The sequence below is a fragment of the Sminthopsis crassicaudata genome, chromosome 3 (assembly GCF_048593235.1).
Source record: "Sminthopsis crassicaudata isolate SCR6 chromosome 3, ASM4859323v1, whole genome shotgun sequence".
In the NCBI taxonomy this organism is placed as follows: Eukaryota; Metazoa; Chordata; class Mammalia; order Dasyuromorphia; family Dasyuridae; genus Sminthopsis; species Sminthopsis crassicaudata.
In genome coordinates, this window is record NC_133619.1 from 585,155,922 (window position 1) to 585,444,279 (window position 288,358).

General features: G+C 40.1%; 7 protein-coding genes across 10 annotated transcripts; 2 read left to right on the plus strand and 5 right to left on the minus strand.

Annotated features, from left to right (window-relative positions):
* The first annotated feature begins 605 nt into the window (after positions 1-605).
* Positions 606-120,830, plus strand: DNHD1 (dynein heavy chain domain 1). Its single transcript, XM_074302538.1, has 46 exons — positions 606-1,546; positions 10,964-11,005; positions 11,339-11,458; positions 12,005-12,689; positions 24,246-24,416; positions 26,446-26,649; positions 26,880-26,990; positions 28,521-28,677; positions 36,806-37,060; positions 37,156-37,293; positions 37,611-37,662; positions 51,833-52,149; positions 52,521-52,764; positions 56,085-56,242; positions 56,538-56,663; positions 56,900-57,176; positions 57,312-57,439; positions 57,663-57,861; positions 58,163-58,257; positions 59,798-60,014; positions 67,598-67,723; positions 82,373-82,470; positions 82,613-85,448; positions 85,770-85,947; positions 86,184-86,376; positions 86,489-86,771; positions 89,572-91,183; positions 91,487-91,695; positions 91,949-92,153; positions 92,382-92,484; positions 94,517-94,666; positions 96,158-96,340; positions 96,762-97,193; positions 97,891-98,371; positions 99,121-99,165; positions 102,456-103,052; positions 103,636-103,931; positions 104,138-104,377; positions 104,870-105,841; positions 106,832-107,009; positions 108,657-108,776; positions 109,047-109,272; positions 109,501-109,592; positions 109,981-110,130; positions 119,235-120,361; positions 120,456-120,830. The coding sequence occupies exons 3-46, from the start codon at positions 11,365-11,367 to the stop codon at positions 120,804-120,806; spliced, it is 15,111 nt and encodes a 5,036-aa protein (XP_074158639.1). The 5' UTR covers positions 606-1,546; positions 10,964-11,005; positions 11,339-11,364; the 3' UTR covers positions 120,807-120,830.
* Positions 120,831-134,504: 13,674 nt separating this feature from the next.
* Positions 134,505-151,010, minus strand: RRP8 (ribosomal RNA processing 8). Its single transcript, XM_074305051.1, has 7 exons — positions 150,775-151,010; positions 146,324-146,546; positions 140,410-140,911; positions 140,132-140,261; positions 139,544-139,650; positions 135,338-135,434; positions 134,505-135,031 (listed from the first exon to the last, which is right to left on the minus strand). The coding sequence occupies exons 1-7, from the start codon at positions 150,871-150,873 to the stop codon at positions 134,918-134,920; spliced, it is 1,272 nt and encodes a 423-aa protein (XP_074161152.1). The 5' UTR covers positions 150,874-151,010; the 3' UTR covers positions 134,505-134,917.
* Positions 151,011-151,041: 31 nt separating this feature from the next.
* On the plus strand, positions 151,042-159,445 carry ILK (integrin linked kinase). 3 transcript variants are annotated; one of them, XM_074305048.1, is made up of 13 exons: positions 151,042-151,172; positions 151,986-152,094; positions 156,389-156,554; positions 156,755-156,850; positions 156,957-157,053; positions 157,203-157,286; positions 157,477-157,562; positions 157,940-158,049; positions 158,127-158,254; positions 158,373-158,494; positions 158,596-158,695; positions 158,793-158,923; positions 159,026-159,445. In XM_074305048.1, exons 2-13 carry the CDS (start codon positions 152,006-152,008, stop codon positions 159,173-159,175), a joined length of 1,359 nt encoding a protein of 452 aa, XP_074161149.1. In that variant the 5' UTR covers positions 151,042-151,172; positions 151,986-152,005; the 3' UTR covers positions 159,176-159,445. The 3 variants fall into 3 exon arrangements, with proteins under 3 accessions (XP_074161149.1, XP_074161150.1, XP_074161151.1); XM_074305049.1 differs by having other exon boundaries at positions 151,134-151,367; XM_074305050.1 differs by lacking the exon at positions 151,042-151,172 and adding an exon at positions 151,568-151,693.
* On the minus strand, positions 159,416-161,565 carry TAF10 (TATA-box binding protein associated factor 10). Its single transcript, XM_074305052.1, has 5 exons — positions 161,248-161,565; positions 160,596-160,753; positions 160,117-160,181; positions 159,863-159,977; positions 159,416-159,628 (listed from the first exon to the last, which is right to left on the minus strand). Exons 1-5 carry the CDS (start codon positions 161,453-161,455, stop codon positions 159,539-159,541), a joined length of 636 nt encoding a protein of 211 aa, XP_074161153.1. The 5' UTR covers positions 161,456-161,565; the 3' UTR covers positions 159,416-159,538.
* Positions 161,566-163,761: 2,196 nt separating this feature from the next.
* TPP1 (tripeptidyl peptidase 1) lies at positions 163,762-170,639 on the minus strand. Its single transcript, XM_074305047.1, has 13 exons — positions 170,490-170,639; positions 170,311-170,394; positions 169,735-169,874; positions 168,449-168,599; positions 168,204-168,331; positions 167,934-168,118; positions 166,226-166,424; positions 165,690-165,878; positions 165,409-165,478; positions 165,052-165,172; positions 164,735-164,893; positions 164,421-164,546; positions 163,762-164,273 (listed from the first exon to the last, which is right to left on the minus strand). Exons 1-13 carry the CDS (start codon positions 170,504-170,506, stop codon positions 164,133-164,135), a joined length of 1,710 nt encoding a protein of 569 aa, XP_074161148.1. The 5' UTR covers positions 170,507-170,639; the 3' UTR covers positions 163,762-164,132.
* Positions 170,640-170,761: 122 nt separating this feature from the next.
* DCHS1 (dachsous cadherin-related 1) lies at positions 170,762-238,475 on the minus strand. Of its 2 annotated transcripts, none has more exons than XM_074305046.1 (21): positions 238,212-238,475; positions 220,690-222,572; positions 207,266-207,454; positions 206,930-207,161; positions 206,256-206,492; positions 203,735-204,775; positions 201,504-201,697; positions 201,149-201,245; positions 190,115-190,272; positions 188,891-189,752; positions 188,552-188,791; positions 188,119-188,244; positions 183,583-183,792; positions 182,304-183,191; positions 181,948-182,061; positions 181,420-181,631; positions 181,097-181,251; positions 180,693-180,823; positions 180,261-180,544; positions 175,214-175,352; positions 170,762-174,893 (listed from the first exon to the last, which is right to left on the minus strand). In XM_074305046.1, exons 2-21 carry the CDS (start codon positions 222,493-222,495, stop codon positions 172,267-172,269), a joined length of 9,942 nt encoding a protein of 3,313 aa, XP_074161147.1. In that variant the 5' UTR covers positions 222,496-222,572; positions 238,212-238,475; the 3' UTR covers positions 170,762-172,266. The 2 variants fall into 2 exon arrangements, with proteins under 2 accessions (XP_074161147.1, XP_074161146.1); XM_074305045.1 differs by having other exon boundaries at positions 182,304-183,194.
* A 12,535-nt stretch (positions 238,476-251,010) lies between these two features.
* Positions 251,011-260,821, minus strand: MRPL17 (mitochondrial ribosomal protein L17). Its single transcript, XM_074305053.1, has 3 exons — positions 260,557-260,821; positions 260,302-260,370; positions 251,011-252,918 (listed from the first exon to the last, which is right to left on the minus strand). The coding sequence occupies exons 1-3, from the start codon at positions 260,728-260,730 to the stop codon at positions 252,658-252,660; spliced, it is 504 nt and encodes a 167-aa protein (XP_074161154.1). The 5' UTR covers positions 260,731-260,821; the 3' UTR covers positions 251,011-252,657.
* Between the last annotated feature and the right edge of the window lie 27,537 nt (positions 260,822-288,358).

Genomic DNA, 288,358 nt, shown 5'->3' on the forward strand with positions numbered 1-288,358 from the left:
AGCGATCAGACATCTTGGCTCGTAGCTCCTTCTGCCTTCAAAGAATTTTTAACACTGTCCCTCTAAGAGATAAGATCATCCCGGATACTTCGATTGATATCCTTACTTCTGTTTCCTGACTCTGGTTTTCAGTAAGATTTTATTGTTCTCCCCATCCTGACAAAACCAAACAGTTCTGTAAGAACTTTTCCCGCTCTTCTTTTCTTTGTTTGAAAGCTATAAAAGGGTTTGTCATTCCCCCATTCCTCACTGGATACTTTGAGACAAAAGTCCTGTCCAGTCAATTAAACTCTCCAATTAATAAAATATTAAAAACTCTCTAATCTCTGTCTTGCCTCAGTTTCTCTGGCATTACACTCTCAGCACCCTGGCTCTGCTCCTGCCTCAGTCTACCCCCCTGAGTCTGCGCCATGTGTATATAGGTCATTGAGAACTCTGATTGTTTGCTGGATTCTTGGAGACAATAGTGTCATTCAGCCCTGGGACCAAACCATGGATCCATTTGGTCCCTGTATATCTTTCCCTTTTAAATAAATAATTAAATACTCTCTAATCTCTCTCTTGCCTCAGTTTCTCCTGCATTACATTTGAAGTGATAATTGAAACCCTGCCCTGGCCAAAGCCTAGGTTGTGAACTGTCTGAGAGCACAAGCTGCCTTTTTTCACTCTTTGTATCCTCAGTGTTTAGTACCAGGACCTGGCCCATTTGGCACATGACTCTTAAGAAATGCTAGTTGACTTCTACCCACTAAGTAAAATGGAAGGAGGAAAAAACTGAAGATAATGGGATAATGGTAGTGGTTTATTCAATCTTTCCTCATTCCTCATGGCCCAAATAAACCTACTCCAGTTCCTTCAAATATCCCATATCATCTCCCACCCCTCTGGCCAACCCGAGACCCCTGGGGGCCCTGTCTGACTATTCTGGAGCTGATCATGCAGGGGGAGCCATGGGTCAGTTTAAGCTAAGCTCTTCAACAGGTCTCAGTTTAACTGAGACCATACCCATTTAGTGATTAAGGCTAGGGAGCAACTGAAGCAAAGAATCTCCTCTTTTACCTAGTCAAAAAAAAAATCTAAATAAATCTGGGAGGGGAAGACCCTCTGGCCAAAACAGAAATGATCGTAACATTTCCTTCCTATCTTCCTCCCTTCTTTCCTTCCTCTCTCCTTCCACTTTCCCCTCTGCCCACACCACACCCTTACCTACAGATGCTCTTAAAAGCGTTTTTCTTGGCTAGATAGACGAGGAGATTCTTGGCCTAGGTATAGGCCTCCCTGTTAGAGTCAAATTCTACCTGGGGGCTGAGTGGCAGAGAAGCCCCGCCCCCAGGCACCTCAGACTAGACCCAAGCAGCTTCCTCAAAAATTGGCCCAGCTCTAGATGCTTTTTCTCCTCAGCCTCTTGCTTCCCACACGCCCCGCCCCGAGGCATGTGCCCGCTTTCTCGCCCATTCGAGGCGCTGGCCCCGCCCCCATCCACGCTCTGGAAATTATCCCTTAACTCCTATAACGGCTGGAATGGAGACTAGCGGAGCCCCAGAGTGTGAGTCTGGACCCTCGGACCCCGCTGCAGGGAGACCCACAAGTAGGACAGGGACCCTGACTGGAGCATGGAGCTCCAATCTCCATCTTCCTCCACCGACCCTGCCGCTTCTCCTCCGCCTCCCTCTTCGTGGCACTGACTCTTATTAATCCCTCTCTTCTTCATCTTCTCCTTTCCTTCCTTCCCCCTCCTCTCTTTTCTTTCCCAACTCCTCTCCACTCCTCCCTATTCCCTTTCTTCTTTCCTTCTCTTTCTCCCTCCCTCTTGTCTCCTCTCTTAACTCTCTTTCTCCTTTTCCTCCCCCTCTTCTCCACCTGTTCTCTCCTTTCTCCTCCCCCTTCCTTCTCAGTTCTCCCTCTCCTTCTTTTCACCTCTCCTCCTAACTCCCTCCTTCCTCCCTTCCTCTTGCACTCTCTCCATCGATGGCCCTCTGGGAAGCAGGGGACCAGGCTTTCGTTTCGAGTCCCTTCCATAGCCTATGACTTTTGGCCTCCATTTCAGGGTTCTACTGTGTGTGGGGGGGTGCTGAGTACTCTTCCAGCTCCAAATTTGAGACCCGGTGCTTCCTTCTTTCCTCCTTACGCTCCCGGATGTCTTTTGATCTCCGCAGGATTTCCAGAAGCAGAGATTGGGGCAGGAGGAAGGCGTTGTCTGACGGATAGGGGCAGGAGAGCCTGGGAGAGAGAGGTTCTAGTGGTTCAGTTTGACTCCATCCTATCTGTCCATTGTCATTAAAGGAGGTCAAAGTCAAATTGTTTTCAAGTTGGAAGGACAGGCGTTTGAAAAGGGGTTCTTTGTGTTTTGCCTTGGCCCTAGAGCCAACAAATCAACAAATAAAAATGGAGGCAAAATTTGTAAGGAAAAAATGCTCAAATTGAGTAATCCAAAAATGAAAGGGGCTATCTTGGAGGTCGGAGATAATGTTACTGGACGTCTAAAAGTGTAGTGAAATTGGTCACTCGTCCGACATATTCTAGGGATATTCTTGTTCAGTTACGGATTGAGGTCTTTTCAAACTCTCCCGTACCATGATGAGATGGAATTTTTAAGAAGATGCCTTAAGGCCCAAGAAAAGATTAGGCATCTAAGTACAATGGAAAAAGTACTGAATTTGAGGACACGCAAATGTAAATCCCAGATATTTTACTTACTGCTTTAACCTTCCCAGCCCTTAGTTTTTTGATACATAAAAGAAAGGGTTAGGTTAGATGTCTTCTAAGGTTAACTTTTGTAGTTAATTTTAAGTCTCTTTTGATCTGTGATTATACAATTAGGTAAGAATGATTAGAGGAGTAAAACCAAGTAGCATCACATAAAAGGAAAACATCAATATATGAGTAGTCAATACTGCAGCGAGATCAAAAAGGACAGTGGAAAAGGCTGTTGGATTTGGTGGTTGGGAGTAATTTGAGATACTGGGGAGAGCATTTTCAGGAGATGGGTAAAGGTAGGGGTGGAGGTGTAGGAATCATTACACAGAGCTGAGAAATTTAGTGAAGTTAGGTGATATATTAAAGAAACATCCTGATGTAAAATGGTTAAGAGTGTTGGTCTGGGAGTCAGGAAATTTTAAATTGCCTCACTTCTAAGACTAGTATTAGTTGTGTGACATTGGGCAAGTCATTTAATCTTTCAGTATCGTAGGCCTGTGGTTCCCTGTGTTTTTTAATTGTTTTTTTTGGTGAACCCTCTTTCAGCAACAAAAATGTTTTGAACCCCAAGGTAGCAATATACTATTCTTAATATTATTTTAGATTTATTCATTAAAAGCTTATAATCAATTCAATGAAAATTTTTGCTCCAAATGCTCTACATTAAAATTTATATTTTCATAATTATGAATATTTTATTTGGGATTTCTATAAGAATTTAAAAAACAAATTATCATATGCTTACTATTTGCAAGATTTCATTTCAAATTTTATAAATATTGTTGACTATAAATAACATTTTATGTTTTGGTGAGGCAGTTAGGGTTAAGTGACTTGCTCAGGATTTACAAAGCTAGTAAGAACAGATTTGCACTCTAGTCCTCCAAACTCCAGGATTAGTGCACCACTTGGTTAGCCCCCCCCAAATATTTTAATGAAATAAGTTATAATTTGGAAGATTTTTAACATAAAATAACCATATATAAAACAAATTTCCTTTTTGGGGGATAAATAACATTTAATTTTTTCTAGTTACATTAAAGATACTTTTGAACATTTATTTTTTATAAGATTTTGAGTTTCAAATTTTTTTTCCCTTCCCTCCCATCCCCCTTCCCCAAAATGGTAAGGATTCTCAAATAAATTATACATGTGCAATTGTGTCTTATGTAATGACAGTCTCTCATAAAAAAGAATAAATCAAACAACCTGACTCCCATTTTGTTCCCCCCAAAAACTCACAAAAGACAATCTTTAATGTTAGTCTCTTACAAGATCTACTACTTTTTAGCATTCCTAAATATTGATACATGTTTACCTTTTCATCATGCAGACAGAATACTTGCCACCTTTCAGAACTACTATCCTTAATTTGTGCAATATGTAGACATGGCTCTATTTTCCTTTTGATTACAAGTTTATCCTCCTTTTTCTCAAATTGTTAGCACAGTAATGAACAGCAGGATACTGGAGCTGATAAGACAACAAGTGAGCATAGTACCTCTGAGTAATTCCCCAAACACTTCCATATTTGCAACCAGCACACAAAAACAGATAGAAGCGTGAGTTTACTGTTAGTGTGCATAAGTTACTATATATGCAGAACCAAATTCAAGGGTATTTTTTTAGTCCTGCAGTGAGAATCTAGATTTAATCTCTCAATCTACATTGGCACTGGCAGGTCAGGTCCTCAGAATGGCTGAAGTCTCTCTTTCATGGTCTAGGGGAATCCCCAAAAAGCATTGACTTCTAATGCTTTTGTTTTGAGCTCCATTTCTGGGGTATTCTCCCTAGAATTAACAAATGATGCGTGCCCTTTCATTCTTTGCTAGTGCCAGTTATATCTCCCCAGTATCATTTAACTAGTTGATTATTTTCCTTGATGACAATGATAAGCAGTTAACATCAATGAGTTTTTAAAGCAAGAAGATATTTGCTAGTGTAGTGGAAAGAGCTCTGGATTTGATGTGATATTACTTTGACATTATTGTGTGGCTTTAGGCAATTTTATAAGAAATTTGCTGAGATGATATTGCAAGGATGGATACACAAACATATGTTTAGCACATACTCTTTGCACTACCACCTCAGTTTTTGAGAAGATTGGGCTGAAATTTAAAGTGGTTTAAAAGTGATTACTACAAAACACAAGTTAGCTTCCTGGAGGGGTATAACTGTTAGATGTGTCCCTTCCTTGCCTGTTGGTATCCTGACAAGTCAGATCAGGATTGATTCCTTCCTCAGGCTTGGCCAGTAGATCTCTGGTGGATTTTCTGACCTTTTTGAAATTTATAAGAACAGTTCAACATTTGATTGTTGGAAAGAACAAACAAATTATTTGTAATACTTAATTTTATAAGTCAGAAATAACCATTTTGACCTTATCTTGGTAAATGGCAGATATTGCTCTATGTCCAATTTCTGTTTTCCTTTTTTCCTAACAATTTTAAAACAAACAATGAATTCTTATCCCACAAATTTAAGTCTTTACACTTCTCAATGAAAGGTTACTATAGTTATTTGCTGCTGTAAGTTATATGTCTACTTTGTTCAGCTAATTTTTCTGTTACCCAGTACCAAATGATTTTAGGCAATTACTGCCTCATTATTGCCTACTTTTAAGATTTACTACTACTACTAAACTACCTTTCCTTTATCATTATTTTTTCTATTCATTCCATTGATTATCTTTTGTTCGTCCAAATAAATTTTATTTTTTTATAGTTCAGTAAAATATATATTTTTTGTAATTCAATTTGGCTCAGCATTTAAACTCAGGTTCTCCTGACTCCAGAGCTGGTGCTCTAGCCACTGGACCATTTAGTTGCTCCAAGTCTTCAAGATTTTCAAAGTAAATCACCCCATTCTATCTTTGGAAAGATGGTTTTATTTACTCAGTTCTTATATTTTTATTTCTCTTCTTTTTGTTATTGCTGTGATTTCCAGTAAAATACTGGATAATATTGGTGCCAGTGGGCATTGTTATTTCATACCTTATCTTACTCCATTACAAATAATGCTTGCTAATGGTTTTAGGTAAATATTTCTTATCAATTTAAGGAAAAATCCACTTATAGCTATACTTTCAAATGTTGGGTTTAAAAAAAAAAAAAAAAAATATATATATATATATATATATATATATATATAAACCAGTGTGTACTTAATGAAACCTTTTTTGCATCAATTAACATAATTATATGATTTTTGTTATTGAATAATATTTTTTATGTTAAAACACCCTTGCACTTTTGGTATAAATTTCACTTGTTCACAATTTACAAACTTTGTAATTTATTGTTGTAATCTCCTAGCTAGAATTTTTATTTGGGATTTTTGCATCCATATTCATTAATGAAATTGGTCTATAATTTTCTTTCTCTGTTTTTACTTTTCCTGGTTTAGGTATCAATATCATTTATGGTTCATAAAAGTAATTTGGTAGGATTCCTTCTTTGCCTATTATTACAAATAATTGGAATTAGTTGGTCTTTAAACGTTTAATAGAATTCACTTTTAAATTCATCTGGTTCTGAATTCTTTTTTCTTAGGAAGCTAAATTGTTCAATTTTTTATTCTGAAACATGATTATTTAAAAATTCTATGTCTTCTGCTAATCTAGGTAGTTTATATTTTTGTAAGTATTCTTCCATTGCAGTTAAAATTTTAAATTTATTAGCATATAATTGAGTAAAATAATTCCTTATAATAGTTAATTTTTAATGCAAGTAATTTGGTTTTCATCTTTTAAAAAATCATATTAACCAACGGTTTATCTATTTTATTGTGTTTTTTTTTCCCATGCAAAATCAACTCCATGGTTTTCCTAGATCCAGTTTTATGAATCTTACCTTTAATTTTTAGGATTTCCAATTTAATATTCAGTTGGGGATTTTTAGTTGTTTTTTTCTAGTTTTTTAAGTTACATATCCCATTTATTGGTCTGTTCTTTTTTTGTTTTATTGATGTAAACATTTAGAGATATTAATTTTCCTGATTACTGTTTTTGCTGTATATCATAGTGATGAGGATAAAAATGAGGCTCAAAAGGAAAGATAGTTCAATGCTTCCTTCTCCTCCCAAGTATCAAAGGCTGAGTCCATTTAGCAAATGAATTCACTACTCAGTGCTGTGTTAAAATAAAGTCTTTATTGATAGTAAAGGGATAGGCAGGCATTTGGCCACTAGGTAGAAAGGCCAGACTTGTCTGAAAGGGGGGCGCCAGAGCAAAGTCAGTGGGCACAAGGCAAGGAAAAACCAAGTACAAGGAATAGAATTTTGGAGATTCATTTTATACATAATCAGGGTCATAAAATAAAGTTTGTCCTTCGAATATAGAGATGTTATCCAAGAGATTCCAGAGAAATTTGTAAATAAAACAAGAATTTCTCTTAAGGATGTAAAATTCTCTTAATCATTTGTGTCTCAGGTTATCTCCTTTAATCTCTTCTAAGACAGGAATTTCCTGTTAGTCATTTGTATCTTGGGCCATCTCCTTTTAACCTCTTCAATAGTTTTTGATACATTGTCTTCTCTTGATACATTGTATTCTCTTTAATTATTGTTTTCTATGATTTGTTCTCTAACAATTCATTCTTTAAGATAACATTGTTTAGTCTTCAACTAATTTTTATTCTGTACTTCCATGGCCCCTTATTAAATATAATTTTTATTGTATTTTGCCATGAAAAGAATACATTTAATGCTTTTAACTGTAAAGATTTTATGCTCTAATATATGGTAAAACTTTATAAAGGTACCATGTACAATTGTATTCCTTTTGATTCCTATTGAATTTTTTCCAGATATCTATTGTATCTAGCTTATCTAAAATTCTATTCACTTCCTTGACTACTTACTTATTTTTTTTTGGTTAGCTTTATCTAGTTCTGAGAGGGGAAGGTTAAGTACCTTGCAATTATAAGTACTACTGTATATTTCTGCCTATACTTTTTTTTTTTTTTAAAGTTTAGATGCTAGAGTATTTGATGCATTTAGGTTTTATATTGATATCGCTTCAATGTCTATGGTACCTCTTATCATAATTTTAGCTTCCCTGTTTATCTCTTTTAATTAAATCTATTTTAGCTTGAATTGTCTGAAATCATGATTGCTAGCTCTGTTTTTTTTTTTTTTTTTTTTTTTTGCCTCAGCTAATGCATAATAAGTTCCACTCCAGCCCTTTACTTTATTTGTGTTTTTCTCATTTCAAACTGTATATAACTAACATATTGTTGGATTTAATCCATTCTGCTATCCCTTTTTGTTTTGTAGGTGAGTTTATCCCATTTACATAAGTTATAATTATTGTATATTTCCCCCATCCTATTTTTCTTCACTATTGTCCTCAGCTTCTTTTTATTCTCAAACCATCTAGTTCTATTCATTACTCTCCTAATCCACACCTTTTTTATGTTCCTTATGATCTCTCCTTAACTTCCACTTCCTTATTTTACTCACCCCTCTTAAGAGTCTCTCTCTTACCTTTTCCCCTCAGATGTCTAAATTTTAATCTACACACACTTTTAAAAATTCTTCTCTTATCCCCTTGCTCTCTTATTTCTTTATAAATTTAGAAAACTTTTATACCCTTCTAGATATATGTTTGTGTGTATATATATATATATATATATATATATATATATATGTATATATATATATATATATATATATATATATATATATATGTGTGTGTGTGTATGTATATATTGTTTTTTTCTTTAATACAGATCTGATGAGAATAAAAAGTTCCAACACTATTAGCCTTTCACTCCTACTTGTTTCCTCTGTATCAATTCTTTCTTTCATGCCTCATTTGTATGAGATAATTACTTCTTTTTACCTTTTTGCTTTTTAGAATTTCCTCCATCATAATTAGCTCAGCTCAACCTTTCTTTCAAACTCCTTAAGTAATAATAGTCTCAAGAATGTTTATAACATTTTCACACGTAAGAAACAGTTTGACCTTTTTGAGTCCCTTATAATTGTTTACCTTATATTCCTCCTGAATCTTCTATGTTGACTTTTCTATTGAGTTTCCATTGTGTTCAGGTATTGGACATAAATACCTGAAAGTCTTTCAGTTAGTTAAATGCCTTTTTTTTCATTCAGAATTACATTCAGCTTTGTTGGATAAGTAATTTTTGGTTGTGCAGCCTCAGCTTTTTTGCTCATGAAAAGATATTCCAAGACCTATGGTCTTTTAATGTAGAAACCCCAAGATCTCATGTGATCCTGATTATAGCTATGTACTATTACACTTTTTTATTCTTGTTACTTGTGATATTTTCTTCTTGGTAGCTTTTAAACTTGGTGATAATAATATTTCAAATTTTCATCCTGAGATATCTTGAAGCAATTGATAATCAGTGAATTTTTTTTCTATTTTACCTTCTTGTTCTATAATTTCACTTCAGTAATTATCTATCTTATAATATTGTATCAAGATTCTTTTCTTTTTCTTTCTTTCTTTTTTTTTTTTTTTTTTTTTTTTTGAGGCTGGGGTTAAGTGACTTGCCCAGGGTCATACAGCTAGGAAGTGTTAAGTGTCTGAGACCAGATTTGAACTTGGGTCCTCCTGAATTCAGGGCTGGTGCTCTATCCACTGCACCACCTAGCTGCCCTTAAGATTCTTTTCTTTGATCATAACTTTCAAGTAGTCTACTAATTCTTATATTGTGTCTCCTAGATCTGTTCTCCAGATCAGTTGTTTTTCTAATGCGATGTTTCACATTCTTTTCTATTTTCCCATTCTTTTGATTTTGTTTTATTATTTCTTTGTGTCTTGCCCAATTCTTGTTTTCAAAGGGTTATTTTTCCCTTAAGTTCTTGGATTCATTTTTCCAATTGGTTGACTCCCTTTTCATAATTTTCTACCTTATCTTAGATTGCTTTAGATTGCCCCCCCCCCCATTTTTCCTTGATTTCTCTTATTTGACTTTTGAAGTCTTTTTTAAGTTCTTCTAAGAACTCTTTTTGGGTCTGTGACCATTTGACATTTCTCTTTGTGGTAGGAGTAGCTTTTATTTTAATTCACTGTCTTCTTCCCTATATCTTCTCTGTAATGTTATTTTATTTAATCCCTACAATAACTCTGTGAAGTTACTGTCCCTATTTTGTTGATAGGGAAAGTGAAGTTGAAGCAAAGTGTATTTATTTGTAATTTTATTTTATTTTTGTATTTTATATTGTATTTTATTTATTTTGAAAAGAGATCCTTTCATAGGTTCCATCAGATTGCCAAAAGGGGCTCATGGCCTCCAAAAAAGGTTATTTCTGCTTTAAAGTAGAAGGCAGCTATTGCTGGTTAGGGCCAAAGCCTCTGACAAAGTTCTTTTATAGAGTGGGAAGGGGAGTGAGAGCAATTAGAAACCTCTGATTATAGTGTCTCAAAAATCTGTCCACTAGGAGGGATAAAGATATGAGCCCAGATTTAAGAAAAATATGAGCTCAGCTCTAAGAAAAAATATGAGCTCAGCTCTAAGAAAAATGAATTATCCCTATTATGTGAGAATGTCAGAAGAACCGTAAAGACAAATGTTATGAAAATTCAGAGGTGGAAGTGAGGTTACTTATTGTTGGAAGAAATGAAAGATTTTCTGAAGGAAATGATATTTGAGGTAGACTTCAGGACCATTATGATAAGTAGCATATAATAAGTGAGGAAAGCATACTGGGCAAATGGATGAGTTCAGATGGAAAAGAACCAAGCATTTTATTTTGATTTCAATGGAGTATAATATAAATGTATTGTGTGGTAGTGTGAGAATGAGTTGAAGCTAGAGGGGAAACTAGATGGTTCAGGTGATAGAGCACTAACCCTGAAGTCATGAGGACCTGAGTTCAAATTCAGCCTCAAACACTTTAACATTTACTAGCTATGTGACCCTGGACAAGTCATTTAATCTCAATTGCCTCGACAAAAACAAACAAAAAACAACCAACCAATCAAGAAAAAAAAAAAAAAAACCTAGATGAGGTACAGAATATAATGGACTAAATGAAAAAGTTGTCTTGTATCATTGCCTCTCTTCCTTCCCCTTCTAATCCTTCCCCTTCTAATATCATCTACTACTGCTATGAGCCCTCTGCTTCTCTATCTAGGTCCCCTTTGAATCTCTTCTCTCCCTTCTCTGAGGACTTTGCTCTTCTCTCAAGTACGCCTCGCTAACTGATATACATGTTCTTCCCTATTGAAAAGTGAAGAGAATTAGAGATGGATTCCTCTCCTGTCTTATGTTAATGAGGTATCTCCTTTCTTTCTCAGGTCAGTGCTGGAGTTGACAGAAGACACTTGATGCTCCCTAAGGTGATGTGTATGACTAGACTGGACATAAGTATGATTGCCTGAGGTGGTGTGTGTGCAAGTGCCCATGCACATGTGTGCACCTGCTGTTTTCCTGCTATGTGTTGAATGTGATGGTAGGGGTACATGTGTAGTACGTGATTGGGGCAGTGGGTATGTATAGTAGAGTACTATTTGTAAGTGGATTTGATTTGAGAAGCTTCTGTGAAACTGGTGAATGATCATGACTTGCATTGCTATGTAGAGATACAATTTAGGTAGATTGTGTGGGAGTGGTATTTCTTGGGTCTGTGATAATAAATGTCTCTGGTTGGGGGTTGTTTTGCTTCGATATAGGCTCAGATTCTGCTGTGACCAGGGCCATGAGCTACCCTATGACTTCTTCACCTAAGGAGCATGGCTTACCTTCATCACCCCCATCCTCCCCTGTTCTCCTTAATCAGGAAATTAGACCAGGTGAGAGGAGAAGGGACTAGGGGGAGAGGGGAAGGTTGGAACCTGAGAGTACCACCATTATAATTGCAGCCTTATTGAACCAGTTCCTTGTTAGGTCTCATAGGACAAATGGCTGGAGAAAGCTAATATGGTACTTTGGAAACTCATGGGGTCTAAGGGGCATGATATCTTCTACCTATTACAAGCCATGGGGAGGTCCTGTCCATCATCCTTTCCCCTGTTCCCTCTCTTGCCATAAATATTGCTCTGTCACTACACAATTCCTAGTCTTTTCCCAAATCATCTGTTCTTAGGAAAAGTTGGTAGATGGTTCCCAAGCATTCTGTATGCATACCAGTTACTCAGGACTAGGCAATCATTCACTTTGTATATTCCTCTAATATTTTACTGGGTGGGAATGTACAGAGAGGAAAGCAGAGAGGCTACTGAAACTTTTCTTTCTTATCCCTCTTTTGGAACTCTTTTCTTACTTATCTCTTCTTCCCTTCCTGCTTTTCCCTCTCTTTCTGTCTTCTCGCTTACATTCCTGTATTTTTTTCTCCCTAGTAAAACCAGTATCCTGGGACTGGCAATCAAAACCAGAGCTATGGGCTCAGGCCCTTCGTCAACAACTCAATGACCAACTGCAGCATCCCCGGAAACCGGACCGGTCCCCAGCAGTGGAGCTCCTTTTAGCTGAACTTCAGGTCCTTCTGGCTGCTGTGCTCAAGGATGGTAGTCCTGCAGCTTGGTACTACCTGTATAATGTGCTGGTCTCTCTGTCACCTTACCAGACACTGCTTTGTGGACACCTTAACATAGTCCCTTTACTGGAGCAGTTATATGCCTGGGCCCCCCAGATCCAGGCCCAGCTTGGTCTGGATTTTCTGGAAGTGCTGAAACAGACCTTTCCGCCAGATACCTCAATGATGGTCCCATCCAGCCACACTTTTTGCAGAAGCCAGAAGAAGCTGAGAATGCCATACTTCCAAGCTGCTTTGAGCCCACCATGCCCCTTTGTACAGGCTGAACAAGAGCAGATGCAGAAGTCTAAGAATGAGGATGAAAACTGGGTGTATCCTGTGACCCTCCCTCAGCTACAATATGCTCTGGGCATTGTGGGAGTGGATATGGCCCATGATGAAGCCTTCTGGATGAATGGCCTTGGTCTTCTGCCCTTGGCCTTGGCCACAAACATCCCTGTGAAGTACCTCACAAAAGAGGAGGAGGAGTATCCTGGAAGTGGCACCAGGTAAGCAAAGACAAGAACCTGGAGAAAGATAGGAGTCAGGATCCTCTGGCTTTCCTCTTATTCTCCCCCTTTGCAGTCCCTTCCCAACATAGAAAATTTGGCTGACTTGGCCCCCTGGGTTGAAGGTAAGGGGAAGCTCTCTCTGCTTTTAGACTCTCTTATTGGTACAATCTCTTATTTTTTGCTTACTATTGCTAGACACTTTATGCTAGGTCCAGTTTTTTTTCCTTGATCCATTCACTGTAGGTTAATACCACCAGACCCACATGAGTATTCATAGCAAATGAGTCCCTTGCTTTCCCCTTCTGACCCACTTGAAATATTCATGCAACATGAGTGCCTCTTCAGATGTTTATTCCACTCTTGGAATAAAGTGGATGTAGTTTTAGGAGTGGAAGAACAGAAAGAGGACTGTTCCAAGGGATTTCAGAAGGTCAAGGAAAGACTCAGTGTGTTTGAAATTTGAAAGTTTGAAAGCTATCTTTTTTTGCTTTAGCTAGAATTTGTAACAAATTGTAACAAAAACAGGTTTTGCTTGAGAAGATCTTGGCCCCTTTTTTTGGTGCTGGGAAGTCACCAATATCACCCCTAGATGACCTATTCTTGCGTACCTCTTAGAAAAATACTACATTGGACTTTTGACAGAAAGCTACTCATCGTCAGTTATTAAGCAAGTTAGTCTTCACTTCATGAGAAAAGTTACAAAAACTGTTATAAATAAATAAAGCCCCACCAGTCAAGGTGAATAGATCTGGCTTTTAATCAATTTACCTCAACAGTTTATTGTGGAAATTGGCCCCAAGAGCTACCAACAGGGAAGATTTAAGATTTCATTTTTAGCAATTATGAAGAACAGGGAGAAATTTTCAGTGGCCTATATAGTGTGATTTTTTTTTTTCTGGCATGGCCAAGTAACTGGCCTCTATCTTGAAAATATAACCTAATCTTGCTCCTATAAGGGAAGAAGCAGAGCTTGCAGAATGCCTTTCCGTTCTCCAGTTTATTAGGAGATTGAAGTATTTGTAGTTGGGTATAGAGTTGCTGATCAGGACACTACAAATCAATTGATTTTCCACCTTCTAGCCCAGTTGATAAAATTACAGAAGTTAAGGAACAGACAACAGAGACAAGGACATGTTAAAATCTTAAACAAAATGTAAAAAAGTGCTTTATACTTTATTAATTTTTTAATGAGGAGTGAAGGTTTTTGGCCCACAATTGAAGTAAGTAGTGGATATTCAGCCATTTTGCCAACCAAAATCAGTTAAGGTGTCTCTGAAGAATGTTACCCAGGTTAGAGAAGAAAGCCATCTATGGATTCAAGAGAGAATTACCAGTTAGGAGATGAGAATTACCAGCTAAATCCAGCCCAACACAGATAGTGCAGTTTTAGAAGAGAAGGGATCCTATAGAACCAGAGTTGTGAATTGCCCTTACCATATGTGTTTCCTGTGTGTTACCTCCCTAGCAATATAAACTATATGTGTGTTCATTCTTTTCTCTCATATCTCTGTGGGAAAATACATCTTAGGTATGGGCTGAATGTTTGGTGTCTTTTATCATCATTCAATATGACTAAAAGCTTTTGCTTTTAGGCAATTGTCTTTACTGGCTAACTGTTAAAGGTTAACAGAGTATTAGGAATTTGTGAGAAATAGTTTTAGGAGTTTGAACCCACAGAGCTTCTTGAACCTAGGGATTGTTGCCCAGTGGGGCCCCCAATCTGCAAGCATGAATCAAGGAGCAACCCAGAAGGGGAGTTACATTTTAAAAATATAGTTTCAGGTTTTCAAATCAGTAAATATTAAGTACCTTCTGGAAGAAGGGTATCAGCATAAATAAGGATCTGAAGAGGTAGGAGAGAATCCCTGAATCAGGAAGTTGGAATAAAAAAAGACTCAGAAAAGAAAGGTTCACTGAATGCTTGTAACTTGTAATACTAGATATAATAAATGTGTGTGTGTGTGTGTGTGTGTGTGTGTGTGTGTGTGTGTGTGTGTGTGTGTGTGTGTGTGTAGAGATTAAAAAAAGGATATGAAGAGGTAGAGGGAAATTCTTACATAGAATTCGAGGAAGAAAGACACCGAAAGAAATATTTGGAGCTAAGATACAAATTTGAGCCTCTTCCTGAGGACAGAAGAGAACTTGGTGGTTTGAGAGAAAGCAATTGTTTATCCTCCAAGAAATAATGAGATTAGTAGATATTAGGCTTGTCAAATCAAAGCTCATCTAGTAAGGGTTGTTGAAGAAGAGAAGAGTAAAAGAAAGCAGTAAGTCTTTGCTGTGAGCATTATTGAGATAGCCATTTAGCAACCTGATAAAGATATAGAGATTTCCCATTTTTTCTAAATCATGCATACAAGATATGACTGGGAATTTGCTAAAATTTGTTAAACAGGTGACTACTATCCACTTCTGGTGATTCATGTGAGCCAAAATGTTACTATCAGAAGGAATTTAAATTACAAAATCTTGGGCAAGAAACAAGACTATGAGAGTACCAGTAGTGTTTTTATTATTCTTGCTCACTGAAGACAAATAATGCAGAAGAGAAAAGGAAATTTGGTAACTAAAAGTTAAGATGATGGTAAATGAGATTTAGATTTCTAGAACAAAACATAGGAACATATTAGCTTAAATAGCTTAAACTATAAGAATGAGAGACTCATATAGGGATAGAATTTACCTCCTCAAAGATCGTTGAGCACATATTTGCCTGATAGTTTACAAATCTAATGAAGGGGGTTTTAAACCCCTTAATCATCACAGGATCATAAAATTTATAGTATATGTGATTGATGAGGTCTAACCAAATTATGAAGTCTAGTTAAGGGATACCTAAATACAATTAGGATTAATTAAGGTCTAGTGGCAGGTTTGGGGTACAGGAAGTCAAATGGAGCTCCCCTGCAACCCCTTTGCATTCGGCGCAAGGATACAAAGTTAAATGAGTTCTAGTGGTGGCGCCAGAGTCCACTGTAAATGAATTTACAGGCCTGAAAACCTAGATTGATAAAAAAAAGTTTATTGTAGGGTTTGGAAGTAAGGTTAAAGTCTGGTTAGTAAAAGGTATTAGATAAAAAAATACACCAGAGAGTCTGTAATGTAATGCAAAGCATGGTGCTTGCATGTTTCAACTCTCTGCAAAGAGATGATTCCAGCTTGGCTCTTTTATTTGCTTGAAGGGGCCTATGGGTGGAGTCCCAAGTTGATTCCTTGAGGGCCAGAACCCACCAGGTGGGGGTTGGGAAACCTGAGCAGATCATTAGAATGGGGGCTGGGTACAGCCCAAATTAGCTCAGATAAGATCTCTCCCCTTAGAATACAAAAGAGTGGTTTAGACCAGATCTTGTAAATAAAAGGTTAGTCCAAAAGGGGGGTTCTGGATCAGAAAAGGAATCTTAAAGGGGCTACGTCAGCATCATTATGGAATATTATTATGCTGTAAGAAATGATGAAGGGGATGGTTTCAGAAAAATCTGTTTATGAATCGATAGAGTGAAGGGAGAAGATTCAAGAGAACATTAAATGTGAAGATTAAATGAGATAATAGGTGACATATAACATAAAGGTCTTTGTAAACCTTGAAATACTTTAATAAATGTTAGTTCTTTGTAGCTTTTGTAGCTAAATAGCTAGCTAAGTACTACTATGCAAATGACTTAATCTTTCAGTCCTCCCTAGCAATTGTGATTAGCTATAGAGAAATTGCTAGTTTACATTGGGAGAGAGAGTTTCTACATTGGAAGTTTCCTACCAAAAAAAATAAATTATAGTTGCTATAATTTCAGATTTGGAAGATGCCTTCAAAACCATCTTTTATAATCTGTATATGAAAAGGAATTCCCTCTACAGTTCTCCAACAGGTGATCTATTATTTGAAATCCCCTAGGATGGGGGGTCAACTACCTCCCAAAGCAACCATCATCAAAAGAGAGAAAGGAGGAGGCAGCAAACTACCTATGTAAAACCACCAAACTACATAACTACCTAACAAACTACATAACTGTATAACCTACTTAGAAAGTAGTTAACTATGTAGGAAGAATAGTAGCAGATATGATGCTCAGATTTGAGACAAAATCCAAGGAAAGAGCCAGAACTAAAAATCTATATAGACCTGAAGTCAAGAGTACCTTAGTTCAACATTTTCCTCAGATACTTATTAGCTGTGTGACCCTAAACAAGTGACTTTAACTTTTCCTACCTTCAATTTTTCATTCATAATAATCTATAATAATACCTTTCTTTCAGGATTGTTGTTCAAGATTAAATGAGATAGTAGGTGACATATAACATAAAGGTCTTTGTAAACTCTGAAATGCTTTAATAAATGTTAGTTCTATATAGCTTCTGTAGCTAAATAGCTAAGTACTACTATGCAAATGACTTAATCTTTCAATCCCCTCTAGCAATTGTGATTAATTATAGAGAAATTGCTAGTTTACATTGGGAGTGAGAATTTCTACATTGGAATTTTCTTACCAAAAAATTATATATATATATATATATAGTTGCTATAATTTCAGATCTGGAAGGTACCTTTGAAACCATCTTTTATAATCTGTACATGAAAAGGAGTTTCCTCAACAGTTCTCCAATAAGTGATCTATTACTTGAAATCCCCTAGGATAGGGTTGTCAACTACCTCCCACGGCAACCCATTCTACCTTTGGAGAACTCTAATCCCTAGGAAGTATTTACTCTTGAATTTATACTTGAATCTAAATCTACTGCTTTGCAATCTTCACCACTGTCCTTGGTTAATAGACTTTGGGGGACCTGGGTCTTAATGCTGATCCCATGTAGTAATATTAGTACTTTGGGAGCTGTGAAAACAAAGGTCTAGCAGATGAGTACATGTTGCACTGTCTTGAACCCTTATACTTTGTTGGAAAAGAGAATATTCAGGAAGAAGCCAAAGCAAATAGGAAGTGTGTAAGGGTGGAGTGTGTTAGTAGTGGTAGTGAGCCCCTGTTATCCTCATCTATATAACGCCCCTTCAGATACTTGAAAAAACTATCCTGTATCAAGTTTTTGTTTTTTTCCCAAGTCTGAATAGTTTTAATTTCTTTATCTGATCCTTTTACAATCTTTTGTTTGTTTTTTTTTTAATTTTCAGTTCAAAATTTGTTCCTTCCATTGACTTCCCACCCTTGCCTGTTGAGAAGTATTATGAAGCCATTATACAGATGAAGTCATGCAAAACATATTTCCACATTAGCTATATTAAAACAAACAAACAAAAAAAGAGTATAAGATATGTATCAATCTGCCTTCTTGAGCCCATCAGTTCTCCATCTAGAAATGGATAACATTTTTCATCATGAGTCCTTTGGAATTGTTGTGGATTGTTGTATTGATCAGTTAAGTTTTTCTCTGTTACTGCATGTGTTGTTCTCCTGAATCTGCTCCCTTCACTTTATCAATTCATATCCAGATTTTTCTGAAACCATCCCCTTCATCATTTCTTATAGCATAATAATATTCCATCACATATATCATAAATTTTATGATCCTGTGATGATTAAAAAGATTCAAAGCATAGTTTCTAGGTAATCATTTTATTAATAAGGCCAGTAAGTTATTAATAACAAAATGGTCATTTGGTTGTCTGTCTTAAACCAAAGACAATCCTGGCTTCAGATTCACAGTTTATATATCCTTCAAAACAGTAGGTAATCCACCAAATAGCAATCAAATCTATTTGATTAACATAATAGAAAGTGAGTTATATTAAAATGAAGGGTTAAGTGTCTCTTGGATAGGGAATGTGTCTTTATACCAGACTACCCATAGTTTTAGGCTATCAATTCAAAGAATGTATACCTCATCTTAACCTGAGCAAAACACAATAGCTTCTGCCAGATTGGGACCTTGAGTAAGAAAATGAGCCCAATCTCATCATCAGCAATGTTCTTAAGAACTGAATTTAAAGTCAGGGCTTTAGAAAAAGGGTCAGGGTCTGAATTTCCACCTCACTTATTGGTCATTAATAATAATTTCTCATAATCCTTTTATGATTTTAGGTCTTGATTCCCACAATCATTTGTCATCCTCCTGTAGACATGATCCAGTTTATCAGTGTTCTTTCTAAAATATGCTCAGGACTGAACACAAAATTTCAGATGTGACTTGACCAAGAAGAGTAAAAATGACCATCACTCAATTCTTAGCACTATGCCCCATGCTACCTGATAGCAGTCTACTTTGACACCTAGACAGGAGATTATACTTTGGAGATTATAAACCTTTTAGTTTTGGAATGCATTAGATTTCCTGTATCTAGGTTGGCTTCAGCCTTGTTTCACTTTACTCCATCTTTTTATTAGCCACTTTGCCACCTTATATATCTCTGTACTCCTCCCCATCTCTGCTCCTGTTTTCCAGTAACATGCCTTAATTATGAGGAATGTTAATCAAATGAATATTGATACTACTACTGAAAAGAGTGTTAGTCTACTTACTGTTCTGCCCCTCATTGCAACTTTCTGAACCAAAATTCCCTTCCCTGGCCACCACTCTTGTGGAAGTATTATCTCCCTTATCTTATCTAAATAAAAGACTCCATGATATTAGGGACATTTTTTGCCTTTGTATTTGAATCCCCAACACTTATCAGAATTCTTGGCATTTAGGAACTTCATGAATTCATTAGCTTTTTTATTATAGTCCAGAACTTGAAACAAGGTGCTAAGTCAGTGGAATTGATAGAGGCAATGGTTATTGAGTGTGGCTCTTAACAGTTCTCTAGTTCAGTACATGTACTTAGTACTTATTATAATTCTACAAGATTCACACCTTTGATTAGAGAGGATATAAGCTGGAACAAACTCAGTCAGAATGAGAACGAGGGAAGACAAGAGAAGTGGTGGCAGGCTGTTCTCCTTTGCTACTCTACAGAAACCAAAAGGTCTCCAGAAAAACTAGCCAAGCCCAAATGAAGGACACAAGACTATGAAGGAGACAATAAAAAATTTGGACTTTTAACTCCTGGCTACTCGTGTGGTGATTATTGAACTAAAAAAAAGGCTGCCTCCAGAGACTCCAAAAAAACCTCAACTGAGAATATTACATTTTAGAAAAGAATATTACATACCTTTTTTTGTCTTCTGTGTGTCATTGTTGACACATTAAGGTCTGAGTCTGCTTGAACTGCCAGGATTTTGTGTGTGTGTGTGTGTGTGTGTGTGTGTGTGTGTGTGTTCTTTTTTCTTTCATAGGAACTTTTTCTATCTATGCTTCTTCCATTTCGTGCTTCATACAGTTGCTTTTTGGAACATAGTTATAGGACTTCACATTTATATATGTCTACAGTTAATATTAGATTTGGTACAAATCATCCAACATAACCAGCTATATCTCCCAGCATATGTCATCCTATAAATCTAGTAATATGCCAACCAGGGATGCTTACCCTAAGCCAGGCTGGTTAGGCTGTTTTTTTCTTTAAAAGTCTTAAGATTTTCCTCAAGATTTGGATTAGCTTAGGGGAGCTAACTTGCATAAAGAAAAGGAGAGTAGGGTTAAGATACTTTTTCTACCACATGTATATGTAACAGCTAGCACTTATATAGCTTTTTAACATTTGCAAAATGTTTTACAAATATCTCATTTTCTCACAATAACCCTTGGAGGTAGGGACTGTTATTATCCTAATTTGATGAGGAAACTGAGACAAATAGTAGTTATTTTCCCAGTCTTATAGCTAGTATCTGAGGATTTTGAATTCAGGTCTTCCTGATTCCAAATCAAGCATTCCATCCAAGTGCACTACTTAGCTGCTTACAAAAATCCATACAATTCATTGATAAAAATATTGAATAGTGAACAGTGAAGGCATATTACTGGGATACTCCAGTAGAGTGCTCCCTGTTTTTAATCTATTAATGCTTATTCTTTGGTTTCCATAGTTCTGTCCCCTTCTAAATCCACCAAACTATCATATCACATTTTTCTTTCTTGCCCATTAAGACAGGAAAGAGGTGATAAGGGCCTATTAGGATTCTAGCAGTAACAAGTTGTGAATGTAGAATTGCCCAGACTTGTTTAACTGATTGATTTTTCCTTTTTCCTTCAACTCAAATCCAATGGGTTGCTGGGAAAATGGAGGTTTCATTAACGGAAATTAGAAATTTGGGAATAGAGATATGCTTAGCTGGGCAAAGATGATGGATTATAGAATTTCAGATTTAAAAGAGACTTCTGTGGCCATCTAGTCCAACCTATATATAAATAGAGTCCTTACTATAACTTAACCAAGATCTCCACAGAAAATAAATATATCTCTTGAAGCACCCAGCTTATTTCAGTTTTGGATACCTCTAATTGTTAGAAAGTTTTTCCTAAATTGATCTTTTCACTCTTCTAGGTCCAAACAGAACAAATCAAACCCCTCATTTACATGACCACCCTTAAAATACTAATCAGCAATCATGTCCCTCTTGAGTTTTTTGATGACTATATCGAACATAAAAATTCCTTCAATCAATCCTCATATGTTATAAACTTGAGCCTAAACCATCCTAATTGCTAACCTTTGTATACTCTCTAGATCATTAATGACCCTCGAATTTAACACAGTATTCCAGATGAAGTTTGATAAGGGCAAAGTACAGTGAAACTATCACCCACCTCCTAATTTCTGTAGGATTTGCCTCCTTTTAAAAAAATATAAAACTTTATATTTTCAAAACACATAGTTTTCAACCATTCTCCCTTGCAAAACCTTGTGTTCCAAATTTTTTCTTCCTCCCTTCCCTCCATTTCCTCCTCTAGATGGCAAGTGATCCAATATATGTTAAATATATGTAATTATTCTATGCATATTTCTATAATTATCATACTGCACAAGAACAAATCAGATCAAAAAGGAAAACAATGAGAAAGAAAACAAAATGTAAGCAAACAACAACAAAAAAAGTAAAAATACTGTTATGATCCATTCTCAGTCTCCACAGTCCTCTCTCTGGGTGCAGATGGCTCTCTTACCTTAACTTATTCAACCATTCTCCAACTGATGAATTTGCCTGCTCTTAATGTACTCCAAAGTCATGTTAATTTTTTGGGCTAGCATAATACAATGATTACCATATCGAGTTTGCAATCCACTAAAATCCCCAGATCTTTTTCAAAACAATTGTTAATCTATTAATGTTTTCCCAGTCTTATGGTTGTGAAATTGATTTTTTTGTAACCAAGAACAAGACTTTACTTTTATCCATATTAAATTAAGTATAGTTGATTTAATTATTACTTTATTATTGGATATTGCTTCCAGTTTTTTTCCAATCACAAATAAAGCTGCTATGAAAAGGCGGTACTTCAGATTTATTTTAATTTGTATTTCTCTAATCAATAGTGATTTAGATAATATTTTCATGTAACTGTTAATTTGATTTCTTTGTTGGAAAACTTGCCAATTCATAATTTTGACTATTAATCATATATGAATCATATATGAAAAACAAATAGCTCTTTTTATTTTTGGCAATACTTTTAGATCATGTCCATGCCAGTTGTTTTAAAAAACTTGAAAGATTGTTACATGGAAAGGTTAGATTTATTCTGCTTTGCTCCAGTGAGTAAACCTAGGGCATATGGATTAAAATTAGATTTGTTTTATTTTTTAAATGTATAACATTCATTAAAAAATCAGTTCCATATTCTTAATATTTTTTTAAATGAGGCATTTGGGGTTAGGTGACTTGCCCAGGGTCACACAGCTTATATGTTGAGTATCTGAGACTGGATTTAAACTCAGGTCCATCTGACTCTAAGGTTAGTACTTTATCCACTGTGCCCCCCCCCCTCCAAAATTCATTCTTCTGCCTGTCTCCTGTCCATTGAGAAGGCAAATTATATATGTGAAGTTATGCCAAACATTTCCATATTCGCTATGTTAGTTAAAAAAAAAAAAACAATAAAAATCAAGAAGCATAAGTGGAAAACACATGCTTCAGCCTCTGTATCCAAAGGTCATCAGACATTTTTCTGAAGGTGGATTGCATTTTTAAAATTCCTTTGGAATTGGATAATTTCATTGATCAAAGTGGATCATTGTTACAATTTTGTTGTTACTAAGCATGATATTCTTTTGATTCTGCTCACTTTTCTTTGCATCATTTCATATAAATCTTCCCATGTTTTTCTGAAACCATTCTTCTCATTATTTATTTCTCATAATACAGTAGTATTCTATCACAATTATATACCACAACATGTTCAGCTGTTCCTCAGTTGTTGAGGATTTCCTCCATTTCCAATTCTTTGCCATTGCAAAAAGAACTGCTATAAACATTTTTTTGAATTCTTTCTCCCTTTTCTTTGATATCTTTGGGATAATACCTAATCGTGAAACTGCTGAGTCAAAGGATATGTAGATAGTTCCAAATTGTTCTTCAGAATGGTTAAACTAGTACAATTCTATCAACAGAACATTAGTCTGTTTTCTCCCATCCTTTCCAGTGTTTATCATTTTACTTTTCTGTCTGAAGTGGTACTTCAGATTTGTTTTAATTTGCATTTCTCTAATCAATAGTGATTTAGATAATATTTTCATGTAACTGTTAATTTGATTTCTTTGTTGGAAAACTTGCCAATTCATAATTTTGACTATTAATCAGAAAATGGCTCTTATTTTTAAAATTTTCATTTAAAATTTCAATTCTCTATTTTTAAAAATTGAGACTTTTATTAGAGAAATTTGCTGTAATTTCTACTCCCCTCTCATTTTCCTCCCTCCCTCCTAATCTTGCTGCATTGGTTTTGTTTACAGAAAAACTTTTTAATTTTATATAATCAAGATTATCCATTACTTCCTACAATCCTCTTTATATCTTGTTTGGTCATAAACTCTTATCAATACTTCTGACTAGTAAAATTTTCCATATTCCTCCAATTTGCATATATCACATCACTTTTTATGTCTAAATCATATGCTATGTATGGGTAAAAATTAGAGGAAGGCAAGTTTTACTCACCTGACAGAAAATTTAGTGAAAATGTCCAACTAGCCAAACATATAATGAGCTGCCTCAAAAGTACTGAGTTCCCTGTCACTTAGAGATAGATAAGTGAAGCCAGGTGATAAGTGAAATCAAGAATATTTCATATTGGATTCATATTTTGGTTTGTAGTTGGTACCAGATCTAAAATTCTATCATATATATATATATATATATATATATATATATATATATATATATCTTTTTTTTTCTTTTTAAGAGGGAGGAGATAGGAGTATCTGTGTGGTATGGACCTATCTGTATAGTCATATGTGAAGAGTGTTTTTATGTTATATATGAGTTTCAATATCTGTGTATGTGCACCCAGATTCCTCTTGTACCAAATCTCTTCCTCCTTGTTGATCTGTACATTAAGAATGAGCATATAGCTTCTCTCTGCTCTGAAGGAAAACAGTCAGCATGCCATGGAACCGAGCTGTTTTTCTTTCCTTAGTAATTCTAGGTAAAAGGAACCTTTGTTTTCTCTCCTACTTTTACCCTTTCTTTCCCTCCTCTTTTCCAACACTGTTTAATATATTCTGTTTTACAGATACACACCTCAGTTATTAACTGAAGAAAAGAGCTCTGAAATGGTAAGCTCTGATTTCTCATCTGAGGCTAACCTGCTAAAGAACAAGATAATTTCTTTTCTTAAGGAGAAAAGATACCTATCTCAATTCCATTTCATTTACCTCAATTTGGCAACTACTAGGAATTTCAGGTAAGAATCTAACTCTTAGGCATTCTTGATTTATTCTCATAGCTTCCAGTCACCTTCTTCATTTGACCTCCTCTTTTTTGCTCAATGTCCTAAATCCTGCCCTTCCCATTTTCTTTTTTTGTCCTTTTCCTACAAATCTTTCATCCTATCCTTATCTGACGTTCTTTTCTTGGCCTGGAATCCTAGAATTAGAAATTACTCTAGAGGTCATTTAGTCCAGTCTTCCCTTCTAGTTCAAAAATTCTCTTTGTTAATATTTATTCTGCTTGTTTGAGCAATTCCATTAACTTATCTCCAAAGGCAGCTTTTTCCATTTTTGGACAATTCTAATTGTTAATTCATTCTTTCTTGTATTGAACTAAAAACTTCCTCTGTGTAACTTTCCATTTATTGGGCCTAGTTCTGTTCTGTGGCTCCTTCCTTCTTCATCCCAATATTTCTAGACCAATTTTTCCTTTTTGTATATCCTTTCTGATGCTTTTTTTGGGGGATCATTTCTAAGCATGAATCTTCTTTTGTCTCCTCCTTCTTCAGCTAGGAAAACTGTGCCATGGAAGACATTTAATTCATATAGGATTTAGAAGAGCAGCATGTCACCATGTTCTTCTGAACTTACTTTACTTTGTCAATGTTCTTCCTAAAATATAACACTCAGAGTTGATTGTAATACTTAGATTTGTCCTGAGCAATGTGAAGTCAAGTAGGATTGAACATTTCTTGTTCAGTTCCACATGCTAATTAAACATTGGATTTTGTTTGTTTGCCATATTGTCTTGTTGACTTGTTTAAACACATAATTCAACAAATCCCAAGAACTGTTTTGTAATCATGCCTCTTATAGCAGTTATTGATGGAACTATTTTTAAAGTTAAGTGCAGGTCTTTTAATATAACCCCATTAGGTCATATAGGTGGTGCAATAGAGAGCTGGGCCTGGCATCAGGAAGAACTGAATGTAAATATGGCCCCAAACACATTTACTAATTATGTGAAATTGAGCAAGTCATTTAACTTCTGTTTGCCTTAGTTCCTTATCTCTAATGAAGTATCCTCTAAATGAGGATAATCATAGCACTTCCTGCAATGGAGGCGAAGATCAACTGAAATAATATTGGTAAAGTACGTAGTAGCACAATGACACATAACCAACACTTGTTCTCTTACCTTCATTAAATTCTCTTTGATTAGATAAAGTTAATCATTCTAGGCTCTAGAAATCTATTTCAATCTTGATTCAGTCATCCAACTGTATCTTGTTCCCATAAATGCAACATTGTCTGATTTAATAAACATGTATTCTAAGTATTAACATAATTGATAAACATGCTGAATGGAATAGGACCAAAAGTATATATCATGCTGTTAGATCTCTCCATCACTACTCTTTGTATGTGGTTGTGCTACAAATCCACATCATCCCATCTTCTTCACTGCTTCTTGCTTGCAAGAATATCATAAGATACCTTGTCAGGTACCTTTTTAAAATTCAGTTATATTATCATTTTCCTGATTAATCTACTAGTCAAGTAACCCTATAGGTTCGTTCGCATAAGTTGTTCTTAGTGAATCCATGCCACTGATTGTGATTTCTACTTCTAAGTACTCCCAGACTTATCAATCAATAAATCACTTTAAGAGTTTACCAGACATCTATAGCTAGTAGTTTCCAATGGAGGGGGAATCTTGGGCTTTTTCCACTTATTTGACAGCTTTCTTTCTTCATGATTTCTCAGCAATTACCAATACCAATATCATATTCTTGTTATTTGTGTGAGCCAGAGACTAAGATTCATTTGAAGTGATACTTATCTCTTGATCTTATCTCTTTTGAACTGCATTTGGTTTAAGTTCTTTCCTGTTTGAAGATTATGTCTTTTTCCTATTTCTCTTTTCTCCTCTCATCCTCTCCCCCTATCTTCTACCCTGTTACTTCCCACCTCCTTCTCTGTCTTCTTTTCCTAAACAATATAACTTAATTGTTAGGGTGGAGGGTATGTTTTCGTGTTCATTGATTAAAACACTTTTTGTAGGCCATATTGCCTGACAGTGGTGCCAAAGAGACGGGCAAATCCAGAGCACTTCATTTTTTCTCCTTTTGGAATCCTGCATGTACATCCTGTGGAAGGCAGTGAGTTTATAACCCTGGGGGTCTGGCACCGGCATGCCATGCTCTGGCAAAAACTCCAAAACATCTCTTTCTTCAAGAATTATCTTTTGAGGAAGGCCTTTACTTGGTGAGCTGAAGTGATTGGGAATGCATGAATGAAGCAGCAGTAGAGAGATGGCAGGAGGTGGGAGAAAGAATGGAAAAGGTGGGTGAGGGAACAGGTTATGGGGAAGTGAGATTGTGAGCATTGCTGCAGACTACAGGAGACTTCAGTGATAATGAGCAAATTCTGGGGTTAGAGTTAGAGTCAAAGAAGGGGGCAAATGAAGAAAATTCTGACTGATCCTTTATCTAAAGCTGGAGGAAGAATGTTAAAAGGCAGGTGCTTCAGAAACGCCAGGATTTCCTGAGGAACTACCTGTTCTTTGCGATACCCCACTTTGGGGTTTGTCTGCTTCATATTAACAGGTAAGATTGTGACTCTTTATTCCTTGAAATCTTTTTCTCTCTTCTCCTCATCAGCCCTCTATCCTCACTACCCAAGTGACAAAATGCCACATTCTCTATAGCTTTTTTCTTGCTTTAAGCAGGATTCAGATGTTCTGGACAATGTGTGAGGAGCAGAAGACAAGTCTAGCTGTATCCTGCGGTCCAGATCCCTTATGTCAGTCCTTTTTCACTTTATAGTCCCCTCCTTTCTTTTGTGTTTCTAAGATATCTATCTTCTTTTTAGGGTTTTGTTTAATTTTATAGATAGCTTTGGTTAAATCTTTCTAGGCTAGTCCTCATTATTGGGTCCTTCAAGATTGACTAGTAGATCCTGACGAGAGCATGAGAAATAGATTTCCTGGCAGACTCTTATAACTCAGGTCTCTCATCTTTTAGTCCATTATTTTCTCCCCACTCAGATGCCCGAATATTACCCTTTCTTCTTAGTTGGTTCAGTTCTTCTCTCTTGGCTCCTAGCTGACCCAATACATGTCATTCCTTCCCATCTACCACATAGTCATTTAATATGAAGTAAACAGATAGTGATTTCCTGATCACAAGATCTTCAGAAATGATATTTACAGGGAAGGGAATTCTTCCTTTTTCCTTTATCCCTGATTTTTCCAATCCGTCTTCTTAGATTTGCTATCCTAGATTTCCTATTTCCTTTATTCTCCTGCCTTTTTGAGCTTTTACCACAAATCATATCACATCCTAATATTTCTTAAAAGAAGATCTATCCTAACTCCTTCTCCTGAAAACCTGAGGGCACAGCTAGGAAGTGTTAAGTGTCTGAGTTCAGATTTGAACCCGGGTCCTCCTGAATTCAAGGCTGGTGCTCTATCCACTGCACCACCTAGGTGCCCCTGAGGCTATCATTCTTGAAGATCAGCTGCTTATGAGAGCCAAAAATGCTACATGCCTACTAGGTTGGGTCAGATCTTCCTCGGCTATCCTATTCTCCTTAAAGGAAAATGCTAAGAGGACTGATAGAAGGAGCCAGAGAATATAGTAACCCATTCAGGGAAAAAAAAAAAAAAAAGATAAAAACAAGGGATGGAATGATTAGGATGTGAGATGATTTGTGGTAAACAAAAACAAAAACAAAAAAAAAACCCTCAAGGCAATTTACTTACCAAAACTTTGGTTCTAGAACCAGAATGCCTCTGAAGTTTAAAAATGATTTTATGACTCCTTCCCAAAAAAATAAAAATAAAAATAAATAAACAGTTCATACAAGAGAAATTGACAGTATAAACCAGATTATTTGGGAGGTAATTCAGTTACCTAGATCAAGCAAGAGAAGAAGATTTTTTTCTGATTTCTTAGAAGCTGCCAAAAACCTAAGACATAATTAGACTTAGGAAGGGGTACAGAAATTCTACTGGTACAATTTCTTATGGATATTCAGAGAAGGAAAATGGAAAGTCCACAAATGGCTCCTGTCCCTTTGTATAGGGGACCCACAAGAAATTTTGATCTTAATAATCTATGGGCCTTTCCTCACAGGTTTTTGCAAGAACTACATTCTGTTTCCTGGCTGCCCCAGGAGGAAAATCGATGTTATACACTAATTGAGCTGCAACGGACCCTGTATAAGATGAATAGAGGGGCCTTGAAGGTGTTGCGACGTTATCTCCGCCTCTCTGCAGCTGTCCTCAAGTTGGTAGGCTTTCTAATCCCAAATAGATATCTCAAAACTATTCATCCTCTGTCCCCAAGGATTGAAGATAATATAGCATTGATATAGTGATTTATGGTTTGCAAAATGCTTTATAGAAATACCTCATTTTAGCTTCATAATAACCCAGGAACATAGGTGCTATTATTACTCCCTTTTTATAGATGACAAAACTTGGTCTTGTTCTGGCCTAGCCTGTTGCCCCTTACCAAAATGCTATTGGGCAAATCTTTGTGCAACTTGCTGGGGAGAAACTTTGATGAAGCGCTTATCATGGACAGGCTTTGACTCAGACTGAGGAGAGAAGGGAGCTACAAAAAACAACTGATTGCTACCCTTTTTCACTACTCCTCTATCCCTTTGGTTACCAGTTCACTCAAATGTCATTCTCTTGCCTTCCATCTCCAATTCCAAAGTCTCATCTACTCTTTGAGTATGCAAATGTTCTTTTAAAAAGTAATTTATTATGTACTTTAAGCAGAGATAAAACCAGTCAATCATACACATAAAATGATTTAAGTTTAAAAATGAAATTCTACATAAAAATCCATAGTAGCCTATTCATTACTCCCCTCTATCCCATTGTGTTCTTTTTGTCCACTGGTGTTTGTATTTGTATATGTTTAATATATCTCAAATGTCTTATACCTTAAAACTGCATTGCAAGTATAGTTTTTTTGTATAAATTTTTTTAATTATAATTTTTCTCAATTACATATTTTTATCATTTAATTTTTAATGGTCAAATGGGCAGTTTTATTTATTTGTTTTTGATTAAATTTTCAAGTTCTGAATTCTCTTCCTCATTCCTTCCTCACCCCACACTAAAGAAGGCCACCATTTTTCACAGATATATATATATATATATATATATATATATATATATATATACATATATATGTATATATAACTCTTTTCATCTATTTATCCACGTAAACCATATGATGCATACTTTTATTTATCAGTTTCTATAAGTCCTTTGGAACTTATATTTGATAAGGTCTAAGATCATTATATTTCTTGAGAATAGCTAAGTCATTCATAGTTGATTATCAAACAATGTTGCTGTTAAAACTGTATAAATGAGGGGCAGCTAGGTGGCGCAGTGGATAGAGCACCAGCCTTGGATTCAGGAGGACCCGAGTTCAGATCTGGTCTCAGACACTTAACACTTCTAGCTGTGTGACCCTGGGCAAGTCACTTAACCCCAGCCTCAGGAAAAAAACCACAAAAAACAAAAAACAAACAAACAAACAAAAAAAAAATCTGTAAATGTTTTCTTGGTTCTGGTCATTTAACTTTGTATTAGTTCATCTAAATCTTGTCAAGTTTTTCTGAAATTCTCCTTGTCATTTCTTATAGCACAATAAATAGTATTTCATCACAATCATAGATCACAACTTATTTAGCTGTTTTCCAAATAATGGTCACCCCCTCAATCTCCAATTCTCTGGTGCCTTTTTTTTTTTTTTTTTTTTTTTTTTTTTTTTTCTGAAGCCACCCTTCCCTTCTCTGGAGGGAAAAAAGAATCTGGGGCCTTCTGACAGTATTATTCTTTTGTTACTACTTTTGAGTATTTTTAGATCTATCTTCCTCTTTCCTTATTTTAATAGACCACAAAATCTAATGCCAGCTTATTTTGTCTTGATTGCAGCCACTTAAGAGTTCTGTCACTTCTACAATTTAAATTTTTTTTGAAAACCAAACTATCATACTTTGTATTAATATAAATTCTCTTCTCCTTAATAATGCAGAATTTCTTGTAAAAAGTAAGTTTATGCACTTAATTTTAAGTAGCAACACAGATAATAAATATGTTTATAGTTCCATAAAGTGGAAAATTAATTTTCTATATAAAAATCCATAACAACTCATTAATTACAACTTCTGTATTCCCATCAATTGTTCTTGTCTGTTTCTAAGTGTATTATGTATATATAGATATAGATACTTATCTATAGATCTATATCTATTTATATATACATATATATATACATGGAAATATATTTCTTCCTTATAGCTAATTTGTTGACTGTTATTTTGGTTTTAGTTTTTTTTCTTTGAATTACTTTATAAACTTTTCAAATTTGTTCATATTATTCATACTTGTAATTTTTTATTGTGTTATACTATTCCATTGTATTGATAGACCATGATTAAAAAGTTTCATTAATTTTTGAACATTTTAGTTGTTTCTAGTTCATGGAGTGATGTGGTGACTAGTGCTTGAACCTCATCTTCTGTTTAAGCAGGTGGAACCATGGATATATAATATCACTTAGAAGTGCTGTGTCCTACTATTTTTTTCTGGAAATCTTATCTATCTAGGATTATGACTTAACCAATTCTTTTAGGAGATACCCAGCTTAGCTTTTCCACTCTTTCTTGTCAACATATTATTAGAAGATTGTTATTTTAGTAAACAGTTCAACTGGATTAGACATAAGATTAATAAAAACAGAAATGTTTATTTCATGTAATATAGACTATATTTTCTATTCAGTTCCCACAAGCAGTTTCCCTTTTTAGGCTTGCATCATTTTCTTTCATCTCTCAGTGACATGATGGGATTAAATTATGAGATTTAACCCAAAGTTTTGTTTTATTTTAGACTTCCTATCTCCCAGTGACATGGCAACTGGATAGATGCAATTTCATAATTAATTTAGAAAGCACTATAGAAACCTACCAGATTCTTAGAGACCTATGCATATGCATATGGACAAATAGCAAGAGAATTATGGCTCCAGGGTCTTGGTAATTCTGCTCCAGAATCCAGAACATGTACTTCATGTTATTCCTGCAATCCCATTAATAAAATAGGGTGGGGTTCAAGTGCCAACAAAGTTAATGCTTAAATAGTGCTTCTTGTTTATGGATCTAATGCTAAAAGTTACAGGGAACAAAGGTAGCCCTTGCTGCCCATATGTCTTTCCCATACTCTGTTTCTTTTCCTTTCTTATATTCCTATGTGTGATGTCTACTGAATAAGAGTTGTTCCTAAAGTCCACCAATCAAATCCAATGTTAATATCATGCTATCATAAAGCCTCTTATAATTTCTCAAATAAAATTTACCTTTCTAGGGTTTTTTTTGACTCTTAAAATTTTAAAGATCTTATTCAACTGTTCTTTATATCAGAAATCCTTAACTGTGTTCTTCCATTAAAAGTCTGTTTTTTCCCTTGTAGGAACTTTGAAGAGTAAATTATTCTCATTTTGTAAACCTATATCTCTTATCTTTTATAATATTGAATTTCAGGATTACCTTTCATCTGAAGCTGTCAGGTTTTGAGTGACTCTACATGATACATAATATGCATGTATAACAGCATTTATAGTAAAAATACCACTATACAGCCTCTTCCTATGACTATCCAAAGCACATGTGGAGGCCTGTATTGCCAGTTCCATGGTCTTAACTGCCATCCTACTTAAAGTAGGAGGCTGGTTCTTTGGTTCCTTAATTATTCTTATCATTTTTCCCCCTTGGCTGCTTGCAGTTGTTTTGTTGTTGTTGTTTGTTTGCTTGTTTTTCCATTTTGAGGGTTTCTTTTAGGAGGTGGAGCAAGACTTTGTTTTTCTTCTTTTGCTTTCTAATTCTGAGAGTAATTCTAATTCTGGGGTAGTTTTCACCTGTGTTTTTCTTGAAATACAGTGCTTAGGCTTTTTAAAACATATCCATAACTTTCAAGGAGTCCTTGATGATTCTTAGATTATCTGTCCTTTTTTACCTGTTTTCCAGCTAAGTTGTCTTTGGTAGAAGATAGCTTATGTTTTCTTCTGTTTTTAAAATCTTTTCATTTTTTTTTAAGTTTTTTGTTGTTGTTGTTGTTGTTGTTGTTGTTGTCTCATGGAACCATTCATTTTTTCTTTGAAATATTCTAATTTTTATGGAATCTGCTATTTTTGGCAAAAATTTGCCATTTGACTGTGTGTGTGTGTGTGTGTGTGTGTGTGTGTGTGTGTGTTTGTGTGTGGTATGTGTGTTAGGTTTCTTACTAAGTACTAATGAGATAATGAGATATTAGGTTCTTACTAAGTGTTAAGTCGGTACTTAACAATTCTCTAGTTCTGGTCTTTACTAGGAGTTTAACCCCTTTGAATTCCTGGGGAGGAGCTTGCGTGGCTTAGGAGGAGCAAGTTCATTGGTTGAAGTAATTCTTCCCAGAAGCCCTTGTGTTATCCCACACCCATTCTCTGGGAGGATAAAAGAGGGCAGCACTCGAGAAATAGAGAGTCTTGTCTGGACCAGACTTGATGTGGCTCTCCAGAGGAAGAAGAAGTCACTACTCAGGACCAGAGTTGGCGGCAACTGTCTGGAGACAAGGGCTCTCTACAGGAAGAAGAATCTGTCTGAGAGATTTGAGTTGACACAGTAGATCTCCTCCCAGAGAGCGATCGGCAGTCTCTGGAGACAACAGAACTTTACAATGTGTACACAGACCATGTAGGTTATATATGTCTGTATGAATTGTCTAAATGTGGTGTGTGAAAGGTGTTGATAATTACCTTTGGAATCTTGCCTCCCTTTCCAAGGGAGATCACAGATTACAATTTCTGCCTTGAGAGGAGCAGAAGAACGACCTTTAACGTGAATCCTCTACTCTTTAGTCTTTGAGAAGAGTATTGGCCTAGAATGATATCAATCTGCTGTGTCCCCTTCTCTCCTCCCCACTTTTGACAATTGCTTGTCTACAGGTAAGATTTAAGTTCAAAACAAAAAGCCACTTCCCTTGTAGTTCCTAAAGAAGGAGAGTTACCTTAAATATATCCATAGACTTAACTTCTTAATATGAAATGTTAGTTATATTAGAGATTTTCATAGACAGTTAATAGGTATCAAAACATATAGCAAACAGAACTCAGAAAATTTATATAGATTAGAATTAACAGAGAATATAGAGTGAATGAGCTTTTTAGATTAAAGTGAGATGAGATTTCAACTCAAACAAGAGAAAGATCCTGATCTTTCATCCAAAGGAAAATTCTCTATAATCAGGAAAGCTTGAAATGAGGAACTTATTGAGGAGTTTTCTTCCCTATGTCTGTCATTTCCAGAGACTGTTTCTCTCCATATATTCACAATTGGTCCCCAAAAGACTAATTTTTGGAACCTAATATATCCTTTTGATAAATATCTCCTCTCTAAAATTCTGGCACCTAAACTGCTTTTTCACATAGACATGTGATTTGCATAATTAAAGTTATGCCTATAAAGCAACATGAAAATATACCGTACTTGGAAGCCTGATTATACCAGTTTCTCTTTTAAGGTATTTATTTATTCTCACTATTTCACTCTTTGTTTGTTTTTTCTTCAGAGATTTTATTTAATTTCTTTATGTCTAGCATAATTTCTTTTAGGTATTTCCATAGTCCTTGTGGAAAATTTACTTTTTCCTTTGCAATTAATAATTGAGTTATTTTCTCCTTCTAGATTGCATTTTTGTATATTAAAATTCTTTATAGCAGCCTATATCTTCCCTTTATTCATCTCTTTTAGGTTTTTATTGGGGCTTTTTACCAGAGCCAGACTCTCTGCCTTCTTTGGTACTTTTGAGTGATGTGGTCAGCTCTTTTTGTTCTTAGTTCTAATCTCTTACCTCTCCAGATTAGGTCCCCTTGAATTTTTGAGGTTCAAAATGCTCCATCTTCAGGGTCCTTTGTGTTTTCAGGGGTTCCAGGGAATTGAATCTGTGTTTCTGGATGAGTGCTGCTGTACCTCTAGACCGGTTACTTGGAAGCCCTGCAGCTTCCAAGATGCTCTTTGTGGATCCCTTGTCCTCCAACAGATTTATCAAGGAAATTCTTCACTCCAACTGGGGAGAGAGAATCTTATCATCAATATGTGTGTCTGGTCCATCTCATGACATGTTAAGAACCTGCTGGATTGTTTGCTTATGTTGGCAGGTGCCTTGCTGACAGCCTTCTTTCCTATTGCCTCAGGCTTTCTGGCTGATAGTTTCTTTCTTTTCTTTTCTTTTTTTTCCCCCTGAGGCTGGGGTTAAGTGACTTGCCCAGAGTCACACAGCTAGGAAGTGTTAAGTGTCTGAGATCAAATTTGAACTGGGGTCCTCCTGAATTTAGGGCTGGTGCTCTATCCACTGTGTCACCTAGCTGCCCCCCTGGCTGATAGTTTCTTGATCAATTTCCTAATCATTATTTGGTCTGATGATTTTGTTGTTGAGGCAATTGGGGTTACGTGACTTGCTGAGGGTCACACAGCTAGGAAATGCTACTGATGATTTAAATTTTTTTTTTGTTTGAGTAGATGTGGGGGAGCTGAGCTGCCTTTAATCTGCTTAGGCAAGCATTTTTGGCCAGAAGCCCCAGGTCTAGACATATAGCCCTTTACTACCTCCTGAGTTCAGTTTTTACATCATTAGCTACCTACTGAACATATCCAACTGATATCTTTTAAGCATCTCAAACTCAGCATGTCTAAGACAGAACTCATTATTTCTAGCTACTCACCCACAACTTGTATAAATTTCCCTTTTTCTTTTGTGGGCCCTGTCATCTCTTCACTCACTCAGGTTCACAACTTTAAGTTCATTTTAATTGCCTCATTGTTTTGTATCCTATATATACAATCAGCTGTAAAGTTTCCTTATTGGTTTCCTTGTTTTATGTCTAACTTCTCTCCAATATATTCTCTACAGTTGCAAAAGTAGTACTCCTAAATAACAAGTCTTACCATGGCACTTTCCCCTGCTCCCTGCTTCTTGAAATAAACTCCACTTATTACCTCTAGGATCAAATACTGATTGGCCTTATTCAGTATGCTTTCCTTTCTCTGATTTTTGTATCCCCAGAACGTAGGAAATGCTTCATGTATGTTCTGATTGTTTAATTGACTGAGGAGGGAAGGGGTATCATTGGTCACTTGTCTGAAAGTCTTCAAACTTGGATTTTTCCCAGCTGAGTTTTGGTTCTCTGTATCTGCTTAAAATAGCTAATTTCTTCAGATGAAGTTAGAACTTTTTTAGTCTCTTTTTAAAGAAGAAAAAAGAAACAAGGAAGAGCTATATATGTAATCCTCTCCTACTTTATCTTAGCCTCAATTGCTAGCTCACCAGTGATGGGTGTTTTCTCAGTCAAACTTGTTAAAGACCTTGGCTTGGAAAGGGCCAGGTCTCCCATTAGATCCAAGGCCATCTCCAGTCATCCTGATCTATATCTGTCTCTGGAGGGGAAAGTGAGGCAGGTGACCTTGCCTAGGCTTCCCTTTCTCTAAACCAATTTACTTGCATGCCATGGCATCCCCTTCCTAATGTCCTGGTTTTTGAGAATGAAGGACAAACAACAGTACTGTATTTGCTATGGAAAGCCCTTTACATGGATTCTTACCTGGCTTTCCAGTTTTACTCAGTATTACTTCTCTTCACCCAAATTGACCTTGTCCTTCACATAGTACATTCCATCTTCATGTCTTTACACAGGCTGGACTCCTTAAGTCCTCATCTCTCCCTTTTGGAATCCCGTTTCCTTTAAATGTTAGCTAGAGTGCCATCTTCTATATGGTTGGGAGAGAAGTAAGGAATGAAGGAGAATGAGAAAAGACTATTAGATTTGGCAATTAAGAGATGGTTGGTATTCTTGAAAAGTTTCAATTGAATGATGGAAGTTAGGTGAAGTTAGGATTACTAGAGGTTAAGGAGTGGATGAAAGGAAAGGAAGTAGAGGCAATGAATGTAGGTGTGTGGTTCCTTTTGTTTTTAGAAGTTTGAGGAAAGGAAGATCTAGACTAGAAGTTTGGAAGGATGGTAAGGTTAAGTGAAAGTTCATTCTCTTACTTCTCTTTCCCATTGGGCCTTGTTTTCTTCCCATCCCCTGCCCTGAAGCCATATTTTTGGTCTCACAGAGATAGGCAAACTTTAGAAATTGAGTTCAATACCCTGATTGACAGAGTAAATAAAACAAAACTTGATGACTAGATTTTTAGCTTTAGATAGATCTGTCCTTTTTTTCTTTCCCCTTCTAAAAGGTTGTTCTACTTCACATATTTTTGCTGCTTTGTATATAAATAGTCTGGACTTTGGGTTATGTTGGATCTATAACTGGGTTGGGTCTATGGCTGTGCTTTACTGTATTTCCATCTTCTGTGCCAGGTGCATGAAGACACATATCGCATGCGGCAGGGCCTGCAGGAGCGAGTGGAGAGTGTCTCTGAATACAGTTCAGCAAAGGGCTCCATGTATCGAAAATGGTTTCGTCGGCAGCAGCTAACACAGAAGCTGAATCGAGCTGAACTGTGGTGGCAACTTTTGGGGCGCTTTGCCTTCCTTGTTGACCTAATGACCTGTCAGAACCTCATCTCTATTTTGGAGAACGAGCTGGTCACGTTTGTTACTTGTGTCCTACAGGTAAGAGCAAGGCAGAGTAGTATGGGGTAAATACAAAGTTCAGGAAAACGGAGAAGGTTAACTCCCCAACGATTTTTGCTGGATATCCTCTCCAGGCTCCAAGGACAGTTGCCTTGCTGACAGGAACGTTGGCCTTTGATGAAGATGGAAAGCTACTCGTGGTGCCAAGTGCAGAGCAGATGGCCCATATTTTATCTGAGGGGTTGAAGACTGTGATGATCTCAACCCTAATGGTAACTGGACCAGGGATGGAGTTTCTGGGTCACAGTATCCGGGACAGATCTCTGCGAAGTTGTAGATATCAGTGTGGCCAGGCCCTATATTCCACCAAAATTCTGTGTGGTAGGAACTCTGTCCTAGCTGTAGCTCCTGCAGTCATCTATGCACCTGAAATATATTTCTGGGGGCCACCTTAATTCCCACCACCCTTCTGTCTTTTCTTATTTACCACCACCACCATCCCTTCAAAGTGCCCACTGCCCTTAGTCTAATGTTCATTATCCTTTCTGTTCTTATTTTCTGCATTTTCTCTGACATCCTCATTTGAAAGATCATGAAGTCTCCAGATCCTCAAACCCCTGTAAACCTTCTCCTAGACTCAGGTATGTAATAAAAAAGACACTTTCATTTTGGTCCTGGCTGAGGCCTGACCAACCTTGGAATGATGAGTAGTAGAAGGGGAAACCAGGGCATTGGAGGAATAGGGGGAAAGTGACATGAGAAGATTGCCTAGGATAGGAAGGGAACCTCTGTACCTTAGGTTATAATGGCTTAGCTCCTTCCTTGTGACTCCAGAAAAGAGTTTTATGGTTTTATGGAATTTGTGTTTAGTGTGGAGAGAGTCAATCCAAAGCCCTGAGAATAAATATTGAGCAAATATTGTGGGGTGCGGATAAAAGTGGCAGTGGAGAGAGTTTTTGAGAATTGTAATGTCAATTGTTCTCTGGGAGGTTTCTTTTCCGTATAATCTTTTCCTCTGTGAGCAGGGACATTTTCTCTTTGACTCAATTCAGACTGACATCCCAACTCAATGTCCCAGTCTAGACTGACTTCAGACTCAGTGTTGCCTTCTTTTATCCTCTAAGAGAATGGGCTTGTGAGAACTCAGGGGCTTGCGGGAAATACTTCAACCAATGAACTTGCTCCTTTTTTAAAGGTGTAAACTCCTTTAAATATGTAAACTCCTTTTCAGAAGTCTAAAGGTGTAAATTCCTTTTAAAGATTTGAACTAAAGGTGTGAATTCTGAGCTAGAGAATTGTTTAGATAATCTGAGTTATCACCTTGTAATCCTAACAGAGAATAGCTCATAAAAGTAGATATTAGTAATCTGATTTTATCTGGAGTTCAGTCTTAAGAGTTACTGTGATGCTCTTTTTACAATTTGGCTCTTGGGCTTCAGGTGTTGTATTCTCTTTGTCTCTGCCAATTATTTCTCATTGGGCCTTGTTTTCTTCCCCATCACCTACCCTGAAGCCAGATCACTGGTCTCACAGAGACCTGCAAACTTTAGAAATAGAGTTCAACATCCTTGGCAGATTTAAAAAAAAACAAAACAAACAAACAAACAAAAAAACAAAACAAAACAAAACAAAACAAAAAAAAAAAACTTGATGACTAAGCTTTTTAGCTCTAAATAAATCTGTTCCAGTTCAGTTAATGTCTTTAGTTCAATCTTGACTTGAATTTAAGGGTTTCTTCTGGACCAATGCTGAACTGGATTTTCTACTCTCTGGTGCTCATCTTCGTTACTTGGCTCCTGAAGGAGAAATACATTTTTTCTTTCTGGCTTCAGGTTGCTTGTATTGAACTAGTGCTTATTTCTGCCATCTCTTTCCTGGAAGTTTCTCTGCAAATTTTTTCCCCTCTAACTTCTCTTCTTTTTGGTACCTTATAAACTGATGCTTTAATTGCCAGTAGGAGTTTTTTAGCCAGATTATTTTACTAGCACTGTAGCCCGCCTCTGAAAGACTCTTTAAGACCCAAAATCTGTCTATATAGTTAGTACTATCTCTGAATGAGGTAAGGCTTGGAGAGAGGTGAGGGAGATTGCACAATCTCATAAGATCTATAAAAATTCCACACTCGCTAGAGGTCCAATCACTATACTATGTACTGTGCTACTATGCTAGCAGTAGCTTTCAGAAATACAAACAAAATATTGTACTCTATGCACATGAAAATGTGCTTAGGGATTAGGGTTGCTGTCTTATTAGAGAAGTACAGAAAAATGTCTGATTATAGGGCCAGATAGAGATTCCCTTTATTACCATACTGAGAGCTTGATAAGTGTCTTGGGAGAAATTTGGTTGCCAATCTCCTGATCTCCCAGAATTCATTGTTTTGTTAAAATTGTTAATGGATAGTCATTATTGGGAATTCTGCACTGATTACCCCATTAGGCTTCCAGGTTTCCTATCTGACTGGGCAGGCTGTTCTCTGGGCCATATTTTATCTTATGGCAAACAACCTACTGTTTAGCAACTTAGAAAGCTTCATATGAAGATGCCAAAGTTCCTTTTATGACTCACTTCACAAAGAGTCAGTCACTGCATGGCTCCACTGACTCTGAAGGGGGTGATGATTATTGACAGAATATGTAAATGTAACTATGAGATGTCACTGTGCAGTTCTATAGCAGGTGTCAGGAAGTTAGGCTGGAGAGTGAAAGCAAAATAATCGATTCCCCCTTTATTTTCCAACCTTCTTTTGTGACTAGTAATTATAACTGGAAAAATTATGAAGAGACTTGGAATTCTGTTTTTTTGATGTTTTAAAATCATTCATAAAACTATAGCTTGGTAAGTCTCCAAAAAACAAAATTTGTGCTCCCTCCCCCCCAGTCCCAAAATGGAAGCTGGAACTTCCAACTTGTTTGCTCCTTGTATTCTCACACCAAAGTTAAAGCATATCAATAAATACATATCCTAATCATCAACTTTATAGAGAAGAGCAAAATCTGTATAAACCCCTTAGCATGTAACATGAAATAACTCAGTCAATAGCCATTTATTTAAGTGCCTGTTGTATGCTAGGAACTGTGTTAAGCCTTGGGGATACAAAGGAAGACAAATGACAATATCCTAACCTTAAAGAGCTCACAATTTAATAGAGAAGATAACATATAAACAACTACATAGAGACAAGCCAAATACAGGATATATAGGAAATTGTTGTTGTCTCAAATAGGACCAATGATGTCAGGCATGTTTAGTTTTGACTTACAAATGGGATTTGAATAGGATTTAAGTGCGGCAGAGCCTCATTCTTTCCTCCAGTCTTCTGGATCCAGTAGCAAGCCATGAGTCAGGATCCCTGGCAATGGCCCCAGTGTAGTGAGAAACCTTGCCTTTTTTAGCTAAGGTCTTTCCCAAGTCTCAGTTTGTCTGAAGCAGTGCCCATTCGTAATTAAAGCCTAGATTAGAATTGAGGCAAAACTTGGCCTTAGTTTGCCTTCACAAAAGAATCAATTTGGGAGGGGAAGACACTTCTGACTAGAAGATGATGGAGTCAGACTTGGCTTTAAGAAAATCAAAGGGATGGACTGGAGTGGGGAAAAACTTGTGGCTGATGAACCAACCAGAAGGCTATTACAGTAGTCCAAGTGTGAGATTAGGATGAGCGTCGTGATAGTATTAGAAGAGGGAAGGAGGTCTATTTGAGAGATGTAGGAAATCAAGAGACCTTGGCAAAAGATTGGATATGGGGTGTGTGTGAATAATGGTGAGGAGAGGAGGATGATATCTATGAATGTGGGGTAGTAGGATTGTGTGGTACCCGTAAGCAGTAATGAGGACATTAGAAAAAAGGAGAATTTGGGTAGAAAGATAATGAGTTCAGTTTTGGACATGTTAGTTTTAAGATATCTATAGGATATCCAGCTTCAGATATTCAATAAGCTGTTGGAGATGTGAGACTGGAGTTTAACAGAGAGAATAGGGTAGGATAGATGGATCTGAGAATCATGAGCTTAGAAATGGTAGTTAAGTAATTACCTTCATAGAAGGAGAAGAGAACAGGTCTAGAACAGAGTAATCGTACCAACAAAGACTGAGAATAAGGGCCAGCCTGAGTGACAAGTAAGAAATCCAAGGAGAAGTCCACCCTAAAGTAGATAAGGAGAAGCTAAGGAGGCCCAAGAAGAGCCTTTCTGCTTGGGGACTAGGGTAGAGAGCAGGAAAGAAGTGAGTTGTTAACTGTGTTGACTTAACACTGGATCCTAGCATTAGATCTAGTTCATACTGAGGCTGGGAAGGGTAAAGGGACTTTAACTGTATATTGAGGCATATCTGGGATGAGCCTGCAGCTGTGTTGCTTTGTATTGTGATACAGGAGTAAAGAATAACATAGAAGCTAGTACCAGATGATTGAAAACTATAAGTTTGTGTCTCATATCCCAGAACAGTTTCACCAGTTCTTATCACAAACCTGGCTCAGGACCTGTAGCTGAGAAACCAGGTAGTGAAATGTGGACCAGGGCCAAGCTTTTGGTTCTTTTGCTCTAAGCCTATAGAATTTTCAAGATAGTTGATAAGTTGGGACTACCTTGTCTACTGAAATCCCAACCCACAGTTTCATTGCCTTACCCCAGATCTGGCATAGTAGCCCACAAAGTGCAGTGCAAGAGAGTAGCAATCAGACAGCTCTCTAGATCTTACAGTGTGCTAAAAATGTCTTTCTGACCTAAACCCCTACTAAGATCCAGAAATTTGTTTAGTTATTTCAGTTATGTCTGTCTCTTTGTGACCTCATTTGCATTTGTTATTATTGTTGTTTTTCAAAAAGATACTAGAGTTGTTTGCCATTTCTTTCTCTAAATGAGAAAACTGTCACAAATAGGATTAAGTGACTTAGTACCCTGGGTCACATAGCTTGGAAAGGTCTGAGGTTGGATTTGAACTTAGGTCTTCTTGACTTTGTGAGGAGTATGAGAAGTTAGATTTCCATAGATATTTTCAAAACGGGATGGAGAGGTGAAATATTTTGTTAAATTATCTCCAACCAATCACCACATGAGTCAAGAAATTGGCTAAAAAACATAAGTTCTTGACAAAGGGCCTAAAGCAGCCTGAATCAGCTAGAGTCAATAACTGGGCACAAGGAATAAAGAAGATTGTAAATCTGAACAACTGTAACTCGGATTGTAAATCCAACCCATTGAAACTAAGTCTTAAGTGTAAATCCAACCAATTCAAACCTTGAAGGGAGGAATAAGAAACCTAACTAACAGATTAAATCTTGCTCCCACTTCTGTATTTGGTGTATATTTCCTCCCCTTCTCTCACCCCCACCCCCCAGGAACATACTCACTTCTCATGAGAATTGCTGAATAAAGGATTCTTCTCTCATTCTAAAAAAGAGGTGGTTTTTACACTATTCCTGGACTAGTTTGTAAGTGGGGAAAGAGTGGGCATCAGCAGCTTGTCCCTACTCCCCAACCCTGATAGAGTTCCATGGAATCTTTTGCGAACAATACCAATATTGGGTGTCCTATATACCTAGCTGCCCTAAGATGATGAAACTACATAGTACTTAAAATACAGAAAAAACAGCAAAACCTGGCATAACAGAACTAAATACCAAATAAGGCCCCAACATTCCAGAATTGTTCTTTCAATGCATGACCCAAACAGGCTATAAGCCTAGAAGAATGAGTAAACAAAAATGAAACCAATTTTAGCTTTTATGGATCTTGAGACACCCAAAAAGCCAGAAGAAAATAACTCTTCAAGGTCTACAAAGTCCCAAAGATAAACATATTGACCTCTAGGTCAACTAAAAATTCAGGAAGAAGGACAATTTAAAATTATATTTACAAATTAATTATATGAATAACTATAATTTCTTTCTAGAGGAAAGAATTAAAAAAGAAAAAAAAAAGCTCTAGTGGAAAGACTAGGAAGAAGAATTAATAGTTTAATCCAAAAGATACAAAACAAGAAATAGGCTCCCTGAAAATAGAATGGCTCAAATAGAAGCCAATGACCACAAGAAAAAACAAATATTCAAGTTATAAAAATGAAAAAAAAAAGCCATCTCACATAAAAAGACAACTGACTTGAAAAACATCATGAAAAGTTATGCTAAAAAGAGCATACTTCAAGAGAATATAAAAGAAAACTTCCCAAGTGTGTTAAAAATCCAAGGACAAAGGGAAAATAAAAAGAATCTACCAGTTACCTCCAGAAAGAAGCTCTCAGAAACCAAAGGAAAACTCTTAGAAACATCATAGTAAAAATACAGAGCTTTCAAGGAAGAGAAAAAATATTTCAAGCAGCTAGAGAAACTGAATTCAGGCAATCAGAAGCTTCAATGAGTGTCACATCTACCACTATAAAAAAAAAAAAAAGAAGAAATTTTGTAATTTGGTCTTTGATAGGTTAACTACAGAGAATCTCTCTTCAATCTCAGCAAAACTGAGAATAATCCTACGTGGGGGAATGGACCTCTAATAAAATGGAAAACTTCCCAGTATTCCTGATGAAAAGATAGAGCTGAAAAAAAAACAAACTTCAAAATGAAAGCACAACATTAAAGAGAAATATAAAATAACAATGTGTGAACTATTCAAGGTTGAAGTGTTTATATTCTAATAGGGAAAGAAGAAATGTGTCTCTCTAATGTCACCAATGATTATAAAGAGGAATAAAGAGTCGCACAAGACGTGGAAGTGGTTTTGGGAAAATAAAAGGGATAAGGAAGTATACATAGATTCATCAAGCAGATTACTTTTGCTTCACACTTAACTCTATCACCACCCTCTCCTTCCTGGTAAAAACAGAAGAAAAAGAAGGAAAAGTATAAGACTAAATATTTACTCAGTGATCACAACTGAGAATGTGAATAGGATGAATTCACTCATGAAACAGAAGAAGATAGCAGAATGGTTTAGAAAGCAGAATCCAACCATATATTACTTACAAGAAACACTCTAGAGTCATAGATTCATATCAAGTTCAAATTAGGAGCTAGAGAAAAATCCAACTTTAGCTTATTAAATTCAGCTAAATTTTAAAAAAGCAGGGTATGGCAGTCATGATCTTAAGAAGGAAACAGACAAATAGGCTTAATTAGAAGAGATTAAAAAGGAAAATTATTTTATTTTGAATGTCATTCTCAATAACACTTTGAAACATTTATGCCATACCTTCTAAATACTTTGTTAAACATGTTACAAGGAGAAATAGTTAATAAAATAATAATTGAGGTTATCAGAATACCTTTTTAAGACATAAGAAAAATTTAATAAAAAAGAGAAGTTTAAAACTGGGAACAGAGTGTTAGAAAAGTTAATTATATACCTCTGAATGTAAACAAATAGGATAAAACATATTTCCCAACTATGCATGGTACTTTTACAAATATTGACTTAAGTATAATAGCATAAAAACTTCACAAAAATTATGTCAATATTATACACATTCTTTACTGACCACACTCAGTAAAATTATGTTCAGTAAAGGGTCTTTGAAGAAAGGCTTAAAGACTAAATTTAATTGTAGACTAAATAATCCTAAAGAATTTGTCAAGGAACAGAAACAATAATCAAAGAAAATTTTGAGATAACTCAAATATGTGGAATGCAGCTAAAGAAGTACTTAGAAGAAAATGTGTCTCTAAATATTTTTATTAAAGAGCATATTAATTTGTCATATAACTAAAAAGCTTAGAAAACAAAATTTAAAAATGTTAATTGAACAGCAAAACATTAATTTTAAAAATCAGAGAAACAAAATTGAAGGTAAATAGCCCTTATTTAATTAATTAATAAAATAAGGAACTGTTGTAAAAAAGAAAAGACAAATCATTTGTTAATTTTTTAAGAGGAAAAATGAGAAAATTCACAACAAATGAAGAAAATATATAGGAAATTATTAGAAACAATTTTGCATATATATATGTGTATATATATATACATATATATATATATATATACCAATGAAACTTAGAAAAAGAAATTGAATAAGCCATAGACTCCCAAAGAAAAATCCTCAAGACAAGTTGGAATTTAAAAATTACATCAAACAGTCTCAGAAAAACTCCAATGTGGTATTAGCTATTTGAAAAAAGTAGGAAAGAAATGGGTCTTATATTATATGACACTAGTATAGTTTTGATAACTTAAGTCAGAAAGTAGTAAAACAAAGAAAACTGCAAAACTGAAAATATAATAAATATGACAAAAAACCTAGAAAATGTATTACAGAAATATATCACAAAAATGATACATTCGAATCAAATTAGAGCAAAATTGGATTGTATCAAAAATAGAGTTTATTATTCTTTTTTAAATTGTTTTCTGGTTATACATTTACATTAGGTTTTTTTTTTTTTTTAAGTACACATTTCTTTATGAATCATGTTGGGAGAGAAAAATCAGGACAAGAGGGAAAAACCACAAAAGAAAAAAAAAGTAAACACAGCATGTGTTGATTTCATTGTCTCCATAGGTGTCTTTCTGGATGCAGATGGTGTTTTTCTATCCAAAGTTTATTGAAATTGCCTTGGGTCATTGAACTGTTGAGAAGAACCAAGTCTTTCATAGTTGATCATTGCACAGTCTTGCTGTTACTGTGTACAGTGTATTCCTGGTTCTATTTGTTTTACTCCATATCAGTTTGTGTCAATCTTTCCAGGCCTTTTTTTTTTTAATAGAATAATAGTATTCTGTTACTTTCATATACTACAACTTATTCAGCTATTCCCTAGTTGATGAGTATCTATTCATTTTCCAATTTTTTGCCACCACAAAAAGAGCTGCTCCAAACATTTTTAAACGTGGGTTCATTTCCCTCTTTTGTGGTTTTCTTGTGATCCACTGTTGCATCAAAGGGTATGCACAATTTTATAGCCCTTTAGGCATACTTCCAAATTACTTAATAGAATGGTTGGATCATTTCACAACTTTACCAGTAATGCATTGATTTATTAGTTTCCCTATTTCCCTACATCCCCTCCAACATTTTTCATTATCTTTTCCTATCATCTTAGTAAGTCTGAAAGGTGTGAGGTGGTACTTCAGAGTTGTTTTAATTTGCATTTCTCTAATCAAGAATGATTTGGAGCATTTTTTCATAAGATTATAGATGGCTTTGGGGACAGCTAGGTGGCGCAGTGGATAGAGCACCAGCCTTGAATTCAGGAGGACCGGAGTTCAAATGTGGTCTCACACATTTAATACTTCCTAGCTGTGTGACCCTGGGCAAGTCGCTTAACCCCAACCTCAGGGGGGGGGGGGACGATTATAGATGGCTTTAATTTCATCATCTGAAAATTGTTCCTATCCTTTGACCATTTGTCAATTGGGGAATGATTTGCATTTTTATAAATTTGACATAGTTTTCTATATATTTTAGAAATGAGGCCTTTATCAGAAACACTGGCTGTAAAATTTTTTCCCAGCTTTGTACTTCCCTTTTAATCTTGTTTGTATTGGCTTTATTTGTGCATAAAATTTTAATTTAATATAATCAAAGTTGTTCCTTGTGCATTTCATAGTGCTCTCTAGTTCTTTCATCATAAATTCCTCCCTTCTCCAAAGATCTAATAGGTAAATTGTAGAGGGCCGAAACTCTGGAGAAGTATACTTGAAACAAGGACACTTACAACAAGGTGTTAACTCAGAGTGATTGATGAGTTGATGGCTCTCTAATTTACATGTACTTAGTATTTAGCATGGTGAAGTAATAGTCCTACAACTGGCACATACTCAATATGCTGTAGTGATGTAATTGTAAGAGGGTATTTAAGGCCTGATAGAACTGGGGACAGAGTCAGAGTGAACAGACTAATGGAGACAAACTGTGGAGGAGAAACTGAGTGAGAAAAAGTGTGAGAGTGAGTGTGTGTGAGAGTGAGTGTGTGTGTGAGCTCGAGGTCAAACTTCAGACTCAAGAATAAAGACTCCAGACTGTATCCCTGACTATCCTCATGGTGACTCTCCTGCTAAGATCAAGGTCTGTCCAGAGATCTTCAAGAAAGCTAGCCTGGCCATTACAGTAAACTATACCTTGCTCTCCTAATTTGCTTATGGTATCTTTACTCCCAAATCATATACCCATTTTGACTTCATTTTGGTATGGGGTTGATTCAGTATTAAGAAAACTGAGCAACATGATTGACCTTATTAACAATAATAGCAACAATTTTTATCAATAGATTCAGAGAAAGCTTTGGCCAGGATTTTATCATTCCTATTTTTAAAAAAATTTAGAAAATCTAGGAATAAGAGGAAATTTCTTTAATGTGATATTTATCTAAAACGAAGAGCTATCATTACATATAATGGGGCTATAAGTCTTTCTAGTTAGATCAAAGATAAAGATGCCCATTATATCATTATTTGATAATTATGCTAGAAAGATTAACCAAAATAGTAAGACAAAAATAAATGAGACTAAGATGAACAAAAAGAAAACAAAATTATAATTTTTTTTCATATGATATGACCTAAGAGAACCCTAGAGAATCAACTAAAATTAATTTAATAATTTAAGCAAAATAGCAGGTAACAAAATAAACCTACCTTTTGGGATATAATACCAACAATAGGAATTGATAGATTCTATTCAAAATAATTATATAATATATAAAATATCTGAGAGACTACCTTCTAAGCAGAACCTATATGAATACAACTACAAAATATTCTTTACAAAAATAAAGACAAATCTAATTGCTAAGCCAAGATAATGAAAAGATCAATATCTAAATTACTTGTCTGTACTGTATCAATGAAGTTATTAAAATGATTACTTTATAGTGATAGAAAAATAATAAATTTGTAAAGTTCATTAATAGATTTAAAAATTCTTTAGGGAGATAATGAAAAAAAGCACTAAGCAACAGAATCTAACAATAGCAAACTCAGCTACATTGTATATCAATAATCACAAAAATGATTTGCTACATAATAGAAACAAATGAAGCTAAATGGCACGTTTGATAAACCCAAACTCATGATCCTGGAGAAAGGACTCACTAATTAATAAAAATTTCTGGGAAATTTAGAAGGTTGGTAGAAAGAAATTTGGTATAGACCAACTTTTTACATTGTACCTTTACATGAATACGTGCCTTAGTTTTGAAGGGAAGAAATTATCCATAACTATGAATGGGGAAAGTTTTAGTCCAACAAGAATCACAGAAGATGGAGTGGAAAATTGTATCTCAGTACTTACCATTAAATGGTTCCAGAAGGAACCTGCACGAATCTCCAGTCCACAACTTCATAGGCCTTCCCTACTCAGATCCCCAAAGCGGCAAGTGGGGCTAACAGCTGCAGAGAAACAAACTAGCCTAGCCCTGCCCAGCTAAGGTTCCTCCTCCCTTCTTGACCCAATTCACCTTGACAGTAAGTATGACCTTTATAGTCTTCCCCCCAACTCCACCCCATTCAAGCTTCCCGGAAGGGAGTGGGGGTGGGAAGGACTGGATGTGGAGGCTGCAGCTGTGGTCCAGCCCTGCCTGCTGCCTGGAACTCAGGGTTTCGAGGAGCACCTTGTGTGGCTGCTGCTGCTGCTTGGGCCACCACTGCTGCTTCATGTCCCTTCCTGTAGTAGTGTTTTGGAAGCTGGCAGACTACACTGAAGTCACATCATCCTATAGGAACTGCCCCATGACACCTCCACCAATGCAATCTCGCATCAATCTCAGCATCCTAGGTCCCAACTTGGCAGTCCTGTGAACTACGATGACCTTCACTGGAGAGGAGCTGCCCGTGGCCAAGGGCAATGGTAGGGTGTTGGGGTTGGGAAGGGGAGAGGCAGCGGTGACTGGGCAGTATCCTGGCCACTCTCACATTCCTTTGGCTCAACCAAGACAATAACCAAGTGTGGAGCAAGCATCAAGTGCTGAAGCATCTTTTCCTTGTCAAAATGCATCAGATAGTGAATTCAGGTTTTGAAGCAGACAAGGGCCTGGGTACCGCTGTTATTCTTCAGATACTCAGTAGCTGTGTGGCCCTGTTTGAATTAAGTGACTTGCTTAGAGTCACACTGAGGCCAGATGTGAACTCCAGAAGATGTCTTCCTGACTACAAGTTGGGTATTCTATCCTCTGTGCCACCCACCTGTGCTCTGGGGTGTTTATTCCAACCCTGTTTCCACCATCAGTTGGAGTCCCAGAACTCATCTGGCTATATCCTTTCAGGATTTTTAAGAGTAGCCCTGAGGATTTGAATATTGATTGTAGTTCTGCTCTGTAGTTCATGAGTTCCCACCAATATATTTCCCATTGTGTTGTCAGTTGATTATTTAGTCAGCTAGACTTAATTAGCTTTGAGTAAATGGTATTTACTGTGATGGCATGTAGTAAGAACAATTGATGTAAAACATGCTCTTCCAGCTTGGGACATAGACACTCACAAATATAATTTGAGTCCTGGGAAAAGTAGACTTATGCTAAGAACATGTGGAAAGGTGGTAATTTACAGTTTCCATATTAGAAGTCCTTTTCTTCCCTTCATGGAATGTTCAGTAACTTTCCTCTATGCAAGATGTAGTTTCCTTACAAGGCTCCTTGTGGATTCACTCTCTTCTCCATTCCTAGTGCAAATATTGTTATTCTGGGAATACAATGATACTCTAGACTGCGCAAAGCTTGAAAGGTCCCCCTCTGGCTAAGTTTGGGCAGGGGAAGGAGACCAAAGCTGAAGCCAGGGGAATCTCTTTTCCATCTCCCAAGTGATTTTTTCCTCTCAGAGACAAATCTCTTTTCTGCTACCTGTACTCACTTGACTCCAAATTCCTTTGGGTCTAAAGTGGTTTGATATTTATTGATAGCCTCATATTTCTTCAACCATTACAAACACTCTTCCTGAACAGTGTCATTTCTAATTCATCTAATATCATATCAGAGACTTCTAAATTTGTCAAGGCCTTTTTCACACTTTATTGAAATGCTACTAATTTGATTCACTTCTTACCTTTAAATGAGACAGAGTGGGATGAATTGATTTGCCCATTTGGTCTCCTTATGCTACCTTTGGGGACCATCTCCAGGCATCCTGATCAATATCTTGCCATTGGACCCTCTAGAGGAGAGAGTGTAGCTGGTGGTTTTGGACAGCCTCACTTAAATCCAATTTACTTGCAAGTCATAATACCATCTTGCCATATAAGACATTACATGGACCTCAGAGACCTTTTTTTTCCCTGGCAAGACCTATATCCAGGAGGGCACATATAGATACAAAATTGTTCATGCTTTCTTCATTGTGTAATGCTGGAGAAACTGAGGCAAGATATAGATTAAAGAGTTTTTAATCTTTTATTTGAATTTCTGTGAGGGAGAGATTTTCTGGGACCAAAAGAATCCATTTTTGATCCCAGGGCTGAATGAGAATAATCCAGCAGTGAATGTGAGTTTCCCTTGAAATATATGTGGCTCTAAGCTCAGGGAGGTAAACAAAGGCTGGGGGGGGGGGGTGAGTGGAGTTCAATCTCTAAGAAACAGACCATCAATTCAGTTCTGACAGGTTGGGAGGTAGGACCATAAATTCTTCAAATCGGGAGGACTTAGGAGGTATCCAACTAGAGCCAGGAAGTCTGAAACTTAAGAGATAATAGACAATGCCAATTAGGTATATCTCTATCTGAGATAGGACATCTGGAGTCAGAGTTCCACAATCCTAATTATCTCATTTTTAATGAGCAGAAAAGGGGGGTTGCAACCAGGGAGTTTGAGACAGAACAATTCAAGGAACTGGGGCAGAACAATTGAAGAAACTGAGGTAGGGCAATTTAGGGAAACTAAGGCAGAACAATTAGGGAAACTGAAGCAGGCTAATTAGGGAAACTAATTGAAAGTAGTGTCAGAGTAGGCTCATGGATTTATGTATGCATGCATGTATGTAGAGAATAACTGTGCTGCCCATGAAAGATGTAGGTCTACATGGATTACCTTTGTGAAGCTTTTGGATAGACATCACCTCTGCATTCTTTCCAATCCTTCTCCCAGGAGATTGCAGATTGAAATTCTCACTTGAGGGAGAAAGAGAAAGGGCTTGAGGCTGATTGTTTTATAATCATTCTTTAAAAAGAGAGGTCTGAAACTTGAATTATGTCCATCTGGCACCACCACTCCTTCCACTCCCTGCCTAATGTTGCTTGCCTATGGCTATGATTTTGATATAAAACAAAAACTACCTTTCTTATAGATTTTAAGTGGAGGTTACCCCAAGCTTACATTCACAAGCTTAATTCCTTCCTACCAAATCCTAGTTACACAAAATGTGAAGCACAAATAATGAAGTGACTAAACTTATTTATTGAATCATATTGCAAAAAGCATTCAGAGAAATAATACAAATTAGGATATACTAGAAAATATGTAGACTGAAGAGCTCTTTAGCTTAGAGTGAAATGAGATCTCAAGCCCTGATCTCACCCAAGGAGAAAATCCCTGAATTTTCTGAGGAGGCAAGTTGATAATTGGGAATATTGAGAAGATGGCTGCCACTTCCAGTCTTTCTATCTGTCTCCATACGTCTTTTCATACTGAAGAGTGTAGAGAACCTTCTCAAAGGAGGAGGAAAAATGTCTCCTTTAAAGCTTTTGCTCCTCCCTTTACTTATCACATTATACTTAGCATTCTCCCCAGCAGTCTGGAATCACTCATCTATAACATGTAATATCCCAAGGTGGTTTGTGCTTATGTGACTTGTGTGAATCTGTATTTGTGTATATGGCGGAGCTGATTTTAATAGATCTTTGTATATGATGGGGATACATGAAACAGACTCTGTATCAGAGTGTATGTTTTGTGGACACCAGATGAGGCCCAGATGGGAGGAAGCACAACGAACACTTCAACTATGCTAGTGGAAGAAGAGGATGAAGAGGAATTAGACTCTACCTTTATTTTCTTGGCATTGCGGGCCCAATCTAATGAAGCCGTCAGAATCTTTTGTGGCCCTGAGACAGAGATGGTGCGCTCCAGAAAGCCCAACTCTAATGCCAGACCTCTTCAGGTACTCGGCCACAGAATAAAATCCCAGTATGCCCCTCCTAGCCGAATCCAGCTACAGAATGATTTGGACACGAATGATGGAATCCAAAAGTCTCTGGCTACCCAGAAAACATTATTAGAGGTAGGGAGTAAGAGAACTCCCCTGCTCTGTTCTTCCTTCACCTCTCCTTCTCCATTCTTACTCTCTTTTACCCCATTCTCCCCTCTCTCTCTCTCTCTCTCTCTCTCTCTCTCTCTCCCCCTCCCTCTTGTCCTCCTGTAGACCTTACCCATAGTCTGACTATTTTTTTTTTCTCCTTTTGAATTCCACTGGCTTAGACCTCCTTAATACTTAATGACCTCTTTCCCTCCTTGACTGGTGCTGTTCTTTCCCTAATTTAGACTATTTCTTCTAGGCCCCATCCTTCATCTACTCAACTCTCTTACCTCCTATTCCTGTTAGTGCAGAAGGGACTGTGCCCCATAGCCTCTCATTGCTTCTGTTGCATCCAGGATATGCTGTTAGAAGTGAAGAAGTTCTGTCAGAATTACAAATGGCTCAGGAACATTCACCAGTTTGTGAAAAACTGGGGGCCCCAGAAATTGGAGTCCATTGAGAACTGGCCTGCTACAAGATACCAGAAGCTCCTCACTGATCTGGAATCCTGGCAGAACCGAGTGAGTGAGGTGCCCACTGTGGTGTTCACTGAAAATCTACTGCTGCGGCTCAACTGTAACTGTGTGCAGACAGACATTGGTGAGTTTTCTTCTCTTGTTTCTTTACTGTATTCCCTCACTCGTTTCTCTTTCTTTCCCTTCCCTGACCTCTTTGCCCTACCTCATTCTTTTCCTCTTCCTTTCTAGCCCCCCTTCCCTTCCCTACCTTTTCATACCTCCCTTCCTCCCTTTTTTTATTCTTGCTCTCCCTTATTGCTCCCTCTCATCTCTTTTTCTCCTGTCTCCTCTTCATTACCACCTAATGTACTTGGCCTATCAGTAGCACTCTGAATCTTATTATTTTCTTTGCCCCAACTACACACTGTAGAACACAAATCCAGTTCAGTTCAATGACCACTTTAAAAGCTTCCACTATTTGCAAGGCACTGTGTTAGAGATGAGTATCATGTACATAGAGAAGAATAATAGATAATGGTGGATTATAGTGGATTAGAAGTGGTCTCTTTCTTGTAAATTCTCACTCATAGGTAAATTGAAAAATATTCTGGGGAGGGTCAACTAGTGGCACAGTGGATAGAACATTGGCCCTGGAGTCACGAAGAACTGAGTTCAAATTTTGCTTCACACACTTGATACTTCCTAGCTGTGTGATCCCGGACAAGTCATTTATCCCTGATCATCCCCCCCACCCCCCCACCCTGGAAAAAAAAATCCTGATGAGGGGATGGGGAGAGGGAGAGAAGAGTCTCTTATATATTATCAAAGAATCCAAGAGTTGTAAAAGAACAGAAAGTTGCATAAGTTAGGCTACACAGTCTAAGGAGGAGCAAAGTGATTAGATTGAATTTTTTTTGTAGAGATATCAGAGAATTACTGAAGTTTTGTGACTAGGAGAATGATATAATTTATACTTCAAGTTTGGTAGGTGTGAGAAAGATAGATTGGATAAGGGAGAAATTGTATTCAAGGATATCTTTTAACTGATGTTTATCAGTTAAAAGACTATTACAATATTCTAAACTAGGAAGATCTGAAATAAGGTGGTAGTTGTGTGAATGAAAAGCACCATGACTACAAGAATTTCTGTATTTGATATTCCTATAAAATTCCAGGTGGAATTCTCTAATAGGCAATAAGTGACGCAAGACAAAGGTCAAGAGAAAAAAGGCCTGTAACCTAGATTTGGGGATCATTTAAAATCAAATTAAAGGTATAAATATCATGCTTATCAAATTGTAGGTGGCATTAAGATTGCAGCAATAGCATCCACAGAGATCTCTACAGGTTAGAATAATGGGCCGAGTGTAATAGATAAAATTTAATAAAGATAAATTTACGGTTTTACATGTGGGTTTAAGAATGCAATTCACACATAACAGGCTGCAGGAGGCCCTGCTAGACAACACTTTGTCTGAAAAAGGTCTGGAGGTTTGGATGGATCACAAACTCAACTTGAGTCAGCAGTGTGAAGTGGCAGCCAAAAAAGTTGGTGAGACGTTAAGCTGCTCAAACTTATGCTTAACTTCCCAGCACAAGATGAGGATAGTATCTTTCTACTCTGCCTTAGTCACACCACATCTGAGTGTTTACTTCTAGATGTCACAGTTTAAGAGGAACATTAATAATCTGGATAACTGCATGCTCAGAGGAAGACAACTAGAATAGTGTGGAATTGTAGGGATTATGAAGACCATTTGAAGAAATGGTTTCAGAGGTTCAGGAGAGGTATGACAGCTTTCTCCGTATATTTGAGGTAGTGTTCTATGGAAGAGTTAGTGGAGTAGAACCCTGCTATTCCAGTGAAATTCCTCTCTTCCAGAGTGATAAATAGTCCTTTCCAGACTCATGCTGCCACCTTGTGGTTTAGGCCCCCATTCCCTTACCCGATTAGCACAGTACCGATAGATTAGTGTCTCTTAGTACATCATTATTTATATGGTTAACTTAAAACAGTAGCAGAAGCAGCAATACCTTTCAGAGTGAAATATGAAGAAGCATAAATCCAAAAAGCCAACTGATCATTCAGTTCTAGAAAGTCCACAAGGTACCACAATGAAGGACAAATTCCCCCCCCCCCCCCACCTTTGAGGCTGGGGTTAAGTGACTTGCCCAGGGTCACACAGCCAGGACGTATTAAATGTCTGAGACCAGATTTGACCTCGGGTCCTCCTGACTTCAGGGCTGGTGCTCTATCCACTGCTCCACCTAGCTGCCCCTGAAGGACAAAATCTTTACCTCTGAATTTAGTTTCCTCAAAACTTTGACATTATCTTCTCCAGAGATTTTTAGACAATGTCCCAGAAGCCAGGGCTTGTAGATTCTGTGGAAGCATCTTTCATCTCCATTACCATAGCAACATAGATTTCCATACTTCCTGCCTCCTGGGCTTGTTGTGAAGAGAGCACTTTGCAAATCCTACAATGTGTTACAAATGTAAGTTATTATGATCGTAGGCACTTCTAAGGACCTTTCCATGGTGTGTTATGCTTGAATTTCTCTATCATTGCCCTTCTAAACTTATAGGTATAATTGTGAAGAGAAATGCACTTGAAGAAGAAAAGGAGTGTTTGTTAGAAAAAAGAACCAGGAGACAAGAATGGTAGCAGTAGGAAGAGGACTGCAATTTTCAATGATTTCTGAATCCAGAGTCAGTTCCAGGAATAGTAATGAGGGCAGGACGATCTATCCTTCAAGTTGTATTTCAGGGTCATTTAGTAAAGAGTGTAAAATGAAATTTCCTCTGGAATTTCTAATATCTAGATCTAATATCCTGGGAAGTTGACTGAGGGTCTGTGAAACTGAAACTCATAGTTGGATCCTTGGCATCTTTTACAACTTCCCTTAGATTCTGAGACTCAATTGGCAGCTCAACAGCTGGGTCCTACTGCTGCCATCCCTTTGGAATGTGTGTCAATGTCTCAACTACGACTTAGAGGCTTCTTTCCTTGGCTATAGTCTCAAGAACAGAAGTATTTCTCATCGAGCAAGGTATTGATAGTCATAGAGTTGTAGGCCAGGAATCCAAGGTTAAAAAATATCCTCCTATTTGGGGGTAAGGAGTACTTAGGTGGTAACACTATCCAAGTTGGCAGACATTGAGTGGAGTCAGCATGTGAAATCCAGCTCTATGTGACTGGGTTTATCAGTGATGATTTGGTTCTAGATTCCTCTGCTCATTTGCTTAAATCCAAGCTATTCATAGCCCATTCATCTCCAAAGTCCAAACTGAGTTGTTCCCTCAACTTTTCATCTGCTCTTTCCCTACCTTTCCCTTTCATCTATCCTCTCTTCCACTTTTCCTCAACTTCCATATTGCTCCCATTCACCCCACTATCCTTTTCCTAAATAACTCATCTCCCTGACACCTGCCTCCTTCCAGCCTACTTTTTTTTTCTCCAGGGTCACAGTTGAAGAATGTCAAGGATGATATCCTGGCTCAGATAAATAGTGTGAGAGACACTGAACGTGAAGAGCTTGTGAATGAACTCTCAGAGTTTGTAGAAGTTTTCCAAAACATCATTGATGACATCCAGACCATTACCAAGTGTTTCCAGAAGGTGGGCATATGAATATATGATTATAACCCAGGGACCTCATGGGAAAGATCCTGCCCCTGGCTACATGGAGCCTTGCTCTGATAGTGGTGTCCTTGGACAAAGCAAGCTCCTCATTTGGTGTGGAAACGGAGGTGGTGGTGCTTGTCTTCTGTGTGATTGTTCTGTGGATTAGGTTCTAGAAAAGAAAGGTGCTAGTCTGTGGCAGTTAAATAAACAGGGAGGAAGCTGAGGAGGAGAAAGCTTTGGGTGGGAGCTGGTGGGAGAGGGCATGGGTCCTGAGGTGAGGTGCCTGCAGCTGACAGAGGCCAATGAGAAGAGTGAAGACCTGGAAGAACGAGTAGATCGTGTGCGTGCTCTCAATGATGTCATCCGATCTCATTTTGGCAAATTATCCTATGAAGATGAGGGGCTGGAGATTGCGGTGAGAAACATGCTGGACAGGACTCTTCCCAGGGCTTGTCCTCTCCATTCCCTCAGGGGTCCCTGGGCCTCTCTGGGGGTTCCTGTGCCTCCCTGGGTCTATGTGCTTCCTTTGGGGTCCTTGTGCCTCCCTCAGGGTCCTTGTGCCTCTCTCAGGGTCCCTGTGCCTCATTTGGAGTCCCTGGGCCTCCCTCGGAGAGCCCCTGTGGTTCATTATCTCTTGCTCTGGGCCTGTAGCTGCTAGACGTGTGGGAGACCTTCCTCTTTGAGCGGCAACAGGCCTCTGAGATCCTATTGGGCAGGCAGAGCACCTTGGTGCCCCAACTCCTGGAGATGATGTCAGATGCCCTGAAAGAGATGGAAAACTTGAGCATCCAGGCTCTCAGCGATCCTTTCATGGACCCCACCCAGGACCAGCACAGCACTGAGCAGGAACTTATCAAAATGGAGCATAGATATTTCTCCATTTCTACCCACCTGGTGGAGCTGCACCATGCCTATGTCATCCTAAGTGGTACAGAATTCATTCCTTGTACTGTGATGCCCTTTGTTTCTGTCTCTGTCTCTGTCTCTGTCTCATTCATCTACAATTCCCCCACTCCTTTCCTTGGGAGAGTCAGGGTCCTAGAAGTACTTCCTTCCTCTGCAGGGGAACGCTCGCCAGTGCCAGAGCCTCAAAGAGGGCCCCAGCCCATTTTACTGCAGCAGCGTGTCTGGCATCTCTTTCGTGTGATTAGTGAGCAAATTAGTGAATGGAAATGTCTGGCTTTTAGAAAGGTATGGGTAGTTTTTGGGCTAGAAGTGTTCTAAATTCTATCCCTCCCTTGATTCAGTCTCCTTCCACGTCCTCAACCAATCCTATCCACTCCAGCACAACTCTCACCATTGCCCTGCCCTTCCTCTGCCCTAACTCAACTCCTGTGTCAGCCCAGACAAAGCCATTTGATTTATTTATCAAGGTCTAGTGGGACCTGCTGAGAGGTCCCATCATTCTCCTTAGTTCAGTACCTCTTTGGCCTGGGACAAGACAGATGAATGGTTGACTGAGGCCATCAAGTTAAGCAGGCTATTCATGGTGGCAAATCCCGTAATACAAACTTGTATGCGTCTGGTGGAGGAATTTCGGAGCTATTTGCCAGTGCTGTCTATGATGGACTACTCCCACTTGCAACTCAGCGGCTGGCACGCCATTTTTCGAGGTGGGAGAGAGGGTCAATGGGTGGAGAAGCAAGAGATGTCCTAGTCAACCTGGTCAATTTTCCATCAGTTCTAGGACTTGGGCCCTTTCTTTCTCTGGTTTCCTTCTTTCATTGCCCACTGGATATAGGGTCCCCTCTTTCCCCTAATAAGTCCTAAGATTCTTGTCCTCTTTCTCTCATTTTACATATCTACCCATATACCCCCTGCCTAGTAGATGGGGCATCCCTTCCTCATGTGGAGAAAGCTGAGCAGGCTAGAGCCCACATGGTCACTCTGACCTGCTCTCCTAACTTTCTATAGCCATGGGGGCAGGCTGCCCTGAGAACATTGAACTCCTGACTTTGGGCCAGCTGCTTTCCTACCCTCTGCTAGAATACCGAAATCGAATCTCTCAGGTAGGACTGAGGCTGGGTTTGGGCTGGAGGGTGGAGGTAGACATTAGTTAGGCTGGATTTAACTTGTGAAGCCTCAAAATGATTATATCCATAACAATTTCTGTTAGTATGAGTGAGGGGCAGGTTGTCAGGTTCCCCTCCTTTGAAGATTGGGTAGAAAAGAAAGCAGTATATTAGGGCCAAGTAAGGTGGGTCCATTAAGAATATGTTATTCTAGACTAGTCCCATGTCCTTTTCTGATAAGGCTATTAGTTTGGCAGAACAAAGTAATGCCATAGTCCCAATACCTCTTAACTTCAGCAAAGCATTTGTAAATTGGAAATAATTCATGGATAAATATAGATAAATTGGAAAAAAATAACATAAAACCTTCTTCTGATAAGATATCAGAATAAATAGTTGAAGACTATCTAGTGAAAACAATAGCAAAATGAAAGCTGGTTAAATAATGACATTCAGGAAATGTTTATTAATGATGCTCAACCCAAGTGAAGTCTTCAATAGGGTGTCCTAGAGATTTGTCCTTGACCCTGTTCCATGTTATTAATGATTTGGATCCAGGTAAAGAAGGTTAATTTATAAAAATTTACAGATGACATAAAGCTGAGAGGGATAGCTAAAACATCATTTGGATGACAGAATAATAGTGGTGATAAAGATGTTAACTTTATTGTACTTTAATGATTATAAAAGCCTTTCCCTCTGATTATCTCATTTTATCCTTATACAATGATCCATGTTGTCAGGGCAAGGATTATTATCTATATTTTATAAACTAGGAGACTCAAGGTCTTTTGACTTCTTGTGTCCTCTCCAACATTGCAATATAAAACTAAAAACATCTAGGAAAGGTTTAGCAGGTATAAATATAAAATTATATGCGTAGGTCCAAAAAGTAAATCATATATGTAAAAAGTGGAGGTCATTTTCAAGTGAAAATATCTGCTTTGAATTTGTTGTTTCAAATCACTATGAGACATATAGGACAAAAGCTCAAGAAACAGACCAGGACTAGAGATAAATATATGTAGATCTGTATATACATATTGCTTATTGAAAAGTCTAATACAATCTAAGGGAATGCTTTTATAATTTTGTCTTTATCAGACCACATTTGGAATATTGTGTTCACTTCTCTGTATAACCTTTTAGAAGGCACACTGGCAAATTGAGACATTTTCAGATGAGAGCCTATAGAAAGGTGAAGGGAAATATGGAAAGTTCTCTTGAAAGAACTAGAAATATTTGGCTGGAAAAAAGAAAATTTCTGTTAGCTGTAATAGGAAATACACTACAGATTTGTTGTTCTTGTCTAGAAGGGCAGACCTAGAAGCAACAGGTGAAAGAACAATGATTCAAATTTCAGCCTCCTTAAGAAGAATTTCCCTTATAGTCAAGGCTGTCTAGCATTAAAATAGGCTATTTTTAGTGATCTCCCTGTTACAGGATATATCTAAGTGAAGCTTGAATCGCCACTGTTATAAATATTGTAGAGAAGGGTCCTTCAAACCCTTTTCAATACTGAGCTCTATCATTCCAGATCTGGAATAATGAGAATGAGCGCTACCAGCTTCAGGAGAGTATGCGGAAGCTGGAACAGATTTGGAAGAGCCAACAGCTCCGTCTTCTCAGTTTTATCCTTTATGTGCCCTATGAGCCTCCCCCTTCAGAGAAGTCCCAGAGACATACGCACAACCGAGGCCAAGGACAGCAGTTGGAGATAGTGGCTAAGGACAGCGGGACCTATACACTGTCTGGTAATGTTTGGTATTCTCTAACCCGGCAGTTGTCCTCACTAGGACATAGTCTCAACTTTGTCACATTCTTTAACTGTAAATTCACTACTTTATAGAGCAATTCATTCCACGGATAGATAGCCTTAATTGTCAGGAAAGATGTCTTTAAAAATGTGGTCAATTCTTTCCCTATGTATTAACATAAATCTTTTTTGGACAACTTCATCTTTTTCTTCCCTCCCCCCTGATTTTTTGAGTCTGCAGAATTTCATTTTTCTGAACTTCTCATACCTTTTGGACTGACTTTTTCAGTAGAATTTTAGGTTATGGATCCTATCTATCCTTTCTCTGAACTTTTTGAATCTTCTGTGCCCAAATCTTGCCTGCTTTTCAGATTATAGTGTGAATATATATATATATATATATATATATGTATATGTATGTAGTCTGAATATATATATATATATATATATATATATATATATATATATATATATACCCAGTTTTTCTCTCTCTCTAGAACAAAGCTTCTTTGTTGCAACCCTATATGGGATTGCATAACTGAATATGGGGGGTCATGAAATTATGATTTATTTTTAGTAAATATTTGATGTCTCTACCTATTTTATATACCTATATGCCTAGGGTTATGTAAAAATTTCTTGGGCAAGAAAGGGTGAGTGGAAAAAGTTTAAGAAGTCCTGTTCCACAGCATGAGTTCTAGAATGAAATGGTAATTTCATATATAACTTCTCATTGATATTACTTTCATTTCTACTTGAGCAAAAGCTCTTCATTTTTACTTGGAATCAGGCCCAGGATAGAAGATTCTTTCACTGGTTCCTCCAACACTGGGAGAATAAAATTATCATTAAGGATAGCTTTATTATTGTATATTATAACTCTTCTGTTTTTGGCACAAAGATCGCTCACAGATACCTGGGCAATTGAAGTTGTCTCTGTTCCAGGTTTGAGAGCTCTTTTCCTAACTCCTCATGTCTTCCTTTTGTCTTGTTAGTCTCTATTATATAAGACAGTAACAATGTTGCTTTTAATTTCTGATTTCATTTGGTATTGAAAGGAAAAAGATTAATGACTTGAATGTTTTGTTCTTTATAGCCTTTCTAATCTTTTATGAGCTGTAATCATTAGGATAAAGAAATAACTGTGATTTATAGTAAGAGTATTTAAAAAAAAAGCCCTGTGGATAATCAGACTATGAAGTAATGTCAGGGAAATTGCTGCGTTAGTTAACCTTAGAAATGTAACTAAATCATTTTAAAGTGTGTATCTTAAGTATATGACCATAAGAATCATACCTATATAGTAATCTTTACATTAAAATAATAAAGGAAGAAAACCCTGTCAAAGGGCTAATTGAGAAGGAACAAAGGATGTCATAAAACTAGGACATAGTGACTTGCAAAATGCAATCCTGCATGAATCAGCTTCTGGAAGACTTTGTTACAATACATGAATCTATAGATCTATAAATAAATGTAAATTTTATATCTTGGGGCCTCAGGTTTTCAGGTTTCTTTTTTATAATATTCACCTAAATACTCACCACAGTTCATTGCCCCTTGGGTTTTGGATTTCTTCAAATAAACCTGTTTGTATAATATATAAAGTTATATTACCTCTTCATTCCAATTCCTTAGCCTATTCTGTCCCTATTAAATAATACATACCTCTCTAGAACCGTTTTCCAAACATAGACTCCATCACACCAAGTTTCAGTGGTATAGATGATATCAAATTTGCTTCATTCATTGAATCAAATAAACATTTATTTAGTGCCTAATTATGTACAGGTAACTGTTCTGGTTGGTTATTGTCCTTTGTTCTTGAAGAAGACCAAAATGATATCCCTATGTTGGTGTTAAGGTAAAGTATAGACTGTGACTGATCAGATCAATGTGAGCATGAATGTTCTTTTATAGATTGGGCACAAATAATCTATACAAATATTTGGCATGGAGATGTCTCTAAATTTGCACCTCTCATGTTTCTGTTAAACTACACTGCAATTCTGCTTCATTTATGGAGCACAGCCTCTTCTTGGATGTGGGTGTGCCATGCTGGATAGTCCTTTGCCAGTATCTCCTGTGTTATGCAATCAACTCCAAGTTCTTCAGAAAGACCTTGAGAGTGTTCTTATATCATTTCTTCTGATCATGTGAGCATCTTTCTTCCCAGAGTTCTCCAGAAAGTAGTTGGTTTTTGGTTTTTTTTTTTGGCAAATATATAATGAGCATTTGAACAATGTGGCCAGTCCATTGAAGTGGTGCTCTCTGCAGTAGAGTTTGAATGCTTGGTAATTTAGTCCATTTGAGAAAAGACCTCATTGTCTGGTATCGTATATTGCCAGGCAACCTTGAGAATCTTCTTAAGACAATTCAAATGGAAGCAGTTTGGTTTCCTGGCATGATGCTGGTATACATTCCAGGTTTCATAGACATATAATAATGAAGTCAGACAGAAGAAGCAAACAAGTTCTGGCCATGAGTGATTTTCTGCTGTGGAAGGAATATAGAAACAATCATAAGTGCAATATGATCAACTGGAGGGATATCTTGTTATCTGAGACTTAATACCTGAAGAAAACTACCTTTTTCTTGTGACTTTTGAATGGTTTAGAGTTAGAAATTATCTTGGAGGTCACCTAATAGACCTATTAAGAGTTAATCCAGATAATAGAAGTTATCTAGTCAAAACCCTTGTGGAGGCTGAGATGTTAAATGACAACTAAAGTAATCTGGACAGTGACAGGGTTAGAATCTAGACATGGGGTCTTAGGATTTCCAGGTCCACACTATCATACTGCCAGAAAAATCTAGAAGAAATCTTCAGGAAATATAAAATTCTACTCAGAAATCTAAGATTTTAGATGATGTTTTTTATCATTGCCATAATTTGAATATATGAAGAGAAAGGAAGATACAGAAAATGAACATCTTGCTAAGAAGATAGTGCTTAAGAATAGAATTTTAATTTTAAATGGTGGCTTAAGATGAGCACCTAGGAGAAAAGAATGTATGAGGGCTTTCAACTGAAAAAAAGAGAACATCCCAAATGCAATCTCTAAACCACATATTATGAAGAGTTGCAAGTATGATATAGGAAGAATAGCAATGGGAGTGTCCAGTAGAAAGGAAGAAACAATATCTAGGAAGAGGAGCAGTTATAAATATTGTTGTCTCAGATTTCTTTACAGGGATTATGTCAGAAATGTGCAGGCTATGGGTACAAAGTGAATTTGAAATTTTTTTTAAATTAATTTTTATAATTATATCATTTTCTTTGACAGTACATATGCATAGGTAATTTTTTTTACAACATTATCCCTTGTACTCCCTTCTGTTCCGAGTTTTTCCCCTCCTTCCCTCCACCCCCTCCCCTAGATGGCAGGCATTCCCATACATAATAAATATCTTATAGTATATCCTAGGTACAATATATATGTGCAGAACCGAATTTTGTTGTTGTTGTTGTTGTTGCAAAGGAAGGATTGTATTCGCAAGGTAAAAATAATCTGGGAAAAGAGAAGAAACACTGGGAGGGGAATGTAAATTGTTAGCACTAATATCTGTCTGCCCAGGTTGCATGTACCTTCGGATTCTAATGTTTATTGTGCAACAAGAAAATGATATTCACACACATGTATTGTACTTAGACTATATTGTAACACATGTAAAATGTATGGTATTGCCTGTCGTCGGGGGGAGGGAATAAGGGAGGGGGGGTAATTTGGAAAAATGAATACAAGGGATAATATTATAAAATATATATATATATATATATATATATAATAATAAAAAAAAATAAATAAATAAATAAATAAATAAATATATGATAAAAAAAAAAATAATCTGGGAAGAGAAACAAAACAAAACAAAACAAAAAAACCAATGCTCTCAGTTTACACTCATTTCCTAGTGTTCCTTTTCTGGGTGTAGCTGATTCTGTCCATCATTGATCAATTGGAATTGGATTAGCTCTTCTCTATGTCGAAGATATCCACTTCTATCAGAATACATCCTCATACAGTATCATTGTTGAAGTGCATAATGATCCCCTAGTTCTACTCGTTTCACTCAGCATCAGTTGATATAAGTCTCTCCAAGACTCTCTGTATTCCTCCAGTTGGTCATTTCTTACAGAGCAATAATATTCCATAACCTTCATATACCACAATTTACCCAACCATTCTCCAATTGATGGGCATCTGTTCATTTTCCAGTTTCTAGCCACTACAAAAAGGGCTGCCCAAACATTTTGGCACATACAGGTCCCTTTCCCTTCTTTAGTATTTCCTTGGGATATATGAATTTGAAATCTTAAGATTATTGTGATCAAGAAAGTCTTAGGCATAATTGGAACTTAATAGGATATTTAGTTATCCCTGGAATATGGCAATGGAAAGCTATACTTTCTTCAAAAGGAATAGAATAGATAAGACTTGGTGAAGTGATATTGTAAATCAGCATAACAAACTATGTAGAAATCCATGAACTAGACCATGGAATAAAAGTGGAAAAGGACTTATATGATGATCAAAACAGACACAGAAATGATATTCAGATGGAATTCTGCTACAAACCACCTGGCCTGTAGAAAGTGAAAAATATGATGAATTTAAGAATTATGTCTCAAGTTGACATGGAAGCAGAATGTGTTAATAGGGGATTCTTTGTTTCTCCTGGAATCTTATCTGCTAAAAGTAAATAAGCCAAAAAATTATTGATTTACTATACTGATAAGTTTATCCTTCATGAAGCAGAGTAATGAACCTGCTATTCTAGAAATTATTTTGTCCAAACACTTGCAATGTTTTTTTTCCTCAATCATACACATCATTGAAATCTGAAAGAAAACTAAGGAACTAAGGGAATAACTTGGTGCTGAAATAAGAGTCACTTTGAAAGTGAGTAGGCTATTTCAAGGTTCCTGACAGATAAGAAAACAAAAAACCAGTTATAGTTTGATGTGTACACTACACTATAGGATAATTTAGAGAAAAGTTGGGCTGGATCTCATGGGGCAAGATTCTGTGAGGGAAATTAATTCAGAGGGATAGGAAGCTCTCAATGAAATTCTGGTGACACAGATGGAATTTATATTAATGAGAAGTAAAAGGGATGTAGTGGGCAGAACTTTGCATTAAGATCAGACTGGCAGACTGGCAGACTGGTAGAGGAGACTGGGTCAGACTATGACAGACATAGACTGTGAAGGGGACAATAAAGACTTTATTCTTGACCATTCTCGTGGATTCTCATGGTGTTTATCCTCCTGAGATCAAAGCCCGTCAGACCTCCAGAAAACTAGCCTGAATATTACAAAGGAGAATTAAAGAAACTTTCTAATTACATTTCTCTTATCAACTAATTTTTAAAAGATATATATAAGGTTGACTCAAGAGCAGTCAACTGAAAATTAATACCAAATCATTACACAGGAACAATAAATTATAGTGTCTAGATTCATGGGCCTTTGCTTGGATCAAGCTCCATTCTTGTACTATAGAATGTTGTGTACTGACCATGACTAGTCTTGAGTTTGGTAGCCAATACCAGGCCACTCTTCAAGGTATTCCGAGTCTACTCCAAGTTTGTTTTGCTCTGCATAATATTTCCCTTTTTCACAAGGAGTTCTTAGGATTGTCCCTTATGTTAGATTCTTCCCAGGATCCTTTCCCCATACTACTAGACTCAGAAGTTACATCAGGACTTGGCCTACTTTTTGCCACAGGGAACCTGGCACCTACCACTTTAAGTTTCACTGTTGCCCTCCCTTTCTGCTACTAGGCAAGGATGCTGTTCATGGGCTAGGTTCTTTACAGGGTTTCTTTCTTGCCTCAGGATTCTGAGGTGCCCTGTTTTGGGCTTTTTGAAGCTCAACCTTTCTATAGCTGAATTCTGGGGTTGTCCCCTGGGGTTTCCAGGACTAACTTTTGCCTAGGGATCACGTTCTGCTAATGTGCTTAGAGCTATTCCTTCTCTCATTATGAGGCATATGCCATGGTTTCTGTCTATCACAGTGATTCAATATTGGGGTTCTGGTGAGATTCTGCAGTCTTCTTGTGTACTCCTGGTCTAGGTAGAAGTGCCTTTTAAACTTCTCTTTTCAGACTTTGATTTCTCTCCTTCATGCATGTACTTTATCTACAATTCAATCAACTGACTTCATGTTCTTCACACATCATTCCATCTCCCACTTCCAATCCTTTGCACAAGCTGTCCCTCATATTTGTTGGCTGATTTTACCTTTTGATGAATGAAAGTATCATTAACCACTTATATCTTAGATAGTATGAGTGAGAGAAAGCTATTGTGTTATGTGACAAGTGAAAGATAAAATGACTGAGGAAATAAAAGATTCAATTTTCTGAGCATATTGAGTTATTAAACAATGCATGGCAATTGCCCAACAAACTGGAACCAGACTGCCTCACTTTAGGTTTTGAAAATGGAGAGAAACAGATAAAATTTTATACATTAAAAACAATTATTTAAATAAGACCAAGTAACTAAAAGGAAACAATATGACAGGTAATCTGATTCCAATTGGATGAAAGATTAGGACTCTTCAAGTTGGGAGGTGGGAGGAGAGTGAACAGGTATAATTACCTGAAATCAGAAAAGGTGTTCCTTTCTTTTATGATTCCTCCCAAGTATCTATAAAGAGTCATAGAAACTATAATTGATTGATCACTATGGGGCCACTTTTCAGATGAAATGCATGGATTGCTTGAGATGTACAATTGTTCACTCTTTGGGTCTGAGTTTCTGGTTAATATAACTTAAGTCCTTAGTTATGGATCTCAGCAGATAGAGGTTTGTAATTTTCTCACAAGATAAAAATTGGACTAGATCCATAATTGAACAGCAAAGGAACTGAGACAGGCCCTGAATTGTCACAAGATGGAATCAGTGTAGTTAATTCAATTCCTACTTGCTTCCCTAATCTGCTCAGTTCCCTCAGTTACAGCCCCATACCTTTAACTTTTTTTTTTTTAAATCAGCCATATCATTGAAATTTGAAAAAGAGCAAACTTGGGGGTAGCTAGGTGGCCCACTGGATAGAGCACCAGCCCTGAAGTCAGGAGGACCTGAGTCCAAATTTGTCCTCAGACACTTAATACTTCCTAGTTGTTCGACCATGGGCAAGTCACTCAACTCCCAATTGCCTCAAAAAGAAAAAAAGAAAAGAAAAGAAAAAAAGAAAAGAAAGAAAAAGAAATTTTGTAAATTAAAAAAAATAAAAGTAATACAGAGTAGATCTGATTATTATAATAACCCTGGGAACAAGTGCTTCTTTATGAGAGGCTAAAGGTTCTCAGTTCTCTCAATCTTCAATCCATTTCATCAAAACCTAGCCATAGATGGTATATTGGTACTGCTTCTGGGTTAGAGTGAATTTTTTATCCACCTGAGATGTGGATTTCCTTTTTAAATACATTCTTCATTTCTACCTTCCAGTTGCCCCATCTACCATGGGGCCTACAGTATTAAACTAGAAGAACAAGTAACTCAGGAAAGAATGAGACTCTTTATTAATTGTTCCTTGCCCAACTACACTGTATCATATTTTATTTCCAGATATCAGTAGCCTGCAAGATGGAATTGAAGAAAGCCTGCAGATTCTACTCAAAATCTTGAATTCCCAATATACTGAGAATATCCGGGACCAAGCCCAGGAATGGGTGGCCATCTTTCGAGGCTTACGTGAGTGTTCAGGAGAGAGGTGGAGAGAGGCAGAGGGAGATTTAAAGGAATGAAAAGGGTGTGTGTGTGTGTGTGTGTGTGTGTGTGTGTGTGTGTGTGTGTGTAAGAGTAAAATGAGAATAAGAGCTCTTGAGGGAAGAAATAGGATGTAAGGAAGAGGTATTTCTGAAACTCTTGAGTAACCCTTAAGAAGAGAATATAAGAAAATGAGGGCATGTGAATATAGCTACCATGTTACAAAACCCTAGGACTGATCCAAACTTAAATGATAATTATATAATTTAATCCTAAAGAAATGGTACATTGTGACCCTGGGCAAGTCACTTAACCTCAGTTGCCTCCAGAAAAACAAAAGCAAAACCAAAAACAAAACACCAAGAAATAGTAAATCAAATCCTAGAATTCTCAAAGAAAATGATAACATTGAAATAAGACTTTTGGAATACAATCAAAATGGGAAAAACTTGACATTTTCATCAACAAAAGAGAAAAGGAAAGCTCAAAGAATGCAACTCAAAAATTAGAAAATTTACACAAACAATGAAATCCCTAAATAAAAGTTTAGAAAATTAAAAATTATCACAATTGAAAACAAAAACAAAAACAAAAAAAACTTGTTGGATTGTTAAAATAAGATTTATTTTTATATGTAAAATTATTAGGTAGTCTGATTTTTTGAGAGAGGAAATAATATTGCATATATTAAAACTATTATATTAAAAATGAAGAAAGCTTATAACATAAGAATAATAAATGAACTAGAAATTATTCCATCCAATTTAATGTTACTAAAACTGATCATTTAATAAAATGGATATTCACAACAATGAATATGAAACAAACAATATGAAATGTCCAGATAACAGAAAAAGAATAAAGATCTTAAATAAGCAAAACTCAGAAAAAGAAATTGAACCAGCTGGTGAATTTTGTATCAAACATTTAAAGAATAGTTTTAATATTTTATAAACTTTAAAAATTAGGAATGGAAGGGATCCTATCAAATTCTTTTGTGAAACAAATATGATCTGATATTCAAATTATGGAGAGAAAATTGAAGAGAAGAAAAATTATAGGACATCTCTAATATTGACAAAAATAGTTAAATAATAGCAAAGAGATTAGTATTTAGAAATTTGAATTTATTAGATTAATAGTTTTTTCAATGATAGGAAAACTATACATAACCATATTAATAACAAAAAATAACAAAATCTATGCTAATAGATTTAGAAATAGTATATGGGGGCAGCTAGTTGGTGTAGTAGACAGAGCACCTACCCTTAAGTGAGAAGGACCTGAGTTCAAATGTAACCTCAGACATTTAACACTTCCTAGCTGTGTGACCCTGTGCAAGTCACTTAACCCCAGCCTCAGGGGGGAAAAAAACAACTAAAAAGTATAGAAAATAATTTCTACACATTTTCATAAACAAAAAAAGAAAAAGAAATAAGTGGAATAAATGGACCTTTCCTCAGTAAATTATATATTTAAAACCTATAGCCAGCATTGTATAGAGTGAAGAAATACTGGAGGCCTTTCAAGTAATATCAAAGGTAATATCACTATTATTTGATATAATACTAGAAATGCTATGTATAAGAATAAGCTAAGAAAAATAAGGTATCCATAGTTAAAGAGAAAATGAGCAACTTTTAAAGATGTTCTGATGGATTAAAGAAACATTCAACTAAAATTGACAATTTTTTAAAAGTTGTAGAATATAAAACAAGTCACATAAATCTTTACCATTCTGAGTATTATTAAAAGCCTTCAAAGGGAAATTTAATTTAAAATAATTATAGAATAGATAAAATATTGGGGAGCCAGTGTACCAAAACATACACAGGAACTATATCAATGCAGTTATAAAAGACTATTGAATACAGACCTAAATAAATGGAGAGGAGAGAAATTAACTCCATAATTGAGCCATACCAATATAATAATAAATGCATCCTACATTAATACACTTATTTGGCATCATATCAATCAAATCCTTCCCCAAGAATTTACAAGTTAATATTTGTTAGAAAAAAAATTTTTCATTCATCTGGAGAGGAAAAAAATGTCAAAAATTTTAAAATAATTTTAAAAAGTAGAAAGGAAAGGGATTTTAGCAATACCAGAACTCAGACTACAGAGGAGTAATTAATCATCAATTTGGCTGGTTAAAAAAATAGAAAAAGTTGATCAGTGGAATAGAGTGATGATAAAGATAAGATATAATCATCAAGTATATAATAAAAAAATTAAATCCAAAGACCCTTACCTAGGAGGTCAGTACTTGCTTTTTGACAAAAACTCCTGGAAAACTAGAAAGCACTCATTTACTAGTTATGTGAACTTAGGCAAGTAAAAATCTCTGTGTGTCTGTTTCCTCATATGTAAAATGGGAATATTACGTCAATTTCCCAGGATGATTGTGAAACTAAGATTTGTGAAGTACTTTGCAAACCTTAAAAATCTATGCAAAATATTAACTTATTATATAATTTATCATCACTATGATTATTGTTGCTACAGTAAGCTCCAAATGAATAGATGACATAGATAGATATAAGAGGTCACATAAGAGCAGCAAGGAAGAAAATACGTTTCTTTACTTTGGATGTGGGCAAAATTCATGCCCAAACAAGGGACAGAGAGGATCCTAGAAAATGAAATGAGCAATTTTAATTATATATAAGGTAACAAATTTTGCATAAAACCAATTGAGTTAAAGTTAGGAAAAAGTTATTTTTAAATCTTTTCAGCAAATTTCTTCGATAAATATTTGGATGTAGATATAGAAACAACAAATTCAAACTTATTTATAACAGCAGCCATTCCACAGTAAATAAATGGGTCAAAAGAAAACAGATGTGTTTTTCCCCCTTTTACAAAATTTTATTTTTTAGATTCACATTCTCTCTTTCCTAATTTGCCCTTTTCCTTTCCACCAAGAAAGCAAGAAAAATGAAACCTTTTACAAAGAAAGAAAAGAAATTCCCTCCATGGCCATGTTGTCAAAAAAAAAAAAAGTTCTCAGTCTGAACTCTTAAGTCTACCATTTCTTTATCTGGAAATGAAAAACTTGTTTCATCATAAGTCTTCTGAAATTGTATTTGATGGTTCAATTGGTTAAAATCCCTAAGTCTTTCCAAGTTGTTTGTCTTTGTAATTTTGTTGTTATTGAATATTGTTCTCCTAGTTTAACTCATTTCACTTTATATCAGTTTATATTTTTCAGGTTTCTCCAAAACTCAACACCATCATTTCTTTTTTTTTAAATTAATTTTACAATTATAATTTTTTGACAGTATATATGCATGAGTAATTTTTAAATTAATTTTTATAATTATAACATTTTCTTTGACAGTACATATTCATAGGTAATTTTTTTTTACAACATTATCCGTTGTACTCCCTTCTGTTCCAAATTTTTCCCCTCCTTCCCTCCACCCCCTCCCCTAGATGGCAGGCATTCCCATACATATTAAATATTTTATAGTATATCCTAGGTACAATATATATGTGCAAAAGAGAATTTTTTTGTTGTTGTTGCAAAGGAAGAATTGTATTCGGAAGCTAAAAATCTGGGAAAAAAAACAAAACAAAACAAAACAATGCTCACAGTTTATACTCATTTCCCAGTGTTCCTTTTCTGGATGTAGCTGATTCTGTCCATCATTGATCAATTGGAATTGGATTAGCTCTTCTCTATGTTGAAGATATCCACTTCCATCAGAATACATCCTCATACAGTATCATTGTTGAAGTGTATAATGATCTCCTAGTTCTGCTCGTTTCACTTAGCATCAGTTGATGTAAGTCTCTCCAAGCCTCTCTGTATTCCTCCAGTTGGTCATTTCTTACAGAACAATAATATTCCATAGCCTTCATATACCATAATTTACCCAACCATTCTCCAATTGATGGACATCCATTAATCTTCCAGCTTCTAGCCACTATGAAAAGGGCTGCCACAAACATTTTGGCACACACAGGTCCCTTTCCCTTCTTTAGTATTTCCTTGGGATGTAAGCCCAGTAGTAGCACTGCTGGGTCAAAGGGTATGCACATTTTGATAACTTTTTGGGCATAATTCCAGATTGCTCTCCAGAATGGTTGGATTCTTTCACAATGAGTAATTTTTTTATAACATTATCCCTTGTATTCATTTTTCCAAATTTTCCTCTCCCTCCCTCTACTCCCTCCCCTAGATGACAGGCAATCCCATACATTTTACATGTGTTACAGTATAACCTAGATACAATATATGTGTGCAAATCCAATTTTCTTGTTGCACATTAAGTATTGGATTCCAAAGGGATAAGTAACCTGGGTAGATAGACAGTAGTGCTAACAATTTACATTCACTTCCCAGTGTTCCTTCTCTGGGTGTAGTTGTTTCTGTCCATCATTGATCAACTGGAAGTGAGTTGGATCTAATTTATGTTGAAGATATCCACTTCCATCAGAATACATCCTCATATAGTATCATTGTTGAAGTGTATAGTGATCTTCTGGTTCTGCTCATTTCACTCAGCATCAGTACATGCAAGTCTATCCAAGCCTTTCTGAATTCATCCTGTTGGTCATTTCTTACAGAGCAATAATATTTCATAACCTTCATATACCATAATTTACCCACCATTCTCCAATTGATGGACATCCATTCATCTTCCAGTTTCTAGCCACTATGAAAACAGCTGCCACAAACATTTTGGCACATACAGGTCCCTTTCCCCTCTTTAGTATTTATTTGGGATATAAGCCCAGTAGTAGCACTGCTGGATCAAAGAGTATGCACAGTTTGATAACTTTTTGGGCATAGTTCCAAATTGCTCTCCAGAATGGCCGGATTCTTTCACAGCTCCACCAACAATGTATTACTGTCCCAGTTTTCCCACATCCCCTCCAGCATTCATCATTATTTGTCCTGTCATCTTAGCCAGTCTGACAGGTGGTTAGTGATATCTCTATATCTCTAGAGTTGTCTTAATTTGCATTTCTCTGATCAGTAGTGATTTGGAACACTCTTTCATATGAGTGGATATAGTTTCAATTTCATTATCTGAGAATTGTCTGTTCATATCCTTTGACCATTTATCAATTGGAGAATTGTTTGATTTCTTATAAATTAGGATCAATTCTCTATATATTTTGGAAATGAGACCTTTATCAGAACCTTTAACTGTAAAAATATTTTCCCAATTTGTTACTTTCCTTCTAATCTTGTTTGCATTAGTATTGTTTGTACAGAAACTTTTTAGTTTGATGTAATCAAAATCTTCTATTTTGTGATCAATAATGATCTCTAATTCTCCTCTGGTCATAAATTCCTTTCTTCTCCACAAGTTTGAGAGGTAGACTATCCTCTGTTCCTCTAATCTATTTATGATCTCATTCTTTATGCCTAAATCATGGACCCATTTTGATCTTATCTTGGTATATGGTGTTAAGTGTGGATCCATATCTAATTTCTGGCATACTGATTTCCAGTTTTCCCAACAGTTTTTTTTCAAATATTGAATTTTTATCCCTAATGTTGGTATCTTTGGGTTTATCAAACACTAGATTGCTATAGTTGTACCCTTTTCTATCCTTCGTACCTAATCTGTTCCACTGATCAACCAGTCTATTTCTTAGCCAATACCAAATGGTTTTGGTGACTGCTACTATATAATATAGCTTTAGATCAGGTATACCTAGACCACCTTCATCTGACTTTTTTTTTTCATTAATTCCCTTGAAATTCTCGACCTTTTATTCTTCCATATGAACTTTGTTGTTATTTTTTCTAGGTCCCTAAAATAGTTTCTTGGGAGTCTGATTGGCATAGCACTAAATAAATAGATTAGTTTGGGGAGTATTGTCATCTTTATTATATTCACTCGGCCTATCCAAGAGCACTGAATGTCTTTCCAATTATTTAAATCTGACTTTATTTTTGTGGCAATGCCTTGTAATTTTGTTCATATAATTCCTGACTTTTCTTTGGTAGATAGATTCCCAAATTTTATGCTCTTGACATTTGTTTGGAATGGAATTTCTCTTTGTGTCTCTTGCTGTTGCTGAGGATTTATGTGGATTTATTTTGTACCCAGCAACTTTGCTAAAGTTGTGAATTATTTCTAATAACTTAGAATCTCTAGGGTTTTCTAAGTATACCATCATATCATCTGCAGAGAGTGACAGTTTGATTTCCTCATTACCTACTCTTATTCCTTTAATCTCTTTCTCGACTCTTATTGCCAAGGCTAGAGTTTCTAGTACTATATTGAATAGTAATGGTGATAGTGGACAACCTTGTTTCACTCCTGATCTTACTGGAAAAGGTTCCAGTTTATCTCCATTACATATTATGCTTACTGACGGTCTTAAATATATGCTCCTGATTATTCTAAGGAATAGTCCATTTATTCCTATACTCTCAAGTGTTTTTAGAAGGAATGGATGTTGGATTTTATCAAATGCTTTTTCTGCATCTATTGAGATGATCATATGGTTTTTATTAATTTGATTATTAATATGGTCAATTATACTAATAGTTTTCCTAATATTAAACCAGCCCTGTATTCCTGGTATAAATCCTACTTGATCATAGTGTATTATCCTGGGGATGATTTTCTGAAGTCTTTTTGCTAATATCTTATTTAAGATTTTAGCATCAATATTCATTAAGGAAATTGGTCTATAGTTTTCTTTCTCAGTTTTTAATCTACCTGGTTTAAGTATCAGTACCATGTCTGTGTCATAAAAGGAGTTTGGAGGACTCCTTCATCCCCTATTTTTTCAAATAGTTTATATAACATTGGGGCTAGTTGTTCTTTAAATGTTTGGTAGAATTCACATATAAATCCATCTGGTCCTGGGGATTTTTTCCTGGGGAGTTGATTAATAGCTTGTTCTATTTCTTTTTCTGAAATGACTATTTAAACAATTTATCTCCTCCTCTGTTAATCTAGGAAGCCTATATTTTTGGAGGTAGTCATCCATTTCACTTAAGTTATCAAATTTATTGGCATAAAGTTGGACAAAGTAACTCATTATTTCTCTAATTTCCTCTTCATTGGTGGAAAAATCCCCCTTTTCATTTGTAAGACTAACAATTTGATTTTCCTCTTTCCTTTTTCTGATCAGATTTACCAAAGGTTTATCTATTTTATTGGCTTTTTCATAAAACCAACTCTTGGTTTTATTTATTAATTCAATAGTTTTTTTTTTACTTTCAATATTATTGATTTCTCCTTTTAATTTTAGTATTTCAAGTTTAGTTTTCGGTTGGGGGTAACACCATCATTTCTTAAATCACAACAGCATTCCGTCACATTCATACATTATATAACCTGTTCAACTTTTCCCCAATTGATGAATTTTAAATTCTCTACCACCACAAAAAGAGCTGCTATATTTTTAATATATTAATTCTTTTTCTCTTAAATATTTTTGGGGTATAAAACTAAAAGTGATGTTATTAGTACTATACAAAACAGCAATTTTTAAAGAAGTCCCTGTTAACATGAAAAAACAGTCTGAATTATTAATAATTTAGAGAAATGCAAATTAAGGAAACTAAAGTTTCAATTGTAAATTGAATTCAAATCTTGCCTCAGACAATTACTAGAACAAGTAGATTAATCTCTTCTTGCTGCTTCAGTTATTTCTTTTTTGGGTTGTCTTTTTATTTTTTAAATAGTATTTTTATTTCCCCAAATACATGCAAAGATAGTTTTCAACATTCACCTTTGCAAAATCTTGTGTTCCAATTTTTTCTCCCTTTTTGTCTCCATTCCCCCTCCCCAAGATAGCAAGCAATCCAATATAGGTTAAACATGTGCAATTCTTCTAAACATATTTCCACATTTATTATGCTGCACAAGAAAAAAAGGAAAAAAATAAGAAAAAAACGAAGCAAACAATAAAAAGATGAAAATACTATGCTTTGATCTACATCCATTCTCCTTATTTATCTCTCTGGATGTTGATGGCATTTTGTATCATAAGTCTATTGGAATTGACTTGAATCATCTCATGGTTGAAAAGAACTAAATCCATCACAGTTGGTCATCACATAATCTTCTTGTTATTGGTACAATGTTCTCTTGGTTTTGCTCACTTAAGTTAGCATTAGTTCATGTAAGTTGCTCCAGGTTTTTCTGAAATCTGCCTTCTCATCATTTCTTATAGAACAATAATATTCCCTTACATTCCTATACCATAACTTACTCAGCCAGTCTCCAATTGATGGGCATCCACTCAGTTTCCAGTTTCTAGTCACTACAAAAAGAGCTGCTACAAACATTTTTACACATGTGAGTCTTTTCCCTCTTTTTTTGATCTCTTTGGGATATAAGCCCAGTAGAGATAATAGGTATTGGATATGTACAATGTGATAGCCTTTTGGGCCTAGTTCCAACTTGCTCTCCAAAATAGTTGGATCATTTCACAACTCTACCAATAATGCATTTAGAGTCCTAGTTTCCCCATATGTATTACTTTTCCTGTCATCTTAGCCAATCTGAGAGAGGTGTATAGTAGGTACCTCAGAGTTGTCTCATTTGGACATCTCTAAGAATGGTGATTTGAGCATATTTTCATATGACTAGAAATAGCTTTAACTTTTTCATCTGAAAGATTAACCTATTTTGAATTATTTGCTGTCTAGGAGAAGGGGGAGGGAGGAAGGGAGGGAGAAAAATTAGAACACAAGGCTTTGCAAGAGTGAATGTTGAAAACTATCTTTGCATGTATTTTGAAAAATAAAAAGTTACTATAAAATTTAAAAAAAGAAACCCTGGATATAAAAACTGCCCCCCCCTTTCTGTTTCCCTTTTAATCTAGACTATATTGGTTTTGTTTGCACATAACTTTTTAAATTTAATGTAACCAAAATGCTTAATTTTGCATTTCATAATGTTCTTTAGTTTTTCTTTGGCCATAAATTCTTTCCTTTACAGATATACTAATCCTTATTCTCCTAATTTACTTAAAGAATTATCTTTTTTTGGTCAAAATTATGAACCTATTTTGATCTTATCTTGGTATAAGATGTTAGATGTTGATCAATGCCCAGTTTTTGCCATCCTGTTTTCCAATTTTCCCAGAAAATTTTGTCAAATAGTGAGTTCTTATTCCAGAAGCTAGAGTCTTTGGATTTATCTAATGCTAGATTATTATAATCATTGAGTATTGTATCTTGTGAACATAATTATTCTGTTGTTCCACTATTCTGTTTCTTAGTCTGTACCAAATGGTTTTGATGACTGCTGTTTTATGATACAGTTTTAGGTCTGGCACAGCTAGGCCACCTTCCTTTGTAATTTTTTTTCATTAATTCCCTTGAACTTTTAGAACTTTTGTTCTTCCAGATGAATTTTGTTATTATCTAGTAATTTCTTGCCAGTTTGATTGGTATGGCAGCAAATAAGTATATTAATTAAGATAGAATTGTAATTTTTATTATAGTAGCTCAGCCTACCCATAAGCTCTTGATAAATTCTTCCAGTTGTTTAGATCTAACTTTATTTGTGTAAAACATGTTTTGTATAGCTCCTGGCTTTATCTTGACAGATAGACTCATAAATATTTTATATTGTCTACTTTTATTTTAAATGGGATTTTTCTTTCTATCTCTTGCTGCTAAACTTCATTGGTAACATATAGAAATGCCAATGAATATAAATTTATTTTATATCTTAAAACTCTGCTAAAGTTGTTAATTCTTTCTTATAATTTTTTAGTTGATTATTTAATGTTTCTAATACAATATAGGATAATAGTGGTGATGATAATAAACCTTGCTTTGCCCCTGATTTTACTGGGAAGGCTTTTAACTTACCTACTTTACATATAGTACTTGCTGATGTTTTTAGATTTTTAAAAAAACTCATTTTAAAACTCCATCTATTCCTATGTACTCTGGTGTTTAAATAGGAATGGGTATTTTATTTTGTCAAATGCTTTTTCTGCATCTGTTGTGATAATCAAATAATTTCTATTAGTTTGGTTATTGATATGGTCAATTATGTTGATCATTTTCCTGATGTTAAACCAGTCCTACATTCCTGATATCAATCCCACTTGGTCACAGTGTATTATCCTGGTAATAAATTGCTGTTTTTCTCTTTGCTAATATTTTATTTTAGATTTTTTGTATCAATTTTCATTAGGGAAATAGGTCTGTAATTTGATTCTTTCTGATTTAGGTATCAGCACCATATCCATGTCATAAAAGGAATTTGTTGGGACTTCTTTTCCCCCCTATTTTTCCATATAGTTTATATAGTATTGGAATTAATTGTTCTTAAATGTTTGGTAAAATTCACTTATAAATCCATCTGGCTCTGGAAATTTTTTATTAGAGAGTTCATTGATGACTTGTTCAATTTATTTTTCTAAAATTTAAGTATTTTATTTCCTCTTTTGTTAATCTGGGCAACCTATATATTTTAAAAATATTCATCCATTTTATTTAGGTTGTCAGATTTATTGGCATACAATTTTGCAAAATAGCTCCAAATTATGACTTCAATTTATTCTTCATTGATAGTAAGTTCACTCTTTTCATTTTTGAAACTAGTAATTTGGTTTTCTTCTTTACTTTTTAAAATTAAATTAATCAAAGATTTGTCTATCTTGTTGGCTTTTCATAAAACCAATTCTTAGTTTTGTTTATTAGCTCAATAGTTTTCTTACTTTTAATTTTATTTATCTTTCTTTTGATTTCCAGAATTTCTAATTTGTTATTTATCTGGAGTTTTTAAATTTGTTTTTTTTCTAGCTTTTTTAGTTGTATATACAATTCATTGAACTTCTCTTTCTCTGTTTTATTAATGTAAGAAATATAAATATATTCCCTAGAAATATAGAATGTTCCCTAAGAATTATTTTGTATACATCCCATAAGTTTTGTTTATTGTCTCATTATTGTCATTCCTTTAGATGAAATTATTGTTTCTATAATTTATTTGATTCACTCATTCTTTAGGATTAGATTATTTAGTATCTAATTAATTTTTGGTCTATTCATCCATGACCTTTTACTACTCATAATTTTTATTGTATCTTGATCTGAAAAAGATGCATTTATTATTTCTGCCTTTCTGTATTTGGTTGTGAGGTGTTTATGCGCTAATACATGGTCAATTTTTGTCTAGGTGCTATGTACCACTAAAAAAAGGTACATTCCTTTCTATTCTCATTTCTTCTATTCTCAATATTCAATATTCTTTTCCAAAATTCTGTTCACCTCATTTTTTTTCTTATTTATTTTCTGGTTCGATTTATCTAGTTCTGATAAAGGAGGTTGAGATCTCCCACTAATATAGTTTTGCTATCTATTTTTCTTGCAACTCAATTTCTCCTTCAAGAATTTTGATGCTATATCACTTGGTGCATATAGGCTTAGTATTGATATTACTTCATCATTTTGGTAACCTTTAAGCATGATGTATTTTCCTTTTTTATCTCTTTCAATTAGACTTATTTTTGTTTTGCTTAATCTTAGATCAGAATCACTACCCCTACTTTTTTTTTTTTTTTAATTCAGTTGAAGCACAATGTATTCTGCTACAGCTTTTTACTTTTACGCTGTTTGTATCTGTTTCAAATGTGCTTCTTCTAAACCACATATTGTAGGATTCTGGCTTTTAATCTACTCTATCTGCTTCTGTCTCATGGGAGAGTTCATTCATTCAAATTCACAATTAAAATTACTAACTCTATTTAAACTTTTCTCTCCTTTCACCATTTCCTTCCTTACTGGTGTTTTGTTTCTGACCATCACCTCTCTCAATCTGCCCTCCCTTTTTTCAGACTCCCATTCTTTTCCTTTTTTTCCTTTCTATTTCCCTAGAGAGTAAAACAATTTTTTATACCGAACTAAGTATATATATTATTCCCTTTTTTAGACAAATCTGATGAGATTAAGATTTAAACAATGCTTAGCTACCTCCCTTTTTCCCCTCAACTGTGAAAGGCCTTTTGTGTCTCTTTATGTAACATAATTTAACCCATTTTACCTGTCTTTTCCTCTTCTCTCAGTACAATCTCTTTTCCAGCTCTAATTTCTTTTTTATATCACCACATTAATCAACTTATACTTTCAAGATATAGTTTTCAAGAGTTACATGTTATCCTGTGTAGAGATATAAACATTTTAACCTTTAAAAATTAGGTTTTTTCCCTTCCTTTTACATTGTTATGCTTCTCTTGAGTCTTGTATTTGGAAGATCAAATTTTCTTTTCAGATTTGGTCTTTTCAGCAGAAATGATGGAAAATCCCCTATTTCATTCAATGTCTGTCTCTTCCCCTGAAAGATAATGCTTAATTTTTCTGGGTAGTTGATTCTTGGTTGTAGTTCAAGTTCCTTTGACTTCTAGAATATCATATTCCAGCCCCTTCTATCCTTTAAGGTGGAAGCTGCTAGGTTCTGAGTAATCCTGATTGTGGTTCCTCGATATTTGAATTGTTTCTTTTCTGGTTGCTTGCAGTATTTTTCTCTTTGGTCTGAAAATTCTAGAATTTTCTATAATATTCCTTGAAGTTTTCATTTTAAGATCTCAGAAGGTAATCAGTGGATTCTTTCAATGACGATTTTACCTTCTGGTTCTAGAATATCAGGGCAGTTTTCCTTAATGATTTCTTAAAAGATGTTATGCAAGTTCTTTTTCCCATTCTGGCTTTTAGCTACTACACTAATTTTTAGATTGACTCTTGGATCTGTTTTCCAGGTTAATTTTCTAATGAGGTATTTTGCATTTTCTTCTATTTTTTCATATTTTTGGGGGTTTTCTTTGATGTCTCTTTAAGTCATTTGCTTCCATTTGTTCAATTCTAATTTTTAGTGAATTATTTTCTTCAGTTAATTTTATCTTCTTTTGCATTTGGCCAATTCTACTTTTAAAGTTTTGTTCAGTGGATTTTTTTTTTTTCATTTCATCAATTCTATTTTTTAAGAAGTTGTTTTCTTCAGTATATCTTTTCCCATTTTGCCAGATTTGTTATTTTCTTCATTCAATTTCTGTGCTTTTTTCCCCCAAGCTGTTGGCTTTCCCCCAAAACTTTCATAGTTCTCCTGCATAGCTCCCATTTCCTCCCCCATTTTCTTCTTTCTCTCTTTTAAAATCCTTTTTGAATTCTTTTAAGAGACCCTTTTGAGCTGGAGACAGTTCATATTCCCTTTTGAAACTTCATCTTTGCTTTTGCTGTCCTCTTCTAGGTTTGTGTTCTGATCTTCCCTGTCTCTATAGTAGCTTTCTAGGATCAGAACTCTTTTTGCCTTTTTTTGCTCATTTTAAAAAGTTGAGCTCTGCTCCTAGGACACCGAGGAGATTGTTCCAAGCTTCTTTTGCAGGGAGACAAGAGCCTCTCACTTATTGTGCTGGGGCCAATGGGGTTTTCCAATTGTGCTTGGTGGGCCTAGCCAATTCCCACCTGTCATTCTAGGGTTCGAAGGCTCACATTTTGTTTGTGTAATTGCGTTGGATGTCTCACAACTGGCCTGCTGATCCACTAGACTTCTGAAGTAGGATAGAGTAGCCAATGCTGATGCATTTTGAATAAGAATGTCCTGCTAGATTCCTCATGCTAGGTCTCTCTGTGAAGGGTCTCCTTACACTGGCCCTCCCTGTGCTGGGCTGCTTTCCCCTCTCCTCAATTGAGGCAGACCTTTCCTGAAGTCTTTTCAAGATATCTTAAATTGGAAAATTATTACATTCCAAATATTTGTGGGTTCTGGTTCTGTCACTCCAGAAGCCATTCAGAGGCATGATCTAGCATTCTAATGGAAGCTGGAGCGAGCTTAGAAAATATCCTATCTATTCTCCAGCATCTTGACTCTGCCTCCTCAGTTATCTTACCTTTAAAATGAGGATAATAAAAGTACCCATCTTGTAAGGTTGTTGTGACTATATAAATACTTGCTATTATTATTATAATCTAGAAAAGAACATCTACTTGATGAAGGGAGGGCATTCCTGTCACATGAGGTTGATTTGAAGAGACTATGTTCAATATGTTCAGCATGTTGAAGAGAAGATTTAAGAGGAGTTGATTGTCTTCAAGTACTTGAACTACTATTATATGGAGAATAGAATTAGCCGCCTTCTACATGATCATAGAGGGCATAAATTGGAACAGTATAGGAAAGGCAGATTACCTACCAGAACTTCCTTTCCTGATTCTAGTTAGATGGTTTTCTAAAAGGGAGATAAGGATATTTGAATCAGGAAGGAGTGAATTCATTAGTAAAGATCTTTATTTGGAAGTAGACTACCTATTAGGCTTCATGGTATGGTTAGGAGTTGAATTACATGACCATTAAGGGATCTTGCAATTCTGAGATTCTATGGTTCCAAAATATTGAAGGCTGTTGAATAGATCCTCTGTGGATGATTTATGGTAAGAAATGCATAAAAATAGCACAGGATTAGAAAGTTTGGAAGGGTGACAATTTGTAGTGGTAGAGTATCACATTAATGACATAATAGAACCATTGTGATTATGCAGTCATATCACCACCTTCATTTTTGCTTACCTTGTACATTTTTATTCTTGTGGTTGGTTGGTCTTTAGTTAAAACAGTGGTTCTGGGTCTTTCTTATCTTCTACTAATCTGTAGTTCCTCAAGGACCCTAGCTCAGACTCTTTTATCTTTCTAGGTGCCTTGATGGAAGTTTGGGTAGTATTCCAACAGAAATGGATTTTTCTGAATAAAGTTATCTATGAGATGAAGATCAACTTGCCTAGTCCAGAACTGGTGAGAAGGTGGGCTGGGTATTCTGTAGAACAAGTGAGGAAAGGAGCACTGGGCAAGGACTTCTTGGTTGGGCTCTTTTTTCCTTCCTCCACCTCCTTTTCCTACCATCTTTTTCAATTTTCTGATCTCTTTTCTTCCTCAGAGTAAAAGGTTTCAAGTGGTAGACTCTCAATATCGAGAGCTCATGCAGATCTCCTTGGAGGATCCTCTGGTGTTATCCCTCATGGTGCCCAGCGGATCACGAAATCCCAGATTCCAAGACCAGCAGCTACAGAGACTCCTACAGGTGGGCAACCTCGAACTAGAGCACATAACCATTGCTCTAGAAACAGTGCTCTACGGGGTGCGCTCGCGCTTCCCTCGCCTCTTTTTCCTCAGTGATGGGGAGCTCGTAGCCCTGATGTCAGCCCCCCGGGAAGCCACTGAAGCTCAGCTGTGGGTACACCGCTGCTTCCCCCACATTCAGACCGTAGTGTTTCAGCCATGCAGCATCTCCTCAGGACCCAGTGCCTTGGAGGCCAAAGAAGAGGCCCAGTCCATCATGGGCAAGTTTGGGGAGGTCCTGGTCCTGCGCTCTCCCTTGCTCCTACAACATGATGTCCCCAAGTGGCTGACCAACCTGGAACAGTGGATTCGGTCAGCCCTGGTATACGGGCTGTCAGACTGTGTGGCTGCTCGATTGGCCCTAAATCAGTTCTTGGACCGTGTTTTTCAGCAACCCCAAGGTCCTGGGGAGCCCCAACAGTATCTTCATAGTCATCATTGGCTAGACTTGGCCCAGGCCTTTCCAGTGCAATGTGTGCTAGTAGCTGAAGAGGTGGCCTGGCGGACCCAGGTAGAGGAGGCAATGCAGAATAAAAAAGTCCACCTTCTTAGTTTCATGCAGCTCCGCAAAATGGAGGCCCTGTCCAATTTTGCCCGTGAACAGCGGAACAGCCATATTGGTCACCCTCCCCCCTCCCCTCGACTGTCCCTTCTGCTGTCCCTGTTGCTTACAAGAGTTATAGCCCATCGAGACACAGCAGTACTTTTGCAGCAGCAACAAGTCAATGAGTCTGAAGACTTCCACTGGGCCCGCCAGTTAAAGTACTACTTGGGTCCTCAAAACAGCAGCCAAAGCCCAGATTCTAATGAGTCACCCGAAGTTGGCTCATCCCACAGGAAAAAGCCCACATGTTGGGTGGAAGTACTGGGGCATCCCTTCCTATATGGCTATGAATATGTGGGCCCCGGTCAGAGACGAATAGCCTCCCAACTGCTTGAACGACCTGCTCTGGGGTTGCTTTTGGCTCTGCAAGAGGTAGCTTGTGGGACCCTCCTTGGCCCTATTGGTGTGGGCAAGAGTGCCTTAGTGGCCAGACTGGCCTCTGCCCTGGGCCGTCAGCTGGTGATCCTGCATTGTGTTATGCACATGGAAGCCCACTGCCTGGGGTCCTACCTGACTGGAGCCCTGCAGAGTGGCGCCTGGCTCCTGCTAAAAGCTGCAGGTGCCCTGCCAATTGGCTTGCTCTCGGCTCTGGGCCAGCGCCTAGATGATCTGCGGCGTCTCTATGTACCTCTGCTACCGGGAGCTTTAGAAATTTCTGAGTTGGATCCCCTGAAGCCTCAGATCCTAGGCAACAGCTTCTTTGAAAATCATCGAGTTCATGTGCGCTTTGGCTATGGATGTTTCTTAACACTCACCCACCTGAGTTCCACATTACCCACCAACCTGCGCTTTCTGCTTCGCCCTGTAACCATGGCACTGCCAAATCTAAAACGGCTGACTGAAATGACCCTGATGGGTGCTGGACTCCGGGATGCTGTGCGCCTGGCATCTCGTCTGGCCACATTCTTCACCTTGGAGCAGGCTCTAGAACCCAGGCTGCTGCCCAGCCGCCTTACCATCCTGGTACAGATCCTGGAGACTACCCTACAATTCTTGGAAACTCCCAAGGAACAGCAGGGCCCTCAACTTCCTCGAACCCTAGGTGCTGCAGAGGAGGCTGCTCTGCTTCATGCCCTCCTGCACTCACCACTGTTTAATGGTCCTGAGCGACCTCACCTCCTTATGTTGCGTCAGCTGCTCCGTGACATCTTTTCAGGGGCAGGCAATGTGCTGGCCACACCATGGACTGTAACTCCACCCAAACTGACAAAAGAATTACGGAAGATTGGCTTGTATGTGGGTCCTGATCTCCTGTGCTCTCTAGAGCAGTTGAGCCAGGCCTTGAGGCAAGTGCGTGGGATATTGCTCATGGGTCCACCTGGCAGTGGGAAGAGCACATGCTGGCAGGCCCTGGCTAAAGTCTGGAACCAGCTGGTAGCCAGGAACAAAGCTTCTGGAGACATTAGGCCTGTGAAAACCACTTCCCTGTATCCTAGTAGCCTTAACCCAGAGGAATTCCTAGGCTGGTTTGAGGAACACTATTGGAATCATGGGGTCTTTTCCCAGCTGTTGTGGGCTGGTATAAACCAAGATATGAGGGACCCACAGAGAATTCAGCATTGGATCGTCTGTGATGGAGTGCCTAGTGCTGCTTGGTTGGATCCTGTTGCCTCCTTGCTAAGTAATGCTGCTAATATTAGTCTACCCAATGGTCAACAAATACCTTGGCCACAAGATACCTGGTTCCTGTTAGAGGTGGTGAACACAGCTGGTATGTCTCCTTTTGTAGTGGGAAGTTGTGCCCTGATATATTGTGGAGGGCATCAGACATGGCAGGCTATGCTTACAACTCTAATGACAGAACTGCCTCGAGAGTACTATTTGCTCCCCCAAACCATGGTTGAGTTGCAATATCTAGCGGATGACCTAGTACCCCCCATGCTTCACTTCCTAAACCGCCAGGGTGCCAACTCTGTGCTCTATGTCCATGGACAGCCAGCATCCAGCCCAGGTGTGGCAGAGATCTACAGCATGACCCACCTCCTTCAAGGGCTGCTTAATCCCTACCTGCACTACACAGAAGAGGAGCAATACCACATCACCAGTGGGGGTATGGGAGAAGAAGAAGGGAAAGGGTGGATTTGAGATGAGGGAAGAGGAGGCCTAGTACAAACTGGGGGGGGGAGGAAAGAGCCAGGATATGGTAAAGGGAGGAAGAGCAAGGGAACAAATACAACTGGAAAAGAGGGATGGGCAGAGGACTTGCTAGTTGAAGGTAAATAACCTAGGATCAGGGATAGGAAAAGGTGCTATAATCTAGGAGAGGGGGTTGATGACAGAGTCTGACAAGAAGGAGCTTTTGAAATAGAAGTTTCCCTTTTGATGTTCTCTTTTTCTCCCATGTGGCTCTCCCTATGTTTCCCACTTATAGAGAACATGAGCCGTTCAAGCTCAATGGTCCAAGACTCTGAAGGTACTCAGGACAGCACATCTGCAGAGGGACTCCAGAAGGATATGGACGGGGACAAAAAACGTCGAAACCATTTACTGGCTATCAATAGCTTCCTCTTGGCCTTTATTTGGGGCTTTGGATCCCACCTCCCACCCAGGTGCCTCCAAGGAAACCCCATAGTGGATGCCCTAGAATCCATCTCCTGGTCTTTGGAGAAGCAGGGCACTACTAGACTCAACACATTTCTGAGTGTGAAAGACTGTAATGTGTGACAGTTTCTGTGTGTGAGGTTTTGTGTATATGTAACTGTAGTAACTGTATGCATTCAGCACATGGACTCCAGGCCCCAGATGAGAATTGTTAGCATGCATCTTCCTCTTTTTATTTATACAGGCATTGGTCTACTTTTGACAACTTTGTTAGGGGAATTTTGAAGCACCACAGTGAATATACTGAGCTGCCTACCTGTACCTCTGTTTTTGACTTACAACTTTGCTCTGAGGATGGATCGTTGGTGCCTTTCACAGGCCTATATTTGAGCAAACGGATCAAGGGAAGTAAAGGAACCTTCAACTTTTCAACCCAGGTATGGATGATAAATAGAGAGGGAAGAAACTAATGTGGGAAAAGAGCTGTCTGGAATTGGCTTTCTTTGCCATCTGAATGTCCAGAGCTGATGTCCCACTTCCTGCTTACAGGCAGAACGTGTACTGTATGTGACAGATCTCCTCTTGGCTGCGGGACATCCTGTGCTGCTGACTGGAGAGACTGGCTCTGGAAAGTCTGCCTTTGTGGAAGTGTTGGTGGAGCCCAACCACCCATGTGTGCATATTCCAATCCATTTGGCTCTCACCACGACTCATCTAAGAAACATTCTGAATCAAGAGATCCATAAGCAGCACCAGAATTGGCCAGGGAAAATAGTATCCTCTAAGGGCTCTTTTCTTTTCCATTTAAAGGACCTGCACATGGCAGCAGCTGGTAAGGGTCCAGAACTGGGAATAGGATGGAAGAGATGTCACAGATTCCAAAAACAAAGGACTCCTAGACAGGAACCACTATCTAGAGGAGTAGGATGCTTTTTCCTCTTGGGACTTGGGACTTCTTGGATCTGATCTGTCCTCCACCTCTGATTTGCTTTCTATACCTTCCACAGTAAATTATTGGCACATCACACCCCCCTTCATTTTTGCATAACCATTAAACTAGCTAAAATTCCAACTAGCCTCATGCACATTCCTATAACCATTAGATCCATCATCAGGCCACCTCACTTCTTAGTAGTTCCTAGGGAATCTCTGGGCAGAGTGTCCATTTGCCCCTTAGTTCCTCACTTCTCGCTCTTTTTTTTTTTTGCATCTCTAATAGCAATTATATGGACTATGATTAAAGTTTCCCCTGACTCTCAAAGTGGACTGCAGTCTCACTTTGCAGCTGTCCTAGCCCATTTTCCCTTTCTGTGACACTCTGGATTAAGAAGACATTTTCCTACTTAGCTACCAGTCTTTTCACCTGCATTTTAGGCTATCTGGTAGTGACCCTATAGTCTATTCCTTTATCCTCCCCAGAGGTTTCACTGTCATCTCATTCTGATACCATCTTCACATTTGACCCATTCCTCTTTTGTTCTGTTTTGCCAGAAGTTTCACTAAGAAGTTGTTTCAAGTGGCCCGTGTTATAAGTGACCCTCTGTCACCTGCTGGTTCTAATAAAGAGTATTGAACTAGACTATATATAATGCTTTAAGGTTTGCAAAGCAGGAAGGTGCTATTATCATTCCAATTTTACAGATGGGGAAACTAAGACAGGCCCAAGTAACATGACTTGCCCAGGAATACACAGCTAAGTACCTGAGGATGGGTCTTCCTGACTCCAACTCTCACCTTCCCAGGTTCCCATGCTGTCTGAAGCAGCTCCACTAGATCTAATAATTATAGAAATTCCTTTGAATTGGAAGGGACATCAAAGAATTAACTAATCTAACATACCTTCCAGGCCTCTGGAGCACACAGGGACACACTGATTTCCCTGATGTATCCTTGCTGATACGATATACTTAACCCACATCTTTTCCCCTAAATTCCATACCACACCCTCAACATCTCTCATACATTTCTATACCCATCATCCCATGTCATAGTTCCTACTTCCCTAAGCAATATCTTTTCCCCATATACTTCTAAAATGAGGATTGACATTCCCATGTGTAAAAGAATGGGTAGATTATTCTCTACCTGGAAAATAGGAGGCAGTGCTCACAATGGAAAAAGAGCTGATGCTATAGTAAATTAGGAAATTGCCTGAATTGCTATGTAACTGGCTCTTCTCCCCTTTCTACTAATAGCTTCCTCTCCCTAAGGTTTAAAATTTAAGGAGTCATTCACATATAATATTCACAAATTTGGTATATTTTTTTCCAGCTAGAACTGTAAAAAAATCTCCAAAAGTACCTAACAGGACTTCTTAATTTCTTTTCCACTTATGACCCCCTTTCTCCTGAGAAATTTTCATGTGACCCCAAGTATATAGGTATACAAATTAAACATTTACTGATAAAAAACCTATAATTTTGCATAATTCATTCAGTTATAAGACCCCATGTGAGGCTGCAGCCCACAATTTAAGAAGCCTTGATCTAGAATATTTACTCAACTCTAAACTCTGTAGATCTCTTCCTTGGTCATTTTCTTCCCTACTGCTAGGCAAATATCACCTTGCCTAACAACTCTTTTTATTTGAGATCTACACTGCCTCTGGAAAGAGAGGTAGCAATTGGCTGCCCTGGTTTTCTGCACACTATTTCAGCAATCTCCCAGATAAAAACACTGCCTTTCCTGGCCACCACCACTTTATGTATATTACCTTTCCTTCTTAGAAAGTGAATTTTTGCTTTTGTATTTATATTCTCTGTATTTAGTATGGTGTTTGGTCCATAGTAAACACTTAAATGCTTTCTATTCATTCATCCTGAAAACAATTATAATGAAAAAGGTACAGTTATAAAACCTCCAAGTTGTGACATCCCATTCAAGTAGAGTCAGCTATCTCAGGGACTTATCAGCAACTGCTACCTTGTTACTATATCATTGCCAAGAGAACAAACTTCCTAAAAATCTCTTAGCAGAGGAAAGCTCCCTTGTTCAGTCTCCCTTAACCCCAGTATCACACTCATAAGGTAGTGGAATATTCCTTCTTCAGCAGTTCACTAGGGGATTGATGTCTTGATCATTTCCTAAAGCTAGTTGCTGCCATTCTTTCCCTCACAAATCTCTGCTTAGAATACTGCTGGGCCATCTCTCTCATTCCTTACTTGGACTCAGACATGTTGTAATCTGTGTTAGGATGATGAATCCAGAGAGAAAGGGGAAAGGAAAGAGATTACAGTTACTGTTTCTGCTAAACTCAAGTTTCTAAGTCCCCAACTGCTTCAACAGCATTTTATCTCATGACACTATGTGACTTCGTGTCCCAAGGCAGGCAACTAACTGCTGTCCACTTAGCACAATAAATGATATTCCTGAATGAGATTACCGTTACCTCTAGGGCACCAGGTCCAAGTAGGAGCCAGACAAATGCAAAGGGGAGATTCTACTCTTCCTACTCCACATCTTGTGATGGAGATACAGACACCTGATAGATCCTCACCTCTCATGTCACACAGTCCCCATTTCTACCACTGGGTGGTGGGGGTACCCTTGGTGAGATGTGGGTACTTGGGGCTGCCAGACAGCATCCTTTTTAAAAGGCCTAACACTCTCTCTTCTCCCTCTGATACCCGCAGACCCCACGAGAAAATGTCTACCTGTGCTGGAGACACTGCGACAGGTCCTGAGTTATAACACACTGTATGCCAATGACACTCTGGAGCTGCAGGTAGTGCCCACCACTTTCAACTGGCTGGCCACAGCCACAGCTCCCTGCTGTTCTGAGCTGCCTTTGTGCTCACGCTTGACCCGGCTCTTCACGGTGCTGCTGCTGGACAACATAAGCCGGGTGACCATTTTATCCAGGCACTGCGCAGGGGTCCAGGCTTGGCTTGAGCGCTTCCCCTCCCTGGAGAAGCAAGAAATGATGGCAAGGGCATTGGTCACTGCCACTATGGATGCCTGGGAGGAAATGCGGGCCCACTTCCCAGCATCCCCCCACCGACCTCACTACCGCTTCTCCTTACATACTATAGAACATCTGCTCAACAGTCTGCAGCTGCTCTACCCTCGACCTCCAGTGCGCCTTAGTCACACACCGACTCGACTGGAGAAGCTTCGCCGCATGTCGGGCCTCCGGGGCACCCACTTGTCCACACTGGTGGCCATCAGGACCGTGGCCCACCTCTGGCTGCATGAGGCCCAACGCATCTTCGCCGACCGCCTTATTACAGGCACAGAACGGGATCGCTGTGTTCAGATGCTGCTGGCTGTCGCAACCAGTGCTTTTTGTTCAAATACCGCTTACCAGAGCATTTGGGAATCAAAAGAGGTAGAGGAAGGGAAGGAACTGGTGCCTGAGGTAGAGTCTGAGGAGGAGTTGGCCCAATGGGAAGATCACAGCAGCAGCTCAAGTGAAGATGAGGATGAACCTAGGACTAGAGACTTGGTGGCCTTGACTGTGAATTGGTCTCCACTGGGCCCTGGGCCCAAATTCCTGAGCTTGCCATTGACTGGGCCAGCACCACCTGACCGGGCCTCTCCCTCAGTCATCTCTGTGATTTTGAGCCATAAGAATATTTCCTCTACAAAGCTAGAGAAAAAAAGTAAGATCCGGTGGCAGAAAAGTAATCACCTGACTGTCTCAGCCCCGCTGTTGCTACCTGCGCTGCTGCTACTGCCCAAGGAACGGGTCTCTAATCTGCTCTTCACCCAGGAACTGTTACTGGAATATACTATGGAGGAATCTAAACTATATCTGCAGCAAACCTGGGAGGTCCTAGAGAAGCAGGTGGAGACTGCGCTGTCAGAGTTGGGCCCAGGGCCCCGGCTTTCCTCATGTCGCCCCTTTGCCGAGCATGTGGCCCGCTTGGCCCGGGTATTGGCTGGTCCACAACAACATGGAATTCTACTATCATATACCAGGGGAACAGGAAGACGAACTGCTCTATACTTGGCTGCCAGACTTAGCCAGGCTTGCCTCTTTGAGCTGCCCCTGAAGCCTAAGGAGGCTGTGTTGAAATGCCTCAAGAAAGCCGCCTGGCATGCAGGGTTTGTGGGCAAGCCGGCAGCCTTGATGGTGCCAGAGGGAGCAAGTTCCTCCCTTTTGAATCTTCTTTTAGGCCTTTCACAAGAAGGGTACTTCCCTGGTCTGTACTCAGATGAGGAGCTGAAAACCATTGCTGAGCAGCTGCCTTTAGAGAATATGGCTGTCAAGATTAGACCCAAGAAGGAAATGGTGATACTGAGGTAGGATGGTGCAGGCCACCACAGAACCGGGCTGGTGAGGCTGGCCCTGGGATGTGGGAGTGGGAGAAAAAGTCCCATAGCTCTATCAGCATGTAGTTGTGGAAGGAAATCTTTCCCATTATTGAAGGATGGGGAGAGAGAGAGAGGGAGAGAGAGAGGGGGGGAGGAGAGGGAGAAGGAGAGGGAGAAGGAGAGGGGGAAGGAGAGAGGGAAGGAGGGAGGGAGGGAGGGAGGGGTTTGCAGAGGATTGAGAATGGGTTATTTGGAGAATTAAGTGGCTACTTATCACTTCCCTGCCCATAGGTTCCGCCGGCTGGTATGCAGTAACCTCCATCTCTTCATCCTGATGTCTGAGAGTACCAGACCTCCCCAGATCCGCCCCACCACTTTTCTGGCTCTCCTTGATCGTGCTTGCATCAGCATTGATTATTATGAGCCCTGGGACAAGACTACCCTGATCAACCTGGCCCAGCATTACATAGAGAATATCTTTAACAAAAGGCTAGAACGTGGTAAGCCTGCCTCACCTGATTTCTCTTCCTTCCCTACCCCATCCTCGCTGAAGTTCCTCTTCTTTGCCACATCCTGAAAAAGCACCTTCTCCTGATGGGACTTCCTTTCTCCTTTTTGCCAAACCCTGGTGAAGCACTTCCTCCTTTTCCTCATTATCTCGTCTCTTCTTTCCCCCCTTTTGATGCTCAGTTCCTTTCCTTGTTCCTCTTTTCTTCCCCACTTTCCCACATTCAAAGGCTGGATTTCTTGCAGACTGTCCTCGGCTCCCAGCTCCACAGGCCTCTGTTGCCAATATAGCCAAAGTTATGGCTCTGATCCATCTATCAGCTACCAAATACTATCAGCTCCTCTGCCCACTGATGCCCTTAGCTACGCCCAAGACTTTCCTGGACTTCTTGGATACCTTCTTGCTGCTGTACTTTCACCTGTCCAATCGCATCCAGAACAAGATCCAGCGGTGGGATCCTATGCCCCTTTTTATCCTATCTCCAGATTTCCCTGCTCCCTGTCACCCACTTCTCTCCTATCATCCCTAAGCCCGTGATCAAACATTGACCTGGCCTTGCCCTGACCCCCTCCCAGAGAGTTCCTAGGTTCCCTTTCTGCTCGTGCCCCTTTTCTAAACACCTCTCCCTGCAACTCCCCCTTCCCCACTTCTCCCTCCTTCCCTGGCATCTCTTCCCAGGATTCAGACAGCCCTGGGGAAACTGACCATGGTGATAGAGCAGAACAATGCCCACTACCGCTTGGTGGAAAACCTCGAGAATGAGCTGCGGAATGCCCATGAGGTGTGAATGGTGGGAGATGATGCAATCCATAACAGATAAGGGGAATCGCAATGGAAGGTAGTTTTGGTCAAGGGTGCAAGAAGTAGCAGAGGATGCTGGCTTGGGACAGAAGAATTGTTGAGATATGAGAAGTATTGGTAAGAATAAGAAAAAAAAATCGTTCAGGTTAGCTGTATTCTCACTGAGAGCTGCCAATCACAATAGCTCGGGCACTGTATATCAGGAAATTGAAGTCATTGCTGATAATTATTCTTTGAGGCAATTATTGGTGGAAATAAAGACCCAGAGCCCAGATGCTTTTGATTATTGGGAAGTTGGTCAACAAACCTGGTGGAAGAGCCATTCTTAGCAACATTGAAGCACAATGCCTCTGGTGGTCCTCTCTTCCCTTTCATTCTGAGGAAAAAGGTAAGTGTGGTATGGGTCTCTACTAAGGAAATGTGCTTGTGTCCTAGGAAATTAGACCTCATGGAGAGGGAGTGGATCTGTTTCCATCTATGGATTTCAGGAAATAACTAAAAATTATCCTTCTCAGGAGTATCACTTTAGACAGCTGCCTAGAGAACAGTAGAATCCAGATTTCTTGGGGGCCCTTCCCTGAAAGTTCTGCTTTTGTTAGATAGAAGATTACTTGATAATAACATGCTTCAATCAGCCTTGACTGACCCAGATTATTGGTGGACTGGACCTGCAGAGAGAAATGTGTTGATCCATTTCATCTAGTATAATTCCCATGATTATTCCAGACCCTCTCAAACTGCTTCCTCATCTATCTCTACTCATATTGCTTAGAAAAAGGGAAAATACATCTGTATTTTGAGGATTTTGAGAGTTTTGCTTCTGTCCTTCCATGCCTCTCCCATTGATTTACACCCCTTGCCACATCCAACCTCATAGAATTCTACATTTCTGATTGATGCATAGGAAATAACCTCTTACACTAGGAAATAGAATTGACAGAGGTGTGGTGTCCCTTCTTGATTTAACATAAGAAAGATCAGACCTAATTTGGTCAAGTGATTCACAGAGATGTACACATCACATTTCTTTAGTATGGGCATTTTATTTTTCATAGGTAGGGGAGAAAATAAGCATTCAACTAGTGTCTACTATGTGCTAAGTGCTTTTAAAAAACAACCCAAATTTTATGGGGGAACTTTAAAAAAATAAAATACTAAAACATAATTTTAAAAAATTATAACCACTGTAAGTCAGGGGGACCTGACTCACTTAACCCCAATTACCTCAGCAAAAAACAAAACAAAACAAAACAAAAACAAAACAAAAAACAAAAACAAAACAAAAAAAACCCAACCACATTTAACTATTAAAACACAAACTTTACAAAGAACTCCTTGTAAAACAAAACCAACTCTTCACCTTAACATATAGAATTTCAGCCTTAACTTCTTGGCTAACTTGTACCTTTCCAAAAGACTTTACTCCTGCTCCCTTAGAATGACATTTCACCATGAAGGTTCCTAGTTGGAGTTTAAGGACTGGTAATCTAGGGGCTTAGTCTTTTAATTTTATTTTCAATCAACAAGCATTAAATGCCTTGCTAATGGCTATCAGGCTGTCAGGAAAGAGCATTTAATATGTGCTAAGCAGTGTGTTAAATGCCTAGGATACAAAGAAAAGCAAAAAACAGTACCTTTTCTCAAGCAGTTTACAACCTAATGAGGACATGTGAGGGATTAACCTATGGAGTGGAGTATTGGATGGAGGGAATGTCAGATGAGAAGTAATGGTAGTAGGAATATTTTCTGGTGTGGGGCATAGAAAATGAAGCTTGAGTTTGGTGGTGATAGGGGAAGAAGGATCAGAATGAAGTAGCTGTTCTACTAGCCTGTGGGATTTATGTTTCAGGAAATTGATCTTTAAGGGTCATGACAGCTATTATTCTGAGATTATCCCACACTATTGGTTGAGCAATTGGCTGGATTGTATGATCCCCTAGATCTTCCTGTATCTGTGGGGTAGGGATTGCTGAAAGCTGAATTTAGGTAGAGCCTGACTTCTCTGTTCACAGGACCTTCTTAATTGTCAGAAGCAGTTGGAGGCAGACAGAATGCAGTATCTTCAGTTCTTAAAGAATTGTGAGCAACAGGAGATACTCATTGGCAATCTTACCAAGCAGAGAGACATGCTGCAGAGCCAGGAGGAGTCACTAGCTGAACAGGTGATCCCATTCATGTTCTTCCCCTTTTCAAACCAACATATTATCAGGATGGACACAGGATCCCTCACTGAGCACTGGAGTTCCAGTTCAGACCTGGGATGCCAATTGCCCTCTCTATCCTCACTCATTCCAGAGTTGCTAGGAGTTAGTGATACCTTTTTCTCTACCAATCCCAGCTTGGCCTTTAGGGATTCTAGATCTTGCTTATGTTTACCACTTTCCTCTTCCTTAGTTTAAACCAAGGCTACAGAATGATTTTGCTATAAGATTTAAACAGTGAGAGTAAGCATATGGAATGTAAAGAATCCTGGATTTATAGTCAGAAGGACTGAGTTCTAATCCTGGCTGACACATTAGCTGGGAAAGTTTTTCAGCATATTTGTTAAGTATTTACACATTAGCATGGCAGAAACACTGAGAATAGAAAAGCTAAAAACAAGTTCCTGTTTTACAGCATGAGGTAAACATCATGAAATGACAAAGATATATGCAGGAAAAATTGGATATAGTATCGGGGAGAAGGAATTGATGTTACAGAGGGCTGAGAATGACTTCTTGCAGGAGATAAGAATTTAGTTGAGTTTTAAAGGAAGGTTAACATGAGAAGGGAAAAAGTAACAAAACTTTGGGAAATTAACAACCTTCCTAAATTTGAGATTCCTATATGTTAAAAAGGGGGGGAGGGGAATATTATTTGCCTGTCTAATGTCTTGGGCTGTATATTGGTTGACTGAATACCCATCCACAAAAGCACAATAAACTTGGCAGCAAGGAGTGTTAAATCAGAAAAACACTTTGTAACCTTTAATATGCAATCAAAGTGGGAACTGATATTAATGGCTATTAGAAAGGAGGTAAAACAGAACAAATTCTGAAAATACAAAATAATTTAATTTTATTGCTTATTAATTTGAGAATATCACAAAATCCTATCAGTAAAAGAGACCTCTAAAACCAGGTAGACCAAGAATTTTCCTTCACAACGTTTCCAGCCTCCTCTGGAAGACCACACATGAGGAGGAGCCTGCTTTTTCCAGGAACATCCTTCCACATTTGGATGGCTCTAATTGTCAAGTCAAATATACCTCTGCAGAATATACCATTGCTAAATTCACGTTGACAGTATTCAGGAAAATGTGTCACATGCTTCCTAGCTCTACTTCTGGCTTTGCCTTGCTCTGTAGGTTTAATTTGATGAATCTGGCTTCATAATCGAAGTAGGGAAGCTTTTTACTCAAAGGCCCTCACAATATCTCCATGTACAATAATAGCCACATATAAGTTTCACCAATAAATGGCAAGAAAAGAAGCATCTTGCTATAATGCTTAGCCACAGAGACGCTGATGGATAAAGTGCTAGAAAGGGGGAAGTGGATTATTCATTAAAACTACCTGCTGTCAGGGATTCTTGGCTGGGGACTAATATCTTTCTGAGAAGTTCTATGTTTAGAGCCTTTTTTACTCTCATCCCTTTATGGTTCTTTTTCTCAGTTGGACGAGACTTTCTTGGGGCCCCTAATCCAGCTTAAGGTGGCTGATGTAGAAGAGCTGCGTAGTTACAGAGCTCCCCCTGCTTCGGTGGTAGCAGTGACTGATGCCCTCTGTGTCCTGTTCCATTGCCCACCAGGATGGGAGAGTGCCAAGCAACTGCTAGGCAAAGAGGGCTTTTTTGAGGTAGGGGTCTGAACCCAAGTGTTATAAGATAGGACAGGAAGAGGTGATGGGCAAAATGAGGATGAGAGGTAGCTATTGGGGAGATCAGGGTAGGGTGGTGATTGAGGTTATGGGAATTGTGAGGAGGAGGATTAGGGGAACAGGGAGATGATCAAGAATAGAGGAGCATCAAAAAGGATGATGGGGCAGGAGCTATATTGAAGGAGGGAGCAGTGATAGAGCCAGGAGATGGGGGGAAAGAAGAAAAGAAGAGACAATGGAGCCTGAAAGAGACAAGAGGAGGGGAGGGGTGAAGTGGAAAGACTGAGGTGGGAAGAATTGACAGGGCTTAAGTGAAGGCAGGTAGGCAGAAGAGTAGAGACAGAAGGGATGCATTTGTGCCCCTGAGCTAGTGTTTCATTCCCTCCTCTCTTGGGGACAGGACCTTTTATTCTTTAACAAAGAGACTGTAGGAGAAGCAGATCTGCAGAAGCTGAGTCAGATAATGGAAGACCCAAGCATGAAACAGGAGAAGCTGTGTCTTGTGAGCCAGGCTGCAGCAGGGCTAGCTTCCTGGTTGCGGGCTGTACTGTGCTTTGGATTGGCACAGCGTGAAGGAATATCGACAGCGATCCTACTGAAGCGAGTGGAGGACTCGTTGATGTTTGAGCAGAACCGCATGGGCCAGTGCCAAATGCAGACAAGGGAGCTTCTACAGCAAAACCACATCCTGGCTCTTCAGGTTGAACAGGCGCGGCAGTTCCACAATCTGCTGGCCGAACGGCTCAGTAAGGCGATACACGGCCGGGAAGCAAAAGGACAGGTTCAGGCTGCCCTGATCACCCCCATGAATGTATGGACTGCCCTTATTCAGGTAATCCTCTGTACCTATACCGTGGGATGAGTTGTTCACCCTTTCCTCTGCTCAGCACAGGATGTTGCTGCTCCTCTTGTACCTGCCCAGACCTAGGAATTTCCTGCCCCTCTTAGTCCTGGAAATAGCCTTTCCTCTAACAAACCCACCCTAGAAAGACTCCCACCCTGAGAGGCACCCTCACATCTGAATTGAAGTGTTGGCTTAAATATGTATTGTCATGGGCCAGCCACCTAACTTCTCCAAATCTTAGCTTCCCCATTTGTTAAAAGAGAATCTGGAGACTTGTAATACCTATCTAGTAGTAAATAGTAGTAGCAGGTAGTAGTACTAGTAGTCATAGTAGTAGTACTTAATAGTAGGTAGCAGTAATAGTAGTAGTAGTAGTAGTAGTAGTAGTAGTAGTAGTAGTAGTAGTAGTACTTAGTATTAGCAGGTAGTAGCATTAGTATTAGGTAGTACTAGTAGTAGTAGTAGTGGTAGTCAATAACATGCCCCAAAAGGCAACATGAACAGTCCACTTTTGCCTCTCTCTGCCCAAGAAACTTTTCCCCTATCACTTTTCTCCTTTGTTAGCCCCATTTCCTTTTCCCCCTTTCCTCCCATTTATCCTTCCCTCCTATCCTTCCTTCCTTTCTCCCTCTCTCCCAACTTGAGCCTGTTTTTCTTCTCCTTCTTTTCATCTCTTCCTTCTCAGAAGCTGAAAGGGAGCTGTCAGACAGTAACTGGAGATGCCCTGCTCGCTGCAGCTGCCATCAATTATCTGGGTCCCTTCCCATCCCCAAGACGCCAGGAGATCCTGGACAAATGGTTGGCACTGTGTTTAGGTCGCCAGGACCATCTGGACCCAGATGATGTGGCCTTAGAACTGGACAGAGAACAGAACCTACCAAGAGAATTGGAAGAATTCCAGATACCCACCCAAATACCCTTTAGCCTATTGTCAGTGCTGAGCTCTGAGACTGAGCAACACCAGTGGGACCGGGACCTGAAGCCCCGTGCAGTGTCTACACGTCTGGCTGCCCTTTTTCTCCGCAGTCCCACTCATAGGTGGTCTCGACGATGGCCCCTGATCCTCGACCCTAATGACCAGGCCTCTCTCTGGCTGCTGTCTCTGAGCCAACAGGATAATGAAGATATCCTAGAAATGTCCCATTATCTGGAAAGACATGAGAAAGGTATATGATTTTCCAGAAAGAATTTCTGTGACTGCTTCTTACTGGAATCATAGAATCTTAGAATTGGACTAGCAGAAATGGGGTACTAAAAAAAGGTGTAGTACAGCTGGCTATATTAACCCAGGGCTTTACTCAGTTTTCACATGATCACTTTTACTGTTTGAACTCTTTAGACTTGAAACTGGGCACAATAGTTGTGTCAACTGGTGTGAAAATGAATGGGCTTTTGGTTTGCAGCAAGTGAAGGTCTCAAAACCCCTTGACATGTTTGCCTTTCATTTTATTCTCTGCTATTCTAGACTCTGAATAAAACATCCATTCTCCTTACTAAGGAAACTCCTCTAATTGACTCCATCCCTTCTTATTTCTTCTTGGAGCTTGAACTTTAAATCATTCCTGCCTTCTCTCCCTATAATTTCTCCTTGTCTTCTAGCTCTTTCTCTCCTTTCTCCTATCTCTAAATCGACTTAAATTTTATATGTCCGTGAAAAACTTTCACTTGCTCATTTGATCCTGTCTACCCAAGTTGTTATCTTACATCTCTCCTCCCTTTCACATTTAAACTCCTAGAAAAGGCCATCTGTACTCATTTCTCCATTTTCTTTAACTCCATTCATTTCTCAATATTTTACAATGTGGCTACTAATTTCAGGATTGAAATTGATATCTTTATGTGTTCTTAATAAAGTAATTTTGCATCTTTGTGACCACTTGATTAACTTGTTTTTACTTAATTTTTTAAAATACAGAAGTTGAGGCTGCCTTGGATATGAAATATTTTTCACATTTTCCAGGTAAGATTGCTGTATTCTTATTTTATTTTGTTATAAGAGACCTATCACAGAGAGGAGATAATATATAAATCTTTGCATTGTAAAAAAACAAAACACATCAATAAAATTTAAAATACCCACCCCCCCCCCCCACACACACACGTGCTACTCTTTCCTGGCTTTATTATCTGTATGACAACTCTTCATTCTCCTTTGCTGGCTCATCAACATTATCATACTTATTAACTCTGGGTGTTCCCCAAGGATCTGTCCTAGGCCCTCTTAGCTCTATAGTCTCCCTTGGTGACTTCATCAACTCCCATGTATTTTATTAATATCTCTATGCAAATAAATATTAGATCTACCTATATTTCTATTTTTTCTCCTGAGCTTAAATTCAAAATGTCCAAAAGAGAACTCATTATCTTAACCTCCAAAATCTATTTTTCAAACATCTTTATTTCTGTAGTTACTACCATTACCCCAGCCTTCTAGATTCTTTATTTCGGCAATGTACTTCTAACTCTCCTTTATTACACATATAACCATCAATCACTAAATACTATCATTTCTGTCTCTCACATTCTGCCCCTTCTTTCCACTCACAGAGCTACCACCATAGTTCAAGCCCTTACAATTTCTCACTTAGATTATTTATTGCAATAACATTTCAACTGGTTTTCCTGCTTCAAGTTCTACTAGTTCTAGTCTATGCACCAAATTGCTGCCAAAGTGACATCTGATCATGTTGCTCCTCTGCTAATTAAATTCTAGAAGCTCTCTATTGCATCTGAGATCAAGTATAAACTCCTTTGTTTAGCTTTTAAAGCTTTCAACTTGGCCCCAACTGATGTTTTCTCCATTCAGCACTTTCAGTCTAGCCAAACTGGCCTTCCCTCTATTCACACAAATGATCTCTTAAGACCTACTCCAATTCCAGCAGAAAAAAATTGTACATAATTTTGTTGTTTGCCCTGATAAGCCTGAAACTTACTTGATGGCTTCTCTTTCAGTACTTAATACAGTGCCTGGAACATAGTATATGCTTAATAAATGATTGATTGATTGGCTAAAGAGATAATACACTGTGACAAGGCAACATACACTGGTGTTGTGAAACCATATTAGAGCGAATGAAGGATAAGGCATTGATTAACAGTGTTAATAAACATGACTGTGTTCAGTTCTTTGCACCAAATTTTAAGAAATATCCTTTAAGAAAGGATATTGGTAAATTGGAGAGTGTCCAGAGGACAATGCACAGGATGATGCAGAGTCTTAAGAATTTGCTATGATAATTAGAAGTAACGTGATTTGTTCTGAGGAAAGAGGAGAGTTAGAGAGGGATTGTAACTGAAACTGGGATTTCATTGCTATGAAGAGCTCCTGGTGAAGAAACACCTTTTACCAATGCAAGTTGCCACATTTTCTGAAACTTCAAAGTCTTAGAATCAGCTCAACCACAGAGAGGCTAAGGGTATTGCCAGTATGCCTTAGCAGGATCCCTGCTTTGAGGCCAGCTTGATATCTTCTATATACCATGCTTACTAGAGATGACTGGAGATTTAAGAGAAGAAAAGATTTAAAGGACTATGATCACACTATTTGGAAGACTATGTGATATGGTAGAGGAATTAAACTTATTTTGTTTGGCTACAGAAAACAAAACTAGAAGCAAAGGAGGAAAGTTGTAGAATGCAATTTAGATTTGATAACAGGAAAGAAGAACTAAAAATTATAGATAGCTAAAAATGAAATGGATTGGAAGAGAAAAGCAGTGGGTTTCCCTGTCATTGAAAGTCTTCGAGCAATCACTTGTTGGACAGCTTATAGGGCTATGAATTGTACTAAATGACTTCTGACTTCAAGTTGCAATATCCATTTATTAAGTGTTTGCTATGTACTGGCACTTTGTTAGGTCCTCTCACAGACCTTTATTTTATTAATGATTTGCTTATCAAATGTGTTCTTCTTTTCCAGGAATCACTTGATAGTTTTTTCCTTGAACTTATTTATGTATCCACGGTTTCAACCTCATGTTTAGTTTTGTTTTCCTGATAGGAAGTTTGAACGTTTTCACACTGCATTCGCGTTCCAGGCTGCAAGATGTCTCATGGAATGCTGCTTTTAATTAATCTTTTCCTCTCTCTAACTCTCTGAGGTCTCAGTAATTGGCGATCAGCATCAGTGTGCTAGGCAACTTATTTAGGTGTTATAGCCTTCTCCTCTGGGAATCATTAGACATAATAAGCAAGACGCATAAACAAGAATATCCAAAAATCTTTTCTGTTTACTGCATTTACTCACTACCTAACATTTCACGTGGAAGTTGCTCAGTTATCGCTACCAAGTCTATTCATTCACTTCACTTCCTGCCCTTTTCAAACTGCTCTCATTCAAGCATTGGGAAATTAACAACAGTTTGTTAGCTGAATGATTTCTTAGCTGTCCAGTCATTAGACAGAGTTGACAACTTGCAGATGTTTTTGTGGCACCTCAAACTCATCATACCTCTTAGAATCGTTAGTTTTCTTTCAAGGCTCAATTCAGGCACCACATCTTAGGAAAGAGCTTTCCTTTTTTTCCTTAGCTGTCAGTGCTCTTTTGCTGTTCAAATTATATTTGTAGAATAGTAGAATAGAATTGGTTTAGCTTCAAGAAAGTAGGATTCTTAAGGGCAGGAACTGTTTTTGAGCCTAGCACAGTGCTTTATAAACAAAATCTCTTAATAAATACTTGTGAAATTAAATTTGAATTTCCCTCAGTTGCTAGCCAACCAACCTCATGAGAAGTGTTCACAGAACACTCTTCCAGTATACTTTAGAGAGCACACATGTGCCTACTGCTCCCCATGCTCCCAGTATATTTCTTCTTTACTTTTCTTCTGTTATATCCTCTTCCTTCTCTTCTTCCTTTTCCCCTCTTTTCTTAAGAGGATGAAGAACAATCAGAGAACTTCAGGCTTGTCGGGCATGTCATGTATTCTTATTCCTCTATGCCTCCCAGAACACTAGTGACTTCCTCTACTTCCACAGCATTGATGAAATCATCTTAAATTCTGTCACCTCAGTCCACAAAGAAACCAAAACATCTTTGTTCACTCTGTTCCCCCTCTTCTACAGTTGCTCATACTGATCCTGTGTCTCCCTTTCAGCAGCAACCTATTCCTTCCTTCATAGGCACCTATTCCCCCAAAGACATCTCCCTTTCAGATGTACCTCTTGAACTTCAAGGGATGGGAAATTGTCCCCTGAAGGCCTGAGTTGACCAGTTTTTTAATGAGAAAGTTGCATTTTGGTTCTGTCTCTTAGACAACACCACTGAGGAGGACAGAAAAGATAAGGAAGAGATAAAGGAGGACAAGTCTTATGAGAAAGAGAAGGAAGAAGAAGAGAAGGTAGAGAAGGAAGAGGAAAAGGAGAAGGAAGAGGAAAAAAAGAAGGAAGAAGAGAAGGAAGAGGAAGAGGAGAAAAAAGAGGAAAAAAAGGAGAAGGAAGAAGAGAAGGAAGAGGAGGAGGAGAAAAAAGAGGAAAAAAAGGAGAAGGAAGAAGAGAAGGAAGAGGAGGAGGAGAAAAAAGAGGAAAAAAAGGAGAAGGAAGAAGAGAAGGAAGAGGAGGAGGAGAAAAAAGAGGAAAAAAAGGAGAAGGAAGAAGAGAAGGAAGAGGAGGAGGAGAAAAAAGAGGAAAAAAAGAAGGAAGAAGAGGAGGAGAAAAAAGAGGAAAAAAAGGAGAAGGAAGAAAAGAAGGAAGAGGAGGAGGAAGAGGAGGAGGAAGAGGAGGAGGAAGAGGAACTGGAGGAAGAAGAGAAGTTGTTTATTCCAAACTTGTGCAATTCTGCAATTGTCTTCAGAATGCTTTCAGCCAGTGATGCAAATCTGGGAAAGGAACTGCTAGAAGCAGCTGCCAGTGGTGAGAATTGACCTCTTGACCATTTTGCCCTTCAGAGACTGTCTTGTGACCCCCTTGCCCACCATTTATTTCTTCATTCTTCTCTTATCTTCTTCCCCTAGTCACATATCCAAATATCAGTCCGGGATGCTCTCACCTTTTCAGAACTTCTCCAGAGTCCCTTTTGTCATCTAAATGAGAGGTCAATAGTAGAGGTGTAGACATGGGGCTGGAATGCAGCTAGAACATGGCTAGACCCTAATATGAACCGAGCTGGTGGAGCTGGGAAAGGGTATTGCAGAGGGGGAGTATGATGAGAATGGGGGTCAGCACTGGATTTGTGACCTGAAGACCTAGGTCCTATTATTTAACTACATTCATAATGTGAACAGGTCATTTCAATCTTTTGGAATTAGTTTTCTCAACTGTAAAATGGGAGGATTGGGCTTGATAGCCTCTGAAGATCCTTTGAATTCTCAGTTCTACAAGGTATGATCTAAGAGAGTGTCTAGCTAGAAGCAACCCTTGGAGGTTATGGCCATGTGCAGGTGTGTAGCTAAGTTTGTGGAGACTGAGGTGAGTCTCAATGGGCATTTCTTGGCAGGTATGCCAGTGTTGCTGAGAAATGTGGAGCTGGGTCTGGGGTGTCCTGAGTTGCTGTGGCTTCTTCAGAGGGAGCATCTGCGCCTTCCTGAAGTACATCCCTACTTCTGCCTCTACCTGAGCACCAGCCTACACCTTGAGGCTTTGCCAGCAGGTGAGGCCTGGACTTGGAGAATGGTGTGGGGTCACCTTCCCCATTTCTCCAGGATTTTTTTGCTACTATCACTTAAGGACTCTTCCTTTTCTCTTCCCCAGCCCTTTGCTACAAGAGCCAATTGGCTCTACAACAAGGTTGGCTAGATGCCCCAAACTGTTATAATGTAAAGCATGAGGATCAGAGGCTAGATGGAAGCTGGAAGATGAAGAGAGACTTGGGGAGCAGTGGCTGACTGAAGGGCTGGGAATAGAGGCTACCCAAAATGTGGGCGTAGATGGGTTAAGCCAGGGGTTGAAGCCAAAAGCAGAGGAAGAGTAAGGCTGATGGAGGATGGGGCAGGGGATAGTTTAGGGGATTGGGTGGAGAGAACTTGCTTGTGAGGAAAACTGCATGGGGCCTATCTCCAGGTCTGAGCTCAGAGATACTGAAGGATATGAATATAATAGAAATGCACACAATTCGTGAGGTGTTAGAGGAACAGCTTTTACAGGAGATCATAAGAGCTGAGAAGCCAGATTTGGAGACAAGATGGCATAGCCTGGAGCTCAACATACTGAATACTTATGATCAAATTGAAGTTATTCAGGTGAGTTGGGGACTGAAAGACAGTAGAGGGGGAGGAGTTGGGGAAGAAGCTTAGGAAGAATAGAATGAGAAAGGGGATTAAGAGAGAAGAGACAGGGGCCTAATAGGGCACAGGTTCTTAAACTTTTTTGTATCATGATCCACTTTGTTACTGTTGTGGAGCGTATAGACCCCCTTCTTAGAATAATACTTTTCAATGTAAAAAACAATAATACATAAAATCATAAAGGAATTCAAATATATTGAAATAAAACCACCAAATGTTTAAAAAAAAATAATTGACCCTAAGTTAAGGACCCAGGCATTTGAGAGAAAAAAATAGCTATTCAGGTAGATATAGGGTCAAGGGTCCAGGAAAGGGCAAGGGGGGGGGGGAGGACACCAAAGGTGAAATATGGGAATTGTGATCTACAGGGGAGGGGGGCGGGTGTGAAGTGGGTGGCTAACAGAAGAAAAGCAGACCAGGCTTTGAGCAGGGCGGGGACCCATACAGGAAAAGCTGCTGAGGAAGGTGTTAAATACGGAAACAGAGCAACTGGGCCGAAACTATCTTCTACGGGACCTGCTGTGCTACCAGGCAGAGCTCTATCAAAAGAAGGCTCACCTGGAAGAGCTGAAGGAGTTGAAGGCCCAAGAGGCTGAGTTTCATACACATTTCCGGGATGTGGCTTGTCTGGGCACCACCCTAGCCCAGGCCACATCCTCCCTGCAGAATTTACACCCCATCTACTCCTTGGCCTTAGACAATTCTCTGACAGTGACCTGCCGGACTCTGGCCAGTATTGATCACCAGCTTCCCCCGCAGCATGGTGAAGACCAGGAGAGTCACCTGCAGGATTTGGGAAACCGATTAACTCGAAGGCTGCTGAACAATACTCTGATCTCCTTACAGCCCCGCCATGGGCCCCTCGTAGGGGTGCTGGGGGCCCTGGCCTTGCTACAGGTCTCTGGGCAGGCTCCTGCCCTGGAGAGGCTAGCGCTTTGCCCAGGACTAGCAGCCTCCCCAGTGGTGAGCCAGAAAGTGCTGAGGTCAGATGTGGCCTGCCCCTCCTGGCTGGGGCCCAAAGCCTGGCAGGAGTGCGGCTTGCTGGAGCTGTTGCCCCCCTTTGTGGGTCTGAGGGCTTCCTTGGCTGGCAACTCAGGGGCCTGGCAGGAGTATCTGAGGTTGCCCTCCACAGTGGTGGGTCAAACCCCGGGCCTTGGCACCAAGCCCTTGAGCTTGCTTCAGAAGCTGGTGCTATGGCGGGTGCTTCAACCAGAGAAGCTGGCGAATGCATTGGCTGACTTTACCACCTGCCTCCTGGGACGCTCTTTATCTGAAGATAAGGTTCCGGCCATCAACCCCTACAAGCTGAGCCGCCCCACACGGCCCCTGATTGTGCTGATGCCCCCACCAGGCCACCCCACTGCCACCTCGCACCCCTTACCCTTCATCTGGAAACTGGCATGCCGACAGAAGCAGGAGGTGAGGCTGGAGTCTGAGGAGAGGGACCCTCTCAGCATCCGCTGTATGACCCAGGCAGGGCAGTCTCGTTCCTCTTTTTGGGATTCCAGAACAGCTCAGACAGCTATCGCCAGTTGTTAGAATGTTTTATGCTAGTGCTATTACTTTTCAACAACACATTACATTTTACAGAGTCACACAATTCTTCCTTTTTCCAAGTTGTAAGAAACAAATGCTCCTTGTCTGTTTCTCTCCCAGCATGGGTTTCAGTCACCCCCCTTCTCGCCAGCTTGAAAGCTCCTTCACAACTAGTAAGGGCCTGACTCCCCCGTTTCCCCTGAGCACATCACCCTAAGTTGGGGTGGCTGACTCCTGTGGTACCCTTTTCTCCATCTGCCCTAGAGTACCTTCATTGACTGCTCATTTCTGGTAGCTAGTCAAATGAAGGCTCCTCATCTCCCTGAATCTGGGAGCAGAGCATTCTCCAGAAGCCCATCCTCAAGCAGACACTGGCTGAGCGTGGCTTCTGACCAATTCTTCCTCACCCTGGTACTCCTCGCACCCACCTTGCTCCCCATCGAGGGGTCAACCCTCATACAGCCAGCTCCCTCCACTGACACTTCCATAGGTGGCCCTTTCAGAGCCAGCTGAGCCAAGGACGTGTGACCCTGTGAAGTTCCAGGTATAAAAAAGTCAGAGCACCCCTTTTGGCATCAAAAAGGGGTGAGGGGTGAGTCCAAAGAAGTCTACACCTGGCCCCGAGCCTCTGCAGACAGATGGTGACCAGGAGACACTATGATTCTCACGCTGATTGCTCCCTGAAGGGCAAAGGCTGTGTAGGAGAGAAGTGTTTTTCTTTTATAGACCACCACCTTCAAAATGGCAAGGAAAGCATTCTAATTGTTTTCTCAATAAAGGCACTAGGGGTCACTAGGGCTATGAGTGCTGTATAGATTCCATATAGATTCCTAAAAGCCACTCAAGGCATGACTATCTCTTTTGGGCCAAAAGCATCTGCAGGTCATTGGACTGGGTTCCTCTCTATGGGATTCTGATCAGGCTGTGACCACAGTCCTGAGCGAAGCCATGAGAAAGGGCAACTGGGTAGTGTTGGACAACTGCCATCTGATGTCGTCTTGGTCATCTGAGCTCCTGGAACCTCTGTTGGGGATGTTAGCCGGGGCTCAGGGTAGGTGAACCTGCTGCCCCCATCTGTCCCTCACCTCCTATCTGGGCTCTCTTAGTGTCAATACACTCTCCTTGTGTCTTTGTCCTTGGCTGTGGCTTCCTCATGACTAATCTCACCTCACACGTAGAATCTGTGTCCCATCTTGTGTCTTTGCCTCTTTAGGAATGTGTGTCTCCGCTATCTTGTTGCCCTTCTTCTGCCGCTTCCTTTTGTTTGTGCCTCCCTCGTGTTTTGCATTCCTTTCATATTGTTTTCATGTATGTGTGCTTTGCTTCATATGTCAGCTACCTGCCTCCAGGTGTTTCTATTCTTATGTCTCTCTCCACTGTATCTTTGTTTCTTCCTGAATGTTTGCATCTCATTTTATGAACCTCATCTCTGTGATTTGTTGTGTGTGTGAGTTCTCCTCTCTGTGTTTCCAGTCATTGCTTCACAATGCCTCAGTCCCTCACGTCATGTTTGTCTTCCTTCATGTTCTTACACACAATGTCTTTTTCCTTTCTTGTTTTGTTTTCCACATTAATCTGTGTCTCCCTCCTAGCAGTGTTTTCCATATTTGGCCATCCCTCATGACTGTGCTTCCCACAAGTCAGCTTCCTCATGTCTGTCCTTTTATTCCTTTGTTCCCTCCCTATGTCTGCATCTTGCTCCTTGTTTCTGTGTCCTCATATTATTCTCACATCTGTCCCCTTATGCCTTTGCCGCCGCCTCCTCCTCCTCATGTTCTGTCTCTCCCCTCTGTGTCTGTGCCCTTTCCTTTTTGTTGGCAATATGGCAAAAGCAGAAGGGAAAAAAGAACACCGCCTCCGGATGCCCACATCTGCAGTGGTCCTATGTGTCAGGCCCTACACAAATGAGAATTGGGCAAAAACCAGTGAGAGGATCTAAGTGGAGATCTCATTTTAGGCATTTATTGATTGTGTAACTTTGGGCATGTCCAATGCAAGGAGTGGATGATTTAGTTTCTAAAGTCTGGGGCTTCAGATTTATGATTCTTTCATTGCTTTTTCTTTGTGTTTTCCTTGAAATTTATGTTCCTCATAAGTTTGTATCTTTCTTTTCATGTCTTTGTCCCCTCATGCTTCTATCCCCTTCATGTTTTTGTTTCTCCTCTTGTGCCCGTCTCCATGAGTACATACCCAATCTTGTCCTTCGCTGTTTCTCTTCCCTTTTGTCTGTGTCTCCCTTGTGTCTGTGTCCTCATGTTTGTGTACCCGAGTCTGTTTTCCCCTGTGTATCTTTCATCTTATATCAGTATAACTCATGTCTTTGTCCTTCCCCTGTGTCCTTATCTCCCTTACATCTGTGTCCCTGCCTTCATTTCTGTGGCCTCCTAAGCTCCCTTTATGTATATATCCACCTTTATATTTATGTTCTCATGTTTATGTACTTCTGTACATTTGTGCTATGTGTGACTTTTATTTCTCTTTTATGTATTTATTAGCCTCATATCTGTATTCCCCAATTATGTGTATGTCTTCCCATAACTGTCTATGTCCCTTGCATGCCTTTTCCCATTTATAACATAAATCTACTTCCCATATCTTCCCTCCCCTCTTATCTGTGTTCTCCTTTCTGTAGTCCACTTTACTGGTGTTCCCCATGACTTGGCCATTCTGCATCTGTTTGTATCCCATGTCTCCACAGTGACATCAGAAGTTTTGCCTCAAGTCTTGCACCAATCTGGAACTAGACACAATCTAATTATAAATAAGAATTTCCGTCTATGGCTTATTTCCTCAATTAATGCTATTGACTCCCTTCCAGGTGAGAAAGAAAACCCCTTAACCAGAATCCTAATTGAATTGGGAGAGGAGAAGAAGAGTAGGCAATTGCCCAGGAGCTAGTTCCAATGACACTACCCTGAGAGAAGGAGGGACTGCTGGCTAATGTATATTATTTGGCCGTAGTGGAGAATCATAGGTAGGGTTAGTAGTCCAGGGTTCTTTGCAGAGTAAGCATAGAAGAGTTCCCACTGAAAGTTGGTTGTCCATGGTTATGCTCTGCATCTTGCCCTCTTCCTTTCCTTGTTACTAGTGGTGGTGATACATCACTCAGTTCCTATATTCTGGGAGCAGTCACTGGAACTGGGCCACATCCTGATATGCAACCTGCATGAAAGATCTGAGCAAATCTCAAAGTGCCAGGACAGCTCCAAAATCTCAATGTCCTTAACCTTGTCTGTGCCAGTGATGTTCCTGCACAGCCTTCTGTTGTACCGGCAGCTCTATGGGCCCTGGCTGCAGGCCAAATGTGGCAAATGGTAAGTCCCCCAGCTCTGAAAGCTTTTCCTTTTCCCCAAGCCTAGGACTCCCAAACCCAGCCAAGCCTTCCTTCTACCCAGTACTTGACTGGGGAGATTCTCCCTGGGAAAGACCTTCCCTTTTTCTAAGCCTTACCATAGTGCTATTATTGACTTCTCACTGGATCTCGTCTCTTCTGCCACTATCCTCTTGACTTCAAATCCCTCTATTCCCTACTATACCAACAGGAATCAAATGGTTCTGGAACAGACTCTAAAAGTACAGGAATGGATATGGAAGAAGTTCAGCAATCATTGGGTGGCCCTGCAAGAGCTGACTGGCAAGACCTTGTCCCTTCCCCTTTTCTTGAAGCTTCATATAGCCTCTCATGAGGTTCCTCTCATCATTCCACTAATCATTTATCTTCCCTTCCTTGCCCTTTGGCTAACTGCATTTCTCCTTTCTTCTGTCTGTCCCCAGTCTCTGGCTTCCTCTGGGGTCCCTCAAGTCCCCTCTTTTTATTTTTCCCCCCTTTCTGGCTCCCATCCCACCCATTTTTGGTTTCCTTTATTTTCCCCATTCTTGATCTCTGCCTCCTTAATCCTTTTTCAGGAAATGGACCTGCAACTTGAGTATCTTCTTCCAGGTGCAGAGCCCAAAGGCCAGGCAGGGAACAGATGGGGTTGGAGTATAGGGCTTTGAAGTATGTCTATGGTTCTGTCTTCCAGGAACAATTTTTTATGGTGGCCCTGTGGCTGATCATGAAGACAAGGCTACCATATTAAGTCTTGTCAGGATCTGTCTGGACTCCAAAAGTAAACCGAAACCAGGCAGTTGTACCCCACAGAATCTGTTGGCCAGCCTTACACCATGCCCAGGTAAATAAACCTCTGCTCTGTGGGAGTAAGAGATGACCAAGTATGAACCCCTTCCCTACTGAGAAGCAGATATGTGTGTGAAGGGCCCAAACTCATCGGTGAGAAGTAGTTTTTCATCTACAGATAGAAGCATTGGTCATCTGTGTTTGGGGATGAAAGGAGTAGGAAGATGTACATGTGAGAGTGTGTGTGTATGTGGTGTATGTGAGTATCCTACTTCTACAAGTGTATGTATAATTCTGAATCATATGTGTGAGAAGAGAAGGCCCTATCCCTGATTTATGTCATACTGTGGGGGACTTCCTATTCTTGTCTGTGTGAGACCCTATTTGTATGAATGTTCTGGGGTGTGTATGTGTGCATGTGTGTGATCAAGGCTCTTTCCTTCCTTGTATGTGTGTGTATGTATGCTTAGTAGTGATGATATTCCTTTCCCTACATGTGGGAATCCATGAATATATGTATGCTCAAGAGATGGGGGGAAATGCCATCTCTCTCTCTCTTTCTGTGTATATGAAAGGAATTATGTTGTGTCCCAATGTATGTGAGATCTATGTGTGTGAGACTTTGGGGGCAGAGAAAGGGATAGGATGGGAGAAAGGTTAAAATAAGGGTAGATAGAAACTTTGTCCTTATAGGTATGTGAGAGAAGGTACTCCACAGGGGAGAGGGAAGGGGGGGTACCACTGGCCTTGTCATAATTCTGGAGGCTCCTTGGATTCATATTTTGTGTCCATCACATGACCTTTCTCTTCACTGGTTATCCTTAGCAAGACTTGTCTGTCTGTTTTTAATCTTTATTCTTTGGATCAAGATGTGGTTGACATGTTTTCTGTATTCCCCATCCCCACCCTGCCTAAATCTCTTCCTCTGGCTCTGTGTTAATAGTCAGAATTTCTTTGAGCTTATTTTGGGGAATTTCTCACGATTGATTTCTCTTCACACATCAAGGTGATATGTCTCTACTGTATAACCAACTTGAGTTCTCCTGTAGTCATGGGGTTCAGAACTTCTAATGGCTTTGCCAAATCAAGAGTTCCACATCTAGCTCTGAAAATATGTCTACTGGAAACATTTGTCATAGCTATTCTGAGCCCCTTCTTTCATTCTCCCTTTGAAATCTGAAGAGGTAACTGATGTTGAGATATAAAGGTAATGACTGATAACACTCCTCAGTAAAGAATGATTTTTCACACATTAATTATGAGATGGTTAGTTTTGAAGCATTTGAGTTGAGGTTGTGTTAGGCAGATAACTGTAGCTGCACACATATATTTGGTTCAATTTCTACTTTCCCTGATGATTCTATGTTCATAATCAAAACTGATGTCTCCTAGATAAATGGACACCCTTTAGAGATGAACCAGAGAGTAATCAAGCTCTAGAGCTCTGCTTGTCCAGGCCCACAGCTCAGCACGGATGACTGAGGTAGTAGGAGACAGTGGGATCTTCAAAGAACAATGCATGGTTCATTGCCAAGGAGGCTGCACAACCTTCTGGAATAAAAGATTTATTTTCTCAGAGCAATTAAGTTTAAAGGAAACATCAAGTTCATTTCCCCTTGAATTTTTAGCTCTAAACTTCATCTATATTTCTCAGCTTTAATTTCTGAATAATACTGGTTCACCCAGGAGTAATACCACAATCATTCTGATTAAACAAATTTCAACCTAACCTTTGGATTATGCCTACCTGGAAGAAGTCTAAGTTCTTTTGCCATCAAGAAGGATTACCTTTTCTCATACAGAAGAATTTATATACTTAACATGTTTATGCCCATTCTGTCATAGGCTAAGCTCAACACTATTACAGTAACTTATAAAACATGAGCCAACTTTTAGCTCGGCTACTCCTCCAGTTTGAAGTGGGGTAGGTCCCAAAGGCACCAAAGTTATAACATCTACAGACTCAAACTTCTAAAATAATTGTCACACTTTAAAGAACATGTGTGATCTTTTTTTTTTTTTACTAGATTTTTTAAATTAATTTTTATAACTTTTTTTTGACAGTACCATATGCATAGGTAATTTTTTTTTTACAACATTATCCCTTGTACTCCCTTCTGTTCCAATTTTTTCCCCTCCTTCTCTCCACCCCCGCCCCTAGATGGCAGGCATTCCCATTCATATTAAATATCTTATAGTATATCTTAGGTACAATATATGTGTGCAGAACTGAATTTTGTTGTTGTTGTTGTTGTTACAAAGGAAGAATTGTTTTCGGAAGGTAAAAATAATCTGGGAAGAAAAACAAAAAAAAATGCTCACAGTTTACACTCATTTCCCAGTGTTCCTTTTCTGGGTGTAGCTGATTCTGTCATCATTGATCAATTGGAATTGGATTAGCTCTTGTCTATGTTGAAGATATCCACTTCCATCAGAATACATCCTCATACAGTATTGTTGTTGAAGTGTATAATGATCTTCTGGTTCTGCTCCTTTCATTCAGCATCAGTTGATGTAAGTCTCTCCAGGCCTCTCTGTATTCCTCCTGCTGGTTATTTCTTACAGAGCAATAATATTCCATAGCCTTCATATACCACAATTTACCCAACCATTCTCCAATTGATGGACATCCATTCATCTTCCAGCTTCTAGCCGCTATGAAAAGGGCTGCCACAAACATTTTGGCACATACAGGTCCCTTTCCCTTCTTTAGTATTTCCTTGGGATATAAGCCCAATAGTATGCACAGTTTGACTTTTTGGGCATAATTCCAGATTGCTCTCCAGAATAGTTAGATTCTTTCACAACTCCACCAACAATGCATCAGTGTCCCAGTTTTCCCACATCCCCTCCAACATTCATCATTATTTGTTCCTGTCATCTTAGCCAATCTGACAGGTGTGTAATGATATCTCACAGTTGTCTTAATTTGCATTTCCCTGATCAATAGTGATTTGGAACGTTCTTTCATATGAGTGGAAATAGTTTCAATTTCATCATCTGAAAATTGTTCATATCCTTTGACCATTTATCAATTGGAGAATGGCTTGATTTCTTATAAATTAAAGTCAATTCTCTGTATATTTTGGAGATGAGGCCTTTATCAGAACCTTTAACTGTAAAAATGTTTTCCCAATTTGTTACTTACCTTCTAATCTTGTTTGCATTAGTTTTGTTTGTGCAGAAACTTTTTAGTTTGATATAATCAAAATGTTCTATTTTGTGATCAATAATCTCTAGTTCTCCCTTGGACACAAATTCCTTCCTCCTCCACAAGTCTGAGAGGTAGACTATCCAATGTTCCTCTGATTTATTTATGATCTCGTTCTTTATGCCTAAATCTTGGACCCATTTTGATCTTATCTTAGTATGTGGTGTTAAATGTGGGTCCATGCCTAGTTTCTGCCATGAACATCTGAGATCTTGAAAGCTGAAAAGTGTAACTCACCCTCACCATCCCCTAGCCTCTGTTCCCAGTTCTGCTATTTGCATTCCAAAGAAAGCAATCTCTTTCACCTGGTAGGCTTTTGACAATTTGAAGGCAAGTTATCAGCTATTCTGTCCCCAACCAGCATTTTCTTTTCTCCAGGTTAAATACCTTCATGTTTTAAAGGTCCTTTACCATATTGGCTGTAATCTTCTAGGTTCTCTCCAGTTTATTAATGTCCTTCCTAAGCTGTAGTCTTCAGAACTGATTCTCCTGGAGTCCATTATTCCATCCTTATTCCAGGAAGGAATGTCTGTCTTAGAGTCAAGGTGATTAATCAGATTGGTTGGCTCCAAGAGGAAGAGAGAAATAATAGAATAACATGGACCCTAAATCAGACCTCATGTTCAAGGGAGCAGCAAGGTTCTCTGCTCATCTTTCATCTCTGAACCAATCTTACTTGCCTGTCCTCCAACCCATATTTCCCTTTTTTAAAAAAGTTACTGATATATTTTTACATGACCTTAATTTCAGAATATATTCATCTCCTTCCATCTCCTAATCCCCAATAGCTACTCCTTACAACTTACAGTATATCAGAAAGACAAAATAAAATAGTCTGCCTTCAAGGAGCTTATATGCAATCATGGGAAATATATATGGCTGGATATATAAATTCAAAGTAATTTAGAGGGGGTGGTTTTTTTCACTGGAGAAATAAGGAAAGGCTTCTTATAGAAGATGCCATTTGAGATAAGTTATAATCCAAAATAATTCCAAAAATCTCAGGAAGGAGAATGCTATCCATATCTTGAGATAGAATTATGGAGTGTGAATGCAGATCAAAGCATACTGTTTTCATTTTTTTGTGTTTTTTTTTGTGGCTCTTCCCTTTTGTTTCTTCTTTCACAACATGAACTAATACAGAAATATGTTAACATGATTGTACGTATATATGATTAGTTATTATCTTAGAGAGGGATTATGGAGGGGAAGAAGAAAAGACTTGGAAGTCAAAATCTTATAAAAATGAATGTATAAAACTGAAAAAAGATGCTATTTGAGTCCAGTTTTGGAGCGGACCTAAAAGACAAAAACAAGGAAGGAATATATTTGAGGCTTGGAGAAAACCGCAAAAGCACAAGGACGAGATAGAGGTGTGAAGGACAGTAAAAAGCCCAGCTGGCTGGATCATTAAGTTTGTGAAGAGAAGTAATATATAATAAGCCGGAAAAGAAGGTTAGGGACCAAGTTGTAAAGGGCTTTAATGCCAAACAGGAGATGCGATATTTAATCTTAAACATAATAGTGAACTATTAGAAACTGCTGAGTAAATGAGTAACATGTTTCCTTATTTATAAAATGAGGAGTTTGGACTAGATGCCTTCTAAGGTGTCAGCTGTGACTAACAAATGATGGCAACCTGGAAAGAAGCTCTAGACAAAGGGCTTTCTTCTTAGGCCTTAGCACATTGGCCTGAGTCTTGGGTACACACCTTCTAATTAGTTGCTTCTTAAAATCTTTTGCTTTTCTCCTGTCCTTAGGAGAGAAGTGTTTAAGATATCTGTCTTGATTCATTCAGTCACTAGGTAAAAGGCACATTGTGGATTTTTATCTTCTCCATCAAGCAACTTATCTCCAGTGTCGACACCAACTGCCTGGTTATTTCCCAAGGATTACTACATCTAGACCACAACCATTCTTCCATTCACTACTTGGGTATTCCCCAAGTCACCATAACAAGTGCAAAATCGAAATATTTTCCCCAAAAAACACTCCTCTTCAACTGCTTATTTCTATCATTCTTGTTATTTGGGTTTAAAATGTTGGGAGTCATTACTGATTCTTTCCCTTTTTCATATCCCACATCCAATTAGTTGTCAAGTAGTCACTTCTACTTTCACTGCATCTCTCAACCATCCCTTTCTCTCCCCTCATTTTCCAATCCCAGGTTAGTCCTCATCAATTCTTATCTATATTATTGCAATATTTTTCTGGATTACTCTTTCCACTCCCCTTCTCTTCCTTCTCTAATTCATTCTCCACAGTGATTCCTAAAAAAAAAAATCTGACCATTTCACTCATTTTGTGGAAAATTCTCCTGTGGCTCTCTATTGCTTCTAAGATAAAATACAAATTCTTCACCTTGACATTTAAAGTTCTCTGCAATATATAATTTTCATTGAACTGTTTTTTTTTTGTTTGTTTGTTTGTTTTTTTACTGCTCATAGCATTCTATCTCCTATCTCCATCCATACCTTCCCACTGGTGACCCCCTATTTCTGAAATACACTTTTTGCTTATATTGAATCATGTACTCCATGTTTCCTTCAAAGAACAGATGAGATATTACTATCTACACAAAGCTTTTCCTGATTTATCAGGTTGCTCTCCTCCCTCTCAAAATGCCATTGTAGCGCTTTGCACATACGCATTGTTGTGTCATATTGCTCCAGTAAGCTCTTTTCAGCAGGGACTATTTTATACTTGCCTTTGTGTCCCTAGAAACTGGGTGCATGCATGACACTGAAGTCAAAGAGAAGAAAGGTTTAGCCTGAAGAGAATTAGAGGAAGTTAATGCTGGCTGTCTTCCCATATTTGATTTGTTCTGTTGGGCTCCAGGTGCCAGAACAAGTTGAAAATTCTCATGCAGCATAATAGTGGAGGGAGGAGCACAGTTTTTATTTGGATGGTGGAAGGACCTGCTTCTCTCATCAGTCCTGGGATCTAGATAACTTCTTTAGCTTCATTCATCACATTGAAAAATCCCCATTTCCTCTCAGATCTAGGCAAAAGTACAAATCACTGGGATTTAATATCAGTAACAAGGAATACAGATAATGCATTTAGAATAGCATTGTGTAATCAAGGGAATATCTAAGCAATAACATTACCAGCATCTGTGGCTCCAAGTGAATAGCCGAAACCTCAGGGAATGGAAAGTTCATTCTTTCCCAGCCCTGAGGTCTGCTCCTGGCAAGACAGGGAAAGCATGGTGAAGAGAATAGTTTGACTACTATCCGGGGAGTTTGGTGAGCTAAAACTCAATAGGGGTCAATAGCATAATATGGTAGCCAAAAGAATTAATGGAATCATAGGCTATCTTAAGAGAGGCTGAACTTCAAGTAGTAACAAGGAAGTAAGTCTTTGGTATCCTCTGCCCTCACCAGATCACATTTGGAAAATTGTGTTCCAGTTTGGGAAGAATATTGATAAGCTAGAGAATGTCCAGACAAGGGCAACCAGGTTGGGGAAGGGACTTGAGTCCATGCCACATGAAAATAAGTTGAAGTAATTGGGGAATATTTAGCCTGAAAGAAAATAAGACTTAGGGAGGATATGATAGTTGTATTTACACTCCTTAGTTATAAGAGAAGCATATGGAAAGACTCTCATATGAAAAAGAAATTATATTGGGCTTTTGGTCTCAAAGGGATGAACTGGGAACAATGGGTGGAAATTGCAAAGAACCAAATTTAGATTTGATGTCTGGGAAAACTTCCTAGTAATTAGAGCTATCCAAAAGAGTAATGGAGCTAACAGGTTTCCCTTCACTGGAAATTTCAAGCGGAGGTTTAATGACTACATACTGAATATATAACAGTGTGATGATTTTTCAGATATAGGTTGAACTATTGAGGTTCCTTCAATCTCTGTGATTCTGCGCTGTTTTGAATCCCTCTGGTCCCAAAGTGTCTTGGATCTTAAATTTAATCAGTCAATATATACATAATTACAAGGTAGAGCAAAATTTCTTAACAACTGACAATGTCCCAAATTACAGAGGGCTACCTCTTCTCTGGAGGTCTTAAAATAGAAGATTCTCAGTGATGTAGAGAGGATTCCTACAAAGCACCAAGGGTACCTTGCTCAAATGTGGGACAAATTATACCCCAGGATTAAGATTTGGTCCTAGCTCCATTTTGGCCTTAACCCTATCAGTGACAGAGACTATGGCAGTATATGGCACGAAACTACCATTAGAACTAGACAGGATTGGGAACCTTCAGATCTACCTTATAAAGTTGTTGTTAGAGCTAAACTAGAAAAATATATATAAAGTGTTTGCAACCTTTAAAGTGCTATCTAAATCTTAGTTACTACTATTTTAAAATAGTATTTTACTTTTCTAATTGCATGTAAAGACAATTTTTAAAAATTAATTTAAAAAGGTTTTGAGTTCCAAATTCTCTCTCCCTCCTGTTCCCCTCCTTAAGGTAGTAAGCATTTGATATAGATTATATATGTGCAATCATATAAAACTTATTTCCATATTAGTCATGCTGTGAAAAGAGAAACAGACCAAAAGAAACACATACACACACAAATACTATGCTCTGATCTGCATTTAGATTCCATCAGTTCATTATTAGTCCTTTTGGAATTGTCTTGGATCACTGTTTTACTGAGAATAGCTAAGTCAGTCATAGTTGATCATTGCCCAATATTGTTGTCACCATGTATCTTCTGATTTTGCTCACTTCATTTTATATAAGTCTTTCTAGGTTTTTCTGAAATCTGCCAGCTTGTCATTTCTTATATACTTATAGAATATAGTATACCATATACTTATAATAATATAATATAATAATAATAATATAATATAGTATACTACTTATACCACAACTTATTCAGCCATTCCCCAACTGAAGGGCATCCCCCCTCAATTTCTAATTCTTTGACACCACAAAAAATCCTACAAATCTAACTAGAGCAGGGTCCTGACTACCCTCAAGAGAGGGAGGCCACTTTGTCTTAGCCAAGTAGAACTGAGATGGGTAACAGGGGACGTTGAAGAGACGAAGTTGGAAGCAAGAAGAAAGAATAGTGGGAAAGTCTCCATTCCCAGCATTTATCATAAGACAGTGGAGTAACTCAGCCAGGAAAGAATCCACCCCCAGAAGTTAGCAAGCCATGATTTTGGGAGTCCTGCAGTATCAGAGTCACAGATTACTCCCTTCTCACTTTTCCCTACATGTGTGTTCCTCATACTTGATTCTTATTAAACCTGCTCCACCTATTTTATGGTAAGGGCTTCAGCTTTGTGGGAGAAATGGAGAAGTTACTAAATGTCTTTGGTTTGAAGTAGTTGAATTTAGTAACAGAGAAGAACACATCAGTGGAGACTTGAGAGCCATAATTTTAAGTTAAAAAACCCCCACAGTACCTTGAGTCTGGGGTAGCTATTTTGTGTTGACTTTCAATCCTTGAGATTGTGTGTGTGTGTGTGTGTGTGCGCGCGCGCGTGTGACAGAGACAGAAAGCAAAAAGATAGAAGAAAAAACAGAGAAACAAAGAGAGACATGAAAAGAGAGGAGATGGGGGGAAATGAAGAGGGGGTTAAGATGGAGACAGACACAGAGAAGGGGAGAGATGGGGGGCGAAAGGGCAGTCGGCCCTCTGTATGTACGTGGGAAGAGGGTCTTTCTTTATATATTCTGTGTATATATATATATATATATATATGTATATATATATATATATATATATATATATATATATATATATATATATATATATATATACATATATATATATATATATATATGTACCTCCCTGAATATAGAAAAAGGCAAGTTTGGATATTTGTATGTATACTTTTCCTCTGCATGCATCCTTGTGTCTCTTGTGTGAGAGGCCCTGGATCTGTGGGAGAAAACCCTTCCCTTGAACATGTCGGGTCTAGAGCATCTCATTCTTCTTACCTTTCTGATCTCACCTCAACTTACTAGGTATGTCAGAGCTGGAGGCATCCTCGGCGGTGGAGGCCCAAGCACACCTGATAGCCTTACGCTCTGAGCCTCGCTGCTATGGAGTCAGTGAAGGGCCTCAGGCCTGGCTAGTAAAGAAGAAGAGTCGGGCCCTGTGGGCATCTCTACGCAAGGCCCAAAACTCCTGGGAGCCCTCAGGACTGCCTAATGCCCAAATGCAGGGACTTCATCAAGTGGAGTATCGCCTGAAGTGTCGAGTGTCCCAGGCTATCCGGAGACTGAAAGCACTGCAGGCCATGCTGACCTTAAGTTCTCCTAGCCAGCCTTTTGGCTGGAGCTCCTTCAAAGGGTTGCAAACCTTGGAGGGCTTCTTAAAGGAGGAGGCTACAACATTAAGTTTGCTGTTGCTCGAGCTCCATGGTGACCTGAGCTGCCTGGAGAGCCAGCTGGCGGGGGCCCTTCCTTGTTCCTCCCCACGATGTGAAAAGGTGGCCACAGCTCTGTGGGCCGGCCGGCTGCCTCCTCCCTGGCGGCGTCACATGTCTGCTGGGCCCCAGCCACCCTGGCTCTGGCTGCACCAGCTGTGGCACCGGGGCCAGCTGCTAACCAGATACTTAAATCTATGTGCACAGCTAGATCTGGGGAGGTTTGAGCATCAGAATCGCTCATTTCACCTGTCTGCTTTCCATCACCCCAGAGGGTTATTCCTGGCTATTCGCTGGGAGGCTAGCCACAACTGGATTAGCCCCTACAACACTCTAAGTTTAAGGTTGAGTAGGCTCTCTGGCCGTGGCCATCCGTCCCCATCCTGCCCTGCCTCCTACCCTGGGGCCCACCCTCACTTCCAGCTTAAACCCAGTTTTGTCGCCTCCTCCCGTGGCTCAGCCCTAAGACAGGATCATAGCAGACCCAGATCTGTCCAGCACAGTCATGATCCTGACCTCCCGAGAGGCTCTGAAGCTGGCCTTGGACCCAATTTCAATCGAGCCTCTACATACAGACATAGCATCCACAGCCGATTTGGGAGCACTGTCATCAGCCCCAGGTCCAATGTGGGCCACTTCCTCGGTACCAATTTTGTCTTTGGTCATAATTTCAACATTGGCATACCTCGACAAGGGATCCAAGGAATCAGCCTTCACTTTCGGGTAGGTATTCCTGTCCCTTCTCCTCTTCAACCCATAAGCCTGATTCTTCCCGTGCCCTTCCCTGATGCTTCCTAGGCCATAATTGTATCCCTAGGTGGAATGTGGACCCACACCTTCAGCTTCTGAGGATGGCCTTCTAATAATGGGACTGCTTCTCCATCATGCCGAATGGAATTCTGAGGCCATGGCCCTGCAAGATGGGCACTCGGGCAAGCCCAGCCCTCTGCCCCCTGTTAGTGTCAATCCTCATTTCATTAACCAAGAGCCCCCCTTGCCTTTCTCTCCTCTGCCTTTCTATCACTGTCCTGTCTACCTGGGAGGACTCCTGGGCCACTCACAGCTTGACAGTGCCCACCTCTTGTTCCACCTGCCACTGCCCACCAAACTGTGTCCTGACATCTGTGTTCAGCGCAGGGTATATGTGTGTAGTCCACCCCTGACTTGAGCAAATATCTGAATAAAGGATGGAAATGGCTAAAGGCGTGGGGTGTTGTAATGTCCATGCTAGCTCTCTGGAGGGTCTCTGGATGGGCTTTGGTCTTTAGGTGGAGAAGTGATGAAAGCAGGAGAGCCACCACGAGGCTGGTAAAGGATGAAGTCCTGAATCTTCTCTGTGTCTGTGTCTGAGATTTTTCTGTGTCTCCCAGCCCTTAAATACCTAAGTACGATTACATCACCACAGCACACTGAGCATGCTCCAACTGCCCATTGCATCACTATCACAAGTATATGTTTAGAGAATCATCTGAGTAGGTGCTTTTAACTAAGCACCCAGCTGTTCTTGATTCAAACACACCTTTTCAGAGTTTCTGCTGGCTACATCTCCCACCTTCTTTTGTTTTAGAACACAGGTGATCACACCCTCCCTGACTTCTCAGGAAGAGAGGTGAAAACACCAAAGAGAAATGGGGAGTCAAACCAGATATTGTTAGACAGTTTCTGAAGGGTCTCAATTGAAACAGGTATAAATAAATACATTAGCATGGGAGGTATTATGCAAGCATGTAGTAATATAACACAGGCTAGTAGTGATGTAACAAACAAATCAACATAATGTTTCAACAATATGAATATACATGTCCAAAAGTCCTAAAAGGAAGTTATGTAAGTAACAATCACACCTACACCTCCTTTAGCAACCAAGAGATCGTCCAAAACCAATCTATTGTTCATTACTTCATGTATCAGGAAATCCAATGATTTCCTGCAGATTTTGAAGTCCAATTTTTGATGTTAATGAGTAAATTGCCATACACTTTGGGTGTTAACAGCCATGCTTTTTCAGTGGCACTTGTAGTCAGACACGGAACCATCCGATGTTTCTTGGGTCTTCGTTTCAAGGGTCTGCTCCGTCTCTCTCTGATGGACAAAGCTAATACGGCTCATTGGCACCCATCTGATTCCTCCTCTATATGGGGAGATACAAGCAAACCCTCTCCCCAAGAAGTTAACCTATCTGGTCCCTTCCATTTACCACTTTATGGGCCTCTCCACATCACCTGGTGATTATCTAAAGACAGTGGGCCTGCTGGCACAGGACACTGCCCTTCTGGTGGTTTTATAACCTGTCTGCCGGAGCCAGTGCATCTTTGTCAAAAATCAAGAAGTTAATAGTATAAAGAGCTAAATTTAGAAGTTCTCTAGGGTTACCTGTGGCTCCTTTTGTGGAGGAGAGCTTTAATGTCTCCATTTTTCCTCTCCACAATTGCCTGTTCTTGAGGATTGAAAGGTATGCCAGTGGTATATAAAATCTTATACTGTGCACAAAAGTGTGCTAAATGTTTAGATGTATATGCAGGTCCATTGTTTTTATTGCTTGTGGCACACCCATAATTGCAAAAGCTTGTATAAGGAATTCAGTGACCCCTCAGGCTGTCTCTTTTGCTGCTGGTATTACAAAAGTGAATCCTGAAAAGGTGTCTACTACAACATGGATAATAGATAGACGACCAAAAGATTTATAATGGGTCACATCCATTTGCCAAATTTCATTGGGTCTCAAACCACGAGGGTTCTTCCCTGGAGGAAGTGTAGGAGCATGGAAAGGAAGGCAGCTGTACAGGCTTTTACTATGCTCCTAGCTTCCTCTTTTGTTATCTCAAATTGCAGACATAAACCTGATGATATTTAGAATGAGATTCTTGGGCTTCTTGAAATAAAGGCATATTGGCCAACATGGTTAGAAGGCTATCTGCCTTTGAATTTCCATAAAAAATAAGTTTCTGGAAGTCCACTATGAGAGAGGACATATAAGATATAAATCTTATGTGGATGCTTTCTCACTTGCTCTTGAAATTCCTTAAAGAGCTAATATATATTAGAGGCTACAAATTTTATTTGGGCTGTGGCAATTCTTTGTACCACACCTACTGAATAGGCTGAATCAGATATATTAATGTCTCCCGGATAATAAGTAAGAGCTAGAATGATTGCATACAATTCATTCTGCTGAGTGGCTGAAAAGGAGTTCTGACTACTCTCTTTATAGTTAATCACAAAAGCACAAATATTATGTTTGGATGCATCTGTAAAGATAGTTGGTCATTTAAGAGGAACCTTAGAAACCTTTTCTTCAAAATTCCATCGCCAATTATGAATAGCCAGGTTATCTTTAATAGAGACCTGTGTGTAAAATTTGGAGCCATGGCTAATAAAATTTGCTACTCTGGGATGATTTTACAGCACCCATTAACTTGTGCATTAGTATAAAAGATGTTTATCTTGTGAGGCCTTATCCCAGATAATTTTACTGCTCACTTAATGGCCTTTAATAAAACTGTAGCCACAAGCACTGGATAAGGAGTAAGGCTTTGTTCTGGTCATGCTGGAAGGGTCACCCGCTCTATCACACTGTCTCCTAGGTAAAAAACTGCTATGGGTGCCTCTCTTGTAGCTGATATTTCCAAGATTTTTTAATACCTCAACCACATTGCATAAAGCCAGTTCAACTTCTTTCAAAGCCTCTTGAGCTTCTTTTATAAGCTGACATGATGAGTTTAAAGCATTGTCTCCCCTTAAAATATTGTAACTAGTTGTAATTGGATAGTTAAGCCTAGCACGGGACGCATCCATTGGATATCTCCTATCCATTTCTGAAAGTCATTTAAGGTGTTTATCTCCTTTGTTCTTAAGGAAAGTTTTTGTACTGTAAGCACCTTAGGATATACTTCATATCCTAAATATTGAAAAGGAGCATGTCTTTGAATTTTTTCTGGAGCTATGTGCAATTTGTAGTTCCTTACTATTTCTATGGTCTTTTGTAGACGTGCTTCTAACATTTGTTCCTCAGGTGCACATCCCAAAATATCATGCATGTAATGTAATAACATTACTTTTGGAAATGCTTTTCTTACTGGAGTAAGAGCAGCAGCAACATACATTTGACACACATAGTAGGGCTATTTTTCATTCCCTGTGGCAAAACTGTCCATTCATATCTTTTATAAGGCTCAGCTAAATTAACGCTGGGCACTGAAAAGGCAAATCTTTTCATTTCCTCCTTATCTAGAGGGATAGAATGGAAACAATTCTTTATGTCTATAACCCAAACAGGCCATTCTTTAGGCAACTGAGTAGGAGATAGAAGTCCAGGCTGAAGAGTTCCCATAGTTTCCATCTGTTCATTTACTTTTTTAAAATCAGTCAACATCCTCCATTTTCCAGAATTCTTTCTCACAACAAATACTGGGGGATTCCAAGGACTTAGAGAAGGTTGTAAGTGTCCTTGGTCAAGTTGCTCCTGTACTATATCTAATAAGGTCTGAATTTTATTGCTATCTAAGGGCCACTGTTCTTATCCACACGGGTGTATCAGTTTTCCATTGGACAGAAACAGGTGAAAGTGTTTGCAGGCCTTCAACAGCAGCCCTGCCTAAAAAACCAAAGTACTCATTTTTAATCCTAATTGTTGTAAAGTGTCTCTTCCCCACAGATTGATGGGGATTTTTTTCAGCTATAAAAGGAGTAAAAACTCCTGTTTCACCTTCAAAAGTCCATCTCAAAGGGGTAGCGCTAACTTCAGCTGCTATTGATCCTCCTATACCAGACATGTAGGTGTCTGCCTTAATCTATATAAATATAGCATTTATTCCTCTTAAAAATACTTGAAAGCATAAGTGTAAATAGATTTTTCCTTAAAATGGTAAGGATCTACCTAAAGCCAACAGAAAGCATTATCTCTAATGGGGATAAGTGAGAAGCCTTCCCAAAAAGATCAGGAGTGAAACAAGGATGCCCATTATCAATGTAATTTAGAAATATTAACAATAGCAATATGGGAAGAAAAACTGAAATCAGAATGGGCAATGAGGTAATCTTTTTGCAGATGACATTTGGAAAATCCTAGAGATTTAAATAATTGAAACAATTATAGCAAAGTAAAGGATATAAAATAAAACTCACATGAATCCATATTTCTTTATAATACAAACAAAATCTTGCAAGAAGAGATTGTAAAAGATACTTCACTTAAAATAACCATAGCATAAAATATTTAGGAGTATATATATCTACCAAGATAAACCCAGAAATTCCATGAACATAATTATAAAACATTTTTATACAAATAAAGTCAGATTTAAATAACTGGAGAAATATTAGTTGTTCAGGGATATATTCAATACCATCCCAATTATCAAAAAATTGAGCTAGAAAAAATAGAAAATTCATTGGAAGAATAAAGAGTCAAAAATATTAAAGGAATTAATGGGGAGAAAAAAAGGAAAGATTTTAGCAGTACTAGATCTTTAAAACTATGTTAAAAAGCAGTAATTATCACAACTATCTGTTACTAGCTAAAAAGAAAAGATCAGTGGAACAGAGTAGACATACATAGTAAATGATCATAGTTACCTTGTATTTGACAAATGTAAAGATTTAGATCTGTAAGATAAGAATTCACTATTTGGTTTAAAAAAAAATTATTGGGAAAACTGGAAAGCAGTCTACCAGAAATTGGGTATAGACTAAGATCTTAACGCCATTTACCAAGACAAGGTCACAATGGATACATGACCTAGATATAAAGGGGAAAAAAAAGTAAATTAGAACATGGAACATATTAACTATCAGGCTTATGGATACAAGATTTATGAAAGAATAAGAGATGAACACTGTGAGACAGAAAATGGATAATTCTGACAACATTAGATTAAAAAGGTTTTCTACAAATACAAATGTAGCCAAGATTAGAAGGAAAGCAGAACATTGAGGGGAAAGTTATGTAGACAGTTTCTCAGACAAAGGTCTCATATCTCAAATATATAGAGAACAGAATATGAGTCATTCCCCAAGTGATAACTGGTCAAAGGATATGAAAAGGCAGTTTTTAGATGAAGAAATCAAAATTATAAGTCATGTGAAAAAATGTTATAAATTAATATTAGAAAAATGTAAATTAAAACTTTTGAGACATCATTAAATACCTGTCAGATTGGCTAAAATGATAGAAAACTGACAAATGTGAAAAAATTGGAAGGCTAACTGTAAGCTGTAAACTGATCCAACCATTTTAGAAAGCTTTCTGGTATTACACCCAAAGACTTCCAAAAACTGTGACTCAGCATTTAGGTCTGCTTCTTGAGGTGGTCAGAGAAAAAGGAAAAGAACCTGTGTGTACCAAAATATTTATAGCAGCTCAGTTTGTGGTAACAAAGAACTGGAATTTGAAATGTTTATCAATTGGAAGATGGCTAAACAAGTTGTAGTACACAGTTGTGATGGAATACTACTATTCTGTGAGAAATGAGCAAATTGATTTTAGAAAAATATGGGAAGACTAGAATGAAATGAAAGCTGAAATAAGCAGAACAAAGAGAATGTTTGTTGTATTCAGTAATCGCAATATTGTTTGAAGAATAAATGTGAACAACCTAATTCTGAGTACTACAACAACTCAAATCAGCTATAAAGAACCTATGAAGGAAGATGCTCCAGAACATCTCCACAAAACTGAGAAATAGAAATACACATATAATAGTTTTCTACATCAAATCATGGCCTTCTCTAGTGAATGGTGGGGAAGGAGGGAAAGAATTGGAATTTAAAATGTAACCCAAAAAAAGGAAAATAAAATTTTAAAAGATAGCTCATTTATGTAGTACTTGGTAATAGTTTACCAAACTATTTTTCCAACAACCCTGAGATGGGCAATATAAAGATCAGAACCTTCCCTTACAAATAAAGAAATATAGGTGAAGTAGACTGCCTAAGACCATACAACTAATATATGGGACAAGACTCTAAGGTCTTTTAAATTAAAGTTCTCTCACCATACTGATGCTTCTTAACATTCTTCATTAACTTTGTACTTCAACTTTTTCTAAAAAAAAAAAAATTAAGGATAAATATAGGGCTGCACAAGTTTAAAATAAAACCAGTTGCACCAATATAGAATAGAGCACATTTGGAACAGTTTTAGGGAAAAGGCATGGGGATTTTCAAGGACTACATACTCAATATAGATTAATGTGAACATGGAAGCCAAAAAAGATTGATATTTGTATTCAGCTCTGTAATATTTTAGGACTGAAATGGCTAAGCTGTAATTCAGAGGACTGAGACCAGGATGACTGGACAAAATAGACTATAACATAAGGACTGATTAAAGTAACAATTTTTATCTTTTCAGAAAAGGATTAAGGGGGGATTTCTAGTCCTGTGGTAGAGGGATTAGAACTATTCAGCTTGGCCCCTGAAAGCACAAGTAGCAGATTCTTCATTACTAGGTATTTGACCAGAGCTGGGTGACCACTTTGTTGAGATTGTAGATTGCTATTCATGTATGAGTTGAATGAGATGGTCTCTGAGGTCTCTGCTAACTCCTGAGATCCTGAAACTCTTGTTAAACCATGTAAGGCTGGTACCTGGAGGACCAGTTTGGGGGAAGGGGAAGAGAAAAATCAGTCATTATTAGGGCCTTCAAATCATCTAGACCACTTTAGAGTGCCCAGGCCATGCCAACTTCCATCTGTGCCAGTATAAGAATTCCTTTCTCCTGCCAGCCTGATCTCCATGATGTGGAAAACTTCTGATTCAAAGAGAAATGACCTTTCCTTTGATCTCAGACATCCCATTTCTAGCTGTGCCTGTCCCAGGAGAGAAGAGGAAAAAGAAAGTTGACGGATAGTGGGATTTCCATCACCCGTGGTGCAGGTTCGATTTTTCATCATTTCCTGCCTAATTTCCAGCCTTTGAAGGGAAGAAGAGTATTGAAATGAAGGCTCCCATCAGACCAGCTACTATGGGCCTTTCCTCAAACACTGCACTTGTTTCCAACCCAATCTCCAATCTTCTTTGGGAAAAGGAGTGGCACCTTCCTTTTAAATCATTATCCAAATTCCATTGCCCATACTCCACCATCAGATTCTCCTCAACCCTCCCACCCCAAAGTTCCAACTAAAGACCCACCCCTTAATGCTTGTTCCATAGGCAATGAGCTTCTCTTCATCCTAAATCTCTTCTTCCATTTCTTCCATTCCTCCTCCCCATTACCAGCATATACATTTCACTGGTAGAGTCAGGGAACTTAGAATAATCTTCCCTCTCCCTAATACCACTTCCAGATTTTCCCTCTCATCGTTCACCACTCAGTAGCTATATACCTCCCAATCAAAATCCTAGCAACTATTCTCTAGACTTCCAGGTCTCTCCCCTTTCTCAATAATTTTGGTATAACAACTTTTTTTTCTTATTCTTATACTAGGAGACTTCAACATTGATACTGGTTCTCAAACACTTTAGACATTCAGTTCCTTAATCTACTCAGTTCTCATGATCTGCTCCTCTATCCCAGAAGTCATATTTTTGATCATGCCATTACTTACAAATGTACAACCTATATGTTCCTAAATCCATAATCTATTGGTTTCCCACTTCTCCTTCTTAACAAAAACCCTGCTCTTCAGTCCCTTGATTTCCCAATTCTCTGCTTCTGTTTCTTCCAAACTTTTTCATCCTTTGTCAAATTTCAAACCTCTATTCATCCCCCCTTATGCTCAGTTGAGAACTTACAAGAAAAAACTGATTTTGTCATGAGCTCTCTTCTCTAGTCTTTCTCATATATCATTCATAGGCCTTCTGTCACTGTTTCCTCCAACTTTTTTCCCATGTAAAGTTGCCTTACTCTTTACCAAAGCTAAATCTAATATCTGCTCAAGTGATCTTGTAACATCCTGCCTCTTCCAATATACTGCCCCTTTTGTTATTTCCACTCTACTATTTTTCAATCTCACCCTGTTTACTGGCTCACTTCTTAATATCTATAAGTATGATGACGTCTCTTCCATCTATAAAAAATGCTCACTTGACCTTTCCATCCTGGATAATTATTGTTCTCTCGCTCATGCCTTTTATACTTAAACTTCTTGAAAAGGCTATCTTGTGAAATTAAAACTATTTCCACTCATATGAAAGAGTGTTCCAAATCACTACTGATCAGAGAAATGCAAATTAAGACAACTCTGAGATACCACTACCCACCTGTCAGATTGGCTAAGATGTCAGGAACAAATAATGATGAATGTTGGAGGGGATGTGGGAAAACTGGAATACATACATTGTTGGTAGAGTTGTGAAAGAATCCAACCATTCTGAGAGCAATTTGGAACTATGCCCAAAAAGTTATCAAACTGTGCATACCCTTTGACCCAGTAGTGCTACTACTGGGCTTATATCCCAAGGAAATACTAAAGAAGGGAAAGGGACCTGTATGTGCCAAAATGTTTGTGTCAGCCCTTTTCATAGTGGCTAGAAATTGGAAAATGAATGGATGTCCATCAGTTGGAAACTGGTTGAGTAAATTATGGTATATGAATGTTATGGGATATTATTGTTCTGTAAGAAATGACCAACAGGAGGAATACAGAGAGGCTTGGAGAGACTTACATGAACTGATGCTGAGTGAAATGAGCAGAACCAGAAGATCACTATATACTTCAACAATGATACTGTATGAGGATGTATTCTGATGGAAGTGGATATCTTCAACATAGAGATCTAACTTAGTTCCAATTGGTCAATGATGGATAGAATCAGCTACACCCAGAAAAGGAACACTAGGAAATGAATGTAAACTGTGAGCATTTTTTGTTTTTCTTCCCAGATTTTTATCTTCTGAAAACAATTCTTCCTTTGCACCACCACCAACAACAAAATTCCGTTCTGCACAAATATATTGTACCTAAGATATACTATAAGATATTTAATATGAATGGGAATGCCTGCCATTTAGGGGAGGGGGTGAAGGGAAGGAAGGGAAAAATTTGGAACAGAAGTGAGTACAAGGGATAATGTTGTAAAAAAAAGAAAAGGCTATCTTGGATTTACAAATAGATGCCCCCTCTTTCTCTCCTCTCGTTCTCAACCCCTTACAATCTGGCTTCAGATTTTATCATTCCACCAAAATTATTTTCCAGAGTTAACCAAATGATTTCATAATTGTCAAATCCAGTAGCTTTTTCTTAATCCTCATTCTCTTCAATCTCTCTGTAGCCTTTGACTGTTGATTACTCTCTCCTCCTTAAAACTCTCTTCTCTGTAGATATTTGGGACATCACTCTCTCCTGCTTCTCCTATCTGACCACTTCGATCTCCTTTGCTGGAATCTCTTTCAGATCATGTCCTCTATAAGTATTCTCAGGATTTTGACGCGGGTCTTGCCTTCTCCCTTTATATTACTTTACTTGATGATCTTTCCAGATTTCATGAACTGACCACCTCTTTATTGATTTTTAATTTACCTATCCTACCCTAAACTCTGTTGACTTCTAATTTTGAATCTCCAATCGTCTTTGAGATATTCAAAGTGGTTGTCCATTTAGACATCTTATAGTCAACATGCCCAAAAAGGAAATTATATCTTCCCTTCTTCCCTCTTAGCTTCTCTATTACTGTTCTCTCCCCACTTCAACCCATTCCACCATATCCTAAGGCCTGTCAAATCACCTTTGCAACAACTTTCAAATATGCCCCCTTCTGTCTTTTCCTATCACTATAGTACCGGCTCTCTCACCTCACACTTAGATTATTACAAAAGCCTCACACCTAGATTACTACAATACCTTACTGAAGGACCTGTCTGCCTCATGTCTCTCCCTACTCTAATTCATCCTTTTAGCCACCAAAGTGATTTTCCTAAAATACAGGTCTGACCTTGTCACTCCCCTATTCAATAAGCTCTAGTGGCTAGTTTTGGCCTCCAGGATCAAATACAAAATCCTGTCTAGTGTTTAAAGTACTTCATAATCTAACCCTTTCTTAACCTGACTCCTCAACATATACTGTTTAATTAAGTGACAATGGCCTTTTTGTTCCATGAACAAGATATTCTACCTTTTGGCTTTTCTCTGTCTCCCTCAGCCTAGAATGTTTTCCATCATTCCTGCCTAATGGCTTCGCTGGCTTCCTTTAAGTTCCCTTCTATAAGAAGCTTTTCCCAACCCCTCTTAATTCTGCTACATTCTTTCTGTTAAATGTTTTCTATTTACTCTGTATGGAGCTTGTCTGTATATATTTCTTTGCACATTGTTTCCCTTATTTGTGAACTCTCTAATAGAGGGGTTTATCTTATGCCTTTGTGTTTGTCTTTTTTTGGGGGGGGGGATTTAATCTCCATTACTTAGCCTTGTTTAGTATATTATAGGTGTCTGTTTAAAGCTAATCTATGATAGGCTGAGAATTCTTAGTTTATATTCTGTTGCCTACACTATGGCTGTTTCATACCTTGCTATTGCAAGAAAGCCCAGTTTATATGTGCTTTTGTCCTTTCTAATGATCCAAGGTTATAACTATGGATAGTAGATTTGTTAGAAGTCTTTTCCAGGTTAGCAATGCCTTCCCTAAACCTTGGAGCCTATGCAGCTGGAATTACTGTCCCCAATTAGTCCTCATAGCAGGCATGGAAATTAAAAGACAGGCCACTGAGCTGCTGTCAACTAGCCATTCAAGGGCTAAGAAGTTCACTAAGGAAAAAGGGGAAAGTGCATTAAAAGTGGGGTGGATCAGCCCAGCTATATCATTTTCCTTCCTGCTCCCCTAAAGTCACCACATCTGTCACTCATTTTTTTCATGATATCCATTCCTTCCTCCCTACCCCCAACATTCCTCAGTGAACTCCTCAAACCATTTTAAACTTCAAATGCATTCCTAGTTGACTAGATCAACATGATCTCTGTGGATAATGAAATGAACCTCTGGGTACACAGGGAGCATTGATGAAGGCTATCATACCCTTGGCATGACCTTGTGAGAATGCCCCAGGGCCAAAGCCAAGCCATAAATGGCAGTTCTTTCTTTGACAGTTTCCTTTAAAATCACTGAATTGGGGCTGAATATCCTATCAGCAGAGACAGGAAGCCCACAGTCATGCTTTTACCCACTCCTTCCATGCTGAGTACAGAGAGAATACCATTCCCAAAGGACATTCCTGCTGACCCATCGGTGTAAAAGGAGCAGATTTTGCAATGGTTGGAGCCCTAGTGAGGAAGAAACTCTTAAACTAGACTCATGAACAACACTGGACAACATGCAATGTAGATGTGTGTGACTTGGACCCATAAAGCCAATTCTGCTTACCAGAGAAGTACTCAAAGGGTACAAACAGTAGCAAAAAACAAGTAATGCAGACTATTAACAACCACATGAAAGAATACTCCAAACCATTACTGGTAAGAGAAATGCAAATTAAAACTGCTCTGAGGTTTTACCTCAATCTCAGTAAATAGGCAACAGTAATAAAAGATGGAAAGTTAACACTGAAGAGGCTTCAAGAAAACAAGTGTAAGTATGGCCAGGTTTGGCCATTCTAGAAAACAATGTTGATGAATATCTCAAAATAAGATAACTGCTTGTGCCTGCTGCAAGAAATAAATCCCACAAAGATCAAAGAAAGAGAGAAAGGATCGCATATACCAAAATGTTTCTAACAGTACTTATTGTGACAGCAAAATGCCAAAACCAAAGTGTATACCCACTGATTAGTGTTTAGTCATTTCAACTCTTCCCAACTCCTTCTGGGGTTTTCTTGGAGGAGGTACTGGAGTGTTTATCATTTCTTTCCCCAGCTTATTTTACAGATGAGGAAACTAAGGCAAGCAGAGTGAAGCAACTTGTGCAAGGTCACATAACTAGACTAATTGGGCAATTAGGGGCTCAGTGGATTGGGCCTGAAGTCAGGAAGTCTTCTCTTCTTGAGTTTAAATCTTACCTTGGATACTTACTAGCTGTGTGTCCTGTTTGCCTTAGTTTCCTCAACTACAAAATAAAGAAAATGGCAAATTGCTTCAGTATCTACACCAAGAAAATCACAAATGGGGTTACAAAGATGTGGACATAAAGGAAAACTAGAGATCATTATTGATCACAAAATAGAAAAATTTGATTACATCAAATTAAAAAGCTTTTGTACAAACAAAACTAATGCAAACAAGATTAGAAGGGAAGTAACACATTGGGAAAATATTTTTACAATTAAAGGTTCTGTTAAAGGCCTTATCTCCAAAATATACAGAGAATTGACTTTATAAAAAAAATCAAGCCATTCTCCAATTGATAAATGGTCAAAGGATATGAACAGACAATTTTCAGATGATGAAATTAAAACTATTTCCACTCATATGAAAGTGTTCCAAATCACTACTGATCAGAGAAATGCAAATTAAGACCACTCTGAGATACCACTACACACCTGTCAGATTGGCTAAGATGACAGGAACAAATAATGATGAATGTTGGAGAGGATGTGGGAAAACTGGGACACTGATACATTGTTGGTGGAGTTGTGAAAGAATCCAGCCATTCTGGAGAGCAATCTGGAATTATGCCCAAAAAGTTATCAAACTGTGCATACCCTTTGACCCAGCAGTGCTACTACTGGGCTTATATCCCAAGGAAATACTAAAGAAGGGAAAGGGACCTGTATGTGCCAAAATGTTTGTGGCAGCCCTTTTTATAGTGGCTAGAAACTGGAAGATGAATGGATGTCCATCAATTGGAGAATGGTTGGATAAATTATGGTATATGAAGGCTATGGAATATTTTTGCTCTGTAAGAAATGACCAGCAGGATGTGAAACGAGCAGAACCAGGGGATCATTATACATTTCAACAATGATACTGTATGAGGATGTATTCTGATGGAAGTGAATATCTTCAACAAAGAAAAGATCTAATTCAATTCCAATTGATCAATGATAGACAGAATCAGCTATACCCAGAAAAGGAGCACTGGGAAATGAGTGTAAACTGTGAGCATTTTTTGTTTTTCTCCCCAGATTATTTTTACCTTCCGAATCCAATTCTTCCTTTGCAACAACAACAACAAAATTTGGTTCTGCACATATATATTGTGCCTAGGATATACTATAAGATATTTAATATGTATGGGAATGCCTGCTATCTAGGAGAGGGGGTAGAGGGAAGGAAGGGAAAAATTTGGAACAGAAGTGAGTACAAGGGATAATGTTGTAAAAAATTTACCTATGCATATGTACTGTCAAAAAAAAAAAAAGTTATAATTATAAAATTAATTTAAAAAAATAAAAAAAAATAAAGTTCAAGGGAAAAAATAACAATTGCACATGTCAACAACAATTAAAAAAAACACAAAGATATAGACATGATTGAAAAATGATAGAACAAGAAACTATATATGAAAATAATTAGATGAAGAGTGCCCTTCTTTTGATGGAAAGGAGATATACAAGGATGGAAATACTGGTGGAATGTCTTAAGCATTCATGGGTTTTGCCATCTTTTTTCCTTTGCCAAAAAAGAAGTTAGGGACTTGGATATATTAGAAATGACTAACATAAAAACAAAAGGAACCAATTATAACTTAAAAAAAAAAAACCACAGTGTTCTTGAATTTTGCCTCTCCTAGTAATAAAATATCCTTTGATATGTGACAGTCAGCATATCTCTGACTAATGCCAGCTGAGAGTTGTTCTCTAGATTCTGGGTCACACAGATTGAGGACCTTCCCTATAGGTCTAGCTGTACTGCCTGCTCACTTGGCCCACAAAGGGGCCTCTTATCTCATACATGCAGTTACATTTGGGTCTATTCCTGTTTCTATTTCATTCCAGGGAGCTGGAAATTTGCTAAAACCACAGATCACACAGCAAGTCAGGAAGGACAGTGGCTACAAAAAGAGTCCAACACAGCTTTATTTCTTCAATGAGTTATGAAAAACTGGAGGGGCTGCTATTCATCTCCTCTCCCCCATCATCCTATTATTTCAGAACCTGCATGGCTCTCAGATCTCACCCAAGATCCACTTATTTCATTGATGAAGAGAAGAAGGCCCAAGGAGATAAAGCTGATTATTCTTATTATGTTGCCATAGTCCAAGTCAAGGCTGGAACTAGGGATTCCTTTGAAAATCCTCCATCCTGTTGCCCAAGTCCTTCTGTTAATTCAATCTTCATCACTTCTTCATCTGCTGCTCTGGTCCATGTCCTATCACAGTGCTCTTGTGCACAAGATTCTGTACTATCCAGGGGCAGTTATGGTAGCTCAGTTCTGAGGCATCAGGGTAGAGGCAGAAAGATGTCAGACTGAGTCACCGGCGTTTATACAGACATGGTCTCAAAATCAGGCCTGGAAGGGGACCCTGAGCCTTGGGAAGTCCTGTTTTGTGGAAGTTTAACAGGTAGAAGTAACTGTTGGTCAGGTCCTGAAAAGAGAAGAGATAGACCACAGCTAGAGAACATTAACTTTTCCTATGGCCCACTTTCCATTTCCTTGTTGTTCAGGTGAGATGGAGGGGGACAATGGAAAAGGGTCAACAATCTATCATTGCCACAAGAGGCTGGCTCTCTTTCCTAGCCATCAACTCCTCAGGGTCCAACATCTTGTCTAATTTCTACAAATGAGTCGGGCAACTTAGTGAATATTATACCTTCATATACTTGTCTAGCCTATGGGACACGGGCTCAGGATATGGGGGAGAGGGGGAGAGCAGAAGGCATATCCCTGTTACCTTGGAGACAAGCTTGAAGCCCAGCTGGGCTAAGGCTCCCAAGAAACTCCTCATATCCACAAACCGGCTGGCTACCTCAGCTATTTTCAACAGGCCTCTGTAGGGAAAGAAAGGACATGAAAGAAAGGAAATCATGGCAGAGTTGGATAGGGCAGAGGGGTACAAGATAGTAACGTATTTAAGTGAACAGGGTGTGTGTGTGTGTGTGTGTGTGTGTATGTGTATGTGTGAGAGAGAGAGAATTATCAGTGCATATGCAATGTATGAAGCACTCAAATAAGCAAATGAAGAAAACAGACCAGGGAAGATGTAGAAAGCATTTGGATGAAGAGTAATAAAGAAATAAAGTAACGCTGTCATCAGGGTACTTGGACAAAGAGATTGCATGCCTGGCACAAAGTCATGATGTAACAAAGGTAAGGGATTTCAACTTTCTAAATATCTGCTAAAACTTTTTCTTTGCCAAAAAAGACTGAAAAACTGATTTACCTTAAGTATCATAGATTTCAAACTGGAAGGTAAACTTCGTCATCTCTAATCTTCTCAAATACTTTTATCCTTTAACAGCAAACAACCAAGGGAGCTGCCATTGTGGACCCAATTCTCAACAACAAGAAAACTAGTTGCTTAAGTAAGAATTCCTCTCCTCAAAAATCTCAGTTCCCATGCAGCCACTCTTTTGGTCATTTCTGGCTTCTCTACCACATCATCATGCTAGGTACCTCCTTTTCTCTCAGCTTTCTTTTGTGGATTGTCTTTCCCTATTAGAGGGAAGGCAAGGATTATTTTCTTTTTTGTATTTGTGGCCCTAAAGCAGAGAACAATGCTGAGCCCAAGCAGCATTTTACTGTCAGTAATGACTGTTGATAAGAGCCTTGAAAAGAAGTAATATTCTATCTTAAGCCCTAGAAATGATAGGGTGGATTTTCAAGTCATAACTGAGGATAAATTGATCTGAATCTAAAGATAGAATCCTATGACCTGGAGACTCTTTAAGGAAAACTGACATGAGGAGATACTGGAGAATAGAATTCTACTAACACAAACACAAATTATTTACAGGAAGAAAAAAAAAAAAAAAAAAAAAGGCAAACAAACAGCCCACTAAGATCAATGTGATGCATAGTTCATCAAGCAATGTAGTTTTTAAGCATAAATGCAAAGATGCAAGTTTGAAGCAAGGATAGATTCCTTTGAGATATTTTGCATTTTCTTCTATTTTTTTTCATACTTTTGATTTTGTTTTATTATTTCTTGATGTCTCATGGAATCATTAGTTACAGTATGACCAATTTTTAATTTTTGAGGAGTTAAATATTTTCCTTATGAGATTTTGCACCTTTTTTGCCATTTGGAATTGTGGGTTTTGTTTTTTTTTTTTTTGAATGTTGTTTGTCCTTTGATTTGTTTTCGTTTTTCTCAACAATATTTTATTTTCCAAATCCATGTAAAGATAGTTTTCAACATTCATTTTTTGTAAGATTTTGTGTTCCACATTTTTCTACAATATGATAAAGATTATATAGTACTTTTGAACATATTTCCATATTTGTCACATTGTCCAAGAAAAACCAAACCAAAACCAATTCTGACTTTTAAGCAGTTTCTTTAGTATTTTTATGCCTTTTATCAAGTAGGTAATTCTCTCTTCATAATTTTCTTGCATTATATTCATTTCTTTTCCCAAGTTTTCCTCTCCTCCTATTATTTGGTTTTTAAAATTCTTTTGTTCTTCTAAAATGTCTTCCTTATATGTGATTGCACATATATAACATGCAAATTGTTTACTGTCTTAGGGAGGGGGAAGGAGAAAATTTGGAACTCAAAAGTTTATAAAAAATGAATGTTAATGTAGGAGGGATTGGGGAATGGGAGAGAAAAAAAATTGCAACACAAGGTTTTGCAAGGATGAATGCTAAAAATTATCCATCTGCATATTTTGAAAATAAAATGCTTTAATTAAAAAAATTAAAAAAAAAACAATAAGAAATCAAGATAAAAAATGAATGCTAAAAATTATCTTTACATCTAATTGGAAAAATATATTTTAAAATTATTATTATTTTTTTTTTTAGCTCTTGTAGAATATTGTTAGGTTTCTGTCCAATCTGCATTTTTCTTTGATGTTTTTCAAATCATTGTCTTCTTCTGAGTTTGTCTTAAGCTTCCCCATCATGATAGGAATTCTTTGTTGTCATTTGTTCATTTTTCCAGACTACTTCTTGATTTTGGACTCTACAATATGCTCAGTTCAACTGGCCAGATTTTGGGGGGGGGGGGGGATAGTGAGTGGGACTGGCCTGAGCTTTAAGACTTTATGTCCTTAGCTTTCATAGCTTGATGTGAAGGTCTTTAAGTTTTTGGTGCTTCCCATACATGAGACTTGGGGAGAGGTCTGGTCTATACTTTAGTCTTTATCTAGGTAGGGCCCTTGCTTTCTCAAGTCTTCCTAAGCTGCCCTGGGTGGGAAAAATGACTCAGTGCAGTTTTTTCTGCTCAGAATTCTGTTTGATATTTTCTGTTATCATTTTGTAGGAGGGTTTTCAGTGAAGTCTGGTAGTTGTGACCTTTCACTCTGCCATCTGAACTTCATCTTCATATAATACAAGGGCAGATTCCTGAGTGGCATAATCCCATAAGAAAAATTTCAGGAGTTCTAAATTCAGTATGAATTTAAAATAGTGATGAATTTGAGGTATGACAATGTGGCTTTTTAAGCTATACTGGGAACAAGAGAAAGATCAAGGAATAGGAACACTTTTTGGGGGATGACTAGGATGAAGAAAATATGAGACACAGAAGATTCGGGAAGTGAAAAGAATAATGGCTTTGAAGTCAGAAGTCCTGGGATCTAATCCCAATCCTATCTGTATAACCTTAAGTCATTTCTGAAACTCAGTTTCTACAAGAATAAAAACAAGAGACCACCTGATCTCTAACTACTAATGCTACCTTTCCCAAATCATATCAGACTAACCACATTTTCTTTTTAACAGTGTTACTAAATAAATCAAGGAAAGCTATAGCCTTAGGATTTTAGAACTGAAAAGACCTTTAAGGATTACAAAATTATGTGACTTACCAAGGACTGAATCTAAACCAATCTTGAGCATCTCTTGAGCATTTAGCAAGTTCTTTCATGATATTATGGATAAAATGGAAAATTTAAAGCTGGATGATGGATTCCAAAGTGCTTGAACAATTCAAAATGTCGATGTGAACTAGGGGAATTCTCAGGTGGAATGTTTAAAGGACCTGACCTTTGGCTTTACACTAATAAATCTTTTTTGTCGATGGTTTAGATAAAGGCATAGATGGCACATTGATTAGCTTTACATATGATATGAAATGAATGAAGATAGCCAAGCACTGAATTACTAAGTTACGATCCAAAGAGAATTCTGTCAATCAGAAAAATGGTCTGAAGCTAATAAGATGAAACTTAAGAAGGATAAATGTAAAGTAATACATTTGAAAATTCAAAAATCCCACCACATAAATAAGGGAGTGGGAAGACATAAAATCATGAAATCAGTGGACTGCCAGTTCAACAGGAGTCCACATTGTAACATGGTAGGTGGGAAAACTAAGAGGACTGAAGGCAGCATTAAGAAAGGCAGGAATTCCCTTAACTGTCAGAAGAGTTGAATTTGATTATCTCTACAATTCTTCCCGATTCTAAATTCAAGCTATTATAGTAATGTCCAAATGGACCCCAATCAGGTCACAACCTTAATATTGTGTTCAATTCTGAGGGACCCCATTTAGGAAGCTGATGTCACCAGTAGGTCACATATAGGAATTAGAAATGTTTAATCTGAAGAAGAACATGACCCGGGTCTTTAATGTTTGAAGGATTGTCATAGGGAAGGGAGATCAGATTTGCTCTGCTTGGCCCCAAGTACATCCCAGAAGCAACAAGTAGAAGATGAATAGCTAGAGATTAGATCTCTTTTATGGAATGAAGTCTTCTAAAACAAGTACTTTCTAAACATGCTTTAAAGATGCATTAAGAGGAAGCTGGATGATGCCTTGTAAGGAATGGTAAAGAGGAGATGTATCCCTGGATACAGGTACAATTACATGCTAGAGACAGGAACCCTAGTGGGACAGGGATGGTCTGAAAGGCTGGGCGGGATGGAGTGTGGGAGGTGACAGAAGAGAGAGGGAGTCCTTACACAGACCCCACCTCCAAGAGGTCCTCACCCTGGTTTCAGCACTCGGTTTGCCTCCTTTAGGAAGTCACTCAGATTTGTTCCCATCAATGAAAGGCAGAAAACGGCAATGTCCACAGACTCATCCTTGAGGGGCACCTGGAGTCGGGTAGGAGAGAGGGGAAACTATGAAACTCAGGCCTTATTGCCTCAAGCAAAAACATACATTCCTGAAGAAAAGAAATGTGGGCTACCAAAAAAGGAGTTCTTATATATGGAAGGAAAGGTTTCCAGGGAAACTTAAAGGCTTAAGGAGGGAACTAGTAATTTCCAGGAGCAGGATAAAGCTTTCATGGGTGAAATGAGAGAATATATAGGAAAGATTAGGGATTCTTGGGCTAAATAAAGTCTTATGTAACTTTCTTCTAGGAGGGTAGGTCTGAGACAAGGATATGAAAGTTTATAGAAAGCCATGAGGGCTGACATGAGGAAATGACACTTTATAAAAGGTTAAAGACAATTATGAGAAGGTAGAAGTTTTCAGAGACAGGCAAGGGTTTATGAGGGGAGAAGATACCTTCTATTAGAAGTTGAGAACTTAGATGGTGAAGTAAAGATTCACAGAGAAGTGGACTCTTACCTGGGCCATGTCACATACTGTGACCCGGGGGTCAAGTGCAGCAAGGTCAAAGCAGTGAACAGTGTTCCTGACACTAGAGGCAAGTTGACAGTCTCCACAACCAAAATCTGCCACAACTAGGGATGCTGGCCTACAAAAACAAAAAACCAAGAGTCAGAGGACTATCTGACTATCAGTTTTAGTGATCTCCTAGGGATCTGCTCCTAGCTGCCCCTCTCAAATTTCTTCCCCATCTGAGCCATTCTCCTTTGCCTCTTAAGGGGCCTTTCCTTACTCACTGCTGTTTCAAATCTTTTATGATTCGGTCCACAGGCTTCAAGGGCCATCGCTTTATTTGGTTCTGAAAGCCACGATGGTAGAGCTCAAAGGCCTCAGGGTCTTCCTGGAAAATATGGCTTGCGGCACTGCTGGTTACACAGTAAAGCTGCTCATTGAGGAAGCGGAAACGAGCTCCTTCAAGACGTAGCTTCATCTTTGCCCGAAGCATCCCACCCCGGTCCAGAGATGCCCCTGACTCCTTTGCTTCCAACGCTGGCTCACACACCTCTGTCAGTTCAGGGGGAGTCTCCTGTTTAAGAGCTGCAACACTTTGTGACTTCAGGGGCAGAAACTTATTCTTTTGTCTCCTTTTGTTTTTCTGACGGTTTCTCCATTGTTTCCGGCTTAGCCTTGGTTCTGTGGTATTCCTATCTTCCACTGGGCTGTGAATGGTCCTCGTGAGGGCTGGGTCCGTCTGGGGAAGCACAGGGACCAGATCACTATTCTTTGGGGCTTCAGGACCTGTAGGGGTAAAATTTTGGAAGGCTTTTGGTTGGTAGAGAGCCAGAGTAAATACCCCCAAACCTCAAGATCTGAAAGGTCAGCTTCACCATTCTATAGCTCAGAGGCAGATTGTTTCCAAGGATGAGAAGTCAAAGTCCAGTCCTCCAAGGATAAGGCTGGTAGAAGAAAAGCGTACAGGTACAATAGCTAAACTGAATCCCACAGAAGGCATCAAGAAAAATATCATGGATAGGTGGAGAGAGATTATTTAAAAGAAAAAAAAAAAAAAAAAAAAAAAGGGAAACTAAAGCTTATAATTCAAGAAAGTAAACAGTACTTCAAAAATGTCACTGAGACTTGCTGGGATGCAACTGGTGCTTATAATGCAGCACTAGATGGAATTCAAGAGTAACAGAATGGATCGGAAACATGAAGAAGACAGTCACTTGTGTAGAATTTAAAAAAAAAAGGGGGGGGGGGCGGAAAGAAAGTATGCCATGCAATTTTTGTGGGAAATGATGGATGAAGCCCCAGGAAAAAGACTGAACAGCCAAACAGAGGAAACACAGGACAAATTTGAGAACAGATCACAAGCTCAGCAAAGCAGTTTGGTAGAGATATGATGAGGCTTACTAGAGAGGGATGATTTGGCATTGATGGGGAATTTTAATTATCTGGATATATAGTGAAACTCTCTTTTTTTGCCAAAAGCAAAGCAGCTAACACAAAGAATGTAAGGTGCTTGAGGGCAGGAACTCATGTTTTCCTTTTCTTTACACAAATAATTCCATTTTAGGATAAGTCTTCATTGCAGATGTAAATGGGCAGTCATACCTAATGCTTATCTTTTGTCTTTTTTAGCTTTTTAACAAGATAAGTAATAAATAAATACTTTTAATGATCTGAATACTAAATTGTAATCAAATAAAATGTCTTTCTGCAACCAGGTTTTTTTTTTTGGTCTCAGTGTCATCAAAGCCTACCTTAGTATCTGACATATAGTAAATATTTAAATACTTAGTGACTGACGGATGATGGATCCTGAGCTTGCTGAGCTGCTAATTTTATCCTTGGAATTATATCAACACAACACAAAGGACTTCAATAAAGAGATATAGGGAACATTGTCTAAAAAGATGAATATAGATACACTCAACTAACAAAAAAAAAAAAAAAAAAAAATTATTGGATTTCCAGAATGATGACTAAGTGAGTGGATAACCACTTGACCATAAGGTCAAGGCCAGCCCATTTGCCACTATCTTAAATCACAATAAATATGCAAATAAAACAGAACTATAACAACAAAAATGGAAGGAAAAAAGAAAACTTTAGAGAAAATCCAATTCAGGAAATGAAAAATCAAGTGTTTCCAATAAAATGATTAAATACTAAAGGAGAAATGATAACTAACAAACTTAAAAATCATAGTGGAAAAAAAAAAAAGATGAGGGAAATTAGAAGAGACTGAAAAGATAAATGAGACCAATATAAATACTTTCTCATCTTTTGTAAGAAAAAATTGTAAGCAAGATTTGGATATTGATAAACACATGAAAAGTGAAAATAGCTAGAGCTAGGATATAGCCTAATTCCCTCATTTTACAGATAGGAAACTGAAGCCCAAGGAGGTTCATGACTTCATTTAGATCACAAAGATAGTAAATGGTAGACCTGGAATTTGAACTCAGATTCCCTAGCTTTAAGTTCTCTTCTTTATGGAACTATATTAAGTAACAAATGACTGAAATGAGTAGAAAATGCAAAAATATAAAATTTCACTGTTGATTATACAAAAGCCTTTAAAACATGTTAAGATCATATACAATTCTATGAGCCATATCCCTATTGTTTGAAAGGATATGAACAGTTTTTAGAAGAAAAAATTCAAATTATCAATAGCCACATTTTTAAAAAGCTATTAGGAGACACCCCATTTTCCAGAGCCAAGGCTTGCCCTGAGCCTGACAAAACAACAACATCCTTTGGACTCACACTCTGGATGATCTCAGCCATGGCAAAATCCCAGATTTGGTTCACTGTAATGCTTTGAGCAGTACCAGATGTGTTCTGGGCCTAGACAAGTACCTGATGTACCCATTTCATGAAGCCCTGCTCTGAGTCAACCTTCTCACATTATTGCCCCTCATTGTCGGGGCTACAGCTCAGTCGGTGGCCACAGGTTATCAGTACTGAGATCCTTCCCGGCTTATTGGGGTAGGGTTCTAGAATATGTGTCCTTGGGGACAAGTCATGTCCCTCACTCTGAAATTAAACTTTTGTTCAATTCCAGAAGGACTCTCCTCTCCAGTTTGCTTTGTTCAGCTCCAGCCACCCACAGATTAGAAACCTGTGGATTTACCTCCCATCAGATTGACAAAACTGATGAAAAGGAAAAATGGAAAATGCTGGAAGAGTTGTGGGAAAACAGGAGCATTAATGTATTATTAATACACATCAATGCATTGCTAGTGGGACTGTGACCTGATGCAGGCATTGTATAAAGTGATTTAGAACTACTGCCCACAAGTTATTAACCTGTGCATACCTTGACTCAGCAATACCATTACTAAAGCTATATCCTAAACAGACCAAAGAGGTAAGAGATTGAAAAATTCAAAACTATTCCCAGCAGCTCTTTTCATGATGGTAGGAATGTGGAAACAGTGTACTCAGCAGAGTAGGGGAGTGACTGAATAAATTATGGTATATGAAAAGGAGAAAATATCATTGTGCTTTAAAAATGACGAAACCCGAAAGGAGGGTTTCATTGAAATCTAGGAAGACGAAGAGTGAGATGAACACAACTAGGAGAACAATTTATGCAACAGCAATGATATTGTAAATACAAACAACTCTGAAAGACTTGGGAACTGTGATCAACACAGTAACCAAACACTTCCAAAGGACTTATGATAAAACATAATGTCCACTTGCTAACAGAAAGAGGATAAATTCAGAGTACAGACTGAGATATATTTTTCTGTGAACAACTAAGTTATTCTGAATATTATACTCGAATCAACTACAACTGACCTACAAAGAAAGAACCTCCTCCAAAGAAAAGAACTGATAAATGGAAGTATATAAAATATGGTTTTACATCTATCTATCTATCTACACACACACACACAAGAGAGAGAGAGAGAGAGAGAGAGAGAGAGAGAGAGAGAGAGATCAAAATAGTGGTCTGTAAAGATGGGGAAGGACAAGAGACAGTTTGGAATTTAAAATGCAACCAAAAGGTAAATGTAATTAATTTAAAAAAAAAATCATATCATTCTTTGATAGATAAAAACTAAGAGATCAATATCAATGAGACATAAAATAAGATTTGTGCTCATCAAAGTTGTTTGAGAATATTATGGAAGATGTTACATACAAAAACTAATTTGAAGAGGAATTCCCAATAAATGGCAAGATTTTCCAGATGTTCCTGTTTCTAAAGTTCATTGTATCAAGGCTCATAATACTACAGAACTTCTTTAATATTAAAAACATTTATAAGCACTCACAAAAAGATAAGACTAACAATCCACATAGAAGAATCAAAAAGAATCAAGTCAACTAAAAATGGATCCTTGCTGAACACAGAATGACTTAAAAAAAACAAGTTAACATAATCTATACAGTATTTTAGTTTCGTTTGTTAATTTTCCCCGATTATATTTTTATCTGGTTCAGGCTACAGGAGAGTTTTGCGGTTTAAATTTGACAATTCTATGCCACATGCAGCTGAAAAGGTAGCCATTTCATCAGTATGCATGTGTATGTATAATAAAATCCAAACTATTTACTGCAAATGCACAAATAACATGGTCCCAGAATTTAACAACAGGAAGACAGTAGGTTGAATATCAATGGATAAATCACACATGCAATGATTTCAATGATCTCTCAAGTGCTTTAGGACTCCATAGCTTATCTTTTATAACACCAATATTTTCCTAGAGATGCTATATGGGTATTATGATCATAGAACACTGCAATCTCTGAAACATCAAAATTCTGACCGCCCCAAGAGCAAAATGGAGAGAAGCCTAGTAAACTAGAAAGCCTACACGAATTACTAATGATGACATGCCTTAAATGTAGAATAAAAGAAATTCAAGAAATGTAATAACAGAAAAAGAGTGAGTTAGTTCATTGTGGTCAGTTGGACAGAATAAAGGAAAAAAGAAACCCAGTCTGAGTGCTGCTGTAATGTAGTTTGGAGATGTTAGTATCTGAGGCCCTAGGAGAAAGGCAAAGAGTTAAAAGAAGGAAATCTGAGTCCTGACTGAGGGCCTCTGTCCCCTGTATCCAACTCTGTGTGCCTACATCTATCCCTATTCCCACTGAGAAAAGCCCCCAAAACTAGGGGCTATACTTGCTGATTCAGTTTGACAAGAAGTATTTATTAAACACCTACTATGTATAGGATCCCGTGGTCTTCAATAGGGACACAAAAACAAAAGTCAAATGACTGTCTACCATGAAGGTTAAATCCTACTGGAGAGGGGAACTGACAGGATCAGGATGGGAATAAATTTTGGGGGTTCCTTGAACTTGGCTAGGAAATCCTGATTTAGTCCAATCCATGGTAAAAGGAATTCCCTTTAAATTATACCTGACAATAAATCAACTAGCCTCTGGGGGAAAATCTCCAAAGAAGCAGAACACATTTCTCCTGGAAAGGAGAAAAGCATATTCTATTTTTGTATAGCTATAAGCATTAAGAAGTTTTTCCTTGCTAATTTCAAACCTAAATCTTTTCTCAACAACTTCTACATACCACTCCTATCTTCTGGGGCCAAACAGGCCAAATCTAACCACTCTGAAGATTATCTGTGTGACCCTTCTGGGTTTTTTCTTCAGGATAAATTTCCTTCAAACTTATTCTCATCTGGCATAGAGCTTACTCTCCTGATTGTCTCCTTCTTTTACCTCATCAGTATGATATCCAAATGTAATAATAATTGAGATGAAATCTAACTGACAAAAGGCAGAAAGAAGATAAGATGATTCCCTTTTCCCTTGAAACCATACCCCTCTTTTTTTTTTTTTTTTTTTGAGGCTGGGGTTAAGTGACTTGCCCAGGGTCACACAGCTAGGAAGTGTTAAATATCTGAGACCACATTTGAACTCGGGTCCTCCTAAATTCAAGGTTGGTGCTCTATCCACTGCACCACCTCGATGCCCCTAGTGATATCCCTCTTAATGTCAACTTTTAGAGAAAGGCTTCAGTGTACAGGTTGCCTCTAAGAGAGGTTGATGAGAATGCATATATGTGCATCACAAAGGATAAGGATGGGATGCAATCTGGACTACTGGAAGACGTACACATATTGATGAGAACCCACATCCATTACAGTATCATTATTATGATTGGGGGAAAAAAAGAACTAATATGATTAAGAGGGAAATTCCTCTCCCTCCCTTGCTTCCTACCTTTGCTCTCTCCTTTCTTAATTTTTACTCTTTTAACTGGTAGCTTTGAATTTTCTTCCATAAAGGGAGCCAGTTTGGGGGTCTTCTTCCTCTTTTTTCTCTTCTTCTCCCCAAGGTCAGAATCTGAGTTGGAGTCATTGTCCTTTTGGTTAGGAAGAGGATAAGGCAGTGCTGCAGCCTGGAGCGCCTGTAATGTAGCTTGGAGCTGTTTACGGCTGAAGCCCTGGGGAAAAGATAAGAGTTAACAGAGTGAATGAGGATCTCGGTCCCCTGTACCCAGCTCAGTGTGCCTACCTCTATCCCTACTCCCACTGGAAAAAGCAGGAGTCCCCCCAATTAGGAACTAACTAATTGATTCAATTTGACAAGAAGTATTTATTGGGCACCTTCTATGTACAGGGCCCTGTGGTCATCAACAGGGATAAAACACAAAAATAAAATGACTGCTTTCCATCAGGAGGTTATATCCTAGAGGAAATGGAGATACACCTTACAAGTTAATTAAGTACATACAAAGCAAACACATAGCTATCTTTTAAGAGGAAGCACTAACAACTGGGAGCAGGGGAGTTTGGATTAAAATATACTTTAGGTTTGAGCTGAACCTCTAAAAAGATGAAGGTGAGAAGGAAAAACATCCCAGGTGCTAGGACAGGTAGCCTGTGCAAAACCTTACAGATGAAAGATGGAATGCTAGCCGTAAGTAACAGGAAGTAGGTTAGTTTGGGCAGAATGTACCATGTATGTGGGCAAATAATATGAAAGAGATAGTCTTGGAATCAATGAAACATTTTTTTAAAATTGAATATATATATATAACATGTTAAAAAAAAAAACTATCCTAAGTTTTCAAGTTCATATTTTTACTCATTGTCTTTTTACATGGTTATTTGCTAAGTTCTTAATTAAAAAAAAAAAAAAAAGGCTGGAGCCCATCCATCAAAGTGTGGTTCTGAAACATGAAGGCTTGATTTCTTCTCTGACTCAGGCACAGATAGCTAGAAGGCTCACTGAAGATCTTCTAATCATAGGATCATGAATTTTGTGCTGAAAGATACTTGAGGTCATCTGATTTAGCCCTCTGATTTTAAAGATAGGGAAAGAGAGACCTAGATAGGCTCAGTGACTTAGTAATAAGGGACAGAGATAGGATTTGAAACAAAAGTCCTATGACTTCAAGGCCAATCAATGTCCTTAGTCCAACTTCCTCATTTTAGAGAAGAGGATACAGAGGTTCACTGAGAGGATGCTAGCAGGCCCAGGTGTTGCACAAGCAGGGAATTCCAAAACTTAGTGAGATTCAACGAAGGGGCTTAGCCTAAAACCATTCATTCACATCTACCAGGTTGCTTTCCCTTTTAAGTTTATTTCCTCATCTGTAAAATGAGGGCAGAAATGCTTGCAACAGGATGTTTAAGATCACTTCAGACATGTAAATTATGATCACTATATTCTATGTTTTGTATATATCCCAGGTTTTTGTGCTCACAACCTTAGCCTAAAAATGCCTGTTGCCACGACCATCCCATTGAACCTAGTTTACTGGTTGGAAGCTTGGTCATCTTTCCAAGGCAAATTCAAGTTTGCATCCTCTTTCAGAAAGTCTTTCCTCATTTTTCCTAAATTGTCATTCCTCACTCCAAATCTTCTAGCACTAATCTGTGACCTTCCCTGGGTCCTAATGCAATCTTTTGAATCTTGGAATTGCCTTTTCTCAGTCTCCCTTAATCTCAAACCTCCCCCAGCCATGTCTACCACTCTTTCTGAGGAGTATTCATTAATCTCCTCTGATTTGTCTGGTCACTTAATCGCCCGGAGACCTCCAAGATTCATGCTGCTCTTCCAAATCTCTGACACTTTCTCCTTAGGTGCGTAACCAGCTCCATGGCCATAACTGTCATCTTTGGTCTCGGGTTCATTTCTCTTTTCTTTGTCCTCCTAAGTGATTTTACCATGTCCCATGACTATAATTGTCACCTCTGCTGTCAACAGCTCCCTTGGATTACCATAAAACCTCCTAATTACCTCCAGTCTTTATTTTCTCATTCATTTTTTCCACACAGCTGACAATATTTTCTCTAACTTTGCTGATCAAAAATTTTCAAGTGTTTCCCTATTGCCTCTAGAATAAAATTCCAATTCCTCAGCATGGTCATTGAAGTTATAACAACCTGACTTCAACCTATCTTATTAACAGCCTTATTTTGGCTCACTTCACATATACTACATCAGAGGTCCTCAAACTATTTAAATAGGGGCCAGTTCACTGTCCCTCAGACTGTGGGAGGGCCAGACTGTGGTCTCCGCCCCTCGGCCCATTAGCCATAACCCGGAGGGCCGCATTAACGTCCTCAGGAGGAGCATCTGGCCCCGAAGGCTGTAGTTTGAGAACCCCTGACTACATTTTCACTGGTCTTATCTGTCTTGTCTCTAGCTTCAGTAAATTAACCTTAGCATTTCTCTCCTCCCTTACCCCCAAGTAGAAATGTACTCCTCTTTGGACCCTTGTGAACCTGACTTCTTTTAACCCTAAAACTTAGCTCAGCTATTACCTCTTATAAAACACCTTTCACCTTTTCATCTTCTTTCCCACCTACTTACAATATCCCCGTTCTTCCTTTCAGCAAAATGTCAATTTTGGGCAGAAGTTATCATTTTTCATCCCCACCTAGCGACATAGAAAGTAATCTTTTCTAGTTCCGGGCTCGGGGAACTTCCGGCAACATTTAGCTCTTAAGTCAGAAACAGACAACATTTGTGCAACAAGTATTTCTGATAAAGGCCCCATTTCTCAAATATGGAGAGAATTGAGTCAAATTTATAAAAATGCAAATCATTACTGTATGAGGATGTATTCTGATGGAAGTGGATATCTTCAACATAGAGAAGAGCTAATCCAGTTCCAATTGATCAGTGATGGACAGAATCAGCTACACCCAGAAAAGGAACACTGGGAAATGAGTGTAAACTGAGAGCATTTTTTTGTTTTGTTTTTCTTCCCAGATTATTTTTACCTTGCGAATGCAATTCTTCCTTTGCAACAACAACAACAACAACAACAACAACAAATTCGATTCTGCACATATATATTGTACCTAGGATAACTATAAGATATTTAATATGTATGGGAATGCCTGCCATCTAGGGGAGGGGGTGGAGGGAAGGAGGGGAAAAACTTGGAACAGAAGGGAGTTCAAGGGATAATGTTGTTAAAAAAAAAAATACATATGTACTGTCAAAAAATGTTATAATTATAAAATTAATTTTAAAAATTGGAATACAAAAAAAATGCAAATCATTCCCCAAAAGATAGTCAAAGGGTATGAACAGTTTTCAGACAAAGAAATCAAAGCTATCCATAGTCACATGAAAAATGTTCTAAATCAAAGCTTCTCACACTATAGGTCTCAAAATTATGGTTTATTACCAGTAAATGCTTGATACATATACCTATTTTATATATTTTATACATCCCAGGTGTGTAATGTAAGTTTCTTGGGTGAAAAGGACCGTAAGGAGAAAAAATTTAAGAAGCCCTGCTCCAAATCTTTGTCGGTTGGAGATGCGCACACAGAGCGGGGAGGTCCTGGGACACCGCCACGGAGTGCAGTGAGAGCCTCGGACACACGTCGGAGGCAGACGCCCCACTGAGGGGGAGGCCCTGGGACACCGCCACGGAGTGCAGTGAGAGCCTCGGACACACGTCGGAGGCAGACGCCCCGCCGCGGGGGAGGCCCTGGGACACCGCCAAGAGCGCACTGAGAGCCTCGGGCACACGTCGGAGGCAGAGCCCCACCACGGGAGGGAGGCCCTGGGACACCGCCACGGAGTGCAGTGAGAGCCTCGGACACACGTCGGAGGCAGACGCCCCACTGAGGGGGAGGCCCTGGGACGCCGCCACTGAGCGCAGTGAGAGCCTCGGACACACGTCGGAGGCAGAGCCCCACCACGGGAGGGAGGCCCTGGGACACCGCCACGGAGTGCAGTGAGAGCCTCGGACACACGTCGGAGGCAGACGCCCCACTGAGGGGGAGGCCCTGGGACACCGCCACGGAGTGCAGTGAGAGCCTCGGACACACGTCGGAGGCAGACGCCCCGCCGCGGGGGAGGCCCTGGGACACCGCCAAGAGCGCACTGAGAGCCTCGGGCACACGTCGGAGGCAGAGCCCCACCGCGGGGGAGGCTTTGGGACACCGCCACTGAGCGCAGTGAGAGCCTCGGGCCCACATAGGAGGCAGGCAGACGCCCCACCGCGAGTTGCCGCGGGCACTGGCGGAGGGCCGTATTAGGACGCCGAGGTTCAGGAGAGCCGAATGTGGCGGGGCCCCAAGGGACGGAGAGGAGTCACACATACGCGGGGCGAGCCGTGGACACGAGAGGTCTCACCCACACGGGCTCACGAGAACACCAGAGGGGACAGTATCCCGCCCACGCTGCGGGCCCTCACTCACCTTGGCGCGCGGCGCCGATTTGAGCCTAGCGTGCGGGACCGGGGGCGTGCGGGCAGCCGGGGCCGGGGGCTCCTCAGCCCACTCAGGCTCCTCGAACATGGGGGCGCCGGGACCACGTGCGACGCCGCCGTAAGCCAGGATCAACGAGAGGAGGCTGTGGGAGCCCAGAGCGACCGCTCCGCTCTCCGGGCACCAACGAGAGGAGGCCGTGGGCGCCCAGAGCGACCGCTCCGCTCTCCGGGCACCAACGAGAGGAGGCTGTGGGCGCCCAGAGCGGCGGCGTGGCGAGGGGCGGGGCTAAGCCGGGCCGGGATCCGAGGCGGGTGTGGCAGGGCAGGCGGAGGAGCAGCGGCCGGAGTAGGAGGCAGCTACGTTTGGACCTGGCCCCTGGAGCCCCGGTAAGGAAACTTGCGAGCTAGAGGCGGGGGCGGGGCCGTGGACCCATTTTATGGTTTAGGAAATCGAGGCCGGAACGTGGGGCTGAGTTGCCCGCACTTGGCGGGCCTGGATAACGGGCGGAGTCCCCAGTCCGGTCTCAGGACGCTGTGCAATCCCGGGCCGGTCCTGCTTTCTACAGACCCCGCGGCTGTCAGGTGGGGCTCGGGGTAGCCGCGGCGAGCCTCCCTTCGCCCTTTCTGGAATGGGGGAGTCCGCGGAGAGGGGAAGGGGACCACGCCCAGGACCGACTCCTGCCCCTTCGCTGCCGGGGGCTCCTCCCCGACTCTTCCCCCGCGGGCCTCCCATTCCCACGCACGTAGCCGCTTCCGAGGTCCCCAAGTGCCCGGGGCACGAACTTGTCCCGCGCAGCCCCGGAGCTCAGCCCCGCCTCAGGGGGCTCTGCCGGCGGCCCGGGAGGACTTGGGGGAAGTCCGAGCTTATCCTCCAGGATAGTTTGGAGACGAGTGCCTAGATTGAAGGGGTGCGAGATGGGAGGGATGTGGGAAAGCCCCGTTACCTGTAAGCCCGGCGCTTCCTCCGGGAGCGGTCCGACTGTTGTCTGTCTCAGAAGAGCCCCTGGGGAGGGATGGCAGGGAGGGAGATAACTTACCCACCGGTGTGAGTGTCCCCAGAGAAGCGCCAGCCAGGTCAGCCTCCTCTCACTTCCCCTGTCCAACTGCTGGCCCGCGCAGCCAGGATGGGTCTGACAGAGGGGACCGAAAAGGGGACGATGACACAGAGGGCCTCTTCCCCCTCCCCTCCTGCCTCCCTAGGGCCCCACGGAGCTGCCGTCATGGACGACATTTTCACCCAGTGCCGGGAGGGTAACGCTGTGGCTGTGCGGTTGTGGCTGGACAACACGGAAAACGACTTGAACCAGGGGTGAGGGGCTCCGAGGGGCTGGGCAGGGCATAGCAGGCTGGAGAAACCTATCTGGGGCACAGCCTCTTCTTGGGCAGAGTCTATAGGGTTTACTTGCTGTCTGTGATCCATACCAGGGCCAAGTGGAAGGGGCTGGGATGTTGGGGAGGGGAATGTATTTCGCAGAAACATTGGGAGATTGCGGCCCTAATTCTTGCATTAGGGCCGCAGGTGGGGTAAGGGCTTAAAGAACTCTGTGAGAACTCTGAAAAGCAGAATGTGAAAGTTCTAGGAATTCAGAGCTAGATATTCATTCCTAAGGTCTTAAATCTACAATTTTGTATTTCTCTTTTTGCCAGTTACTGTAGTGGTAAAGGACAGCCTTTGAGGGCTTATTAAACTGTCTTTGGAAGATAGAGTTGTGAGCTCTAGTTCCTGGTTCTTGAGCTTCTGGGCTAGGAGATTTGGGCAGATTCAGACCCAAAGAATAGTAGGTCAGTGTTAACTTGACGGGAGGTCTCTAGTGGAATAACCCAGGCACGGCTTGATTTTTGCGTTTTCAACATTTTCATCATTGACTTGGGGAGAGGTGTAAATGCCATGTGTGTCCTATTAGTTTTGTGTCACCTACAAAGAGTGATAGCTAAAAAACTGGACAGGGTAATTGGGACAGCCAGGTGGTGCAGTGGATAGAGCACCAGCCTTGAAGTCAGGAGGACCTGAGCTCAAATCCAACCTCAGACACTTAACACTTCCTAGCTAAGTAACCCTGGGCAACTCATTTAATCCCAGATGCCTCACAAAACAAAAATAAAAACAAGAAACAAGGCAAGATCCCAAATCATATTATTAAGCTAAAGTCAGGTCAAATCTAATAGAAAATTTCACAGGGCTGTTCAAACATGTAATCTTACTTTTGGATTAAAATTTTCAATTGCACAAGAACCAATTGTGAATGTACAGATAAACAATTCCTGTGGAAAAATTCTGGGGGTTTTAGTGGAATTCGTATTAAATGAGTTAATGTGACATTGTAGCAAAAAATATTTACTGTTTCCCAGGTCTTATTCAGAAGCATTCATTCAACATACATTTTTTTCAGTACTTAGCCTGTGCCAGGCAGTAGCAATACAAAGATAAAAATGAAACAATCCGGGGCAGGTAGGTGTGCAGTGGAGAGAGCACCAGCCCTGAAGTCAGAAGGACCTGAGTTTGAATGTGATCTCAGACACTTAATGCTTCCTAGTTGTGTGACCCTGGGCAAGTCACTTAACTCCAGTTGCCTCAGCAAAAAAAAAAAAAAAAAAAAAAAAGGCAAGAAAACAAATCCCTCTTCTCAAAGAGCTTCCATTCCACTGGGGGAAAGGGGAGATTAACATGTATAAACAGCAATCTAAAGTGAATATAGTGATTGGAAAGGGCACTAATGTTAATGACTAGAAGGGGATCTAGTCACACACGAACTGAGCCTGGGAAAAAAAAAAATAGGAGTTCTAGGAGGCTTAGATGAGGAGATAGTTCATCCTACTTATGAGAGACAAGCCTGTGTATTAAGGCATAGAAGCTGGAGATGGGGTGCCAAATTTAGAGAATATCAAGCAAGTCACTTTGCCTGAAAATTAAAATGTATGAGGGAGAGTAATGAATGGGAAGTCAGTCTGGATAGATCAGAGTATCGTTGACAAGAGTTTCAAAAGCCAAATAAAAAATTATATAGTAGATTTAGTCACTAAAGCTTCTTGAATAGAGAAGTGATAGGGTCAGACCTACATTTTAGAAAGGACAATTTGGGGGCTATAGAATGATGAGACCCACTTAGGAATTTTTTGCAGTAGTCTGGGCAAGAGATGATGAAGGGCCAGAAGAAGACGTTGATTATGTAAATGGAAAGAAAGGGACAGATGTGAGAGAGATTGTAGGGGTAAACTCTCCTAAGACTTGGAAATTGATTGGCTATGGAGGTGAGAAACAATAAAAAATCAAAAATGACTTGAGTGTTGGAACTAAGGTGGCTAAGAAGATGGTAGAAATAGGGAATTCAAAATGAATTAGTTTGGACAGAGAGATGAGATCCATTTTGGACATGCTTAGATTTCTGTAGAACATCTTATTAGGAGTATTTGGTGATTTAGGACTGATTTCAGTTCATGGAACAGTAGGTTTAGCTATAATGATCTTAGAATCATTTGCATAGAAATGATAATTGAATATGTGGGAATTGACAGAAGTCACCAAGAAAGAATATAAAGAAGGGCAAAGACAAAGCCATGGGGACATCTAAAATTAGGGGCCCAAACTTGGATAATGATTCAGCAAAGAAGACTAAGAAAGAATGTCTATACAGAGAATCACAGATATTTCGGGAAACTCTAGGGAGAAAATATTAAGAAAGGAGTTGGTTAGCTGGAGGTTAAAGATGATGACTGAAAGCGCCACTTGGTTTTAGAGAAATTGAGAAATCTTTGATAAACTTGGAGAGAGCATTTTCAGTCTAGTAGTGAGATCAGAAGCTAGTTTGGAATGACTTGAGAAACATAAGAGGTCATAAGAATAGATTTTTTTTTTAAAACAATGTAATTTATGAAAAGGAAGAAAGATAAAGGACAATGACTTGAGGAAATGCCATGGCTAAAAAAAATCATTTGCTTATTTAGTCTAAGGAGCATTTTTGTAAGCAATAAAGAAGAATGAGCCAGATACAGTGAGGTTGCGGATTAGGAACGGGAAGATGGTGGAGGCTAGTGGGGGGAATAATGCTGGAGATGGCAGTGGAGAGGGTCAAGGGCAGAGAAGTTGACCTAGAGTAAAGGAGGTCACATTAATGGCTTTTTGAGTTATAGAAAAAGGGAAAAAGATGGAATCCATACAAAGAACCTGTTTCCTCTGACTAGATCATTTGCAGAGAAGGGGGGAGGAATGGTTAAGGAGTAGGTCAGAGGTGTGGGTGTGTATATCAGAGACAGAAATTTGAGCCTGAGCAAAAAGAAGGGAGTTAACCAGTTGCAGTGAAATAATACAACAGTGAAGTCCTCTTAAACAGCACAGATATGTGACTTCTTCCAGTACTGCTCAGCAGCATAGTGATTGCGAGTTAAATTTAGTATGAGTAGATAAGTAGGGCGATATAGGATGGTAAATTAAAGTGAGATAGAAGAATTTCAAAGTTCTGGAACAGAGAAGCAAATTCTCATGGGTGGTGGTTAGAGCAAGAATATAACTTGAAGATCACTGGACATGGACACCAAATTTTGTTCTCTACCTTGCCCTAATTGGACCTTATCTTGAATATTGTAGGGTTTGATAAGTAGAGGATTGGAAAAACTGTCATGTGAAAAGGGGGATTAGGCTCAATGTAAGGAAAAAAATTTTAATTAGACCTACCTATAGCATGCATGCAATAGGAAGTAGTTAAGTTTCTTATGTCTCAATATTATAAAGCAGATGCTGGGAAGCCAGTTGTTCAGGGTGTTTTAGAAGAAATTCCGGATCAAGGACTGGACTTAGAGCAGAGTCTCAGAATCTCGGGATTTGTATGTATACAAACATATTTGTAGCTGAAAGAAGCAGAAGGGAGAGGCCTATAGTCGAACTAACAGGAGCCTCTGCTCCACCCCTCTTCGAAATGACCCAAACCCTTCAGGCTCAGCCACACCCCTCCTCCTCAGACTAGCCTGTCCCCAGTCCTTCTAGAGTGTTTGCTCCACCCCAGTCCTGCCTCTCAGTTCTGCTTGGGCAGCCTTCCTACCTCCAGACCTCTGTGGGAATTTCCTTATATGGCCATTTGACCAGAGGCCCTCTGCTGGAGGCAAGCCCCTCCCTCAACAGCTTCTGATTTCCCTTTCAGTCCCTAGAGTTCTGCTAGAACTCCTAGGGATTCTCCAGTTCTAGTGACTATTGACCCTCTTTTAGTCAACAGATCCTGATGTCTGATTTCTGCCAGCTTTTAATTATGCCCTTAAACTCCATCCCCACCCCCATTAAAAACTAGTTTATATAGAATTTTATATCTTTTTTTCACTTAATTTTTTTCCATTTAATAGATTAGGAAACAAGCTTAGAGTTTAAATGACTTCCAGGCTTATACATCAAGTATCAGCTATTTTGATTCCAATCCAATTTTCTGTTTCATCCATCACATTTGTCCTATCCCTCAACCCCTTAACCATGCTGTGACCTTAAATTCATTTTTCTGGCCCTCTATTATCACAGGATTGATTTTATTTCCACAATCCACTTTTCACAATTCATTTTTTTGTTATAAGTTTAAGGCAGTGTAGAAATGTGAATTTTGACCTTATTTATTCCCATTTTCTAGGGATGACCATGGTTTCTCTCCTCTGCACTGGGCCTGCCGAGAAGGCCGCTCAGCTGTGGTTGAAATGCTGATCATGAGAGGAGCCCGAATCAACGTAATGAACAGGGGTGATGATACCCCACTCCACTTAGCAGCCAGCCATGGGCACCGGGACATTGTGCAAAAAGTAGGCAATCTTTCCTTTATATCATCTAGATTGGAGCACTGTTCAGAGGAATTGGACAATGGGATAGGGTTTGGCCCTTGGCATGGGATGAGGAAGGGCTCTTATCTGTATATCTACTGCCAGAAAACATTGTCTGAGGAAGAGGGGGAGGGGGTGGTACTGAGTTAATGGGGTACACATGTCCTTTGTTTTTTTCTTAGTTGCTTCAATACAAGGCTGACATAAATGCAGTGAATGAGCATGGGAATGTGCCCCTTCATTATGCCTGCTTCTGGGGCCAGGACCAAGTGGCAGAGGTGAGGATTTTACTCATTTTGGGGAAGAACATCTGATCTCCAAAGGTGTTACGGGAGAAAGTGGGTAGGGGTAGGAAATGATCCATTATGGTCATTCCTTCCCCAGGATCTTGTTGCTGGTGGAGCACTAATCAGCATTTGTAACAAGTATGGAGAAATGCCAGTGGACAAGGCCAAAGCCCCACTTCGAGAGAGCCTCCGAGGTGAGCTGTGGATCCCAAACTCACTGTCCAGCCCCCAATGTTGTTTTTCAAGTAGAAGGTCATCTGTGGGAGGGGGAATAGATTGGGGTCCAGCTTTCATATTGCTTACCCTGAGGGGCTTATGCCTCTTGATTGCTTTTCCTTCTCAGAACGAGCAGAGAAGCTGGGCCAGCCAATGGGCCGGATCCCATACAAAGACACGTTCTGGAAAGGAACAACACGCACTCGACCTCGTGAGTTGTAATAGTTTACTCTTAACACCCAACAACTCTTCCCTTAAAGTTCTACTCCTTGGTGAATTCCATTATCTACCCCAATTCATTATCCTCAAAGGGACTGGCCCTGGACATCTCCCCCCCCCCCATTCCCCTTCAGGGAACAGCCCCTACCTAGCTCCCCTGTCTAACACCCCACTCCTCTCAGGGAACGGCACCCTGAATAAACACTCAGGCATCGACTTCAAGCAGCTCAACCTGATGGTGAAACTCAACGAGAACCAATCAGGAGAGGTGACCTGTAGACCCTTAAGAACCCTTTAGTTCCAAGCCCAAATCCCCTAACTGCCTTAGCCTTGGCCTCCTAACCACACCCCATCTACCCCAAGCTTTCTGCACAGGCCAGAAACCCTGTATTGTGCTTTCTCCTTTCTAATCATTCCTCTACATCACTCACTGCATAGTGGGGAAAAACCTTGGATTTCCTGGAGAGAAAGTGGGTTTGGCTCTTATTTTGCTGTATAAGTTATTTGATTTCTCTAGGCCTTTACTTTCATATGTAAAATCAAAGGGGTTATAGAGATGATCTGAGGTCCCTTCCAGCTCCAATTTCTGTGATCTTATCCTCCCTGACCCTAATCCCTAATCTGATCCTGCCTGTCCCAACCCAGCTGTGGAAGGGTCGGTGGCAGGGGAATGACATCGTCATCAAGATGTTGAAGATCCGTGACTGGAGTACAAGAAAGAGCAGAGACTTTAATGAGGAGTATCCTAAGCTGAGGTGGGGGAGTTGGGGGTATGGGGAGGTGGGGAATCAAAGGGGCAGAGCAGCAGGTGAGTTCTCAATTATCTTTGCAGGATCTTTTCACACCCCAATGTGCTGCCTGTTTTGGGAGCTTGTCAGGCGCCCCCTGCCCCTCACCCTGTTCTCATCACCCACTGGATGCCTTATGGCTCCCTCTACAACGTGCTTCATGAAGGGACAAGTGAGTTGTGCCATTGCACCCAAAAAAGGCTGAGATGAGAGTTGGGGACAGGGAGGGTAGAGACAGGAGCTTGCAGCCAGCTATCTGGTCTGAAGGGTAACTCCTTTCCTTCTCCCAGATTTTGTCGTTGACCAGACCCAGGCAGTTAAGTTTGCTCTGGACATGGCAAGGGGCATGGCCTTCCTGCACACACTGGAGCCCCTCATACCCCGACATGCCCTCAACAGCCGAAGCGTTATGGTGAGACTTAAAGCTGCAATGGACTCAGTATATCTAATCTAATCCAACTGTTACTTGAGCAGATTCCTCACTACAACCAGCCTTTGTTTTTTCCTCCCCAGATTGACGAGGATATGACTGCCCGTATCAGCATGGCTGACGTGAAATTCTCCTTTCAGTGTCCAGGGCGCATGTATGCCCCTGCCTGGGTGGCTCCTGAGGGTAGGGGGGATGAAGGCAGAAGATAGCAGATTTACTGGGGTGGTGGGAGACAGGGAAAGAGTCAGGCTTCTTATCCCAATTCTTTCCCTCGACCCAGCCTTGCAGAAGAAGCCAGAGGAGATTAATCGTCGTTCTGCAGACATGTGGAGTTTTGCCGTGCTGTTGTGGGAACTGGTGACAAGGGAAGTGCCATTTGCTGACCTCTCCAACATGGAAATTGGCATGAAGGTCTGGAAAATGCAGGAGACATGTTGGGGGGGGGGGGGAGGATGAGGGTAAAAGCAGATTTATGGGACATGTCCTGAACCTGGGGATTCCTGCTGTTTATAGGTTGCTCTGGAAGGTCTCCGACCCACCATTCCTCCAGGTATCTCCCCACATGTGTGTAAACTCATGAAGATCTGCATGAATGAGGACCCAGCCAAGAGGCCCAAGTTTGATATGATTGTGCCCATCCTGGAAAAGATGCAGGACAAATAAGAGCCTTATGGGGGGAAGGGGGTACATCTATACCCCCTTCCTAGCAGCAGAACCCAGGGCCCTCCCTCTCCTGGCAACGGTACAGCCACCTCAGCTCCCCTTCAACCCCCAGCTTTAGGGGCTACCTTCCCACCCCCATCTGCCAATCTTGGAGGAGTGGGGGTAGGCTCAGCTTTGTTTCACACCATGCCAAGCCCCACTTCTCAGTGTCTCCCCAATGTGGGAAGAGCAGCCACCTGCCTCAGTCACAATAAAGGTTTATTATGAAAACAGGCTGGTGTGGGAGTGGGTGGGGAAGAAGGAATGGGACTGAATGTGTACACACCCACACACACACCCCGGCCAGCCGGGGAAGAGGTGAGCTTAGGTGAAATAATGTGGCTTCTTGACATTAATGCCATATTCACTGAGTGCAGGGGTCAGGTCTTCCATGGTCAAGGTATACTTTCGGTCCTGGGAGAGAAAAATGAAAGGCAATAATGTGAGCCAGGGATGTAGTCTTGATTCTTGCATTAAGAGGTTACATGTTCCCAGGCAAAGACTGAGTTTTTATGTATATAAATTAGGGGTAATAATTCCCATAGTTTTCACAGGACCAGAGAGGTCTACTAGTAGAAAGTTTCAAGTGTCACTAGGAGATCCAGGGGAACATTTATCACGTCACCAGCCTAATGCCAATCTACTCACTTTGCTCTTGCTCCTGGAGCTGCCTGAAGCAGTGCCCTTCATCTTGCAGTGCTGTAGGGCATCATTGGCAATGTCAGAGATGAACTTCTGGGCTGCCAGGGAGATGAGCCGGACACTGGGAAGGTAGAAGGAGTTGGCATATGGGGATAAAACTAGCCCTCCCTCAAGTTGAAGTCTGTACTTGGCATACAGAAAGGAGCCAGAGATGCTCACTAGATGCTGGGGACTGGATTTTCCTGTCCCAAATCACTTACATTCTGGGATCAGAGGCTTCAAAACCAGCACGATTCAGGTAGTAACCAGTAACAGCATCTGGAATCTGAGAACATAAAACTTTAATCAGTCATTAAGTACATAATGTATCAGGCATTATGCTAGGTACTAGGGATACAAAGAAAATCAAAAATATCTTTGAAACCAAAGAGTGGTTTAATCAAAAGTGTGGAGTGTGTGCATAATAGAAAGGGGGAGGGAGGCCAAAAGTCAAGAGATTTGGGTAAACCTCATAGAAAACAGCTCTAGAAATAGTCCATAAAAGAAATTAGAACCTTTGGGTAAATCTAGCTTTTGCTGAATGCTAATGCCCTTCAGAAACATGGGAGAAAAAGACCTTCAGCCTAGAGAGAAAAATGGATTTAATAAGGAAAAATTAATGACAGAAGGAATCTCGATAAGTTGGCCAACACAAGGATGCAGAGAACTGAGAAAAGGTTGTAAGAACAGTTATACGTACTGTGGGTGTGTAGTCTTCCAGTTGCATGAGGAAGTCCACCAGGGGGGTATTGGACACAACGGGCTTGACCTCTCCATTGGCAGCACCAGGCAGCACGTACACCCCGTTAGACATGGCACCTTCCGGAGGGGCTGTCCCCCCAGCTGCCGATACCGGGACTGCCAGAGAACAGATAAGAGAAATTTCAAATGGATAGTGGAGTAGTGGGAAGAGTGATGTTCGCTAGGAAGCCAACACTAAATTCAGGAGGGGCACCTGGCTGATCTGGAAACGCCTCACACTAGGTCTTCCAGGCTCGCGTTGCTCAGCTGTTCAGTATTCCCTCGTTTCCTCAGCGCTCTGGAAGGCTCGCCGTCCCTCCCCACCCCCACCACACACACCCCTTTAGGGCCTTTCTGAGACAGAAGGGCCCTCGGTTATCCAGTCAGTTCTCTGTGAACAAGAATCTACGATAGCAACTGGTCCTCCAAGCTTCTCTTTAAGGCCCTCCTGGAGGGTTCGGGCGCCTTCCATCCTAGGACAGCTTTGCTTTTGTCAGCGACTTCAGGAAAACGACTCTCAAGCTGCGCCACCCACACGAGAGCCCCAGTTCCCCCCAGCTCTTCTCATCCTATACGGGTCCTGGCTCGTTCCCCCCGCGCTCCCTGCTCACCCGAGGCCCGGCGGTCGGACGTGTCCCCCCGGCCAGGGCCGGGGCCTGCGCCTCCCGCGGGGCTGGCCTTGCTCTCGACTGTAGCGGGAGCCGGCGCCGGTGCAGGGGTCGGGGTCGGAGCAGGGGTGGGGGTGGGAGTCGGGGCCGGGCCCGGCGGGGCAGGGGCAGGGGCCGGGACCACCTCGGGGTCCGCGCCACTGCCACTCATGGCGCCGGGCAGGAGGCGGGGAGCGGGGACGGAACCCGAGGCCGAGAACTAGAAGGACAGAACCGCTTCCGCTTCCGTTTAGGTTCACGGTCTTTCCCTCCCCCTCAAGCGACTCCCTCCTACTTCCGGCTGAAGCCGCGCCCTCCGATCCCGTTGGCGTAACCGCGACGTCGAGTCCTACCTATGGCTTGTATTCCTCTCCCAATGGATCCGGCTTGGCGCGCCTCTTTCGCCCCACCCCACCAGGATCATAGAGAAGTGCGAAGCTAGAGGGTCTGTGGAACCGCTGGGGTTGCTGTGGAAACCGGCTCGTTTGTCTTCTGTAGATTGAACTTTCCTTTGGCCTCCCGGACCTCGGAGGCCGGGTGAGCCCTCTCTTAGCCCTCTGTGATTCCGGCCCACGTTGAGGTCTCGAGCACTCTGACTCAAGTCCGAGTTCATCTGTTGCTTATTGGGTGGGTAACTGAGTAATTAACCTCACTGGACCTACTGCCTCCTCTGTAAAAAAAAAGTCCCCTCAGTCCCGGGTCTCTCCCGGCACTAAGCCAGTGCATGACCCCGGGGGCTGAGCGGCGCCGGCGGAGGCCGAAGGACTGTGGAGGTCGGGAGTCCCTGGGCTACAGTCTCTTCCGTCTCCGGCTCGGCGGGCTCCGCCGCTCTGTGCTACGAGAAACTCCCTGACTAATGGCGGCTCTAACTTCAGCCGCGCTCTTGACCTACACCTTTAAGAAACGGCAGCGTGTTATCAGTGGGTAAAGATCGTCCGTTCCCTCTACTTTCGTTGTCTCTGCACGAACCAGTTAGCGAGTGGGAAACTGGGCTCCTCTATCCTTTTTCCCTTCCTGGATTTCTGGACTGAGCCGATTTTAAGTGTCCAAAGTTCTTTTCTTCTAGGAAACTACTCCAGAAGTCAGAGGCTTCCCCCCCCCCCCCCCTTTGTGTACATTTTCCCTGACAGGATCCTCCCCTCAGAGCTGCTCCAAATTCCTTCTCACACATTGACTGAAGAATCTTTTTTTTTTTTTTTTTTAATTTTTAAAAAATAGTGGTGTTTCTCCTCCCCGGAGGCTTTCTGGTGAAAACTGGAAGCAGTGGAAGATTGGACTTGCAAGCAGGAGACTTGGCCCCAAGCTTCATTAGCGGTTGGATTGGATTTCAGTTTGTCTGTGCATTGACAAAGACTTCCTTTAGTTTTAAGTTGCTTTAACAAAGTGTATCCAAACATTTTTTTGGCAAGTGGGTGTCTGCTTTGTAAAACCTTATATTCAGCTCATTTCTGCAGTCACTTTTTGCCACTGTGGCAGCTGCGGGATACAGTGTATCACCGGAGTCAGGGAGGTTCTTCTCCGGGTGGCTTAACCCCGCCTGCCTCCGCCGCTCATTTGTAATATGAACCAGAAAAGGAAATGGCGAATCTTCCAGTGTCTTTGCCGAGAAAACTCCAAAGGAGTCAGGAACAGTCACATACAACTAATTAACCGTTTGCAAAACACGCCTACCTATTTTACAGTGTTATCGTAAATGTGGCTGGGCGACGTATGGTATCGTAGATATCATAGAGCTTTGTTTTTTAACTCTAGTGCTTTTGTCATACAATATCAAATAGTATAACTATCTAAATTTGTCATGATCCACTAATAGATTGCCCCTATAAAGGGGAAGGGGGGAATAATTCCTCATTTAAACTCCTATACTGCTCCTGCCTTCCCTTTCCCCTACCAGTGCCTAGCCCCATATTCTACATAGATAAAATTTTTTAAAATGTTATTAACAACTATTCACATCAATCAAGAGATGATTGCAGGGGTGACGCTTCTTCCTTCAATTCCATTTGCAATCAAACAAGCCTGTCCTAGCTAACGGTTTTCTAAGAGCATTTATGATAAAGGTTCAGGGCATCAGGTTCCTTCTTCATCTCTGCCCCATTTTCTCCCCTGGAGTTACCAGCAGTAAAAATGAATATGGAAATCTCCAGGACTTATTCTGACTCAGCAATAACAAGGAGGTAAGGATCAGGGCCCAGGGCCCATGAGTGTTAGCTCAAGTGGCAGACCAGGTTAATGGATGCAAAATCACATCCCTGGTTGCTTAATGGGACCCAGGGCCTCTCCGACAGCATGTTCTGGTGAGGATAATTCAGACTATACACGTGTGACCTTTTTAGGTCTCAATTTCCTTTTCTGAACTAAGAATTGACCGGACCTTTCAGATATTTAACTGACCTGCACCCAGAGTGTGCAGGACCCTGGTCTTTGAAGACCAAGGGAAATCATGCTCCCTCTGTCCCTCAAGCAACTCAGAAGCTGTAGAGAAAAAAAATCACAGGCTTTATTTTTTTGCAAATATAGACAACAGTAAGCAAAGTAGGAAGGGGAATACTCATGGACAAATGAGGTCATCTATACTGGCTCTGATTGCCTGGGGCGGGTTTGGCTTCAATGGCCTGGCAAGGGAAACTGAAGAAATAGGAAGAACTAGGGGGAAGAATTAAGCCCTACAAATACTGCATGAGGGGGTAGTGATGTTGATCAGTACCCATGAAAGTTGCAGAATTGGTTACTGCAGGAGTCAACTTAGTGCTCACAGCAAGGGTGAGTCAGGGAATCAGTACCTACAGCAGGGTGGGATCAGGGTGTCAAAAGGGTGGGATTTTTCAAGAACAGGGTAAGATCAAGTCTCAAGGATCCAGCAGGGCTTTCAAGAGGGATGGATAGTTGGGAGTTCCCCAACCTGTGACTGGGTCCCAGCCAGGCTTGGAACAGAACCCCTGACCCTGCACCTCTTCATCCAGGCAAGCCTCATGGCAGCCTTGAGTCACCTGTGGTAAAAAGGGAAAGGGTTATACCAGAGGGCTGCCCCACCCCAAATGCTTCAAATTCTCCATATTCACTACAAACTTTGTCCTCACCCATTTCCACCCTTGCTCTTCCCTACCCCTATCTCTATCCCCCCCCCCCAAACTCACATCAAATAGGCCACGACCCTGCATTGAGTATAGTCGAGGGTTGAGGAAACCCAGAGGGGGACGGCCATTCAGGAGTCGCTGCTCATTCACTAAGGACAAGAGCCCCCCAAAGACAGGGGTTGATGCCTGTGGAAGGAGGAAAGAATGCATATGACAAAGAATAAAAGGAACAAGGAAAAGCATGTCTTTCTACTCGGCAGGCTAAAGAGTGGGGATAGTGTGGGATCCAAGGAAGAAAAGGGTGTGATAGAAGTAACAGTGGGGATAGAGAAAGCCACATGAGAACTGGGCTAGGGAAGTGACAGTGATCTCACCGAAGTGCCAGATACCCAGGGAATGGGCACATGGTTGCTAACCACCCAGTAGCCATCAGAGAGTGCAGCTACATCAGGATAGGCCCGGCCACTTGCATTGTAGTAACTGGAGGGAGGCAGGTGAGTGGAAGAGCCCAAAAAGTGGGACACAGCTTCATCCTAAAGAGGGAGAACAGCCATGGGGACTCAGAGCCCAACCTAATTATCCCTCTCATGCCCAGAGGCCATTATGTGTCTCAGACTAGGAATATCAGGAAGCTCTCCTAGGACTGAGTTCCCCTGGTGCTGGGGAGCAGGATAAGTTATCACTCTCATACCTGGTACTGAGGCCTTGGGAAGATGTTACTGAAGCCACCGCCACTGATGTAGTCGACAATCTCTTCTGTAACCATGAAGGGATTCCGGAAGGAAGTCCCACCCACTGTTGTAACATAGGGGCTGTAGACAAAGAGGTTTTGGGATTAGCACCTGGGGATTTAGGTCAGCAGAATGGCTCAGGGCCCCAAGGATCATAAGTTACCCAGTCCCATAGATCCTGGGTCACAGGTTATGTTTCCCAAAGATCACAGGTCAGGAGGACCTCAAAAGTCACTATTAAGAGAGCTTTTCAGTCTGGTGTTACAAACTTGGGAACAAAGTAACTGAGTGACAGTGAGGAAGAGGGTTGCTGTTACCTGGAGGCTGGGAAGCTGGGACGGAACAAATGGCCCTTTGGTCCTGAGAAACACCCGGCACCGCTGTCTCCTGATAGAAGAAACAGGGACAGGTCTGAGGTTAGTTTCTGAAGTCAGGAGTTTAGAGAAGGGAGAAAAAATGAGGATTTTTTTAAAGAGGCCTGAAGATGGGAAATACAGGAAAATGGGCCGGGGCAGGAATATCCTCCAGTAAGAGATCCATAATATTGGGCCTGAAGAAGGGGTCTTCTATCAGGATCAGGGGTCTTGAGCATGAGTACCGGAAGCAAAGAGCAGGGTGAGGCCTCGAGCAGCAGCCTTCATGAGCTCATCGTTGACCCGGTGAAGATAGGCAGTACTGAGCGAATCCTCATCATCCCCATAGCTCACAGTGTGCACCAATGGCAACGAAGACTCATTACTGAGCAGGAGGAGCCACTGCAGGAAAGGCTCCTGGGACTCATGCCGGCCTAAGGGTTAGAGAGAGAGGACACTGTGTTCTCTACCCATGGGGGTGGGGAGCCAGATGTGCCAAGGTCCCCTTTCTTCCTTAACCCCCCCCCCCGGGACTGACCAGCCACATAGTTACCTTTCATCCTCCTCAGAAGGGGGTTTCTGGAGGGCTCTGTTTCTCTACTCATGGTGGGAGGGAGCCAGATGCATCTGGATCCCCTTTCTCCCCCATCTCTGGGGGGATAACACTAGTTATCTTTGATCCTCCACAAAAGGGGCTTTCTGGGAGCATCTCTTAGGCTCTGGTTTTTAGGGTTCTCGGAATGCCAATTTTTTGAATCTCTAGGTTTGGGGAGGTGCCTACCAGGGCTGCTGTAGACCCAGGTGGAGATGTTGGCTCCAGCGCTCATGAGGTACTCTACATCTAGACTGGCTTCCAATCCAGCTCGGCCATGTCCTTGTTGCCCTACTACTCGACTGACGGAGTTTTTGTGAGGGAAGCTCTTCCCAAAGAGTTTCATGAACTCTTCTAGGTCAGCATCATGGAAGTACTGCTCCAGGAACTACAGGGGGAGGAGAAATAGAACAATAGAAAAGGTCAGGGTCAGAAAAGGATGGGGAAATGGATTGACTCTCAAAAGAATGTCACACCTGGAGATCATTCAGTTTATACTCTTCATTTTACTGATAAGCAAACTGAGACCTAGAGAGAATAAGTTAATTGTCTGGGGTCACTTAGGCAGTAAATAGCTTAAATGGCATAACCTTTACTCCTGTGACTCCCAATCCAATGCTTTTTCTATTGACCACACTAATAGCCTGCTCAGACAAGTTCTTATTTTTAAATATACAGACACTGACATTTTTAAACACTTACAACCACCTTGTAAAGTAAATAGTACAAGCTTTCTTATGCCTCTTTTAGAGATAAAGAAAGCTGAGATTCAAGTGGTGTGTCCTTAGCAAAACAGCCAGTACACATGAGAATTAAGATTCTCGTCTTGCCTAGTCTAACTTTCTCTGAAAAATTATTACACTATACAAACTTCTTGCCCTTTCTATAAATCTTTTCTTTTTCTAAATGTTCACTATTTTATTTTTTCCAAGTACACATAAAACAATTTTTAAATTCATTTTTTAATATTTTGAGTTACAAATTTCCCTCTTCCCTTCTTCCCTTTTTCTCTCCTTAAAAAGGCAAACAATTTAATACAGATTAAATATATGCAGTCAGTCAAACCATATTTCCATGCGAGACATTTTATAAAAGAAAACATGGACAAAAAAACAAAAAGAAAAAAGTAGGTTCTTTTTTTTTGTTTTGTTTTGTTTTGTTTTGTTTTGTTTTAAGTATGCTTCAATCTGCATTAAGACTCCATCAGTTGTTTCTCTGGAGATGGATAGCATTTGTCATGCTAAGTCCTCTGGAATTGTCTTGGTTCATCATATCACTGAGAATAACTAAGTCATTTAGGGGTTGGTCATCATACCATATTCTTACTATGATATACACTGTTCTCCTGGTTCTGTTCACTTCACTTTGCGACAGTTCATGTAAGGTTTCCATGTTTTTCTGAAAGCTAGTCATTTCTTATAGCACAATGGTATTCCGTGGAAATCATATATTACAACTTGTTTAACCATTCCCCAATTGCTACGTTTCCCCTCTTTAAACCATTTCAAATCTACCTTTTAAAAATTAAGGACACAAATTGATTAATGATGGACAGAACCAGCTACATCCAGAAAAGGACTGGGAAATGAGTGTAAACTGTTATTTTTACCTTCTGAATCCAATTCTTCCTGTGCAACAAAAAATTTGGTTCTACACACATATATTGTATCTAGAATATACTGTAATATATTTAACATGTATAAGACTGCCTGCCATCTGGGGGAGGGGGTTGGGGAGGAAGGGAAAAAAATCTGAATAGAAGTAAATGCAAGGGATAATGTTGTAAAAAATTACCCATGCATATGTACTGTCAAAAAAAAAGTTATAATTATAAAATAAAATAAAAATTAAATTAAAAAAAAAAAAAAAAGAATGTCACATATAGGAGGGAGCTCACCTGGGCACAAGCCTGGCTATTGTTGGGAGACCCAGAGCCCACATCCTGTGCAGTCAGGTTGTATCTCTCACGAATCACAGCTGGGGTCACCCCCATGTGCAGACTTAAGGACTCCTCTAACTCCAGCTTTGGCCCTGATCGTTGCTGTAGGGAGGAAGCTCGGGGGAACCGGTGGAGTCCACCCACTATGCATTAAGAGGAAAAGGAATTAGCTTGTAGGCAGTACCCTATTTCCCTCCCTTCCCAATTTCCAGCCCCCAAACCAATTACCAAAGTCCACATGGGCAGCCAGGGCCTCTGGGAGATTGTATGGCTGTGGGGACCTCACAACACGGCCTCCCCCCAGTCTCCCAACAAAGCGATGGAACTCTGCCCCAGGAAGAAGCTGCTCTGCTTGCCTGAAGGTCAGAAATCATAGAGCTGGGAATCAGCGATTATTAGAAGAATCAGTGGGATGGGGAGAAAAATTACAACCCCTTATTCCTCTTTCATGGGGCAGCTAGTCCCCCACTCACTGGACAGTCATCTGGCATGTCAGGAAGTCCTCTGTGATCACTGTTTGGCAATCTTGGACTCCAGCTGCTAGAAGCCATTTCTGCACGGTGCTAAGAGTGAGTGTTGATGGTCGGACCAATGCAGCTACATCTTCCAGAGACAAGTACTTCCCTAGTGGGAAGAGGGGAAGGGTAAATTGAAGGAATTGTTATCAGTAAATCTCTCATGAGCACAGGTGTTATAGTTTACCCCAAGCTTTTGAGGGAGAACATTGAGGGCTGAAAGGGTCCAGAGCCCTGGGGGGATGCTATCTTAGCTTATTACAGATCTCATTGGGCTAAAGATTTTTTTTTTTTTAGCATTTCCATTCATTAAACTTAGTCATCACAATTATTTTCTAGGCCTCTTACAAACATCTGACACCAAATCCAGTGCTTTTTTTCTATCACAGTTCACTTCAAGATTTAGGTGGTTGTCCATTTTTGAAGACACCCAAAATAATACCACTATGTTAAATTATGTGTGTCTCCTCTGTAGCTGATCAGACCAATACAAGCTCAGAATGCTCTGCTACAGGTCCAACGCAATCCCTCAGGAACATCTGAAGTGGGTTTTCTAACTTTGCACATCTTGTGTTTCTAATTGTTTTTGTGTCTTTGCTCATGATGTGCTTTTTCTAGAATTTGTTATCTCGCCTTTCCTATATCCTCTAATTGCTGTCAAAATTTTCCCCACTCTTTATGTTATATCTCCAGACCTCTTCCAGTTTTCCCTAGTTTCACTCAAGAGTTTAGAAATGGGGTCTGACCCTATGGGCAGAGGTTGGGGCTGGATTTATAAACTTGAGATTATAAATAGGTAGAATACCTTTAAAAGTTTGGTCAGAGAATTTGAGATACAAAGAAAGGGGTGGTTCAGAGAGACAGGAAGAGAACCAAGAGACTAGTGTTACCAAAACCCATGGAGTAGAGTATCCAGGAGAAAGGTTTGGTTACCAGCTTCAAAAACTCCATTAGTCAAGAAATAAAATACAAGCCCATTGAGTTTAGAAACTGTGTTATGTTGGGGTGGGGTAGGGGGTGGAAGGGTGGGGGAGAGGAGGGAGCAGAGCAAGAGGGCTGCTTAGAACCCCTGCGATTGGAGGAAAAAGGAATTACTATACAGCCTATACTACCCTATGCGGTTCATTCTTCCACATTATATTTAACACCGAACACTGATCTTCCTTCCAATAGGTACTGCTATTCGATGTCTACTTGTATCCCCCCACCCCCACCCCCACATACACCTCCCCCCACACACACACCGTATCGGGGGGAGCCGGGGTCGGATACATCCTGCACCAGCTTCTGAAGTTGCTGCAGGTTCTGCTGTCTCAGAGCGAAAGTCAGACTCAATGACTCAGTAGGACCCACACGGCCAATAGACACCCAGCCCGGCGGCGGCCTGGGGAGATGGGAAGGGGAGAGTGTGTGTGAAATTATGGTTCACCTTCTGTTTTAGAGGCTCGGATCAGATCTGGGGTGGTGGGAAAAAGGGGAAAGGAGTCTAGGAATGTTGGGGTTTAGGGACTTCCAAAAGGTCTGGTGTCAAGGATTCATACCAAGTGCTGCTGGGGAATGGCGGTGGAGCTGGGAGAAAAGAAAGAAGGAAGATTGGGAATCAAGGACAAGGAATGGCTGATGGGGGAATTTTGGTGGTAAAGGGGAGAAATTTGGGAAAGGCTGAGGGGAGAGGGGAGAGGCGCGTCGGGCTCTCGCGGAAATAACAGCAGTTCTCCTTAAAATACTTTCCTCAAATCAACCACGTGAAAGAAGCGAGTAGTCTAAGAGTTGGTCGGGGGGAGCAGGGAGGCTGGCCGAGGCTGGGGGCGGGCACTCACAGGAAAGGCTGGTCAGGCTCTGGGCCAAGGCCTCGGGCACAGACACACAAGGCGGCGAGCAGCAGGAGCAGGGGCCCGGGGACGCTGCGGAACAGGGGGGAGGAAGGCGTGAGCGAGGCCGGGGACATCGAGAGCGAGCCCAGTCCCGAGCTCCCGCCCGGCCCTGGCCCGGAGCTCACCAAACCTCCGGCCCCATGGCAGGACCCTGGGAACAGAAGGAAGCCGGGACAGCGTGGGCACTTTCCCGAATAGATGTGGGCGGGTTGGGGGACGGACAAGGGGAGCTCCGCCCCTCCCACAGACACGCGCAAACCCCGTGTTGGGCGGGTCCCCACAAACAAATCCGACGGAAACCCCCATCCTCCACCCCGCCCCGCCCCGCACGTACCGCAGCTCCGCACCCACGTAAGCACACCAATAGGCACAACACCCCCAAACAAAGGGAGGCAGCTCCAGGTACAAACAGTCTCTTTATTAAGGCTCCGGAGTGAGAATATTTGGCACTTTGGGTCTGGGTAGGAGGGCAGCCTGAGCTCTCCCTCACCCAATAAATAAGGATCCGGGGCCTTGGGAGGGGGGAATTCTGGGAGCAGCTGAGCCCCTAGGGCAGAACCCCTGCCCTGAGCTCTCCCGGGCAGAAAAAGTACGGTCTTACCCTTGCAGAGCTCCCCCTCTCTGAGCCCCCAGACAGAACTTCTTCACTAAGCCCCTTTCAGGACGGAATCCACCCCCAAACCTGGACTATCCCTTGGGCAGAGCTCCTACTCTAGATTACCCTTCCAAGGACAGTGTCCCCTCTATGACTACCTCTTCCCCCGCCCCTCCCCGCATCCTGTTCTCCCCGGTTCTGAGCTGAGGTCCCATTGACATCCTCCTTAGACCTCCGGAGACCCTCCAGCCTGACCTGCTCTTTACTCTTCTGGGCTCAAAGAAACAAGCTTCCCGCTTGGGGGGAGAGGGGGAAATGGAGACAGAGTGTGGGTGCTGGTAGGATCTGGGGTCAAGAAAAGGAGGATCTCAGAGGCAGACGCTGCTAAGTCTATTGCCCTGCTCAGTTCTGGGGAGCGAAGTTTTGTAAGATGGGAAAACCAGCAAGGCACTGGTTATGGGAGATGGCAGGGCCAGGCAGAGGAAGAAAAAGAAAAGGGAGTTTGGGGAGAGGAGCACAAACGTTGCTCCTGAGCCAATTCTGAGGCACGAGGATGGTCACTGATCCAGATCCGGTTGGGGGAGTATTGCTGAGGGGCCAGAAGTTTCTGCATTCTGGTAGGAGAAAGCTCCAAGCAGAGGCTGGATGACATGTCTGGCCATTTGGGAAGAAGGTTCGAGATCTAAGACTGGTAGTGCTCCTAACCAACGGTATCTGGTATTGGATCACATAGAGTTGGTGGATCTGAGGAATGTATGTTTGTGTGCATGTTGGGCTTCAGGTTGAAGGTGGGAGAGCTAAGAAAAAGAGTGGGCAAGAAGGTATACATACTGGTGTAAACTTTGGGCTCTGGGGGATATATATGATAAGCCAGGTCTGGGGAACAAAGATTGGACTCTGAGGACCTGGGATATGCATATACTGATTCCTGGGGTCCAGGGGATGTAAGCTGGGCCTTTGTATATGTTGGGCCTCAAGAGTTGGATACGCCAGGGCCAGTAGGCAGGGTATATATATGCTAGGCCCTGGGCCCCAAGGGATATATATTCCGAGCCCTGGGGGAATCTAGGCTGGGCCTGTTAGGGCCCCTCTGTCAGGGGTGGTGACTGAATTTGTGCTCTAGGAGGGGTATCTCTGGGGAGCCAGATTTTGTCCCCACCAGGGGGAATCAGTGGACCCTGGAGTAATTCCTTGCCCCAACCTAGGGATGGGAGGAGATGGAACTGGGGAGAGGCCTCTAGGGGATAGGCCAGTGGGCTCATCCTGTGTCCTCATGATTATGAAGGGGGCCCTGGGAGCTTTCCAGTCTAGATATGTAGCTCTGCCTCATCAGGGGCCTCCAGGCCAGGCTCTGCACTCAGAGCCGAGGCAGAGGGTCCTTGTGCCACTCCAAAGGGGGAGACAACAGGGGAGCGGGCAGCCAGTGGTGATAATGAAGGTGAAAAACTGGGGGACATGGCAGCTGAGGACAGGGATCCTTCATGGCTAATGGGGGAGCGGTGGGTGGGCAGGAAGGGCCCACGGACTCCCGTGCCTGAAGAGGAGTTAGCTGGCTTAGGGGGTACAGACTTGGCCCCAGGGTGGGCCACAGCGGTAATGAGAGGTGGTGGGTCAATTCGAGGTGCCGGTGGGCAGGGCCGTGCCTCGTCCTTGAGCCGAGCAATCTCAGTGAAGACACTGGCCAGTGGCTGGAACTGGGGACACCAGCTCAGCAGGTAGTCCCAGTTGTAGCTGCCCCGGAGCTCCTCTTCTCCCGCCACAATGGCTGTGAGTGCCCCTGCCACGCAGGGCTTGCCATCAGCTGGGAAACCATAGTCTCCAGGAGGGGCAGGACTGAGGCCACAGCCTCCTAGGAAGGCCCCAGCAGTACTGGCAGCTGGCGGACCCTCCTCTCGATAGAGCCCCGGCCCAGGGCCTGGAAGTAGCAGCCCAGCCTTTCGGCCCTTGTACCAGGCATCAGGTGGAGGTGGCTCACAGGATGTATCGCTCAGTCCGTCAGCATCAGCGTCTTGTTGGATGCCAGAGTCAGGGCCACGGGCAGCCAATGAAGAAGCAACGCTGGCCACTCTGGGGAACTCATTGATCATCCGTATCTCGTCATCTTCAGCCGCCTCAGCAGAACCACGCCCACTGGAGTGGGAAGGGTCCAGGGAGCCACCACGTGGGTAAGGACCGCCTGTGCTAGGCCCACCATATCCAGGCAATGTCTGGTGGTAAAGGTGTTCGGAATGTGGTGGACTAGGAGCCTCCCGGCCTGGTTTTTGCAGGGAGCTGGTACTAAGAGGGGCAGGTGGAAGAGTGGATCCCGGAGCTGCCTCTGCCTTGTGAGCTCGGGCACGTACTAGCCCCAACACCAGGGCTGCTAGTGCCAGGACTACCACCACACCCAGTGAGGCGGCAACAGCACCCACTAACAGCAGGTTGAGGTCAGGGGCTAAGCCTAGCGCCGTGTGGGTAATGTCCACGGTCACAGGCACGGCAGCACTTCGGGCTCCAGGCAGGGGCCCTCGAGCCACCACCTCCAGCTGTAACTCCCGGGGTGCCTCCCGCCTCGCCCGGCCTACTCCCCCGGCTTCACTAGCCCCTGCACCTGGTGCCTGGCTGTCCACTCGTAGGTACAGAGCACCCGTGGTCTGGTTGATCCCAAAATATGGGGAGGGAGCAGAAAGGGAGTAAAGGACCACACCATCTGCGCCTCCATCCTCATCTGTGGCCAGCACATGGCCTAGACTGTAGCCCCGACGGGCACCCTCAGGCACTTGAAAGTGGAATGAAGGTGCTAGGAAGACAGGATCGTACTCATCTTCACCAGTTACTAGCACAGACAAGGTGACTGAGGCTGAGAGGTTCCCTGCATCTGCTGCACCCACAAGCAACCGGAAGCTGCGGGTATGCTCATAGTCAAAAGGCACCCTTGCCCGAAGTTCGCCTGATGAGCCATTCAACGCAAACATGTCCCAGTGGGTGGCTCCCAGTCCCGGCCCTAATCCTGGTTCTAGTAGCATGTAGTGGAGCCGCCCAAAGGCCCCAGTGTCCTTATCCAGGGCATGGAGTGTGGTGACCAATGTTCCTGGAGGCTGGTTCTCAGGCAAGCTGGCACTCAGAGTAAGCAGGGGAAAGGTAGGCCCGTGCTCGTTGACGTCTTGTACTTCCACCGTAACTGGCACCAGGGCAAAGTGGGCTCCAGGAGGATCAGCTGCTTCAACCACCAGTTGATGCTGTGCTTGAGCTTCTCGGTCCAGCTGTCGTGCTAAGCGGAGGGCCCCTGAGCTTTCATCCAGCTCAAAGAGGTGTGCGGGGTCCCCAGAACTGATGGTGAAGTGAACCAGACCGTGGGGGCCCGGATCAGCATCAGAGGCTGCCACACGCAACAACTCAGTGCCCACAGGAGTGTCCTCCGGCACAGCCACACGGTAATGGGGCTGGGCGAAGACAGGTGGGTTGTCGTTGACGTCCTGCACAGTGATGACAACCAGGACACTTGTGCTTCGTGGAGGCTTCCCTCTATCCGCTGCACACACCGTCAAGTTGTACTCAGTGACGCTCTCAAAGTCCAGCGGCTCCAGCAGCACCAGACAGCCCAAGGCCTGTGGACCAGAGCCACCTTTGGACAAGTGCCTCTCTAGCTGGAAGGCCTGTCCACGGTTGCCACTGATGATGGCATAGTCCAGTGTAGCGTGCGGTCGGCTCTGGTCAGCATCTGTAGCTTCCAGGATTAAAACTGTGGATCCGGGGGGCAGGTCCTCAGCAACAGTGATGTGGTAGTAGGGCTGCACAAAGCTGGGAGTGTAGTCGTTCTCATCTTGCAGCTGAATGTGGACTGTGGCCTGTGCTGTCCGTCCCGGGACCCCATGATCACGTGCTTCCAGCACCATGTCCACTGTGCCCAAACCGCCCAGGCTCTGGGAGGCCGCTTGAATCATGAACAGGGTCCCTAAAGAGGGGGGAATATGGGTATTAGTGGGAAGGAAAGTGCAGGTGGGGGGCAGTGGTCAGGACAGGGCTGGAGGGAAGGAGGAGGAGGATGAGGAAGAAGAAATAGGTTGGAAAGAGTAGGGTGAGGGGTGAAGGTTGGAGGCCAGCATGAGAGAAGAAATCAACTTTGTATGCACTACTGCACTCAGTTATATGTTAAATATTTGATGAATAAATGAATAAAAAATGGGGCAGGGGAAACTGAAGAAGAGAGAAGAATCTGGAGGAAAGGGAGGGGGCAGGAAGGAACTAAGGAATGAAGTGGGGAGGGAAGTGCACCATTGCTGGGGTCGATGTCAAAACCCTCTGTACTGGACACGAGGTGGTAGGAAACACGGCCATTGTCTCCAGAATCAAGGTCAGTGGCAGAGATGGTCAGGATTGCACTGCCTGGGGTTGTGTGCTCTGCCAAGGTCACCTGGGAAGAAAGGATGGGTGTGAGCATTACCATGCGAGCAGCCTGGCCCTCTTCTTGCCCCAAGCTTCTCCTTAGCTTCCTCTCTATCCCAGGTGTGGGAGCCATAGCTAAGGCTCCCTAGAGAGGGAGGAAAAGCCAGCCTCATGGTTAATGGACTGACAGGATGGATAAGGTTTGATGAAGGCAATGTGTGAGAAAGGTGATCTTTCGGACAGTCAATGCTGATTCTAAGGGACTTTATAGAGTTTTGCCCAGGACGCTTGCTGTCGGGGGCCACACTTCTTCCCCGTCCTTGCACCACTTAGTCTTCTGTGAACCTTGTGCCCAAAAGAGGGTGTCATGAGGGTCCCATCTTCTCTTGTGGACCCTGCCTTTCCCTCTAATGCTCTCATGCTTTGCAACTACATTCCAAGCCCTCCATGCTGCCCTCTTCCCAGGTCACTTGATATAGCTGTCCCTTCAGAGTCCTCCTCCTAGGGGTGAGTCAGTGCTCTTATGCCGAGCTCTACTATGCTATTTTGAGGCCTCTGTTAAATGATCACTTTCCACATCTTTCAGATTTAGGGTTGCCCACAAACAAGGATGTTCAAGAAAACGGAGTGACAAGGATATTTTGCAATCTTTTGTATCTTACCTAAAGAAAAACTAGTTGCTAATGGATTTCCTATGTTGTAAGAGTGTCTGTGTTTTATCCATGTGTTTCCTCAATGGTCTCGGCCCTTTGGAGGGCTTAAGGATAGGGTTTACTTAGCCAGCAAATTATTACATATCCAATTCTTGGGGCAGTTGAATTTATGAATGCTGCCCCCACTTAGGTAAAGAGGATAGTGATAAGTTCCTGTTTCCAAGATTCAAATCAGTGGCTGTGATTCTGTGGAAAAGTAGTCTGCTAAGCATGTTTTAGATTATTCCCACTTTTCCATATAATAACTAGTTACCATTTATATAGTGCTTACTATGTGCCAGACACTAAGCTATGCCCTTTACAAGTATTTCTTTTGATACAGCAATCCTCAGGTCTAGGTACTATTTTTTTTTTTTTTTTTTTTTTTTTTTTTTTTTTGCTGAGGCAATTGGGGGTAAGTGACTTGCCCACAGTCACACAGCCAGGAAGTGTTAAATATCTGAGGCCAGATTTGAACTCAGGACTTCTTGACTTCAGGGCTGGGGCTCTATTCACTACATCAATTAGCTGCCCCCGGATGTAGGTACTATTATTGATAAAGAAACTGAAGCAGGCAGAGTTTAAATGATTTGCCCAAGTTCACACTAGTCTGGTTCTGAGGCTGCATTTGAATTCAAGTGTTCTTGATTCTAGGCTCAGCACTGTATACACAGCACCACATAGCTGCCATGGCTAAGTAAGTCATTCTTAGTGGGGGACATGAAAGCTGTCTTTATTTGCCTGTCACGTGGAAGAGTGAGGAAGGTTGTTCTGTTGGAAAAAATTCCACTATAGATTTCTGCTAGATTTTGGAGGGCTGAAATTGGAACAATAAGTGAAAGATATAGAGAAGCAGATTTCATTTGAAAGTAAGGAAAAGCTCAACAATAGTTAGATTTCCCCAAAGTAGAAATGAGCAGCCTCAAGTGGTAAATCCTTGTTTAATTGTTTTTAACCCATGAACCATTAGTTTCCTACTTCTAGCCCTGCTTACCTCCAAATTGATGGCTATCTCTCCTAAGAGGACTAATTTATGAGAAGAAATTTAACTGGTATCCATAGTGAATTGGATGATAAGACTATGGTTTTCAGAAGTAATGAGAAATTAGCTGAAGTTACATTGATGGCTTGAGGTGATTCTGCTTATGAGCTTTCTTACAACTAAAACAATTGTAAATAACTGTGTCTTTGTGTTGTTACTTGATTACATTGTTAATAAATTGGATATGTAGTAACTTCATTTATTTAATTCTAAGAGATTGGGAGTTCTGAAATAGAAAAATAGAGGTAATCACTTATGGGAAAGATATTTCTTCAGTTTATTTAGGAAATAATATTTAATAAATTGGGATGGGCTTTTGATTTATTAATGTCTAAGACATGTTGCTATTTGATACATACATACATCTTTATTTATTTTTTTTCTTCTTTCTTTTTTTTTTCCCTGAGGCTGGGGTTAAGTGACTTACCCAGGGTCACACAGCTAGGAAGTGTTAAGTGTCTGAGACCAGATTTGAACTCAGGTCCTCCTGAATTCAAGGCTGGTGCTCTATCCACTGCGCCACCTAGCTGTCCCCCATACATACATATTAAAAAAAAAACCCTTTAAAATACTCAAGAATTCTTAAGGATGAGAATGAATATGTAAGAAGTAGTAGACCGAAAGATGAACTACAGGTAAATGGGGTCAATTCTGCCTAAGCTTTTATGGAATTTTACAACTATTTTTTGTTGTCATAGGCAACTTTTTTCAATTTGTAATTGTAAATTACAATTATTACATTGTACTCATAAATGCAAAGTGTTTGATAGTGCTGCTACTGAGGAAAAGAGGGTCTAAAAGTAAAGAGATTGAAAGGAATTTTGAATTGTCACCAAGAGACAATTCACCTATGAGAAAGGCCATAACTAATTCCCCTGTAATGCATAGAAATAGCTTATCTATAGATGAGGCAAGAGCTAGATTTCAGAATAGAACAGGAAAATATCATGAGTGATAATATAGGTTTAATCTCAAAAAAAGAATTTTGTAGCTATCTTCTTAGAAGTAGAAAACCTTGTATCACTTGACACTATAAGTATCATGGGACGTGTGGGTCATATCTGTGAGGAATTCTCTGCAGACTTGATGTTCTCTGTCTCAGAGGTGAGGATGTTGATATAATGATGAAAAGTCTTCAACATATGGGTGCAAAGCCAGAAAACCAGGAAGTCTGATATGACACAATAAGAGAGTCTGCAAAGCCTACAGGATGATTTCAGTAATGGTGAGATTTCATATAATATTTCTCACCTTTATTCAATGTGTAGGAGAAAAGCCAACAAAATTCATGATTTAACTAGATGCTAAACTAAAAGACTTGTACAGAAATGGGAGGTAACACCTGAGCTTATGAATGTGACTCATACAGTTCTAGAGACACAGTAGATATCACTACAGTTCCACAAGATGATGAGCACAGTATACAAAATATACAACAGAAGTGCTGTTAAGAGGGATTCCCAATGGGCAGTCTCAATCTTGATGAACTCTAGAGCATCCTCTTCTGTATGAACTAAAGAAACAGTGGGAATCACACTAATATAATGCAATTTGGATGGCAAAGTTGACAAAGAACTTGTAAAAAGGAAGAACAAGAGGCAAGAGCATTATATTTTGTGAAAGCAAAAGACCAAGAGAACAAAGGTCAGAACAGTCAGATGTAAGAACATCCCTAGAACAGTTATAAACACAGTAATGAGCAAAATAGAAGATTTGAATCTTTTGTTGCAACAATAGCGTGGGTGAATCACATGAGTGATGAATGTACCCAAAAGAGGAATGTAGGGTTGGTTTGTGAGAGGCTGAATGCCAAAGAATCAGCATCAGGAAATGAAGACAGAGACCAAAGATGGAGATTGTTCCAGAACCTAGATCAGCATCAAGATATAACCACAGATGTGGGAGAGGGATGAGAAGAGGGAGAAAATTCAGAATAGACATTAAAATTGAATTTTTAAAAGATCTAACCAGAGAGGCAAACTGTCTTCTGTTATATAAGTGGATTAGACAGCCACAAATATAGCAAGCAGTAGAAAGGAGAATTTTCACTTGGTTCAGAGCAAAGTTCCCTAAGTAACATCAAGAAACAAATGGGTAGCATACAAAGCCTGCACTTTCTTAACTGAAGCAAGGTAATAAGATTTTGCTGAAGAACTTAGGTGATCAGAGACCATTGATGAAACTTTATATTATTAGCTAGAATTTTACAGAGAACTTTAAGATTCACAAGTATATTACTTATGTTCTCTCATGTGATCCTCACAACAACCTGGGGTGGCAGGTTTTATTATGATCCTTATGCTATAGAGAGAGAAATCAAAGAGAAGAGCTTCAAAGTATGTTACTGAGGCTGAAGAAGAAATGGGAACATGAGATAGCTTACATTTTTAGGAATCATGCTTTGGATATAAAGTGACAAGTCCTCAAGAGAACTGCTTGATGCAAACTATTAAAAAGTGCTCTAAAAAAACTGCAGTATTTTTCTTTTCTTTGCTGAGGCAATTGGGGTTAAGTGACTTGCTCAGGGTCACACAGCCAGGAAGTGTTAAATGTCTGAGATCACATTTGAACTCGGGTCCTCCTGACTTCAGGGCTGGTTTGCTATCCACTGTACCAACCAACTTCCCCAAAAACCAATATTGAAACATCAGCTCAAGAATGTTGAAGCTAAACTTTGCCCAGGAGCACAAGCAGCTTATGAAAAAGGTGGTGTTTTAAATAAGGCAGATACTGCACATAGGAACCAAATTACCTTAGTCATGATTAAAGAGGACCCCAATTCAGACAGGGGGACCTTTCTTTCTTAGATCCTCAGCTATACAATCTCCCATGGTAAGAAGATAAACTAGAGAGTTTAAAAACAAAGGTAATAAGCCTAAGCCAAGTTGCAGACCCTCAGAGTTTCAGGAGACTTAAGAGACAATTGGGTCTAACCCTTTGCTTTTACAGATGAGGAAATTTGAGGAGGATGGAAAAGACCTACTTGGTCAAAGTCATACACTGAATCAGTGTAGGAGCTGGGAGTTGGTGGCAGTGAGAGCAAAAGGGACCCTTACCCTGAGGTGTTTCTATTTGGGGGATTCTGGGACAGAGAAGAGGCTCAGTAAAAGCCTAGGAAAGGCTGTAGAGAAGCAGAGAGTATGAAGGGAAAACTTTAGGCATCCTTGTAGACACTTGGGAAGAGGGGTAGGTACAAACATACCTGATAGAGGCTTTGAGAGAAGGTGGGTGCGTTGTCGTTGACATCCTCTACCTGTACCGTGAGGTTGGCGCTGCCCTCATGCTGCCCATCCCGGGCCAGCAGGTGCAGCTGATAACAGTCCATGTGCTCAAAGTCAAGGGGCTCTGTGAGGGAGATGCGGCCTCCGTAGCGCCCCACACTGAAGGGGCCCTGGGTCCCAGGCGGGTTCAGCACATACCACAAGGCAGGCCCTGAGTCCACGTCATTCCCCGTCACCCGAGCAATCTCTGAGCCTAGAAGTGCATCTATATAATACATGAGACATGGAACATAGGTGTGGGGCCCCCATATGGAGGCTGTTACAGACAAAGGACGTGGACCACCCAGGACTTAGGTAGTGACATTCACCCTCACAGATTAAGATACCATCCCCTGGCTTTAGGTCACACTTACCCTCTGGTACTTGGATCTCCCAGGGCTGGGGGATGGTTGGTCGGTTGTCATTGGCGTCAATGACCAGTACAGTCAGTGTGGCTGAGCCCACTAAGGGTGGGGAGCCTCTATCCGTGGCCATCACCACCAGGCTGGGGGTACAGGATCAGGAAGCAACCAGGTCAAGAGTCATAGGATGGGGAGAATGGAAAAGGTGAGGCCTTTTAGTGTAGTTGGACTTTCGGGGAACATGCAAATGCTGGAAAGACACTGGGATGGGAGAAACTCAGGAAGGACTCAGAGAGTTGCTATGAGACATGTAACATCGGGGCACAGTGGTGGGCTAGTGATTTTGGATAGGTGACTAGGCAAGGGGGAAGAGGAGCAGAGGGTCCATGGATTGGGGAAAGGAACTGAGTCCTCACCGAGTCTCTGCCCAGATCTCTCGGTCCAGGATAGCTGTGGTGGTAATGGTACCCATAGCTGGGTCTATGTGAAACAGCCCCCGAGTGGCCTGGGATGGAGCCAGGCTATAAGTGACTTGTCCGCCTGGGCCCTGGTCCAGGTCATCAGCCTCTACCTGAGGATGTCAGGAAGACAGATTGGGGCCCTGATCTCGTCTCAGACCCTGTCCCCAGCCTATGAGTCTGATGTAGAGAGTCCACCTCTATTCATGGTCTGTGGGAAACAGTAATGAGGGACCCTCCTACCCATCGATAGTCCTTCCCTCCCCAATCCTGCCCCCCACCTTCAGGAGAGGCCCAGACAAAGGGCGAGACTCGGGTACAAAGGCTGCATAGTGTGGCTTCAGAAATCGTGGAGCATTGTCATTAGCATCCTGGAGGCTCAGCGTTAGCACCGTGAAGCCAAAGGAACCACCACTCTCTGCTTGCAGAACCAGCCGCAGCCTTGGGCTTGTCTCAAAATCCAGTCCCCCGGCCGCCTTCACCGAGAGTGCCCCTGGTGGATCATGAGAACTTCAGATCTCAGGGAGACCTCCCAACATCCATTATCTACCTAATGATAATCCTTACACCTCAGAGAGGGAACCTGCCCCACTCCTCACCCCCATCTCCATCACTGACACGCCTGCTGGGATACACCCCCAGATCTCAGAGGGACACTAAGATTTTAGAGTCAGCCCCTCCCACCTCCCACATCTTAGACGCTCAGAATGTTTCTTCCCTGATCTCAGGACATTCCATTAGATCTCCATTAGATAGACACAGACACCCTTTAAGTTGACCCTCTGCCCCAGCCTGCCCGTAGACCCTACCTGTGCTGGGTTCAATGGAGAAAAGATCATGCTCGTTGCCGCTGAGGATGCTGTAGGTGATAGCTCCTGTGGAGCCCCCAGCATGGGTGGCCTGGGGGGACATAATGAGGGTCCCTAGAAGAGGTAGGAAATGATTTATGGGTGGAGCTCAGGGGTCAAGATCAGATCTCAGGGAAGAAGTATTGAGGGATCAGAGAATCAAACATCATGAGCTGGGTTCAGTCAGGAGTTAGTGGGTGTGCTGGGGAAGGGTATGGAACAACTTTTATGTCTATGGTACCAAACACATGCATGTGTGCCCTGGGGATGTTTAATGGCCCCTATTTCCACTTCCATTCCACAGGCCCTCTCCGTACCTGGTGGGGCATCCTCAGGAATAGCAGCCTCGCTGCTGGGCCGGGGAAATCGAGGGCCACGTTCTGTTTCCCCTTGTAACCCTACAATAACCACACCAGTGGCAGAACGAGCTGGGCGGCCCAGGTCAGTGGCCACAATGAAGAGTACACGGTCCCGGGGGCCCAGGGAGGCGGGTGGGCGTGCCAAGCGGATCTCCCCAGTGTATGAGTCCACAGAGGCGCCAGGGGGTGCAGGCCCCGCCAGCCGGTACAAGATGGAGGCATTGGCGCCAGCATCCCGGTCCTCAGCCCTCAGCGTGGCTAAGAAGTGAGGACCAGAGGAGCCTTGGCCCAGGGCGGTGCGGGTGGGCCGCAGCCGGAGCCTGAGGGGGCTGGATGGGAAGGCGGGTGCGTGGTCATTAACATCTCGCACAGCAATGGTGACAGACACACTGGCACTGAGGGGCCCCGCTGCGGCTCCATCCACAGCATGCACCACAAAGCCATAGCGAGCCTGGCGCTCACGGTCTAGGGGAACAGCCGTGCGCAGCTCTCCTGAGCCAGGCTCCAGCAAGAAGGCACCGCCTGCACCCTCCCCCAGGTAGTAGGCCACACGCCCGTTGGCACCCGCGTCCGGATCGTGAGCTTCCAGCTGCAGCAGCAGTGTCCCTGGGGGGGCGTCCTCGGGCACCTCCACCGTGTAGGACGGGGCTGTGAAGGTGGGGGCGTGGTCATTGGCATCCAGCACCACCACAGTCACCAGCATGGTGGCGCTCAGGACAGGCTGGCCTCCATCCCTGGCTGCCACCAAGAGCTGGAAGGATGGTTCTGCCTCCCGGTCCAAGGACCGAGCTGTGCCCAGGGTCCCCGATACTGCATCCAGGATGAAGGCTCCAGATACATCACCATCTGCTGGACCGATCCACAAACAAAGATGGAGGGGCAGAAAAACAGAGAGAGCCAGAAAAATAAAGGGCCAGGGACAATAACAACCAAGAGAGGCAAAGACAAAAAACAGAAGAGGTGGACATGGGAGAATAGAAGATGAAGGAAGAAGCCAGGGATGGGAGAGAGAAAGAATGGAACATGGTTAGTGTGGAGTTGGAGGGAGTCTCACATGAGGAGGGGAGAATGGAGAGCAATAATGTGGTTCTGTGGAATGAAGTTATGGTGGCTGCTGGGGAGGGTAGAAAGTCGTTTTGTGGACAGGTGTAAGAAGGTTGCATGGTGATCATAAGGGTCCCAGAGAACCTCTGTCATAAGGAAGACCCCAGCCCCTGAGTCTTGATATATGACTTACTCAGAATTTGATAGTTAATCTGCCCATTAGGGCCAATGTCAGGATCCGAAGCCCTAAGCACAGTCAGTGTCTGGGGATCCTGGCCCTCAGGAACCTCCAGGGAGAGATGGGAGCTCCCAAAGGCCGGTGCATGGTCATTCTCATCCTCCACGGTCACGTGCACGGACACGTGGCTCAGCAGGGGTGGTGAGCCCCCATCCTGGGCATATACTGCAAATACATATGGTACTCAGCACAGACGCTGTCCTAGGTACCCAAGTACATACATGCACACACAATCACGTACCCACCCATGCATACATACAGGCAGAGGCAGCTAAGATGGCCGGCAAGCCCCTACCCTGGTCACACACTATCGGTGTACGCTGTACTCACAGCAGTTCCGGATCCTGGAAACTGGCACCAGTGCTGTGACACACCTGGCCTTAGTATTACACAGGTACATGCATGGACAGATCCTGGGGGTGAATCCTCATTACAGGGTTGTACTTCAGTACCGTATACTTCTCTACATGTAAGAATGTACCCTCATATGCACAGCATATATATATATATAAAACACCAATATATAGTTTGTTTATATTCTGGCATCATAATGAATAGAGCGCCAGGCTGGAGCCAAGAAGACTCATCTTTCTGAATTCAAATCGGGTCTCAGATACTTGTTAGCTGTGTGACCCTGAGCAAGTCACTTAACTATTTGACTCAGTTTCCTCATTTGTCAAATGAGCTGGAGAATGAAGTAGCAAACCCCTCCAGTATCTCTGCCCAAAAAAGCCCAAATGGGGTCACGAAAAGTTGGATACGACTGAACAACAGCAGCAGAAGTAGCACAACATATCACAGCATCTCTAGGCTTCCTATATCAGTTACATATAAATTCCCCAATGCAAATATGCACTCACAAATCTATGAGTGTATCTAGGCATGCATCTGCACATTGGTATGCATGTAGGTGTGTATATAAATCATGCTCAGCAAAATTATACTGCTGTCCCTTGAGTTGTGACATAGCACTAAGCTTATACTATATACATATACATACATACATACATACATACATACACACATACAAAACAAACCACATAACTTCAAGCATATACCTAAACAGCTAGATGGTTCAGTAGTTAGAACACCTGACCTTGAGTCAGTAAGTTATAAGTTCAAATTGACCTCAGATACTTCCTAGCTCTGTGATCTGGGGCAAGTCACATTTTAACTCCTGCGGCTTCAGTTTTCTCATCTGTAAAATGGGAATAATACTAGTAATACTAGTAATACTAGGTAAGCAGGAAGTTCCTTTTTCATTATTGTAAGCCTTCAAACAGGAGCCCAGTGTTCACTTGTAACGTGATAAATTTCTTATTTAGGTGTAGGCTGAACTTGATATCTATAGAGGTCCCTTTCGGTGCTAAGATTCTGTGATTTTAATGACTGTATTAAACTTGGATAATATTCAACCTGAAAGGCAAAGAATAATTGTGGGATACAAAAGCTACCAAGAGTTGGTAATTACATCTTTGAAGCTATAAAGGAACTTAAGCGTATCTAGCTGATAAGCAATGGGATGAGTACCATTAGAAACTAGCTGAAAGGCTTTCTCCAGAGAAGCAAGTACCACATGAATAAACATGGCAGAAGATATTAGTAGAGAAGACAATCCAGGAGAAATTCATGACTGCTTCATAGGTGAGAAAAATAAAGGAGCTCATTGAGTTGGTTTTATTGTGCATTCAAGGGCAATAAAAACATAATTTTGTGGCATATTTTATATTCTCTACTACCTAAGAGGTTTGCTTGTGTTGCCCTTTCTGCTTAGGGAGGAAAAAATAGGATAAATTAAAAGTTTTGCATTTGCTTTGATAAGAGACATAGCTTTGCCAAAAGCTTTTTGCTGTTGTTTGATCATTTTTATTTGTATCTAACTTTTTGTGAAATCATTTGGGGTTTTCTTGGCAAAGATATTGTGATATTCTGTCAGTTCCTTCTCCATTTCATTTTACAAATGAGGAACTGAGACAAACAGGATTAAATGTCTTACCTAGAGTCACACAGCTAGTGAGTGTCTGAGGCCACATTTGAACTCAGGAAGATGAATCTTCCAGACTCCAGGCCCCACATTCCAGCCAATGGGCTACCTAGCTGCTCATGAAAGCTGTTTGGACAAAGGAAAATAATCTCCTATTTGGAGAGCTGACTCAGAAAAAAGCTACAAAATCCTACTGTTTTCTATAGTTGGAGAGAGAGGAAGAAAGTGTTCAGAATCCCAGAGCATATTCAAAAGAGCTTAGCAATTCTCTGATTTAAGGTAACCAATGCTTACTGAAAAATCACAATACTTTTTTAGTACGCTGTCAAGGATGGCTTTGTTTAAAAAAAAATGCCTTTAAATCTTAAAGGAAAAAAAAAAAACCTACTCTATGGCCTAAGAATGGCAGAGAGACAGCTTTGCTTTTCCCCACTTCTGTGCTTCAGTGCTGGGTTCCTATATGTATAAATATGTGTCTATCTTCCCCACTACATGCATTGTATATATTGCTGAAAGAGTGATAACCCAGGTTTATAGATGGACTGTTATATTTTAATTATTCATGCTTTTACCTTCTATTAATAAGTATGTTGATTATTCTGCTTTATTTTAGAAAGTTTCATGTTTAATTATCAATGGTATCGTTGTAACTAAATGATTTTGTATAAATGGAAAGTATGCTAGTGGAGGCCCAATAACTGCAATAGTAATTAGTAGGAGTTTATCTGTTTCTATATCATGGATACACTTAGGACCCTGAAAGAGAGTTTGAATTGTAGTCATATGGTTACCCTTCTAGGGATATCACTTGATCAGTCAAAAGATGGTGTGGGTGTTGGTGGGAGGTAGAACAAGCAAGCCAGTTCAAATCAGGGAGAGAGAATCTTTTGGGAAAAGTGCCATAAGTTGGCTACACAAAGCACATACTGAAGAGGTTTGGGGAATCCATTCCTAAGGTATTTTAAAAAAAAGTAAGAATACCAAGGTCTTAGAAAAAAATCTCAGACCTTATTATTATCTTACAAAGTGACCAAAAGAGGACAGCTAGATGGTTCAGTGGATAGAGGGCTGGCCCTGAAATTAGGAGGACCTGAGTTCAAATGATGCCTCAGACACTTAATACTTGCTAGCTAGGCAAGTCACTTAATTCCAGTTGCCTCAGAAAAAAACAAAAACAAAATAAAACAAAAAAAAACAACAACAAAGGAAAATTAATAACTACTAGCCCATATTGCTTCTTTATCATCTCTAAAATTTTTGTAAGGATAATCTGTAACTGCATTTAGTATATTCTTGAAGGTATGAGAAGGGAATAGGCAGGTTTCTGCAAATAGCTTTTTCATAATAATTCATATCTTGACAGTCATATTTGACTAAAATTTGTAAAGAAAAAACAGATATCAATGTACTTATTATTTGTTGACTAATTTAAAAAAATACATTTGATTTCATTTAAATAAAATACTACCTTAAAGAAACTCTTTCAACAAAGGGTCTTTCATGCAATGAAAATCAAACAAGATTTCTTCAAACGTGTAACAATACAGATAATCTTATCTGATATTTTAAATATTAATCATGGCATAGAACAGAAGCAGCACTTGACAAAGATTTTTGCACTGCCATGGAAAATATCCACTGTGACTCATCAGTTATCACACATTATGGAGTTCTTTTTTGGATATGAATTGAGCTAAAGGTTCCTCCCAATTCCAAAATTTTGTGACTGAACATGACCTAAAAAACAGCCCACAAACAGAGCTTTGGTCTGTGCCAGTAGATCCTGCCTATGAGAGTGGGGACAGGAGAAAGTGCAGGACAGAAACACACTTGTGCTCCTCAAAGCACTAATTTGGGAGGTCACAAATATTTAATGGCTGTTTGCAAGATAGAAGTGGGGATGGTTTCAAAGTGAAACTTCCCTAGTGCTTTTTAGATTGGCCACATAATTCAGAATGTACAATAACAAGGAACTGTGGAAGAATCTTCTAAAATATAATTGTGTGATCGGAAATCCCCAAGGCCCCTTCCTTCCCACTTAATTTCTCCATAATGTACTAAATTTCTGATCAGACCAAAAGACTTGGACTGCTTCTTACTGACATGCTCAACTGGTTCCAAAAGATTCATAAACTTATAGAGTCAAAAGGGACCTTAGAACTTCCTCTTAAAGCACCAAACTGAAGTCCAGAGAGAAGGGACTTTACACAAGGAATTAATAGCAGACCCAAGACTTGGTGGTAGCCTCTTGGCTCATCCAGGGCCCTTTTCTTTATACCATGATGCCTCTGGCCAATATACACATTTTTCTCCTGACTGTCCCTTCCAGTCAGAGACCTGGCCCAACATAAACAGGTGCTACATAGTCTGTGATACCCTTATAAGAGAAAACCAGAGATGATCTTAGACCATCTGTTCACTGTGGACTTGATCAAAGCACCGTCTCAATGGGAAGGACATGTCTCACTCATCATGCAAATCCCCAGCATCCCTTCCATCTCCCATACCAGTTAGGTTGATTTCCTGCTGCTCTTCTCGGTCCAAGACCTGTCGAGTAGTGAGCACCCCAGTGTTTGGGTCCAGGGAGAATGTATCACCAGAGACACCACCATATGTCACTTGTCCATTAACACCTTGGTGGAGAAGGAATTAATCAGTGTATGTTTGGGAGGGGAGGGGAGATGACTTTTCTCATTTCTAACTTTCAAAACTGATTCAAGCCCCAGCTCCCTCAAACTTGCCCTAGCCAAGGTGCTATTTCCTGCATCCCTGTCTTCTCATCACCCCAATATCCCTGTCCACTTCCAGTCTCCATTTCCCAGTGCTTGCCTCTCAATTCCCTACTGTTATAACCCTTCCACTTCTCACTGCCCCATCTCAAGGCATTCAGTGTGCTGGTCTCCACCCCCCCAAGTCTGCCTCCATCCCCATGCACTGTACCCAAGTCAGGGTCGGTGGCGTGCAAGGTGAGCACAGTGGTGCCGGGTGGACGGTTCTCTGGCACATGGACATGGTACGCTGTCTGTTGGAAGGCGGGGGCCTCATCATTGACATCTACCACACTGACTGTCAGCAATTGAGTGGCTGATCGGGGCGGTGACCCGTGGTCTGCGGCTATCACAGTCAGCACATGCTCAGCTCGCTGCTCCCGGTCTAGGGGTCGTGTGATGGACAGTGCACCTGAGAGTGAGAGCAAGGGTTCAGGGTCCAGCCCCTTGTCCTGCCCCTGGGCTGCTCCTGCTCTCCACCTCAGCGGTACTTCTCACTCCCTGCTCTCACCAGTGCTAGGGTGCAGATGAAAGTGCCCATCGCTGTTGCCGCCTGCCAGCTGGTAGGAGAGGCGGGCAGCCTCACCCAGGTCTGGATCCCGGGCCACCACGTAGAGGGCCACAGAACCAGCTGGCTGGTCCTCAGGAAGCAGGGAGGTGGGCGGTGAGACAAAGAGTGGCACATTGTCGTTCTCGTCTGTCACAAACACCCTGGCTGAGACACGGGTGCTGCGCCGCAGGGTGATGTTTCGGGCCTGATCAGTGGCTTCCACCAGTAAGAGCAGGGCAGGGGTGGCCTCCCGGTCCAGGCCCCTGGGGGCACTGAGGGCACCAGTGCGAGGATCCAGTCGCAAGGCAGGGACCGGAGGCGACTGGCGCAGCAGGCGGTAGCGCACATCACTATTTGGGCCGGGCCCATCCGCATCTGCTGCTTGGAATGTGTAGATCACAGCGCCTGGGGGCGGGTTCTCAGGCAGCGCCAGAGTTAGTGGGTCCCGGGAAAAGGTGGGTGCGTGCTCATTCTCGTCCTCCACACGCAGCTCCACACGCAGCAGCCGAGGCCCAGCAGAGTAGGCTGGGGCGCCCCCACCCACCTCCTCAGCCCGCACAGTCAGGGCTCTCCATGCTGGCCCTGCTTCGAAGTCCAGAGGCCTGGCCAGGTACAGCTGACCTGTGGCTGCATCCAACGCAAATGTGCCCTCAGGGTCACCTCCACCTACCAGTGTGTAAGTAAGTACGCCTTGGGGGGCCCCTGGAAGTGCCACCGATCCCAGCAGGGAGCCCGGCTGGAGCCCCTCTCCTGCTGTCAGTGTCAGCACTGCAGGGGCTGCCGAGGCATCAGGGGCTGCCGGGGATCTGGTCCGGGGCAGCACCTGCCAAGAGATGATATGCTGGGTTGGGTGTTTGGAGACAGGGGGATATAAGGTTGAGAGCTGTAGAGTGTCGAAACTGAGAAATGGTGATTTAAAGGTAAAGGAGCCCAAGAAGTTTCAAGGTGGAGGGATACAGAATTTGGGGACAGTGGGTTTAGAGACAATTGGTTTGGGAGATTTGGAGTTGAGATGGTAAGTATGAAGTTAGAAATGAGAGGTTTGGGAATATGGGAAAACTAGAAATGATGAGATTGGGGTTTGAAATTGGGGGCAGGGAGGTTTGGGGTTGCTAAATGGGGATTTAGAACTGGGGGAATAGAGGTTTTGAGATCCAAAATTCAGGGGCCTGGTGGCTCAGGTACCTGAAGGAGCAGCTGGAGGCTGGTGCTTCTGGGAGGACTGCCCTGGTCCTGAGCATTCACTGTTAGCACATAGTGGGGCCTCTCTAATCGACTCAGGGTACCAGCTGTGCTCAGTTCTCCAGAGTGAGGGTGCAGCAAGAAGAGCTCTGAGCCAGGACCTGGGAAGATAGAGAGAAGAAGTCAGAGTCTGAGCCCCAGAGCCAACAAAGTGGCCTAAGTTGGAACTTTATCCCCTTAAGCTCAGGGCCCATGAGTGAAAGTTTGCCTAAGATAAGACATTCTGTGTTAAATCCTCACATGGATCAGTTCTCACACTTCACTTACTATATGGCTCTGTATGGCTCTGTCCTCCTAGATTCTAGTTTCTGTGGAACTCTGATTGTAGCAGCTTCTGGTTTCACTGCCTTTATTTGCTTTCTCCTGAATTTTCTGGATGTCAGGTGCCAAATAGTTAAGGAAGTACGGAGGTGGACATCCTTTTAAGGGTCAACCTACCATAAAGGGTCAAGTCTGATACATACTGGCAAAATTTTTAAAGGATAAGATCCAGTGCTTTGCAGTGGCCTCTTTCTCACACTTGGTGGTTTCTCATGTGTATATCCAGGAGATATTCCAGGAGACTTGGAAGAAGTTAACCTCATGGCAGGCCCAGGGAAATTCCTGGACCAGCCTGTTGAAGTAATGTACAACTAGATTCATCTGGCAGGCATTCAGGAGCCAGAGTCTATTATCCCCTTGGCTGATCTGCATTCAAAGTCTATCACTTCTTTCTCTGGAGATAGACAACATTTTTCATCATGAGTCCTTTGAAATAATCTTGGATCATTGTATTGCTGAGAATATATAAATAATTCACAGTTGATCCTCTTACAAGATTGCTGCTACTCTGTACAATGTTCTCTTTCTGCTCCCTTCACCTTGCATCAGTTTATGTCTTTCCAGACTTTTCTGAAATCATCCTGCTTGTCATTTCTTACAGCACAAGAATATTCCATTACAATTATATACCACATAAAAAAAAACAATTATATACCACAACTTGTTCAGCCATCCCCAATTGATAGACATCCATTCAATTTCCAATTCTTTGTCAACACAAAGGAAGTGCTCTAAATCACTCTCCCTAGTGCAAGCCATACTGTCCTTTTGGGGCTTAAATTGTCTGATATGTGCTCTGTATATTCAATTCTCACACATTTCATCCCCCAGAAGAAAAAGGGAATAGGTTCTTGAGAAGATGAGATGTTGCTTCAATACAGCTGAAATTCTTCCTTGAGACTAGATACTGTCTCACTTTTACATCTATATTCCTAACGCATAGTAGATACTTCACAAATACTTGTTGCTTGTTTGATGATGGGGGACAGCAAGGAAGTCTTTTCTAATAGAAGAAGAAGATTTATTTACCATCCTCTGGTGTTCCTGGGGACAATAATTGGTGTTGCCTTCAAGAAGTGGGAATAGGACCAGAGGAGAAACCAGCAAAGAATGGGCTGCCTGGTGTTCTGGTAATGTAACAAGACACTTCTTAATTGTAAGAAGTAACAAAAAAGATACTTCCAGAGAAAACTAGGGGACTTCTATGAATTGATACAGAACCAGAAGAACATTTGACACAGTAACAACACCGTAAAGAAAAACTTTTGACACAGTAACAACACTGTAAAGAAAAACTTTTTACATAGTAACAATAGCACAGTTTAAAAAAACCCCCCAAAACTTTGAAGAACTTGAGAACTCTGATCAATGTAATGACTAACCATGTAATCCAGAGGGCTAATGATAAAGACTTCCTGACAGAGAGATGAAGGGAAGCTGCAGACATATAGTTTTGGATATGGTAAATGTTTTGATTTTTTTTTTGCTCGACTAAGCATATTTGCTACATGGAAAAGAAAAGTAATATATTAACGCCTTATCTAAGTTTGAGGAAAGTGGTCCATAATGTTGCTTATTTACCACAGTGCCATGTGTCACATGGGCTACATACCAAGTATTTCTTGCAGCTTATACCTATGTTACATTTCATTCTCTTGTTTGTTAGTTGAAAGAGAATGTTAGCAACTTGGAACTGTGTCCCCAAAGATGCTAAACTGTATGTGCCCTTTGATTCAGTGATACTATCACTATATCTATATCCAAAGATCTCAAAGAGGAAAAGATTTACATTTACCTTCCAAGAGCTCAAGGATTTTTCTCCTTCTTAATTTTTTAACCTGAAAAAGTATTTTCTATTCAATAAGAAATGCTAGAAAAAACTTAAGAGGCAGCTAGGTGGCACAGTGAATAGAACACCAGCCCTGACATCCTGAATTCAAATTTGGCCTCAGACACTTAATACTTCCTAACTGTGTGACCCTGTACAAGTCACTTAACCTCAATTGCCTCAGCAAAAACAAACAAGCAAATCAACACAACCCCCCCAAAAAAAGCTTAATAGGCATCTGATAGGAAAATGGATTTAGCATAGAAACCTGTATTACATACCATAGAAATTCCCAACAGATAAAAAACACAAATATTTAAAACTCACAAAATGAAAAAAAAATGTCCTCAGAACTTTACATAGCAGATTTGCTTACCAGTTATGGCATGAAAAAATGCTATAAGATGAAGTAGACTACTTACATTATATAAAACCAAAACTTTTGCACAAATAAAAATAAATTCAGCTATAGACTGAGAGAGAAAAATGGAGTATGCATCTCTAATAAATATCAGATACCCAAAATACATAGGAACTGCTACCCATCACTAAGATTGAAGCATTCTCCAATAAATGTCATCAAAAGATGTGATCAAAGTCTTCCAGAGAAGAAATATGAACTAACATCAACCATCTCCTATATTAGGCTTTTCTTTTTCCTGTTGCTGAAATATAAAAATTTAGGGTGTAACACTGTGAATCGAGTGTCTCAAAACGTATTGGGCAATAGTACCACACATACGTTAATCCTAGTTTTAACACCAAGAGACTGAGACAAACTCTTGATGAATAATTATGTGTCAAGAGAGAATCTGAAAAGACAAGGACTCCAAAGTTCCAAGTGTGGTACCAGAACAATATGACATCAGAAGCTGGTCCACTCATCCAAAATATCATTCCTCCTTGGACTTCACATAGAACTCGTGTTTTGTACCTCCTCAATGCATACAGTTTTATGTATTATAGATGGCCACTGAACAAAATTAAACTAATATACTTTCTCACGAACTATCCCTCATCTTAAAAAAACTCAATAATATTCTTTTAGTGCTATTTTTATTGCATGTTATAAAATTCTATAATTTCTCCTTTGGAAATTTATTAAATGATTAAATTTGTGGAATCTTAAAAGGGAAATGGAGAGGCATATGCTAGATAGATTTGCAACACATTACAATTTAGAATTGTGCAACAGGAATAAAAAGTGTCGTCAGAGAAATGTATCACTAGGAAAAAAAATTGGGTCAGTCACATAATTAGAATTAGGATCAGTCAACATCCATGCAAAGATCTAGCATTCTACTCCCACCTAGCATGTTGGGTAAATGCCAAATAGAGGGTTTATGGAAGAATATGAACACAAGCCACATGGCACAGGCAAACATGGAAGGATCCCACTCTGCATCATTAGATAGGAGTGCTAATATAAAATCAAATATTTCAGAATTGGAAAAAACTTCATATCATTTAGTCCAGCTATTATTATTATGATGATGATTATATACAAAGGCAAATCTCCAGCACAGCTATTCTGTTTCCCTTTTTAATAATTGTGTTGCTCTTGTTTATGCAAAACTTTTAAATTTTTATGTATTTAAAATTGTCCATTTTATCTTCTTTGTTTTCTCTATTTCTTTTTGGTCATGAATTCTTCTCCCATCCATATATCTGACATTTATATTTCTTTGCTCCTCTAATCACTTGTGGTATCACCCTTTTTGATGAAGTCATGTATCTCTTTGGAGTTTATCTTGGTATGTGGTGTGAGATTGTTGGGGTCGGTAGCCCCTTGATATTCCTTGTTTGATCTCCAACTTCTTTTGGGACTTGGACCTTTGATACAAGATCTGGTCAAACTAGTTTGGGCTATCTGAGCTGGCTGGGGTTTTACAGCCCCCATTCTAATCTGCTCAGATAGACCAAAGGCCAGCAGGAAATTAATTCCTTTTCGGGAAGAGACTTCTTCTGTCCCCAAAAGATAACAAGAGAATCCTTATCTTATTTACATCACTCTCTGGAACCTCCTTACATCACTGCATCTGAATGATTGTGTTCTTGTATAAAATGAGTCCTCAAAAATCTATTCTTTGCAAAATTGGCCTTGTACCATGCAGCCATTTTGCCCACCAGCTCTCCGGTGTTTCCATTCTAATCAATAAAGACTATGTTTCCATACAGAATTAAGTAGCAAATTCCTTTGCTGCCGAACCAGCCCTTGGTTACTTTGGGGAAGGAAGGAGAGAGAGAAAAGGAACTGACCCATCTAGGTTTAGACCTCAGTTTACTCCTCAACAAGATGATAGTTTATTCCTACTTCCTACTACACTGAATTTCTGTTTTCCCCAATTGGGGAAGTCCTTACGTCTGTAGTTGAAGTGTAGATCAATTAAGTACTTGGCTGTACCTCTGAAGATCTTTTTGGATCTTTACTGTCATCCACATATTAACACTCTTTCCTCGTTTTTGGTGTCATCTACAGATTTGATAAGCATGTCATTGATATCTTCATATAGATCAATGATAAAAGATTAAATAGCATAGATTCCCAGGGCATTCTACGAGAGACCTCTCTCCTGAGTTAACATTTCTCCATTACAACCAATTCCTTGTCTTCTTAACAGAGATATCATCTGGCACACATTTCTCCATTTTGTCTACAAAGATATCATGAGATGATTTTCCAAATGCCTTGTTGAAAGCCAAATACACTGTGTTCATAGCATTTCCCTTATCTTCCATTGTAATAAGCCTGTCAAACAAGTAAATGAGGTTAGCCTGACAGAACCTGATCTTAATTATGTCATGATGGTGATTGCTGAATTCCTAGTCACTTTCTAAATACTCACAAAACAAACTTTAAATAACACCCTCAGAAAAGATGCAAAAAATTGAAATCAAACTGACTTCACTTTATTCCTCTTTTTGAAATTCAGATCAATATATACCTCCCCTGTCCAGTCCTGACATATTTTTCCTCTTCTGAATGATTTTTCAGAAATCACTTAAACAACAGTTCAGCAACCACATATTCTTTCAGTATTCTTTCAGTATCCTAGAATGTATTTCATTTGGTTCAGGAGATGAAAATTTATTGAAGACACTTAGGTTCCTTCTTCCTCTGTTCTCATTTATCTTGGGTTTCACTTCTCAGAACTACCTTGTTTTCTGTCCTTTAGTAGATCATTACTAAAGTAGAGATCATTTTCAATGGTAGAGAAAATAGGAAGAAAGTAGTTTTGTCTTCTGTTTAGCACTATTAATGTCTAGAGGTGTCAAACAAAAAAATCAGCTAGCGGTCTCTCTAAAGCTCCCTTTAAACATGATTGTTTGAAGCTCTGAACAATAAAAAAAAATATCAGGATAGTCTCTTGACAATGGTAACTAGTGGAATGGATTATAAAAGCCAAATACCTGGAGGTTTTTTTTGGCAAAGGTATTCTGAGCAGAATTTGAATACTCAGCACTGAGGAAGGAGATTGTGTGTAGGCAGAGAGGCCAATTACCTAGTTAATCAATGTTTGCAAATAGTGAAGCTGTGAATCTGTGTTGTTACTAGGTGTGGGTGATGTTGTGAGTGGGCATGTCATTTGGGTGTGAATGCCTGGGCAATTTGAGAATACTTTTTGGCCTCGGAGTATGAACCTTTAGAGGGTTCAAACTGTCACATCTATAATCAGTGTGGTAAAATAAGTTGCAGCTTTCTTGATGGTTAGCTCAAAAATGTTCAAACTAAATATAGAAAGATCATGTAGTTTCATGAAATGATGTCCCTGTCCTTAGGTAAACAATGATCCACAGAGAACAACAATGGTTGTTGTTAATGTTGTTAATGTTGTAATGGGTGAAGTTAATGTTTCTAGATCGACTAAGAACTGTGATTTTCAGTGACTCCATGGGTCCATATGTATGGCTACAATGCCGTGAGGAGGAGTGAATATGGCTAGCTTGATGTTACCATACGATGAGTTTATTTTAGCCTTATTCTTTATATAAATTCTTTGAGTTTTCAATGCTTTGTTCTTCCCCCTCCAAAGGATTTTGCTGACTCTATTCCATGCAGACCTCTTCCTGGCTGGGAATATTAGTTCATGATAGATTTTTTTTTGCATTCATTAATTTGAGAAGAGGTCTCCCTTCTCTCTGACTGCTGGATGCCCTGAAGCTCTTGCAGAAATCTCTTCTTGACTTTGCTCCAGACCCTGAAGACTGAAGTACCCAATAGTAATATCTGACACTTTAAGGTTTACAAAGTGCTTGATGAACAGGTGGATCTCATTTGATCACTAGGTTTTGTGAATCTTCCTGTTGGTGAACTGTAGGGCCTTTTAGTATTTTATGGATTCAGTTCATATAGCAAAACTAAGTGCCCTTGAAATGCCACAAATCACTGATGATAAGTGAGACTATTTGACTAGATCATTATCCACTGTGCTCACTTTCTAGTGGTTTTCAGTCTATTGGTCTTATATAGACACTGAATAGGACTCAGGGTAGGCCATCATTTTCTCCCTGTGCTTCCTGAATAACCCTATGCCACGAGACCCCAAGTTTAACTCCTTTTTGGGTCAGAGATATCAGAGATGTTTTTTAACACCATTCTGCTGCTCTACCAAATTATTTCTGGGAATTCCAAGGCTATTCATTGACCAAACCTGAAACTATGACTGCAGTAATTCCTAGAAAAGAACAGCCAGCAGTTGTTCTTTTGGTCTTCTTCCCTCCAGTGAGCTAACTAGCATTTAAATAATCCTTTACAACTGGCAAGATGCTTTGCATAGATTATCTCATTTGATTCTCACAACAACCCTGGGAAGTAAGTGCTATTATTTCCCCCATTTGACAGTCGAGGAAACTGAGGCAATGGAAGTTACGTGAGTTGGTCCAGGTCACATACTTTTTAAGGGTCTGAGGCCAGATCTAACTAATCATCCATTATGCTGTCCAGCTGCTACTTCGTCTCTTCTCTCCTCTTTTTTCTCTCCTCTCACTCTTGCTGTCTGTCTCTGTCTGTTTGTCTCTGTGTCTCTCTCTTTCTGTCTCCTCTCTGTCTCCTCTGTGTATCTTTCTCTCTGTGTTTCTTTGCCTCTCTGTGTGCATCTCTCTCTCTCTCTCTCTCTCTCTCTCTCTCTCTCTCTCTCTCTCTCTCTCTCTCTCTCTCTCTCTCTCTCTCTCTCTCTCTCTTTCTCTCTCTGTCTCTTTATGTGTGTGTGTGGATGTCTCTCTCTCCTCTGTCTCTGTCCTCTCTCTGTCTCTATCTTTCTTGTCTCTCTGTGTGTATCTCTCTCTGTCTCTCCTTCTCTGACTGTCTCTGACTCTCTTTCAGATCTCATCAAGAAAGAATAAAGAGTTGTGGATTATTATGAAGCCCTAAATGCTTTCAACTTCAGAATTAATACTTGTTGCTCCTGATATTTAACTCACTATGCCAGCTGGTGATATTGAGCAAACCGGACCTATTGAAGAGGAGCAATCCAAAAACAGCCTCTTGAGTCCAATAGGGTCTGGGTAAATGCCAGACTAGGCCTTTCAGGGTTCTACATCCCTTCCATATCTAAGACCAAATGGTTTTGGGAGGGGATAGCTGGTGGCTTATATTACAACCATTTTCATTTACTTTTGGATCCTGCATATATTTGATAAAATTGGTCTGGGCTTTCCTCTGGTTGGAACCAAGCCTAGCAGATATAGATGTCTGCCAGCCTCAATAAGTACCAGTTTGAAAAGAGGAAGATGAAATTTCAAGGGTAAATGTAAGAAATATCTTCACTTGGTTGCCATCTTGGTCTACCTAGATCTTTATAAAAAGATAATTGCGAAGACTAACAAAGTCAAAGTCACAATGGGAGGGACTGAGGGTGGGCAGACAAACATGCTCTCAGAGGCTGCATTGCCTTCCAGCCCTATTATACTTCTTCCACAAGTTAACCTTGACAGAGAAGAGCTCCACTAAATGCTAGAAATCTTCTTGTAGTTGAGGCTGCATTTGAGGCATGGGAGACCTTACTTTGAGAGAGACCAACATTTCATTACAGTCCATCCAGACCTCTGAGAAGCAGCAGGTCACAATGGAAAGCATATTGGCTCTGGATTCTAATCCATCACACTGATGCTCCTTGAGTGACCTTAGGCAAGTCCCTCTCTGGGTCTTAATATTCTTATTTATAAAATGAGAAGGTAAAATTAGATGGACTCTAAGATTTCTTCTAGTCCTAAATCCAAGAACTCATGTTGGTTTAAGAGTCTTGAGCATCTCCAGGCTGTACTTCTCATTAGCTTTGTCAATATCTGATTATTTTTAAGCAGAATTAACTTTGTTGACTACTTTATCCAGGTCCTCTATAATTGATGAGCAGATATTCTGTCACAAAAATTAGAAGCTAAACATTCAATTGATCAGCCCTGTCACCAGCAAGTAGTCACACAGTCCACAAAGGCTACAGTAGCTGCTCAGGTGAGGCTGGAGTTCCTGGATCTGCTTTTTTACCAGCAGCAAGCATTGATATCTAGACCCAGCTATCTATGCTCACATAGTTAGGACCTCTGCATCTGAAGGAAAGTCTGTCTCAACTGACACTTATACCTGTATCCACATTTGTACGTCTAGTCCAGAGATGCCTGATGGATAAATGAATGCTACAGAAGGCATGAGAGCCCATTTAAAGCCTTACGTAATGTCACTGGAGGACTTAAATTGCCATCAATGATACACATATACTGACAGCTCCAGATCTTCTGATAGGTAAGATTTGCCATTATATCCAGATGTTAGGCTATCCTGATAGATTACTTCTTGTGGCTAAATGGTACTCCTGATAGATTACTTCTTGTGGCTAAATGGTACTCCACACTCTCCCTTCTCACATCATCTCCAAATAGGTACCCCTCAGCCTATTCTTTTATTTTTTAGGATACCAGAATCACAGTCCTCCAGGCACAGCACCCCCTTTTTAAGGACTATCACCCCTAATCTGATGGTCAGCACACAAAACAAAAAGTGACATCTCCTGTTGTCAGTTTCTGCTCTGTTAGGGCTCAAATGCCAGCCCATGTTGCTCTCTGGGGAGCTCTTGAGCAAGAGAAAAATCATCATCTCTACCATTCCTATCTCCACAGTTAGGACTTTTTGTGCTTGGTACACAATAAGTGTTTAATTAGCTTGATTTGATTCCAAGCATTTGGAAAGGCTGCAATTCCCTTCCTTCTGCTTAGTCCTCAAGAATCCTTCATTTCTGACATAAATGAACTGATGCCGAGTGAAGTGAGCAGAACCAGGAGAACATTATACACAGTAACAGCAATATTGTAACAGTGAACAACTACGACAGACTTAGCTCTTCTCAGCAATGCAATGATTCAAGATAATTCAAAAAAAACTCATGATGGAAAATGCTATTCACACCCAGAGAAAGCACTATGAAATCTAACATAGAAATATTATTAAAATTATTATATGTGTATAATTTATATCAGATTGCTGCCTTAGGAAAGGAGGAGATAAGGGAGGAAGGGAGAAAAAATTGGAATTCAAAATTTTACAAAAATGAATATTGAAAACTATCTTTACATGTAATTGAAAAAATAAAATATTACTGAAATTGATAAAAGAACCATGAATATTATTGTTCTGTAAGAAATGATCAGCAGATTGATTTTAAGAGAGGCTTGGAGAAGCTTACGAACTGATGCTAAGTGAAATGAGCAGAACCAGATCATTATACACGGTAACAAGATGACTATACAATGATAAATTCTGGTGGAAGCGGCTCTCTTCAACAATGAGAGGATTCAAACCAGTTCCCCTTGTTCAGTGATGAAGAGAGCCATCTATACCCAGAGAGAGAACCATGGGAACAGAGTATGGAATACAACATAAATTCTCACTCTCTTTGTTGTTATTTGCTTGCATTATGTTTTCTTTCTCAGTTTTTCTTTTTCTTCCTTCTTAATCTGATTTTTCTTGTGCAACAAGATAATTATAAATATAAACACACACATACACATATATATGTGTATATATGTATATATATATATATATATTGGATCTAACATGTATTTCCACATATTTAACATGTATTAGACTACCTGCCAGCTGGGGTGGGGATGGGGAGAAGGAGGAGAAATTTTGCAACAAAAGGTTATGCAAGAATCAATGTTGGAAAAATTACCCATGCATATGCTTTGTAAATAAAAAGCTTTAATAAAAAAAGAAAAAAGAACCATGGAGTCTGAATGCAGATAAAAACTTACTATATTTACTTTTTGTTTTTTTTCTTAATTTCATAGTTTTTTCTTTTGTTCTTATTCTTCTTTCACAACATGATTAATGTGGAAATACTTAAAATCATTATACACATGTAACCTATATGAGATTGTTTGCTATTTGGGGGATGAACGAGGGGAAGGAGAAGGAAGAAAAAATTTGAAATTCAAAATCTTATAGAAATGAATGTTGAAAACTAAAACAAACAAATAAGTAAATAAATAAATAAATAAATACCACCAGCTCATGCTAGGCAATTAATAAATGCTTACTGGCTGATTACTGATTGACCTCTTGTTTGCTTTTAGCTAGGTCCTGACACCCATGTGCTTAAGTCATGTGTGGCTCAGTCTCTACACTGCCCAAACCTCATGTGGTCCAGCCTCACATGGCTTCAGTAACCACACAGCACTCACATGATTCTGGTCACACAGAGCAATATCCACAGCTCAGGCAGCAGTAAGGATTCGTTTTCCCACCCAGTCCCCTGGCTCAATCCCTACACGGCCTCAGTCCTCACATCATTCAGTCTTCAGTCAGATCAGTCCCACAAGCTCTACCCTCATACCTGTCATGCTGTACAGGATTGTTCCATTTTCTCCTTCATCTGGGTCCTTTGCCTGTAGGCGTGTGACAAGGGTTCCAGGAGGAATGCCTTCCAATACCTGATGAGATATGGATACAAGGTCAATCCTGGCCATGACACTGACCATGAGATCCAAACAGTAACCACATGGGAACCCCTCACCTTCTGACATTGAGCACCCAATGTCTATCCTCTCTATCCTTCGCCCATTGGTCCCTTCCCCTCTTTCCCTGATCCATCATAAGGATCCTCCTTAGCTTTATGGGGAATCCCCCCTTTATCCCTTGAATGAGGCGCTCCCATCCCTCTTTTATAGGAACATCTCATCCTGTCTCACCTGCACTGGAAACCCGCCACCAGCTGCCCCCAGGGTATGTAGGAAGGTGGGGCTGTTATCATTGAGGTCTAGCACCATGACATGCACTGTGCCAGTGGTGCTTCGGGGAGGAGCACCTCCATCTTGCACTTGTACCAGGAGCTGGTAGCTGCTCTGCTGCTCACGGTCTAGACTGCGTCTTGTGGTCACTTCCCCTGGAAGTGAGGGAAAAGGGGAAAAGCAAGGGAGAAGAAATGATGGACCTGGAGAGCTATTCACATCAGGGATTTAAGGGAGGCAGAGTTCACAAAATAGGGGAGCTGGGGCCCAATGTACTTTGCAAGGGCAGAACTCAGTGCGGAAGGACCAAGACTCTTGAAAAAGGAGAAGGATAAGGAATTAGGAAGTTGGGTACTAGATTTTGAGAGTCAGGGGATCCAGAAAGTCAGAGAACTGGAGGTTTAGGCCTCAGAACTCTTAGAATTTGATTTTAAAAACTAGGGGGCTAAGCTCAGAATGGTGGGAGAGTAGTACCAGTGTTCAGGGTACCAACTAAGCTATCAAAGGAAAAAAATGGAAAATAGAAAACTCATTGCATAATTTAAGATTTTTTTTAAAAAAAGATATGCTCTCTTCTCAAATGAAAACAAGAGCAAAGTCTTTATTGCAATAGGGATCAGTCTTTTGCCCTTTCCTTTTTAGCAATGACTTAAAAGAAGACGGAAATGGCACACAGACAGATTTGTAGATGGCACAAAATTAGAAGAGACAGCTAATATATTAGGTGATAGGATGAAAATCCAATCAGATTACAATATGCTAGAATATTAGGCTGAATCTAATAAGGTTAAATTTAGTAAGGATAAACATGTAAGGTTCTAACCTCAGGTTTAAAAAAAATCAATTGTATTAGTATAGGATCTGAGAAAATAGTTAACAAAACTGATAATGTGAAAAAAATATGCATATCTTAGTTGAATAAAAGCTCAAATTAAATAAAAATTAAACATGATTCTAGGTTATATGAAGAGACTTGGTGGCAAGGGTTAGGAAAGTATTGTGTCCTATCAAACCACAACTACAGCACTGTTCTCAGCTCTATATATTTTATTTGTTTTTGATGAAGCATTTGGAGTCACTCAGCTAAGAAGTGTGAGGTGTCTGAGAAGTGTTTGAACTCAGGTCCTCCTGACTTCAGGGCCAGTGCTCTATCTACTCCATCACCTTTGTCACTCTACGCATTTTAGGAAAGACACGAAGCTGGGGAAGGTCTCCAAAGGAGGGCAACCAGAATCATGAGAAGAATAGATATCAAAATATACAAGAATCTGTCAAAGAACTGGATGTTTACTCTGGAGGAAAAAAAGACTTGGGAAAGGAACACTAAAGCTTTTCAATTAAAATACTGAAATTGTACTCATATGAAAGGGGAAATTAATGGAGTTCCTAAAGGCTGAACCAGGAATAATGGTGGGAAGAGAGGAAGTGGATAAATTGAAGAGAAGCAGGTTCATCTCAACAAAGGAAAGCTTTTTAATCATTAAGGCCTTCCAAAAGTGGAGATTCCTAGGGGGTTAGTGAATTTACAGAATCATAAAAATATTATAGTAGAAAGAAACTTCCCAGGTCATTTAAGCCTGGGATCCTTAAACTTTGTCCAGTCATGACCTCTTTTTACCTGAGAATTTTCATGGGCCTCCAGAAATATAGGTATATTAAAATAAGTATACAAATCAAATATTTACTGATAACAAATCATAAATTTGTGATCCCCACATTCAGTTACCAGATCCCAAATGGAGTCATGAGCCACAGTTTAGGAAGCTGGGATTTAGTCCAATGAATACCTGAAAAGAAATATCTTTTCCAACATTTTTAAGCATTGGTTATTCAGTTTTCACTTAAAGACCTCCAGAATTAGATGGCCTTTTTGGTCCCTTTGAATTCCGAGCCAATGCTTCTACAATCAGACCTGGGGTTAGGGTTAGAATCCCTGTGAAGGAAGTGGGAGGATGGGGGTGGGAATCCCTCTGGGTTCTCTGTGGATGTGTAATGATTTGACCAGGAAGTCAACCTGGAGTCAGACAAGAAATCCAGAGAGTTTCACTGGTCTTTGGGGTGTGTGTGGAAGGGTCAGAATTGGGGTGAGAGGCTTCTGGAGCCTGACGGATCAATCAGGGATTCTCATTGATCTGCAGTTACTCGTGGAATGGTAGAGCTGATGATTGGATCAGAGATCTTAGGAATCTTACCTGTCTGCGGATTGATATGGAAGGCCCCACTCTCATCTGGAGGCTGCAGTAGGTGGTAAGTGAGGTGTCCATTGGGACCCGAGTCTCTATCAGTTGCTGTAATGCGGCCTGCAGTGGTTCCCGGTGGCTGGTTCTCAGCCACAGCCAGGAAGGTGGGCTCCTCAGTGAGACGGGGCCCATGGTCGTTCCGGTCTTGGATGCTCACTCTCACAGTGGCTGTGCCTGTCAGGCTGCCCTGACCATCCCCAGCCACAGCCAGGACTGGCAATGTGTATACTTCCCATGCCTCACGGTCCAGTGCTGTCCGCACCCACAGCCATCCACTACGTGAGTCCACACCAAAGGTTGTACCCACCCCATCTGACTGTAGGTGGTAAGATACAGGGGGCCCTCCCTTAGGGCCCTGTGCTCGTACCTGCAGGAACTTTGTGCCTGGGGCTGTACTTTCAGACAACTCCACATTATAAGTAGGGTGGTCAAACTTAGGGATCCCACCTCCAACCCCAGTGTCAGTCCCACCGGCCCTGGACCCTGCCTCTTGCACAGCTACTCGAAGCAGGAAGCGGCTGGTCAGGGGGGGAGAGCCACCATCATGTGCTTCTAGCTCCAACTCTTGGGCCAGCCCACCCAGGGGCCTGACCAGCTGCACGTGGCCCGTGGCAGGATCCACGGCGAAGGCTCCTTTCCCCCCAGCCACCAGTGTGAAGGTGACATGGCCATTGCTACCAGAGTCGGGATCAGTTGCCCGCAGCGTATACACAGGGGTACCCGGACCAGCATCCTGGGGCAGCCACACAGTGTCCGTGGGTGAAGGGAAGGCAGGTGCATTGTCATTCACGTCTTCCAGCAACACACGAACCCGAGCCAGGGCAAAGGCTGGGGGAGACCCTGTGCCTGCACGCACCTCCAGCTCTAGCACTGGCCCCAGGCGCTCCCTGTCCAGCAGACGCCGTGTCCGCAGCAATCCTGACGCCCCATCCAATGAGAAGAGGCCCTGCGGGTCTCCCCCAGAGAGTGTGAGGGCCACCGAGCCTGGGCGGCCTGCCAAAGGGAGCGAGAAAGTATAAGGACACCACCATTGCTAAGCTGATGGGAGAGACACAACAAGGAATGTGGCCAGAGCTGTGTCTGGGAGGGTCATTCCAACCTGGCTTATTCACCACGGAATGGTTCTGTCCTAAGGGACATTGTGGCTTAACTGAGTAAGTGACTGCTGGGTTAGTGTGTCTGATAGCGAAGAACTTCAGTGTTGTAAATGTGAGACATAATGGCTGTGTGTGGAATCTGGAGAGGTGGAGGGTTGGGAACAAGCAAAAGCATGTGTAAATGTGAATGGGTAAGTGTGGGGCACTAAGACCATGAGTTTGTCTATTCCTTACTATCTATATCCATCGTGTCCATGCTAACTCTGGTTCATTCCAAATCCAGATTCCAAATCCATCACTTTTTCTACACTCACACATTATGGCTTTATCACTTCTCACTTGGACCATTCCAAGAGCTTCCTATTTGGTCTCTCTCGTTTCTCCTTTCCCCAACCCCCATCTCCAAACTCAGATGCCAGATTGATATTTCTAAAGCACAGGTCTAACCATGTCATATCTGTACTCAAGAGAAAACTCTAGTGGCCTCTTATTGCTTCTAGGATAAAATACAAACCCTTCAATTGGTCATTAAAAGCCCTTCACAATCTAGTTCCAATATTCCTTTCCAGGCTTATCACACATTATTACTTTATCCTCTCTCCCAGCAGCTTGCCTTATTTTTTCCTTCTCTCACCTTCACATTTTTGCCCAGGTTGTCCGTCTCCCATTCCAGGAATCTACCTTTTCTCACTTGTACTTCCTCTAAAATCCTTATCTCCCCTTAGAAGCCAGCTTAAATACTACCTTCTTTAGGAAGCACCTTCTGATTCTCCCCAGTTTAATTGTTCTCCCCAACTTTGTATTTATTTTCTATTTATGTATTGTTTCCCTTTATAGAATGTGGGCTCTTGATGGCACACTCTTATCTTTGCCTTTAAATCTCCAGTGCTGGAGATTTAACTGGCATACAGAGGGTTAGAGGCCAGCTAAGTGCACAGAGTGCTGAATTTGGTGTCAGAAAGACCTGAGTTCAAATCCAGTCTCAGATACCTAAAAGCTTTGTGATCCTGGATAACTCACTCAAATTCTTCTTGCCTCCATTTTTTCAGCTGTAAACTATGGATAACAATAACATCTATCTCCTAGGGTTGTTTTGTGGATTACAACATAATATCAGTTAAATGCTTTGCAAATCTTAAAGTCTTATACAAATGTTAGCTACTATTATATCTAACTTTATAAATGCTTCTTGATTTGACTCATACAAGATAAGTGAGTGTGTGTGTCTGTAGGTAAATATGTTACCAAGTGATGGGGAAATAGCAAATACATGTGTGTGTGTGTGTGTGTGTGTGTGTGTGTGTGTGTGTGTAAGTGTATAAGTGTGTGTGTGTGTAAGTGTATAAGTGTGTAGCCTTGGGAGGAGTATGTTTTACCTGGAGGGTGGTGTGCCCTTATGGTGCCCACAGTGGTTCCTGGAGGCACATCCTCAAGCACGGAGAAGACGTATTGTGCTTGTTCAAAGACTGGAGGCACAAGAGGCCCAGAGATAATGCTGATGTTGACCTGGGCATTGGGCTCAGCTCGAAGGCCACCAGCATCCTGGACTCCAATCTCCAGTTGCTGCACAGTGTCAGCTCGTCCCGTCAGGGGCCAGGCCACAGACACCAGCCCTGGAAATAGAGAAGGAGAACAACAGGGAATGGAGAGCGTAGGATGCAAAATGCAGGTTCCAGAGCCCAGGATCCAAAGACACAGGACAAAGATCATGAGTCATGTTACAGAAGACATAGGAAAGAGGACAGGGATTGGAAACTAAGACCCAAAGCAGAAAGTGTAATGCAGAGGACATGGGGAACAGGACAGAATTGTGGAATAAAGAATAAAGAGAGCGTAAGATACAGGATTAGTAGGAAGACAGGCTGATGTCCATGAGGAGGATGGGAAAAAAAAAAACTGGGAATGGGGTGCCTGAGACATGTACTGGGGGAGCTAGGAGAATGCCCTGGGAGTGGGATGGAGAAATTCCAGTAACAGGATGGAATGATCATGTCAGGAGCAGTCTCAAGGCCTGGGGAGGTAAGGGGGTTGGGGTGTTCTGGCTTCTCACCTGAATCCTTGTCCAAGGAAAAGAGTGGGGGGCTATTCCCAGCTAGGATGCGGTAGGTGAGGGTGCCATGAGGACCCTGGTCAGGGTCATGTGCACTGACCCTCAGTATAGCTGTGCCTGGTGGGCTCTGGGTGCTCACACTGGCTGCATATATCCTTGGGTAGAACTCAGGCCGGTTGTCATTTTCATCTGACACAAATACTTTTACATACACAAGTGACTTCAGGCCACCCTGAAAGGAATTGGAGATTGGGTGTGAGAAGCTGAGCTGAAGATACCCTAAGAGGCTTGTTCTCCCCATCAGGAGAAATGCTCCTCCCTGAGTCTCCTCCTTACCCCGTCTACAGCAGTGACAGTGAAGTCGAAGCTGGGCGGTCCTTGATCACGGTCGAGACTTCGGGATGTGCACACCTCTCCAGTATGAGGGTCGATTTGGAATGGGGGTGGGCCTATGGAGCTAAGTCCAGCTCCTAATGAGTAGGAAAGGAGGCCAAATGGGCCGCTGTCTGCATCTGTAGCGGTCACCTGTGGGGACAAAATGCGACTTTTCTTGAAGGTTTTCTGTTGTCCTGTCTCCTTCTGTTCCCATCCCCAACCACCACAATCCATAAAGGGAGTCAGGACACCTATAGCCATGATAAACATGGGAACACGTCCTTCATTTAATCTGTAACCCCTAAAAATATCCTTCCCCTAAAACAACTTTGAGATATCATATCACATCTGTCAGATGGGCTAAAATGATAGAAAGGGAAGATGACAAATGTTGGAAGAGATGTGAAAAAATTGGGACATTAACCCATTGTTGGCAGAAGTGTGAACTGGTCCAACCGTTTTAAAGAACAATCTGGAATTACGCCCAGACTTATAAAATTGTGTATACCCGTAATCCAGAAATACCACTATTATGTCTGTTTCCCAAGATAATCAGGGAAAAAGAACTTTAAAAATATTTATAAAAGTTATCTTTGTAGTGCTAAAGAGCTGGAAATTGAGGAAATGTCCATCAATTGGGACTGGCTAAACAAGTTGTGGTATATGATTGTGATGGAATACTACTATGCTATAAAATATGACAAGATTGCATAAGCAAGGGCAGAATCAAGAGAATGCCGTTTGAATATTGTTTGAAGAATAATTGTGAACAACCATATTATCCTAACTATAAAGTACCTTTGAAGGAAGATACTATCAACTTGCAGAGAAAGAACTCAGAAAAACAAGAACATATATATGTATATATTTATGGTTGGTTGTTCTTTGTTCTGGACCAAAATATCATCATTATCTTAGAATTGTATGTCCAACTGTGTCTGATCAGACTAAACATGCTTGGAATACTCTGCCACATCTTAGACACAAATAATCCCTATGAACATTTGGGATGCACTCTAACTTTGCCTATCTCACATTTCTTTTGGGCTAATTCAATTCTGTTTTGCTCATAGAGCACAGCACCTTTTTCTGATGAGGGCATGCCATACTAGGTAGTTGTGTGCCAGTGTCTCCCACTGCTTAAACCACCTTATTTCTTTCAGTTTTTTCCTCAAACTCCTCTATCATTTAAAGGGAAAAAAAGCATTTACTGAACATCCACTATGTACTAGTATATAATAACTATGTAATGTTATTAATTGATAGATGTCAACCTAGAGGGAAATTTCTAGTGGCAAAGAAAGCAAAATAGGGATAAATGTAAAATCTTGCTCTCGGATCATACAATCAATTCTCAAGTTTTTGAGAGACCTTGAGAGTATTCTTGTAATTGCTTTTTCTGACCACTTTGTGAGTACTTCCCCTGTGTGAGTTCTCCCTAAAATAGTCTTTTTGGCAAGCGTACATTTGGTATTCAAACAATGTGGCCAGCCCATTAGAATTGTGTTCTCTGGAGTTGTTTGAATGTTTGGCAATTTAGCTCGAGAAAGGATTTCAGCTACAAAACTTTGTCAAATGGTGGTCTTTTCTAGTGTGGGGATGGAGAGGGAGGGAGATAATTTGGAACTTAAAAGGTAACCAAAAATTTTAATTAATTAAAAAAAACCTCTTTCTTCCATCTTTTACCAAGGGAAGGGCAAGCTGCTCATATGAACCACATCTGACTGGAAGGATAGGACCACCCCATGCCCACCCCATGCCCACATCATGCCCACATGATCAGACACTTTAAGGGTTGCACATTTCTTATTTTTTTTATCTTTTCCTTTAGGGATTCAGCAAAAGCCATTTAAAGCCTAATTTTAATTAAATTAAGGATATCATGGTTAGGCTTTCTTGATTCCCTAGCCCAGGGGTAGCGGTTTTCAAGCTTTGAAGTAAGGTAAGTAGCTAACTACCTGAGAGAACAAAGGATTCAGAATCTGTAGAGATAGAAAGGGTCTCAGAGCATGATGAGAAACGATTTCCTCTAAAATGGCCCTCCCCACAACCAAAGGCTCAAGTGAAGTAAGAAGAAATCAGGAGAAAATTTATATATTAACAACATGGTAAAGAAAAACAACTTGAAAGATTTAAGAACGTTGATCAATGCCACGACCAACCCCATTTCATCTCATGAAGATCATCATCATGTAAATCCTTGCTGATTTTTGACAATGGAGAAGTGATTAATTCTGGGTACTGAGTAAGAATATATACATACATATATATATACAATATCTCATTGTGGGAATTTGCCTTTATTTGACTTTGTTTATTTGTTACAAGGATTTTATTTTTTCTTTCTTTTTCAAAAGTGGAGAAAGGTGGCAAGAAGAGAAATTAAATTTCTGCTAAAAATTTAATTAAAAATAGTTATTAATGGACAGTTCATGTGAATCAGGCATTTTAGTTGACTTCAAATCTACCTCCCAAGGTTGTTATGAGGAGCAAACCGGGTTATTGTTTTAAAATGTTTAGGTTAGTGCCTGGTACATAGTAAGTGTTCAATAAATGTTTTTCCTTTCTTCCTTTAAAAGATACAGCAGTTTGAGAAAAAACTGAAAGAAATAAGATGGTTTGACCTTGAGAAAAAAGGAATGACAGATGTTCCTCAAAAACTGCCTTCAGATATTTAAAGAGTTGTCACATGGAAGTGGAATCATAATTATTTTGTTTGGTTCCAGAAGAAAGAATTAGAATCAGTGAATGGAATTGCAAAGAAACCAAATGTAAGTTGACTTTAGGAAACATTTCCTAACACCCATAGTGATTCCAAAGTGAAACTGGCTGCCTCAGGTTATAATGGTTGCCCATTATAGGGTTTTTTGTTTTTGTTTTTATTTTTGTTTTTTAAGCTAAGGCTGGATGATTTCTTTTGTAAAATGCCAATTTGTTCAGGATGGGAGACTAGATCAGATGACATTTAAGCTCCCTGGTCAATCTAGAAGTCCGTGATTCTATGACTGTATTATAAAAGGGAAAAGAAAGTTAAGAATAAAAAAATCCAAGCACAGAAACGGATGAATTTTCAGAAATGAAACTTAATCTTAAGTCAGGGAAATTCAGCCTCTGACTGGCTTGGCAGGAATAGCTTTTTCTATTCCTTTATATTTTCTTTCCCATCTAGGGAACGCACTGGAGTTTCTGCTTTCAGCCCTTGGCTATTTCTCTGCCTACTGTCCAGGTTAAAGGCTATGATTGGGGATGGAATCCCAAAAAGGGCCTTGTGACCTGTAGAGAACTGGAATAGTCAGTGGAGTTTTGAATGATTTAATTTCAACAAACATTTATTACACCTCTACCATTTTCAGGACCGAACTGTTGGATGCTGGGGATATTAATGTAGCAATTGCTTCAGAAAGCTTTTTTTTTTCTTTTCTACATGCCCCTTCAATGTCTAAACTTGACAGTGACAGCTGGGGACTAGAAATGGAAGAGGAATTACCCAGAACTGTGAACATGACAAGTCTGTCACAAGAAGTCATTAATTATTTTGTTGATAAAGCCAAGAATCTGTACTCCTTTTTAGTGCCATACTGTACAGAAATCAGCATGTGACATATTCTTGAACCAGGGATATAGAGAGTAGAAGTTGCCTGTGACACAGAATCAAGCATCTGGGGGTCAGAGGCCACAGCCAGATGTGAACATGAGACACTAGTAAAACTTGCCAGAGCTCAGCTGGAGAAGGCAGAGGAAGTATAGCAGGGAGCTGAGAGAGGTCGGGGGAGGGAAGGATGGCAGGCAGCCATCCACGAAAAAAGACTGAGCTGCCTTTGACCTTGGATCATCTGATGAAATGCTAACCCAGCTAACCAGAATAGCATGAATACTGGTGAGGCTATTTCTCCCCTTTCCCCATTTAGGATCCTGACTCTGTCATCTAATCCCTTCCAGCTTTATGTCATACACCAATTTGATTAAGCATGCCTTTATCCAAGTGATTGATGTAAGTGTTTATCAGAATAGGGATAAGGACAACCTCTGAGAGACCTCCCACTAGGTGGATATTTGATCTATTTAGCATAATGTTCTGGATTAGATCATTCAGTTAGTTTTGAACTCATCTATTACCTATTGTCTTGGAAAACAGAATACAGGGCCAGACTTCCTTAAAAGGGTCCTCAGGTGCTCTGGGAATCCCTGGCTGAAGACCAGGAATGGAGAAGAGTGCAGATTTTTCAAATATTTACCAGAACCAGGAAAGGCCAGGAGCTTAATAAGTAATGGATCCCTTTAAATTCATTTTAAACTGTAATGATAATAAAATTTTAGTTTGGGGTCATTCAAAGTTGGGAAGGACATTAGAATTGTGACTTTAGATTTTATAACTTATAATGAGTTGAGCAGATTCCAGGCAGATACTAGGGAGATATGAGTGCTTCCTGATACTAGCCCAGACATCCACCATGGCAGCTCGAATGTTCAAAATATGAAAGTAGACCTGGTACAGCTTGACAAACACTGGCTCTGGGAGCCGAGGACTTCGATCTGGCTTCAAATGCGACTTGTAACGCTAACTACCTGGGAGACCTTGGGCCAGCAATGGCATCTCCTGTGGTTCCCCACTCATAAAATGTGGAGGTCAGATCAGATGCCTCTGAAGTCTATTCCGGCTCTGGATCACCGAGCCGATGGTAGTCCGAGCTTGGAGTGCCCCTTGGTGGCCTATGTTAAGACTGCACCCTAGTTGTTCCAGAGCATGGCCTACTAGGAGGCCCACAGGCACCAAGGCCTACCCATCTGCCTTTTCTCCCACTGTCCATGTAAGGGGAATAGCATTTTCAGGATCCTCATAGGCCATTTTTGTTGTTGTTCAATTGTTTTTCAGTCGTGTCTGACTCTTCGTTACCACATTTGGAGTTTTCTTGGCAAAGATACTGGATGGTTTGCCATTTTTTTCTCCAGCTCATTTTGAGGATGAGGAACTGAGACAAATGGGGCTAAGTGATTACCCCAGGGTCACACAGCGAGGAAGTGTCTGAGGCCATATTTGAACTCAAGGAGATGAGTTAGCCCCCAACCATTGCAGCACCTAGCTGCCTATAAGGACCCTAACTACCCTCTACACCACGACGAAAAATAATATAACATCTACTGTCAGGCAGCTGCATTCTACTGAGAGATACAACATACACACTGTTAGATAAATACAATGTATTGTAAGGAAGGAAAAGAAAATGAGAATCAGAGGAAGTTTTCCCTAACAGCGTGGTACCAAAAAAATAAGATATCATGTTGTGTTGTTGGCCAAGAGTATATTATGTGGAGTCTTGCAAACACAATCAAATAGGGACAGCAGTGAATAGAGCTGTTCAAATTGTTTGAGTTCAAATCAGACTCAGTCGCTTACTAGCTATGTGATCCTGGGCATATCAATTAACCCCAGTGCATCCCCAAACAAACAAACAAAATCAAATTGGCTTTATACTGAAAAAGAAGGGAGGGGGGAATTGCTTAAATACATCACCAAATGATGATGAATTCCTACAAAGAAGGAAGAATAGCAGTGGAGACGCCCAGAAGACAAAAGCAAGAAGGTAGACAGCCTCAGAAACCCAGTCCTCACATATATACACATAGAAGCATATCTACACAAATGCTATTACAGGATACGGGGAGCAAGTAAGAGAGGCTGATTTGGCCACACAGGACTGGGTGGGATGGAACCCATGAATGAAATATGACTTGGGGCATACTTGGAGGGAAAGCGACAGACCACTTAGACAGAAAGGGGAAACAGATGGAAAAGTTTGGAAAATAGATCATAAGACTTTCATGGACGCATAATATAGTAATCATAGAGAACTTCAGATACTTAGACATCTGCTGCGGCTTTCTCTCTCTCTGTCTCTGACAAAAGCAAAATAGCTTTTTTTTTTTTTTTTTGGCTTGCCTTAATGATAAGCTTTACACTTCAAAAGGAAAAGGAAACAATGAGGGGAACTGCCATTCTCGCCCTTATCCTCACTGACGGGGAGGAACCGGCTTGCTGGGGTGGGAATGATGGAAACCTCAGAGGGAAGTGACCACACCAGTTTAGAATTTTTGATCTAGAAGAGGAAAATGAGCTATAGTCTGATGTGTGCCCTAGATTTTGGGACAGCGGGTTTCAAAAGATTCAAAGAAAGGATAAATAGGATACAATGGCCTAAAATTTTATTGGGTGGGAGGGAGACAGTAGAAGGAGGCATCCCAAGAGCGAGATGGGGGCTGGAAGAACAGGGAAAGATTAACTAGGACTGGATTTAATGATCCAAGAGCCTTCAAATTTAAAGGAGCTGAAGAGATAGCAAAAGGAGAAACCTTCCAATCAAGGAGAGGAAAAAGATATTCCTATGTCCCTCCCACTCTCCAAAAAATATTACCATATCAATTAGGATGTGTGAAGCTAGCACCTGGGGGCAGTGACTTCCTCCTTAACACTACTCCCTATACTTGCTTCACTTAGAACCTTGGGCTTTGAAGACAATTTCTCCAATTTTTTTCCCCACAAAGTGGTGCCTCCAGTGCCTCCAATGTGTGGATACAGTGGAGCATACAGTTGCCCATCATTTCTGTCTCTCATTTCATGGTTGGTCTATCTTCTTTCTTGGTTAAACATCTTTCTTTTAATTTCTTTTCATTTAAAAAAATATTTTGTTAATGTTCTCTCTTCTCCCTCTTTCTGTCTCTATCTCTTTCTCCCTTCCCTTTAAAAACAACACCATTTATTTCCCTTAGACTCCCCACTTCCTGCTTGTTGACTTATTGATGGACTGGACAGAATCTTCTCTTGTAAAGAATAAGGATAAGCAAAACAAATTAGGCCATGTTTGCTCATGAAACCCTACAGTACAGCATCTCATTCCATACTGTCAAATAATAGCAGTGAGGGTACTGGACTGGGGAGTCATGGAGCCCTTGGATCGAATGCTACCTTGGATACTTAGCAGCTGGGGTAAATCACTTAATCTCTCTATGCCTCAAATTTCCTCATCTGTAAAACTTTCCTCAATCTTCAAAATAAGTGACTTGTACATTTTAGCATTCAAGATTCCTTTCAGCTCTGATGCTACCTTTTATACCACTTCTTCTGCATAACTGTCCAATCATCCATCCATGTGGGGACAAACAAGAACTGAGTTACTGGCTTACTATGCGCTGAGACATTGTACTAGGCTGGGGATTCAAAGACAAAAAAAGAACCAAACTGCGTCTTCATGGACATTACATTTTATCAGGGTCTTTAATCAGTAATTGTAGCTTCCTCTGATCCAACATGCGTCCTCTCCATTGTCCTTTGGATGACCTGAAGCTTTAATTCTTTGGAAACTGTGACATCCCTTGACTGAAAGTCATATAGCATCACCAGAAGAACATTTCAAAGATAGGCCTTTGTTTCAAGGAGAAGTTTAGGGTCATTAAAAGCATTTCCCAAAGATAATCTAGCTTGCTCTCCTCTTCCTGCTTAAGTTTGGGTCTATTTACAGTGTCTGGCCAAGATTCTTGTACTACTTAGTAATAGTTCAGTTCTAGGGGCTGTCCATAGAACTGTATATCATAGTCTGGACAATAGTCATTCTTTATCAGCTTGTTTTTTCCCTTGTGGAAGGTTCCTTCAAGGACAAACTCTGATTTCACTTAGGATACTCTGAAACATTACAGGATTTGATGCATCCAATACAAGATTAGCTGCAAAGAGGAGCACCTGTAGAGAATTCTTCTTTGATGTGTACCATACAGTGCTTTTCCTTCTAGATGATAATAAACACCTCTGACAAGCATATTTTCCTTATTTCTGCCTGGCTTGTTATTAAGAATAAGAGGGTTGGTGAACAAAAGTTATAGTCGTTGTTATATCATTCAAGGAATCATGTGATTAATATACATGTTTGACACCTCAGTGTCAATGTTTTACTTTGACAATGTTTTATTTTAAGACAATGTTTTACTCTCTCAAATCAAATGCTTTTTTAAAATAGTCAGCAAACAGTAAGAGCAATGCAATTTTGTATCCTCTAATTAATTAAACAAATACCTGTAAATATTTGTTCTGTTCTAGAACAAATACTTTCTGAAATATTTTTGAAAATATTTCCTTCTTATGCCTTCATCAAAATGCCTTTGATGACTGAGTAGACTATTCTCCTATAGATTTTGTAAGGATCGGAGAATAGATTTAAAGATCAAAAGTTATTGATGTTTTCTCAAGTACATGTTTTGGGGTAGGGATATCTGTTTTTTCTTCAAGGTATTTGATATTCTCTCACTTTCAGATATCTTGAAAATTGATCTTTTAATATCCTTAAAATTGTGTTCATCACAGACTTCCTTTGGGCATACTTGGTTTAAGGCAGTTACTTTTCTTTCTTTGTCCTTTTTTATTACCATTTCCACAGCCTCATATAGTACATTGGATGGTGAGAGTCTAAAGGTGGTGGGTCCATTATCTTTGAAGGAATAGAGATCTGCACAGAACTCTTGACAGATACTTCCAGTTTTCATCTGTTTATTGTACTCCTTTGTTCATCCTTAGTGTTCTTGGGATGCACTGACTTAAATACTCCCCTTCCCATACTTTGTATACTCTCCAAACTGGTCTTCTCCTTCCCATGACCCTCAATCTCCCATTGTTATACCTCTGCATTAGCCATCCCCTATGTCTAGAATTTATTCTTTGCTCATCTCTCCCCTCAAGCTATTCCATTATTTCCAAGATGCAGCTCAAGCAACATCATTTTTTTAAAAGATTTTTCTGATTTCCCATAACTGCTAGTGCTCTTTCTCCCAAATTATCTTATATTCAAATACTTTGAATTTATTTATATTTATTTTGTATATCTCTCTACATGCCCTTATTGTGTCCTCCTTAGAATATAAACTTCTTGAAAGTAAAAACTGTTTTATTCTTTGTTTATTCCCTTTGTTCATTTCTCTTCATTCCCAATGCTTAGAACAGTTTTGACACATATTTATTGTTAGTCTTGGAGAGAGCCATCTGTATTCTGAGAGAGGACTCTGGGGACTGAATGTGGATCACAACATAATGCTTTCACCTTTTTTTGTTGTTATTGTTATTTGCTTGCTTTTTTTTCTTCTCTCTTTTTTCTTTTTGATCTGATTTTTCTTGTACAACATGATAAATGTGGAAATATGTTTAGAACAGCACATGTTTAACCTGTATTTGATTCTTTGCTGTCTAAAGGAGGAAGGAAGTAGGGAGAAAGGTAGAAAAATATGGAACACAAGATTTTGCAAGGGTAAATGTTGAAAACTATCTCTGCATGTATTTTGAAAAATAAAAAGTCCTTATAAAATAAATAAATACAACAAGTATTTATTAAACAAAAAAATACTTGTTGACTTGACAATGCTATAAGAAAGGATAAGGTGCATCACTGGACATACAAAAAATAATTTTTTATAATTTAGTTTTCTTCATCTGTACAGATCCACTTTAAACACCTGTACAATTACAGGTCGATATTATCATTTTACTTTCATCCTATTATGTCTATTTTCTTTGCCTTATGGATTAAAAAAAATGCACTTCATCAAGGGACACATAATTTCCTGGGATAGAATGAAAGTTTCTTGAGGTCAGGGGCTATTTCATTTTTGTCTTTGAATCCCAGGACCCAGCACAGCTCTTGACACATAGAAAGCATTGGATAAAAGCTTTTTGATTGATAGATTGATTGGCTCTTTCTTTCTTTCGCTACACTTTTCACTATTACTGTGGGGTCCCCAAAGCTCAGTACTGGATAAACAGATGATGTGTTCTCTTTGGGAGCAATGTTTCTTTTAATGATTAAATAACGTCTCCTAGCCTGCTTAGATATTAAAGCCTTGGAAGTCCAACCTCATTCAATACCATTTTCCTTTGCAGGCAGGTAGGTGTTACAGTAGATAGAGTGCTCAGCCTGAAATTAGGAAGACCTAAAGAGCATCTCAGGTATTTACTAGCTGTGTGACCTTGGATAAATGAATTAACCTTTGCCTGCTTCAGTTTCCCCATTTGTAAAATAGGGATAGCAATAACATCTACCTCTCAGAGTTGTTTTGAAGAGAAAAAAAAAGAGTTAATATTTGTGAAGTATTTTGCAAACTTTAAAAAGTTATATAAATATTGTTTGTTACTATTATTTTGTTGGCAGGTAGGACCAGTGAGATGAGACATAGTTTTTGTGCTCCAAAGTTACAAGGTGATCTTCAAGGGATCAAAGAAATGAGCCTTTCTGTCTGAATCTCTCCAACCAATGAAAATTTACTATTGGTAAGGGAGATACAGAGTTCACTTCCAGCAAGGATGACAGATAAAGGATCTGAATTACATCTTTGCTCTTTAAAATCTGGGTAACCTTAATGTCTCTTAAAGGTAAAATGAGAAAAAGAGACCACATAATCTCTAATATTATTTCTAGTCTAAATATTACGGCACCTAGGTGGCACAGTACATAGACAGCCAGCCCTGGAATGGAGAATTGAGTTCAAATCTGGCCTGAGACACTCACTAAATGTATTTCCCTAAGCAAGTTACTTATCACTGCCTCGATTTCCTCATGTGTAAAAAAAAAAAAAAAAAAAAAAAAAAAAAAAGCTGGAAAAGGAAATGGTGAACGACTCCAGTATCTTTGCCAAGAAAACCCCAAATGGGGTCATAAAGATTCAGAGATGATTGAAAAATTGAACAACTCTCAGCCCAGAATTCTATCCACTGCCCTTGCAAACTTTAAAGCCCTAATAATAAGGATGATGGCTGATATATGTCTTTTTAAGGTTTGCAGAGTTCTTTCCATACATCACCTCATTTGACTCTCTCAATAACTTTGGGAGGTAAAGTGCTGTTATTTTCTTCACTTTACACATGAGAAAACTGAAACTACAAGATCTTAAGGAAGCGCCATATAACTAAGGAAGTATCTGAAATGGGATTTGAAGCCATGTATTTGTGGTCCCCAGTTCCACACTCTCCACAGCACCACCGAGCTATTCTACTGTGTAAATGCCAATGACTATTACGATGACTACCATCTTGATTTACATGGCATCTATGTCATAGTGATTACTGGGTCTTGGAAGTTCCTAGCTCATATCTAGTAACTCCACTGGCTTTTCCTTTTTCTACTTGAATGTGCTGCCAACCCCTCAAAACAGATTTATTTCAAACCTAACTGATCTTTTTCTCTGTCAGCCTCTCTATCTCCAGACTTCCCTATTTCTTTCAAAGGCATCACCAGCTTCCCAGCAACTCTTCCTCCTCCATCTTTGTTCCTTGGAGACAGCCCATCAGTCTCCAAGCCCATGTGATCCATTCCTTGCAATATCTCTGACATCCACTAGAGATTAGAGAGGTTCTGAATTTAAACCCTGTTTCAGCCATTTACTATGTGATTCTTGCCAGGTCAATTAATGACTTAAGCCTTAGTTCCCTCAGCTGTAAAATGGGAATAATTATAGCGCCTGCCACCCAGTATTGCAAATATGAGATAATATTTGCTAAGTGAATGCTGGGTATTATTGGTCCTTTCATCTATCCTTCCACAGGTGCCACTCTTAAGTAAATCGCTCATTAGCTTTAATATTTGGATAGTCTCTTAACTGAATAGGATCCCAGTCTCATCTCAGAAAATATCTAATCTAATGGGTAACAGAACAATAATCTTCTCTTCAAGGTTCCTAAGTAGTTAGCCAGTCTTTGCTTTAAGATCTCTAGGGATGTGGAGCTCATAAGAAAGTTTTCCTTAATACTGATCACAATCTGTGTTCTGCCTCCCTGGTCCTCAGTGTCTCCTTCCCATTCTCATTTATCCTTTGGAATTTAAAAGAGCTTCTCAGATGACCTTAAACTGCTAAATCTAATTGCCTTTCCTTAGTCCTCATCCTACTTGACCTGACTTCTGCTTTCAACATTATTGATAATCTCCTAACATGATCATGGGAGCACAGGATTTAAACTGAAAGGGATCTTAGAGGTCATCATTTTAGATAGGGAGACTGAAGGATTGAGCAATTTGCTTAAAGTGACAGGTCATATATAAGAGGTAGAGTTTGGATATAAATCCAAGTCCTCTGAACCCAAACCATTATACCATACTTCTCTCCTAGAATTGCTTTACTCTTCTTTCTTCTGATGCACCTTTCACCTATTTAGTGATTCCTCAATTATACTCAAACTTTGTCCCCAGTCCCCTTTTCTTTCCTCTAAATACCCTTAAGGATCTTATCTTCTCCAGATCATTCACGTTTTTCAAATGGAGACAACCAGCGCTCATCTCTCTCATACACTCAAATCTTGCCTCCTCAGCTGCCTCCTTCTGGTGGTCCCATCAACATCTCAAATTTAACACGTCAAATTAGAAAGTTTAAAAAGCATAAGCCTCTAAATACCTTATAAGTGTTACTTCTTATTTTGATGAAAGCAAACTACCTTTCTCTAAAACATTCCTCCACAGTTCTCTATTTCTGTTGAGAAACTGAACTGCCATCCTTTGCACCAAAAATCCTCCCTGATCAGGTCTGAAATCCCAGTCATGTCTGACTCTTCACTGTCCCTCATCCCTATATCCAACTAGATTTCAGGTCCTGTTTGTTTTGCCTCCATACCTCTTGTCTCTATCCCCTTTCTTCATTCTCAGACCACACTCTTGCTCAGGCTTAGACTACTGTGCCAATCTCCTCCCCAATGCAACTGACCCTCAATACAACTGACAAAATCTTCCCAGTCATAGGAATGGTGTACCCTGTCACTCTCCTTCTCAAAACCTTCAGTCCATCTAGAATTTAATACATACTCCTTAGCCTAGCCTTATTATAATTTGTCATTATAATTTGGCTCCTTATGACCTTTCCAAACTTATTTCAAATTGTTCTCTTTTATATACTCTACTGTCTAGCTAGTAAAACGAGATGTCGAGGTAGGTGTTCCTTGAACTTTTCAGTCAATCTCCCATCCTGAGCTTCCCAGAATTCTTATCTTCCTCCATGGCTCAGTTCAAGGGGCTATCTTTTCCCCAAGTCCACATCCCCCACCCTGGGTTTCTCTCCTTCTTCAAATAATCATATATTAACACTGGGAAACAATGACCAGCTTGCTTTTTTCTTTGTGTAGCCACCATCTCACAAAGCATCAGACTTATGGGATGTCCTTAAAACTGTCTGTGGAATTGATTTGAAGCAGGAGAGAGAAAGGAGAGGGCCTTAATGCAGGCTAAAGACATAGAAAGGGTTATTTTCTTCCCTTTTTCCTCTGGCAGTTGTTCCGTTCTGACCCTCGGGCCTATCTCCACTCTGCTGCTGCCATCCCTCCCCTCCTGCCACAAATCCTCCCTTCCACCTCCCCCACCCTTCCGGGACCCCACCTGGAGGAAGCAGGTGCCAGGTGCTGTGCCCTCAGGGAGGGAGGCATTGTAGAAAGTCCTCTGGAACACTGGTTCATTGTCATTCACGTCTTGCAGGACCACGTGGACCACAGCTGTGGAAGACAAGGCAGGTTGTCCGCCATCAGTGGCCAGCACAGTCAGCTGTGGCCGTGGCTCTAGTTCGTAGTCCAGCGGGGCGGCTGTGGTGATTACTCCTGTGCTTGCATCAATAGCAAACCAATGGGCATGAGTTCCAGGCACAATACTGTAGGCCACATTGCCATTGGGGCCCTGGTCAGGGTCACGGGCAGTGACTCGGGTCACAAAACTGCCAGGGAGCACGACCTCCGGGAGGGGCTCAGGCTGGTAGAGCGGGCGATCGAAGGCTGGGGTGTTGTCATTGACATCAGTGACGTGCAGGACGAAGGCAGCCTCTGCCCGCAGCGGAGGGGTCCCGGCATCAGTAGCAGTCACTCGAAGCTCATAGGTGTCTTGCTCCTCTCGGTCTAGCCTCCGGGCCACACACACCAGGTAGATGACACTGTCCTGGGTGGTCAGGGCAAACTTGCCATCCCCACCCTCCAGGGACACATTGACATGAGCATAATCGCCATCATCGGGGTCAGACACAGAGATCCGAGCCACCAACTGCCCCGGCTGTGCCCCCTCAGACACCCGAGGGGAGCCATCTTCGCTGAGGAAGATGATGGTCATGGTGGGCTGATTGTCATTGGAGTCCCGCACATGCACGGTGACGAATGCTGAGCCCACCTCAGGGTGGGCGCCCCCATCACGGGCCTGCACCACCAGCTCATGCACACGCCGCTGCTCAAAGTCCAGGGGCCGCTCGAGCCGCAACAGGCCTGTGCGGGCGTCGATGGAGAAGGGCCCATCGCCGTCGCTCTGCCGGCGGTTGATTTCATAGGTCACGGCTCCGTTGGCCCCAGCGTCGGCATCAGCAGCGAACACCTGCAGGACCGGGCTGCCGGGGGGGAGGCTCTCGGACACCACTGCCCGATACCGGCTCTGGTTGAAGGCAGGGGCATGGTCGTTGATGTCCACCAGGGTCACATCCAGCAAGGCCTGGGCCCGCCTAGGTGGTGCCCCGCCATCGTAAGCTTCCAGCCGCAGCGTGTAGTGGGAGCGGTTCTCCCGGTCCAGCTCCCCGCTGACCACCAGCTCAGGCACGGGGGAGCCATCAGGGCCAGGGCGAGTTTCCAGTCGGAAGGCCTGGCCTGCCCCTTCCCCAGACAGGGCATAGCCCTGGGTCCCCAGATGACCGGCATCAGCATCGTGGGCAGGCTCCAGGGGGTACCGGGTACCGGGGGCTGTGTGCTCGGGCACCTGAAGGCTGGCTCGAGCCTTCGGGAAGGCAGGCGCGTGGTCGTTGATGTCAGCAACGCGCACTGTGACCTCCACGGTGGCACCATCCGGTGTGACCGCGGTGAACTGGTAGTGATCTCGGCGTTCTCGGTCCAGAACTCGGGCGGTCCGAACCACGCCACTCTGCTCATCTATGGCAAGGTCCGTGCCCACCCCGCTGCCCTCCTGGGCAGAGATGAAGTACATGTGGGGGGTGGCGGTGTCCACAGGCAGCCCCGCACTGATGTCCCCAATCAGGGTGCCGGCTGGCTGCTCCTCATCGATCTGCAGATCCAGGCTGCCCGCCTGACCCTGTGCCCTGGGCGCCTGTGCCCCCAGAAGCAGCAGCAGCAGTGGCAGCAGGGGGAAAGGTCGGGGAGGTCTCGGGCCCACGGAGGGCTGGGGGGCACCCAGCTCAGCCTCCTGCTCTGCCTCCAGCTCCATGTCAGGGACGGCTCAGGCCTGCTCTGGTGCCCGCTCCAGCTCCTGGCCCAGCTCTGGCCTGCCTCTGGCTCCTGATCCTGTGAGGAATGCGGAGAAGAGGTCAGGTGGGGGATGGGCTTTGGGGTCGAGTTACTGGGCTCGTGGGCCCGGCAGAACTGGGGTACCACAAAGGACATAGTTGTACGTTGTTTTATATACACACGACACTGAGGCGTAACGAGACAAACACATGCGCACATGGATTCTCAAAAATATGCTCATGTCTATATGTCTTTGGCACACACACAGACACCCATATCCAAACATATGGCTGTGAGGTACATGTAGCCAGTCAGCTCGGGGGCTGACCTCTGCAGAGGTCCTTCGGCCTGCCTCCACGGCTGCCCCCATCCCTCCCTGTAGTAGCATCTCCTGTTGTCCCTTCAACTTCCTCAACTTCTTCCCACCTTTTCCAGGTGAGAACATGGTTTCCTCGTTTTCTTGGCACTATGGGGACACCCCACCCCCCTCATTCTAAGACTGTCCCCAATCTGCTCCATCCCCCAATCTGTCCTTCTGACTCACCACCAGTTGGTTCTTTCCTCCCTCTCCCCTCCCCCTGCACCAGTTTTGGGGCCACAGCTGGTTCTCATTAGGAAGAGGGGGACCAGGGCTGCTCTTTAGGGCCTGTAACTCGATCCCCCTTTCCCTTCTCCCGAACCAAAAGTTCCCCCCACCCCCACTCAGCCCCAGCCCACAGGCTCAGCCTGCGCCCATTTTCATCAGTAAAGCTCAGCTGGGGATTCAGTGTCTAGGGGAAATGGGGGTGGTGGGGGTGGGGGTGAACTGTTAATGAGAGGGGGGTTGTATATGTTTCTGTGCAGGAAGTATAGATGGCCAGTGAGTGAGCAGAGTATGATGAGAGGGGAGGGGCAGTTGTGAGGAAAGTGTATGTTTGAGGGAAGTGTGTGAAGGGAGTATATGTGTCAGGAGAGTGTGTGTGAGTGAGAGCAGTTTGTGTGAGCAAGCAGTGCCCTCTTCTCCTGGATAGTCTCCTCTCCAAGTTTCCATTACACTCTCCCGGTTCTCCATCGGCCTGCCTGATCTTCCTGCTTAGTCTCCTTTGTAGATCTTTGTCTATATCACATCCACTAATGGTCAACATTCCCAGGGCTCTGTTCTGGACCCTTTCCTCTTCTTCCTCTTGGCTATTTTACTTGTTGATCTCATCAGCTCCCATGAATTCAATTATGGTCTCTAGGCTGATGATTTTCAGATCTACTTATCCAGCCCTCACCTCTCTCCTAACCTCTGGACTTCAATCTCCAGCTGCCCATTAGGCATCTCAAGCTAGATGTCTTGTAGGCTTCCTAACCTTGACATACCCTAGCCTGAATTCATTATCTTTCCTGATGTCATCCTCAACCCCTTACTCTTTCTTTCCCTCTAAATAGCCATTTTTTTTTTTTTTGGCAAGGCCTATATTTCCTACCTTTAAACTACTCTTTGGATAGGATCCCTACCCTCCTGTGACACTGAAATGTCCCTGATACAGACCTCCATCGCTTCACAGCCAGCCTGTCGCTAGAGCTGAACTCCTGCCTTCTCCAGACAACCTTTCCTGATCCCCCTCAGTCCTCCGGCCTTCCCTCCATTATATGTAGCTTGTCTGTTCACAGAGGTTTTTATGTTGCCTCTCTCATTATATTGTGTGCCTCCTGGAAGGAGAAATCGTCTTTGGCTCTTGTATCCCAGTGCTTAGTAAAGAGCTTGGTACATGTGATCCTTCAGTCTTGTCTAATTCTTTGTCACCCCATTTGGGGGTTTTCTTGGGAAAGATACTGGAGGGATTTGCCATTGCTTTTTCCAGCTTATTTTATAGATAAGAAAACTGAGGCAAACAGAAGTAAGGGACTTGCCCAGCTAGTAAATGTCTGAGGCAGGATTTCCTGACTCCAAGCTCAGTAACTTTATCCACTGTCCCACATAGCTGCTCTCGGGATATAGTAGGTGTTTAATAAATACTGAGAGGTTAAGGGACTTCTGTGGGACCACAAAGTCAGTCTGTGCCTGAGACAGGACTTGAATACAGTTCCCTCCAGCTCTGAGGCCAGCTCTCTATTCAGTATACTGTGCTGCCTACAAATAATGTGCTCCTTAGAGTTTGGAGAATTTAATTAAAAATTTGGCTTAATATTAACATTTTTATATAATTAGACCTGTTTCAAAGAGAAGTGCACTGTTGTGAGAGGTACCTTCATCCCTTAAGGTCGTGAAGGAAAAGCCACATAACCATCTGCCTAAGATTCCTGCTGAAAAAAAAGGTAGATCTTTTTGTAAGTCTCTTCTAATGCTGAGATAGTGTGATTTGGAGTATGTACAAGAGAAGAAGGCATGAAGGGATGATATGTTTGGGGATGTAAAAATATGAAGAAAGTATATATGTGTGTGTAAGGAAATGTGTGAAGAAAGTAAGTAGGTGGGAATTATGGGAGAGAGCCTGAGGCAATATGTATTGGCTCATATGGGGGGGATATGCTTGAGGGAACTATCTGAGGAAATGTTTTTGGCATAATTACTGTGAAGGGCTCTGAGGGTCTGGTGGCTAGACAGAGAGACTAGGGATGTATGTGAGAAGTTTGATGGTACTGAGGAAGCAGAAGTACAGTTATAGTCTAGCAACTCAATAAAGGCTTTAGCATGATCCTAGAAAACAGAAAATTATAAGAAAGCACAGGATGATCAGCAGAGTTTGGACACATATAGAAGAAATTAAAAAAAAATAGACCACAGGGTCTAAATGGACATAAAGTGACAGGAGAGATCAGAGGACAAGCCAGTAGAAAAGTGGGCAAGAAAAGAGGACAGGTCAAACAGGCAGAAGAGTTCAAGCTGGCATGGAGCTAGGAAGAGAAGAGGAAATAAAAGAGAATAAAAAGGACATGAGGAGAAAGAGACAGAGGGAAACAGAAGTATCCAGTCAGGCACAGGGCTAAGGGAACCTGAAACAGAGCAGCAGGGCCAAAATCAATAAAGGCAGCTGTGGAGGCCAGGGGGTATAGGGAAACCTGAACGGGAGAGTAAAGGGGGTCAGAAAGATGTTGGGAGAATTAAAAATAGGAGGGACAAAGAGAAAATTCTGCTTAAACAGTGAACAAGAAAGAATGCCTGGCAACACCAATGACCAGCCTCAGCCATGGTGAATGAAACAGGAACAGACACTGAGACAGAGAGGAGACAAAGATATTATGATAAATATGTAGAGATTCAGAAAGATCTACACACAAGATTCAAGGACAGAGAGAAAAGCAAATATTGAGATAGAAGTAGGAAAGAAAGAAAAAAGCTAGAGACAGAGAAAGGCAGGAAGAAAAATGAGACAAAAGAGATAGGAGAGACAGAGAAGAGAGAGACAGAGGAGAACAAAACACAGAAGAGAGATACAATAAAAAGAAGTGGTCAGGCAGAGATAGGGAGGTGGGAGAGGGAAGAAATGACCCAGATATGGGTGAGCTGAAATCCCAGATGCCCTGATTTAGAGGTGGAGAGGAACTCCTCCCTCAGTTTCCTGTCCTGTTCTTGAACCTTGAAGGACAGGACACAAGAGAGAACAAGAGCAAGGGGGAGAGGTCAGAGAGGCAAGGACACAAACACAGTCTAGAGGCAAGGGTAAAAACAGGGCAAAAAACAGGAATACAGGGAGAGACTGAAGGAAATGAAAGATAAGAGAAGGAAGAGAGAGAAACGAGAAAAAAGAGAAAAACAAGATGTAAGGCCAGGGCTATGGAGGGGAGAAACAGGGTCAGTGGGTGATGTGAAGATATGATGATTAACAGGCAAGGGAAGAGACTGAGACAGAGGGGAGGGGGGGGGGAGAAAAACAGCCAATCAGGGTGGATGCTAAGAGAGGGCTAGGGAGGAGAAATCCATAGGAGAACAAGCAGAAAGCTACTTGGGCAGAGATAGATAACGAGGGGTTTCAGGATAGGGATGGCCATGAGCTGGTCAGAGATGGAGGTCATGGCAAGGACCAGAAGGGAAAAGCAGCTAAGGGGTAACATGGAGAGAAAAAGACAAATAGCTGATGGGAAGAGAAACAAAGGGAAAAGAAAAAGAGATGAAAGTGTAAATAGAAGTTATGGAGGGAGAGAGACAAGAGATAAGGGAGTGGGGAAGAGACAGAAATAATAGATAAGTAGATAGAAATAAACAGCAGAGAAAGAAGAATAACTGATTAGAGAATAAAGAGGAAAGAGTAATGGAGTACAGAAGGAAAGAAGATGTCCTGCTCAAAGGGAATCTCCTGTTTTAAAGGCCAGACAAAGAAATGAAAAGACAGAGAAACTGAAAGGGGGTAGTGGGAGAAGGTAAGAGGACGGGAAGAGGCAAAAGGAAATGAAATAGACAGACCCAGGGAAAGGAATTTGAGTCAATCCAATAAATATTTTATTAAGTGCCTACTATGTGAGAGGCAACATAGAAGAAAGAATCATAGAAAAGTGAAATGCATACAGTTGAAAGAACATGAAAAAGAAAGAGGAAGAGAAAAGAAAGGAGACAGAAATGGAGACAGAGTTGGGAAGGAGGGGAAAGAAAAGGGAGGGAGGAAGGGAGAGAGGGAGGGAGCCAAGAGGAGCTGGGCAGAGGGAGGAGGAGGGGAGAGAGCAGGGAGAGAGTCAGGATGGAGCTCTGGGAAGACAAAGAGGAGTCTAAGCAGGAGGGGGAGGAGGAGCCACGGATAAGGCAGCCCCCCTACCCAGCAGGCATGGAGATCAAGCCAATGGGATGGGGAGGAAGACTAGAGCAATTCGTCCTCCTCTATTCCCAAAGGAAGGTTCTAGGTAGACACCCAAACGAGACTGGGGAGACGAGGAGGGATGAGGGAGAGAAGAGGAGGAAAAGTGTGTGTTGAGGGGGGACAAAGGGGAAGAGAGAAGAGGAAATGGGAGATAAAAGATCAGGGAGATTAGGTAAGAGAAGTTTTGTGGAAGGAGACAGGAGAGATGAGAAAGAAAGGAAGGAGAGAAGAGGAAAAAGAAGAGGAATAACAGAAGAGACAGAAAAGGGAGGATGGCACAAAGAATATCAAGATAAGGGAGAAATAAGGGGAAAAAGAGGAAATAAAAGGGTGATGAGATAGAAGGGGACAGTAGGGAGGGAGAGGGGAAGCAGAAAGGAGAAAAGGTAGGCTGGTAGAGAGGGGATGCAAGGGAGCACAGAGTGGAGTTAAGGAGTGAAAGGGACAGATAGAAGTGACAAAAAAGGCAGGACAATAAGGAAGAGGCGAAGGCTGAGAAGAAAAAGAAGGTAGCACTGTGAAATGAGAGACATAAAGAAAAGAGGCTACAAAGGACAAGGAGAGACAAAGGGCTGCAAGAAGAAGACAGATACAGGGCAGAGGGAATGTATGACAGAAAATAGGACATATAGAGAGAAAGGATCCAGGACACAGTGAAGAAGAGAAAGAAAGGAGAGAAATGGGGACAGGCAGCAGAAAAAAAGAAATCTGGGAGAAAGAAAGGAGAGAAATGGGGACAGGCAGCAGAAAAAAAGAAATCTGGGAGAGTTAGACAAAGGAGACAAAAGACAGAGAGGAGAAAGGGAAGAGAAGGGGGGGCAAAGGGAGAGAAAGTAGAGAGAGTGAAAGAGAGGAGCAAAGGAGGAAAGGGTGACAAAGGGAGGGGAAATAGAAATATAGGGAAGCAGAGGGGGGAGAAGGGGACTAAAGAGAGGGGAAATGGAGGGAATAAAAAAGGGAGCAGAGGGGGGAAGGGGGACAAAGGGAAGGGAAATAGAAAGACAGGGAAACAGAAGAGGGAGAAAGGGGCTAAAGGGAGGAGAAATAGAAATACAGGAAAGCAGAGAGAGAAGGGGGACAAAGGAAGATGAAATAGAGTGAAAGAAGGAAGCAGAGGTGAAAAGGGGACAAAAGGAAGGAAAATAAAAATATAGGGAAGCAAAGGGGGAAGAGAGGGATTAAAGGGAGAGGAAGTGGAGAGAATGAAAGATGGAACAGAGGGAAGGAAAGGGGGGCCAAAGGGAAGGGAAGTAGAATGAAAAAGGAGGACAAAGAGGCAAAGTAGAGAGAAATGCAGGGAAATAGAGGGGAGAAAGAAAAATGACAAAGGGAGGGGAAGAGAAAAGGAAAGAGTCATTTAAATTTTGAATCAACTTGACTAGTCAGAAAGGGAACAAAAAGAGAAAAGTTAGAACAGAAGAGAGGGAAAAGGTAATACTAAGCAGGGTAGAGGAAAATTGGTGATAAGAGAAAAGGGAACAAGGTTAAAGAGTGAAGAAATAGTGGAAAGAGAAAACAGGTGAGAAGGAAATGAAAAGGGATCATAAGAGAGAAGGAAAAGCAGTGAGATGAGAATAATGGATAGAAAAAAAGCAAAGGGAAGAGAGGACAAGAGGAAAGATGGGAAGCAGAGGGGAAAGAGTGAGGAAACAGTGAAGAGAGATACAGATAAAGAGAATAGCAACAAGAGAGAAAAGAAACAGGAGAGATTTTTTGCAAAGAAGAAGGAAAAATAACTGGCAAGAAAAGGTAGAAAAAGCAGGCAGAGCAGGAGGACTGAGGGGAAAAAAAAGAAAGGGGTTGGGGAAATCACAGCATATTGGAATTACAACTAATTCTAGCACAGGAATAGCCTCTACAACATCCTTAGGTGCTTGACTGGTAAACTGTTTCAGATCCTCTCTGCAGAGAGGTGAACAATAGATGAAGAACCAAGCCTATATTTTCAGAAATGAAATGGCAAATCTGTCATTTGTTTGGATCTCCTGTACTTATTTGTGACAAAGAAAGGTTCTACTGGGGAAAGAACTGGAGGGGGTGGGGAGTCAATAGCAAGTTACAATGAAGGAGAAGAAAACAACATTAATAAAAAATTTTAAAGGGGAAAAAAACCGCCCCATTTCTTGAAGATTACTTTTTGACTGGGGAAATTGATGGGAAGTTTTGCCTTTGTGTGACTTTACTCCATTGTTCCTATTTCTGCCTTCTGGAGCTAAGCAGAACAAGGCTGATCCCTCCTCCCTATGACAGCCCTTCAAATACTTGAGGACTGCTATCATTCTCCACTAAGTCTTCTCTTCTCTAGGCTAAACATCCTCAATCTCTTCAGCTGAGCCTAGATCCTTGTATGGCATATTCTCCACTCCTTCCAGGATCTTGATTGTCTTCTTCTGGAGCTACTCCAGTTTTTCTAAGGCCTTTCTAAAATGTGACGCACAGAACTGGAAGCAATGTGGTTTGAACAGAACAGAAGACAGAACTATTATCCCCCTCAGTCTGGGCCATCAGATTTTTTTTTTAACACAGCTTAAAGTTGTATTAAAATTTTTTGGCACCCATGACAAGTTGTTGAACAAGGTAACAAGTATTTATTAAGGGCCCACCATGTACCAGTGCACTTTTTCCTAGGGCAATACAGATCAAAATGAAAATACTCCCTGCTTTCAAGAAGCTTACATTCTATTAAGAAAAAACAAGTATGTAAATATGTAAATATACAAAGTATAAACAAATTTATTTGAAGAGGAGGTGCTAATATTGGAGTATCAGAAAGTGTCTCCTTTAAGAACTGGCATTTGATCTTTGAGTAAAACTAGGGATTGCAAGAGGTGGAGATGAAAAGGGAGAACATTTCAGGAATACTATGCATAGCTTGTACAAAGATGGGGAGATAAGAAATAGAATACTGTGTATAACGTGTATAGTGAGCAGCAGGTAAATCAATTTTAGTGGAATACGGAGTGCATGAGTAATAGGAATATGAAATCAATCTGAAGAGATTGATGGGAGTAAAAGGCTTTAAATCCCAAGCAGAAAACTTTATATTTTATCCTAGGATTAAAAGGGAGTCACTGAAGCTTACTAAATGATATGGCCAACTTGTGTTGTAAGAATATCAACTTGGCAGTTTTAGATTATAATGGAGAATGGATTAGAAAAGAGAAAGTGGGGCAGCTAGGTGGCAAAGTGCATAGGGCACCAGCCTTGAATTCAGGAGGACCCGAGTTCAAATCTGGTCTCAGACACTTAACAGTTCTTAGTTGTGTGACGCTGGGCAAGTCACCAGCCTCAGAAAAAAAAAAAAAAAGAAAAGAAAAGAGAAAGACTTGAGCTAGGATGTCCTGGCTCAATCACTCAATTACACTGCTATTTGGTAATCTGGATGAGAGATTTTGAGGTCTTGAACTGGAGTGATGGTCATGTCAGTGGAGAGAAGACATAGGAAAGATAGTGTAGAGGTAGAATTAACAAAAGACAGGATATGAGGATGAGAAGAAAGGATAAGGAAGATTCTGAATTTGTAAACCTGATTCACTAGAAGGATGTAGTGCCTTCAGCAGAAATAAGGAAGGTAAGAATTTAAAGGTAGTCTTAGAGGAAAAGTAGTAAGATCTCTTTGGGCATTCGAGATACCTATGGAACAGTTTGAGATATCCACATGGAGAAATTCAACAGGAAGCTGATGTGTGACTGGATCTTAGGAAAGAGAGTTGTGATAGATATGTAGATTTGAGAGTCATTTATATAAAAAGAGAATTGGACTACGGAGGCCATATGAGATCAACACCAGAATGGAGAGAGACAGAAGCAGAAGGATCCAGCACACAGGCTGGAGTATATCCAATTGGAAGGTTATACATAGATAATCCAAAAGAAGACACTGAAAAAAGAGCAATCACAAAAGACATCAGGAAAACCAAGAGAAAACAAGCCATGAAAACCCAGGGAAGGAGTATCTGGGAGGATAGGGTGGTCAAACACTGCAGAGAAGGAAGGAAGAAAGAGAACTGAGAAAAGACCATTCATTGGATTTAATAACTGATAATCTTAGAAAAGGAGTAAGCAGTACTAGAAGCTACAGTGATATATGAATTATTTTGACAATTAATGATTTTTATGTAGTTTTATTTTGTGACAGCAATGTATGCTTCTATTGACACTGGGCTGATTCATAATGTCTGATCTTGACCAGATGAAAATGGATCAATCTGGCTTCACCAGTTTAGTTAGTACTATCAGTAGAGTGCTGTATTTCATACTATATATATATTTCATTACTCTCTTTTGCTGGGTTTTTAATTCTGGTTTTTAAGAATGTATATTATTTCAAAGAAAGATACAAAAGCTATAGTTCTGAAGGAACACACTTCAATGACTGTTAGAGATATTGCAGTACCTGCTGATGTTAGGAAGTTGAGCATTACAAGTATCATTTAAATTCATGGTGAAACATGATTGGTTTCACTAGAATGTATGGCTGCAAATAAAAAAATTTTGCTGAAAAATAGCCTAATTAATCTTTGGAAAACAAGCAAAGACCCTCAGAGAGACTTGGCAGCTGATTATTACCATTTCTCTTCAATTCATAGTGTCTTGAAATTGGAAGAATATAGAGAAAACCAATGAAAAATAGATGCTAACTTATTATGAAGATAAAGTGTTTGTCCTGAACTTTCAAAGTACTGAAAATTAGGAAAAGATAATTTTCACTTATGAAACACACCTTTTCATTTAAGGCTATATCAAAGCCTTTGTTGGAAATCCCCATCAGCCTGTAAGATCTTCAACATATTGTACAACATCTACCCAAAAAATATCAGGGATTTTTTTCTTCTAGGGGTCCTAGATGTCTTGCCCCAAAAGGGCAATAATGAATTGTAGCAAACATAATTACAAGCAGAAAAAGAATTATACCAAATTACATTAATTCCCAAATGGTGATAAAATACTGCAATGGACTTTGTACCAGGTTCTATGTCAGTGAAGACTAAACAATATATTTAAGAGATGGATATAAACATGCCTTAATCATCTTGAAACTCATCTGATTTAAACTCCCATTTAAAAAATAGAGGTAATTAAGGTTAGACTTGGAAAAATGGAATGTTCATCAATAATATCAAATAATGATATCCAATGGGATAAAAGTGTGGTTTCAAAATGAAAAAAATCAAAGAATACCAAAATCTTGTGAATGAATGTCAAATCATGTAAAACAAAAGGATAAATATTTACATGGAAAAGTCTCATAATACATAATAAAAAAGATTTTTGTTTTGTTTTGTTTTTTAAAGACCATTGTGTTATGGCTTGAACAGGAAGGGATATCAGAGGTCATCTAAGGCAACCTCCTTATCTTACAGACAGAAACCCAAAGAAATTAAGTGATTGGCTCAAAGTAATAAAAATAGAGAGCAGCAAAGGCAGTATTTAAACAAAGGTCAACACATGAAAATTTAGAAGGTTAATTATTTTACTCTGTCCCAATTAATCCACACATCATTGTAGATTTCAACAAATTAAGAAGTGTAAAGGAGATGAGGAAGTTGAGGCACATGCAGAATTTAGAGTTTGACCTTAGAGATCAACCATTCTGAGTCTCTCATTTTACAGATGAGGAAAAGTGCTATTTCTTCTATATCACAATTTACTTATATGTAAATATTCCAATGGATCCATGAGATGGTCAGCAAAATTTTAGGCTGTATTAGGTATAAAATACCAGTCAAAGAAGCTGAGAGTTCTGCATTGTCTTGATCAGGCCACATCTGGAATACTGTGTTCAGTTCTAGGCGACAAGTTCTAAGGAAGGGTTATATAAATTAGTGTCCAAGGAGGGTACCTAAGATAATGAGGAAGTTACTGTTTGCACCATTTGAAAATCCATTGAAGAAACTGAGGATGTTCAGATTGCAAATGAGAAGACTTAGGAGGGCATCTTTAAGAATCTGAAGGGCAGCCACCTAGAGGTACTGTTCTTGTTCTGTTTTGCCCTGGTAGGTGGAACTTGGAGCAATGAGTGATAACTACAGGGAGGAAGTTTTAGGCTTGATTTCTTAAAGGTAATTCTTCTTAAGGATCACAGTTTTCCAAAACTAGAGTAGGCTACCTTGAGATGTGATGGGTTCCCCTATGCTAGATATATTCAAAAACAGACTAGATAATCACTTGTTATCAATAATACGGATGAGATTCTTGTTTAGGAATGTGTGGGATTAGATTTCTTCTTTTCTTTGAGACTTAGAAATAAAAAAAAAAAAAAGAAAAGAGAAGAGACCTGTGTAAGAGTAAAAAAACATAGCAATCTGGAAAACAGGAAAGTTGAAACAAAGTGTGAAGGGCATGAAAGAAAGAGGCAAAAGGAGATGTATAAAAAAAGACAGTGGGGAGACACTAAGGAAAAGAGAGGTAGAAAGTGAGGAGAAGGGGTATAAGGAGTTTCAGAATTGGCTCATTGGAATTTAATTTCATTTAAATGGAGGTAGAGATGGAAAGGAAAAATAAGAGATCCTGGAAAGACAATGGGATACTACAGGGACTGAGGGGAAAAAGAGAAGTCAGGGGAAAAGAGAAGAGGAGTTACAAAAAGAAAAGATAAGTATAATGGAGCCAGAGAAGAAGGAGGAATGACTAGAAGAAAGAAACAGGAGACAAAGGAGAGAATCCCAAAATGTGAGAGCTGGAAAACCACAAGATCACAGGAATCAGATCCTCAGAGGCTATATAGTACAACTATCTCACTTTTAAGGAAACAGAGTCTCAGGGAAGTTAAGTGGTTTCCTCAAGGTCATGTGCTAATTAACCAGGAACTTGAACTCTGGTCTTCTGACTCCTTTGAGAGGAAAAGAATCAAGGTTGAAAAGAAAGATAAAAATTGACAGAGGATAAAGAGTTGAACTGAATGGCAAGAGAGTATTGGATTTTTGGAAAGGTACTAACAAACTTGAGGGTGCTCAGAGAATGGTAACCTTACTGAAGAGGAATCAGTTAAGGAACTCGGCATGCTCCATAACCTAAACTGAAGACTTGGGAATAGGAAAGCTGTTTTTCCTTTCTAATCTCTTTGATTTCTCATTGTCTTCAGATCATACAAAGTGTCCTGTAACAGTATCAACAAAATCACTGTTTATGTGTTTCTATTGTTGCAAATAATGATAATTCTTTATATTTGTATGGTCTTTACCAGACACAAAGTATTTTCATTGAGAGTTTTTTCTGTGGTAGAAACAGCAGATTATCCCTATTCTAAATGACAAAACTGAGGCTCAGGGGTAGCTAGATGGCACAATAGATAAAGCACCAGCCCTGAAGTCAGGAGGACCTGAGGTCAAATCTAGTCTCAGGCACTTAACACTTCCTAGCTGTGAGATCCTGAGCAAATTACTTAACCCCAATTGTTTCAGAAAACAAAACAAAACAAAAACAAAAACAAACAAAACAACTCCAGAGGCTCAGAGAAGGGGAATATTTCATCCATAGTCACTCAGTGGAACTTCTAAAAGCAGAGCTCAGCCCTTTGTCTTCTGAATCTAAGTCACATTCTTTACCCTCTACTAGGCTTTTAATATCAATATCACTCTCCTCCTCTTCTCTTTGAAGGCTCTGGAATGTACAAAAGACTGATCCCCTCATCTCTGGGCCCAGAGACCTTAGGTTTATAGGAAAATGTCGCTTAAACTAAATTAAGGGAAGTGTTATGTTCAGACTGGCCCCATCCCCCGGTTCATGAGACCCCAGACTTTCAGAGAAGTGGGTGTCTTACAAAGTCAGGACTTCGTTGTAAAACAACATGTCGGCAGGTTCTGTTGTGTGCTCACTCTCATCCAGACACTTCCCCATTGTAAACGAGAAATTGTGTCAGCGATTCCCAAAATTTGTAACTGCAAGGCTGTACCAGGATGTGGTAAACGGGCTTAAAAGTGTACCTCACTAAAAGTTCGGGGCTGATCTCTACTAGCCTGTCTAGTGGGGTCAGTTGCCAGCCAGCTAATAAATGATGCTTTAAATTGAATAATCTGGTCAGAGCTGTCTATCTCATGTCAGTCCATTTCAGCTCTCCCTCCATGATGCCATGCAATGATCTTTTTTTCTTTTCCCTTTGCATTTTGGCTGTTATCTATTTGTAAATGTATATTTCATCTGCTCACTTCTTTCTTTCTATTCTAGTTTCCTCCATTGGCTTCCAATGCTTGGGAATATCTTTCTACTTTAACCAGTCTAAAAGTTGTATTTTAATTCATTAGACCTTTTCTGATTTCCACCCTACCCTCAAAGAAGAACTATTAGCATTCTCTTTAAATTACTCTATACATTTTTCTTATTAGCTCCCACACAATTGTATGGACTTCCTCTCCTCCCTCACCCCCTCCCCCTTCTCTCAGAGGATGTAGGATCCTTGAGGATAGTAACTTTCTTCTTTCTGTCATTCTATCTCCATCACCCAGCAGAGTACCTGGCCACATAGTAGGTGCATAGAGTATATTTGTTGAAATGTTGAGCCGATTGTTTTACTTGGAGAGCACAACTATGAAAAATGGGTATAAGTTGGAAAGAGGAAGCTTTAGAGTTGACGTAAAGAAAAATTTCCTGACAAGAGCTGTCAAAGTGGAATAAGCCTTGGGAGGCTCCCTTCACAGGAGTTTATATGACCATAGATCTAGAGATAAAAAACCCTAATGGATCACCTGGCCCAAGAAGTTATGCGATTTTACTAAGGTCACCCAGGTACTAAGCAGCAGAACCAGGATTCAAACTCAAGTCAGTGACACTAAGTTAGACACTTTTCTCCCTCTCCAAAACTCTCCAGACTATTGTAAAAAGGATTCTCATTCAGATATTTCTGTGGAGTTCTTTCTAAATCTGAGATTCTGTAACTTCGTGGAAACAGAGGAGAGAGTGGAAAATGAGGAGATAAAGATGGGAGAAAAAACAGAGGGGATATATAGTGAAGAAAGTAACAGGAAAAGAGGAAAAATAAGCTGAATGAAGAGGAGAAAGAGAAACGAAGAGAGAAAAGAAAAAGGTACAGATTGGAAAATGAACAACAGAAAGAGAAATGTGGAGGAGAAAGGACTAAGGAAAGAAACAAGTGGAAGACAAAGGGGAGAGAAGATGGGCTCAAAGGGGAGAGAGAGAAGGAAAAAAAGAGATAAAGAAGACTAGATAACAGAGAAAAGAGAGAAGACACCAAAAAAAGACTACTTTTTTCTTTACTTCTAGTACAATGAAGCAGAAGTAGCCACTTTTTAATGTCCTAGAAGAAACTAGGAGTGGACATGAATGAGATCTTTCTAATTGTGGGGAAGCCTTGAACTTAGATATCCTGGAACTTCTGAAAAAAAAGTTGTCTTCGCATACGGGAGTGGGGGGAACCCTGCTTGTGTGGGAGATGGGACAAATGGTTCTTATCCGGGAATATGGGGAAGTGAAGGAACTATGCCCCAAGCCTAGGCTGCGGCATCTCGCTGGGAATTGGGTGCTAGTGATCTGCAGGTGTGAGTGGGGGTGGATCCACTAGTTAGGAATGACTGACTTCAGGGAGTGGCCGCTACTCCTTTGGGGAATGAGGGCAGCAGAGACTAGAGGTGTGGGGGTGGCTGTATTGGTGTCTGAGGTGTTTAGGCAGCTGTTAAAGTGGGTGGGTGTGTCAGTGTGGGCAACTCTCTCCTCTGGCCTCACTGAGAAGTCTGCTGTGGTATTGGTGGGCAGCTGTGATAGTATCTCCAGTGGGGTATTCAATCAGCTGTCACAGTGTTATGTGGCCTTTGCTTTTGAAGGAGGGGCTATGAATGTTTCTTTTTTTGTCTTCCTATCCCGATTATCTGGCACAGTGCCTGATACATAGTAGGCGCTTAATAAATCCTTGTCGATTAAGTGTGTAGAGGTGGCTGAGAGCACTTCCTCTGGGATACTTGAAAGGCTACGCCAGTGTCCAGAACATGTGGGCAGTTGTGACAATGTCCGGGAGTTTGTGGGTGACCACAAGGCACAATATTATCCCAGCCCTTGACCCTGTGGTTTCCAGTCCAGCCTACTCCACACTACATTCATTGTGCCATTCAGACCCTCCCCTCCTCCACACCAGGGATTTAGGTAACTTGCCCCCTTCCCAATGGCAACTATGCCAGTTCAGGGAGCCCCAAACACTTCTTTAGTTCCAGTTTCTGCATCTCCGAAGAGAGGCACTGGGCAGTCACACCTCGGATCTCATTGACCCGCCAGAACCCCCGGTACAGAGTGTCTCTGCCCAAAAGGTCCACGGAGATAATCGGAATCAATCCTCTCACTTTAGACGAGGAAAGAAAAGGCCTCGATGTGAGACATGACTTGCCTAAGGTCACACAGTAAGTTGGAGATACAACTGGGACTAGAAAGCAAACTCTACTTTCAGGCTAATACCCTCTCCACTTTGCAGCTGCCGCTTCAAGACTCTTTTTCTGTGTCTCTTGTATGTTTCTCTTTTCTTTCTCTCCATTTTGGTCTCTTTGTCTCTCTTTCTGTCCCACGCTCCACATGCAAGACGTCCTGATACACACATATGGGTGCACATGCATACACTCACACAGGGAAAGCCACTCACCCACTCCCCCGAAGCCACAAGCTCACATACACTCGCTGCCCCACGGACACGCAGGCACACTCGGAGACGCACACATCCTCCCACAATCGTACACTCTCCAACACGCCCGGCCCATCCAGGCTCCCCGCACTCACACACTCACACGCACACGCAGGCCCCCGACCCTCCTCTTTCTCCCCCCCATCCCAGTCCCTCCTCCCCATCCCCATCTCCACCCCCCCCCATTGTCTCCCGACTCAGAACAAAGCCCCAGCTCTGCAGCCCGGGGCCGGGAAGGGGGAGGACTCTGCGGGCGAGGGAGAAGGGGCCGGGGACCTCGGGCGAAGGGGAGGGGGCCGGAGGGGCCGGGCGGGCACTGACCTCACCGCCGCCTCCACCGGCGCCTCGTCTCCCAGCCGCCTAGGCGGCCCGCTCCGCGATCCGCTATCCGCCCCCCGGGGCCGCGCCCGAACGGGGCCCGGAGCAGTTCATCCTCCGGCGCTTTCCGCTCCTCTTTCTTGGATTCTGCCTCAGCCGCCCAGCCTTGGCTGCCCTTTAGATCCCCACTCCAGTCCCGCAGTTCGGCCGTCAGTCCCTCCGCCCGTCTGTCCGGGCGCCGCCTCCCGCTGCCGCCGCCGCCGCCACCGAGGAGTCGAGATTCCCCCCGCCCCTCGGGCCCCCCCAGCCCCCCGAGCCCCCCCACCCCAGCCGCCTGTAACCCGAGCCCCCGCCCCCCTCTCCGCGCGCCCTCCCTCTCTCCATCCCCCGCCCCCGCCCCCTCCCTTCCTACGTCCCGGCCCCACTGCCTTCTTCCTAGCCCTCCCGCCCTGGTCCGAACCTCCTTTTCCAGACTCAGTCTCTGGCTGAGCCCAAACCTCCCGAACTTGGTCCAGATTGACCTTCTCCATCCTCTACTCTCCCATCTCTTTTCCATCCTACATTTGGAGAGGTTTGAACTACATGATCGCTAAATGCCATTCCAACTTGAAATCCATAATTCTATGATCCTTTCTCTCTCTCTACCTCTTGGCATTTTTTTTAATCCCTATCTCTTTTATTCCTCCCTCTCTCCCTAACCTCTTTATCCTTCCACCATTCCCCTAATTCCCTAACCTTGATTTTTCTTCCTATCACCTTTCTCCTCTGTCTCTGTTTCTGTCTCTGCCTATCCTTTTCCCTCTCTCCTTAACCTTTCTTTCTCCTTCCACCATTCCCCCAATTCCCTAACCTTGATTTTTCTTCCTATCACCTTTCTCCTCTGTCTCTGTTTCTGTCTCTGCCTATCCTTTTCCCTCTCTCCTTAACCTTTCTTTCTCCTTCCACCATTCCCCCAATTCCCTAACCTTGATTTTTCTACTTATCACCTTTCTTGTGTCTGTCTCTCCCCTCCTCCCCCCATTTCCTTCCATCCCTTTGGTCTTCTTTCTGATTCATCCTTTCCTATTCCATCATATCCATTCCTCTCCACTATCCTTTTTTTTTTCTTCCAGCTACATTTTCATCCCTACATTCTTCTTTCCAACTTTCTTTTCTTTGCTTATCTTTTTTATTCCATCCCTTTCTCCTGAAATACCCTTCTTATATTCTCTCCCTGTCACCTTTCTCCTCTTCCTTCCTTTTCCATTACCCCTTCCTCTTTATCTGATTTTCTTTTTTCCTACTCTACTTCCTCCTTATTTCAGAATCAAAGAATTCAGAGATACCTTAAAATCTACAACTTGTACGTGAAAAAGAATATAAACAATTGGCATTCTTATCTTTGGCCTATGGGAATATAGATTTGCAATCAGAAAGGAATTTGCATCACCTTGACCAACCTCATTTTATAGACTAGAGGGACCAAAGCTAATAGAGATGTGTTAACAATTAGAAGTGGGAAAACAAGGATTTTAATCTGAGCCATTTAACAGAAAAATTTCCTTTTTTTACGGAGACATTATGTTTGAAAACCTAGAGTTAAGGGGAACTCATCTCACTTTGGGATAACCCTAATTTTTAGGGATTTTTTTTTCTGACGTTAACCTTAAATCTTCCTCTTTGCAACCACTACCATAATCTGCTAGAAGAAATTTTGTTCCTCTTCCCTGCAGTAGCCTTTGAAATAGTTGAAGACAACTGTCATGTCATGTACCTCTTTTTCCCCTCTTAGCTAAACATCCCAAGTTTGTTCAGGGATTTTCATATGGCAGTTTCCATGATCCTCAACATATTAATCACTCTTCTCCTCCCCCAATTTGCTCTGACTCCCTTCTCTTTCTTTTTCTTCTTCTTAATATTTCTTCTTTCTTCATTTCCTTCTCTTTCCCTATCCTTTGTCTCCTTCTTCTTCCCTTTAGTCTCCTTTGTAATATTCTTCTCTAAAATATAATTTTCTCTGAGAGCAGGTTTCTTGGGGGGCTTCTGGGAGAAGCCTTCATTTCAGTTCAGTGTAATCACCCCAAATGCAGCCAGGGATTAAAGTCCAAATCCTTTATTGTCTCTTTCCAAGTCTTGTCTCCTTCCTTGGGGCTTGGCTAGTTTTCTGGAGGTCTATCTCTCTCCTTGGCTGGGAGAGCTCCTGTTGCTAGTCCTTTGTCTCTGCCAGCTTCTGCCTCTAACTTCCTCCAAATGAGCTTCTAGTGGGCTTGGATTGGATTGGATTGGAATGGATTGATGTTAGCTTGAATAATGTTTAGGAAGGATACTTACGAACTGTCATATGAACAAAAAATGACCAGAAATTAGAAGCCACATCATATGAAGACTTCTATAAGAAAATGAGGGTGTTTCTGAAAGAGAAAAATAATAGGGACAGCTAGGTGGTGCAGTGGATAGAGCACCAGCCTATAGTCAGAATCTGACCTCAGACCTAAGTTCAAATCTGACCTCAGACACTTAACACTTCCTAGCTATGTGAACTTGGTAAGTCACTTAACCTCAATTGCCTCAGGAAAAAAAAAAAGAAAAATAATAGTTATCTTAAAATATTAGAAGGTAGGTTATATTGTAACACATGTAAAATGTATGGGACTGCCTGTCATGGGGGGGGGAGGGAGTAGAGGGAGGAGGGGGGATAATTTGGAAAAATGAATACAAGGGATAATATTATAAAAAATATATAATAAATAAAAAAAAAAGAAAAAAAATATTAGAAGGATTTTCATGAAGAGGGATTAGACCTGCTCTGCTTGGCCAAAAAGAGGTGGGGAAACATATCCTGTGTCAGACACTATGCTAAGTATTTACAAATATTATCTCATTCGATTCTTCCAACAAACCTACTAGATAGTAGCTATTTTTAAAAAAAATATAACTGAGGAAACTGAGGCAGAGAAAAGTTAAGATATTCTTAACTCCAGGCCCAGAGGGCAGACTAAGATGGAGGAAGATTTATATTTATCACTGTGTTAATTGACATTTTTATCAAAGGCTTAGACAAAAGCAATATATTTGTTAGATTTGTACAAGAGCTGAAGCCCTAGCTAGATAGTTAATGTATAGAGTGTATCCCCAAAGACTTTAACAAGTTAACATAATGTGCTGAATGTGTGAAATTTAAAAGGAATGTAAAGTTCCATACTTGAATTCTAAAAAAACAACCTCACAAACATAGGACTGGGGACAAAATCTGGGGATTTTGTGTCCTATAGTCCCATCATACAGCTGCTAAAAAAGCAAATGTAAATGAAAGCTTTATCACTAGAGACACAATGTCCAAGATTAGGGAAATGATAGCTTATTGTCTTCTGCCATTGTACAGGCCACCCGTCTGGTGTTCTGTTCAATTCTGGGTGCCATGTTTTTGGAAGAACATTAATAAATTGGAGTTGGTTCAGAGTGGGGTAGCTGAGCAAATAAAAGGCCTCAAGATCATGCCACTCTTTGAAGAAACTATGGATATATAGCCTGGAGAAGATCTATAAGGATGCCAAAATAACTATCTTCAAGCTTTTGAAAGTGTATATGTTGGAGGAGAAATTAGATTTGTCCCACTTCAAAACAGAGGGTAATCAGCGAAAGGAATTTGCAAAAACTTCCTAATAATTAAAACTATCAAAAGTGCAACATTAGATTGTTGCCAAGGGAGATATTAGATGTCCCTCAATTGTTGAGAATTTTGTAAAAGGGATTATTTACCAAGTAAGGGTTGGACTAGATGGTCTTTAAGGTTCTCTCCATTACTAGATTTGGCAATTCTCTGTAAATGATTGAATTAAAATAAATTCGACAAATTTATTAAATACCTCCTATGTTCCAGGCATTGTTTTTTTTTTTTTAATTTTACTTAATTTTTTTTTCATTATACATAATAGCATTGCACGTATTGGCATTTTCCTATAGAGCTGTCATTTCAGAGGTGCTGACCAGCGAGAGTTTTGTATTGGGAATTACTCATGGTAAAAAAATATACTCAGGTCACTTCAGGGGACATAAAAATAACTATTTAACAAATGATCATGAATTTTACTGTTTGCAGGGCCCTGTGCTAAGAATTATGGGATACAAAGATGAGAAATACAGGTCTTCTCACCTATGTAATCTCTAAGCTCTAAAATCCTACACAAAATAGAATCATAGGCCTAGAAGAGACATCTCATAGGCCATCCATGGCAACCCAATCATTTTTCATTTTAACTTCAATATGGCTGCCTAGTGAAGAGTAAAAAAATTACATAAAAATAATACAAATTCTACTACATAAAGACTGTAAGAGAAGTATATGGTACTGTGAGATTTTAGATAAAAGGGAGATCATCTGATTGGGGGAATAGAAAAACTTTATTATAAATTGAGGGTGATTAGCTAATAACCTTAATGGAGGGAAACATTTTCCAGGTGGCAAGAATGGTGTGAATAAAGCTCAGATGTGGGGCTTATTGACAAGTACAGCAAATACACGGTTCAAGTTGGCTATGGGTGAGTACTACCTTTAGAGTAGTATTAGGTGGGAGTTAATGGAATTATAAAAGAAGTAGAATAGTAATATAAGATATAATATAAGTAATATAAGATGACATTGGCTTCCCAGGCATTGTTGTATGTTGATTGATTGAATGAATGAAAAAGATATTTATTGAGAGTTACTATGTGCTAATCTCTAGGGATCCAATACAAAAACAAGACAGTCCTTGCTTTCAAGAAGCATACTAATAATGTATATGGCAGTGATGGTTAGCAGTGGAATAATACAGTTTTTGAAGAATAAAAATAAGTATCACTCAGAGAAAGAGGATGGTGAGTGTGAATAGGCTGTAACATGGAATATATAATGTATGAACTATGAAAATGTATGATTGAAAAAAATAGTCTGGTCACATAGCATAGGATTACCAATACAGAACTGAAAGTCCCCTCATTACAGACCCAAGGAAATTAAGTGACTTGCCCAAAGACGTACAAGTAGCAAATGGCAAATACAGGGTATAAACCAGGTCCTATGAGTCTAGAGCTCTAGTACCATATTGATATCAAGAAAAAGTGAAGACAGACCTTTGCATATTAAGTGGATCTCCAGTGGGAGACAGAGGAGAGCAAAGTTCCAAAGGATATGCAGGTATGCCTGGTTTTTTGATCCATCTACACACATCCATTTGAGTATGTTCACATATTATGCTAGATGATAGAAATAAAAAGACAAAAATGAAGTGGTTTCTGTGCTCTGTGAGCTTAAGGTAAAAAGAACTGGGGGGGGGGATGTAAGATAACCAAAGATCCTTAAATATATACTTACAAGTGACCTTTCATTTGTGTTCCAGGAGGATATTTTAAGCTTCTGAAACTGTGTCCCCACCAGTGCATACGAAGACAAATTCAATCTCAATATATTCCAGATCAAGGAAGTAGCTTCCCCTCTCCCTAAATCTGTTCCCCTCTTCATTTCACTACTTTGCAAAACCACCATTAGCCCAGTATGTTCTGAGATTTGATGTTATATTTGACTCTTTCCTTTTCCTCAATTCACTTACCAAATCCTCCCACTCTCTCATCCCATTCATCCACTCTGCTGTACTTCTACTGCTATCACTCGAGCACAGACTCTCACCAAACCCTTGGATTACTGAAATAGGTTCGTACCAGGTCTTTCTAGAGACTTCCTACCCCCTTCTACCCTGAATGCTACTGATGGACCATTTTGATAATATGTCTGGCAATAGTAATTCTCTGGTATTAAAACCTTTCAATGATTCCTTATTGTCTTATAGGAAAAAAACAAAAAACAAAAAGTGTAAATTCCTCTGTCATCCAAGACTCTTTGTCATGTGGTATCCCCCTACTGCTGCACCCTTATCTCATAACTCCCTTTACGTAGTCTTATATTCTAGCAAAACTGGACTATTTTCCATTCCCCAGACATGCTGTTTTTCTGCTTTGGTATCTTTACACACATTTGAGCTCTTTATGCTGAGAATTACTTTTGTCAGAATGCTTACATTGCTACTCATGCTTTGAAAGCCAACTCAGTGACCAGCTCCTGCAGGAAATCTTTCATGATTGCCCTTAATTGGTTATGACTTCTCACCTTGGACCTCATATAAAACTTTCTTCATATTTGCATTAAAAAACTTGTTATTTTGTATTCTAATTATTTTTGTATATGCCAAACCTTAATCACCACTTTCATGAGGATAAAGACATTAATAGGACAAAGTCTATGACTTATCTAAACTTTGTATCTCATCTTAAGCCTACATGAAGTAGTCACTTAATAAATGTGCATTCAATTGGAATATGGTATTAAAAAGAGCATTAGCAAGTTGAAATGTGTTCAGAGGAGGGCTAGGATATTGAAGGGATCAGTGATCTTGCTGGATCAATGAAAGGAACTGGAGAAGAGTTGAGGGAAAGGGAGGAATCTGTGTCTTAAGTATTTAAAAGGTTGTATGGAAGAGATGCTAGATTTGTATTGCTTGACCCTAGAGAGAACTAGAAGTAATTGGTAAATGCTACAGAAAAGTAGACTTAAGCTTAAGGGATGTGTGTGTTTGTGTATGTGTGTGTACTTAATAATTAGAACTATATACAAGTGCAATAAACTTGCTCAGGAGATGGTTATTTAGATGGAGATTTTCTAGTGGAGTCTGATAGACCATTTTTTAGAATGTTATAGGAGGAATTCTTGTTTAGTTGTAGTTGTATAACCTATGAGTTCTTTTCCAAATCTTTAGTCTTTAAAAACAGGAAACAATAGTTTAAAAATGGGCTTACCAGTTATGTAGCATGCTACCCACCTTTTGATAGAGAGGTGATGGACTTATATATTAGATATATTTTTTGGACATGGCCAATATGGGAATTTTTTTTTGACAGATTACATCTATTTCTTTGATGGTTTTATTTTCAATGGAGTTAGGGAGATACTGGGGACAGAAAACATATTTTTGTTAATTGAAAAAAATTAACTAAAAAACTTGTGGTCTGAATGGGGAAAAGAACAGAACTATTGCCATGCAATATTTCTATTAATATAGTTAATGTCACATTTTACCATTAAAAGTCTCTTCTGATACCTTGCCATGGATCCTAAAAGACAGAGTCAATGCAGCATGAGCTTAAGCAGGTCCTATTACACTCTCACTGAGTCATTCAAGGAGGAGACTAATTATATGTCAACAAGCTAAGATCACAAATAATGGCCACCAATGAGGAATGACCAGTGGTCAATAAGGAAGATGCATGAGATAAACTGTTCTTTTAAAAACAATTTTTTTTTCAATTACCTAAATTTAGTCTTCTCTCCTCTCACTCCCCTCTCTCCCAATTGAAAAAGAAAAACAAAGACCCTTGTAACAAATATGTATAGGTAAGCAAAATAATCTCTGCATTGAACGTGTTATTTATATCTCAATCTACATTCTGAGACTATCACCTCTCTGTCAGGAAGTGAGTATCATGCTACATCACTGGTCAGAGGGTATTTGAACAATTGTTTTCTCATGAGGGAAATCTCATGAAAAATCATAGCCAGTCACAGTTGAAGTGGTAGGCTTAAGGCATGAAGAAGTTGCAATCTGGATCAGGTGAAAGAGTAGTCACAATGATGGACCATTGTTGGTTGCAACATAGTAAGACTTTTGAAAGTAAAGATGGAAGGGAATTTCAAAATTTTCTAATCTGGACTGAGAATGAGGAAACTGGTGTTAAAAAAAAAAAATGATTTGTCAGAAGTCACACAGAAGGTAAATTGCAGAACTGGGATTTTTTAACCTGTCAAATCTAAATTAATGGAATCTAAATTATAAATTAAATGTTTTTATTCTATACCTTCCCCTCTCCCCTCAACTCATCATCCCACGTTGCTGGGTATAGTTTCTTAAATCATGTAGTCAGAAATGCAGGTTGGAGAACCTGGTCTGGATCTGTGTTAAATCTATGAATAAATAAGGCAGGGAACAACTTCATTATCACTAGAATTCCCCCAACACTTTGTCTGCTAATGACAACTATATGTACAAAGGGCAGATTGATTTTCCTCCCAGAAAAGTGAAATAATTCTCTAGGTTATTAGGTAAATGTATTATTTCTTGAAAGAATGGATAAAATCTTTAAAGAGAAGACAGGAAGAAGGATTGAAAGTTGCAGAGAAATGTAAGCTGTGTCAGAAGAAGGCTCACAGAAAATATTTGGGACTGTCATTGTGATAAGCCCCTTTCTGTGGAAGGACTAAACTGCAAAGGTGGCTTTAATTCAAAAAATTATGCTGTTTACCTTCAGTTTCTTGTGGAGGGGAGAAGAGGGAGGAAGATAAGAGTTTTTTGGTAAAAGGGAGAAGGTGGCAAAGAAAAGAGAGAGAGGGGGGGGGCGGAGAGGGAGAGTTTTGTTGATTTGGCATCAATAATAGATCTGCCATTTTGGAGGGGCATCAATCCAGGATGTACTGGAGAACTTCCCTAGCTTGTCAAACATGATTATCATTATCCATTTCTGTTGAGAGTCACAAAAAATATTCACAGAAGAGAGAGCAAAAATGTCAATGGCCACAGTAGATAACTATATGCATAAATGCACTAGGTATAGATAATAAAAAAATGTGAACTAGAACATAACATTATTGATTCTTCAGACTTGGCATTTAAACACAGGTTTGTTCATTTATTTGGGTCTTATGATGTCTGGTAGATTAAATCATGAATAACTTTAATTTTACATACAAAATTAAAAAAAAATGTCCTCTCAAGTATGAATTCCTTATGGAATAGAAAGATTGTATGTGCCATGTGGAGTATGGAATATATATGTATGGAAAATAGCATCAAAAGATTATCATTATACTTTGTACACTGTCACTCTGTTGCAAAGACCAGATGGCCAAACCCTTTAGCTTTCTGGGATCCCAGAAGAGAGTAGATTTTTACTTGTAAAAATCATTTTACTGATTTACCCCAAATTACTTTGACTCACCTCCAACATGAAGCATTCCCTTGTGATTCAGAGCCATGTGGTTGGGGGAGGAGAGGGCAAATTCTATTGAACTAGGATCACTAGCACTTTAAGATGAACTTCACAACTAGCTCATGGAAGGTGATTTTTTTAAAATTCAGAATTGTATTTTCATTAGACATCTGATCATTTACAATCTTAAGGAATTTCTTGGGGATACTGAGAAGTTCAGAGCTTTTAGCATATTATTATATGTTAAGGGCAGATCTTAAACTCAAGGCTTCTTTCTCCACTGTTATACTATTTCTCATGGAAGGATAGACCTCATTCTAAATACACAGAATGGATAAAATGGGCTGTGGAGTAACATTTCACATTATGACATACTTATATATCCATGGTTTTATGGGGTCATGCCAAACTACTCTCATCTCCTTGTCAGTTATTAGACTGGTTCCACAAACATGGAGAGTATTGTAGGCCAGGCCTGACAGCGCAGCTGGAATACCTCAGGCTTGGAAATGGAACATAATCAGACAGAATCATCAAATGGTTAACAAAATGAAGCCGCAGCATGAAAGGGGATGTTCAGTAAGGATCCAGCATTGATTCAGTTAGGTGCAGTTTCCCCAATTGTGCATGAAGCCACTAAGCAGTGCAGGTGTGGGTACAGCGCTGAATTGGAGTTATGAAAAGACCCAACTTCCAATCCAGCATGACACTTCCTAGCTATATGACCCTGGGCAAGTCTTTTAACCTCTGCCTGCTTCAGTTTCCTCATCTGTAAAATGGGGTTAATAATAGCACTTAGTTTCCAGAGTTGTTGTGAAGATCAAATAAGAAAAATGCCTGGCATGTGTAGGCAATTAATGCTTGTTTCCTTTTCTTCCTCCTCCATTTTGTCTGTGGCACCCTCCAATTGAGGGAAGAGGTTTTTTTTTTATTTGTTTGTTTTCTCCTCCTATAGCTTTTTGAAATTAGGCCCCAGGAAGTTTACATCAATGGTTCAGGGACAACTTTCTTGGATAACTTTCAATCCCTCTTAAGGAAAATTTAACTTATCCTGGTCTGCAGGGGGTTAGGGTCTTGGGAAAAGCTAGCCTAGACTACATGGCAGGGATTGAACTAAGTATAAGCTCCCAGTACAGAGTAAATTCATAATTCAACAACTTAAAATATCTAATACTATCTTCCTGAACAAGATGGGAAAATAAATCGTGCATGATAATACAGGGAAATGTGTTGGGATCTAGTTGAATGACTGAATATAGAGTAGTCATTAATAGTTTGTTGGCAACTTGCACAGGGCAGTGCCCCAAAGATCTGCTTCTTTAACATTTTGCTCAAAGACATGGATGGTAGATGCTTAATATTCACTGAACTGAAAAATTATTTTAACATGTATACATGTATACTTAAGTTTGCAGATGTTATGGGAGAGTTAACGCGATTAGTGACAGTCAATCCAAAAAGATAACGAGTGGTTAAAACAAAGGATTGAATCTATTAAGATTAAAGTTTGGAATAAGCCAACAGTTTGACACAAAAGACAAAGGAACCAGTATCTTACACTATATGAAGATTTTTTTTTCACCTGTTGATGACGGCAGGATTCCACCATTACTATCAAAAGAATGACCAGGGCCTGGATTCTCTCATCTCAGAAAGTGACTAATGTTTAAATTTTCTTTTCCTAGATAATGATCAATAGAATATGAACTACTTAAAGAGAGATTCATTTGCATCTCCAGGAATCTGGTATCATACCTTAAGTACTTATTAGATGCATGTTGATGAACCATAACTGGAATTTCCTCATTATTGCTATTTGTAGTGACCCCAGTCAACATCTACACACCAGTGTTACAGAGATTGATCAGGGCCACTTTGAATCTCAGTTGGCTAGGCCAAGATTTCCTATCTCTTCTCTGAAAAATATTTTCCATCATTGTCTCAAAGAGCAACTAGGGTATAGAATTATTCAGTGAAGTCCCATCATACATCAAAGCCAAGATTTCTCTCCTGCCCCACCATCCTCATTCCTGAGAATAACTAGGATCAATATTTTTTCATTCTTTTCTTTGTATTCAGTTCCTAGTAGTTAACCCACCTTAAGTGTCTGTCTTAGCTGTATCAATAGCCTGTTTTTTCCCTTTGCCTCAGCTCCCAATTTTGCAATGTGAATCTTTTTTTTTTTTTCTTTTTGCTGAGGCAATTGGGGCTAAGTGACTTGCCCAGGGTCACACAGCTAGGAAGTGTTAAGTGTCTGAGAACAGATTTGAACTTAAGTCCTCCTGACTTCAGGGCTGGTGCTCTTTCCACTGCGCCACCAAGTTGCCCCTTCGGCTCCCAATTTGGTCCTCAGGAAAGCCTGACCTTCCATATATCCTGATTATTTTTATTCAGCCAATATGTGGCTGAATAGAAAATATCCAGAATACTGAAAAGATGTCTCCCAATTGGTGATTAAAAAAAGACACTGAACAATTTGATCTGCCAATCGGTGGTCTTTATTTCATAAGGAAGGGGATAAATATAGCTTGTACTTAATATTCTCAGTTGGTATGTCTAGTCCCATCATCCCATATCTCTTTTTGATGGAGTCTCCTTGAGAATAACTTAAAAGTGCTTCCACTTCCTCTCAACTATATCTGGTTTCCAAAATCATCACTCAACTGAAGCTATCCTTTCCAAAGCTATCAGTGATCTGTTGACAAATTTCATGGCTTTTTTTTTTTTTTTAAATCCTGATTATTCTTGCTCTCTTTAGCCTTTAACCTTACTAAAACTTTTTTCTCCCTTGTTTCTCTTTCTAGGTTTTTGTGATAGTGCTCTGTTGGTTCTTTACCTACTTGTCTAGATGGTCCTCAGTCCTTTGCTAAACTTCTGTTCAGATAATGCCCACTAATATAGATGCCCCCTAAGGATTTGTCCTAGATCCTCCTCTTCCTCCAGTTTAATATTTCATTTGGTGATTGTCATGAATTCTAATATCATCTCTATGCTGATCAATCTGAGACCTATTTAACCAGCCCTAATCTCTACATTCAAACCTCCAACTGCCTTCTGGGACATTTCAAATTGGATGTCCCGTTATTTTAAACTCCTGTCTAGAATTACTTTTACCTCTGAAGTCTTTTCTTTTTAACTGTTGTTTTCCAGGGCAGATCCTTCTGATTACCCAGGTTCAAAATTTGGTTGTCCCTCTCCCTCCATTTAATTTGTTATCAGGTCCCTGGCTAACTGTACATTTGCAACATTCTTCTTATACATCCCCAACTCTCCTCTTACATTTTTATGACCCTAGTGCAGGTCATTTTCTCATATGTTTCTGGTTAGTCTCCCTTTCATCCATCCTCTATTCGGGGTCAAATTGGTCCCAGGCACAAATTTGACCACATCAATATTCTATTCAATAAATTTCAGTTGTTATCACCTCCAGGAATAGGTATAACTTCCTTTCCCCCTTCCCTGCTTCCTTCCAGTTTTCTTATATAAATTTCACTCATTCTATGATTTAGTGGTATTGGATTGCTGTTCTAATAAGATACCCCATCTCCCTACTCTGGGAATTTTCACTGCCTCTCTCACATATCTAGAATGCCCATCAGTACCCTTTAAATCTCAGATAAAATCCCAACTTCTAAGATTTCCAAATTCCCTTTAAGTGCCTTCCTACAGGTGATAATCTCCAATTTATCTTGCACATATTTGTTTATACAGTTTTCATGTTGTCTTCATTAGACTGACCTCCTTGAGATTAGGGAGTTTCTTTTTGCATTTCTTCTTATCTTTAGTGCTTATCAATAGTGTCCAGAACAGAGAAGATATTACACGTTTATTGAATTGAAACCACACGATGTCCTAGATCAAGACTTCCCCATTACTCAGAAGGAATAAGTGCAGGGGTTCTATTAAATTAGTGACACAGGTAGACTCCTCCCATCACTGCCCCATGGAGTGAAGAGTGCTACCACAGAGCTGAGTAGAGCTGAAATTCCCTCTTGTAGACCCACAGGATTACTCTACTCAGAGTTTCCTTTCACTGTTTTAAGGAGCAGCTAAGGCCATATTTTCCCATCACTGGCCTACTGGGTGACTAAAGATAACATTTCCCCCCATTATCCCTGAGAGTAATCATGATCTGAATTTTCTATCATTGAATTGTAATGAACAAGATTGATCAATAAATCAGCATTAAGGATGAGGATTTTTAAATTTCCCAGAATAACCAAAGCCTCATATATCCAGATTTCTCTCTCCAAAACACCCATGGGCCAGTATTCCCTCATCATTTTACTACAGAATAAGCAAGGTCAAGATACTCTTAAAATGTTATTCTTGAAAGTATCCAAGATTAGCATTTTGTGTTATTCCAAAGAGACCAAAATTGAGAATCTTGTTTTAGTTATGTTTTTCACTCTTCTTCCTATCTGTAGAGGGAATAACCATAGTCCGAGGATTCTAAACCTAATGATTCCCACTTAGTTTCCAGAAGGCAATTCCTTAGCTATATTTAAAATTTGTATGTGTGGTAGTCTCTTTCGGTAGTTGTGGGGTGTATATTTAGAGGTGGAGAAAAGGGTGTTGACTTCGGATTTCCTTTTGTTCTGTGGCACCTAAAGCTCTATATGAATGGGTCTCATTACTTTGCATAGCCGGATTTCCTCCCTCCCCAGAAAGTAGACTGAAAGTAAGTACATGGGAAATATTTCCAGGAAATTCCCAGCAAGATCTACATCCTGATTCCCACCCGAGGTTGACCTTACTGAAGCTGGTTTTGGGATTCCCCATTAACACACCCATTTATATGGATTAATCCACATGTGTGCTGGGGAGCAGTGGAATAGTTCTCCCCAGCTTTGCATGCATTTTCTTCATCCCAATCCTGCAAAGTTTTTAATGTCTTGGGGGTCTAACAATACTCCTCACAGATGAAGTGTTTTAAGTGCAGGGAGAAGAGGAAAGTCAGAGTACAAAGAATAAGCTTGGATATAGGATAATTGTAATGTCCTCTGAAGCTTTTGGCTTAGGTGGGAAGCCAAAGGGAGCCCTATCTAGAGTAAGGCCTTCCAGAGAGACTAGTCTCATCTTAGAGCCCAGGGAAAGAAATGGACAAAACAGCACTTACACTACATAAAATGTGTAAGAACCATCTATTGTATAAAGAGAAGCCTATTAGTCTGTGTTTTTCTCCCTTCTTGCTCAGGACAGAACAGAAAGACTACAGGGACAATGGCCTCCCCGCCTCATATGCACATTTATCTCTTGCTCTGTTCCTATATCCAAAGTGCATTTTAGTCTGAGGTTCTCTCATAACAAGAGAAGACAGGAACCCTAAAGTTCCAGGGAAGCTAGAGAAAGGAAAGAGATACAGGTTGTTTGCCCTCCCATATTACTGAGCTGGAATAGTCCAACAAAGAGTGCAATCTTCTGGGTTATGTTGCTCTGAACTGAACCCTTGGAGCCCTTATGCAGTAGATCCTGGGGGACGACTCTTTTCCAGGTCTTGTCGAAGGCCCAAAAGTAACTGATTGAGAAGTGTGCGATTGTTGTCCCGACGTGGCACCACTAGTGGAGGGAGGGGGTTCCCCTTGAATTCAATAACTGCCATCTTGGCCCGGTCCATCTTTTCACGGTTTGGAATCTGAAACATCCTTGTATAGTTTCCAGTTTCGTTGCTGAAGCGAGGGGCCAGTGTCTGGAACAGTTTTGGAATCAGGTCCTTTTCCTGTGAGATGGCAGTAAGGGAAAGAGAGGCAGAAAACAGTTTGAGTCACAAGAATAAATCATGAATCCCTATGCCTGAGTGACAAGAGCCTCTTCATCCAATAAAAGGGTACAAGTAAACTCTTCAGTATCTATCTTCTTTTTTTCTTTCTCTCACATACACAAAACCACACAGAGGAATAATATTGGACAGTTTAGAGGGAACAGTAGACTTCAACTTAAAAGGGTTATTTTTACAGATAAGGAAACAGGCCCAGAGGCAAAGTAACTTGCTTACATCCAAAAGCTAAGCAGCAGAGTGAAGAGTTATGTTTCTAGAGCCTAGTCTCCTATATGTTTGACTAGGGAACTGAATATTTGTTGAATTTAACACAACAGGCTTTTAAACTGCTTGCTTAACATTAATAATGTGTAGTATGTAGTATGTTTTCCTTATCTTACACTATGGACTAGGAAATTGGGCTCAGAGAACTGAATCACACAGTTACCCAATATCTGAGCTAGGTTTTCAATCTGATTTGTCATTCTAAGATCCATTTTCCACCATATCACAGTCCTTCTCAATGATTTTAATCATCACTTTCAGATAGCCCAGGGAATACAAGGAGAAATATCATGTTTACCAAAAAAGAAATAATGATGACATTTAAATAGGGTTTCAAGGTTTGCGAAATTCTCTTACATTGAATGACCCAACAACTCAAAGGGGTAGGAATCATATATATATTATTATCTCTGTCTTAGAACTGAAGCTCAAGTAGTGTTAAATGTCTAGCCAATGTTCAGTGTCAGAAGTGTGATTTGAACTAGGTTTCTAAGCTCATCATTAAACATTATTCTGCCTCTCTAGAGGTAGATAATTAGATTTAAGTAAAGACTTCCTGACAATTTAATTTCTGCTGGAGAGCCTTATACAAAGGCAGCTGAAGATGATTATCACATCAGGACTTCACAAGCATCATATCTTGAGAAATGGTGTGAAGCCATGAAAAAGACTCAATATGGAATCACTTGTAAATCAAACAGAAACAGGAAGTTTTTCATAGCAAAACAGCAAATGATTTAGCCAAAAAAGGTATGAGCAAGGAGAACAGTGGATTGAAAATCATGCTTCCAGCAAATACAGAATATCAAGATAGTTTGCTCAGATTGTAGGAGCAACTAAGTTTGTGTTTCTGACACATCTAAGAATAATATGCATGAACAAAGTGCAGGTTAAGTTCCCCTTAGAAATGATTTAAAAAAGTGGAGATAGGTCTTTATACTCTTCAGGCTATGAGACAGAAGATCATGTTCTTGGAATAAGTGGCAGAAATAAAAAATAGCCTGATAAAGGGAGAACCCGATTATTCACCTGAATAGCAGAATAACGTGATAGAGAAAAGACAGCTTACCAAATATCTGGAATTAAGTAAAAAGTACAAGCCTAATGCCTGTATATGAGGTAGCTAGCTTTTCTAAGGGTAGTTCAGGTTTTTGAGATTCAAGGAATGATGTAGATCCATAGGTACCAACCACCAATAATTGTCAGAGAAATAAGGTCTGAATAATAGGAATGATTCCCTGCTCACAATCTAGCAATCCAATATAAAATCATGGAGAAACTTGTTGTTTTGGGGTATATCTTATTTTATGCATTATAGTATTCAGATTTTGATTTTGACTGGAGACCTGTGGTTTTTAAGCTGTCTGGACACTCTTTCTTCAAGATCAGAGGCTTTGGTTTACAAACAATTCATGTGTTCCTTTAACTTCTTGCTTCTTTTCTACCAGATTTTCCTCCACTTCAGTAACTCTTACACTATAAACTTGTTAGTTTCTTATTTCTTTAAAGATTCTCCTCTGTGGATTCAACTTTTTCTAAATTATTTGTTTTAAATTCTAAACTGTGTAATATAGTGAAAATTAAGGTCTACATCTTAACCCATGTTCATTCCCAATTTGTTCTTTTCTGACATTAATCTCCTTTTTGAATCACTCTGGAGTTTCTTATTGTTAGATGGTCTCTTGAGAAAGTCCATAGGTTTCTATATTTCATCAGGCATTATTCATTTTCCATTGTCCTGTGATTTTTGTTGAGGGCTTTGTATTCTCACAGAGAATTCACTACCTCTTCCTCCTTTTTTTGGTTGATTTTTCTGTTTGTGTTCTGAAATTTTATTAAGGATTTTTCTCTTTAAATCTTTGGTGTCAATTCTGATAGACTTGAGAAAGAAAATGCCAGAAAGGAATAGTGGGGCAGCTAAATGGCACAGTGGATAGAGCACTGGTCCTGGAGTCAGGAAGATTTGAGTTCAAATCCAGCCTCAGACATTTTACACTTACTAGGCAAGTCATTTAACCCCAAATAAGTAAATAAAGTGTTAAAAACTATTTTTACATGTAATTGGAATAAATCAAATACTAAACAAGTGAAAAAAAAATGTGGGGTCAAACTTTTAAAAAAAATCCATCATTTACTTTTTGGAGACTTCCTCTTTGGTTCCTTACATGGGGGTTGGAGGAGAAGAGAAGAGCAATAGGCATACCCTAACCAGAGTATCATCATCTTGGGGAACAGAACTGGCCTCAGATGAATTCCAATCCACTATTCTTCAAGCCCAGAGTTGCTGCTTATGTTGTCATCTGCTCCATTTCCTTTCTCCTTGAGTGGGCTAAATCAGTATCTGGCACTGGGAAAAATCAATGTCTGCAGAATGCCAAAGGATGATGTCACAGCAGGATCCTAAGTTAAGAGGAATCCCTAGATGGGATCTTGCAGAAATTTGCACATAAACTTCTAGCCTTGCCTCTGGTTTGTAGAGGTTTGTGAGAGGGGTGCAAAGTAAACAATTTAAGGTCTAGAGTTCTCTGATGTTAATCATATTATCAGTGTTTTGTCTTTCTTTAGTGGATTTAGCTATACTTAATTTACATATTTTTTTGGAAGTGGTTTGGATAAAGCAATTAATTTATCATTGTATTAGTCATGTGATCCTCCCTCTTGAGAACTGTCAAGACTGATAATAACCCCTCTGGGTAATTCACATAGGGACAAATGATTCTACTAGAAAGGATTATAGAAAATATGGGTGATGTTTTTCTTTTTTCCTTCTAATCACTATTGCTGATTGAAGGCCCGGACTACAGAAAAGAAAGGTAGTTATGGGACATGATCAGCTGGTTAAATAGATGGCGTTTGAGAATGGATTTGACTTTTTAGACCATGGTTTGAAGGAATGGTGGCCAAGGATGGAATGTCCATCCCAAAAGCTTGTAAAAAATATTTGTGGCAAGGGTTAGCAAAACTGATTAAAAAGGCTTTCAAGTGGAGAAGGAAAGGGAGGGAGAAAATAACCTCTCTGACAACAGAGAAGCAGATGCAGCAAAGGTTATAAATGTAGACTAGTAATTCATAAGAAAAATATCTAAGCGATCTAAAGGGGAAAAAAAATCACATCGTCATATGTCTATATACAAACGCAATATGTGCAATAAAGAAAATAAACTAGAGTGCCTAAGAGGAACATTTTTACCTCTTAAGTATCACTGACATTGTTTTAGGATTGGATTGGAATAGTTATATTTTTACTAATTCAAAGGAAAGAGAGAAAAAAAGGACAATGGAGCAATATTCTAAAAAAAAGATGAAGAAATAAAGAACATGAAGGAATTCAAGAATCAGAGTGGGAAAGAGTAAGGTGGATTGTTTTCGGTGAGAATCAATGGAGGAAGAAACAAAAGTGATACTGTCAAAGGAATAAATTACAAGTTACCTGAACAAATAGTGGAAATAGATGGAATCTGGGAAAAAAGATAACAATGGTAGATAATGGTATATGCTAGAATAGTAATGTAGCATTTCGATTATTTACAAATTTGCTATAGCTTTCTCTATCAAAAGAAAAGTATCTAATAAATTCTTGAGTTAGGTTAATAATAATTTTATTCTTTAAAAGGCTGAGGAATAAGGGAAATTGATTATTCATGACTTGATTCTGATCAATAAGGAGTAAGCTACTGAAGCAGAACTGATGCAATGGGGAAGGGGTAGAAAAGTGATCACTCACATAGAATTGATGATATAGGAAGGAAAGGAATCTACGTCTGTTAAATCTGTAGATGATGCAATGCTAGAATAGTTAAAAATGCTGGTTAACAGAGTAAAGATATAAAAACATCTCATTAGACTACAATTATGGGCCGGATTTATTTAAAAACTTAACAGCAATAAAAGTAAAATCTTTTCAGTTTAAAAAAATCATCTTCACAACTATACAACAGCATGGCTAGATTAACATTTTGTGTGAAAAAATAATAGGAGTTTTAGTGGACTGAAAGATCAATAAGAGTTAAATGTGCCATCAAAAGTTTGAAAAAAATTAATGTTATTATAGGTTACATTATAAGGGGCAAACTGAACTACTGAAAATACTGCTGGATCCTGCCCAGAGTCAAACTGTTTTTGTTATGCATAGTTCTGGGTGCTATATCACAGAACATTGAGATGCTTAAATCCATACAAAGGAGAGCAATAAGAATGAAAGGATTCTAGAACATATTCTGAATATGAAAAAGAGAACTGATGAAGGATGTATAAGAAACTCCCAAACTCACACAACTAGATCAAAATATCTATCCACTGAACATTTAGATTCTAGAAAAGTCTCAGAAGGCACATGATAATGCTCTTTAAATCTGTCATATGGAAGTGCCATTAAACTTGTTCTAGTTGGATCCAAAGAGAATAAGGAGTAACAGCAGAAAGTTGCAGAGAAACAACCTCAGACTTCCTGAAAATCAAAAGGTATACAACTTTTCCTAGATGTCACAGAAAGGATTTTTATTTAGTACAGATCAGATAGTCCCTTCCCTCCCTCCCCCCCCATTCATTGCTTAAGTTACCAATTTTGCATTTTTAACCATCTTTAGGTAATTGCTCTTTGTTTTTACTATCTACTGTTTATATGACCATGGCGGGGAAAAATCTCTCAGGATCTCAGTTTTCTCACTTGTAAAAGGAGGAGGTTGTACTACATGAAAGTGTCTATATAAGTCTCTAAAGTCCCTCTCAGCTCTATCGGTATCACAGCATTAACTGCCTATTGAACATTTTGAAATACATGTGCTGAAGGCACCTTAAACTTAACATGTTTAAAACATAACTTATCCTTCCTCTCCTAAACACACCCCTTTATTTCTGTGACAGGTATTTATTAGTTACCTCAGCCGGCAAGCCTGAGTCATCTTAATTCCTCACTTTCCCTTATATTATAAATCCAATCAGTGTGCCAAGTTCTCACATAAGTCTTTTTACTCACACGGTCATAATCCATTCTCACTTGGACTACTTTAATAACCTCCTAACTGGTCACCTTGCTTCATCTTATGGTGAAAGTAGTCTTCCCAAAGGGGATGAACATGTTTCTTCTCTAGAGAACAGTAAAGTAAGGAAACTAGGGCATGGTTGCTTGTTTTGTCAAGGGAGAAAACAATTCCATCTTCTATATCCAGGATGAAGAGGGATAGTATGAGAAAAAACAAAATTTGAAATGTGTAATCAATCAGTCAACAAGTATTAAGTATTTTCCAGGCACTATGCTAGGTACGGAGGACAAAGAAATAAAAATTAGATTGTCCTTCCCTTCAAGGAGGTTACAAAGTATCAAGAAAGTAAGTGTATGTATGTGTGTGTATGTGTATACACACACATACACTCTCACACAAAATAAACACAAGGTCATTGAAGAGGAAGGCATGAGCATCTGGAAATATGAGAAGACTTTGTGTAAAGTGCTCTAAAGACACTGAAGTGTGAAATACAGCACCCTGTGTATAAGAAAACCTATTTAGCTGAGCTATACATGTAAGGGGCATCATGTGGTTAATAAAATCTAGAATGTAACCGAAAACAGGGAGTTTGCATTTCATTCTAGAGAGAATAAAGAGGTATTGAGTAGAGAAGACTTTTGATGGTATATTTAATTCTTATTGATCTTTCAGTCCACTAAAACTCCTATTATTTTTCCACACAAAATGTTTATTGTATAGTTGTGAAGATGATTCTTTTAAACTGAAAAGATTTTATTTTTCTTGCTGTTAAATTCTACCATGGGCCATTTGGATATTTATAACATTCATGGGTCATGCAAAATTACCACCTAGTTTTCAGATGATCACCATCTGAGGTTGCATTAGCAAATGCTTTTGCAGGCCTTATATGGCCTGTGCTACAGGCACAAAACTGCAGAGTATAGAAGCAAAATTTTAGTATTTCAAACTGAGGGTAAATTAAAATTTAAGAAAGAGTTAGTAGTTGAATTGATTAGTTCTCTAGTTTTAGTTACTGGTTATTGATCATGATTAACTGCCTAGATGACCCTCTAGAATCAAATGGGTAGTATCAAAAGACACTAACAATTTTTGTTACAGGATGATATATAATCGAACTTATCCTCATATTTTACTATTATTTGAATCTTTGTAATGATGTGTAAAAATATTAAGTATGCTTAAAACATTTTAATACTCAAAACTTTATTAAGTATACTTAACTCATCCTGGAATTCTTAAAACTGTATGTTGTGGACACTCATGAACTTATATCACAACTTTCACCTTTTTCCCTGTTCTGTCTGAAAACATCTGTTGATCTGCAACTTTAAGGCAAGTTTTGTAGTCTGAAGGAATAGCTTAGAAGTCTACAGAAACTACTTGAAAGTTTACTTAAAACCCAGAATCTGTGGGTCAAATGAGGACACTTGATTGATAGAAATCGTCTAAGCAAATATATTCCAAACAGTTTCTAATTGATCATGCTTCTAAATTCTGATTGATCCAGTTTATTGACAGTCGATCTTGAAGTCCTTACGATCATTCTCCAAAGAATATAAAATAAATAATATTCAGGTAGAGTCTCCATGACTGTACAGTACAGATAAAAAAAAATTTGATTAATAGATTTCATGCCACACAGTGAGATAAGAGCTTACAGTAAAATGCTGAAAAGTGTTGTTATTATGTCTTTCTTGTTCCAAATTTTAATAACCTTGAATAAGGGAAACAAAAAGCAGTTTGAAAATTTGTGGAAACAAAGTTGGGAAGAACAGCTAACATGCAGGGAGACGGAATGGGAATCCAAAGAAAGTTTCCAAAAGATGCTATGTGGATAACTTTAAAAAAAAAAAATCTAAAAATAAAATACAGATAATAGAAAAATTTCACTTAAGATTAAACTATTAGTAACATAAGTAGAGTGTGGTGAGACCTGAGTTAGTAGCACATGGGAAAAGACTAAAGAGATTTTGGGTGACAGTAAGTGAAGTCAAAGTAAATTTTACAGAGCTTCCCCAAAGCCCACAGAACATCCTTGGCCGCGCGCGCGCATGCGCACATGCGCACTCACCGTAAGCCAGAAGTCTGCCATCCGCATCGCCTTCTCGTTGGTGTCTCCCAGCTTCCCATAGTCAATGAGCTGGAGAAAAAGGGCGGAGTCATCGGCAGGGAGCCCGGACGGAGGCAGAAAGCACCTCCCCGGCTTCCAGGTTCCTCCTCCCGCCACGTGTACCCTCTTGCCCCTGGCTCCGCCCCCAGAACGCGTTCCATCCTCTCCCGGAAATTCCACCCCCTCCCCTCAGTCCGGTCAGTTCTTTGCCCTCACCCGCTCAGCGTAGCCGCGCATCTCGTCCACGCGCGCCCAGGGAGCCTCGATACGCTCATGGCGCACAAGCCCCGTCAGCAGGTTGCGCAGCAGGTGGATCCGGGATTCAGGGCCCAGGCCCAGGCGGCGAAACACCCGCCCGTGCGAAATGGCAGCAACAACAGTGAGCCGCATGGTAGCCAGTCACCCCTTCGCCACCCGGAACCGGAACTGCGCCACGAATTAGAATGGGCACACAGGCGGTGGCCCGTCAAACTGAATGTAACTGCGCATGGGTGATGGCGGCGTCGGCGTGGTGTACGTGTACGCGCATGAGCGTTTGCGTCCGCTTTGGTGGCAGTGGTTTGTGGAGGGTCGGACCGCACCTATTTACAGAGTAGATTGGCCATGCGAGACGTACGCACTGCGTGCTCCACGGGGCGGGGACAAGAGTGGTTCTCTTTTAGATATAGCCTTCAGGATATAATGGATAGAGGGCATGGCGCCACCTGGCGTCTTAAAGGGGAGATTAGGGAACGCAATTGTTTGACAAATTTCTGGAGATACATCGTTCGTCCAATAATAACCGAGCGTCTCAAAGCTATCTGGGTATTGTAGTTCGGGGCTGGGGGCGGAGATTGCACATGCGTCAGTTGCGCAATGTCTTTCTGATTGGTGGGCAGAGTTCCAACCACGGGGCTTATAGATGTGTGCATGTGTATTAATCATTCAGCCAACATTTGTTTAGTGCCTTCTCTTAGCCAGCTACTCTGCTAAGTCCTGGGACTACAAAAGAAGGAAAAACGTTTCCAGCTCTCCAGATCATACCGGGGGAGACGGAGAAAACGGATTAACTAAACAAGATCTAGATAGGATAAATCGGGAGCCATTTTGGAAGGCGCTAAGATTTAGGAGAACTGGAAAAGGGTTTTGGCAGAAAGATTCGTGCATATGTGGGTTATTGTGTGTCTAGCAGTGGTCCTCAAAACTTTTTAAATAGGGAGCCAAATCACTGTCCCTCAGACTGTGGGAGGGCCCGACTATAGTCTGCGCCCCTCAGCCCATTTGCCATAACCCGAGGACGCGTAAGGATCTGGTCCCCGCAGTCCGGAAGTTTGAGAACCCCTGCCCTAGACTATATATGTGTTTGTCTGTATGTATCTACAGAAGATACATTTTAGATACAGTTTAACTTTAATCTAAGTTACTTCATCTTGGTTATAACTAATTGCAAGACTGTGGTAGTTTGCTGAATAAAAGAAACCTATAACAATGTATATTAATTAGGCTGAATTACTCAGTGGATACAAAGAAGAGCCTGGAGTTCAAATCCGGATTTAGACACTAGCTGTGTGACCCTGGGAACGTCATCTAACGTAAAGAAATGGCAAACCAATCTAGTATTACATAGCCAGTCCGGGCTCCCAAGGAGCTTACTTTCTGGAAAGGGGAAGCTAACTGAGAAGGGCTCAAATCCCAGATCACCCCCCTCACCCCCCCATTACAAAAGTCAACCCCGGACTTCAAGGAACTTTCATTCTTCTGGGAGGAGATAACCCCCACCCTTGCTTATTCCTTGATGTCTTTGTTGGTTTCAGTTTTCTTATTTAAGTTGCATTTTTCCAATTCGGTTTCATAAACTGTGGAAACCAAAATGCTTGTCTATTTCTCATAGTCCTCAGCACCTTTTTAACTTCTCCCGCTGCCCCTATCATCTACTTAGAGGGCCAGAGAGTGATGCAATAAACACCTCCTAATATCTTTCCTTATTCAGGCTCCATTTTTCTTACTGACTGGGTAGTTGCCGCTCCATTGAACATTATACCTATAGTAGCTGCCCAGACATCCCTCTCTCCTCATTCTGCTTCTTTTTGTATTGTCTTTCCCCATTATATTGTAAACTTCTTGAGAGCATGGACTGTTTTTCTTTTTATCATCTTCAGCTCTTAGTGTACTTGGCACAGAGTAGCTTGCTTAATAAATGCTATTGAGTTGAAATCAGTTGAATCAGTCAAAAGTAATAGGTGCTTAAGAAATTTTCATACAAATATGTAAACAAATCTCAGTGCTTAGCACACAGTACTGTGTGGGATGCAAAGATCCTAACTCAAATTGACTGCTCAAATACATGGTACAAAACAGAAAGTTTATTTCCATTCTCACGAGAAGTGGGGGCAGACCCATCACCAGAAAGTCTGGAGCAGGGAAAGCCAGTTTTACAGCAGTAAGGAACATAGTTATATAGTCAAGGTTTTACAGAAAGGCTCTAGCTGCACTTCCTTGTTTTCTTGGTGACTTCTGGCTGTGTTGAAGTGGCTTCCTGGTCACCTGGAACATAATGGTTCCTACTCAGATGGGGTTAGGACCCTTTAACATGATTGATGCTAGAGGATCATTTTAGTTCCCACATTCTGCTTAGAAGAAATGGCATGCTATAACAGAGAAGAGGTAGGTCAAGTCTTTGGAAGCTAAATGCTATTGTATCCTTGTTATGTAACTTTGTATGTTAGGGCTAAGTAAGCTGAATAAGAAATTTAAAATTTCATATTAGGATTATAAACTCACTCAAATCTAACAGGCCTGAGCTTCCAAATTATGGGAACTTGACTGTTCCAGGAACTCTGTATATTTTTGACACTAGATGCTGGGAACTAGCCATTCCTAGAGATGTTTGTGCTCCAGAGAAGAGCGGCTCCCTCCCTGGGCATAGACAATTAATAAAGAACTGTCAAGACACAGACGATATGGAACGAGTCAACTAGTGAAGCCCTCCTGTAACCCGCACCTGCACAGATGTATGTGCCAAACCCTTATATAATTTTTTGGCAAAAAGCCTTCTTTGTCTAAAGAGGGTATATAAGGTTGAGTGTCCTATACCTCCACTGAGTCTCATCCATGGAGAGGATGCTTCGCCTGGAAAAATCTTTACACAACTCAAGTTGAGAAGGCTGAAAAAGAGGGGCTCCCAGCTGTTTGATGATCTTGTGGGTTCCCTTGAGTTGGTGATGTATTCTCTTCCTCTATCTGCTATAATTGTCATATTGTTAATTGTTCTTATTTCTATATTTTTATGCAAATCTAAACTATCTATACTTTGTCTTATTTGATTAAAACTTTTTATTTTCACTTCTTAACTGAGCTTGAGAGCATCATTTATAGGAGCGAATCCGAACTTTTCTTTAAAATCACAATACATAAGCCTTTTATCAGTTGTTCAAAAACCTATGAGTACTTCATATTGATGAGGAGTAAATGATGAGGAATAAATTGTGGTCTAAACAGAGATGGGTCAGTTCCTTTTCTCTCTCTCCTTCCTTCTCCAAAATAACCAATGGCGGGTTTGGCAGCAAAGGAATTTGCTACTTAATGCTGTATGGAAACATAGTCTTTATTGATTAGAATGGAAACACCGGAGAGCCGGTGGGCAAAATGGCTGCATGGTACAAGGCCATTTGCAAGAGTAGATTTTTGAATTCTCTCTTTTAAGGATTCTCTTATTATCTTTGGGGACAGACAGAAGTCTTTTCCCAAAAAGGAATTTCCTGATGCCATTTGGTCTGTTTGAGCAGATTAGAATGGGAGCTGTAAAACCCTGGCCATCTCAGATAGCCCAAACTAGTTTGACCACATCTTGTATCAAAGGTCCAAGTCCCAAATGCAGTTGGAGATCAAACAAGGAATACCAAAGGGCTACCGCCCTCAACAATATCAGTATTGAACAGGTTGCTGGCATTGGAATCATACTTAACAGTGTGCATCTATGCATATACAGTATGTCCTGAAAGTCTCAATGAAATTTAAAGATAGAAACTTAAAAGCATAAAAAGCTATGAACAGAAAATTTTAAAAAAATTAAATAACTTAAAAATAATTATTTATTGTCTTTAAAAAATATTATCATAGTTTCCACAAGTATCCTTCTCCATTTCAATCCTGAGAGATACCCCATATTGTAAAGTTCTGATGGTCTTAATTTCTCTTCCAAACTCATTGTCCCAGTCTAGACTGTTTTTCAGACTCAATGTTGCCTTCTTTTATCCTTGAAGAGAATGGGCTTGTGAGAACTCAGGGGCTTGTGAGAAATACTTCAACCAATGAACTTGTTCCTTTTAAAGGTGTAAACTCCTTTAACTATGTAAACTCCTTTTAAATGTTTGAATTAAAGGTGTGAATTCTGAGCTAGAGAATTGTTTAGACAACCTGAGTTATCACATTGTAATCCTAACATCATAAACAAATATCATTAAAAAAAAATTTTTTTTTGGCTGAGGCATTTGGGGTTAAGTGACTTGCCCAGGGTCACACAGCTAGGAAGTATTAAGTATATGAGGACAGATTTGAACTAAGGTCCTCCTGACTTCAGGGCTGGTGCTCTATGCACTGTGCCACCTAGCTGCTCTTTACCATTTTTTTTTTTTTAAAGACAGATAACAGGAAAAAAAATCAGCATAACTGATCAATACATCAAAAAAAGTCTGAAACTATGTGTAATGGGCAGTATTTGTAGACCTACTATCTCTACAAAGGGGTGAAATGATAATGTCTTATAACTTTTTGAGGAATCATTCTTGTTCTTTATAATTTTGCAATATTATTTTTAATTTTTATTTGCAATTAAATTTGTATTTATTTGTATTTATAATACTGTAGTCATTATGTATGTTGTTTTCCTGGCTCTGCTTACCCCAATCTGCATCAGTTCATGTAGATCTTTCCATGCTTATTTATATTCATTGCATGCATAATTTTTCACAGAATAGTAACATTCTATTTATTACATTAATGTCTCATAGTTTATTTTACTATTTTTGCAGTTGTTGGGCTTCTAATTTGTTTCTATTTTTTTGTGGTCACATAAAGTTCTGTTACAAATAATTTGTGTGTTTGAGGACTTTTTTTTTAATTTTTGGTAATAATCTCCTTTTTGTATAAACTCAATATGGAAATCTCTAGGCCAAAGGGTATGGATATTTTGGCCACTTTATTTGCATAATTTCAAACTGTTTTCCAAAGTGGTTATATAAATTCACAAGTCAACTAACAATGTATGTATGTGTAGGCACATATTTTCTCCACAATCTCTCTAGCATTAACTATTCCCATTTTGGTCATCTTTGCCAATTTGCAAAATGTGAGATAAAACCTCTTTAATTTATACTTTTCTTTTGTTATCTGGTTAAAGTTAGTACACACATCAGAAACAAACAAACAAGCTATAAATTGTAGAAGTTTGGCATTCATGTGTAATTTTGTTCTATATTCAATTCAGTTACTGATGAAGCACCCACTGTGCAGTTACCCATGTTCGGACTCCAAGCAGAAAAACCCAGGAATATACTGGACAGCAGCTGTGACAGCTGACCGACCTATGCTCACCATCTATATAAATGGCATAGCATTAGAAGGACTGGTGGACACAGGTGCAGATCGCACAGTCATTAGAGGTGCCAACTGGCCCAGTCACTGGCCAAAGACTAAGGCAGACACCTACATGTCTGGGGTAGGAGGATCAATAGCAGCTGAAGTTAGTGCTACCCCTTTAAGATGGGTATTTGAAGGTGAAACAGGAGTTTTTACTCCTTTTATAGTTGAAAAAATCCCCATCAATCTGTGGGGAAGAGACATTTTACAACAATTAGGGTTAAAAATGAGTACTTCGGTTTTTTAGGCAGGGCTGCTGTTGAAGGCCTGCCAACACTTTCACCTGTTCCTATCCAGTGGAAAACTGATACACCAGTGTGGATAGAACAGTGGCCCTTAGATAACAATAAAATTCAGGCCTTACTAGATATAGTACAGGAACAACTTGATCAAGGACACTTACAACCTTCTCTAAGTCCTTGGAATTCCCCAGTATTTGTTGTAAAAAAGAAATCTGGAAAATGGAGGATGTTGACTGATTTAAGAAAGGTAAATGAACAGATGGAAACTATGGGAACTCTTCAACCTGGACTTCCATCTCCTACTCAGTTGCCTAGAGAATGGCCTCTGTGGGTTATAGACATTAAGGATTGTTTCTATTCTATCCCTCTAGATAAGGAGGATATGAAAAGATTTGCCTTTTCAGTGCCCAGCGTTAACTTAGCTGAGCCTTATAAAAGATATGAATGGACAGTTTTGCCACAGGGAATGAAAAACAGCCCTACCATGTGTCAAATGTATGTTGCTGCTGCTCTTAGTCCAGTAAGAAAAGCATTTCCAAAAGTAATGTTATTACATTACATGGATGATATATTGGGATGTGCACCTGAGGAACAAATGTTAGAAGCATGTCTACAAAAAACCATAGAAACACTAAGGAATTATAAATTGCACATAGCTCCAGAAAAGATTCAAAGACATGCTCCTTTTCAATATTTAGGATATGAAGTATATCCTAAGGTGCTTACAGTACAAAAACTCTCCTTAAGAACAGAGAAGCTAAACACCTTAAATGACTTCCAGAAATTGATAGGAGATATCCAATGGATGCGTCCCGTGCTAGGCTTGACTACCTGTCAATTGCAACCATTATATGACATTTTAAGGGGAGACAGTGCTTTAAATTCACCACGCCAGCTTACAAAAGAAGCTCAAGAGGCTTTGAGACAAGTTGAACTGGCTTTATCCAATGTGGTTGAAAGAGTCACTCAAAAACCCTTGGAAATATCAGTTTTTGCTACACAAGAGGCCCCCACAGCAGTCCTTCATCAAGGAGACAGTGTGATAGAGTGGGTGAACCTCCCAGCACAACCAGAACAAAGCCTTATTCCTTACCCAGTGCTTGTGGCTAGAATTTTATTAAAGGCCATTAAACGAGCAGTACAATTATCTGGGACAAGACCTGACAAGATATATACCTTTTATACTAATGCACAAGTTAATGTGTGCTGCGAAACCATCCCAGAGTGGCAAATTTTATTAGCCATGGCTCCAAATTTTGCACACGGGTCTCCATTAAAGATAACCAGACTGCTACATAATTGGCAATGGATTCTTGAAGAAAAGGTTTCTAAAGTTCCTCTTAAAGGACCAACTATCTTTACAGATGCATCCAAACATAATATTTGCGCTGTGTATTCTCGTGACTTAACTATAAAGAGAGTAATCAGAACTCCTTTTCAGTCCACTCAGCAGAATGAATTGTATGCAATCATTCTAGCTCTTGCTTATTATCCGGGAGACATAAATATAATATCTGATTCAGCCTATTCAGTAGGTGTGGTACAAAGAATTGCCACAGCCCAAATAAAATTTGTAGCCTCCAATATATATCAGCTCTTTAAAGAGCTTCAAGAGCAAGTGAGAAAGCATCCAGGTAAGATTTATATTTTGCATATCCATTCCCATAGTGGACTTCCAGGTCCTATTTTTGATGGTAATTCAAAGGCAGATAGCCTTCTAACCATGCTGGCCAGTACTCCTTTATTTCAAGAAGCACAAGAGTCTCATTCTAAATATCATCAGGCTGCCCGAGCTTTACGTTTGCAGTTTGGAATAACAAGAGAAGAAGCTAGGAGCATAGTAAAAGCCTGTACAGCTTGCCTTCCTTTCCATGCTCCTACACTCCCTCCAGGGAAGAACCCTCGTGGTTTGAGACCTAATGAAATTTGGCAAATGGATGTGACCCATTATAAATCTTTTGGTCGTCTATCTTTTATCCATGTCGTGGTAGACACCTTTTCAGGATTCACATTTGCAATACCAGCAGCAAAAGAGACAGCCCGAGTGGTCACTGAATTCCTTATACAAGCATTTGCAATTATGGGCGTGCCACAAGCAATAAAAACAGACAATGGACCTGCATATACATCTAAACATTTTACACACTTTTGTGCACAGTATAAGATTTTACACCCCACGGGCATACCCTTTAATCCTCAAGGGCAGGCAATAGTAGAGAGAAGAAACAGAGATATTAAGACACTCCTCCAAAAACAAAAGAAAGGGGGAGCCACGGGTAACCCTAGAGAACTTCTAAATTTAGTTCTCTATACCATTAATTTTTTAATTTTTGACAAAGATGCACTGGCTCCAGCAGACAGGTTTTATAACTCACCGGAAGGGCAGTGTCCAGTGCGAGCAGCTCCACTGTCTTTAGATAATCGCCAAGTGATGTGGAGAGACCCAGAAAGTGGTGAATGGAAGGGACCAGATAGGTTAACTGCTTGGGGGAGAGGGTTTGCTTGTATCTCTACAGATGGAGAAGGAATCAGATGGGTGCCAACGAGCCGTATTCGCCTTGTCCATCGGAGAGAGACAGAGCAGACCCTTGAAACGAAGGAGAAGGCCCAAGAAACATCGGGTGGTTCCGTTGCTGACTGTGCCCACCACTGAAAGAACCTGGCAGTTATGGCGTTTGACCCATGGACATCAAAAACTGTAGGACTTGAAAGTCCTCAGGAATCATTGGATTCTCTGAGACATCATAAGACTATTGTAGGACTGAAAGTCCTCAGGAATCATTGGATTCTCTGAGGCATCATAAGACTATTGTAGGACTGAAAGTCCTCAGGAATCATTGGATTCTCTGAGGCATCATAAGACTGTTGTAGGACTGAAAGTCCTCAGGAATCATTGGATTCTCTGAGGCATCATAAGACTGTTGTAGGACTGAAAGTCCTCAGGAATCATTGGATTCTCTGAGGCATCATAAGACTGTTGCTGGACTTCAAAAACTTGTGGGGATCATTGGATTCCCTAACAGTGAAGCAATGGACAATAGATTGGTTTTGGACTATTTCTTGGTTGCTGAAGAAGGGGTATGTGTGTCTGGTGTCTACATACCCTCCTTCTAGGACTTCTGGAAATCTCTTACAATACCATGTTGATTTATATTGTTTGTTATATCACTATTTGCATGTACAATTCCTGTTTGTTACACCACATCGAGTCTGCACTGATTGTGGGGAGAGTCAACCTTAAACAAGTTAATAGGGAACCGTCCAATTGGCAATTAGTCTCACGTGCTTCATCATCCAAGTGCATTGCTCAGTTCTAGCCCTTTACAAATAGTAACATTCTATTTATTACATTAATGTCTCATAGTTTATTTTACTATTTTTGCAGTTGTTGGGCTTCTAATTTGTTTTTATTTTTTTGTGGTCACATAAAGTTCTGTTACAAATAATTTGTGTGTTTGAGGACTTTTTTTTAAATTTTTGGTAATAATCTCCTTTTTGTATAAACTCAATATGGAAATCTCTAGGCCAAAGGGTATGGATATTTTGGCCACTTTATTTGCATAATTTCAAACTGTTTTCCAAAGTGGTTATATAAATTCACAAGTCAACTAACAATGTATGTATGTGTAGGCACATATTTTCTCCACAATCTCTCTAGCATTAACTATTCCCATTTTGGTCATCTTTGCCAATTTGCAAAATGTGAGATAAAACCTCTTTAATTTATACTTTTCTTTTGTTATCTGGTTAAAGTTAGTACACACATCAGAAACAAACAAACAAGCTATAAATTGTAGAAGTTTGGCATTCATGTGTAATTTTGTTCTATATTCAATTCAGTTACTGATGAAGCACCCACTGTGCAGTTTGTGTGCACATGCACATACCCAAAATTACAAAGCCAAATAGGGAAAACAGTTCCTGTCCCAAGAAGCTTGCATTGTTATGTTTGTTTATATGAATGGCTGTTTTTGTTTCTTTTTGCAAAACTTATTCTATCTCAGAAAGAGAAATCCCATTTAGAATCACTACAGATAATATAAAATGTTTGGGAGTCTACCTGCCAAGAGAAAGCTAGGAAATATATGAACACCAAGATGAAACACTTTTCACACAAAGTTAGATCTGAAAATTGGAAGAACATTAAGTGCTCATGGGTAGGCTGAGCTAATATAATAAATATATTAAATATAATAAAAATAAAAATACTATAATAAAAAAATTCTTCCTAAATCTACTTATTCAGTAGCATACCAAGCAAACTGCCAAGACATTGTTTTATGGAGCTAGAAAAAATTAAGACAAAATTCATCTTGAAGAACAAAACATTAAGAATTTCAAAAGGAATTAATGAAAAAAAAAATTCAAAGGAAGGTGGCCTAACTGTATTAGACCTAAAACTATATTATAAAGTAGTAGTCATCAAAACCATTTGGTACTTGGAAATTGAATAGTGGATCAGTGAATAGGTTAGTCAATATCTATAGTAATGTAATGTATGATAAACCCAAAGATTCCAGCTTCTGGCATAAGAACTTAGTATTTGACAAATGTTACTGGAAAAACTGAAAAACAATATAGCAGAAACCAAGCATTGACCAACATCAAATACCCTGTACCAAGTACCAAGAAAAGGTTGGTTTGGGTTCATGGTTTAGACAAAAAGGATGATATAAGCAAATTAGGAGAAAAAGGGATAGTCTACTCTCAGATTTGTGGAGAAGGCAGGAATTTATGACCAAAGAAGAACTGAAGAACATTATGAAATGCAAGATGGATAATTTTGATTACATTAAACTAAAAAATTTTTGCACAAACAAAACCATTGCAGCCAAGATTAGAAGGGAAGTAGAAAGCTGGGGACATTATTTTACAGGCAGTGATTCTGATAAAGGCATTTCTAAAATATATAGAGAATTGATTGAAGTTTATAAGAATGCAGGCCATTTTCCAATTGATAAATGGTCAAAGGATATGAACAGACAATTTTCAGAAGAAATAAAGTCATTTCTAGTCACATTGATTAGAAAAAGACAACTCCAAGGTACCACTTAGATACCTCTCAGATTGGCTAAGATGACAGGAAAAAATAATGATGAAGTTGGAGGAGATGTGGGAAAACTGGGAGACTAATGCATTGTTGGTGGAGTCGTGAAATGATTCAATCATTCTGGAAAGCAATTTGGAACTACTCAAAAGGCTATCAAACTGTGATACCTTTGAATCCAACAATGTCTCTACTGGGTCTGTATCCCAAAGAAATCATAAAAGAAGGAAAAGGACCCGCATATGCAAAAATGTTTAAATGTTTACCAGCCTTTTTTGTATTGGCAAGAAACTGGAAATTGTTGGATCTTTCTCAGTTGGGAAATGACTGAATAAGTTATGGTATATGAATGTAATGAGATATTATTCTATAAGAAATGATGAACAAGCTGATTTCAGAAAAGCCTGGAAAGATTTACATAAACTGATGCTAAATGAGCTGAGCAAAACCAAGAGAAAATGGTATACCGCAAGGACAAAATTATATGATAATCATCTATGATGGACTTGGCTCTTTTCAACAATGAGGTGATTCAAGGCAGTTCCAGTAGACTAGATGGAAAGTCCCATCAACTTCCAGAGTGAGAACTATGAAGACAGAATGTGGATCAAAGCATATTTTCACCTTTTTTTGTATGTTGTTGTTTGTTTGCTTTTTTTCTTTTTTCATATCTTTTTATTTTAATCTGATTTCGTTTTTTTGCTCAGTATGACAAATATGGAAATATGTTTAGAAGAATTGCCCATGTCTTAACCTATATTGGATTGCTTGCTATTTTGGGGAGTGAGGAGGAGATGGAGAAAATTTTGGTTTTGCAAAGGTGAATGTTGAAAACTCTTTGCATGTATTTGGAAAAATGTAATACCATTAAATATTTATTCTATTTCCAAAAACAAGCACACCAACAATTTATAGAAAGTTTCCCCTCTTATCCCTCTGTGAAATAAGAATAACAATATATTTGGTGGCTACAACTATATTTGCAACAATAGCAACAGCAGGAAAATACCCAGAAGATGAAGCTCAGAAAAATACATGAAAACAAATAGCCATTTTGTAACTATATCATTAAAGTTAGTTAAAAAAAAAACTAATATGTAGCTAGCAAAAGTTTAAAGTTTCCAATGATTTTTGTTACTTTAATTTATTCAATATACTTCAGTAGCAAATTTCAATTCCCCATTGGACAAAGCACTGAACTGGGTTTTTTAAATACAACTGAAAAATTAAAAAACAAACAAACAAACAAAAAACTTTTGCCGTCAAGAACTTTTCACTGTGATTGGTTTTTTTTTTTTTTTTGATTTTTCCCTTTAGTAACAAGTCACTTTTGATTTAAGAGTTTCCCCTCTATCTTCCAGAGAGAGGGTTGGGGAATTAAGGGGAGGTTTGGTGACTAGCTACACCATGGTCATCATGGGAAATAAAGAACATTACCTAGAGGCAGGATACTGAAAAATATTATGTCTAAGATTTGTGGACTATGAGGTGGGATGGAAATGTAAGATACTCATACAGACACAAACACATGGAGGCATGACCATGATCGCACTAACACTGCCTTCTTCCTACAGCTACCACATAAATGCATACATATTTAACTTCAAGTCTTCTTTATCATGGAATACCCTGGCCAGCTGTAGAATTTCTGTCAAAACACTTGATTTTCAGATGACTAAAGCATTTGAAAATGTATAAAACAAGCCTACTTTGAACAGGCCAGCAAGCAAAGGAAGGACTGAATTTAACTTCCTATATAAGGGGTAATCCAGTGAAGTCCTAAAGATTTAAGCCTTGAAAATCAGCTGCTCTGTCCTTCCAAAAGGTATTGGGTTTATTGAGAGGAATAGAAGAAAAGGGAAAATAAACTAAAATTGATGTATGAAGTTTTCTATGATCTAAGATCTCTAGTCCCTCAACTCTTAGATATCCTTATGAAAGATTCCTAAACTGTGCTTAAAACTTAGTTTTGTAATCCAAATATGATTTTTTTGTTATTTTTCTTTCCTGGGGCAATTGGGGTTAAGTAACTGGTCCAGAGTCACACAGCTAGGAAATGTTTAAGTGTCTGAGGTCAAATTTGAACTCAAGTCTCTCCTGATTTCAGGGCTGGTGCTCTACCCACTGCACCACCTAGCTGCCCCTCCAGATATGATCTTATCAAGACAGGACAGTAGAACTACAACCTCTCTCATTTTGAGCACCTTACTTTATCAATTCAGGTAAAAATTGAATGATTATGGTTAGTTGCTATGTCATGCTGTTCATTTTCAATATACAGCCCAAAGAAACCTACAAGTCTGTTTTCACAGGAGCTATTTTCTTTTTACTGTTTTTGATAGTCTATACTTTTATTAATGATTGATATTCTATACTTGCATGAATGAATAAGCATTTACTATATGACAGATATGGGATAGGTCCTGGTCAGATATCAAAAGCAATAAAATCTTTAAGATGCTTGCATTAGACAGAGATAACATATAAAGGAGTGGTTTCCAGAGAGGGATGGTTTGGTCTAGGAAGTCACAAGGATAGTAAGTGGAATCATAAGGATCTTTTCTAGGAATTAATAGTTCATTTGCTTAGGCTTCTTAGAGTAAGAAGTAGGGAGGGAGTGGAAAAGATACATTTATTGTTCTCTGGCTCAGTATTTCTAAGCAAGGTTAGTTACATCTTCTCAGAGTTCTATTAATCTTAAGATGTCTTTCTCTACCACCATTGGTTTAAGGGCTCTTTGCCTGTGTTTCTCCCATTGTTGGGTCCCAGTATGTAGTATCCGAGTTCCATTTTACCAGTTAACATCAATTACCCTTTTCCAAAGCATAATAATTACATCAGATACTGCAAGAGTTAAATATACACATCTCCAACGTTTGAATGTCATATTCTCCCAACATTTCCTTAGTCTCTTGAAAGTGGGGAGATGAGAGGAGTGGATTCACAGCACAATTAAGTTCCTCAATAGCACCAAATTCATGTCAACATGAATTTTTGTTTTAGCTGCTGTTGGACTGTGGTCCCAAAAATCTTTCATTTCATGTTCTTTATGGCATATGTGCTGCATTGACTCTGAAACCCAGACTCTGGAATTGTTGGATGCCTAGCCACCTTCAAGGGCTTCTTAACTCACTATGTTTTGGACTTCACTTCTTTATTCAAAAACAAAAGAAGAACAAAAAAGAACTACCTGATCAGTCTAGGATTGAAGCCTGTTTCTTGGGGACACAGAAGGAAAAAAGGCCCCATAACCTCTCTCTTTATAGCATTAACAGATGGAAAGAGTGAAGGAGTCACAAAAAGAGGGGAAGGAATGACTGAAGCTTATAGGTCTTTTTGAGTAGCTCTCAGAACCACCCCCCAATCCTCTTTCCATACTGCATGTCATTATTTGCTGTGAGTAAATGAATATTTCACCTCTATGCCAAATGCAGGGAAAAAAGAGAATGACTATTTAGTCAGGTAGTTTTAAGGACAAAGCCAGTTGTGGCTTTTCAAGCCAATGGATAAAATTCATGTATTTTGCCATTTCTGTATCTCAAAACCAGGTCCCAGGCATCTTCTTAGAGGCCATTTGAACCCAACTTGACCTACAGAAAAGTTCCCTTTTCAATATTCCTGTGTTTTCTTAAAGATCTGAAGTTAAGGGGAATTCATCATCTTTCCAAACATTTACTTTATGAAGACTTCAGTGGTTAGGAATTATTATATGTATAATATCTCTGTCCCATAATCATTTGGTGGTTTCTCAAATTACAATCCTGTGATCCTGAAAGTGGAGGGAGGCACACATCTTGATTATCTAAGAAATCTCTGTGTCTATGGAGAGATACAGAGCCTCTGAAATAGGGCTTCTTAAGTTTTTTTCCCTCATGGCCTCATTTCATCTGCATATTTTTTATATGATTCTCGGAATATAGGCATATAAATAAAACATTTACTGATGATAAATCATACTTTTGCACTCTCCCTATTCATTTGTAAGATCCTGTATGGGGTTTTGAACCACAGTTAAAGAAGCCAGGATCTAGGTGATTCTGGGAAGATGATAGAGTAGGTCAAAAAATTCCAAGCTCTCCAAATTTTTTCCCACAAACAAAACAAAATTATTCTTCAGGCCAAAAATAGACTGGTGAAAAACAAATAAGAGTGGCACAGAACAGCAGTCTTCCTGGAGCAATTCTAGAAGACCTGAAGAAAGACTCTGGGACTCAGATTTAATTGGCATAAGTGTAAACACTTTCAGGCTAGCTCCACAGAAACAACAAGTGGGGACCCTTGAGACTAACTGGGTTGGGAGATAGCCTCAGCTAATATATTTTGGATTATTTGTCATCTAGGAGCCACACTAACAAAGTTAGCCACACTAACTTTTATCTCTGGAACAACCTGGGGAGTCAGAGGTCTGATGCTGGGAAGACTGAGGGAATTTCTACTATAAGGAATGCCAGATTCAGCTGTGTTTATTAGGCCCTGAATGAGAAAGAACCAAAACTCAACTAATGAATGCAGAAGCTCACCTGATGGGACTGGGAAGTTGTTGTCTGGTTACTTATAGGAAGGTAGAAGTGTTCCAGATCAGAGGAGAAAATTGTAGTCAGAGGCACAACTTTCTCCCTCCCCCCATTAGAGGTGGTTATACTAATACATTTTCATTTTAAAAAAGAACAGGCAAAGAAGAAAGAATCTAACCAAAGAAATTTACCATGGGTAAAAGAAAGAGTGGGGTTCATCTTCAGAGGAGGACACTGAAATAAAAAAAAAAAAAAGCCTTTCCTACACCACAGAGTAACATTAGATAGCTACTTAGAAAAAAAATTATAGAACTCAAAATAGACTTTAAAAATTAAATGAAAGAGATTGAGGAAAAACTTTTTTTAAAAATTCAAGAAAAACAAAATTATAAAAAAAGAAAATCAACCATACAGAAAAGAAGATCCAGTCTTTTTTTATTATTAATTTTATAATTATAGATTTTTTTGACAGTATATATGAATGAGTAATTTTTAAAAATAACATTATCTCTTGTATTCATTTTTTCCAACTTTTCCCCTTCCTCCCTCTACTCCCTTCCCTAGATGACAGGCAATCCCATACATTTTACATGTGTTACAGTATAACCTAGATACAATATATGTGTGTAAATCCAATTTTCTTGTTGCACGTTAAGTATTGGATTCCGAAGGTATAAGTAACTTGGGTAGACAGACAGTAGTGCTAACAGTTTACATGCAATTCCCAGTGTTCCTTCTCTGGGTGTAGTTATTTCTGTCCATCATTGATCAACTGGAAGTGAGTTGGATCTTCATTTCTATCAGAATATATCTTCATACAGTATTGTTGTTGAAGTGTATAGTGATCTTCTGGTTCTGCTTATTTCACTCAGCATCAGTTCATGTAAGTCTCTCCAAACCTCTCTGTATTCATCCTGCTTGTCATTTCTTACAGAGCAATAATATTCCATAACCTTCATATACCATAATTTACCCAACCATTCTCCTATTGATGGACATCCATTCATCTTCCAGTTTCTAGCCACTATGAAAAGAGCTGCCACAAACATTTTGGCACATACAGGTCCCTTTCCCCTCTTTAGTATTTCTTTGGGATATAAGTCCAATAGCAGCAATGCTGGATCAAAGGTTATGCACAGTTTGATAACTTTTTGGGCATAATTCCAGATTGCTCTCTAGAATGGCCGGATTCTTTCACAGCTCCACCAACAATGCATCAGTGTCCCAGTTTTCCCACATGCCCTCCAGCATTCATCATTATTTGTTCCTGTCATCTTAGCCAATCTGACGGTGTGTAGTGGTATCTCAGAGTTGTCTTAATTTGAATTTCTCTGATCAGTAGTGATTTGGAACACTCTTTCATATGAGTGGATATAATTTCAATTTCATCATTTGAGAATTGTCTATTCATATCCTTTGACTATTTATCAATTGGAGAATGGTTTGATTTCTTATAAATTAGGGTCAATTCTCTATATATTTTGGAAATGAGACCTTTATCAGAACCTTTAATTGTAAAAATATTTTCCCAATTTGTTACTTACCTTCTAATCTTGTTTGCATTAGTATTGTTTGTACAGAAACTTTTTAGTTTGATGTAATCAAAATCTTCTATTTTGTGATCAATAATGATCTCTAGTTCTCCTCTAGTCATAAATTCCTTCCTCCTCCACAGGTCTGAGAGGTAGACTATTCTCTGTTCCTCTAATCTATTTATGATCTCATTCTTTATGCCTAAATCATGGACCCATTTTGATCTTATCTTGGTATATGGTGTTAAGTGTGGATCCATATCTAATTTCTGCCATACTAATTTCCAGTTTTCCCAACAGTTTTTTTCAAATAATGAATTTTTATCCCAAATGTTGGTATCTTTGGGTTTGTCAAACATTAAATTGCTATAGATGTACCCTTTTTTTGTCCTTTGTAACTAATCTGTTCCACTAATCAACTGGTCTATTTCTTAGCCAATACCAAATGGTTTTGGTGACTGCTGCTATATAATATAGCTTTAGATCAGGTACACCTAGACTTCATCTGACTTTTTTTTCATTAGTTCCCTTGAAATTCTCGACATTTTATTCTTCCATATGAATTTAGTTGTTATTTTTTCTAGGTCATTAAAATAGTTTCTTGGGAGTCTGATTTGTATAGTACTAAATAAATAGATTAGTTTGGGGAGTATTGTCATCTTTATTATATTCGCTCGGCCTATCCAAGAGCACTGAATGTCTTTCCAGTTATTTAAATCTGACTTTATTTTTGTGGAAAGTGTTTTGCAATTTTGCTCATATAATTCCTGACTTTTCTTTGGTAGATGGATTCCCAAATATTTTATACTCTCAACATTTGTTTGGAATGGAATTTCTCTTTGTATCAAAGATTCAGTCTTAAAGAAGAAAATGATTCCTTGAAAATTAGAATTGCACAAGGGTGAAAAAATACATAAAATGTGAAGATAAGTAACAGATCTGGAGAACAGTTCAAGAAGAGAAAATATAAGGATAATTCGACTATCAGAAAGCTGTGATTAAAAAATGAATCTTGACACAATAATACTAGAAATAGTCAAACAAAATTGTCCTGAAGTGATTGAACAAAAGGGGAAATAAATAGAAATTGAAAAAAAACAAACTAATGATTACCCCCTCAAGGAGATTGTATAAGGAAAATACATAGGAACATTATTGCTAAATTCAAAACTTAAAAATCAAAGAGAACATTTTGCAATAAACAAAAAAACAAAAAAAATTCAAATATTCTGGAGCTATAATTTAGAATGTACAGGATTTATCAGCAACTATGATAAGAGAGTGCAGGTGCTAGAATACTACATATTGACAATCAAAAGAACTAGGCCTGTGGCCAAAATATTATATCCAGCAATATTAAGCATATTATTGAATAAAAAAAATGAACATCCAATGAACTTGCAGATTTTCAGGATTTTGTTTCAACCATGTTTGAACTTGATAGAAAATTTAACATATAAGAGCTAACAACAAAGACTAATTTTTTTAAATTAATTTTTATAATTATAACATTTTCTTTGACAGTACATATGCATAGGTAATTTTTTTTACAACATTTTCCTTTGTACTCCCTTCTGTTCCGAGTTTTTCCCCTCCTTCCCTTCACCCCCTCCCCTAGATGGCAGGCATTCCCATACATAAATATCTTATAGTATATCCTAGGTACAATATATATGTGCAGAACTGAATTTTCTTGTTGTTGTTGCAAAGGAAGGATTGTATTTGCAAGGTAAAAATAATCTGGGAAGAGAAACAAAACAAAACAAAACAAACAAAAAAAAAAAACAAAACAAAACAAAAAAAAAAAAACAATGCTCAGAGTTTACATTCATTTCCCAGTGTTCCTTTTCTGGATGTAGCTGATTCTGTCCATCATTGATCAATTGGAATTGGATTAGCTCTTCTCTATGTTGAAGATATCCACTTTCATCAGAATACATCCTCATACAGTATCACTGTTGAAGTGTATAATGATCCCCTAGTTCTGCTCGTTTCACTCAGCATCAGTTGATGTAAGTCTCTCCAAGCCTCTCTGTATTCCTTCTGTTGGTCATTTCTTACAGAACAATTATATTCCATAACATTCATATACCATAATTTACCAAACCATTTTCCTATTGATGGACATCCATTCATTTTCCAGTTTCTAGCCACTATGAAAAGGGCTGCCACAAACATTTTGGCACATACAGGTCCCTTTCCCTTCTTTAGTATTTCCTTGGGATATAAGCCCAGTAGTAGTACGGCTGGGTCAAAAAGTATGCACATTTTGATAACTTTTTGGGCATAATTCCAGATTGCTCTCCAGAGTGGTTGGATTCTTTCACAACTCCACCAACAATGCATCAGTGTCCCAGTTTTCCCACAGCCCCTCCAACATTCATCATTATTTTTTTCCTGTCATCTTAGCCAATCTGACAGGTGTGTAATGATATCTCAGAGTTGTCTTAATTTGCATTTCTCTGATTAATAGTGATTTGGAGCACTCTTTTATATGAGTGGAAATAGTTTTAATTTCATCATCTGAAAATTGTCTGTTCATATCCTTTGACCATTTATCAATTGGAGAATGGCTTGATTTCTTATAAATTAAAGTCAATTCTCTGTATATTTTGGAGATGAGGCCTTTATCAGAACCTTTAACTGTAAAACTGTTTTCCCAATTTGTTACTTCCCTTCTAATCTTGTTTGCATTAGTTTTGTTTGTGCAGAAACTTTTTAATTTGGTGTAATCAAAATTTTCTATTTTCTGATCAATAATGGTTTCTAGTTCTCCCTTGGACACAATGTCCTTCTTCCTCCACAAGTCGGAGAGATAAACCATCCCATGTTCCTCCAATTTATTTATGATTTTGTTCTTTATGTCTAAATCTTGGACCCATTTTGATCTTTTCTTAGTATGTGGTGTTAAATGTGGGTCCATGCCTAGTTTCTGCCATACTAATTTCCGGTTTTCCCAGCAGTTTTTGTCAAATAATGAATTCTTATCCCAAAAAAGACAGTCAATAAGGACAAACTATTTATATTGTATAAATGGAAATATGAACTTTTTAGGAAAAAGTAAAAATAGTAACCATGATATATGAATGAGTTGCAGAGGAAGAACAAATACAGAGGCATTAGATGGGAAGGAGGGCTGGTAGTTCTATAAATCTACTCACATAAGGAATAGGATACAATACATATATACATATATGCATGTATACTATGAAGTAGAGCATATAACTTCCTACAAAATAGATTTGATAAAATGGGAAAAGCATTTATCTCCTTACAAAATAGATATGAAAAACAGAACAAAACAAAACAATTCATTGAAAGTTCCTCTGTTTTTTCCAGAAATCAGCTGGAGTCAGGATCACTAAACGTCTTTATTCTTGATCTTTTACAGTCAGGGTCAGGGGGTTAGGCCTAGCTACCTCACACACACCTTCCTCCCTCAAATGCCAGGAGAGACTGAGTCAGCTTCTGTGTCTCACTTCCTCTTCCTCCTCCTACTCCTCCCACACATGTCACTCCCCCCTCTTTATCTCACCAATCAAGTCAACACAGAACAGCTGGGGAGGGTCAACCTTCAAACAAGTTATTAGGAAACTGTCCAATTGGCAATTAGTCTTACATGCTTCATTATCCAAATGCATTGCTCAGTTCTAGCTCTTTACAATTGAAAGACATAATTTGTGAAATGGGGGGAAAAATGGACACAACAATTAATTTAAAAATTCAATTGGCCAAATACAAAAGGAGCTAGAAATGGTAACTGAAGAAAATAATGCATTAAAAATTAGAATTGAACAAATGGAAGTGAATGACTCAATAGATTCCAAGAATCAGTCAAACAAAACAAAAAAATGAAAAAAATAGAAGAAAATATGAAATATCTTCTAGGAAAAACAACTGATTTGGAAAATAGATCTAGGAGAGACAATCTAAGGATTATTGGACTTCCTGAAAGCCAGGATGAAAAAAAAAAGAGTATAGACATTTTTCAGGAAATCATCAAGGAAAACTTCCCTGATGTCCTAGAACTGGGAAGGTAAAATAGCCATTGAAAGAATTCACAGATCACCTCCTGAAAGAGACCTCAAAATGAAAACTCCAAGGAATATAGAAGCTAAATTTCAGTGTTATTGGATCAAGGAAAAATAATGCAATATTGCAAGCAGCCAGAATAAAACAATTCAAATATTGAGGAGCTACAATCTGGGTTACCCAGAATTTAGCAGCTTTCATCTTAAAGGATCGAAGGCACAGGGACTTGAATTACAGCCAAGAATAAGCTATCCAGATAAAATGAGCATTATCTTTCAGAGAAGAAGATGCAAATTCAACAAAACAGATGCATTTCATTCATTTCTGATGAAAAGACCAAAACTGAACAAAAAATCTGATCTACAAACACAGCACTCAAGAGAAGGATGAAAAGGGAAAAAGGAAAGAACTCTTGAGAACTCTATTTCTATTATGTGATATGCTTAAAGAGTGTGGGTATAATTTGATTTTATTATGATAATATGTAAAAGAAACTAGAGGTGGAAAGGGGATTGTCCTGGAAAAAGAGGAAAAGGAGGTAAAATATGGGAAATTACATCTCACAAAGAGGCAAAGAAGACCATTATAATCAACAGAAAGAAGACAGGGGGATGAGCATTATGTGAATCTTACTCTCATCAGATTTGGCTCAAAAAGAGATTATTAGATATATTTAATTTCACAGAGAAACTTGTCTCACCTTATAGAGAAGTGGGAGGGGAAAGGGGAAGGCTAATAGAAGGGAAAACAGAAGTAGTAGGGGAAAAGTGTAAGAAAGGGGAGGGGCTGTAAAGAAGAAGGGCTGTTTGAAGGAGATGATGGTCAGAAACAAAATACTGGGGAGCAGGGAAGAGGGAAAGGAATGAGAAAAACATAACTTAGGATAAATGAGATGACAGGAAATACAGAATTAATTATTTTAACTGTGAATGCAAATGGATGAACTCACCCATAAAATGGAAGTGAATAGCAGACTGGATTAAAAATAAGAATCCTACAACATGTTGATTACAAGAAACACATTTAAAACAGAGTAATATGTATATATATATATATATGTATATATATGTATAAATATTGAGAGAGTAAAGATTAAAGGCTGCAGCAGAATCTATTATGCTAGTTCAATATTAGAAAAACTATTATCATAAGTGACTATATCAATAACCAAACTAACAAAAATCACATAATATCTCAATAAAAGCAGAAAAAGCATTTGATAAAACCCAATACCCATTCCTATTAAAAAAATACTATATAAACTATTTGAAAAAATAGGGAAAGGAGTCCTACCAAATTCCTTTTATGACATAGATATGTGTTGGGGTCTTCAGTTAGTGCAGACCTGCTGACACCATCTGGTATCTGAGCACTTACCCAATTATTGTGGCCTCTATGACCTTCTGATTTCTCCAGATATGTTAGTCTGACACCACTTATGCAGTTAAAGATGCTTTATTGCTTGGTTACATCATCTTGTCTCTCCTCCTGCTTCCTTGCTTTCCTGCTTCCTCTTTCTCCCTCTGCTGTCCTGTACTTATACCCTTCTCATTTCCTTTGCCAATGTGCCCCAACAAGAAGTATGTGTTTAGTTTGTGTATCCAGGAGCCCCATTCCTGAGATGATGGAAGCTATCTTGATTTGGTCCATGCTTGATGCCTGTCCTGGTGTGTCTACAGGTCATGTACCCTGGACCTTTAGCCACTGAGGCAGAACCCACACCCAAGGCCTCAACATCCATTCCCAAGAGTGAACTGACTGAGATCCAACCAGCCAAAGACCACACGGGTCAAATAGCACAAGACTTGTCTTTGTACAGACTTGTTGCCTATGCAAATAGGGCATTGTGTGCAAGGTACATGATGAAGGGTCTCAAGATTAATGTAGACTCTTGTTATTCTGTTCCCTAGCATTCTTGTTGCTAGGTTCCCTAGCAGATATGGTGTTGATAGCTAAACCAGGTAGGCAAAACCAGAGAAAGAAAACTATAGACCAATTTCCCTCATGAATATTGATGTAAAAATCATAAATAAAATATTAGCAAAGAGATTACAGAAAGTCCTCCCCAGGATAATACCTCATGACAAAGTAGGATTCATACCAGGAATACAGGGCTAGTTCAATATTAGAAAAACTATTATCATAAGTGACTATATCAATAACCAAACTAACAAAAATCACATAATTATCTCAATAAAAGCAGAAAAAGCATTTGATAAAACCCAATACCCATTCCTATTAAAAAACACTAGAGAGTATAGGAATAAATGGAGTTTTCCTTAAAATAATTAGTAAGCAAGCATTCAATGTAATGGGGATAAACTAGAACCATTCCCAATAAGATCAGAGATGAAATAAGGTTTGTCCACTATCACCATTACTATTCAATATTGTATTAGAAATGTTAGCTTTGGCAATAAGAAAAGAAAAAGAGATGAAAGGAATTACTGGAAACTGAATGGATGCCTATCAGTTGGAGAATGGTTGAATAAGTTATGGTATATGAATGTTATGGAATATTATTGTTCTATAAGAAATGATCAGTAGGATGATTTTAGAGAGACCTGGAGAGAGTTACATGAACTGATGCTAAGTGAAATTAGCAGAATCAAGATTTCATTGTACATGGCAACAGCAAGATTATATGATATTCAATTCTGATGGATGTGGCTCTTCTCAACAATGAGACAATTAAGGCCTATTTCAATAATCTTGTATTGATGAGCACCATCTACACCTAGAGAGAGGACTGTGGGAACTGAGTGTGGATCACAACATAGAATTTTCACTTCTTTTGTTGTTGTTTGCTTGAATTTTATATTCTTTCTAATTTTTTCCTTTTTGATCTGATCCTTCTTGTACAGCAAGATAATAGTGTAAATATGTATACCCATATTGGGTTTACTTATATTTTTACCATGTTTAACATGTATTAGATTACTTGCCATTTGGGAGAGGGGATGGGAGGAAAGGGAGGAAAGTGGAACAGAAGGTTTTGCAAGGGTTAATGGTGAAAAATTATCCTTGCATATGCTTTGAAAATAAAAAAGCTTCAATAAAAAAATAGTATTGGGAAAATGCAAAAAAATTACATCAAAGAAAACAACACCTTTAAAAATAGAATTATCCAAATGAAAAAGAAGGCCCCTAAAACAGAAGAGAATCATACATTGAAAACTAGAACAGGGAAAATGGCAGCTAATGACGCCATGAGACAACAAGAATCAGTCAAACAAAATAAAAAGAATGACAAAATAGAAGAAGATGTAAAATACCTAATTGGAAAAACAACCCAGCTGGAAAATAGATCTAGGAGAGATAATTTAAGAATTATTGGGCTACTGAAAGTGGTAATTAAAAAAAAGGAGTTATATCTGTGGGAGAGGAGATCATCTATTCTTTGAGAATCATAGAGAACATGGCACTTAGACAAAATTTCTCTGAAGCACCATAACCTGCAAAGTTTGTATGAGCCTTTCAGATACTGATATTTGTTTTTATATTAATGCTTAGTAGTGCCACCTGTTTTGATATGAATGCCATCCAATGTGTTAGCTATTCTCAGTTTTGTGTCATCTTAAGATTCAAAACCATCCATGGAGACTCCACTAGGGGGAGTGCTATATTAAATATACCCTTCTACAAGAAGTTTGAGTTTTCCAATCACTTTGTTGTGCAATTTTGTAAAGTACTTATTGGGTAATTTAAAGAGATTTTTATGCATATTCAAGGATGAAAGATATGGAAGTGAGATAAATGAGATATCTTTCTTCCAGATACTGAGATCCCAGTCACAATATTCATGGGAGCAATGAACACTGGAAAAACTTCTTGAACTGTTGAGCTGTCAGGGCTCAGAGATTCAGAAGAAGCACTGGGCAATTATGAAGAGAAGAGAAGAACTAATGCAGGCAGGAGATGTAAACTAATGTAGGCAGGAAATATAAGCAGCAGGTAAAACCATCAGGAAGAGGATTGTGAGAAGAAGAAAATCTGAGGTAGCTGGCCAAGTACTTAACACTTTCTTGAAGGCCCCCCCCAAGGCAGTCATGGAAAACATGAAGAGATACCACAATCTCATAGAGGTCACACTTTCATTGAGAGACTCTTCCTAACAGGGAACTCCTCAAAAGGGTTTCAGGTGACCTAGATTTGCAGGAAATTTACCAAGCCAACCATCCTGAAACTCTTTTCAGTACAGAGAAGAACTGCTTGCCTCCTGAGGACTCTTCCCTACTTGGCAAGAACAAGAGACATGGATGAAAACAAGGAAATTTTTGTTTTCTTCATGAAGAGTTAATGTTTACCCAAAGTGTGGAGAAATTGGGTTTCTGTATTAGCTTCTTGGTCAAAGGTGAAAGTTGGCAGTTTAATCTGGAAGTCAGGATTAATTGAATGGTGTAAAATGGTTACCAGAGTATTGAATTTTCACTTGATTTCTGTACCAGCTGCATAGTTAGTGATGTTCTCTTTGTTCTTCCAGGTGGTAGGAGTATTTTGTTTAAGTCTTACTATCAGACAGGTGATGAGTATGCTACATGAAATACTACTCCAGACACATCAGCTCAACCATATTGGAAATGGGTAGTATGTTGTTAGATTAAGATTTATGATTTGTTCCTACAGAATGGCTTGCTCCTACAACAAGATCTAAGATACTAGGTTGTATGAAAATGTTTAATAACAATGAACATAATAACAATGAATTACTTTTAAAAAGGGAAAAAAAATGATAGTGCAGTTCTTACAGCAAAAGCACTTAATGTGATTAATATAACTAGTACAATACATAGACTAGAGGAGGAGAGAAGAAAGAATACATTACTGATTTGGGGAAGCACCAACTTTGCAGATCTCAGGCTGGGGAATCCCAGATCACAGCTCTGCAAGTCCCAACTGGGAAGGTCTCAGGCAGAGCATCTCCATGGGTGAGATTACAATTTGGGTATTCATTTATCATGATTTAAATAGCCCAGGGAACAAAGGTGGCTAAATGCCAGCAATACTGACCACTTTCTTGAGTGAATCCAGAAGGGGGCCTAGTCCCACCAGAGTCTGTGAAGAATGAAGCTTTATTCCTGGAATGGCTAGTTCCAGTATATAGATAACGTGTCCTTGGTGGATTTGGCCAGAATCCACCCAGGATGGTGTTCTTTAAATTATATTTGTTCCCAGGGTTATTCAGCAGCTACAAAATAGGGGTGAATAATAGTTACCCCATGGACACAGAGGGAAACTAAGGACTGAGGCCTATAGAATCTTATCCTTATATCTTTCATATGTCATTTTAGTCACAATCAGAACAAAAAAATTATTTCAGATTCAAGGGCAAATTCAAGAATAGAATCATCAAAGAAGATATGTTGAATGATCTGCATAAATAATAATGCTTAGTTACACCAAAGAGCCTGAATCTAGGGCATTTTAAGAAAATATCCTTATACATTTATGTAAAAAAAAATATATATATACATGTATATATATATATATATATACAAAATATATATTATATATTTCAAATAGGAATGAAATAGAAATAATGCTGATATCATTTAAATTACATGATAAAGTAGTCATCATTGTCAAAATTATGAATCACAAGGTTAAAAAGGAAACAAAATTAGTGGGATGGACTAGACAACTGGATGGACTAGAGTCAGAAACAAATTGATCTTAATAACCTTGTCCTCCATATATTAAGAGCATGAACTATATGTGGAAGAAGTCTTTTCATTAAAATCCTACCATTTCTTGAACTTCTCTATTAGTGTCAAAGCCACTCCCTGTCTCTGGTTACTCAGGCTTGTGAACTTGGAGTCCTTCTTAACTCCTGAGTCTCTCATGTATAACATACAGTCAGTTGCCAAGTTGTAGGAGAAGGAAAAGTTCTAAAAATGAACAGAGGAGGAAGTGTGAGGAAAAAAGGAAAGATCAAGATCTTTCCCTAGAGCAAGAGGATTTAAATGAGGAATTATGGTATGATTCTCTTGAAGAAGCTTCAACCCTGCCTAGAGAACAGATTATTGACAGGCCCACATCAACCCCACCTTCAGAGATGGAGGAAGAAAGAGGGGAAGAGGCAGAAACACAAACAGAATTGCCTGTGAAGAAGCCTAAGCCTATGACAAGATTAGAAAAAGCATTGGTTAAAGCTAAGAGAGAAGGACAGGATATAAGTGATTTTATACATGCATATCCTGTGATTGAAAATACTGACTCTGTAGGTAAAAAAAGGAGAAGATATGCACCTTTAGATTTGAATAAAATTAAGGATTTGAAAAAAGGTTGTACCCTTTATGGGGCTACATCAGCTTATGTCAAAATGTTACTAGATGGTTTGTCTTATGAAGTCCTAACCCCGAATGATTGGAAATCCATAGCAAGGACATGTCTGGAGCCTGGAGAAAATTTATTATGGCTTGCGGAATTTCATGAATTATGTAAAATTCAAGTCAGATGCAATTTGGAAATAGGAGTTAACACACAATTCACTTTTGAGCACTTAGCTGGTGAAGGTCAATATGGAGAGAATTCGGAACAGATTAATTATACTATGACAATATATGAACAAATTGCTAAGGCTGCAATAAAAGCTTGGGGTGTCCTTCCTGGACAGAAAGATCGTGGAGAGGCTTTCACTAAAATACAGCAAGGTCCCAATGAACCTTTTGCAGATTTTGTGGGACGTTTGCAAACTGCTGTCAAAAGAACTATTGGAGAAAATTCAGCTACAGAAATAATGACCAGACATCTGGCTAAGGAAAATGCCAATGAGATTTGCAAAAGAATTATATGGGGATTAGACAAAGATGCTCCTTTAGAGGAGATCATAAGACGCTGTGCTACAGTGGGAACAAATGCTTTTTACACCCGGACAATGATGAATGTGGAAAGACAGGGTCCCTCCTGGCAAGGGCCTTCTAGAGAAACTCGGCGATGTTTTCAATGTGGAAAAATTGGGCATCTAAGAGCTCAGTGTAGATATGGAGATACAGTGAGAAGACAGGGTGAGAGAAGACCTAAAACTCCATGTCC

Coding starts and splice junctions, on each gene's coding strand:
- DNHD1 (XM_074302538.1), top strand. CDS start 11,365: ATGAGCTACCCTATGACTTCTTCACCTAAGGAGCATGGCTTACCTTCA. Junction 86,377..86,488: donor CCTTCAACTTTTCAACCCAG/GTATGGATGATA, acceptor TCCTGCTTACAG/GCAGAACGTGTACTGTATGT. Junction 120,362..120,455: donor GAATCAGCCTTCACTTTCGG/GTAGGTATTCCT, acceptor TTGTATCCCTAG/GTGGAATGTGGACCCACACC.
- RRP8 (XM_074305051.1), bottom strand. CDS start 150,873: ATGTTCGAGGAGCCTGAGTGGGCTGAGGAGCCCCCGGCCCCGGCTGCC. Junction 135,435..139,543: donor AACCGAGTGCTGAAACCAGG/GTGAGGACCTCT, acceptor CTTTCCCTACAG/AGGCCTGTTGAAAATAGCTG. Junction 135,032..135,337: donor GCTTCAAGCTTGTCTCCAAG/GTAACAGGGATA, acceptor TTCTCTTTTCAG/GACCTGACCAACAGTTACTT.
- ILK (XM_074305048.1), top strand. CDS start 152,006: ATGGACGACATTTTCACCCAGTGCCGGGAGGGTAACGCTGTGGCTGTG. Junction 156,555..156,754: donor ACCGGGACATTGTGCAAAAA/GTAGGCAATCTT, acceptor TTTTTTTCTTAG/TTGCTTCAATACAAGGCTGA. Junction 158,050..158,126: donor GAGGAGTATCCTAAGCTGAG/GTGGGGGAGTTG, acceptor TTATCTTTGCAG/GATCTTTTCACACCCCAATG.
- TAF10 (XM_074305052.1), bottom strand. CDS start 161,455: ATGAGTGGCAGTGGCGCGGACCCCGAGGTGGTCCCGGCCCCTGCCCCT. Junction 160,182..160,595: donor TGGAAGACTACACACCCACA/GTACGTATAACT, acceptor TTATGTTCTCAG/ATTCCAGATGCTGTTACTGG. Junction 159,629..159,862: donor GCTCCAGGAGCAAGAGCAAA/GTGAGTAGATTG, acceptor TTTCTCTCCCAG/GACCGAAAGTATACCTTGAC.
- TPP1 (XM_074305047.1), bottom strand. Junction 169,875..170,310: donor GAGCCTGACCAGCCTTTCCT/GTGAGTGCCCGC, acceptor CCATCTCCCCAG/GCCGCCGCCGGGCTGGGTGT. Junction 165,879..166,225: donor CTGGGTCTACAGCAGCCCTG/GTAGGCACCTCC, acceptor TCTAACCCTTAG/GCCGGCATGAGTCCCAGGAG.
- DCHS1 (XM_074305045.1), bottom strand. CDS start 222,495: ATGGAGCTGGAGGCAGAGCAGGAGGCTGAGCTGGGTGCCCCCCAGCCC. Junction 204,776..206,255: donor AAGGGCACACCACCCTCCAG/GTAAAACATACT, acceptor TCCCTTTGGCAG/GCCGCCCAGGCTCGGTGGCC. Junction 181,252..181,419: donor TGTCTGGGCCTCTCCTGAAG/GTGGGGGGCAGG, acceptor TGACATCCTCAG/GTAGAGGCTGATGACCTGGA.
- MRPL17 (XM_074305053.1), bottom strand. CDS start 260,730: ATGCGGCTCACTGTTGTTGCTGCCATTTCGCACGGGCGGGTGTTTCGC. Junction 260,371..260,556: donor TGCGCGGCTACGCTGAGCGG/GTGAGGGCAAAG, acceptor CTTTTTCTCCAG/CTCATTGACTATGGGAAGCT. Junction 252,919..260,301: donor TGGCAGACTTCTGGCTTACG/GTGAGTGCGCAT, acceptor GCCATCTCACAG/GAAAAGGACCTGATTCCAAA.